The sequence below is a fragment of the Anolis sagrei genome, chromosome 1, assembly GCF_037176765.1.
Source record: "Anolis sagrei isolate rAnoSag1 chromosome 1, rAnoSag1.mat, whole genome shotgun sequence".
Classification (NCBI taxonomy): Eukaryota; Metazoa; Chordata; class Lepidosauria; order Squamata; family Dactyloidae; genus Anolis; species Anolis sagrei.
The window spans coordinates 132818796-133107153 of record NC_090021.1 but is presented as its reverse complement, the minus strand read 5'-3'; the positions used below and the strand labels follow the sequence as shown (position 1 = coordinate 133107153).

At 38.6% G+C, this 288358-nt stretch overlaps 2 protein-coding genes across 3 annotated transcripts; one reads left to right on the top strand and one right to left on the bottom strand.

Annotated features, from left to right (window-relative positions):
* Positions 1–44731: 44731 nt before the first annotated feature.
* DDX1 (DEAD-box helicase 1) lies at positions 44732–69807 on the bottom strand. Its single transcript, XM_067468671.1, has 26 exons — positions 69703–69807; positions 66369–66420; positions 65988–66051; positions 64731–64760; positions 64368–64464; positions 62296–62343; positions 61554–61637; positions 61197–61280; positions 60213–60289; positions 59667–59739; positions 59500–59576; positions 58480–58594; positions 57311–57449; positions 57074–57134; positions 56523–56621; positions 56316–56405; positions 54766–54954; positions 54605–54656; positions 54050–54196; positions 53555–53646; positions 51709–51781; positions 50880–50952; positions 49297–49339; positions 48932–49027; positions 47091–47211; positions 44732–45054 (listed from the first exon to the last, which is right to left on the bottom strand). The coding sequence occupies exons 1-26, from the start codon at positions 69716–69718 to the stop codon at positions 44924–44926; spliced, it is 2223 nt and encodes a 740-aa protein (XP_067324772.1). The 5' UTR covers positions 69719–69807; the 3' UTR covers positions 44732–44923.
* Positions 69808–71520: 1713 nt separating this feature from the next.
* On the top strand, positions 71521–281277 carry NBAS (NBAS subunit of NRZ tethering complex). Of its 2 annotated transcripts, XM_067468667.1 has the most exons (52): positions 71521–71708; positions 79101–79155; positions 81100–81136; positions 82525–82602; positions 83473–83520; positions 83919–83962; positions 85083–85216; positions 87597–87730; positions 87825–87923; positions 101463–101607; positions 104071–104136; positions 106149–106277; positions 108841–108904; positions 110171–110364; positions 112299–112556; positions 115703–115828; positions 116331–116482; positions 118187–118324; positions 119567–119645; positions 120516–120620; positions 121323–121459; positions 144950–145033; positions 146238–146391; positions 150902–151087; positions 152530–152703; positions 156003–156136; positions 157262–157324; positions 159318–159440; positions 159953–160055; positions 163491–163720; positions 170788–170900; positions 174096–174209; positions 185393–185506; positions 186326–186483; positions 189664–189768; positions 195780–195947; positions 196545–196658; positions 196917–197040; positions 209176–209252; positions 211377–211514; positions 216788–217017; positions 218826–218936; positions 221497–221747; positions 223008–223342; positions 227761–227982; positions 229104–229306; positions 231539–231628; positions 236214–236409; positions 248996–249135; positions 258066–258210; positions 264061–264189; positions 280595–281277. In XM_067468667.1, the coding sequence occupies exons 1-52, from the start codon at positions 71565–71567 to the stop codon at positions 280868–280870; spliced, it is 7170 nt and encodes a 2389-aa protein (XP_067324768.1). In that variant the 5' UTR covers positions 71521–71564; the 3' UTR covers positions 280871–281277. The 2 variants fall into 2 exon arrangements, with proteins under 2 accessions (XP_067324768.1, XP_067324769.1); XM_067468668.1 differs by lacking the exon at positions 195780–195947.
* The last annotated feature ends 7081 nt before the right edge of the window (positions 281278–288358 follow it).

The window sequence follows — 288358 nt, the reverse complement described above, 5'->3', positions numbered from 1 at the left end:
ACATATTGATCTGCTCACATTTGCATGTTTTTGAACTGCTAGGTTGGCAGAAGCTGGGCCTAACAGCAGGAGCTCACCCTGCTCCCCAGATTTGAACCACCAACCTTTCAGTCAGCAAGTGCATCAGCTCAGCAGTTTAACTGGCTGTGTCACCAGAGGGCTCTTGGTAGTTGACCTGAATAAACACTAACAGGCAACTATGTGTGTGTTATGTCTTTATCAGTGGGTCACCCAACACTTCCTCCATCAGAATTACTTCATCAGAGCTCTATACCAGAAGTTTAAAAGGCTGTGCCTTACATATTTTCTACAAAGAAATCCCTTTCTGGTAAAATGCTATCTGCGAATTTTGTGCAAAACAAGTCTTGAACTGCAAATAATCATTCAAAGCTGTACAGTTTTGGAAAATTTGCTCATGGCCAGAAGAAAATTATTAAAATTACTTATTGCTCCCTTTAAGAATGCCTCTTGTATAAAGGTAGAGTTACTCTTGCAATCTGTAATTAATAGAGAATGACACAAATTTTCTGTTTGCTTCTCGTTTACTAAAATTCTTTGATTCACAAGCTTCTCAGTCAAAAAGAAGCATTTTGGCATCACTATGCAAGGGAGAAGCTCAACTTGGCAGTAAGGGTGAACCTTTTGGTAGGAAAGTTACCCCTGTGGATTATATCTTTGTAAAATGTAGATTTGTTGTTGCTGTATGCGTTCACCCTATTTCCAACTTAGAACAACCCTAAGATGAACCTATCATGAGGTTTTCTTTGCAAAATTGATGCAGAGGGGGGTTGCCTTTACCTCCTTCTGAGGCTGTGAAAATGTGACTTGCCTAAGATCCCCCATTAAGCCCCCATGCCTGAGCAAGGATTCAAACCTTGTTCTCCAGAGTCATCAGCCAATAACCAAACACTACAATCATGCTGCTTCTAGATTTGTTGTACTCTTATACAACAAATGTACTCTTACATTATAGCTTATTTACACAGAGGCCAAGAAAACTGTTATATATGGAGTCCATCTTTCATTCTTACCATCCCAGCTTTGGCTATGCTGACTGGCAGTAGACTTCCATCAACATTTAAGCCCTACCTGGAGATTTCTAAAGCTAGAATCTGCTACGCAAAAGTGGTGCTCTCCCTGAGCCACAGCTGAACATGGTTTGGTTTCATATGAGGCAGTGGCTCCATGTAGTGGCCATACTATGAAAAAGCTTTTTATGGATCACACAGCTTAAACCATGCTTCTGGAATTGGTAAAACAACTGTCTCCATACAGCCAGTCCTCCCATCAGCAAGTCACCATGGTGAGCTGCCATAATACCTGTAAACGTATTTACTATTGCAATACTGTATACTAACTCGTGCCCTTGTTGTGATGTGGTAATACTTACTGAGATCCCTTGACTGCTTGGGAAAACAGAGGAAAGGGGTAACATGAGGGAAGAATCACTATTCAAGCAAATAATAACAAAATAAAAGGTATTAACCAACTGTGTATACTCATGTATAAACTGACCTCATGTCTAAGTTGAGGGCAGGTTTGGGGGCGATCAAAATTATGTATTTTGTTTTGTGTGTGTGTCAGGAGCAACTTGAAAAACTGCAAGTTGCTTCTGGTGTGAGAGAATTGGCTGTCTGCAAGGATGTTGCCCAGGGGACACCGGGATGTTTTGATGTTTTACCATTCTTGTGGGAGGTTTCTCTCATGTCCCCTCATTGGAAGCTGGAGCTGACAGAGGAAACTCATCCACACTCTTCCTGGATTTGAACCTCTGACCTGTCAGATTTGAACCTTTGACCCATTGCACCACTAGGAGCTCCTATGAATTTTGGTATGACCTGTAGATAAGTTGAGAATCATTCAACCGGAGAGAGCCAACCATCCCTGGCTGTCACTGCCACCATTTTTCCTTGTAAGCATGAAAAAGGCCAAAAGAGTGGCATTCAAAAAGACCAGAAGGGAGAGTAGAACTTAAAAGAAGCAATGGACAGACAAAGGCCCTATCTACACTGTCATATAATGCAGTTTGAAGTTGCATTATATGGTCAGTGTCAACTCATACAATGCAGTTTAACTGCAATGAATTGCATTAACTTGGTCAACACTGACCATATAATGCAGTTTCAAGCTGCATTATATGGTAGTGTAGATGGGGCCTAAGTTCTTCCCTTTCACAATTGTACTCGGGAAATAGTTCTTTTTTATATCTAAGATTTACAGTACGGTGCTTACATTGACTTATGAATAAATTGACCTAGATTTTTTGGGTCAATTTCTGAACTAAAAATTTTAGGCTTCTACAAGGTAGAAGTCTTACAAAATTCCTAAACTGTTATAAATATTAATATATCCCCCCCCCCCTCATCCCCAGCCACAAAATGCACCATGGTTCTAGTTCTCTTCCTTTAGTCTCAGCATGATGGAATTCAGTGAGTGAAGAAATGCTGGTATTAATTATTCAGCCGTCCCCTGGGTTTGCAGGCACTCAGCACTTGCACACATCTAAGCTAAATTATTTAATACTTCGTAGTTCAACAGAGATACAGTTTGACTGAGCAATGCACAGTTCAGTAAGTAGTTGTGAGGTGATGGCTGTAAAGCATGTTGTGGGCCCTTTTTTGATATCAATGCTAGAGGGACACATAGACTTACTCTTTTACACTTAGCACTACAGTTATCATTACAAGTCTCTAAACGCATAAAAAAGCAAACGGCATCAGAGAGGGGAAGAAGTCCTGTATAGCCTGCTTTAGTAAAGGCACCAGATTCTCTCTGATCTTGAAAGCTAAGAAGGATCAGCCCTGATTGTATGGGAGATTGCCAATAAATACCAGTAGCTCACGGGTGCATTTCAGGGGGGGGGGGGGGACTATGAAATTCATAGGGTCATCATAGGTTGACAGGTGGTTTGGGGTTTGTTTGGAATAACTAACTGTATTTGCACATACACAGTGAATGTGGGTTACGGGGAAAGGGGGCTAGTTACACATCCAGCATCTTCTGAATTTTCTTCAAGGATCTTTTGCCTCACCACTGACAGAACTTTGACAGGGAAAAGAGAAGGTGGGATTAAGACTCCAGGTCCTGTGGCTTGACTTACACAGACTAGCCATCAGGAGAAGAAAAAGTCCAAATTCCTCCACCTGGGGTTTGGGGAATTTTGAAAATCTCAGCCAATCCACACCATGCTTCCCCCTTTACATGACATTTCCAGAGTTCTCATCCTACCAGGTCATTCGTTTTTAAGATGCCGTATTTGGGAATCCACATTACAAAACTGTAATAAGAATTAATTCAGGACAGCAAGGTCTAGTCCAGAAGTCAGCCATTTTGTTTTCTTTTTGGAGATAATAATAATAATAATAATAATAATAATAATAATAACAATGCTGCCACCCTACTGGAGTCTGCATGCATTATTCGCTGATACATCACATTTATTATTTTATTTATTTATTTAAAACTTTTATATCCCTATATTCTCAATCTCCACGGAGAGACTCAGACTGGCTAACAGCAAGGATTCAATGCCACAATACAGTCTAAAACATCATACAATGGCAATAGGTTAAAATACATATAAAATAAAATAAAATACATATAAGCCAGTTCGCCAAGATAAAATCATGTCCAACTCAGTCTGCATGTGTCAATAACTTTAATCTGTTGCCAGTCTCAGCCATTATTCTGGGAATGCTTCATTCCATAGCCAGGATTTCACTAGCTCCCGGAAGGTCAGGAGGGAGGGGGCAGATCTAATCTCATTTGGGAAAGAGTTCCATAGCTGAGAGGCCACCATGGAAAAGGCCCTGTCTCTCGTTCCCACCAGACGCGATTGCTAAAGTGGTGGGACTGAGAGCAGGCCCCCTCCAGAAAATATTAACAGCCTTGATAGTTCATAGGGGAGAATACGTTCAGACAGGTAAACTGGTCCTAGACACTTGGAAAGTGTCTAGGCACATAGTCCTAGACACTTGGGAAGTGTCCGACATGTGATCTAATACAACAACCAGCATAGTGATCTTGTTTTCTGTGTACTAATCTTGTTGTGTTTCAAATAATAATAATAATAATAATAATAATAATAATAATAATAATAGTTCTTTATTTATATCCCACTTTTCTCCCTAACAGGATCCAAAGCGGCTCACAACAGAATACAATACAAATCAAAGCACATTTAACATAAAATAGAAGACAAAAATCATACAAAGCATAACAACATCCAGAAATAAGATATAAATAAATATTAAGCATTAAAAACATTTAAACCCATTACAATTATTGTGGAGACTCATAAATTAAATAGGATATTTCAGTGAGCTCAGTGCAAATTAACCTTGCTGTCATTAAGCATTTGGATTCATTTGTCAAAAGCTTGCTTGATCAGGTAGGTTTTCAACTGGTTCTTGAAAGATAACAGGGAAGGGGCAGTTTTACTCTCAATGGGGAGGGGGTTCCAAATAGTTCCTTCTACCAAAGCTGATGGTGTGTATCTTTAATCAAGACATTTCCATATTCAAACAAGGTTTGTGTGGGAGGCATGCATTGTTTGGGAGCCAGTGAGTACTCCTGGAAACCTCCTGCAAATACTAATTGATTTGTCCCGTGAATGTCTTCTTATTTCAATGAAGAAATGCCTGGTATAAAGGCAACATTTGGACTTCTTTTGTTGCTGCATCACTGAATTCTGAAGGGATATATGTGCAGATTCCTGCCCTACCTCAAAACACAGAAGTATTCACAATTGTCTTCAATAAAAATTGCCTAGATGTTAACAAGAGGGCTCTCTCCTCCTTCCTTCCCACATAAATGGACATTACAGGCACATTCTGCACATGGCCACATACAGAGAATAATCTATTCATTCATGTCAAACTTTTCCATTCCTGCTGTCTTTTCTGTTTCCTCCTCCTTATAATTTCCTTTTCCGGCAGCATCTCCTCATGAATTGCTGCTCTGGATAATTGCTGGACATCCTATGCATGTATGCATGTTTGAATGTACACACACACAAATATTCCACAGAGAGTATGGGGCTCTACTTCTGCGAACTTTGAAAGTGTGTATGTTGTAGATAGTGTGCAGACTTTTGGACTCTTGCCAAGTGCTGGTAACAGCTGTTGCCCCTAAAACTGAAATAATTATACAGAAAAATGTATGTAGCATTCTCTAGTCTAGATCAGGAATCTTTGATTTTTGTCATAATATGAAAACCACAGTGACTGCAGCTAGCTATCCATCTTAGGCAGAAGACCCAGGATTGCAGCAACTTCTACTGCAATCTTACATTTCAAGAGTCTCCAGTACAGGAGAGAATTTCCATTTACTTTCCATCTGTAAATCTTCTGCCATGTCCACACATTCAACATAAATTAATGAAATATATAAAACCACAACAAATGAAATGAAAATTATTGTAACTATTTTTATTTATTTACAGCATTTATATTCTGCCCTTCTCACCCCAAAGGAGACTCATGGTGGATCACAGAACACATGCATGGCAAACATTCAATACCGTTAAACAGACAGGAAAGGCAACAGATAGAGGTATTATGTTGGCATTTTTCCCAACTTCGTCATCCTACAGGTTGTGCTCAATTCCTGCCACAGGGGGTGCTATCGCTCCATCCTCTATGATGAAGAGCCTTGATCACAGACTTCCTCCTTCCTTTGATTGCTGACATTTTCTGGAATTTCTTTTATGGTGCTGTAAAATACCTCCCCGCTTAAGCGGTGCCTAATTTCTCTACTCAAAGTTGTTTTTGAACTGCTTAGGTGGACAGTAAGCCGGGCTGAAGGTCAGGTGCTCACCCTGACCCAGACTTTGAACTGCTAGCCTTTTGATTGGTAAGCTCTATTGCTGTTGATGATTGACCAGCTATGCTAAAGTCGGACCCATTGCTAAAGCCCATTAAAATTAAAATTAAATTAAAATCAAGACCATAGCCATAGGGAGCTGAGGAGACATATGGGCCTGGCTATCTGAAATGCTACTCTGATTTCTTCTTGTGGAGAAATGGCAGTCTGAAAGGTGATGAAACTATACATGACTAGATGATTTTGGACTGTATCCCTCATGTTCTCTGAATCATGCTGGCTGAGACTGAAATGAACGACAGTTCAAAACGTTTCTTGTCCCTATTTCATGCCATAAGACCACTACTTCATGTTATTCAGTATTATTGAATGGTAATCCAGGTTTTCAAAAAGGATTCTCTTCCAGTTCTATCCTGTAATGCAGGGATGAACTTGGGACCTTTTCATTTGCAAATCATGTGGTCTACTACTGAGCAAAGACCCCCCTCTTGCTACATCTACCTAAGCTACTTGGAAGAATGAAGTTATGTGAAGACAGTCAATAATGCAAGTAGTGGAAGAAAGGAAGTGTGAAAGGGGAAAGTATGAGTAACGTCGCCTTATTAAGAACAGATGAGATGGCTTCTTGTCCCAGTGGAAGGCACTTTATTCAATTAATTAACATTAAAATATAAATCTTGCACATATTTTCAAAGCATGTTCACAAAATCCCCCCTCCGACTCCTATCAAAGTCTATCCTTTGCACATTCCTGGCACTACATCAAGGTTAAGTTAAAAGCAGCACTTGAAGGCAAGTTGCATGTGGCACAGGGCACAACAAGGCTCATTAGCCAATGGTGGGTCTTATGCAAAGGACTTTAATGTGGTACGATGGCATTTTTTCCTCCAGTCTTCTATTAAAAAGGGGCGGAAACGTTAATAATGTGGAAGTTTTATTACTTCTTTTCTTTTAAATAAATGTTCCCCTCTCTCTCTTTTTGTAGTGAAAGATTGCTGCTAGTTAGTGTCAAAGCTCAGGGATTTCCTTCACTCTAGGGATGATGGTAATTATTCACAGAAAAAGGACCACAGCAGTAAACTGGCAATACATTAGGGTCTTAACCTCTGAGGCAGGAGGTGGCAAAATAGGTGTTAGCCAGTCTTACCCGCGTCCTTAAAAGCATAAACATGTGGTGAATCCATTACCTAAACTACAAAGAATGGGACCTCCCTAATAAACCTAGTTACTAGGTTAAGTAAATATTAGAAGCTTTTTTTAAAAGGCTAGCAGTGTGGCTCTTCTTTCTTTCCTTCCTTCCTTTCTCCCCCCCCCCCCCCCCTTAAAAAATCACCAACATTTTTCACTCGTCAGTACTGAACATTTGGAATCTATGAAACTAGATGGCCCTTCAAACAAACACTTTTGTTCGGTCCTTCTCAGCAGATTAATATACAAAGGTTCCATATGTTATGTGAATTGTTTAAGACTGCCCTTTTCTTGGTGTGTATTTTTATGTGTCTCCAGCAGTGGAAGATATATCTGAATGCTCTCATAAGCTTGAGCAAGCCACTAGACTTGTGTATGGATCCATTTTAGCCATTTTACTTCAGCCAAGCTGGCTTCTTTGGCTCTACCTGGTGGCCATAATGACAAGGGCCCAGCCATCACGTTTTCCTGTCCGTAACGGGACCATATGGCAGTCAAACACAGTTCCTTCTCCCCTGGCTTCAGTTTATTTTTTGGCTTGGCCTCTCTGAATCATGCTGGCCGAGACTGAAAAGAATGACAGTCCAAAAGTTTCTTGGGAACGTGCAGGATGGGAGGGAGGGTGGGTGGGTGGGGGCATGCACTAGTGCGTTCGGGGGCTTAGAGAGTCATCCTTTTAGCTTCTTTTTCTCCTCCCCTTCAGAAAATACTTCAAAAAGATAATCCCAGAAAACAAAAAGAAAAGCCTCATTCTCAGAAAACTACCACCTAGTTACCTCTCCTCTATAGTAGAAAGCAGAAACAGCTTTAAGGAAGCATTAAATCCGAAGCAGAAAGACTGGCAGAAGAAAAAAGGCAGGCAGGGCCTGCAGTGCAAATCAAGAGAAAAGAGAGGGATTTTGAAAGGAAGTTCAGGATAGGATAGCTCCAGGTCATCATTCTTCCTTTCCTGGGAAGTGGAAGCTGTCACACCTCAGGGTAAAATCACCTTACTTAAGTTTTCTTTAGTTTACTTTAGTTTTGTTTTCCACATTGTCATCCCTTGCTGTAGGAAACAACTGAACTTCTGCCCCCTGTTTCTGGTCTTCTTTGTCTAATACAGGGACATCATTGCTTTGCACCTGACTGTGAATCTGAATCCCATCATCCCTATCAGAATCATTGACACTATCACTCAGAGATTCCAGCTGAGTCACAACAGAAGCCTCCTTAAAATGCCTTAATGGAAAGCTGTGTGCAGGGAGAGAGCATGCATGCTGCCACCTGTCTACTCTAGAGTAGAAACAGCTTTAAGGAAGCATTAAATCTGAAGCAGAAAGGCATGAGGAAGAAAAAAGGCAGGCAGGGCCTGCAGTGCAAATCAAGAGAAAAGAGATGGATTTTGAAAGGAAGCTCAGGATAGGATAGCTCCAGGTCATCGGTCTTCCTTCCCTGGGAAGTGGAAGCCTCCTTAAAATGCCTTAATGGAAAGCTGTGTGCAGGGAGAGAGCATGCGTGCTGAAACCTGTCTCCTCTAGAGTAGAAACAGCTTTAAGGAAGCAGGTCTCCTCTACAGACCAAAGGGAAAGGATTGCAGAAAGAGTGGTATCTTAACTCTGATGCTTTTTAATCGAGGTCTTAAGGAAGGATATAAGGACAAACCATTCAATTGCCTAAAGTGATGGGCAAAGGGTCCAGGGGAGCCCCCCCCCCCCAATTGCCACTAATGGGCTGGATCTAGCCATATTTTTTGGCTGCGGACCAAAAACTCAATTTGGCTGTGCACCTATTTTTAGGAGGTGCGCAAAAATGGATATGGGGGGGGGGGGTCTATTGGTATCCGGATTGAGGTTCAGCCAAAATGCACAAAGCTATAAGCTACAGCACTTGATAGATATCACCGTTTGGGTTATAGGGCCTGTTTTCTGTAGATATAGATATAAAAGCAGTACTGCTTCTTTATGGGACAGCTAGTTGTTACTAGAAACAGATTCATGGAGTAAGGAAGAAGTAAGAAAAGTGTCAGGTTTATGTTAGGCTGGCTCTAAACTGCCATATACTGCAGTTTGAAGCTGCAGTATATGGTCAGTGTAGACTTATATAGTAGAGTTCATGGTCGGTGTAGACTCATAGAGTAAACTGAACTGTTAGGAATACTAGCAAGGGTTTAGATACAAAGGAGGGCATTTCTCCCAATAAGAATTTCCATACACATACAAATATAATTTTCCTTCAGTCCTCAAATTTCTACCACTGTGGACTAAAAATCATTCTTACTAAGATCTCTTCTATTTGCTGTGCTCTCATTTCCTTGGCAACTTTGCCTGTGCAGTTTCTTAAACAGCATTTTTTTTCCATTTTATCCCTTTCCTGCAGATATTCCCCTGAATACTAGGAAATAGGCTTGTGCAAGAATTCGATTTGGCTTGTTCCCTTCAGCCAATGCAGCTGGACCAGCTTGTCCATAACGGCAAAGGGTCAGCCTCCATGGTTGTTTTTTTTTCAGCCACAGCAAAACAGTGAATGCTGAAAACCGGGTGCCTTTGGTTACAATTGGAGAGTGGGGAGCGAGGCAGCCACTAAAAGGAAAAGTGCGGGGGTGGTGGTGGTGGTGTTGAGGCACGACTCCAGGGCCTGCAAATCAAGAGAAAAGACAGGGCTTTTTAAAGGAAGCCCAGCGTAAGATAGTTCCAGGTCGATCACTCTTCCTTCCTTGGGAAGTGGGGAAGCCTCCTTAAAATGCCTTGGAAAACTGCATGCTTCAAGGAGAAAGTGAGCATACCTGCAGCGTCTGTCTCCTCTAGAGTAGAAACAACTTTAACAAAGCATTAAACCTGGTCTCCTCTACAGCTAGAAGGGAAAAGATTGCAGAAAGAGTAGTGGCTTAACTCTGATGCTTAATGGTCTTAATGAAGGATATAAGGACAAATTATGCCTAAAATGATGGGAAGGGGAGCCTGGGAAGTCACCCCCACCCCCAATAATGAGCTGGATAGAAAACAAATTGTTTGGCTTCCCAGATCAAAAACTGATTTCTGTCCTTCTGAATTTGGGAGGCTTCCGAAAAATGGATCGGGATCCTCACCGAAATTTGAGACACTGAAATGGATCACAGATTACCTGGATTGCACAAACCTACTAGGGAACACCGGGACTGGACTGGGAATGGCCATAAAATCCAGGCCCCTTCAACACTGCCATATAAAATCCAATTATCTGATTTGAACTGGATGATATGGCAGTATAGACTCATATAATTCAATTCAAAGCAGACAATGTGGATTATTTCATTTGAGAATCTGGATTGTTTGGTAGTATAGAAGAGGCCCCAGCAACAATAAGTAACACAATGAAGCAATGAGTGGGATGACACATTATTCCATCCCTAGCTATGGGCAGGTAACATCGGAAAGCTGTCTGGTTCTCATTTATTTTATATTTTATCATTATATTTACCTTTCATTTCCTTTTTCAAAGCTGGAATTGCAAAATTAATCTTTTTTTTTAAAGGAACAACAGTGGTGTGGGAAGGCAGGGTTACAAGGATTCATGGAAATATGATTATGATTGCGAAATCACAAATTATACAAATGAAGAAAGGTGTTCAACTTGGTATGTATCCAATATCAATAATAACACAACTGTAGTGGAATAGTAAGTTTGTGAACTAAAACCCTCTGGCAACATTTCTGGCGTGTGTGCTATGGAACCTAAACATTGCTCTTAATGTCAGCCTGTAGCCTCACAGATCATTAACCTTCATCCATTAATCAAATCATAGACCCTAAGAGCTTGCCGATGAACTGGAGGCTTGAGGTGTTTTTTCTGCTGTTAAAAAAAGCCATATTATCCTAATGCTCTCAGAGGAAAAAGCTGGTGATTGCCTGAGTTTTGGATTTTCACCAACTGAAAACTTGCCTAAAGTTTCCAGGTCAATCCCTGGGTTTTTACAAAGTCTAGAAACCCCCTTTTTGTTTTTTCTGCAAATGTGTAAAACCAATCTCTGCATGACACAGAGGAAATCTTGCAATCTGTTCTGAAAACAGAAGACTACTGAAAACATCCAGCTATGGGGAAATAAAACAAACTTAATATTGCACATAGTTGCAGTAGCTGGTTGGAGATTACGTTCTGGGCTTCACTTGCTGTAATTCTAACCAAATATATCATGGCAGGAATATGTTAGCGATACTTGAACAAAATTAATCCACACTGTTGTTGGCAAGAATTGAACAGCTTGTCCTGTCACTGAAGTATTGTTTCACTGAACCATTTTGACTAGAGCTCCAATTCCAAAAGTAATTGCATGCATTAAGTATGGACTACCACACACATCTCACTCTGTTTTCAATATTGGCCTCCACAGCACAGTTCATTTTCCACACATTTCTGAATACAGTAGTGAAAGGCAAGAACGTAGTCCATCCCAGGTGAACCATAAAGTAGCACCGACCCCTCTACTCTTTCTGCCATGGTGCAACTTCTGGCCTTTTTGAATGCCTGGGCTGGGAAATGGTAGTGGCAGTGAATCTTTGGAGTTTTCCTCAAAGGCCCTAAGGTGCCACGAGCACTTTTCCTCTCCAGATAAAGATCCTCCACCTATCCACAATACCTAAATCCATAATGTTGGCCCCAAAACTTCCTTTAATTTATACATAAAGCCAAATTATACATTCACATATATGGTATTAGAGTTTGCTTTGTTTTGATCTTTTTCAAAACTGTACTGTTGTTGCAGAGTCAGTGCAACTGAAACTTCCCTCTCCTCTTCCATGCAGCTTTTGGAGCCACAGACTGAATTGCAAAATCTGAAATCCTCCAAAATTAACCTAGCAACCACCTTTGCGTTTGGTTCACTGTACACAGACTTTGTTTAAAACTCAAAAGTATTACAATGTTGTATAAAATTGCCTTCAGGGTATGTGTTAGATGTATTAAATTCTGAGGTGGATCATAGAGGGAGATAGGTTTAGACAAGTAAGCTGGCCCGGAACTGTATAGGGCTTTAAAGGCCAAAGCCAGCACGGGGGGGGGGGGGTATGCTCCCTGTATGCCACTCCAGTGAGCAATTTGGCTGCTGCCTGTTGGACTAATTGAAGCTTCCAAACCGTCTTCAAAGGCAACCCCATGTAAAGCACATTGCAGTAATCTATTTGGGAGGTAACAAGACCATGGACCACCATGGCCAAGTCAGACTTCCCAAGGTATGGGCACAGCTGGCACACAAGTTTTAATTATGCAAAAGCTCCCCAGGCCACTGCTGAGACCTGGGTTTCTAAACTCAGCAGTGAATCCAGGAGGACTCCCAAGCTGTGAACCTGTGCCTTCAGGGGGAGTGTAACCCCATCCAGCACAGGTTGTAACCCTATGCCCTTTTCAGCCTTTCTGGATTCAATTCCAATTTGTTAGCCATCATCCAGTCCGACACCGCTGCCAATGACTGGTTCAAGGTCTGAACAGCTTCCTTAGTAACAGGTGGGAAGGAGTGACAGAGTTGGACATCATCTGTGTACAGATGACATTGTACTCTGAAACTCTGGATGATCTCTCCCAGTGTCTTCATGTAGATATTAAACAACATGGGGGACAGTACTGAACTCAATGGGACCCCACAAGACAAAGGTTGTGGGGCTCAGCAGGTGTTTCGTAATAACACCTTCTGAGACCGTCCCTCCAGAAAGGACCAGAGCCACTGCAAAATAGTACCTCCAAGTTCCATACCCATCAGGCATCCCAAAAGGATACCATGGTCAATGGTATCAAAGGCCGCTTAAAGGTACAGAAGAACTAACCAGGACACACTCCCCCTGTCCAGTTCCCGGTATATATTATCTACTAAGGTGACCAAGGCTGTTTCAGTTCCATGTCCAGGCCTAAAACCAGATTGTGCCAGATCCAGATAATCAGTGTCTTCCAAGAACCCCTGGAGTTGTGAGGCCACCATACGTTCCATGAATAGGGGAGATTGGAATCTGGCCAATCATTGACTAATTGGGTGGGGTGGATAGTATGAGATCACCCGATTCTACTGATGAAAACAGTCCGATCTATAATGTCTCCTACTGGATATAAGCCTCTGAAGAATGAACGTCCTTTTACATCCTATATATTAACTAGCAGTTTGAGTGTGAATATATTTCCACTTATTATAACATACAAGATGAATAGCAATTGTACTATTTTTTTGTAAGACCAAGTTTCCATGCTACTTAGAACAATATAGGATAGGTACTGCCTGTATCCAGCTTAAATAATAATAATAATAATAATAATAATAATAATTTTATTTCTTACTTGCCTCTCCTTGTGGCTCGAAGCATTGTTGTGGCATTGTTAAAGCACATCTTTACAAAGCATTGTATAATTCTATAAATACACAAACTAAATGTATTTTTAATAAAAGATTCATATTAAAATTTATTTCTATAAAATACATATTAAAATAGACAGAAGAGACATTAAAATACAGAGCATGAGTTTAAAATTCATTATTAAAATTGGCTGGGTATGCCTGCTGAAGAAAGTTGGTGTTTAGATGGTTTATAAATTCTGACAGCTCATTTAGATGTTGGAGCTCTTCCGGCAGGTTGTTCCACAATCCTGGAGCAGCTGATGAAAAGGTCATCTAGGTGATGGTGATCACCAGTCAGCTTTTGGCTAGTTGGAGTAGACGCTCCCCAGAGGACTTCAGTGTCCAGGGCAGATTGTATGAGAGAATGCAATCTTGTAGGTAACCTGGACCCAAAACCTGTAGGACTTTGAAGGTCAAAATCAACACCTTGTACTTTGCCTGGAAACTAACTGGCCACCCATTAAGGATGAGTGTAATATGGTTGCTCCCAGATGTTCCTGTAATCACTCTGTTTGCTATATTCTCAACCAGCTGGAGTTTCCAAGCTTAGTACAAAGGTAGCCCAACGTAAAGCCAATTCCGGAAGTTCAGCCTAGAGGTTACCAGCGCATACACTACTACCTTCAAATTTTCCAAATCTAGGAAAGGGTGCTGCTGGCAAAATTTAAAATGCATCTACATTTTACATTGTTAGCAAACTTTAATTCAGTAAGATGCACTGAGATTTAAACATTTATTATTTGAATATTGCAGATTATTTTATGTTATAACATCTGACCCTATACAATGACAAGATTCAGTCTTATACACCATAGGTAACAGGACTAAATAAACAATAGTCGTAATTCCCTGATCTGTAAGACAGGAAGATTAAGGATTTAACATGCTAGAATTATTGTAAGTGGTGTGGTATATATAAAATCCCAAATCTCTTTCATATTATAATCCTTTTAGAATTAAAGACAAAATAATACAAGATGAAAGAAACAAAGCGTTTGGGTATATCTCAAATGCTAAATAGGATTGATACAAAAATAATCAACATTGTTAGTAACCGAATGAATCCAATTTCTGTCCCGTTTGAAACAGCTAACTTCTGATTAACTCTGAAGCCATTTTTAAACGATTCTAAATTTTGATTTGTTAACACATTAGAGTATTGTTCCTTCATTTTATCGTGGCTTTTCCGACTACAAACATCAAGAAAGCTCCCTTGTGTTCCTAGCTATTGGATAAGCAAGAGTTCCCTCACAAATTCTCTGGCTGGCCCCAGGAGAGCTTCTATTTGTCTGCCTCAAACAATCTGTTTTAACCACTGGATTCAGCAACTGCATTTAATGAGCTGAAGACTTATGGGAATTTGGATGTTGCAGTTTTATGATGCAGAACATTACTTCAAATGTCATTTCCACAGAGACACAGAACATGATACTTGGAGTGTACACTGCCTCTTTGTGCAGGCTGGAATCTATACACATTCCTAATACATTGCCAGTGATTAAAAACAAAGTAGACGTAGAGGGGAATGGTAATTATGCTTGCATCTAGCAAAATAAATTGAATTCCTCGGCAAATGAAATCTAACAAACTTTCGAAGTATGGTGTTCATGCTCTAATCTGTGAGCAGCAGCTGTTTTTCAGCATTATATTTAATATGCTCTACATACAATGACAAAAAAAAAAGACTTGCGGCAGATTATTGAGGCTGAAATTATGAGGAATTCCTCTTTCCAAACCATCTGAGTTTGACAGCTTTGGCATAATCGACCAAATTAAAGTGTAGACCTGCCAAAAAATAGATAAGATGAACAACGGTATTCAGTCAACAAAGGAAAAATCCCCATGACCTTTTCAAAGATTTCTTTCATGTTGACTTAGTGGACAGCACTGAATGAGATGTTGAGTTCTATTGCTATCCCCAAGTGAAAGAGTGCAGGGGTGTAGTCTTGTGTGTCCGGATGCAAATAGTAGAAGTAATCTGCCACTAGGTAGAATTGAGCAATTGTCTTATCCCATTGGAGTTTAAGCTTCAGCTGTTCCTCTTTAATTCTATAGCTGCTTATGTTAGTAGACATATGCCCTCTATCCTACTGTTTAATATTTAATGTAGTATATTTTCCTTTTGCCACTAGGGACCCTTCCAAACAGGCCCTATATCACAGGATCTGATCCCAGGTTTTTTGTTTATCTGACAGTGCGGACTTATATAATCCAGTTTAGAGCAGAAAACCTGAGATCAGATCCTGGGATATAGGGCCTGTCTGGAAGGGCCCTAGAACTGCCCAGTGAAGACTATTCTAGGCCCTGAGATTTCAGAGTCAAAACCAGAGAACTAGAGACTATTTATTGTGATGCCACAGAGGTTGAGTCCTGGTATTATAACAGGAAACAGTTCATCATAATGTCAATAAACACCATATGTGAATCATGATTGTACAAAATAATCATGTAAATAAACACGCCAAGTCAATAAAGTAAGGAAAATTTATACACACAATCTTAAAGCAGTGCTCTTCCCCTGAGATTCCTTCTTCTAGCCTTGAGGATTTAAGAAGAGGATCCAGGTCCTGAGATTTTGGACACCGGCATCAATTCGGAGCAAAATTGTAACTGCAGGTGGATTCTGTATGCAAGAAAAGTTCTATAGTGGTCTTGGCCTCATTCAGCAAAATGTTTCGAGCCAACCCTGAAATATAGGATTTATAAGGGAAGAGAGGCTGACAAATACAAACACTTAATCTAGACATTTCTCCTGGCTACTTTCCTTCTGGTTCAAATCATGTTGGCAGTTTTTTCTAAGAAAGAGCCATGTTGGTCTATTTCAGCATAAAATGGAAAGGATGTGTGTGAAAGAATCTATTGTTTATTTCAGCATGAGCTTTCATGGATATCAGTCCACTTCTTGAGATGCATTAGATTGAGATGTCTTGATATCCAGAAAAGTGAATGCTGAAACAAAATAGTCTCAAAGGTGCTGTTGAATACCTCCATTTCCCCCATCTCATTTTCTATTTTAGGTCATATTTTAAAAGTCAGATGGGAAAAAAAGACATCACTGAGGAAATGATGAAGAAGAAAAAGTAAGCATCTCCTTACCATTTTCAGCACCAGCACTATTGCATTATATAAGATGATGGAAGGTACAGAGCTGGGTATCCAACTTCCAATGAATGTATTTTGGTATGAAGTATAGCCCCCCTATCAGTATTTATTTATTTACTTATGTATTTATCGTATCAGGACCAATTCAAGGGTACAGTTGTAATAAATTTTAAAAACAAACAAAAAAACCCCACAAAGTTTGAAAACTTGGCATTATACTAAATGTCCTTTGACCAGTAACTGGCCACTTGGAGTGCCTCTGGTGTTGCTACTGTATAAGAAGGTCCACCACTGCACATGTGGCAGGGCTCAGACTGCATTGTAGTAAGTGGTCTGTGATTTGCTCTTCTTCATACTCTCCTGTCGCAGACTCCAATTTGTAGCCCCATCTCATGGTGCCAGAGTGCAGACTGTTCAGTGCCTTTCAAGTCGCTCAGTCTTCTGTGTGCCCAGGAGGGAGTCTCTCATTTGGTATTAGCCATGGATTGAGGTTCCGGGTTTTAGCCTGCCACTTTTGGACTCTCACTTGCTGAGGTATTCTTGAGAGTGTCTCTGTAGATCTTGAAAAACAATTTCTTGATTTAAGATGTTGGCGTGCTGGCTGATATCCGAACAGGGAATACGACTCCATGTTCGGACCATCCCCAAATCAGTGGAACTGATACACACAGTTTCACTTATCTGCATCTGGAAATATGTCCTATTCAGCAATTCTCCGGGCACTTCTATGACATACTCCTGTTATCAGAAGTAGTTTATTTCAATAGGGTTAATTATTATTCACATGCAAAAATACAGAATGGGGGACACCTGGCTCGAGAGCAGTACATGTGAAAAAGATCTTGGAGTCCTCGTGCACAACAAGTTAAACATGAGCCAACAATGTGATGTGGCCACAAAAAAAGCCAATGGGATTTTGGCCTGCATCAATAGGAGCATAGTCTCTAGATCTAGGGAAGTAATGCTACCCCTCTATTCCGCCTTGGTTAGACCACACATGGAATATTGTGTCCAATTCTGGGCACCACAATTCAAGAGATATGTTGACAAGCTGGAATGTGTCCAGAGGAGGGCGACTAAAATGATCAAGGGTCTGGAGAACAAACCCTATGAGGAGCGGCTTAAGGAGCTAGTCATGTTTAGCCTGAAGAAGAAAAGGGTGAGAGGAGATATGATAACCATGTATAAATATGTGAGAGAAAGTCACAGGAAGGAGGGAGCAAGCTTGTTTTCTGCTTCCCTGGAGACTAGGATGCAGAACAATGGCTTCAAACTACAAGAAAGGAGATTCCATTTGAACACGAGAAAGAACTTCCTGACTGTGAGAGCCGTTCAGCAGTGGAACTCTCTGCCCCGGAGTGTGGTGGAGGCTCCTTCTTTGGAGGTTTTTAAACAGAGGCTAGATGGCCATCTGTCAGGGGTGCTTTGATTGCAATATTCCTGCTTCTTGGCAGGGGGCTGGACTGGATGGCCCATGAGGTCTCTTCCAACTCTATGATTCTATGATTCAGTATCCCCTTAGATATGGAGGCAATGTCTCTCCTGAGGGGAAAGAAAAAGGATTGATCATTGAGAAAGTAAAGGGATCTTATAATTATAAATCCCAATCAGAGGCGGCCCTAGGTAATTTTCAATGGTAAGCAAACAGTATTTTGGCGCCCCCCAATCAATCACTGATATATATATATTCTGTTCATCGTGAGAGTTCTGTGTGCCATATTTGGTTCAATTCCATCATTGGTGGAGTTCAGAATGCTCTTTGATTGCAGGTGAACTATAATCCCAGTAACTATAACTGGGATGTATAGTGAATGTCAAGGTCTATTTTTCCCCAAGAGCACCTCAAGAGCACCCCTGGCCAAAATCAACTATACTGCAAATGGTTACTTTGCGTAATGGGTTGAGCCGCCCCTGGTCCCAATGCAACTGTTGGTTCAGTTTCAAATATACTAATATTGTTCTGTATATTGTAACAGCAAACAGTGGGATTCCATTGTCTTCCTGTGTATTTTTGGAGTAGTTTTCATCGTTGTCAAATTTCTGTCACTTTCACTTTCTCCTGATGAAAAAGGCAGGTGAGGATTTAATAGTAGGATTCTGTAGAAAGAGTCAGTCCTGTAAAATGTATGCTAGAGAATAATCCAGGACAGCACCGGATTCCCAAACACCCTTTACCCAAGTTCCTTAAAAAGAAAGGCAGCATCAACCCAAGACTTCTCAGTTACCGCATCATATCAGAAACAAATCTCTGCATCAGAGGAAATAGACATAGACTGAGTCTACGAAAGCTTATGCTACCAATTTCATTCCTTCAGTAAGCCTCTAAGGTGCTACAAGATCCCTTTGCATATTGAAACAAATCTTTTGCCATCTAAGGTACTGCTAGGTTAAGTACCTGGGTTAAAAAAAGTGTGACATTTTTCCAGGGTGCTTTTCCTATTATTTTTCTTATTTTATATAATGCCTTTTAAAGCATGACTGAAATGGTTCTGTGAGAAATGTTTTTGTTGGGCTTCAAAAATCATAGGGATAAGTAAAGTAGAAAAGGAAGGACTGTCTGTTTCATGTGTCATGAGGCTGAATGTGAAAGGAAAGATCCTTTCATTCTATGCCTTTGCTTGTCAAGGTTTAAAATAAGTCTGACCACAAGGGATATTTAAAATGTACACAATATTTTAACCATGTTCATCCAGAAAGATATCTTGTTCTCTGTAATCCAGAACTATGGATACAGTTAAAGACATTGTATTGCACAGGACATACGAGGGTCGAATGAAAAGTAATGCCCCCACCTTCATCACTTGGGTTTGGATGGGAATATTTTAATAAATCAAATGCAGAAATAATCCTTGGAGTGTGCTCTTTAACTACCACTCTTCACTTTTCCACATAATCACCAGACAATTGGATACATTTCTGCCAATGATGAACAAGTTTTCTGAAGCCATCACGGAAGAAGTCGATACTCTGTTTCCGCAACCAGCATCTCACAGTTCTCTCATCCTGGGAACCAATCATGCACAGATCTTCCGATAGCCAAGCAAAGCAATAATGTGACCCACATGTTCTTGTGAAATGCCGATTATGCTTGAAATTTCTCTCTGTGTGATATGACGATCATCCTGAATCAATCTGTCAACCTTTTGCTTGTGAAACTCAGTGGTTGCTGTCACAGGACATCCAACTCTTTGTTTGTCACACAAGTCAGATGTTCCCACCTCAACATCTTTAAACTTACTCACCTAAGGACGCACAGTACACACATCAACACAATCACCATAAAGAGCTTGCATTCTCTCATGAATCTCCTTTGGGGTGACACCTTCTGCTGTCAAGAATTCAATGACAGCACACTGCTGAAGTCACATTGACCAACCATCCGCGCAGGGTTCCATACTTCATACTTTAACAACACAACCATTCAATGCTAAGGCTTCCCACCAAAATGGAACTGTAGAGGAGAGTCTACTGAACAAGCTAGTACCTGCCGCTTACCAGAACTGCCATCTGTTGAAGAGTTACAAAAGTGGAGGCATTCCTTTTCTTTCAACCCTCGTAGTAATAGGCTCACATCGATTCACTTGGCATACTTAAGCCAAGTAGTTAATGGTTTGGATTAAAATAATGTGTCTCAATATTTGGCCCCTTTGATAGTTTGGACCAGGCATGGGTAAACTTTTTTGCCCTGGGGCCGCCTTCCTGGACTGGCTGCAAAGCATTTGAGATTTTTTTCTCTTTGTGTCAGGAGTGACTTGGGGAACTGCAAGTCGCTTCTGGTGTGAGAGAATTGGCCATCTGCAAAGAAGTTGCTCAGGGGACGCCCAAATGTTTTTGATGTTTTACCATCCTTGTGGGAGGCTTCTTTCATGTTCCCGTATAGGGAACTGGAGCTGACAGAGGGAGCTCAACCTGCTCTCCCTGGCTTTCAACCACTGACCTGTCAGTCAGTTCTGCCGGCACAAGGGTTTAACCCATTGTGCCACCAGGAACTCCTTCCATTTGAGGTGAGTCTAGGGTGTTTAGCTAGTGTAGACAAGGCTTTTTACATGTTTAAAGGAGGGGAAAATACCTTTGTAGTTGATATGCCAAAAGTCCCAGGTCTGTTATATATTCAGGAAGGGCAGAGAAAGACTCTGGTCTGGAACTTCGGAGGACTGCTATAAGTCAGCACAGTTAGTACCGAGCTAATTGGACTATGGTTGTATTACTGATTCATACTTGGAAATATACATGGCAACAGATGATATATTTACTCAAGATACAGTCCTATTAAAATTAGGGGAACTTAGAGTAAGTTGGTAGTGACATATTGTTGACAGCACACAATAGAGAAAAAGTAGTCATATATTATCACAGAAAAGTCTACACACACATATACATGCAGAGATTCATCACTCAATTTCAAAATAGCCTTGATAATGAAATAGCTATTTCAGCCAGATTTTCCGAGTGATTTAGTAATTAAAACAATATTCTATATAGCCTAGACTAAATTACGTTTCCTAGTCTTTCACGAGCCACTCTTGTAAATTGAATGTTTACTGATATTGCAGTTAGGAAGAATGACTTCGCAATCCCATATTAAGTATTAATTTATGTGCTGTGAAATCTGTTAGATCATTTGCTAGTCAGTAGGTTGCCTAGAATAAAGGCATTTCTACAAAAGGATTGCAGGGTGAGGGTCACTCACATAATCAGAAACATACTGAGTTGGCCTCCAGCTACACATTACATGCTTCTAAATATATTTCTTTCTCTTTTTTTCCACAAAATCAACCTTTTGAAGACAGTTCAGCAAAATCATAAGATACGGAGATAGTAAGACAGATTTTTTAAATGTGCATTTTTGTGTGAATTTGTGCAATCGTTTTGTATTACTGTTTAATCGTTTTTTGAAAACATCTCGAAGCCCCAGTTGAGCAAGTGTGAGAAATATGTAGCACTCTGGATTGACTGGTCTGATCCTTTGGAATGAAATCTTCAAAGCTGTAGCAACTGTTGGCATTAATGCTAAGTAGGAAGGCTAGAGCGGGAGGCTGATTAAAGATTTCTGACTTACCCACACAATGAAGTGAGCCAAATCGTTGCTTGTCTGGGAGTACAAAGGCACTCTTATGTTCTCTACCATTTAGGGAAGGAAATGACAAGGCTTTGGCTTTGAATAGCAATTTATTGTGTACATCCATACTGAAACATACACTTTATTATAAAGCAGCCTTTGCTTATTCTGCTGGAAGGAGAGATCTGTCAGCATTTCCATTACAGAAGGTTGGTGCTGCTGGTAGATAGAGACTAGGGAGGGGATGAGCGCTATGCAGCTGTTACAAATAGGATATGGCTGAGGTGGAGATGATGGAGCTAATTTCCGATCTTCCTCTGACTCCTTCTCAAAGCAACCAAGAGGATAAACTTCAAGAACCTGAACTAAAAATATGGAGGAGTGCTTCTCTGTGGGGCTTCTTTGACACTTTTGGCAATCCATGATTCCTCCAACATGGGCTGAAGTGGTTAAAGAATATATGCATACTGCAGTCATTTTTGGTTTCATTCCACTTTAATTGCTATACTCCATCCTACAGATTTTTGGGGTTTGTGTTTTAGGTAGATATAGATCTATCTTTTATAAAAATTTCTAGTGCCATGTTTTGCCCATTTTTTTTTCCTTCTCCCATTCTCTCCCGTTCTCCTCAGCTTACTTCAATTGCTGAACACTGGGTTCAGAGAAAAAGTAGTTCACTCTCAATTAACTTAAGAGGGAAGGGAGGAGAGGAGGGATACCTTGCCCTGCCCTGTAGGATCAGGCAAAAGCAAACTGGTGCAGCCTCTCTTAGTTAGTGTGTTCTTCCTCATCAGTAACTGTTGACAATTTGCCATGCTTTGCTTTTGCCTCATTTGAAACACATCTGTAGATATCTTTGGCAAAATATTTCAAACATTTCCCCAAACTACAAATCCCAGAAAAGGTACATCATAGACCCCATTGACACTGTCATATAATCCAATTTGAACTACGTTATAATGGTCATGCAGATTCATATAATGCAGACTAAACTACATGGATTATATGAGTCTACACTGCTGTATAATCCAGATCAGTGCAGTTAATATGCAATTTGAAATGGGATTATATGGCATTGTAGGTGAGGCCATAGTACTGAAATCCCTCCTTAGCCATGGAAACCACTGAATGATCTTATGCAAGTCACACACTCTCTTTTTCAGCCTGGATCAACACTGACATATAATCCAGTTTCTGAATCCAGATTATCGGCTTTGAATTATATTATCTGAGGGCCCTTCAAGACAGGCCCTATATCCCAGGATCTGATTCCAGGTTTTCTGCTTTAAACTGGAGTATATGATAATCTGGGACAAACAGAAAACCTGGAATCAGATCTTGGCATATGGGCGCTGTCTGAAAGGGCCCCGAGAGCCCTTCTAAACATGACTAAATCCTCAGAGGAACTGGGATATTAAATCCCAGTTCTTCCTGGGATTTAGTCCCCACACCCTCCCACAACCCTGGGATTTTCCTTCGGGGGATGGCTTCATGCCCTCCTGGGTCAGCCAAAGGTTGACTTGGGAGGACGTCCAGCCACCTTCCAACTCCCTAGTTCCTCCCCCCCCCCCCCCACCTTAGTTTAAGGTCCAGATCTTTCCATGTATCAAATTAATCTGGAGCAAACTGGGATATCCCGATTTTCTCGAGATGACTCTGGTTTTACCTGCAGTGTAATTTGGATGCCTCAGGTAAAATCCTGTCTGAAAGGGCCCTGAGTCTACACTGCCATATAATCCAGTTGAAAGCAGATAATTTGGATTCAGAAACTGGGTTATATCACAGTGTAGATGGTGCCTCAGAAGAACTCAAAGACAAAATTCTCTCTGAAGGAATCTTACCAAGGAAACCTCATGGTGGGTTAACCTTAGGGTTTCTGTAGATCGGAAACAATGTAAAGGCACACAAAAAGTGATTTTACCAGGGGACACAAAATGGAGTACTTTGGTCCCTTTCCTACCTTCTTTCCTAGAAGCCTTTAGGAGTGATGATTCTCCTTTTTTCATCAATTGTTGTGTCCCCTCTCCATTAAAACAAAACATTTACTTTTATGGCTAACATAAACAAAAAATATCCCTTTCAAAATCAGAAGTAAACTGTCAATCACTTCCATTTTGGGGTATTTTGGGCAAGCTGTACAACACTTCACAGGGTCAGAAAAATAACACATCTAAGCATACATGGTCCGTTGCAGTTGCCTGCTTCTGGTGTATTCCAATTCACGCTCATTACAAACCTGAACTAGATGAGGCTTCAGGGCAATGTTAATTCCTTTTGCATACTTGGTGCCTTCTCAGTGTGCTGTTTTCCCAACATATTACCCATTTCCTCTGCCAGCAGTTTCCAGGCCTGAGTCTATTACTCATTTAGAGAAGCTTTGGGGGAGGAGGTGTTGTATGTCTGTGAGAATCTTTGCAGTTGGTTGCCAGTGAGTGAAATGGAACAATTTCTCTTTGAGGAAGTGATTTATTTACACACATCCATCAAGTATAACCTGCTCTGCTCTGTCAACTTCCTGTTTGATCTCTGGAGGGTTGAATACATTAGGGAGGGTCTTCACAGCCTCTCAGGTTAACCTGTCACAGCTCTTTTTCATTGTGGGTATCCTTTAAAAGTGACCAGAAAAAGAAAAGTCCCCTGCTCTTCCTCTCCAGGTGAAAATATGCCAACAATATTCAACAGGCAAATTCTATTATCCCTTACTTTGTTGTAAGTAATTTGAAAATCACAGTACATTCCTGGTGTTTATTAAGTACCATAAGTTATTATTGGTTCATTACATTCATATTCCTTACAGCAGCATTTCTCAATCTGAGGGTCAAGACCCGGGGGGGGGGGGGGCACAAGGAGTTGTCAGAGGGGTCGCTAAAGACCATCAGAAAACACAGTATTTTCTGTTGTTTATGGGTGTTCTATACGGGAAGTTTGGTCCAATTCTATCATTGATGGGATTCAGAATGCTCTTTGATTGTAGGTGAACTATAAATCCCAGCCACTACAACTCCCAAATGTCAAGGTCAATTTCCCGAAACTCCACCAGTGTTCACATTTGGGCATATTGAGTTTCCATGCCAAGTTTGGTCCAGATCCATCATTGTTTGAATCCACAGTGCTCTCTGAGTGTAGGTGAACTACAACTCCAAAACTCAAGGTCAATGCTCACCAAACCCTTCCAGTATTTTCTGGTGGTCATGGCAGTTCTTTGCCCCAAGTTTGGTTCAATTCCATGGTTGGTGGGGTTCAGAATGCTTTTTGATTGTAGCTGAACTATATATTCCAGCACCTACAACCCCCAAATTACACAATCAACCCCCCAACCTCAGCAGTATTCAAATTGGGCATATTGGGTATTTGTGCCAAATTTGGTCCAGTGAATGTAAATACATCCTGCATATCAGATATTTACATTGCTATTCATAACAGTAACAAAACTACAGTAATGAAGTAGCAATATAATGTTATGGTTGGAGGTCACCATATCATGAGGAGCTATACTAAGGGGGCATGGCATTAAGAAGGTTGAGAAACACTTCCTTACAGTGACCCCGAGGTGTTCCTCGTCTTCCCTTCATTTTTTTATATGCATGGTACTCAAAGCAACCTGAAAGCATTCCAGTTTAAGCCACACGGGTAATGCAGGATCTAGAATCCCAGTTCTGCATCAACGAAATGTGTCCTGGCCTTTTGCACTGCAGTGGCCATTAGAACACATTTTATGGTGATGGGGAATGCAGGCCAGATGGACTCAGGGGTTATCACTACACTTTTAAAATTCTGCCAGAGAATGTATGAATGACTCTCTGTGTAACATCTGCTCAACAGGAGATTGACACAATAAAGACAGCGCACTATCCAAACCCTATGCTGCTTCTGACTTGTATGAGAAATCTATGCCCAAGCAAGACCTTTGAACTTCAAGGCTTTGGTGCAGAAAACCAAAGGCTTGAAAGATGAATGGAATTAAGGCAGAGATGCTCAATTGGATATTAGTTGTTACTTCTATACATTAGTATCTAATCATATCAGATGTTTATTTCAATATATTTTCATAACCTGTGGTTACAGCCACAATATTTATGAAAATATATTCAAATTAAGCGATTTTTGTACATCTAGACCTGCAAGGTAGCTGCCACCTCCTCACTAATGATGCGCATCTTATGGTTAATGAAGTTATTTCTGTATTATTGAAACTTAAAAGCATTCATTTTTCTTTTTCAGCTCTAAAAACTTCATCTTAATACAATGCAATTGTCTAGAACTTCGGAGTTCCATATTCCATCTAAATATTGCCAAGCAAATAGAGCTTCCCACTTATGTACAATGAGGTTTGATATGGCTTAAACTGTTATAGCTTTATTCTGTAGCAAGCATATTAATCATAGACAATATCCTGCCCACCAGAAGTTGATGGTTATCATCTCCCAAAATTCATAGAAAAAAAGTTGACCAGGGCTTCACGGGCCACTGAGTCCAACTTGCTGACATCTAGAAAAGGAAACTCCACCACCACTGAAATAATTGATTCCATTGCTCAACTGTCAAGGAGTTCCTTCTAAAGTGCAGTTTGATACCTATCATAGAATCATAGAATCGTAGAGTTGGAAGAGACCTCGTGGGCCATCCCGTCCAATCCCCTGCCAACCAAGAAGCAGAAAAATCACATTCAAAGCACCCCTGACAGATGGCCATCCAGCCTCTGCCTAAGGTACTGTATGTTACTATCCTCCAGTAACATAATTAATTAGCTCTAGTTCTACTAATCCATACTTCAGGAAAAAATGCCCGGCTGCTCATTGGAGGGAAGGATATTAGAGGCAAAGATGAAGTACTTTGGCCACATAATGAGAAGACAGGAAAGTTTAGAGAAGACAATGATGCTGGGGAAAATGGAAGGAAAAATGAAGAGGGGCCAGCCAAGGGCAAGATGGATGGATGATATCCTTGAAGTGGCAGGCTTGACTCTGAAGGAGTTGGGGGTGATGACGGCCAACAGGGAGCTCTGGCGTGGGCTGGTCCATGAGGTCACGAAGAGTCGGAGGCGACTGAACAAATAAACAACTTCTCTTTGGGGCATCAGAGAACAAAACTTTTGTTCCTCATTGTTGACTGTGATGCATAGAGCTTATGGTAAAGGAAGACCAGCAATGACTACAGTGGTGGATGGTGCCATTTCTGTCCTTCATAAACCTTGGATAAGTACAGGTTGAACACCCTTTATCTGAGATGCTTGTGTTTTGGATTTCAGGGTTGTTTTTTATTTTAAAGAATACCTATATTAGCATATAGGTACATAATGAGATGGGAGTCAAGTATAAACACAAAATCCATTTGTGTTTCATATAACTCTTATATGTGTAGCCATATCCATATATATAACAATATTTTTAAAATAATTTTGTATATGAAACAATGTTTATGTACCCTGACCCATCAGAAATATAAAGCGTCAGTATCTCAGTGACCCATGTGGACAATTGTGGGTCTTGGAGCACTTTGGATTTCAGAATTCTGAACAAAGGATGCTCAACCTGTATGCAAAGGGATCTTGTAGAACCACCTGTTGTCAAACACGACACACACACACCCCGCCCCAATAAAAGAAAGACATAATTCTAACCCAAGGAAGACAATTCCCCAAGGACAAAGGGCCAAATGAACTACAATGGCTACTGTCCCTGCAGCCTCCCTCGAGCCTCCCAGTAGCAGCAGCAACCCCAACTCCATAGCCTCCAACTCCCCCCACATACTGATGTTCAGCCTGAGCCGGTCCACAGCAACGAACCTCCAGAACTTCACTGGAGATCGCCTCATGGCCCCACTCTCTCCCAACTAAGTTATAGCCTAAATTACTACCATGTTTCATGTACCTCCATTTCCAGACCCTCTACTATACAAAATATCTTTCTATATTTCTTTTATTTATTTTCTTATGTGAATATGTGTATGAGCACAAAGGAATGAATTAAAATAAATAAGTCAAATAACCTTTCATGCCCGGCATGCAGCCCCAGCGAGATCCCTCTCCTCTCACCTTTCTTTCTACCTGAGAACCTATATTGAGACACCACATGAACTCGTTTATATTTCTATATTTTTATTATTATCATTATTATTTCCTTGTTTTATATGAAATAGAAGGCAAACATACATGAACTCATGAAGTCTAATAACCTCTTGAGCAAGCTCTTGAGCAATTCTAGATACTCTTTCCACACAAATGGGGCAAAATATCTGTGGGACAAAATATCTTCCTGCCTGACATCTGAAACTTTCCTTTTGGGGATCTCAGCTATCCATGGGACGAAAGTTTAGGAAGAAACATTGATTGTACTCCAATCACCAATAGACATTTCTGGGAGCATTTATTTGTCTTCCCAGCATGGGAAGATGTCTGGAGATACAGTGTTTGTTGTCTTTACAGCCAGGACTCGGTATCTGTGTAATCCTATCAATCATCATTTTGGATTTTCTTTGTTTTCAGCATTCCATCGCTACACACCCAGGAATTGACACAGCCCCTGGAGACCTCTTTGCCCACACTGCCCCCGCCCCCTGGACCACCTCCACTGGCTCATTGGAAGCTCCAGTGCCTCCCTGTTCAGCTGGGAGGAGATCCCTGGCCACTTCACCACTGTCTCCTCCAACCAGGGGTCACACCGGCTAAGGCCCACCTCTCAACCAATCAGAGGCCTGGAAAATGCCGGCCAGTTTCTCATCACTGGCCTATTAGGAACTGAGGTTCAAAATGTAGCAATGTTAATGCATGAAAACCCTTGTGTATAAAATTGCCTGCTTTATGATTATGCTTTGTGCTTGTACTCTTTGAGCACCCGTTGCTGTATGTGTCCCTTATGCACAGATTGAATAAACACCTCTGTCTTTTGCCTTCAACCTGGTGAGATTCCTATTTTCCATCCTGAAACATCTGCAGTTAGCAAAGCTTGCCAGGCATCCCGCAGTATCCGTGGGGCTTTGAAAAACCTCAAATTTCCTGCATCACTCCGAGACTGAGAGGTAAAAGTTCATAGCATAAGCTTTCATACATTATTACTCCCATCTAACATGGATATGGACTTGCACTAGAATTCCCTTCCATGGAGCTCTACTCCACTTCCCTTGAACTCTTAACACTGTAGTCTTCTAGCAGAGGTTTATTTATTTATTTATTGACAGCATTTATATTCCTCCCTTCTCACCCTGCAGGGTCACAATGCACATATACATGGCAAACCTTTAATGCCATAGACATACAGCATATATAGACAGAGACACAGAGGCTATTTAACTTTCCAGCTTCATGAGGGTATGCTTTTTGAATTCCAGCCACCGGGGGAGCTGTGACTTCACAATCCACTTGTGACACCAATGGAGTACTTCCTCATTCTTTGCATGCTGCTGGAGAGTTTTATAGTGTTGTAAGTTAGTTAAATTAGCCACCCTAAATTTCCTACTTGACAGATGCAATTGTCTTTCAGCAAAGGTTGACAGCAAGCTAGACAAATAGCCGGAAGCTCACTCCGACCCAGGCTTCAAACTCATGACCTTTCGGTCAGTAGTGATTTTAATGCAGCTGACTCCCAACCAGCTGCGCCACAACCGGCTCAAGTATCTCAACAAATAAGAAATCCTAGATTATTGTAGGCGCTTTGGCAGTTATAGTAGCATAAACCTATTTTGAATGTGTCACTACATTTTTAGAGATGTGGGGCTTGCTAAAACCCCACATCTTCATTGGGGTTTTAAACTGAGAACAGGAAAGATGATCTCTTGGTTCTTCCTGTCTTTTTCCCGCCTCCCTCTCTAAATATAATGCTAGGATTTCTGAAGGTGGAGGCATTTCTTTCTGTATACATTTAACCCAGGACATGAATTGTATTCAGACACATTTGTGATTCCAGCTAGAAAATATTTCAACATTTAATATATACCAAACCATTATCTAATAATGAGAGGAATATAAAGGGATATGAAAGTAATAGCCTGTTACACATAGAGGAGGATTCATATTTATGGCTTGGAAGAGGCCTTGAGTGCTTTGGGGGGGCTTGCATTTTTTGAGGAAGGGAATCAGTAGATTTATAGGCAGGGAAAAAGCTTCCTCCACTATCAACAACCCAAGAGTCTGATAAGTAAACAAGAGATCTGTGTGGTCTCTGAGCCACTTCATGTTGTTAAAGGTTGAGAGGAAGATCATTAAAGGTGATTCATTCACCAGTGAAAAGACCATATTAACTGTCTAAATGCAAGGAATTTGTGTTACTGTTATTTCAGGAAATTGGGTTTCATTTCATGTCCTCCTAAAGCTGATTGGATCATTGGCTTCTCTGGGAAATCAACTTTCATTTGGACCGGATTAGATTCTCTTTTAGAGGACATAATTAAACCAATTACCATTTATACTTCAGAGCATTTCAAGGTTTTTCTCTGTATATGCAATTATCATCATAATAAAGTTGTTATAAAGTCAGTTTCATTGCACCCATTTTTCAGATCGGTAACTGAAATGCAATGAGTGTATGGCTCAAAGGAAAATAGGGATTTCTAAGTTCACAGATTCATATCTGAGGACCAACATATACTTCAGAATTAATGTAGTTTGACACCACTTCAAATGCCATGGCACAATGCTGTGGAGTCCTCGGAGATGTACTTTGGTGAGGCAGCAGCAGCACTCTTTCAGAGAAGACTAGAGACCAAGTAAAACTACAACACCCATGATTCTATAGCAATGAGTCATGACAGTTAAAGTAATGTCAAACTGCATTAATTATATGGTGTGGATGCACCTTATTCACACACACACACACACAAGAATGTTTTCCAGGTCAGAAGTCATTAATTGAATAAATGAGTGAATGAATGGGTGTTTTATTTTTTAATGAACTATTTAGTTGAAACCAAATTCATTTAGATTCCCCAAGAACAACATTAATATATATATATATATACTAGCTGTCCCCTGCCACACATTGCTGTGGCCCAGTCTGGTGATCTGGAAAATAAAGTAATGAGAACGTGTTAGTTTCTAACATAGTTCTTCTGCTTGTGGGTTAACAGTATTTCTTGTTGTTTCTTTGTCAGTGTTGATGTAGAGATTGTCTGGTTTGCCTACTCTGAAACATGCAACATATAATTGTCCTTCTTTAGGGGACCCTTTCAAATCTATGATACTATATCTGTCATATACATGTGTGTGTGTGTGTGTGTGTGTGTGTGTGTGTGTGTGTGTGTGAATCATAGATATCTATCTATATCTATGGCTGGATGGCTCTTTGTCTGGAGGGTTTTGATTATGTTTTCTTGCCCTTGTGAAGAGAGTTGGACTGGATGGCCTTAAAGCCACCTTTCTTAACTGGGGGGTCACGAGGGGGTGTCAGAAGGGTCACCAAAAACCACCAGGAAACACAGTATTTTCTATTGGTCACAGGGGTTTGTGTGGGAAGTCTTGCCCAATTCTATCGTTGGTGGGGTTCAGAATGCTCCTTGATTGCAGGTGAACTATAAATCCCAGTAACTACAATTCAAAGACTATTTCCCCCCAAACTCCATCTGTGTTCGTATTGAGTATTTGTGCCAAGTTTAGTCCAGATCCATAATTGTTTGAGTCCACAGTGCTCTCTGAATGTAGGTGAACTCCAACTCCAAAGCTCCAGGTCAATGCCCACCAAACTCTTCCAACATTTTCTGTTGGTCATGGGAGTTCTGTGTGCCAAGTTTGGTTCAATTCCATCATTGGTGGAGTTCAGAATGCTCTTTGATTGTACGTTAACTATAAACCCCAACAACTACAATGACAAAATCATTTTTGAGTGATGGCCACTCATTGAGTTAGTAGGTGTCTTGTAGCCAAATTTGGCAGCAATTCATACAGCCGTTTTTGAGTTATGATATCACTCAAAGCGAACAGAGCATATGTGTGTGTGTGTGTGCGCGTGTGCAAAATATTTGAACAGCCAACACAAACTCCATGGTTTGGATTACTTGTCGGAGGATATGCCCATAAAGTGTTGTTTTTGTTGTTTGTAGATTTCTAGGAGGGGTTCATGCACCTCAACAAATGAGAAAGCCCATATTTTTGTAGGAGCTTTGGCAGTTATAGTAGCATAAGCCTATTTTGAATGTGTTTCTATGCTTTTAGAGTTGGGGGGGGGGGGGGGCGGGGAGGGGGCTTACTACAGCCCCACATCTTCATCAGGGTATCAACTGATTTAGAAGCCATTCCTCTTTTGTTTTCTAGGCCAAGCGCCTCTCCACTGGCTGGGCTGCAATGTCACCCTCAGCTGAGCATATGGTAACAGTCAACAGCATAATCTACCTGAGGACTTGGGTGGCTATGCAAACAGATGTCTCCCGCCCCTGTGCTTTCAGGACATATCAGTAGGCATTTGAGTTAATTAAGATCAACATTCTTTCAATTTCACCCCTTATAAAACGTCTGGGAGATTTTTATTCAGCGTGAAGCGTGACCCTAATGCAGCCCAATGTGGCTTGTTCTCTTGTACCTCATCCATAAAACAAAACCCCTTGGTGCATTCCAACCTCAGCTGTTTGCTTTGAGCTCAGGACCAAGAGAGAGTGTGAAAAACCAGCAGCCAGTTAACGGCAGGGATAGGTTTACCAGACCCCTAATGCTGTCAAGAGCAAAAGTCAGGCTGATCGGGTTTCTTTCCTCTGAATTGGAACACGGCTGCCCATGACTCTGCCACCGTTCTTTTGAGCTGTTCACAGGTCTTTGAGCAGGGCTAATATTCTGTGACTGAAGCAACAGTGGATTTTATTGCACTTCCCACCCACTCTGGAACATGATGTCTGGAAGTGCATTGGATGAATTTGAGCTGAAACGTGCCCCATGTCCTAGGCTTAGGGTGGGTAACAGACAGACCCATGTAACAGATTAGAAAGATCAAGTCTTTTCCAAAAGAGGACATTTCATGACTGGAGTGTCACATCAGAGAAGATCATCTCCCTTGTCCTCATATAGTCTTGCTCTGTTGGTGAGACTATATGAGGACATATAGTTCTTAGGTGGGCATATAGATTTAGGGAGAAATTAACGCTATTAGGCATTTCTTATTTTATGGGATGTTCCTTATTTGAAGGCAGGAAAGCTTGCCCGTTAAAAGGACTGGAAGGTATCTTAACTATGCAGTGGTTCTCAACCTGTGGGTCCCCAGGTGTTTTGGCCTACAACTCCCAGAAATCTCAGCCAGTTTACCAGCTGTTAGGATTTTTGAGAGTTGAAGGCCCAAACATCTGGAGACCTACAGATTGAGATCTATGGGGTAATATTGCAAGCAGAGGTGATAACGAAATATTTTTGGAGACCCGAGGTGAATTCCTCCCCCCCCCCCGTGAGTCCATGATATGGAGTCACATGGTACAGACTTCCTAGAGCAGTGGTTCTCAACCTGTGGGTCCCCAGATGCTTTGGCCTTCAACTCCCAGAAATCCTAACAGCTGGTAAACTGGTTGGGATTTCTGGGAGTTGTAGGCCAAAACACCTGGGGATCCATAGGTTGAGAACTACTGGCCTAGAGTGTGCCAAGTTTTCTCAACTGCTGGATACAAAAGCAAATGATTAGATCCCACAAAGGTTTATTGGAATCTCCTTCCATGGTGTTCTAGGGTTAAGGAAGAGTGAATTGACCCATAGGTAAGCCACTGCTACAAGTATAAAAGATGTCTCCTATTTTAGGCTAGAACACTGTGTGTGTGTGTGTGTTTGTGTGTGTTATATAGACTGAATAAATTGCCAAAATGACCTGCATTTGGGCTATGGGTTCTTCATAAAGACAGAAATGGTTGCATCATGTAATTATGAATGTGTACAATACATGTTGAGCATCCCTTATCCAGAATTTTGAAATCTGAAATACAATGTTATTATTAGATTCACTAGAGGAACCTGTAAAGGAAGGAACAACAATAAATTTAAAATTTGAGAACATTTCAGGATTAGCCATAAACATTGAAAAATTACATAAAATTACATAAAAATGGGGGCCTGGTGTGCGAGCATCTAAAAATGTTAACACAGGGAATGCAATTTGTTTAATCTTAATGAGGATGCACGGGAAAAGGAAGAGGGGCCGACCAAGGGCAAGATGGATGGATAGTATCCTTGAAGTGACTGGCTTGACTCTGAAGGAGCTGGAGGTGGTGACAGCGACAGGGTGCTCTGGTGTGGGCTGGTCCATGAGGTCACAAAGAGTCGGAAGCAACTGAATGAATAAACAACAACAATGAGGATGCCTCCAATGAGGGAGACAGAAGAGCACCCATCATCTATTTGCAAACACCCCGACACTGATTTTTTTCATTAGGCATAGGCTATGCTTGATTCCATGGAGCTCCCAGTGATGCAGTGGGTTAAAAAGCTGAGCTGCTGAACTTGTTGAACAAAAAGTTGCAGGTTTAAATCCTGGGAGCAAGGGTGAGCTCCTGCTGTTAGCCCCAGCTTCTGCCAACCTAGCAGTTCAAAAACATGCAAATGTGAGAAGATCAATAGGTATCACTCCGGCAGGAAGGTAACGACACAACATGTAGTAATGCCGGCCACATGACCTTGGAGGTGTCTACGGACAACGCCAGCTCTTTGGCTTAGAAATGGAGATGAGCACCAACCCCCAGAGTCGGACACGACTGGACTTAATGTCAGGGAAAAACCTTTACCTTTACCTATGCTTGCTTCCAAAATAATATCAGAGCAGTAAGCTATCTACATTCAAGCTTGCAGGCAACAGTATGTTTCCTCAGGCCGTTCTTGCTAGCAGTGTCTTGTTTGTGTAGGACAGGATAATTGGATTAGGGATTATACCAACTGGTGGGAGGGCCTGCTAACAGCTTTCTTTCTTTCTTTCTTTCTTCCTTTTTTTCTGCATGTCGATTCTTGCATATTATTTTAGAGACATTCGTCATATGATCTGTTGGGGTAATATTTCAAGCAGAGCTGATAACGAAGTATTCTTAGAGATTCAAGGTGAATTCCTTTCTCTCTCCCCCCTGTGAGTCCATGATATGAAGTCACACAGTACAGACTTCCTATAGTGTGCCAAGCTTTTTCAACTGCTGGATACAAAACAAAATGACTTGATCCCACAAAGTTTTATTTGACTCTCCTTCCATGGTAGCCTAGGGTTAAAGAAGAGGGAATTGATAATGAAATTCAGCAGGAAACAAACTAGAATCCCTTTTCCATTACAGAGAAGAAAGAAAGTGTGGTGGGGAAGTGCTATCTTTCCTCCTACACCTCTCTCTCCTTATGTTCAGAACTTAGAAGGGATATAAAATCATTGGGCAGGAGATACAGGATACAGTGTATTGTTACTGTGCATTGCAGGCAAGTATGGAATTAGCAGGCACATTTAGTCCCCATGATTTGGTAATGAAAATTTGTTTTATCCATGTTTTAATACAATATTTGCAATTTCTTCATAAATTCAATCTAACCACTCAGATGTAGGGAAAGCAGACACATCTAAACATCTTTGAGTGTTTAGACTTTACAATGGATTCTATATCCACAGATTCAACCACCAAAAGACTGAAAATATTTTTAAAAACACAAGTAGGAAATGTTTTGTTGAATCACTGCCAGAATCACTGGGTTGCTGTGAGTTTTCAGGGCTGTATGGCTATGTTCCAGAAGCATTCTCTCCTGACATTTCACCCACATCTGTGGCAGGCATCCTCAGAGGTTGTGAGGTTTGTTGGAAACTAGGCAAGTGAGGTTTATATGTCTGTGGAATGTCCAGGGTGGAAGAAAGAACTCAAGGCAAGGGTGAATGCTGCAATTGGCCACCTTGATTATCATTTAATGGCCTTGCAGCTTCAAAGACTGTCTGCTTCCTGCCTGGGGGAATCTTTTGTTTGGAGATGTTAGCTGGCCCTGATTGTTTCCTGTCTGGAATCTACCTGTTTTTTTTAGTATTCCTCTTTATTTACTGTCCTGATTTTGGAGAATTGTAATACTGGTAGCCAGATTGTGTTCGTTTTCATGGTTTCCTCCTTTCTGTTGAAATTGTCCACATGCTTGATGATTTCAGTGGTTTCTCTGTATAGCCTGACATGGTGGTTGTTAGAGTGGTCCAGCATTTCTGTGTTCTCAAACAATATGCTGTGTCCAGGTTGGTTCATCAGGTGCTCTGTTATGACTGACTTCTCTGGTTGAATTAGTCTGCAATTCAACGCTAATCAAGCTGGCCAATTGCAACATTCACACTTGCCTCAAGCAGACAAGAGTTCTTTCTCCCACCCTGGACATTCCACAGATATATAAACCTCACTTGCCTAGTTTCCAACAGACCTCACAACCTCTGAGGATGTCTGCCATAGATGTGGATGAAATATCAAGAGAGAATGTTTCTGGAACATGGCCATACAGCCCAGAAAACTCACAGCAACCCAAACAGGAAATCTTGATTTTGCCATTTTTATAAGGGGCACAGTTTTATTGGCCTATTGCCTATAATGGAATTTGAACATCCACTGATTTTGCCATACCTTGAAACAAACCCCAGTGGTGTATTGTATCTAGCTTAGAATATATGCATAGTCAATCATATTTGTGGTGTGAAACTAGAGTTTCCAGGGTTTCCAGTTTCCCACCAGGCAGGTTCCTTGTCTTAAATGTCAACAGTACGGGCATTAATCCATAATATAAATCGCTATACATACTACACTGGCTAATGCACATAGATGGGAATTTAGTTCCTTTTTTCCTTCAAGAGACAGCTTTCCACAAGGTAGAGATGTCTTTGTTTATGAGAAAGAACTAGATTTTAAACAGCAAAGAAAATAAATAAAAATATTCCGATTCATGCCTAGGAGAAATCTCTAAGAAAGAATTCTCAGCCTTTCCTACCAAACTGTTTCCCACCCCCATTGTTGTTGTTCATTCGTTCAGTCATCTCCGACTCTTCGTGACCTCATGGACCAGCCCATGCCAGAGCTCCCTGTCGGCCGTCACCACCCCCAGCTCCTTCAAGGTCAGTCCAGTCACTTCAAGGATGCCATCCATCCATCTTGCCCTTGGTCGGCCCCACTTCCTTTTGCCTTCCACTTTCCCCAGCATAATTGTCTTCTCTAGGCTTTGCTGTCTCCTCATGATGTGGCCAAAGTACTTCAACTTTGTCTCTCCAATGAGCTCATATGAAAATGTCATTTCACTGATGGCCCAATTGCCAGAAGCTTGTGAATGAATAGCTACCTTCCTTAGCTAGTGTATCTTAATTTAAAACCAGGGAGAGACTGTTAATTAATTGAATAGAAGGCAAAACAATTAATGAATAGTGAATGCTGTGTTGGCCTGTTTCTTTGCTAAGGCAACCACAAATTCTCTTGCCATAGAGATCATAGTTGTGTTTGTACTTATGATAACCATTTTTGTTTATATATCATCTGAAGTTAATTTAAAGCAGTGCAAAAGAGATCCCAAGGCACAGCCTTAAAGGACTTCTTCACAGGTATGTATAATTATTTAATAACAACTGAATGGAAGCAAGCCAATTACTGAATTTTTGGTATTTCTATCACCACAGTTGCAAGGAAATTTCGACCCTCAGGATAGTGACAGTCCACATCAATCGGATCACAAATCAGAAACTCATATGTAGTCTGAATGTTAAAGGAACTATCCAAAGTGCTGAACTTATTTCAGGAAACCACCCCACTGTCATTGTCTGCAAAGTTTGTTGGACTTCCATGCCTACCCAGTCCTAACAAGTTGAGTCCACAGATGTGCATGTTGGGGACTGTCGATAGGCAAATCCTGGAGTGCTACAGGTTTCCTTTTGCCGAAGTACTTTGTGATATTATCTGGAAGATTGTTATTGCATTTGCCTCTTTCTTTTCCCTTGATGGAGCAGTTAAAGATATAAAGACGTTAGGGAAACTTCTCTTCTTCTTCTTCTGCCTCAACAGGTGGAGACTGAGAAATGATTTTTAACTAAATAGTTGTAGGAGATGTGTTGACTTGCATCCTGTTAGTGAGTTATTATGTTAGCAGTTGGAGTTCATTGTCATTGTTGGATGCTTTCAAGTCATTTCTGACTTATGACCTAATCACAGGATTTTCTTGGTAACACTTATTCAGAGATGGTTTGCTTTTGGCCATTTCTGAATAAGTCTTACTGAATGATCATAAACAAGTCAAACACTATGAATGAGTGTGTGGCTTGTTTATGATCATTCAGTTTCCATGGCCAAGTGAAGATTCAAATCCTGGTCTCCAGAGTCATAGGATGATGCTCAAATAACTACACCTCATTGACCTCATGCTATTGTAATTCATTTCTTTTTGTCTATTGTGGGAGGTCAGAAGTTTCCATTGACAACAAAATGACCAGCCCCCAACCTAACTTCTTTTCTCAGCAGTAGCCCTCCCCCATGACCTTATCACCATCAGTGGGAATGTAGAGGGTGATTGAAAAAGCCTCCAGATATCTTCCTAAAGTTAGATACACAACAACGGCATCCTTCATAACCTCCAAAAGCCTCCAGAAGTTCCTGTGGATACCTGTCATTGTACATCTAGTTATGGAAAGATAGTTGGACATGAGTCTCGTTTTGCACAAATCCCCACTGTGCAGGAAATGACCAACATGGGAGATATTGCAGAGAATGTGTGTATCTAGCAGAGAAAAAGTGGGTTTTCAGGAGAGTGGATGAGAGATACATAGCTATGCATCATCATTGCATCTCCTAATCTGAGAGTGTTATTCTTCCTTTTCAATTTACATCCTATCTCTGCTATGCTATGCTTATAAAAAATCTACTCAGGAAAGGGACTCATTGAATGCCACATGATGCGTACTTTTGAGTCCAAACCTATCAGGTATCAGGTATATATAGGAATCAAGAGATGTATGCATAGTTGTATGTAGCAGGTCAAAGTCTCATGGTCTTTCTCCTTTTGCTTATAGCCAAGGTGAAAGCCATGTGGCTCACCAAATATTGCTGAACACACCCTTGAGTAGGCTGGCTGAGAACAGTGGTTCAAAAAAAATCTGGACACGTCTCCAATTCCTATCCCTTATTTAAACATTTGGAGTCCCTGGTGGTGCAATGGGTTAAACCCTTGTGCCAGCAGGATTTAAGACCAATATCATCTGGGGAGAGCATGGATGAGCTACCTCTGTCAGCTCCAGCTCCCCATCAGGGACATGAGAGAAGCCTCCCACAAGGATAGTAAAACATCAAAACATCCAGAAGCCCCCTGGGCAACGTCTTTGCAGACAGCCAATTCTCTTACACCAGAAGTGACTTGCAGTTTCTCAAGTTGCTCCTGGCATGAAAAAAAAAAAGTCATCGATGCAGTTTTTCAGTTTCTAAATGGAATTACCTAAGCCAAATAATTCTTTCTATTGGGGAAATAGCAAGAAAATGCTGCTGATATTGGCAGCATGATTGTTATTAATTGTGCATTGAAAACCTCTATGGATCTTTTTGTAGTGCTGACGTTTTTGGCAACCCCACACACATGCGATTAATCTTGCATTCCAAAGGGGATGGTGGTACACATGAAAGAACATGGCTTAAAAACCAAAGAACCCTGAACAGTATCAGAATCTGACTCCCACAGTTTTAAGGGATGCGAGTGTCATCTTTGTTTTAAGAGTTTATATTTTCTTTCTGCAAGGAGGGCAATGTACGCTTCTGGTTGTCAACACGGCATCACTCCCTGAACTGCTCATTTAGCAAGTGCAGGTATGAACAGTAACTTCTTTTGACAAGTGACTCTGAGGCATGTAAGAGGAGTTCAGCAGGAACACTTCACAGAGAGAGATGGAGGAATCCACATTTAGGGAAGCGGACGGAGCTAAAATTCCACCCCGAAGTTCAGCAGGGCACCATCTATTTGCATGTGGGATTCCACGAACATGAGAACATTGAAGCAATGTGTGGCGGCATTGCCAGAAGCAGAAATTCTTTCTTTTTTTTTTTTCATAGTTGTAAAACAAACCATACTTGAAAGCAGGGACGAGACTACTGAACTCTTACTCTTGGAGTATACTAAAAGCAACCCCCCTCCTTACGTTTGGACATTGAGAAGCAAACACCATCTGTATCCTTTTCCCGGCCATAAAGGCAGCCTTTGTTTTCCACTCAAAAAAAGGGAGAAAATCACTGGTAGCTGTCTAACTTCTCAATTGGGCAGTTCATCACAGGAATAGTAGTTCTGCTCTACTAATTGCCTAAGCTTTTGCTATATTTGTTTGTGTGCTTTTGTTCCTGAAGAAAAAGGGTCCTCAACATTTTCTGTCGTATTTATTTTCATTAGTGTTAACTACAACAACTTTCAACTTGTGTAAACAATCAAGGATATGTCCCTATCAAAATGCAAATATAAGAGAAAGGCAAACATCAGAATGCTCAGAGATGAACTACATTATTTGTACCTAAAAGAAAATGAAGATATTCAGTAGTTGAGACAGGTATGGAGGCTTCTGCATTTAGAGCCTTTGTTTATGTATTTATTTACCTTATTTATATTTTGCCTTTCTCTACCTCAAGGGGGACTCAAGGCAGCTTGCAATCGCACCTCCATGGTGACTTAAAACATACCACATCAGTTAAAACATAAGTCTATATAAATAAAAATGTAATGTTCGTTTGTGGGATTAATATAACTCAAAAACCTCTGGACGAATTGACACCAAATTTGGACAGCACACACCTAACAACCCAATGTATGTCTTTCACTCAAAAAATTTGGATTTTGTCATTTGGGAGTTGCAGTTGCTGGGATTTATAGTTCACTTACAAAGAGCATTCTGAACTCCACCAATCATGGCATTGAACTAAACGTGGCATACCGGGCTCCCATGACCAACAGAAAACACTAGAAGGGTTTGGTGGACATTGACCTTGAGTTAGGGAGTTGTAGTTCACCCACATCCAGAGAGCACTGTGGACTCAAACAATGATAGATCTGGACCAAACTTGGCATGAATATTCCATATGCCCAAATATGAACACAGATGGAGTTTGGGGGAAATAGACCTTGACATTTGGGAGTTGTAGTTACTGGGATTTATAGTTCACCTACAATCAAAGGGCATTCTGAACTCCACCAGTGATGGAATTGAACCAAACATGGCATACAGGACTCCCATGACCAACAGAAAACACTAGAAGGGTTTGGTGGGCATTGACCTTGAGTTGGGGAGTTGTAATTCACCTACATCCAGAGAGCACTGTGGACTCAAACAATGATGGATCTGGACCACACTTGGCACGGATATTCCATACGCCCAAATATGAACACAGATGGAGTTTGGGGGAAATAGACCTTGACATTTGGGAGTTGTAGTTACTGAGATTTATAGTTCACCTACAATCAAAGAGCATTCTGAACCCTACGAATGACAGAATTGGGCCACACTTCCCACACCAAACCCCCATGACTAACAGAAAATACTTAAGGCCATCCAGTCCCACTCCCTTCACCAGGGCAAGAAAATGTAATCAGAGCCCTCCTGACAAAGAGCCATCCAGTCATAGATATAGATAGATATGATTCACACACACAGAGAGATATAGTATCATAGATTTGAAAGGGCAATTATATGTTGCATGTTCCAGAGTAGGCAAACCAGAAAATCTCCACATCATCACTGACAAAGAAACAACAAGAAATACTGTTTACCCACAAGAAGAAAGAAATTACATATATTAAAAACCAAAAGGTTCTCATTATTTTATTTTCCAGATCACCAGACTGAGCCACAGCAACGTGTGGCAGGGGACGGCTAGTTAAACATAAAAACATAATAAGCATAATAAAAATACATTTCAATGAATCACGTCATCCAGAGTCATAGTCTAAAAGCCAACCCATAGTCAGCGGTTACACAACACTCAGGTTGTGTTTTGCTCCATTCCTAGCAAACAATACTCAGTATCTTATTCATAGGAAACAGAGACACTTTCAAAGGCTAGAAAATAAAGTATCTTTCTTATTGTCAGATGCTTTCAAGTCATTTCTGCCTTGTAACCCTACAGCTAACGTATCACAGGGTTTTCTGGGACTGAAAGTTTGTGACATGCACAGGATCACCCAATCGTTTTCCATGGCTGAGCAAGGGTTTGAACCCTGGTCTTCAGACTTGTACCCCAATGTTCAAACTATTTTAACCCATGAGAAACAAAGGGTTGTTGTGTGTAAGCCATTAGAAAATCATCATGTGTGGAAAGTGGTTCTTCTGCAACATTGGATGGGGAGCCAAAGAGGTCAGGTATCTTAGGTTTATTTTCAGCACCAATAGATGTTTCTTCATAGTGAAAAAGCAGGTATGAAAGAAATGTAAGAAAATAAACAATATTAGCTACTTGGTAAGAAGAGCCAACTTTTCTTTTGTCCTACCATTCATCTCACAGAGAGGCTGTTGAGTTAGCTCATATGAGCCTTCCAGCCACAATCCCACCAAATCTAGTCCTTTTTGACATCATGGAAACTACCCAGAGCTGCGGTTGCGCAATGCGTTTAACCCTTGTGCCGGCTGGACTACTGATCTGAAGGTAGGGCTGCTAACCTGAAGGTTGCCAGCTCAAACCTGTGAGATTGAGTGAGCTCCCATCTGTCAGCTCTAGCTTGTGGGGACATGAGGGAAGCCTCCCATCAGGGTGGTAACACATCTGGACGTTCCCTGGGCAATGTCTCTGTACTTCTCTCACACCAAAAGCAACTTGCAGTATGTACTTTTGCCTAATTGTCCTTATCCAAGTCTTTTTGATCTACTGTACAGACTCATTGGATTTGTTGGTGGGAGAAGTATCCATAATTCTAAAAAAAATTCTTACAATTGTAGACTTCTGCATATGACAAACAGACTTGTGCATGCAGAAGCCATCTCTTTTTTCAAACAAGCATTATTATAATTTTAAAAACTATTATTATGTAGCACATTTTGTTATGGAGGATGATTAATAACGAAGGGTTACTTGTTGGTTGAATCAGAATTTTAGAGAAGTTATTTTTGTCGGGTTGAGAGGAATACTTTTGGCAGATGTTGTTGAGCCACAATGCCTTGTCATTGGCTATGCTGATGGAAAGTGCAATCAACCAACAGAGGAAACAAATATTTCCCGCCCTTGTTGTCCCCTCACTCTACAGCAGGGTTTGGCCTTCATATCCATGGATACCTGAAACTACAGATAATAGTGAACGCTATATTTTGACTGGAGCCCCCAGTGGCGCAGTGGGTTAAACCGCTTGCTGATCAAAAGGTGGCAGGTTCGAATCAGGGGAGCATTGTGAGCTCCTACTGTTAGGCTAAGCTTCTGCACATGAAAACATGTGGATGTGAGTAGATCAATAGGTACTGCTCCGGCAGGAAGGTAACAGCACCCCATGCAGTCGTGCCAACTACATGACTTTGGAGGTGTCTACGGACAACGCTGGCTCTTCGGCTTAGAAATGGAGATGACCACTAACCCCCAGAATTGGACACAAATTGACTTAATGTCAGGGGAAAACCTTTACCTTATATTTTGACTACACTTTGGCTGGAATCATACCACACAATAGTATTTAGAGAAGACTTAGAGAAGCCCACAAAAACTGTGTGGAACAATTTTTGGAAAGTGGGTAAGTGAAACCATGGATGCAGTCCTCTTATTTGTGGATAAAGGAACTGTACTGTAAATACTAGAAAAAATAACAGTTAGGATTGACAGCGACCATCAGCAAAACACACATGTAAATGGAGTCACAGAAACATTAGAAAGGAAATATTTCCAAAATATAGTATGGGTCTTTTAAGTCAGCTGCTTAAAGATTGTAATAGACAGATAAAATAGCTTACTAGAAAACATTACAGGCAGCTACAACATGATTCAACAAGTCAGTTATTAAACCCATTTTTTATTGTTAACATTGCAAATTTTTGCTCCATGCACACAAGCCACTCTTTAATTAAAAAAATAGCTTGGAGGTATAATTTTATTATACATGAGGAAAACCATGAAAAGTACTATTACCAAGTTGTGAGTAAACTGTTTGAAGCAGTGTTGTTATTTGGGGGGGGGGGGGGGGGAAGGAGATGAAACATGAGTGCCATCAAGAGGCAGCTGGCAGATTGCAAGTGTACAGAAAATTGTAATATGTCAGATGCCTTGAATGTTGGCTCAAATTCACAAACCAAAAGTCCCTTTGCCCAACGACCCACCAAGAAATGTTGGATGACACATACTCCGAGGCACACACTTAAAAACAGAGTACTTTAGGGTTTATATGCATTTCCTTGCATTTTGCCAGATTGGCAAAATTTTATGCTGCTAGTATTAGGTACAGCCATCTTCTAACCTGAAGTTACACAAGAGTGTAGTTTTATGACTTACCATAGTTCTTTAAATAGCACTTATTTCCTTTCCGGACATCCCTGCTTAAGTTCATGTCTTTTGCCAATAGGGTAATAGCTTGAGAATAGGGAAGGTACTGCCAAAGCCCTTTGTCATGATTCATTTTTTAAAGTAAAGTTTTGCAGTTGCTTTTCCTCTTACTTGTTGTTTATTCGTTGAGTTGTTTCCAACTTTGTGACCTTGTGTACCAGCTCATGCCAGAGCTCTGTTGGCCGTGACCACCCCCAGCTCCTTCAAGGTCAAGCCAGTCACTTCAAGGATAACATCCATCCATCTTGACCTTAGTGGGCCCCTCTTTCTTTTTCCTTCCATTTTCCCCAGCATCATTATCTTCTCCAAGTACTTTATCTTTGCCTCCAGTGAGCAGCTGGGTATTATTTCCTGGAATATGGAGTGATTGGATCTTCTCGTGGTCCAAGGCACTCTCAGAACTTTCCTCCAACACCACAGTTCAAAAGCATCTATCTTCCTTCATTCAGCCTTCCCTATGGTCCAGCTCTCACATCCGTAGGTTACTACTGGGAATACCATGGCTTTGACTAGGCGGATCTTCATTGCCAATGTGATGTTTTTACTATTCACTTTTTATTGAGACAACCATACTTTAATGGTATAGATGTACTGTATATACTCAGGGGTAAGCCTAGACATTGTCAAAAAATCAACCCAAATAACTGTGTTGACTTATCTGTGGGTCAGTGTGAATACTGTTCCTTTACCCTGATCAAAAGGGGAACTATCCCTTTCTCTGAGTGGAGTGACAAAAGGCAAACTAATTTATCCTGGGAGAACCCAAAATAAGCACTGACTCTCTACTTTCTCACTATTGTGTCTGGGCAAAGTGAAAATCAAACACAAACATGATTTTGAGTTGTTTGTTTTTATTAGTTTGATACTAACAACTAATTAGAGTCTAGGTTTACATTTTTCAAAGATAGGTCAGCATGCAAAATTGGGTGTGTTTCACAAATGAAGCGCTACTGCTTCCAGGTCCTTACAGTAATTTCATCATTATTGGGAAGAAGCCTGACACCTAATGCTCACCTGGGTCACAAATCAAAATGTTCTAAAAAGCTGGTTGGGAAGGTAGCCAAGATGCAGGAAGGAGGTCTGAGCCTCCTTTTCAAGGGCAGCCAACTCCTGTACTGTAGGTGCCAGAATATCCACATGCCCTTTATAGCTGCCACCTGCCAAAAAAATCAGAAACACGCTTAGGCATGTCCTCTGCACTTACAGTTCAACTACAATGGATCTGAATAATGATTATTGCTAGTACTTATACCCTCTGCTAAAATACATTACATTATGTAATACGGTTTTTGTTCCTGGGTTATAAATGTCATTTCCTAATTGGTTCTATCATAAAAACATGGAAAAAGTATATTAAACTTCAAAAACTTTGTTTTTATGGGACATCCTGCAGCACATTTTTGCTACAGTTTTTCAATGAATATCTCCTTGAGTTTCAACCACTTCAACCTAGTTTGTGGCAGCCACCAAAACAAAGTTTTCTGGAGTATAACAACTACCTTCAAAGTAAGTATCACACAATTAAACAGAAATAACATTTTCTGTTTCAGAAACAGATTTTTCCCCCAAATTGTGTTACATAGTGTTATTTTGCTTCTAACATATAAGAACCCATTGCAAGGCGACACAACTAGTGGCTCAGGCACTGCATGAAGAGATCCTCACTAAACCTGGAGCAAAGTTGAACTGTGGAGAAAGACAATCCTGTTCCCAAGCTTCTGGATCACTCTTCTCCCATCTTAAATGGAGCAGCATGTATTTAATCTTGTCTATTATTTTCTAGATGTGTTCAAAACTGTTTTACCTTTGTATTTGTTTAATTGCTTTTTGTATTAATAGATTTTGTTTTAAGTGAGAACCACAGTATTATAGTAGTTTTTGGAGTCGAGTATTTGAACTCCCCTTTGATTGTGAAAAACCGCTGGGTGACCTGTGGCAAGTCACACTCTCTCAGCCTCAGAGAAAGGTAAAACCACCCCTTTTTAGATCAAATTCTGCCAAAAAACCTCCAAACAACCCTTGATTGATTCACTTTGTGGTTGACAAAGTTAACAATGACTTGAAGTCAGAGATCTACAACAACCTCATTTTTAATTAGACTAAGTTTGTCTGGGTGCTGTGCAAGGAGAAAAGTAGGATATAAGTTAAATAAACAAATGATAGTAATATCAGGAAAGCAGCAATCTAAGTGGAGATTATTAGGCAAAGCTTTTTCCCCCTGAGTGTGGCTAATAACACTTCTAGATGCCAGTTGATAGTAAGGGAAGGTTTAAGCACCTCTCTCATTGTGTGCTGAGGGTGTTATGCTTGAGGCTGAGAATTGGTATCTTAATTATCTTAATTATAAGCTTAGACTTGTGTAATGTCCTGACATAACATATCAAAGGCTTGGAAATAAGAGGTAAGTTAAGCCCCATTAGATATACAGTTATCTTTTTTTCTGGCTAGAGGTTCTCAATCCTATCCAGAATTAGACTAATTTCAAGTCATTCATACACAATATAGTTCTAGAAAGCCTGCCATAGCTGCAGGTGAAATATCAGGAGAGAATGCTTCTGGAACATGGCCATACAGCCGGGACAACTTACAGCAACCTAGTTCTGCATTATTTCTAATATCAATTGTATATGAATTTGAAGAGCATTAATGTATCAAGCATGTCTGAATAGCTTTCAGGAAACATCTTACCATATACTTCTACATTCAGAAGATAAAAGCAGACTTTAAACCAAATGTAAGCGAAAGAAAACTTCTGCTAACTAAATATTATTCTTCTCAACATAATTACAAAATGCTGCTATTGCAAAAAAAAAAAGCTCTTTCAGAAGAAAAATAATTTGGATAATACAAGCATGTAAGACATACATAACTTTGTGTACTACAATTATAGAAAGTTTCATTTCCATTGCCAGAAGAGCTCTGAGAACTAAATGAGCTGTTGGAATTTAAATACATCTGAAGACCTATCTCTTGTGGCAGATTTACCCAGCCAGTTTTAATCACAAATGTTAAACTTGCATCTTGTGTTCACTATATTTTAATCTTTGTTATGTGTATTTTAATATATGTATTTTGTAGAAATACATTTAAATATGTGTATTTTTATAATATAAGAAGTTTTCAGCTATGTTGTAACCTGACTTGAGTCACGAGGAGAGAGGCGGGTAAGAATTATTATTATTTCTCCACTTACCACCAGCAGCCCTCCTTTTCCCATAGGTGACTTTGCCATCAAAATCGTCCACCGGGACTTTGATATCTGGCTCAACCTGAGAAATTGTACAATTCAGGTGCTCTTCTACCTCACCCAGAAGCTAAGAAAAAAAGAAAAGAAAAAGCAAGCAACATTTCCATAAGGTAGTTCTGTTTTCGGTACTATAGACACTATAGATACTATAGACTATAATGTTATTAATGTACATTAAAGACTAAGCAGCCAATTATTATGTAATTTCAATGCTCTTAAATAGATTCAATTCAATGACTATATCAGATCTTTTGGTTAAAATGTGCATGTATATGCATATTATTATAATTATGCCAAATATCATCTAATTAAAAAGTTAAATCTTGGCTGACATGATGAGGACTCAAAATTTCACATGGATCGTCCCGCTCTAACCAGGGAATCTGGTGCCGTTAGGTTTTCCCACTTTTATTTATTTATTTATTTACTTCATGTGTATGCAACTTTTCTCACTCCGGGGGAGGGGGGGGAGGGGAGGAATCAAAGCAGTTTCCAACATATATATGGCAAAACATACATAAAACAACATACATAAAAACCTAACATAAAACAATAATAACATTCAATTATAAATTAAATCATAAAAACGCAACAACATTTAATTCCATTTTGGAAGCGAAGCAGATGAGCCCAATTAGTTTTTGGATGGGCGACAGTTAACTAAAATCCTGATTTTGTAAGCTGTATTGCAAAGAACTGACAAAACCGCATTCCTTGCATAATAACACTGTATCAAATTTATGAGGACACAATAAGTAAGCAGACACCTTGACAAAAGCGGTATAAATTGGGAATCTTTGGGAAAAACTACATGACTATGAGACAGCATGGTGTATTAGTTTGAGCATTAGGCCACAGCTCTGAAGACCAGGGTTCAAATTCTCTCTCAGCCATGGATACTCACTGGGCAAGTCTCAGCCTTAGAGAAAAGATTCTGAACAAATCTTGCAGAAAAGCCCCAATGATAGGTTAGAACCACAGCTAGAAAACATATATTTGCAAGTACTATATATACTTGAATATAAGCCAACCTAAATATAAGCCGAGGCACCTAATTTTACCAAAAAAACCCCCAAAAAACAAAAAAACAAAAAACCTGGGAAAACGTATTGACTCAAGTATAAGCCAAGGGTGGGGAATGCAGCAGTTACTGGTAAATTTCAAAATAAATACAGATACAAATAAAATTACATTAATTGAGACATCAGTAGGTTAAATGTTTTTGAATATTTACATAAAACTAATTTAAGATAAGACTGTCCAACTCTGATTAAATCATTATTCTAACCTTCTTCAATGTAAATGTGCTTACGTATCCTTCCAATAATAATCACTAAACTAAAAACTCAGCTTACACTCTAGTATATATGGTATATTTGAGTCTATAATCTGAAGGGGAAAAAATGACAAAAAAGAAGTTTGCAATTTGAACATGTAATGTGGTCGGTTTCTGTAATCATGAGGGCCATTCTAATCTTCAAAATACAACCTAAGAGTATTTAACATTAAAAAATTTGACACCATTCAACATGTTTTCTACTTATTTCAATAGTTGGACTTTGTTGCCAGATAGTGCTACTGTCCATCATTTTGAGAGAGTAATATTTCATCACAACCGCCTTTTTGCTATGAAAAAATGGGGATTGGAACTTGTTTGAAATTTCCTACAAGAAAGCTTAACCCTTCACAATAACCTGTTTAGCCTGTCTGTATAATAAGCAGGGAGAATATCTTTTTCCACTGAAGGAGAATAACATTCTAGTTTAGTAGTGCTGGTAAAAGGTTACCTGCATTTCATTGTACCAAATTGTGCAGCCGCCTTCATCTTTCAGTCTAGTGTTGTAACATCCTTTCCCACGACTGGGACATGAATGGTACCAAACCTATGTAAGAAGTTTAAATGTTGTTAGGAGACAAAAAAGGTTCAAAACATTTCCAAACATTTCCTTTAAAAAGTAATTAAAACTGATGGAATATAACGTTTACAATAATAGACTATCACTATCTTAGAATTAACTTAATTACAAAGAAGCTTTGAAATGATTGGATTAGCTGCCATAGAGGGGAAGAAAATGAAGACAGAAAAATCTAGCAAGGAACTTCTTCAAGATAAAAGAAGAAGATAATAATCAAGCAAAGATGCAGAGCTTACCTTTTCTTTCTCTGTTGCTACAAGAGAAATGGCCAGACCCATGCTGAAATACAAACATTATTGCCGTTAATTTATTATGAACATATTTTTCTGCTAGAAGCGGAAGGAAAATTCTATTGAAATATTTGGGGAGCACACAAAGGTGAATAAAAGAAAGGTCCTTGTAGGATTACTGGTATTTTCAGCTTGTTTTTATCCACTGAAGTTAAAATCGTTCTTTCCTTTTGATTTTCGCATGCACACACACAGACTGAGTGACTACAGGTTGAGCACTTCTATCTAAAAATCTAAATTTCTGATTTTTCTTTTCCCATCATTCACTTCCACCTTTGAGGCAGGTAGCTAGTCAACTCCCCAGAAACTTCCTGCACAGTGTAGTATTTTTTACAAGCATGGAGATATTCAACCCGTAGTATAACTTATATAAGCAAATCAAATATATTTATTACACTGGCCAAGATAAATTTTGGTGTCTCAAATGTTAGCCCTGTTTCTAGGGATATTTTACCTGCTATTTTGATTCCAAATATGGCACCAGCTCTGGTTCAACAGGGACAAATGCAAGATACTCCACTTCGGCAGAAAAAAACAAAATGCAAAAAAACAGAATGGGGGATGCCTGGCTTGAGCAGTACGTGTGGAAAAGATCTTGGAGTCCTCATGGACAACAGGTTAAACATGAGCCAACAATGTCATGCAGCAGCTAGAAAAGCCAATGGGATTTTGACCTGCATCAATAGGAGTCTAGTGTCTAGATCCAGGGAAGTCATGCTATCCCTCTATTCTGCCTTGGTTAGATCACATCTGGAATCACACTGTGTCTAATTCTGGGCGCTACAATTGAAGAGAGATGTTGACAAACTGGAATGTGTCCAGAGGAGGGGGGATAAAATGATCAAGGGTCTGGAGAACAAGCCCTATGAGGAGCGACTTAAAGAGCTGGTCATGTTTAGCCTGCAGAAGAGAAGACTGAGAGGAGACATGATGAGGGCCATGTATCAAGATGTGGGGGAAGTTATAGGGAGGAGGGAGCAAGCCCTTGTTTTCTGCTGCCCTGGAGACTAGGACAAGGAACAATGATTTCATACTACAGGAAAGGAGATTTCACCTGAACACTAGGAAAAACTTCCTGACTGCAAGAGCTGTTCAGCAGTGGAACTCTCTACCCCAAAGTGTGTTGGAGGCTTTTAAGCAGAGGCTGGATGGCCATCTGTCGGGGGTGCTTTGAATGCAATTTTCCTGCTTGGCAGGGGATTGCACTAGATGATCCATGAGGTCTCTTCCAACTCTGTGATTCTATGGTTTTTGAGAAAATAGAACACATGCCATCTTTCAGATGTCATCTGTCTGCCCATAGAAAACCCTAACCCTAACCCATATCTAAAAAACTAGAGCTGATGCAGTCTATCAAATGTAATTTCGTGGATCAATGCTCCAAAAAACTCCAGGAACAGGCCTAAAAACCATGATACCATGATTTTTTTCCCTAGGTGGTGTTATAGTTACTAACCCAAGTACTGTACAATAAAAGCCTTCATTGCACAGGACAAAAAAAATTAAAAATAATAGATTTGGAAACATACCGTTCAGCTCTTCCCACTCTGCCAATCCGATGGACATAGTTCTGTTTTTCATCCGGAAGGGTGACATTGATAACTGTTTTCAAAGGGAAAAAAGGACCAGGTTATTAAATTATTATTACTATTAACTTTATTTATACTCCGCTTTTCTCCCTGTGGGTTCTCAAGGCGGTTAACACTCCCACAATAGACAAAGTTAAAAGTTGAATACAAAAGTTAAAAAACAATTAAATAGTAACAGTGTGGTAAAATCAGAATCAAAATACAACAAATATACTGTAAATGGCCTTTAAAACTCATACCCCCCTCCCTCATTCCACCCAACATCCTCAAAGCCTGCCCCTTACTCTTCCCAAAATGCCTGCAGAAGAGGGTCTTGATTTGCTTGCGAAAGGCCAGCAAAGATGGGGCCAATATTACAATATTAATTGTTACTTTGTGGACCTAGAGATTTGTCTCACTTCGGCACTTTGTGGGATTGATACTTGAATATAGCCTATTTTATATCCGCAATAATTGCTACGTTTTATGGAATTTTAAATCAATAAGGATTTTAATGATGTTTATGTAAAATTGTTGGGAACACTTTCATTTTGGCTGTTTTATATGCTTCTGTACTTGTGTATTTTATTGTGTTGCACTTTTGAGTGCTTTTGTGAGCTGCCCCGAGTCCCTTTAGGGAGATGGTGGCAGGATATAAATATTTTTTTTAAAATAATTATTATAAAAGCGGATTATTTGTGAAATTACAGATATGGGTGAAATCAAAGGTAATAAAAAACTGTTTTACTAGATATAAGAAGGCTCAATATATACAAATGAGAAATCTTACCGTAAGGTACACCAGAGATATCAATTCCTCTTGCAGCTACATCAGTGCAGATCAGGAATCTGACATCTGCTTTCTAAACAAAGAAGTTCATGAAATGTAGATGTATTTTGATTTTTCAACTTTAAACTTGAAGCATCATTTATAGACAAAAACCAATTCAACTTTGAAAAATTGTATGCCCTTCTGATTATGAAATTAATCCCTCCATGAATGTGTTAGCCTTCTGTAGTGACTTCTACTGAACCAGTACTGTTCCTGAGAGTAACTGCAGCCCCTTCCACACAGCTGAATAAAATTCCACATTTTCTGCCTTGAACTGGAATACATGGCAGTGTGGACTCAGATAACTCAGGACAAAACATATATAGTGGGATTTTTTGCCTTGATAATCTGGGATATAGGGCTGTGTAGAAGGGCCTTGCGAGGCATGGTAATACAGTTCCTGGATGGAGGCTGCAGTGACTGCTTATTAGTTCCAGTTTCACTTCACCGTCCCAAACTGAAGTTTTTAACACAAACTCTGAAATTTCCATTGGGGTTGCAGCACATGAAAGTTCTACGTGTGCTGCAATCCAACATGGGGTGGTGAAAGGGTTAACATTGAGATTAGGTGGTTCAGCCCATGTTGTGTCTCAGGTTGTCAAACATTGCTAATTCCTAAATCTTTAAAGAGCCAAAGGGAAAATATAACACTCAACAGATCACCTTTCTCGAGTTAAATTGAAATGAAATTCATCTTGTGAACACTTTCAAATGCACATTTTTCATAAAGATTTAAGTAAATCTAAATCCATTTAAAATCTTAAAGAAAACCACAACTTATTGCTTTATATTTTGAAAAAAAAGATATACAGGTTGAGTGTCCCTTATCCAAAATGCTTGAGACAAGTGGTTTGGATTATTTGGAATAGTTGTATTTTCATATACATGTATAATAAAATATGTTGGTGTTGAGATCCAAGTCTAGATACAAAATCCATTTATGTTTTATATATACCTCATATACATAGGCTGAAGGCAATTTGATACAATGTTTTAAATAATCTTGTGCATGAAACAGTTTGTGTACACTAAACCAACAGAAAGGAAAAGTGTCCCAACCATGCAAGTGGACAATTTGAGATTTCACAGTATTTCAGATTTCCAGATAAGGGATGCTCAATTTTTATTAGTATTCCCTTTCCTGTTATAAAATTTGCTATCTTCTGAACAACTTGGATGCATTCTTTTGTGAGATTGGGTTGCTGTGAGTTTTCTGGACTGTATGTCTACGTTCCAGAAGCATTCTTTCCTGACATTTTGCCCACATATATGACAGGCATCCTCAGGTTGAGAGATCTATTGGAAACTAGGCAAGTGAGGTTTATATATCTGTGGAATGTCCAGGGTAGGAGAAAGAACTCTTGTCTGCTTGAGGCAAGTGTGAATGTTGCAGCTGGCCAACTTGATTAGCATTGAATGGCCTCACAGCTTCAAAGACTGGCTGCTTCCTGCCAGGGGGAATCCTTTGTTAGGAGGTGTTAGATGGCCTTGATTGTTTCATGTCTGGAATTTTTTTAGTGTTGCTTTTTATTTACCCTCCTTTTGTGAAACTGCTGAAAATTTTATCCTTGAGATTAGTAACTTTTGATTATGTTTTCTTTTTACCTGTGACTCCCTTTTGTTGTTAATACCTGTGTTGTGATTTTGTTGTTGCGTGCCTATAAAGGCTGTGTGTATTCTTTTCCCTTTTCCCAGTGTAGAAGCATGCCTTGAGCTACCAGCTCCATCCACCTTAAGCTAAACCTCATTCAACATGTAAAACTTTAGATGGACAGACTATTAAAGCTCACAGACTTAACATTACCTTGAAGCGCTCTAAATTCTGTTTTCTTTCATGAGGTTTCCTGTCACCATGCAGACAGACACATGAGAACTGATGTCCTTTCCTATCTGGACCTTAAGAACAAAAACAGAAGTATTATTTATGCCCCTGAACACAGGTACCAAATTCTGCCAGAGGATTTCCCCCCCTCAATGCTAATATGGTAAAAAGTTATTTTGTAACTGTAACTAAGAGGGAAGAAAGTATTCTTGAGTGCTAAGGTCCTGCTAAGAAAGAGCTTTGAAAGTTCTTCATTTTCTACAAGGCAGTGACTGAGCCATAACTTTCTCCTCAGACTCTTTGGAAAAAAAGTACTCTGTACATAATTGACAGCTGAGGAAATTCACTGATGGGAAAATATTAATGGTGAAAAATCCCCATTAGAAACAAATCAATCAACACTGAAGAAAAAAAATAACAAACTGATATTGCCGGGCAATTGAGCAGCATGAAATCTAACAGGCATGAAATTACTACCTCCTCCTTGCTGTATGAAGTATTGTTCCATGTTATCGCAATCTATCTTAGTCCTGCAGAAGATTATTGCTTGATCCATCTTGTGTTCCTTGATGGCGCGAACAGTGTATTCTCCTTTTAAAATCTTAATAGCTTCTGACCACATTTCTGAAAAACAAGATGAATCACTTGTATATGGAATACATTGTGTCTTAAACACTGATATTCAAAAGAAATGAATTCAATATTGTTTTGACAGACAACAAAATGTAGAGTTGTGGCAACTCCCTCCAGATCAAAAGCCATATGTTTTGGTAGATTTATTAATTCAAAATCATGCTGGCTCAAATACACCAAAAACATTATGGCTTGGGAAAGTTCTTACATTGCGAAAAAAAGCCCTTTTTCTTCTACTAGCCAAGGAAAATAAAAAGTGGATGCAATACTTTAAGGCACTTTTTGAGCAAAATTAAATTTGATTCACAGAGTTTTTCCCTCAGTAAAGCCATCTTTTTTTTATATTATATAATATCAGTATATTATACCTTGTATTACATCAATCATTAGATTAGTTACCTGCTGAATTGGCACCAGGTCTTGTATTGTCTTTTGCATGTACCTCGTCAGTCTGCAAGGTTAAATTTTGAAAAATCAAAATAGATAATCATAGTCATAATTTAGTTATATGACATAAAATAATGCAATATATTTGTTTTCATTCATTATGTTCTACTTACTCTAATGTGATTTTTCCCAAGCCGTTCCCAGAGTTTATCAGTTTTAGGGTTTACAGGAACAACCACATGGTGTACGGTATCTGGGACAGAGTCTTCTCCTTTAAGATCTACCCAAGTGGGAAAGTGCATAATCTTTTCAGATAATTTCTTCACATCAAATGAATGTAGTGTTGCAGAACACACTATTACCTAAAAATAATAAGGGTGAAGAGGTTTAGAACAACATATCCATGCTGCAAGGAAGCCAAGTTTTTTCTAGTCAAAGAACTGTTTACCACAGTAGATAAAACTATGACATTATCCATTATTCTTAAAACATATGGCTATTTTAAAAAAAGAACAAACATGAATATCAGTTACACTTTGTGAAAACATCAGCTATCTAGAATGATTTGCATTTAATAAACTGGTAGAAATGAACAGAATTGCTAAACCAAGTTTCAGAGTTTTAAAATGACAAATGGAAGAGGAAGCAAAGTTAAATAATTTCTACAGTAATTCCAATTCCTTTGATGGATGATCAAGAGAGATTAGCGTAGGTAAGGAGATTGCACTTGAGCCACAAGGAGGCAGGTGGTGGTGGTTGTTATTGTTATTGTTATTATTATTAGTATTACACAGCCCAAACAACTCCTGGGTTTTTAGGCCTGTTCCTGGGTGTTTTTGGGGAGCTGATTCAGAAAACTGCATTGTGTAAACCACATCAGATCTAGTTTCTTAGATGTGATTATGATTTTTATGGATAAACTGATAATGACTGGTATATAGCATATGTTCTATATCTCAATACGATAAAACTGGTGCCATTTTTCAAATCAGCAGGTCAAATACAACCAGAAACAGGGTTAACATTTGAGGCACCAAAATGTGTGTTGCTTAGTGTTATCATCATCATTATTATTGATGATCTCTGTTCCAGAAACACCATTTGTATTTGGGGAAAGGATCATGGAAATAAGTATCCCACTGGCAGCAGTACAAATCATTTCCTTTTACAGAGGAATTGCAAGGCTAAGCTCACCCCAACCACAAATGATGTGGCAGAGGGTCTATCAACTCAGTCCCTCAACTCCCTACCAAATTCCAGTGCTGTGAATTCAAACCATAACTAGCAGTGTCCATGGTTGAGGGCTTTTTTTTTGGGGGGGGGGGGGAGAAGAACCATGTTTGGATACAACATCTTTCCTAGGCAGTCTAGATTATTCATGCTAGCATCACTTTCACTGCCTCTACCTTCAAAAGGAAGGACTGCACTGTGGGGTGTCTGCCAAAAGTTTGATAACACTCAACACACACACACACACACTCCTATTATTATAATATTTTGATTATAATAATTCCATTCGAATTTAAATTATTAAATTATTAGACCCAGACCCCAGGCTGAGAACCACTGCTCTACATTATATCTCAACTAAACACGTAAAAATAAATTCTGCACTTCTATAGTTCACAAGCCACACATTTTCCATGAAAAGGGGTCAGAAAACAGTAACATTTGCTACGCACAACATCTGTGATCAGCATAAAGTATTAAGTGAACACCATACCTGCAGTCTCTTTCCATCTGAAGTTATCTGAGGAATCTGGGAGTAAATTCTGTTTATGAAATCTGAATAACCTTGGGTCAGGAGACCATCCTATGAAGGAAGAACAAACATTACATAGCCTCATCATTACATTCTCTGTGAATAAGATGTAAGCATCTCCCCCCAGTTCCCCTTTAACATGGCTTTCAAAAATGAAACTCCACTTACAGCTTCATCAAGAACCAGAAATCTGACTTGAGACAAATTCAGCTTTCCTGTGGACACAAGATCATCCAGTCTTCCAGGAGTTCCCACAACTATGTCTACCTGAAAAATGTAATACAGTGTTATTACAATATTTGACAAAGTAAAATGCCTTATTTACTCTTCAAATAAGAATCTTTCAAACTTGTGTACATTGTGTTTATAACTGTTGCAAAGCACACATTTACTATCAGTAAAAGATTAATGATCTTTAAAGTTCTGTAAATACTGTAAGGCAGATATTAACTGTAAACAGTATTTCACCAGTTATTTATCTTAGCCAAGAACTAAGCAGCAGAAAGTATTGCTTCTTACACATATTTAGAGTACTACTATTTCTAGACCTAGAATTTGCTGTATCAACAGTCTAACCATTTAATGGATCTGATCCTATTATTATCATATAATTTAATGCCAATGACATCTATGCAATGGCAAAGTGGGATGCATAAAACTGAGTGTGAATTTAAAAAAAATAGTAAATAATATGCAACCCAAGAACTACTTAGACTTACCCCTTGCTCTAAGACGGACAACTGCTCTCTTGCAGCAACACCACCAATAATAAGGAGTTCCCTAAAACAAGCATAATATCCCATTTAGTTTTGTGATAAGTAAACATACTATGCACTTTTGAGCAAGACAATAACATCAGCTTTCATAGACTAGAGTGTCTGATGTACTGGACATAGTAATGAATGTGAGCCCCTCTTTATACCACATAATTCTTTTCTCTCCATTTTTATTTTTACCTTAATTTAGGGTTATCGACATTTTTTTTGAACTGTTTCACATTGTTCAGAGTCTGCTCAGCAAGTTCCCTGGATGGCTCTACAATCAAGGCTTTGGGGGCATTTGGTAGATTCTTCGTCTGTGCTACTTGGGCACTTCCTGAAATGGGAAATGTTGAAAACGTACTCCGTTATGAGCTGATAAAATGAAATAATTTGAACATACTTTTCTCCTAACAACAAAGCCTAGCATAGTGGGTAAAGTCCAGACTTATAGCAGCCACATCTAAACATACCCATTAAAACTAATAAGTGAATCTGACATTATATAAAATATCTTTCACAGGGGAATCTGGAATATCAGGACTTCTCATACATACCTGCAGTGAAGACATCTGCCCTTGCGCTATGCTACTCTGCTGCTGAGTATGCATGCCCAGTGAGGAACACATCTCACCACACTAAAACAGTGGATGTGGCTCTTAATGAGACATGCCGCATTATCATGGGGTGTCTGTGCCCTACACCACTGGAGAAATTACACTGCTTAGCCGGTATTGCACCACCTGACATCCGCCGGGAAGTAGCAGCCAATAGTGAAAGGACCAAGGCAGAGACATCTCCAGCTCATCCCCTGTTTGGGTATCAGCCAGCACGTCAACGACTTAAATCTAGAAATAGTTTTCTAAGATCTACAGAGACACTCGCTGGAACACCTCAGCAAGCGAGAGTCCAAAAGTGGCAGGCTCAAACCCAGAACCTCAACCAATGGCTGATACCAGATGAGAGACTCCCCCCTGGGAACACAGAGGACTGGGCGACTTGGAAGGGGCTGAACAGACTGCGCTCTGGCACCACGAGATGCAGAGCCAACCTTCAGAAATGGGACTACAAAGTATAATCCACGACATGCGAATGTGGAGAGGAGCAAACCACTGACCACCTGCTGCAATGCAACCTGAGCCCAGCCACATGCACAATGGAGGACCTTCTTGCAGCAACACCAGAAGCACTCCAAGTGGCCAGATACTGGTCAAAGGACATTTAATCAACTACCAAACTCAGAAATTTTGTATTCTGTATTTTGTATTTTTGTATCTTGTCTGTTTGTTTGCTTTGTTCTGTTAGAAATGTAATATAAATGACTGGTTGCTGATGACTCGGTAAATAAATAAATAATAAATACATACCTGCATGCTGGGATTTCACAACGTTAGCCTCAGGTGCCTTATCAAGAGCAACATAGCCCTCTTTGGGTGGAAACTTGAAGTCTTCATCACCAAAGTTGAATTTCAGTTCAGCATTCTACATAATGATGCAACAGATGAAATACACACAAAAGCATAGAATAGACCTTAAAATGCATGCAATGTTTTTTGAGTGTCAGCAGTGTGATGAACACTGCCCACTAAAACATTTTAGAACAGAGAAACATTCCCTTCCTATCCTATTTGCTTACTCTTTGATTCACTTCATATAGACAACCTGGAAAAATGTTAATGTCAACAGTTGCCCTACTCCTGTGAAGTCATTTATTTATTTATTTATTTATTTACGGCGCTTATATGCCGCCCTTCTCACCCCGAAGGGGACTCAGAGCGGCTTACAAAATATATTTTCATACAATATTATATTATTAGCAAAGTACAATATCAGTATATATTACTATATTGCACTATACCATTATATTGTAATATTATTAGTAATATTACATGTAATTAAATATATAATTATAATTATAATATTGAATTATTATTACTAGTATTATACTGTATTACATTATAATATTATAAATTTGCCTTAACTGTAACAATAAAATTTTATCTGGAACTTTAATGTGCTTGAAACACACACTATGACCCTAGAATACCTCTTCTACCATATATCAATGTTATCTAAAGTCCACAATCCTACAAATGAGTACAAGTAGTTCCAGGGATCTATGATGCCTTTTCCGTTTGTTAACCTCTTTCAAAAGGTGTTTGGAAGCAATTTGTGACAGGGCAAGATTGGTGAAAAATAACTGACAATCTCAATGTGGTATGTCCAAAGGAAAACCCCCAACGATGCAACAACTTCCAACAGAAGAATGATCCCCCCCCACTTCCATATAAGATGCTGCCTCAATCTTCAAACTTATTCTCGAAAATTCCTTTACAACAGATGTATTTCTGCCTTTCAATGGTGTTTTTGGAAAAGTGAAATATTACCTTGAGAACGCAGGCAGGAAAGAGTGCTTGGTTCTTTAGATGTGCTGGTATTTCAAATGCAAGCCCCAGATCCTTTCCTGAAATATTTTTTTTAAATCCATGTTGAATTTCTCCTATTTGAATTGAATTCATCAGATAATGTAACATAATACAATTAGATTATTTACCATTTTTGGAAAAGGAGATTTGTCCTTTGTCAAGGTCTACATAGCATCCAATTGTGTCATGCATAGTGAATTCCTATGGGGGGAAAGCAGACTTCTTAATTTTTTTTTTAAATCAGTAATGGGACTGACATCACCAGTTAAGACTTATATTATACTTGGATTTCAAGAAACACCTGTGGAAAGGGAATGGGACAGAATAACTTTCCCAACAACTTGACAGCCCCTTTTGAGTTCGGTTTGGGGAAATAAAGTGGGGTATAAATATTATTATAATAATAATTGACAACAGCTCACCATAAAAAATATAACCTCTGAGGGAGGACCATCATCAATGGAGTGGACTGTAAGCAAAACCACTAACATTAATTTAATCAATCCTTGGTGGACAAAAATATTAAATCTGTTTTCTTTCTTCACTTTCAGGAAACTGTATGACTGCACCACAAATACCTTATTTTCCAAAGCTGGTGCCCCATAATTAAATTCTATAATTTGCTATAATGAAGAAGAATCAAACAAAATGAAAACAATAATGAAAAAACAAACCTCTCCATAGCTGTCAAACTGTTTATTATGAGATTTCTTTCCAGTTCCACCATAGCCAAAGCCAAATTTGTCAGTACCTAAAAATCAAAGCATTGTCAGTAAAGAGATCTGGGTCAGGACTGAAGACAAGAGAAGGCTTACATCTGCCATTTTTACTGATTCTGCCTCTCATAGACATCCCCATAAGCAGGCTAGAAAATTGTGCCAGAGGGTTCAGGAAGTTTCTCAAACAATAAAGAGTATATACTGCTGATGCAACAGGAACCAGAGACTTTTTATGATTTAATCATGAGCTGAGGGAGATCCCTATCATAGAGAAGCAGAATGGAATCAAGACCAAAAAAATCATGCCATGAACTGTAAGTTTGCAAGGACATAATTAATAGTGGAAAATATGCTGCCTTTCTTCAGTTATATCAGGAAGCCAAAGCAGGGCAATTATGTTTTCCTGTCACGTCCACATATTTATTATGAACCTACAACTGACTAAATGAATAAATCGACTAAAATACTAGAATGGGACGAAAGCAGATACATACTGGCTCTAAATAAAAAGGTTTATGTGGTCACTATAGGAGGATGCTTCCATACCCCTAGAAACACGGTATTCCCCTCATAAGAGTCTAACTGTAACAACCTGATGCAGAATTACCCACTTTATCAATTTTTATGACTGTGACAAGATCATGAAGTTTAACACTTTATGCCAGTCGTTCTCAGTCTGTGGGTCTCCAGGTGTTTTGGCGTACAACTCCCAAAAATCCCAGCCAGTTTACCAGCTGTTAGGATTTCTGGAAGTTGAAGGCCAAAACATCTGGGAAACCACAGGTTGAGAACCACTGCTTTATGCCCTGCTACCTGACTGCTAACAGTATATCTCCTTGCATGCTTTTGTTTTTTGAGACGATATGCCTTTAAGTGATCTAACTTTAGAAAGTCATCTGAATTTCAATTCAGTTCCTTTATGTACCAGTAAATACTCACCCAAGTCTAAGGAAGCTTGGCTAGAGGACCACCCAACTCTGCACAGCCCCTGATCACGACAGGCTACTTCATAGTAATATTTTCCTAAAACATTTAAGCAAAATAGAGATGCAATTAATTTTAGCTTTAGTCTCTTGTGATAAAGGGAAAATCCATATTGAAGTCTAATATCAATCAACCATACAACAGACATGCACAGAAGTTTGTTCTCAAAATGACTCTGGACAGGTATCAGTGATAACGTGCCATCTTTGTTTGGTAGAATCAATAGTTATTATTCTGAAGGAAAACAATAAGGGAAATGTTTATCCACATCACTACCATTTCAAACACTATCCCCATGTGGTTTGCTCGTACCTTTTGTTACACCTCTTGTTGATCTGCATCCATGCCATTCCTTTATCTCCCTGCTTTGGCAGCAGAGACCATCTGACCCAATAGCTGAACAAGAGAAAGGAAAATCCATGAAAACTTGTCAAATCAGTTCTACTAAAACATAATATTCACGAAAGGTAGCAAGGTTTAATAAAATGGTGATCCATTTCTTTGTTAGGGAGGTATAGTTGACTTTTTTTTTTTACTTATGCTATGAAGTTTCAGACTCATTCATCTATTTTATTCATCTAGATTAACCAAGCAATAGAAGTGTTCTGCAGGAAAAAAAAATACAATTTTCCTAAAGAAAAAGCTTTGCATTTATTTTGCTAGAGACATGGGTAGAAAACAGTTAGAAATTCTATTCATAGTTCTATAAAAAGTTGCAACCACATATGACATCACTGTTAAAAACCAAATTACTAAAATTTCTTCCCTGTATATCAGTAAGTACATCCATGGGAATAGCTTTCCCATGGATGTTATGCTTGAATGCACTATTCCATCTGTTATGCTTGAATGCACTATTATTATTTAAATTAAATTTGGACATTTGATGTTTTCTAGTGGCATCAATAGAAAAATATATTTTCTGAGCAGCATACGTAAGATACCCAGGAAAGCTATATCCAGTCTTGAGACATGTGAGGTTTGGTTCTAAGTTTAAAGTAACTGATCACCAAAGTGCTATCTAATCACTAAAAGAGACTGAAATAGTTCTTACCAAATGCAGTTCCTCTGTCATAAGGATTCATTTGCCATTTGTTGAGCACTATAGAGAAGAAAGAAAAATCATCTGTATTTCCATCCTAGACAGTAAAGCCCTACATTCCTAGTTTAATACAGAGAAAATACTAATTCAGATTTCCTTGCTAAATTGTGGGGATATGTTCACATACTTCCATATGTACAATTGCATAGATTCCCCATTTCTGTAGGCTTAGCTGCACATAAGATTTTTGTTTAATTATGGTCATGATGAATTTCAATAGATTTCAGTGACTCATAACTTGTGAACATACTTAATACACCTACAAGACATTCATGACAGGTTTTTATGTCATGCATTTAAATATAATTAGTAACAATGAATTTTGAACAAATGTATCAAACATTCTATTATTTAATATTCATTTTAGGACAGTGCATGGTTCTCATAGTTCTATTGAGGTATTTGTACTGCACACAGGCTAAACTCGGAGGAAGGGAAGGATGTCAGTTCTTCTCTCCACTTTTGTTTGGAATCATGTTGGGAAGATGCTTTTTGGGTTGAAGGACTTCAATGTCTCCAAGAAACCCCTGCAAAAACACTTCTGGTTTTTAATGTTTTTAAAAAGTTGAATTGATTTTTTGCAAGCTTTCTAGAGAGCCAATTCCAGGGAGGAGTATGGATGAGTGGGATGGGTGAGTCTAAAAACCAGAAAATGTGGAGTCAAAAGGAGCTGCAAAGAAGTGCAAGTAGCTGCAAGTTTGCATTTTGTTCCTATCCAATGTAGTGTATACGCTTTACTAACTCTTGGACATCTGTGGCAGCATATCTACATCATGTACAGACATATGGTTGGATCCAGATTTTGTCTCCCAAGAATGGAATCTATTCCAGGTTTTCAAACTTTCTGAACCAAATTCTTAGAAGGTACAAAAGAAACACCAGGAGGATAATTGATTAAAGTTGCTCCTTTGTCTTATTGGGAGAAGCATTACAAAGCCCACCCCCCCCCCCAAATATTCTTGTTATCTTGGGTTTTAGGTCTGTTCTTAGGGTTATTCAGAACATTGCATTGAATAGACCACATTAGCTCTAGTTTCTTAGATAGAGTTATAATGATTTTCCATGGGCAAGCAGATGACGACTAGTAGAGGCATCTGTATCTCACAAAGTTGAGCTGATAGGGAGAAAACCACTTTGAGTCGCCTGAGGGCTGAGAAAAGCGGTATATAAATAAAGTAAATAAATAAATAAAACTAGTGTCATTTTTGAAATTAGCAGGTCATATATAACTAGAAACAGATTACTGATGCATCTAATTATGTGCTGGCCAGTGTTATCAAATGAAAAGCCTCTCCTCATGCGTGAATCTGGGTGTATTGATTTTATTTTTGGATTACAATTTTCTTTGGATGTTAATTTCATTTTTTCAACATAGTCGTTGTAGGCTTCATTTCTGAGGAACGTTCAAGCCCACCTCTGAATATTCTTGGCCTAAGAAAAGGCTAGGTAATTAATGGCACAGCCTTAAATCAACAGACATGTATATACACAGGCATATTTTTAAGCCAAAAGGGCCAATTATTTCATCCAATTTGTAAATGTAGATGGCTTTAAACTGTAAGGCTTTGTTTTAACTATTTATATAGTTTAATATGTTTTAATTTATTTCTTGCTGTTTTAAATTTTGTAGCTTTAAATTCTTTGTAGTGATGTTACTGAACACCACCTTCAAATCTTCTGATACAGGGCAGGAAAGAAAAATTCAATACATATACAAAATAATCATACAGTGCTCTGGGAGGCTTAATCTGAAAGATGGTTTACACATTTCAGTAGACTGCTTATTCAGTTTCAAAACCTCTGATATAATCTTGGTACATCAAATGCTCTACTAGATGTTCACTCATTTACACTGAATGTTTTTTTTTACTCTGGTCCTTTTGGGAGGAAATGTGCCGAATTCAGTCTCAAAGTATCTTAGAGGGTAAGGTGTCAATCTTGAGCACAAATAAGCAATAGGTGTAGACCTCAATTTACCTTACACTGAAAAGCCTATTTTAACAATCTTAAAGGATAAGCCTTACCTCCGCCACCAGTTTTTATTGTAGTTTTCCCCTTTTTGCCTTCTTGCTGATCTTTAAGAGTTTCATAGACAATCTGAATAACTGGAATACTGAATGCCTGGAATACAGAATGGCCAATTTGAGGAAGATATATTGAATCAACAATGTATTTTTAGCATTGCTAGATAAAATAAATGCTAATGGTTGTTGTTATTTGTTTTGAATGCATTGTATTAGCAGCATGAACTAAATTAACTTTCCCGATATGTTGTCAAATACTTTCTTGACAGACTCGTATCACTATTGAATACTTTAAACACATCCAAAACAACATTTGCAATCCATCTGAAAAATATTTCATACATAATGGAAATTTTTACTTACACCAGTTTTTCCACTCCCAGTTTCTGCAGCCTGTGTAGAAAAGAGATTTTATACCTCAAAAGGATTATTCATGTCTGAGTGATTAAAGATTTAATGCTTTCTTATTATCAAAATACATGAAGAAACATATAATCTATACCAGAATACTGGTATACTGATATATGCAGGCATATTTAAATTAACAAAGCCTCTATCAAAGAACTCTTTTTTACAAGTGTTTTATGGCTAGATTTTCCCCAGAAGCACCAGCATTTGAAGGATGGTGAATAATACCAGCATTTGGAGGATGGTGAATAAGAGCTGGAGAAATACAGACTTTCAATGCCAGATTGCAATTAAGCATGAACTGAGAAATAATGGGATTCAATGTTAACCAACCCTCTTGTAGTTATGCACATGCCCGCAACAGGCAAGGTAACCAGCAGCTGGCTCTTGAAACCCTTACTGAATACAAGCTGTCCCAAAGTTGCAAACATGTGACCTACAGAACCTATCTGGTTCATAACTTGAGGACTGCCTGTATATACAAAAAGCAAAACAGAAAGGATAGGGGGAAACAAATAAATCCATATCACCAGTTCCACCCAGCATATAAAAAGGCATAGATCGGTGAATGTGACCATCAACAATTTTTTTACTTATGTTAGTTTGCATAAAAGCTTTGCTCATGCATATTGAACTACTCCTTTTTAGTGATGTAGGAACCAATCTCTTTTTCCCATGTTATTCCTGCCTTTTGTACCACATTTTATGTTTTAAAGGGGAATGCCAAGGAACATGTGTACTTCAGTAACTGAAATACATACTGCTAAAGTGAATACAGCTATTAAAAAGAGTAATAAAATACAGAAACACGTAACCTGAAAGCAGCAGTAATTTAAGCATTTCACTATGCTGCTAAGGCATAATCTTCCAAAATACAGAAGGTTTAGAATAGTAATTTGAAAATATACATTTTGAATAATACATTTACTGAGTTTCTCCTATTAACTTGAGTACACAAAATCTAATTTTCTCCTTATGTTATTCTTTAAAAATGTAATGCGTAGTGTATTTTAAATAAATTTCTAAGCAGAATTACTGCAGTGTAACAATGATACACATGCAACATTTGTATTAAATACAAAGAAAATATTTGTTAGAAGACAGAAGAAAACTGCCAAGTGGTTTATAATCTTTTAACAATGTGATCCTATGCAGTATTAGGCAAATTGTAAATCACAAACACTGATAGTAAGATAAATAATCAACACATACCATTAGAACATCACCGCCTCCTAAAATTAAAGGAATAGATTCTGCCTGGATATCTGTGGGAAGACTATTGGAAAAACAATGAAAATCTCAAATTTAACAGGTCACCTTAAACAGTAGTTCATTCAGACATTTTTCTGGTTGCTTTTATATTGTAAAAAGCTGTAGTAAAGAAATTTGATCTACAATAGTAGGAATAAAAATTTATGTGCATATTACAGAATGACTTACTGGTATTTTTCATCAACAAAAGAAGAAATATCTGGACTATAAAATGTTCCCACTGAAGTGTGGCAACAGTTCCAGAATCACGGTTCGCACAAGCATTCTCAATTAGGATTTATACGTGCCTCTCTATAGTTCAATGGGAATAACCATACTTACAGCCAGTCCATCTCTTCTACAGCTTGCGCTATCTCTGGCATAACACCCATTTCTGTGAATAAAAATTAAAGTATTGGAAATCTGCATAAGAAATTGCTTCAAATGTGGAATGGATTCTTGACATCCACTGAGGATACACACTGTGGATACAAAAAGCCACGGATGTTCAAATCCCCGAAGATAAAATGGCAGAATCAGGCTTTGCTTTTGGGACTTTTTTTTGGGGGGGGGGGGAGATATATTGTTAAGCGGTGGGTGGTAGAATCTGTAGATACAGAATTTGTAGACACATAGGACTAATTGTGCCTATCCTGATGGGAAATAATTTGCAAGTCATAGCTGACCTTTATTAAGACTATAGACCCTTCCAATCAACCATATAACCCAGAATACCAAGGCAGAAAATTCCACAATATCTGCTTTGAGCTGGAATCTATAACAGTGTGGACTCAGATAACCCAGTCCAAAGCAGCTATTGTGGGATTTTCTGCCATGATATTCTGGGTTATATGGCTGTGTGGAAGGGCCCTTTGTGGATGCTCCTCAGCTCTGAACCTCCCTTCTTCCCAGGGAAGCCAAAAATACCTCCTCCTTGCTATGCTTCAGGTGGCAGGTTAAAACCTTTTTATTCAGGCAAGCTTTTAAAAAAGGTTTTTAAGATCATCAGGAGCTGTTGTGATTTTATATGCCTTTAATGATGTTTAATACTGTTTAATACTTGTATATCTAAAGTTATATTGCAATACAACTTTGAGTACGGAGAAAAAAGAGGGATATAAATAAACATAATAGATTTCTGTAGCATATTAATGATTTCTATAGTATTTTAATGGTGTATTTCATTTTGCATTTCACAATCTAGTTTTTATGTATGTAGTTGTTTGCCCTATAGGTGAAAGACCTATGGTCTTACATGGAGGTATTTTAGTAAGAGCAATGGTTTTAACTTTTTAATGCTTTTATTCCAACAAGAGCAGCTATGTTTGATGTTGATGTTATATGTTTTCAGTAATCGCAATGATTCTATTTTAAGTTATGTTAATTTGACCTATGTACTATCTTTATGTATTGTTTTAATTGTTACTTGCTGTAAGCCACCTGAGTCCCTTTTGGAAGGGGGGACAGGATATAAATAAAATGTATAATTATTGTGTTATCAAAGGCTTTCATGGCTACTGTTAGTTTTCTAGGCTGTATGGCCATGTTCCAGAAGCATTCTCTCTTGACATTTTGCCCACATCTATGGCAGGCAGAGGGTGTAAGGTCTGTTGGAAACTAGGCAAGTGGGGTTTATATATCTGTGGAATGTCCAGGGTGGGAGAAAGAACTCTTGTCTGTTTGAGGTGTGAATGTTGCAATTGCCCACCTTGACCAGCATTCAATAACCTTGCAGCTTCAAAGCATGGCTGCTTCCTGCCTGAGGAATCCTTTGTTGGGAGGTGTTAGCTGGCCCTGATTGTTTGCTGTCTGGAATTCTCCTGTTTTCTGTGCGTTGTTCTTTATTTACTGTCCTGATTTTTGAGGTTTTTTTTAAATACTGGTAGCCAGATTTTGTTCATTTTCATGGTTTCCTCCTTTTGGTTGTTGTAGTTTTTATGGGCTGTATGGCCATGTTATAGAAGCATTCTCTCCTGATGTTTTGCCTGCATCTATGGCAGGCATCCTCAGAGGTTATAAGGTCACAGCCTCACAACTTCTGAGGATGTCTGCCATAGATGCAGGCGAAAAGTCAGGAGAGAATGCTTCAAGAACATGGCCATACAGCCCAAAAAAACCTACAACGATTCTGGCCATGAAAGCCTTCGACAATATGTTTCCTCTCAATATGGATCCTCTCACCTCTGCAGGAGTCTACCGTATACCATGCAGCTGTGGACAAGTCTACATAGGGACCACCAAACGCAGCGCCCAGACACGCATCAAGGAACATGAAAGGCACTGCAGACTACTTCAACCAGAGAAGTCAGCTATAGCAGAGCACCTGATGAACCAGCCTGGACACAGCATATTATTTGAGAACACAGAAATGCTGGACCACACCAACAACCACCATGTCAGACTACACAGAGAAGCCATTGAAATCCACAAGCATGTGGACAATTTCAACAGAAAGGAAGAGACCATGAAAATGAACAAAATCTGGCTACCAGTTTTAAAAAACTCAAAAATTTTAACAGCTAAACATCAGAGAGGAAGAAACCAGGCACAGATTAACAACTCCCAGCAACAGATTTTCCCAGACTCAGGCAGGCCTTCAAATGCTAATGAAGGTGATTAGCTAACATTCACACCTAACTGCAGCAGGGAAGAGCTCCTTGCCCCACCCCAACCATTCCACAGATATATAAACCCATTGTACTAATTGCAACCAGACCCTCTGAGGATGCTTGCCATAGATGCAGGCGAAACGTCAGGAGAAATGCCTCTAGAACATGGCCATATAGCCCGAAAAAACCCACAAGAACTGAGTGATTCCGGCCATGAAAGCCTTCGACAATACATTGTTTCCTCCTTCCTTTCTGTGGAAATTGTCTACACACTTGAGGATTTCAATGGCTTCTCTGTGTAGTCTGACATGTTAATTGTTAGAGTGGCCCAGAATTTCTGTGTTCTCACATAATATGCTGTGTCCATGTTGTTTCATCAGGTGCTCTGCTATGGCTGACTTCTCAGGTTGAATATTATTATCGTTTAAGCATTGAATAAACTAAAACTAAAAAGATTGCTATATGTTACTTGACGGCACTCTTTCCCCAAAGTGATCCCTCAACAATGGGTGCATCCGAATTAATGCAGTTTGACACCACTTTAACAGTCATCTCCACTATGTAATGGATCCCTGGGTTCCATAGCCTTGAGCCATGGAAGTTAAAGTGGTGTCAAACTGCATTAATTTGACAGAGTAGATTCCTAAGGGCCCTTCCACACAGCCCTATATTCCAGAATATCAAGGAAGGAAATCCCACATTATCTGAGTGTGGACTCAGATAACCCAATTCAAAGCAGATGTTGTGGGATTTTATGCCTTGATATTTTGGGATATAGGGCTGTGTGGAAGGGCCCTAAGATGACAACAAAACCAGGGAAAGGACGTCAGATATGCTGGGCGCAAAAGACTGACGGCCAATAGTGATCAGGCTCCATCTGCCTTCGGTTCAAGTGGGGGAGGCCTGAACCCCTTCTTCAGCCAAGATGGGTCCCATTCCAGGCCCCTGTCCTCCAGCAAGAAGGCTCCCTCCACCCCCGAAACCTATCTTTCCTCTCACTCTCCTCCCTCCCTCATCAGAACCGGGAAATACTCCCCTTTCCAGCCCTCCTGCCCGGTGCCACGTACCTGAGAAGGCCGCCATGCTTGCGCCTTGGCAGAGAAAGCCGACTCGGCAGGCCTGCCTTCAGTGGCTAGTGATAGAGCGCATGCGCATTGCGGGTGCATCTCTTCATGTCTCCGGTCCGCGCTGCACCCAGCGAGGAAGGTTCCGCCGAGGGAAGCAGTAAAACAGTACATAGTACAATGGCATCGCGTGTCAGGCATTCTCTCCGGCTCTTCTATTGCTTTCGTCATTTTCACAGCCACTAAACTGAATCCTGCCTGTTCATGTTTTCAGGAAAAAAATACTATTGTCTGATGTTCTGCTGGCTTATGGAATTGTGGAAGTTGTTTTGCAAATAAGTACTGGAGAGAGTTTAATAACAGTGTGATGCAGTAGCTAAAAAACCCAATGGGATTTTGGCCTACATCAAAAGGAGTACAGTGTCTAGATCCAGGGACGCCATGGTGCATCTCTATTCTGCTTTGGTCAGACCTCACCTGGAATAATACTGTGTCCAATTCTGGGCACCACAGTTTAAAAGAAATGTTAACAAGCTGGAAGGTGTCCAGAGGAAGGCAACTAAAATGATCAAAGTTCTGGTGACCATGAATCCCTATAAAGAGTGTCTTAAAGATCTGGGCATGTTTCACCTGCAGAAGAGAAGGTTGAAAGAAGACGACATAGCCATGTATAAATATGTGAAAGGATGTCACAAGGAAGAGGGAGCAGGCTTGTTTTCTGATGCCCTTGAAACTAGAGTCCCTTCCACACAGCTATATAAACCCTCACATTTTCTGCTTTGAATTGGCATATATGGCAGTGTGGACTCAAATAACCCAGTTCAAAGCCGATATTGTAGGGTTTTCTGCCTTGATGTTCTAAGTTATATTGCGGTGTGGAAGAGCCCTAGGACTTGGAGCAATAGATTCAATTGATTCCACCAGAACAGGTCCGTAGTCGGGGGGAGGGGGGGCTTGGGGGGCTTCACCCCCCCCCCCAAATTCTCATGGTGGTCCACGAGAAGGCCTTACTGGTGCATTATTTAAACAGTTATGTTTATTCGTATCATGATCTGATCACCATGCTCAATATATCCCATATGCATGGGGGCATTGGGATAATGATACAAAAGGTTTGCTAGGGTAGATCCTGAGCCCTCCAGAATCAAACTCACCCCCCTCCTCTCAAATCAAAATCCTGGCTACGGGCCTGCACCAGAACATTAAAGAACTTCCTGACTGTAAGAGCTATTCAGCAGTGGAGCTGAACTCTCTGCCTCAGGGTGTGAGTGAACTGAACTTCAAACTGAGGCTGGATGGCCATCTGTTGGGGGTGCTTTGATTGTGCTTTTCCTGAATGGCAGGGGGCTGGACTAGATGGCCCATGTGGTCTCTTCCAACTCTAGTATTCTATGATTCTAGAATACTATTTCAATCAACAATTTTAATCCTTTCAGGGTCTTAATGCTACTTCTGCATACTCGTGGTTGGTGGCTGAGGCAACTATTTGATTCCAGAATTCAAAATAGAATGAAACTATTTCCAGTAGTTCTTTCTTCGTGTCAACCAGCTGCTAATTAAAACACAATTAATTAAAATTAATTAAAAGCACAATAAAACAAACAGAATAATAATAGTTAAATTAATTATTAAAGCATAATCAAATTCGATTTTTAAATATATATATAATGCAATTGGAATCTGGATTATATGGGAGTTCAGATCCAGCCTTAGAGAGAAAGCAAGAGAGAAAGGGGAGTGCGGCCTTTGGGGAAAGGTGCTGCTGTTTAAAAAGGCGCGCGGGGAAACTTTGCTCCCGTGAAGCAATTTGGCCCCCGCCGGCCGCCGTAGCAGCTGTGAGTTGTGCGGTCTGTAGGGCTGCGATCATGGCTGCTGCTGCTGGTAGTGCTGACGCGGAGGCAGAGGGAGGAGGAGAAGCAGCAGCAGCAAGCGATGGGGAAGGGGAGGAGGAGAACATCCTTTACGACTTGCTGATCACCACGGAGTGGCCTCCGGAGACTGAAGTGCAGGTGGGTCTTCCTGCCCAGCAGCAGCAGCCCTCCTCTGACATAGCCACGTCGCAGGAGGGAGGGAGAGAAGGCGCATCCACACTGTAGAATTAATACAGTTTGGTACCACTTTAACTGTCCTGGCTCAATGCTGTGGAATCCTGGGGGCTGTAGTTTAACAAGGTCTTGAGCCTTCTCTGCCAAAGAGTGCTGGTGCCTCAGCAAACTACAAATCCCAGAATCCCATAGCATGGAGCCATGGCAGTTAAAGTGTAGGGCTGTAGGTGACGAGGCACCTTTCAAGGGAATCCAACAGTAGCACTCAGCTAAAGGCTGCCTATGCTATATTCCAAGGCCATAACAGGAATCAGCGTAGGGTGCATCAACACTATACAGTTCATGCAGCTTGACACCACTTTAATAGCTGTGGAGTTTGGGGAGCTGTAGTTTTACAAGTGTTTTATCCATCTCCGCCAAAGACTGTTGGTGCCTCACTCAAACTAAGACTCCCAGGATTTCGTGGCACTGAGGCCATGATGGCAATTAAATTGGTCTCAATCTGTGTTAGTTGTACACTGTGAGTGCACCCTACAATAATAATAATAATAATAATAATAATACCAGTGGTGATCAGCACACTGGGTGCAGTGCCTAAAGACCTTGACCTGCACTTAAACACAATCGCCGCTGATAAAATTGCCATCTGCCAGCTGCAAAAGGCCACCTTACTGGGATCTGCACACATCATTCGTCGATACATCACACAGTCCTAGACACTTGGGAAGTGTCCGACGTGTGATCCAATTCAACAGCCAAGCAGAGTGTCTGCTGTGGATTCATCTTGTTGTGTTTCAAATAATAATCTATATAAATAAAAATGTAATGTTCGTTTGATTAACTTAACTAAAAAACCACTGGAAGAATTGACTCCAAATTTGGACACAATACACCTATCAGGTCAATGAATGACCATGACTCACACAAACACTGTATAACATAGCGGAAGGGACTTAAAAAGCCAAAAAAACAAAAAAACAAAAAACCCTACATTGCAATACATGTGCAAAACCACTTATATACACAAACACACATATATACACATATACCCAAATACGCTCTCTCGCACACACGCAAACACATGTATTCACATATACACAAGTATATACACACATAAAACACATGTACACAGACGTGGCAGGGGACAGCTAATAATAATAATAATAATAATAATAATAATAATAATAATAGTTTTATTTCTTGCCCGCCTCTCCTCATGGCTTGAGGTGGGTTATAGCTTTACTACAACATAAACAAACATATAACCATTTTAAAACACTTGGTAAAATACAAATATTAAAACATACCTTGGCAAAAGTATGATAGCTGGGACCCTACGCTATGCTTCTTGTGCAATGCAGGTCAGAATTAATTAAAGGAAGACTAGCGCAGCACGGGTTAGAAGGTGGGGGGACAACAAACGGCCAAGCATTGTGCTTAAGGCGAGTGAAGTAATGTTAGAGTTATTTACTGTTAAATGATAAACAATGGCTTACGAAGACAGTAAATGGGATAGAAATGTTTCCTCTCCCCTTTTCTGGCGAACAATGTTCCCATGACTCTGATGCAGCTGCGTCTCTCACTTGCTGCGCTGTCTCACGCATGTATTCCCCTCATCAATTCAGACCCACGTTGCGCAACCAGTGTAGGGTCCCAGATATCATACTTTTACCCATACCTTCATAAACTATGTATCAAAATACACAAAACAAAAACAAGACATAGAGTGGAGTTTAAAATTCATCATTAAATTCACCCGTAAGTCCATGGATTCCGTTGCTGAATGCTGGACCACTTCTGAATGTTCCTTGCCTAAGAGAACTTTTTTATATTCTTTAGATCCGCGTAAGTCCACAAGCAGCTTGAAAGTACATACATACATGCATGTCCTATGGAGGCCTTAATACGCTGAAGGCACTGGATCTTGGAAGCTATGCAGGGTCCACCCTGGTTAGTATTTGGATGAATACCATAGAAAGGAACTGACAAATTCCTTGCCTAAGAAAGTCCAATGAAGCTAATGGGGTTGCCATAAGTCAACAGCACCCACACATATATATGCACATACAATTAAGTCAGTGTGCCACATCTAGTCTGATCTTGGAACCTAAACAGGGGCAATTACAATGAGTAGTTGGACGGCAGACTGCCAATGAATGAATATTAGGTACTACAAGTTATATTTCAGAGGAGGGAATTGGCAAAACCACCCTGTCCTAGAAACCCAGGCACACAAAGGCCAAGAATTGTTTCATTCAATCACAGTTTTGGTTTTGTGTCTCAGAGTAATTGTTTCTGACCTTAAACATAATTATCATGCATGTTAACTTCAGAAAAAGTTATTTGAAAACTTGAAACAGAAAGCTTTGCATACCTTACTTTGCTATTCTGTGAGCAAGTGATGTCATTCATATTCTTAGGAGGAAAAATAGATGATAAACACTGAACTAACATTTGCAGTCGCAAGACCATGTATAGTTTTTCACGATGTCCCACATAAAGACAATTCTCAAGTGTTATGGTAGTTTGAATATTATTCAGCTATCATATGAACCCTTCTGTTTCCTTTGGAGGATGATATAGCAGAAGCCAAACTGAAAATGTCCATGGGCCTAGTAGAGGAAATAAGGTCTGGAGAATTGATGCTGTAGGACAGATCTTTCCAAACTGTGTTAGTGTATATCAACTGCATTGTGTAGGTGTTTTACAAAAATGTAATTCGAAACCTCTGAAGCTCCTTCCACACAGCCATATAACTCAGAATATCAAGGCAGATAATCTACACTATCTGCTTTGAATTGGGTTATCTGAGCCCACACTGCCATATAATCCACTTCAATGTGGAGTTTATACAGCTGTGTGGAAGGGTCCAATATCTGCTTTGAACTGGGTTATCCAAGGCCCCTTCCACACAGTTGAATAAAATCCCACATTATCTGCTTTGAACTGGAAAGTATGGCAGTGCAGACTCAGATAATCCAATTCAATGCAGATATTGTGGGATTTTCTGCCTTGATATTCTTGATTATATGGCTGTCTGGAAGGGCCCTGAGTCCACACTGCCATATAATCCAGTTCAATGTGGATTTTATACAGCAGCGTGAAAGGGTCCTGAGGGCCCTTCCACTCAGCCATATAATCCAGGATATCAAAGCAAATAATTCACAATATTTGCTTTGAACTGGGTTATCAGAGGGCCCTTCCAAACAGGCCCTATATCCCAGGGTGTGATCCCAGGTTTTCTGTTTATCCCAGATTATCTGACAGTGTGGACTCATATATTCCAGTTTAAAGCAGAAAACCTGGGATCAGATCCTTGGATATAGAGCCTGTCTGGAAGGGCTCTGAGTCCACACTGCAATATAACCCAGGGCCCTTCCATACAGTCCTATATCCCAGAATATCAAAGCCAAATAGCCCACAATACCTGCTTTGAACTGGGATATCTGAGTCAACACTGACATATATCCCAGTTCAAAGCAGAAAATGGATTTTGGTCAGGTGTGTTCAAAACAGATGTGGGATTTTATACAGCTGTGTGGAAGGGGCCTGAGTCTGTGTCTTATAAGCAATACCACTGAATGCTTGATGATGAAATGCGAGCGTCTTTATCTAATATTCCACCAAATATTCAAAAACTGTCCAACTCAACAACCTCATCCACCTCTATTCAAATGATAAGTTATTTTACTGTTATATTTTTTAATCCTACAATTTAAAATTTGCCAAAAATGCTAAGCTTGGAAATGTATGTTATTATCTTACAAATCAGAGCCCCTGGCGGCGCAATGGGTTAAACCCTTGTGCTGGTAGGACTGGTTGACCTATTGGTTCGTGGTTTGAATTCGGGGAGCGGGGTAAGTTCCCATCTGTTGAGCTCCAGCTTGTCATGCGGGGACATGAGAGAAGCCTCCCACAGGATGGTAAAACAGCAATCATCTGGGCGTCCCCTGGGCAACATCCTTGCAGACAGCCAATTCTCTCACACCAGAAGTGACTTGGAGTTTCTTGAGTCGCTTCTGACCTGAAAAAAATCTCACAAATCATATATTTTGTAAAATATAAATGAAACGTTTTCACGATTTGCTACCTCATCAAACTAGAGCAGTGGTTCTCAACCTGTGGGTCCCCAGATGTTTTGGCCTTCAACTCCCAGAAATCCTAACATCTGGTAAACTGGCTGGGATTTCTGGGAGTTGTAGGCCAAAACACCTGGGGACCCACAGGTTGAGAACCACTGCGCTAGAGAATGGATCCATTTTAAACTGCTGCATCCTACAGAATGTTGGGGTTTGTAGTTTAGGGAGGAGCCTTTAACAGTCTCACTAAACTACAAACCCCAGAATTTTGCAGGAGGAAGATATTAAAAGTATATTTATTCTTTAGTATGATGAAGTAGATAGTTGTGTCCCCATACATGTCCCTATTGCAATTTATATATCTGCCCATATTTCTTATAAGGGGTTGGTTTAATCTCCAGTTTTCTAGTAAAACTGAATTACTGTGTCACGAAATGATCTATGTCTAAACATTATGTCACCAACAAAAAGCTGTGCTGAAGAAATGAGCAAAACCGCCTCTGAGTATTCCTTGTCTAAGAAAACTATAAAATTCACTGGATTGTCATAAATCTGTAGGCAACATGAAGGCACATATATGCAAATCAAGACTTATGTATATCCTATTGATTGAGTGGATGTAGGACATTGTGATTAGGATTTCATGAGAACATCATGCCATTGAGGAGAAGTTCACTGAAGGTTTTTCACTTGAACCCAGATTGATCCAGATGTGGTCTGTTTCAGCAGAGTGGCGACAGGTTTCTCACGTAGAAATGATTGTGGCTCTCCACAATTATTTAGTTAAATAACAAAATTCTTCTCTTCTCTCCTCCTCCAGTGGTTGCATTACCCAGAGGTTGAATCTGAAGTTCAGAATATTTTCCTAAACATGAGCAAGGCTTTTATTCTGATGCCTTGATATTCATGAGAGAAAATAGAATATTACATTATATGTTCTGCTTTTCTTAAGTATATAAAGGCAATCTGAAGTGAAGACTTACGTACTGAATTCTGCACAAAGCTCATTCAGAGAGTTTAGTGTACAAGGACACTATTAAGTTGCAAACAAAATAATCTATTTACATTTTTACAACTTTCAGAGCTATACTAAAACCATGCTGACACAATAAACTATGTTCAGTTTAACAGCAATGCTAGAAAAAGGTCATAACAGAATTCAAATGTCTAACTTAGAGTTGTTTTTTCCCCCCATCTTCCTTTTTAATCAGCAGTTTATCTGATGAATTGTATAGTGGTTTATTTATTTATTTTTAGACTTTGATCTATAAGTTCGAAGGCTCCTCATGTTGGAAATATTCAATCCACTACATTTGGGAGGAGGGATGTTGCGTTTTTAAATGTAATTTTAAATGTATTTGATTGCATTTTAACTGTATTTTAGCATTGTACCCTTGATACAAATATGTAATGTTTTCCCCCTATTTGCCACATATTTAAATTTTATTAAGTTGTGTCATGTTATTATTAGCTACCTTGGGTCCCTATGGGGAGAAAAACAGGATAGTAACAATGATAATAACGATGATGAACATTGTGAAAACCATCCACTACATGGCTACCAACTTCCTCCCAGTACTCAAATCAAGGAAAAGCTTTATGAGAACTACTACTCCTCTTGGCATCCCCCCAGCAACAGCAAGGGTATCCCTCTGGGCAGCTAAACCAGGAAAATCCAACTGGTTGTCCTCCCCCCCCCCCCCCGAGGGTCTTCCTCCAGGGGCAAACCAAGAATGGGCAACTTGGAAGTCCCTGAACAGACTCAGAAGTGGAGTGGGCAGATCAAAAGCTAACCTGGCAAAATGGCACTACCTAAAACAGTGATTCCCAAAGTGGGCGCTGCAGTGATCCGGGGGGGGGGGGGCTGTAATGGCCACAGGTGCATTTGGGGGTGATGAATAACTGTAAGGGGACGGTGAAAGCATAAAAAGAAGAAGAGAAGATTTAGAAAAAATGATTTCCAGGGGGTAGGCCGAATAAGTTTGGGAACCACTGACCTAAAAGAAGCCCACACCTTATGTGATTGCGGAGCAGAACAGACAACTGCGCATCTGTATGCTTGTCCATGATGCCCTGCTTCATGTACAGAGGAAGACTTGTTGGGGGCTACAGACAATGCCATTGCTGTTGCCCGTTTTTGGTCAAAAGATATTTAGCCACCTGCGCTCTTTCTATTTTTATTGGTTTTATACTAATTTATGCAATGCTTTTGATACGAAGTAAATAAATTACCCATCTCTCCTTTTGGCTTGAGGTGGGGCACAACATAGTAAAATACATCTATAAAATCCCATATTAAAAGATAGTTAAAATGCAACCATAAAAGTCTATATTAAAATATTCACATATTGAAATACCTGAGATGAGCTCTAGGAACAGACTTCAGGCTTACAATATCTACTTAAGGGTATTTGCTTGTTAGTATTTGTATTTTACTAAATAAACCAGTAATCTGAACCTGTGGCAAACATCAAATCTTCTTGGAATTAAAGAAATGTGAGCCCAGTAATTTCTTTCTACTACCAGGATTCAGAGCGCGCTCTCTCTCTCTCTCTCTCTCTCTCTCGCACACACACACACACACACAATTCATCCCTAGTTACCCAAGTATGTTTGTGGGAAGGGTGTCACGGAACATTAGGGAGTCAGAAATCCCTGTGAATGTAATATATGCTTTTCATGCAACTTCTTTCTGCCCGCCTATGTGTTGTTGTTATTGTTGTTGTTGTTGTTGGTACTGTTCCATTGTCAGGTGTAGGCCAAAAGGAGGTGCTAGACAGAGAAGGATTATAGTCCATTATAGTGCACTATTGCAGTTGCTCTGATAAACAGAACCCAAACCAGATCAGTCTATTTTTCTTTTCATTTTTCCTTTTCCCGATGCTAAAGTTTTTGTTCCTTAGGATCCTGTTTAAATTTACCTTTTATGCATAACTGTAGCAGTCAGTAATGATCACACCATGCTAGTTCTTTGTGTTGGATTCTGCAAATAGGAAGTCGTCATATTTTGCCGCTTGTTACCTTATTACATCTTTTGGATTCCTAGTGTCATTTTTTTTTAAGCATCAGGGGAGCCCTACTTTGGCTTGGGACTGTTGCACACGCTGAATTGCTCACCTGCAAAACCCGTTCTGAAAATGCCCTTAGAGCTGCAGTCAAAGTAGAATTTTAAATAGTTGCTTAGCCCGACGGATAATTCATAAACTCCTTTGACTTGGAAAGCTGGGGAATAACAGATTCAGTTGCTGCAAACTCACTCCCTTCTTGTAATTTGCAGCCAAGAGGCAACCGAAAGCACGGAGCATCGTTTATCATCACTAGAGCAATTACAGGTAAATATGCATGGCTTGTCCTGATGGATTGCTTAGTGGATCTCACGTGGCTGAAATGAATGGGGTGTGAATTCATTGGAATTGTTTATACAATTTGTTATCTGTTATCATATACCTGTTGTTCTGGGGGCCAAGAACAACACGTGTTGCATAATAATTATTGGGCAGTGCATCCTTCTTCATGCTCCTTAATTTATCTTCTCTGTTTTTCCCGACAAGATTATATCCATTTCATCCATATAAGTCTTCTGTCTGTTGTTGGACGTTCCTGAAATCTATTAACAATTTCCTGTACATTCAAAGTGTATCATATAAGAATGGGCAGTTTGGTGATATTAAGTCACAGTAGCAATATTTATTATGGGTTAACATTGCACTTTGTACCTTACATTTGTGACCCATTAACACTTTGTGTAATGATACATGTAATGATTTATGACACCAGAACAATGTGACATACTGTGACACCTCTGGTGCAGGAGATAGAACCATTTATTTTTTTTCAATTAAAGACATCCTTTCTTTGGACCCCATTTAATGAATGAATTCAATGATTTACTGGTATTTTTTGACAAATAAAAGTACTGAAAATGTCTAAGATTGTAAAACTGCAGATTGTAATCTTATGGGCAGATAACTGTTTTGTTGTTCTTTTAGTTGTAAAGCACTTGGCACAGTCATGCCACTGTCTCAATAAATCATAATGATAAGATGTAATGTCTTGGGCCTTCTGGTGGTCCATCATTTCATTGCATGGATAGCATATGGAGGTTTGAGTATGTACAACACTTAACAATGGTGGCTTTTGCTTTGTCTGGATCTGAAGATGATTTCTGGAACTCTGACACAAAATGTGTGATTCCAGGAGTGAAATAGTCAAACATACATTTTGACTACATCTACAGTGTAGGAGCCCCCAGTGAAGAAGTGGGTTAAACCCTGAGCTGCTGAACTTGCTGACTGAAAGGCGGTTTGAATCCAGGGAGTGGGGTGAGCGCCCACTGTTAGCCCCAGCTTCTGCCAACCTCGCAGTTTGAAAACATGCAAATATGAGTAGATCAATATGGAAACACTTCAGCAGGAAGGTAACAGCGCTCCATGTAGTCATGCTGGCCACACGACCTTGGAGGTGTCTACAGACTTAGACTTAGACTTAGACTTAGACTTTGGCTTAGAAATAGAGATGAGCACCACCCCACAGAGTCGGACACAACTAGATTTAATGTCAAGGGGAAATTGTTACCTTTACTTTGCAGTGTAGAATTAATGCACCTTAATTCTGTGGTTCATTGCTATGGAATCCTGGTAACTGTCGTAAAACGTCTTTCACCATCTCTGCCAGAGAGTGCTGCTGCCTCCCCAAATGGCAACTCCCAGGATTCCATAGCATTGAGCCATGGCAGTTAATGTAGTATCAAACTGCATTAATTCTGCAGTATAGATGTACCCTTTGAGACCTTTCCAAAAAGCTGCAGACTCAGACCTCAAACATAGGGACCTTTGCATAATTTGATCATAGTGAGTCTGAATCCAGCCTGCATAGGTTCTGGGGTTTTCTTCTACCTCCCCGAGCCTCACTCCCTGTGGAGATAGAAGTATTTCTTCTATTTCTAAGATGGGTAAAAAGAAGAAGAATCCCTCTATTATCTCTGATATTTGTGTTTCCTTCTGATATGGTCTTTCACCATCGTGTTCTTGACAGACAGCTGGATAATGTTGGAACTGGATAAGAGTTAATTCTTCTCCCCCCCCCCTCCCCTTTTCCTTTCCATTATACAATCAATAATTTAAGGAAGCTGAAAATAACAGTCATGAGATTCTATTCCATGTTTTGCTGGTGTGTATGTTTACCTGAAGAACAAATCCAGAGAAAATGTACAAGCAAAGTGACATATCCTTTTAGTCCTACCCCTCCAAATCTCTAAATATTTTCTTATTTTATAGGCCCTGCCTTATTTTTACTTCGTTACTTATGGTACAGGTAAGTTATTTTATTAAACAAAAATTTGTCATAGGCCTGACTTACGTTAGTCTAGAGCACATGAAAGAGCATGATCACAAATTATTGTCTTATCCATCTGATGGCCACAGTAGCAGTTGGTTGCTGGAAGGAATGTCTGGTCTGAAGTTTTACTCTTTGGAAATAGAAATTGATTCTTTGTGCATGTTCTCCTACTGAATTAGTGCCAGATTAAAATATCATTATATAACAGTCTCTTACTTAAATAAATTGTGTGTTCCTGCATAGAAGGGGGTTGAACTGAATGGCACTTGTGGTCTCTTCCAACTCAATAATTCTATGATTCTATTTTGGAGTATGGATCTAATCTGAAAAACGATTAAAGGCAGATAATTGTGTTTTTCGATAGGTATTTCTTTACTATTTATTTATTTAGGATGTTTCTATCCTGCCTTTCTCAATCCTGAAGGTGACTCAAGACGGCTTACAACCGGCAGCTATTTGATGCCGTAACAATATACAGTATATAACTTAAAACCAGTCTATAAAATAATACAATAAAAACATTAAAATAATATAAAACAAATGCCTTCACTGTTCATCTTTTTGTCCAAAAAAATATAATCTGAGCCATTCCATAATTCAGTTCCACATAGATCCGTGTTTGTCTATTGCACTGCGTTCCCAAAGGCTTGCTCAAAAATCCAGGTTTTTACTTTCCTCCAGAAGGTCAGAGGAGAGGGGGTGATCTAATATCCCTAGGGAGGGAGTTCCACAGTCGAGGGGCCACCACTGAGAAGGCCCTGTCTTTCGTCTCTGCCAAGTGCACCTGCGAAGAAGGTGGGACCGAGAGCAGGGCCTCCCCAGATGATCTTAAGCTCCTAGATGGGTCATAGGGAGAGGTACTACAATTATCTAGATTTTCCAAAAAAAAAAAAAGAAAGAATATTAACTCTTGAAAAATTAAAGAATGGTAGGATAAAACATGAGGTGAAATTATGTAGTGTGCAAGCAGATACCTGCTCATATGGTGAGACTTTCTCCTTTATCATATCAGATTTTGAGTGTGCCAAGGGGAGAAAGAGAATTGCTTCATTTCCTATTATGCTGATGAATAACATTGTGTCTGTGGAAGAATTTAATTTGATTTAACATGCAAAATAATGCTGTCTTCAGACTAACCAATGACATCTATTCCATATTTGGGGAATATTGTTCCATGTCAAATGTTATGCGGCCACATTTGTGAAAGAGTTGTAAATCCACCTCCCACCTCCCCACCCCCACACCATATGAATCTATAACCTGGTCTTCATTAGGTCTTTTCTAACATAATCTTGTGTACCTGTTCCACAATTCTGCTTCTTGAGCTCTTTTACACTCCAACATAAATCTATTTGTGCTTTTAGTCCTGCAAAATCTTCCCTCCCTATTGGACTCATCCGCCTGGTCAATAAGCAGATCAACTGGCATTTAGTGCTTTCAAGGTAAGAGGCCTCTTGATTTTTCTTTTTGAACACAAGGCTTGCTTCCCATCACTTAGGCAAGGGGAAACCTATGTCCTTCTAGAGATTGATCAACTGCTACTTCCCCAGCTGAACATGAATGGTAGATAAAAAGGAAGACGAAGAGTGTTTGCAGGGTCTCAGTCCTCAGCTCCTGGGAATGGTTCTGGGAATTTGTTCTTAGTAACTTCCAAGAAGAGAGAATAATTTACTATTAATAAATGTATACGTTCCTATTCTTACATTTGTAAGAATTATTAAACATATTTTTTGATGCAGGTCATTGATGCAGGTCTCATATATATATATATATATATATATATATATATATATATATATATATATATGCAAAAATGTAGAATTTCTGTTTCCCCTTAATCAAAATCTAAATGTAGTTGTGGTTCTGATGGATCTCTGCATCAGCAATTTTCATTTACCCTAGAAATTTGCTAGATCCTCCAAGTAGTTCTATGGCAAACATCCAGAAGATACAACAAAGTTGTATTTGAGGATCTATCAAATACATTCCTAGAGAATTTTAGAAATCTCTAGGTTCTCCAGCACAACTCTATAGTATGCTGGGAGTGGAAGGGGATTTTCATGTGCAGATATGGCTCTCATTTCCAAGATATCTCATTATGTTCATATGTGCAAATACAGATATTTCAAAATCTCTCTCTCTCTCTCTCTCTCTCTGTGTGTGTGTGTGTGTGTTTGGGGGGGGGGGGGGGGTTCTAACATTTATACTACTTGTGTTTCCAAGCATTTCACTTAAGGGATCTCAGTCTGTAATATTATTTCTGATATCTTTTTTTCTTGAAATATTTATCCCATCCTTTTTTTTTTCTTCAGCAATGGAAAACTCTTAGCAGCTGTTCAAGACCAATGCATAGAGATAAGGTAAGGTAAATAACACAGCAGTCTGGAACATATCTATCCTATTCTCATTTTGTGTGGGCAGAGAATTGCAGTAAAATTGGTTTTAATTGGCATGTTTAATTTATTGTTTAATAAATTTGTATAATGCTTTTTAATGATTTTTCCTGTTTTAAATGTAATTTTTGATTGTTTATATGCTGATAGCATCATATGACGCTTGTATGAAAACGCCCTGAGTCCCCCTTCAGGGGGAGAAGGGCGGGGTAGAAATGCATGAAATAAATAAATACATAAAAATAATCAAATCTGGGGACTAGGGCACTGATGCTTTAAACAGAGAATAAGCAACAGCACTATACTTAATGATAAAAAAATTGTTGATTGAAATATATATAACATAGTCAAATCAACTGTTTCAGGTCTGCAAAGGATGAGTTTGGGTCTGTCATTGGAAAATGTCAAGGTATGTGACTTTTGATTCCCTCGTTATTAATAATGTTAGACCAAAAAGCCGCAATATGTTCATGATTCATTATTATTATCTTTGACAGTTACCAGACCCAAAGACTTTGTATTTGTGGGTCAGGGGAAAGAAAAGATGTAATACACTATCTGTTAAATCGCCCTTTGTATAATGACCCCAGAAACAATCTTCTGGGAGCCCTTCTGGAAGTAAGGGCAGCATGGCAACAGTCAGCAGTTATCTGTGACCTGTTAGTAGATTATTCCAAAAATATAACATTAAAGGTTGCCACATTTGCAGTTGCAACCCAAAAAATACGAGCTAAATTTGTAAAGTCCACAGCGGAGGCTAGAATGGAAATGGAAACATTTTGGGATAATACAAATCAGATTTTGTTATTATCTTGCCTACAGGGATTGTCACTGTTACTGTAATTTGAAAGAACTAGTTTATAGAATAAGTTTTAATGTTTATATTGGAAAGTGCATGCTGTACTTTTAAAAGTCGTGTATTATTGGATGTCATGGCCTATGGGTAATACAACAATTAACTCATTCGTTATTATTGTGTTTAGACTGATACTTCATTATCTACCAGAAATGAGCATGTTGAGCATATGTGGAACACCTCCATTGGTAGATTTTCCCAGCATCTATATTAAACTCAGTCAGATGAATAGTTCTTTCTATCAGTAGAAATCTAATTCTTGGTTTCTTTCTTTTGCTCTGAATATTTTCTTTTATTGGCAGTTAGCATCCTAATATTTAATGTTTAAATAAGTGGTTGGCTTAGTTTGAGTTCTGATCTGATCTGTTACAATACAAACCTCTAATGTTATCTCTGGTGTTCTCCCGTCAACTTTTTGTTAAGTTAAAAAAATAGTTTTAGCTCAGGGTTTAGTTTTAATAGGAGACTTATTTCCTGGTTTTAATTTTGCTTTTTAATAATATACCTGCTCTGGGAGAAAAGTGGGACATTATAGGAATAAATAGCATCATTGTGAATTCTTAAAAAAAACCCTTTGGAAGAGGAGAGTTGGATGCCTGTTATGTAACTTACCAGCCATATACAACTTTATCTCTGGCTTTATTAAAGACAATTCTCCTTCCTACCCCTTTAGTCCCAAAGGATCCCAACCCACAGTGGAGACGTGTAGCATGGAGCCACGACTGCACTTTGCTTGCCTACAGCGAAAGCACAGGAACTGTGAGAGTCTTTGACTTGGTCGGCAGTGAACTCTTGGTCATTTCTCCGGTACTTACTTTTTGCATCAAGATTTTATGTGTTCCATTTTCATGCATATAGAAGCTTCTTGTCTGCCATTTTTAAACATTTGGTACTTTTATTTAGAGTTTTCCTTGTCAACACTTTATTGCTCATTTTATTGAATACTTATTCAATGAGTTTATTGGTCCATTTGCATTCATTGTCTGCATGATGGTTAATCAAAGCATATTAATTCTACTTATGCCAATAAAGCCACTAATGCTTTGCCGTGAAATTGCTGCTCTTCTTCAAAACTAGCTGCTACACACAATAATAATAATTGAGTACCTGGACTAGTATGTTTGCATTACAACAAAGATTTGTTTTCCTCTGGTCAAAAGTCTTGTCACTTAATCAGTATATTTTATTGAATCATAAATACGCTAAGAAGGCTTTCTAATAGACTGTTTATCACACAGTTGTCCCTTTTTTAAAGTTCAGAGGGGACAATTTCTAAAAGGACCTCTGTAGGTTTTGGAAAGACATTCTTAGTTTGTTCGAAGTCATATCATTATTACATCATTGAACAAATACCTGTACAGTGATAGAATTCAAAGATATTCAGTGAGCCATAGCTGCTTTATCTAAAAATTATAGTTTTGTCTTCACCTGCTCCTCAGCCCACCTTCCCAAGCTGTGTATCAAGCATCCTAGACTGGTTTCTCAGACTATTACCTTCAAGAGGCCTGTCAGACTCCTTTCCTCTTTTAGAGAGTTTGTAGGAACATGTTCCTAATCATTTCCTTCTACATTGGCTCCTGAGTAGTCCCATTATGAGGGACATGATGATGGATATAGAACAGAGAAACTTTCTAGTAGAAGTGTCTTCAAATGTGAGGACTTTATTCTTTTCTTGACTAGGTCTATATAATAATAATATAATAATAACCACAATAACAACAACCTTGTATCCCACCATGATCTCTCCAAAGGGACTTGGAGCAGTTTACACATGGCACATGGTGCCTAAAACAGAACATAAAATGAAAACAACTGAAAAATACAATTAAATTAAACATATAAGCATGAAACAACAACTAACACTCTAATAATAACAGTGCTCATTACCAATGGGGCAAGTGATCGAACTGGGAGTGGGAGAAATGCAGTGCTGTAACTGTAGGATGAGGGCATGGGATAAAGTGCAAGGCTGCACAACAATTGTGCAGATTAACAAGGGACTAGGTATTTTCAAAAGCTTGTTTAAACAGCCAGATCTTCAGGTCCCTATGGAAGGAGGAGAACCTTCACCTCAAACAGCTATCAGGGTTTCTAGTATTGAACCAGATGACACTACTTCTCTATATCTGAACAGTTCCCTCAGTTTAAATCATCTTCAAAACTTATAATCTTTTAATATGGTTTCTTTGAATTAGTTAAGGTGGAATGGGATTCTCCTGTGATGTGTAGAAAAGGAGTAAATGCCACTCAGAACTTTTATTCTGTAGAACCTGTGGCAATGGAAATGTTGAAGGTGTCCCAGATGGACACTCCTGCCATTGCCTTTTTGGGAGGGGCATCGCCTCCAAGGAGACGGATGCCTCTCTTAAAGGAGCCAGATTAGAAACAAATTGATACAGTTCTAAGGAGGGCCACAAACCACTGTTTTACCTTTTTGCATCTGTTCCACCTCTTCCATAGTCTCTTCTGCCTTTATGATCTGGGCTGGGAATTTAATGTCAGCTCAAAAACCAGACACTCAGTATCTTCATTAGGGTCTATTGAAAGTTTGTATGTTAGTTCAAGAGAAGTGGGAACTTTCTTACCATCCTAGACTTTATCAGGTATGTCAGCAGGTACATCATGTTTAGGAGGTTGAGAATGGCGCCTCCAAACAATTTGGGAAGCCTTCCACTAGGGAGACTGACATCTATGGATTAACATACAGTAAAGTCTCGCTTATCCAACCTTTGCTCATCCAACATTCTGTACTGACCAATGCAGTCTGCCTCCTGCCTGGATCCACTGCTCTTTCAATACATTGTGATGTTTGGGTGCTAAATTCGTAAATATAATAATTACTGCATTTACGTAATTACGTTACCGTGTATTGAACTCCTTTTTCTGTTGATTTGTTGTAAAACATGATGTTTTGGTTCTTAATTTGTAAAATCATACCATAATTTGACGTTTAACAGGCTTTTCCTTAATCCCTCCTTATTATACAACACTTTCGCTTATCCAACGTTCTGCCGGCCCATTTATGTTGGATAAGCGAGACTCTACTGTATGTCTGTTTTCAAGTCCTTGTTGATACATCTTATTGTCCAGATTGTAATGTTTGATATTTGTTAACCTGTTCAAAAACATGTTTGGAGGAATTTCTATCCCCTTTTAAGGTTGGTCTTGATTTTTAATTTTTGTATAGGGTACTACCTTTCCAGGAGATTTGACCTATGCTATTGCAGGACTGATCTTTTTGGAATACAAAGCAAGCGCTCAATGGTCAGCTGAACTGTTAGTCATCAACTATCGTGGTGAACTAAAAAGCTACCTTGTGAGGTAAATATACTGTAATATAGTGTCCTTAAAAATATTTCATTGGAAATCCTGCTTTGGTACAATAAGTTCTGCATTCTTTCTTGTGTTTGTCTAGTGTTGGAACAAATCAGAGCTTTCAAGAGAGCCACAGTTTCAGCTTCAGCAGCCATTATATACATGGAATCACCGCAGTAATTTATCATCCAACACACAGGTAATTCTGTTTATTTTTAAAATCATTATTAAGTAGCAACTTGTCATATGCAGTTTAGTAGCATTTAGTAATGAGTGTGGTGATAGTATCTCTTAAAAATATGAAAAGATGAGCTATATTTCTTCCCATAGGTGCAGAATGAGATGCATAAATTGCTTGTATAAATCACTGAAAGTGAAATAAATGGGTTGCAGCATTGCTAACAGTTGGGTCCCATGGGTCCGTCCGTGTCTCTGTCATGTTTATGATCATCCAAAAATATTCGTATTTATTTCCTGTCTAAGTTAAAACTATGTTGCCATGATGCATGCAGTATTTCATATTGCTTTCTGAATTCTCATCCTATTGCAATGTTCTTGAAGCATTGAAGAACTAAACAGAAAAGCAGTGTGTGTGTGTGTGTGTGTGTTGATCTTTAAAGCGTTTGCAAAAACAGTGATGAAATTAATATTCTTTAATGTGTTTCTGTTTGGTTTGCAACAGATTTGTTTCTAAATGAGCTTACTTGTGGTTTTGGGGGTTTTGCCTATTGCTCAAATAGTACTGCTAAATACTGTTAACCAGAGCTTTCAGTTCTCTTAAGATAATGGATGAGAAAGACAGGATAATAGTTTTGAAGCTCTACTACATAGAGGAATATTTTGCATTCTGATGGAAATATTGCTCACATGTCTAATTCTTTCTTAATAAGGCTGTCCTTCCCCATATTGGTGTTTATGGCTGATAGCAGATGTATAGTGCAAGCCATTTTCTTAGAGAATATGAATTTTCCCCTTCAGAATGGATATTGTTGAATTACTCTGTGCCAAAGAAAGGGAACTGCAGTAATCTTTATAGTCTCCACAAAGAGCATCTGCTTTTATACTGAAATAAAACAAGGAAGATTGATAAATTGTGCTTCTGTAAATGAATGATGCTTGTTTGCTTATAGCATTCTGTGTTTTTTCTATCTGAGAAGGGGATTGTGGAATTGGCTGTCTCTATATTGTAGAATGAATACAGTTTGACACCACTTTAAACTCTCAAAGGGATACACATTAATTGGTCCTTGCATTGAGGATAATATTTAAAGTTCTCCCATTTGACTTAGTAAATCAAAGTTATAATGGCAAAATCTCCTCCTCATCCTACCACTGGAATCATTTATCAATCCCCATACAATGCTATTTAGTAAATCCCTTATATTCTTTCTCTAATGTAAACAGCCCTTATATTTTATTCATATGGCAAAAAAGAGATGTTAGACTTGCCTATTATCCTGGACAGTGAATGACTGCTTTCACTAACAGTGACTCCAACTGTGATTGCAAACTTTGATTTTCAATACAGGGATCTTACAGATGTCATGGCCTTCTGTCAACACACCTGCCAAACTGAAGAATATTTTATGCATTATAACTAAAGGATTTAAGGTGTGCTGAAGTTGCTATGTGTCAAAATTGTGGTATAATATTTTTTCAAAAGTTTATGTTGAAAAAAAATGGTAGTCATCATTCTCCATTCATTTTCAAGTGTAGAGATTTGCTAAAAAAATGGGGCCACCAATAGATGAAGATGGGGATCAAGATTTCATGGAGACATAATTGGAGGCAATAGGAAAGATATGGGGACTCACATTTGAAGTTTGGATCTAAGGAATCAATAATTTGTTCTTTAGAGGAAGGATTGGAAAACCTTGAGTATAATGAAATGGCAGTACAGGCGGTCCCCAAGTTACAAACTTATATGTGATTTCTATTTACAAATGGGTGAGACAATGGGAAGGGAGAGGAAATCTACTCCTATAATGAGTTTCCCTCCTGTCAAAGTTATTGTGGGAAAAGGTGTCTCCGCTGAAGCTTTATTACCAGTCCTTGTTTCCACGGCAAGCCCCAAATGTTCAAAATCCAATTATTGCAGGGACAGAGAGTTGAAATTGTCTTGTTGGGTAATCTGAGCTGTTAGGCTCAAAAATAACTCTCAGTTGGGGTGATGCCACCAAAAATATACCAGAGTACCAGTAGTAAACCTCATAACTAGCAGAAACCTTCGTGCGGTGAGCTGGGATAGGCTTCTATTCCTTAGGATGGTGTAGGATTGCAGTCAGAACTTTAGGTTCAAAAATACTTATTTTAGTAAAAGAAATACATTCTTGATAGAAAAGGTCTTGGATCTAACTAGCTTACTAAATCTCATCTTCTAAAGGAGGTAAGAGATAAAAACTCAATTCAGCTACATTTTGCCTAGAGAGAGGCAAAGTGTGCATCCTTATAGGAAGAAAGAAAAGCAGAACACCGAAAATGGTGGAGACCACATGGTCAACCCATGACAATTTAAACTCAAGAGGAAGTTCCCTCACAGAATTCCATTACTACGTCATCAAAGGGGGATGAGACAGTGGTTAGAAGGAAGAGCAAAGACAAAGCCCTTTAGGGAAAACATGCATAGGAATGTGGGGGAAGGAATCCCTCAGCTTAGCCTTGTGTCTGACCTAGCTACTTACTGAGGACTGGAAACTTGATGACACAAGATATTTATGCAGGGATGCACAGGGTGCACAGACAAATGTTGCAAGAGTGTTGACCCTAGTCCATGCTATCTAAAAGTTTTTCAAAAAGTACCTATGAAAATTCAACAAAAGAAAGAACCTACAGAAGCTACCTGGGAACTGCGTGTACTTGGTGTGACTGGAGGAGCATAACCCTTTCTCGGTTCACTGCCTTAAGTTACAATACCTGAAACCATTTAGAAATTGCTTTTGTTACTTCGTTTTAAAACTTTAGACCAGGTCTCCATAACATATGGCCTGTGAGCTGGATGCAGCCTGCAAAGGGCTTCCATGCAGACTACAGAAGTGACTGGTCATCCTCTTCCCCAGGCTTGTGTAGTTGTTGACCAGACAAGTCGCACTCTCTCAGCCTCAGAGGAAGACAAAAGCAAATCCCCTTTGAATAAAACTTGACACAAAACTCAGTGATAGGGATGCCTTAGGGTTACCATAAGTCTAAACCACTTGGAGGCAAACCACAACAACAATCCTAATTAGTCATTAATTACACCTTACCTGAAAAGTGAGATGCTAAAAATCTATTTCCCTGCCCCAAGAGACTTAGCCTATTTAATTTTGCCCCCTCACTACGCCCAAGTTGTGCAGACCTGCTCTAGACCCTTTAAAGGTCATCGACATATTTTTAAGAAAAGCACTTAAAAAAAACACAAATGTGCCCCAGTCTATAATGCATTTTGTGGTATTATGTACTTTGCAAGTAACACTTTTGTGCACGCGGCACTTGATGAGAAAGTAATGTGGGTCGTCAAAATGACAACCTTTTCTTAATAAAGCAATGTCTGCTGGCAAATCTGTTGTGGGTCATACTTGACATGCAAATGATTAAAAAATTGAGCATTTAAACACTTGTAGACAAATGATTGAGGGAGGACAATTTAATGGAAATAAGTTGTTCCTTGACTCGAACAGATTGTTTTGTCTCTGACCAAAGACTGGAAAATTTGTTTTGGAAAAGGAAAGGGTTTTCCTTGATAGATATTAGTAAATTAAGATTATGGAGGCTGATCTAGATGTAATAGCTAAGCATGATGCATGATTTGACACTGCAGGAATGAGCCAGGAGGAATCCGTTCTCTTCCTCTTGCACATTATTTGTAATTTAATCCTCATCCTTGGGGGTTTTTGTTTTGCTTGTTAAAGCAAAACTATCATTTGATTTGAATGATCAGATTTTGCTTGTGATTTTCTGTGAATTCAATCTGCAGTTCCAGAGAATTGGGTCTTTCACATCTGCTGAGTCTAGAACAAAATAATGAATTCAGTTGATCTCTGGAGCTTCTCAGTTTCTGTAAGAAGTTGGTAGGCATGTGCATCAACATAAAATAACAGCTTTTTACACATTTGGCTTCCAACTATTTCTCCATGCTAGCATAGGACCAGCTTTCTCTGTCTCTTTTCTACATATTATCTGAGTGGAGGTCAAAGGGAGGGCTAGACATGGAAGGACAGTCCATTTTAGGTGGTGGTGGTGGTGGTGGGGGGGGGGGGGTTGAAAGAGTAAAACCATATTCCCGTTTTCCTGTGTTATGCCCCACCACACATATTGCCGTTGTCAAAACAACAGTCATTTATGACATGGGAAAGGAGGTGGAATAGCTAGCGAATACGGGGAAAGTTGTTTTTCTCCTTCAACTCTCCCTCCCCCAGTAAAATGGACTATCCTTCTCTGTCTAAGCCCCTTTTGGAGTCTGCCCAGAACAGTACCATGCCTTCGTTTCTGTAGATAGTACCATATACTCGAAGATAAGCCAAGTTTTTCAGACCATTTTTGAGCTGAAAGAGCTTCCCTAGGCTTATAATGGGGTCAAGCCAGGCAGCAGAGCCTGGAGGCCATTATTCGCAGTATATGATATATTTCTCTCTCCTCTTCACCTCCCTTGACAGTGTGTTTTCCTTTCCAGTCAAAAGGAAGGGATGGAGGTTAATGAGATATATTTCATGTCCCCCTTGTTTGTATGGTTCTCTTTCAAACCCACCCAATTTCCTGGCTTTTGTGCGTGTGTATCTGAATGTATTAACTTTATATGTGCATTTTTGTTCCCTTGGAAGTTTTCCCCTCATATGTTTGCAGGTCTTTGCAAATTTAGAGATTTCCATGTACCTGTAAATCTGGATCTATATGTATGCATTATTTTTATATAAACATTCCTGTCACATATTTGCAAGTCTCTGCAAATACTATATAGATACAGATATTGATAAATATATAGAGGTACCTATCTCTCTCTCTCTCTCTGTATTTATATGTGTATATATAAAAAATAATAATATAAATACATTTCCCCTCACATGTTTGCAAGTCTTTGCAAATCCTATATAGATGTAATCATCTCTATATAGAGAGATGTCTAGATGGATAGATATGAATAAAGATACATAGAGCTTGCAAATATATAGAGAGAGGATTTGCAAACGTTTCAGGGGAAAATGCATATATGAAATTAGTATATATAATTATAGATCTATATCTAGCTCTGCATTGTTTATATAGGCATTGAATGTTTGCCTGTTACTATGTTGGAAGCCGGCCTGACTCCCCATGGGGAGATAGGGTGGGATACAAATGAAGTTCTATTATTATTATTATTATTATTATTATTATTATTATTATTATTATATTGATGATACCATATTGTTTTGTTGATCCTGTTTTTCAACTTACAGAGCTAGTTTACTATTTTTCTTTGAAATACAGTAAAATTCAAAAACATTTAACCTACTGATGCCTCACTTAATGTAATTTTATTGGTATCTATTTTTATTTTAAAATTTACCAGTACCTCCTGCATTTCTCACCCTCAGCTTATACTCGAGTCAATATATTTTCCAAGTTTTTTTAATAGTAAAATTAGGTGCCTCGGCTCATATTCAGGTCGGCTTATACTCAAGTATATACGGTATTTCATTCAACACTCCCAGCATTATGCTGATGTGACAAACATCTATTTAAAATGTCTATCCTATAGCTATTATTATTTTATATTTTCATTGGAATAAAACTTCTGTTAAAACTCTCTTTATTGCAGCAGTTAAGCTGTACATGTTTTATTTGTTTTCTTTATATTCCCGAACTTATGCCTTTTGTTGCCTTGGCACAAGCTGCACAAATGAGCTGTGGTGATTCTTAACTTTATGTGCTCTCTCCTGATTTTCTACATTTTTTTACTCATGAATGAGAAGCTTCTTATCTTCCTCCCTCACACATGAAAGAAAGATGAAAGGGGAAAAAGATCAGGTGTACAGTGTGCCTCGGTTTGTTTTCTTCAATAGCAAAAAGTGGATCTCATCACAATGAACCTGGGTTTATTGTTGCATCTGAACTGAGATAGGAAGATATTGTGTGCTGTGTCCTTCAAATATAATTGTATGGATCTGCCAGAATAATAAGCAGATTTCTTTGTCATTTCCCTTGCGGTGTTTAGTATTGTCAACTTTGCAGTTCTGCATAGTATTTGGATGAAAAAATGTTAATGCATGTTTTTGAAAGAAATACTCCTATGAGTTTCAATGTTTGCCTACGTTGGTGAAAGGTACACAGCTGTTCCTTCTAAAATAACTATTCTGGAGTGGGAATTGTGCAGCCTGCCAGGTGTTGGTAATGGATTTATTCTTGAAGACCCAAAGCAGGAATAGAACAACCCACATTTTCTCCCCTGGTCTGGTCAAGGAGATGGCGAAAAGATCCAGGAGAGATTCTGTACTAACATATCCTGTAGCCATCAGTAGGGCCCCAAGCAACTTAAGATTTCTTGATCTGAGAGTCCAGCTCTGAGGGTCTGTGCCTTGGAGTCCAGCACCACAGTTCAAAAGTGTCTATCTTCCTTTGCTCAGCCCTTTTTAGGATCCAGCTCTCACATCCATAGGTTGCTATGAGGAATACCATTGCTTTAACTATGTGGATCTTTGTTGCCAGTGTGATTGCCTCTACTCTTCACTATTTTATCGAGAAATGGTCATTGCACTCCTGATTTCCTGGCTGCAGTCTGCATCTGCAGTAATCTTTGCACCTAGAAATACGAAGTCTATCACTGTCTCCACATTTTCTCCCTCTATTTGCCAGTTTATAAAATTGCTAGTTATTAGAATTATAGTTAGCAAAATTGATACTTTACCATAATAAAATATGATGCACAAACCTGGCCCAGCTCAGATCCATACATTTATTCATTTATTTTTTCATTTATTTGCTATTTACCTCATTTTTATATTGCCTTTCTCCTGATATAGGAACTCCAGGTGTCCAACAATTTTTTTTCATGTCAGGAGCAACTTGAGAAACTATAAGCCGCATCTGATGTGAAAGAAAAGGTCGTCTACAAGGACGTTGCCCAGGGGATGCCTGGATGTTTGATGTTTTACCATCCTTGTGGGAGGCTTCTCTCATGTCCCCATATGGGGAACTGGAGCTGACAGAGGGAGGTCAACTTGCTCTCCCCGGATTCAAACCGCTGACCTATTGGTCAGCAGTACTGTCGGCACAAGAGTTGAACCCATTGCGAAAATGATGCATGTAAACTCTGCAAATATATACAAATATAAACATAAAACACAATTAAATAGTGTATCATATTATAACCATTACCTTAAATTATTAAAACTTTATCTCCACCTTAAAATGCCAAGCACACCACCTTTAAAATCCCAACTGTCATCGGTGTATAAACACTTGATGGCAGAGAAATGTTTTTTACTTGCTGACAAAAGGCAAACAGGGACAGGGCCATCCTGGCCTCTGTATTTCAGTTGAATAAGCTGAGATATGCCTGTAACTTGTGCCTCTATCTTCAGGCCATCTGTTTCTAAATTAACTGAGGAAATCTCCAATTAACCGCAAATTCATTTTACATAAGACTGATCAGAAATGGTTTCTGGGATCAGAACAAGCTGAGATTGGAGTTGCTGTCAAATTCCACCTTTTGTGGAAATGCAAGACTTGGCACATGTTTCAATTTATTAAGCTTCTATTATATTATATTAGTTGCAGACCATACATGCAGTGTACATTTTATTTATATTGTGTTTATTATTTTGAGTAGTTCAATGAAAACCTATTGGGGACTCTGTGAAAGGCACACATTTTCAGCACCGGAAAACCCAGTGATGGGTTAACTTCAGGGTTGCCATAAGTCAGAAAGCAACTTGAAGGCATACAGCAACAACAAAAGAAAAAAAGAACAATTTCAGTAACCTTTCTAGTGTACATTTTATTGCCTTCTGCACACAAACAACTACCCTGAAATATTTGCACTGCTTTGTACTATTTTTCCTTCCCATTATATAAAATTTGTTCTTGTACTCTAAACACATTTAGCTCAAAATATCTGGATTGTTGATTGCTGTAGGCTACCTCTCAGATTCTTTTTATTATTGAATCCCTTGACTTACACATGTTAATAATGTATAAGTGTGTCTAGACGTCTTCTATGGCTTTTGGTGAAGCTTTGAGGTTCTCTTTATGCCTCTGTCTCTCATCATCTTTATATAGTTTCATCACCTGTGCCCTGCATTTTGTTTGTTCTGTGAAGAGTTTTTCAGAATTTAAGTGCGGGCTGCCACGATACGCTTGTCTTCTTTAGTTTGCTGAAAATGGTTTTTGTCTAACTTGATATGGCACTTTATTCTTGCCGCCATGCAGTTTGATCTATCCGGAGAGGAGATGTTTACATTATAAATGAGGTTGGAGTATATACCAGCGTTCTGAGCTGAAATGTTTTGGACCTTTCCCCAAACTTCCTCTACCCACCTGAGCTCCCCAGCCTATTGGCAGACATCTCTGTGGCAGGCAAACAGCTATATGGCAGCTATGTGACAACTGTTATTTTGAGAAACCAAAGCACGACTGCAATTAGAAGAGATAGGAAACTAGCATCTAAGGCTTCATTCTGAAGCCACAAAGCCTGGGGGGGGGGGGGGGGGGTGGGGGGGATGATGAAGATGCTATAATTTCTTTGCTTGAGGAAATGTCTCCTCAGCCAATATGACTTTTGCCACATTGGCTGAGCCACTTCTATCATAATACCTCGAAGCACAGGGATGGAGGATACATGTTGTTCGGGTGTTGTCGGTAATTTTGCATCATTCCAAATCATTAGCTAAGGATTAGCAAGGACTGATGCAAAATCAAGCTTAATAACATCTGAATAACATCTGAATGTCACATATAGACAACACAATCAAATCAAATGTTGCTTGGCACCCCTTTAACTGCTGTGGCTCAATGCTATGGAACTCTGGGATTTGCAGTTGTTGAGGCACCAGCACTCTTTGGCAAAGAAGGCAAAAGACCTTGTAAAACCACAACTCCCAAGATTCTATAGCATTGAGTCATGTCAATTAAAGTAATGTCAAACTACTTTAATTCTATGTAGATACACCCACAAACCCAGCCGTAGCTCTGTGCTCTGTGCTATAGAACCAAGTGTTTATTTATTTATTTTATTTATTAATGCACTTGTATACCGCTAATATCTCAGCCTAAATCGGCGACTCATTGCGGTTTACAACATTTAAAAAACAATATTCAGTTAAAAGCATAAAACACATATACAGTACAAATTATTGGGCCAAATTATTGTTTGACGAGTAGCACAGGGCTTGGAATAAAAAATAACGTTCTGTGTTAGTTGTTTATGTTGTTTACATTGCCCAGTTCCAGCAGAATTTCAGATATATAAGTATAGATAGTTTAAACTATATGAAAAACAGTGGAAAACATATTTCTTGAGTGTATTTATTTCTATATGCATCTCCCTCTATGAACCATCCCAGGCGCTAAGATCTTTGGAGGGGGAGTACTCTCGGCCCCACCTTCTTCACAGGTGTGGCTGATGGGGACGAAAGATGGGGCCTTCTCAGTGGTGGCCCTGCGGCTGTGGAACTCTCCTCCACACTCCTATACTTTAGAAAACAAGTTAAAACCTAGCTATGGAACCAAGTGTTTGAAGAGTAGCACAGGGCTATTTACAGCTATGAAGTGAATGGCAATGTGATTGAGATGGCTTCTGGATTATGATTTTTAGTCTTTGTGTAATCTTTTAACAGCTTATTTATGTACTTACATGTTAGTGTTTTATGATTTTCATGAATCAACACACAATGTATATTGTATTTTCTTTCTCCTATGTTAATGTAGCATTGAATTACTGCCAATTTGGAAGCCGTTCTGAGTCTCCTTCGGGGTTGAGATAGAGCGGGCTAAAAATACAGCAAATATATAAATGTGTGTCAGGGAATCCTGAGCAGGACTTACTATGTGTAGAATTTGGACACGGTTCTTTCATGCAGAAGACAGCATTATCAGTTTCAAGGAGAATCATTTTCTGTACGGAATATTATATTGGAGAAAATACATCTAAGCAGAAAATGCGTCTTCCTGTGCAGAAAATTTTAATTTCTGTACAAAAGCCAACAATTTTGGATTTTGTGCAAAATAAGTTCTGCACTGTGAGTAATTTCAAAAACTGTTCAGTTTTCAAAGATTTTTTTTTGCTATGGTAGTACAATTTCTAAAATTAGGTGTTTCCTTTAAAACCAAATTAGTAAAGAATACTATCCCAGTCAGATGCTAAACAATTGTTATTTGCATTGCTTGAGTCCCTTTCAATTTTCATTTTAATGTATTTTGTTCTATACTTCTCTTTTGGGGATTTTTTTTTTTTTGCAGAAGGGTATGTTATTGATGAAAAGCAACAAATATTTTTGGCACTTGAAAGGCTACATAATATGTTAGTCATTAAAAGGCCATAAGGCTCTTTGCTATATTCTAGATGAAATTAAAATATGGTCCAAGGATCCTTTAAAAAAGCCCTATTTCCCTCATTGTGTCCTCCCACATCTCACTACCCTATCTCACAATTTGTGAACTGAAGGAAAGTGTTTGATGGCCATGAGACTTTGGTATGGCATTACATGGAGTATCTCTGCCAATTCTATTACAATTCAGAGTACATTGACATTGACTGTTGGATTTTCTCCTGTTACTGGCATGATCACACTTCACCATTAATGGCTTGCTGAAATTATTATTTGAAAACACAGAAGCAATTTACTGCAGTTCCACAAAGAATTGGCAAGGATAATTCATAAACAGAGTAAGACTATTGTTTGAAAAAGAGTGACTGCTCCTTCCAAAGTTTCACACTGAAAAGCTTTATTAAAATAGTGGTCCTCTACTGAAGGAATAGTTAGTGATCTGCTAGAAATGTGGGAAGCTGTGTTTTCATCTCCCTCCATCTGGAATCTCCTTTGATGCTTTCCTTATTGTTCTGTCCTTCAAACTTACTAGGAGAGATTTTCAGGGTGGAAGGCACAGGGTCACATAGAATGAGATGAAAATTGCTCCCTTTCTACTGACAGGGTTATCTCATTCTTAGAAATTATGTCTTGGGATATCTGTATTGTTTTTTCTAATACTGATTTAGAGACTGTTTTTTTTTTTTTGAAACCTAATACCAGTATCCTACTATACTAGGGACTGTGGTGACGCAGTGGGTTAAGCCACTAAAGTGCAGAACTTGCTGACCAGAAGGTTGGCGGTTTGAATCCGTGGGTGAGCTCCCACTGCTAGCCCCAGTTCAAAAACATGCAAATGTGAGTAGATCTATAGGTACTGCCTCGGCTGGAAGGTAACAGTGCTCCATGCAGTCATGCTGGCCACATGACCTAGGAGGCGTCTACGGACAATGACAGCTCTTTGGCTTAGAAATGGAGATGAGCACCACCTGCAAAAGTGGGACTCAACTAGGCTTAATGTCAACGGGAAACATTTACCTTACTATTTTTGTGAACCCACTTAAGTGGCTGAGGAGGAAAAGGAAAGGGCCTGAGGCTGTTAGGAATTGTGGGAGTTGAAGTCCAAAACACCTGGAGGACCGAAGTTTGCTCATGCCTGCTCTATAGCTTTGTATATGTTGAGATATGAATGAGAATGAGTGTAGGATATTGCCTAGTATGTTATGCTCTCATCTCCCTCGCCATCATAGTATAATAAGGAATATGTAATCCTTAATTTTGGAAATTCTAAGTCAAGGGACCATGAGATGCAAGTCAATATAAAGAAATTCGAAATAGAAGCTCAATTAGATGCTGTGCTGTAGTTGCTCAGAAATTAAATTATTACACACATACACTGAAGAAATGACACCTCTGTTTTTCCCTGATTGCTTTCTCTTCTAATTCTGATTGCTTTCTCTAACATCTCTGATTTGAGATGGGTTTTCTTCTTCTTTACTATTATCCTTATCTTACAGTTCTTGTGAACCAGCTGTGGCTCTGTATTATGGATGAAATCTGAATGAGTGTGAGAATAGGATATTACCTGGAATGTAATGCTTTCCTGATTTCCCCCTCCCTGTCATGATAGATGCAATCTTTACTTTTGGTACATGTAGTGGATCTTGAACTGTGCATCTTGGCAAATCCAAAAACAATTTCAAGGTACCCATATATAACAGTATTGTCCTTTAAGTCTTCTTTAATTAGCACAAATTAATTCATCATTTGGTTTCATGAATTATGGGTGGATTTCTTCACAATTGATCTTCTGGAATGTTTTAAAGAAATATAAATATTTCTCCTCTCCCAAAAAAGCAAACCTCTTCACCAAATACTTTAATTTAGGGATGCAAAATATCCCTGCATCTTCATCAATGACTGTGGTAGCTGGACTTTATACATTTTCTGTATAAATCCCAAGAGTTTGTGAGGGTGAGAATTTTGCTCATTCCTTTGTGTCTACCATTTTGCATTTGAAATATTTCAGTAATTCGGAAGAAAAGTAATCTTCAAATCCAAATAATGTCTAAATGTTTTTGTATAGATTTTATGTTACATGGTAATACTGAAAGTCAGTGAGATTTGTTGTTTTTGCTTTAATGGCCGGAATCACTGGGTTCCTGTGAGTTTTCCGCACTGTATGGCTATATTCCTGCCTGGGGGAATCCTTTAAAATTTCTAAAATCAAGAGAGCAAATAAAGAACAACACTTATAACATAGGGGAGATCCAGACAAAAAGCTATCAGGGCCAGCTAATACCGCCCAACAAAGGATTCCCCCAGGCAGGAAGCAGCTAGGCTTGAAACCTGCAAAGCTATTCATTGCTAATCATCAGTTGAAACATTCATACCTAGCTCCAACAGATAGGAGTTCTGGACATTCCACAGATATATAAACCTCATTTGCCTAGTTTTCAGCAGACCTCACAATCTCTGAGGATGCCTGCCTTAAATGTGGGTGAAACGTCAGGAGAGAATACTTCTGGAACATGGCCGTACAGCCTGGAAAACTCACAACAACTCACTGAGATTTGGTTCTATGTAAGTGTCCATAGGATTGCAGCCTTATATCTCATTGATGTCATAGACAGCCCAGTAACCAGAGCACTCTGAAAAGATGATTTTTTTCAAGTGAATTTGGTTTGATTTTATATTGGCTTCCATTGTGGTGACTAGAGCTACTAAAGCAAAACATGATCCTCTTGAGTTTGTGGGATTCAAAAGAAGAGGCTTGTTGGTTCAATTTGTTCTTTAATCATTTTAGCAAAATACACGAACCGTTCCTATATATATCTTAACCACTAGATGGTGATATGTTTCCAACTGAAAAAAACAAATCTCGATGAATAATACAGTCTTTTATTTCGTGGTTGTCTTTGGGTAAAATAATACCATACCTTCTTACCACGTATCCTTTTAAATTAAAGATGAATTCTGTGAAAACTAACAAACTTCATAATACGTGTTTACTTTGAAAAGTAGTCTGCTAGGATTGCAACCTTTGATACTTTAAAAATAAAATAAGAATAGTAATAATATCTTCCCTCTGCCCAGAATTACAGTTTGAAATTGGAAATATGAAATTGGGAAGCTCAAATGACACAAATGCTGTGATATAAATAATTCAGTAGTTGTCAAATTACCACTGATAGGGAAAAATATTACAAAGTGGATTTTGAGAATTGAAGACTAAATTGTGTGTTAACTTTTTGGGACAGGCTTTTGATTATAGGCGGATGTGAAACCGATGGTGATGGAGCCGGACTTTCTAAAGCAAGCAGTTGTGGTTTGTCAGCGTGGAGGGTTCTTTCGGGATCACCCTATTACAAGCAGGTTACAAGTTATGAAGATGATATTGGGACCGTAAGTAACATTTGAATGTGTATAGATAGTTTATAGGATAATGTCAGTGAAACGATCTGGGCTTTTAAAATGAAAAACCTGTGTTTTAGAGTTGATATTTATTTTCTTTGCCCAATGAATTGTATCCGCTGTGTCCCGCATGTTTGTGTCATTATTTCACAAAATCTGAAAAAAAAAGTTTCTGGTTCGACTCTATGAGATATTATTGGAAAACTATAGAAAAATGTGCAGAAGTTTAATATAATTTTTCCACGTTTTTATGATAGAACCAATTAAGAAATGACATTTATAACCTAGGAACAAAAGTCATGTTACATACAGTTACATGTCCCCAGATTTGATCAAACAGGTTGTGATTGCCAACATATCCTTCCTGTCCATCTGGCATGACTTCAGTACTTCTGTTGTTGATGCTTATATGGATAGATCTTCCAGATGTCACAGACACAAAGTTGTGCAGCATATCTCATGACCAGTTGGAAGACATTCACTCTGTGTCAGTGTTAAATGAAGAGTCCATCTTTACAAACAGAGAAAGAGTGTTGTGACATGTGATAAATATTGATGCTACTCTACCCACAGTTTTGGGATACTTTTTGAACATTTTTGTTTCACCTGAAAAGGTATATTGGAATAATTCCTCCACATTTTAGCAGTTTTGATTATTCATAGATTTGATTAAAATGTTCTCTTTAGAAATCTCTAGGGCAGTGGTTCTCAACCTGTAGATCCCCTTGTGTTTTGGCCTACAACTCTCAGAAATCCCATCCAGTTTGCCAGCTGTTAGGATTTCTAGGAGTTGAAGGCCAAAACATCTGGGGACCCACAGGTTGAGAACCACTGCTCTAAAGCCTTGTATGCGACATGGTCAACTTTCAGTGTTCGGTAAGTTTACCATAGGCATGACAGAACGGAAAGATTTTGATTTGTCTTTATGGCAATCACCCAAACATAAACTGGAAGAGTTGCACCTAGTAGAGGAGAAATACTTCATATGTCAAGACATAAAAATTCCTGTTGACATAGTTGATTACCTCTCAATTTTTCCCCAAAGCACTTACCTTTTTTCTTAGCTCAGATGGAATAGATTAATGAAAATGATCAATATGGGGTTTTAGTTGTTATATGATGCCAGAAAGTATTAAGAAGGACTTATACAAGGTGTTCCCCAAAAACTTATACATCTTATAATAGCTAGTTGTAGCTTAAGGGATTATGTGAAGGCTAAGCAAATCCATTTATATTGCAAAATAAATGTTATAATGTTTATTTAATCAAAGTTACAAATTTCATCTTAAGTTATAATATTGTATAAGGTGTTCAAATTGTCATCCTTGCATTGTGAAAAGTTTCTTTTGTAGTTTCACGACACTTCCTTACTTTTGTAATCTTTAATCCTGTTATGGATGTATACAGTTGTCCATCGACATTTGTGGTTTTGACTTGGATGTGATTGTTCAGTGATTTGATTTAAAATATTCTCTCCAATAATTTGTAAGCCTTCCAGTATGCTTCTGTGGCTAACTTCTAGTCATGCTGGAGGAACTAGAGATTTGTAGATAAATCACTATGAATTTCTAGGTCCTCCAATCCATTACTACGACCAGCTTCCTATGAAAATTGACTAAAGAGATGTAGTTATATTGTAAGACCAAGACATTCCTAGAGAGGTATTCTCTTAGGTTGAAAAAAGCAATTTATCCACAATTTTTCACTTTCATGGGGGTCCTAACCAGTGAATGCAGAGTGACTGTACATGGAGATGGCAAAGATTTGCTCCCTCAAATTATAGGGTATTAAGGGTGTGTAAATTTTGGGGGGAAACACTGTACTTGCAGTTGGAGGACTCCTAGCACTAGTTTTTTTCCCTCGTGTCAGCAGCGACTTGGGAAACTGCAAGTCGCTTCTGATTGTAGAGAATTGGCTGTCTGCAAGAACGTTGCCCAGGGGACACCCGGATGTTTGATGTTTTTTCCTTCCTGTGTGAGGCTTCTCTCATGTCTCTGCGTGAGAAGCTGGAGCTGACAGATGGGAGCTCACCCCGCTCCATGGATTTGAACCACCAACCTTTTGGTCAGCAATCCTGCTGGCACAAGGGTCTAACCCATTGCACCCCCGGGGGCTCCCAAGCACTAGAGATAAGAAGGCATTGTGTATTTCTTCTTCCTTCTCCATAATGGATTTTCTGTATTAAGGAAGAAATGAGAAGAATCAGTGGGGGAGAAACTTAGGAAGAGTGGAAGACAATCATAACTGTCCCCTCTCAAAAGTGGCATATGACCAGTTGAAAGCTGCATCTAGAATTCTTCCATATATAACTTAGAAAAGTATCGACGTCTTGACACCTTTTCAAGAAAACAAAACTTTGCTGTTTTATTTGTCATCCCCATGGTTTGTTTTAGCTCCTTATCATGAAGAAAACATATTACAAGTGAATTTATGATATGGTTTTGTTTTCAACAGGCCAAGAGAAGTTCGTTGTTCAAGATTATGAATCTCAAATTTTACAGCAGGCAAGGAAGAGAAGAGGTAATCGAGGGAGCACGTATGTCATTAATGTATCTTGATTGAATCCTGACAAGTGTCAGGAGCAGTCTCTGCATAGAATATCTTATGGATTTCATCAGTATTGGACAGTTGGAATTGAAGTATCTCCGATCACAGTCATTTCTGTCTTGTCCGGATTCAGTTAGCCATTGCCCAGTTTACTTTCCAGCTGTCAGGCACCCAAAGTTGAATTCTGTCACCTGGCTCTAAAGTTTTCAATAATTGAGCTTGGCAACTTTTATATAATGTAATGGAGTTGGCAACATAGAACCACATGCTACTTCCAAAGTTGGCTGCCATGTTGATAATTATTTGCTTGCCGCAGCTTCTTCTTAATGGCCCAGCAGAAAGTAAATGAGCACATCCCATGACAAAAGCAATAGCTCCGAAGCAGAGTTACTCAGCCATCCACCCACACACGTTTTATATATATTTATAGGGATTTTTAACAATATTTTATCTATTCAGTTTTTGCAATTAAATGAAATGTCTTTTCATGGTGAAGACGGATTCTGATGAGATACATATTCCTACTGTATATTTTTCATTGATCATGGGATGCCCATGGATTTTGTCTTCATAAACAACTTTAACCTGCAAAATACTTAGGTCCAGACTATCCGAAAGATCAGCTACCATTTGAACCTGCCAGTGTCTTCATATCTGCCAGTGTCTTCAAGGCTTTCTTTGGATCACATCACCATTGTAGTCTTGCCTTGTGAGGACACAGGAGAGAGCCTTCTCAGTAGTTGCACCCAGTCTGTGGAATTCCCTTCTATAGGAAGCTAGGCTGCCTGTTCTTGGTTCTCCCTTTTGCTGGCAGGCAAACACTTTTCAATTCAGATAGGCATTTAATAATTATCTGGTGTAAGGAGTCATTTTTTATGGGGGTGGGTGTATTTTTTTAACTTTATAGCTATATAGTTAAATGATTTCCTTATTCATAATGCAGAAAAGTTGGATAAAATAAAGGTTTTTAGTCACCCAACCTTTTCCTATACTATCTTAGCTAATTACTGGTGGAACATGGCTTTCAAGAAGCCTTACTTGGGAACAGTATCTTTCTTTGTGGCCTATTTACTCTAGACAGTCTTAAAGTTGTCCATAAAACTTCTATGGGACAGTTGAGTGATCCTTACGCAGAGCTGATCAATTGGCTTCTTGTTTCCCCTTCATCCTCTGAGTGTGTTGGTTCCTTATAATTTATCGATCAATCGCAAAAATAACACACAATTTGTTCCTAGTTTATTTCTCTAGTTTTCTGTGGGAAAAGAAACCTGACACACTGTGAGGTTCAGATGTATTGAGGTCTGTGGCTTTTTGAGCTTTTCATAAAGAAGTATTGACTTGTTATTGTGTCTCTGAATGTGCCCTCTGTGAAGAGATATGTCTCCATTGCCAAATTTCCCTGAAATTCATGGAGAATTCAGAGGAGTAGTCCTTGACACTAATCATTTAGATGACCTTGAGGATCAGAAACTGGACCTCTGCAGATTATTACTTGATTGTAACTACATGTTACAATATTGCTGTAGGAATGCCTGCAGTCATAATACTCCTAGAAGAACTACCACCAACCGTGCACATTTTTGAGCTGTGGTAGAATTGGTTGTGTTACAGTAGGTTCCTTGGAATGTGCAATGCTATAATGAGATTGAAGTCCAGATCTCTATGCGTTCTTAACTTAAACTAGACCTCACAGAACATAGTGGGTCATTTATTTGAGTAGAAATGCATAGGATTGTCTGGTTAATCTTGGGAGCTGTTGGTATTACCAATATCTTTATTTACAGTCAGCGACCAATAGACCAATAATGCTATTAATCTTGTAAAATACGAAGAAGCATCTCAGGTGTTTATAACATGTGAAAGAATTGTAAAGGGAAACCAAGAAATAGGACAATGTGTTGACTGTGGAAGGAAATGTGACTTAGAACTGATCAAGTTAATACATTTTCTGATGTTTTAAAAATCACTAATTTAATTATTGATAGGATGGTGTCTTCAAGATGAGCCTTTCTCCCGATGGCACTCGTCTGGTAGCTATTCATTTCTCTGGAAAGTTGACCATCTGGGGAATTCCGTCTCTCAGGCAACAAGGAGAATGGGAACAAAGTGAACAGGTATGTGGCTAATAATAATGTCTAAATATCTTGAATGGCATCATCCTTGTATGGGATTTTCCATCACCTTAAAAAAAAAGTGCGAGTGAGGAGAATAAACTTCCTAAATTGCAGTAATGATAAAAGAGGTATACTTTTTACAGCATGGTCCTTGATAGGTGTGCCTTTTTAAACCCATCAGAACATTTCAATTTTATGGAGATTTAATCAGTTAATTGATCGTGTGGTGCTCCATGTCAGTGTACTTGCAGGTACGCATTTTAAGAGTACTCCTGAGATTCTCTAAAGATGTATTAATTATTTTTCCTTGTACATGTGATTTACCTGTAATTATTTGACATCTTTAACTTAAAAACTGCAGTTAAAAATAACATCAGCGTGGTGTTCCACATTTACAGCAAAAGAGGGCAGCCTGACACCCTCCAGATGTGGTTGGACCTCAGTGTTATCACTCTTCACCAGCCCTGTTGGGCCTGTCTGATAAAAGTTGGAGTTCTATAGACATTAGAAGAGGTAGTGGCAGATCGGCCTTAATTTGTAGCACCCAGTCATTGCAAAATGTAAGCCAAGCATATCCATCTACTCACTCATAGTCAAATAGTTCCTTTTCTATAGTAAAATTTGATAGAAGTCAAGCATCTTGAAATACAAGAGATCTCCCCACCTTCAGCATTTATTATGGAGGAAAAGAAGATGCCTATCCTGTATTATGTATTTTTAAGTGATTCAGATTTCAAAGAAGATAATATCTTTATTGATTATTGGTAATTCCCATTTCTTTAATGCAAGGTTATTTGTCTGATGCAACCATAATAAACTGAAGATATGGGTTTGATTAACCCTATCAGACTGCAGTCCTTTCTACCTTTAGTTGCAGTCTGCATTCATTTGCATGTTTGAAGAGACAATATTAAAAGGAAAGTTGGAGACCTCTGATAGCTTTTTTGCGTTGTGGACCAAAACATGGAACCAACTCACCACCCCCCTGACATGGATGCCATTAGCTGCTACTGGGACCTTAAGACTCCACTCACATTATGCCTGGAGGAAACTTTTCCTTTCATCCTTTTCAGCTAATAGCAATTTTTTTTCCTTTGTTTTATGTGTTGCTGATTTTTTTCTGTCTTTTTCTTTTCTTTTTGCTAAGTTTTGTGTTGCTAATATTTGTCTTGTCATGCTAATCTTACCTTCTGTAATCTTTGTAGTGTGAAGCTTAGAAATTAGTCCCTTATAATGCAAGAACTTATTGACAGCTGAATACATTTTGGAACTCATTAAATGCATTATTCTTGTGCAATGACTGAAGAATGAAGGGAAACAAAACCTTAACAGAATAAAAAGGGAGTATCATTAATGACTAGGAGTGCTTGATTCAAATGACAGTAGAAATCTTAGAACTATGTACACCTTCTTTTTAAATATGAAAATATGAAATTAAATCTAGACAAGACAGAGGTACTCCTGGTCAGTTGGAAGGCAGATCAGGGTATAGGGTTACTGCCTGTGCTTGATGGGGTTACACTCCCCCTGAAGACACAGATTCGCAGCCTGGGGGTGATCCTGGATTCATCACTCACCCTGGAGCCTCAGATGTCAGCAATGGCCAGGAGTGCCTTCACACAGTTAAAACTTGTGTGCCAGCTGTGCCCATACCTTGGGACGCCGGATCTGGCCATGGTTGTCCACACTTTAGTTAAATCCTGCCTGGACTACTGCAGTGCTCTCTACATGGGGCTGCCTTTGAGGATACTTCAGAAACTTCAATGGTTCAGAGATCGGCAGCCAGATTACTAACTGAAGCTCCGTACAGGGAGAGAACCACTCTCATATTACGGCAGCTCCACTGGCTTCCAGTCTTCTCCCGGGCTACATACAAAGTGCTGGTCATTATCTTTAAAGCCCTAAACAGTTTGGGTCCAGGCTATTTGATTAATTGCACCTCCTCCTATAAACCAACCTGTACACTGCGGAGAGTAGGCCCTGCTCTTGGAACCACCCACATCCCAAGCACGGCTGGTGGAAACAAGAAAGAGGCCTTCTCCATAATCACCCCTCACCTTTGGAACTCCCTCCCTAAAGAAATAAAGATGCCCCCCTCCCTTTTCTTCTTCAAAAAACAACTGGAAACTCATCTTTGCTCATTAGCATATGGAGAGGAGGAGGATTAGATGATGAGATACCATTACTAGACTTCTTATTGAAAGCTGTTACTGTGTTCTTGCTTCTTATTATTATTTACAATGTAAAGAAACTTTGTAAAATGTTAGGGTTTCCCATGGTGGGGAACATTTGTCAGCCCTTTTAGATGTTCATGAGCTACTCTTCCCAGTCTAATTCACCATCAACTCGGCTGCCTAGGGTTTATTACAACGAACTATGTCTTTGCACTGTGTCTGAATGCAGCTGAAGCATAGGCTTTTTCATTTCATTCTGTCATAAGTTGCTTTTGAGATTGTTTTACTTCATCACACACAAGAGCAGCACACAAGAGCAGCATGGCATTTGAAGAGAGAGACATCTCACTTATGTGATTACAAATGTATGGTGTGTTTGTTTTTTGCAGCCAGGTTATGATGAAATCAAGCCAGAATGGAGGCTCTCTCTTGAAAAGAGGAAAAAAATTAAAGGTTTGTGTAACTGTCTACTTATGATGCATGTGTCTATGTGTTTGAGAGAGAGGGGGAAAGAAAGGACGTTTTTAAAAAACCTAGCACTATCTGTTAATGTGTTATAGATATATGAAGTATAATATTAAAATGTCACATGTCATAGTTGCTATTGGCCCATGTTGACGATGCAGTACGATGTAATACATTCTTTTTCAAGTGTTTAGTGTTATTTAAGTGCTACCCCAGTGTATACTACAGTATTACAAAAAAATATGGGGTAGATGGGCAATTGTTTGATTCAGCATAGGGCAGCTTCTTAGGCTCTTATATGTATTTTTGTATGTTTTTTGACATACCAAAACTAAGTCATTAAAGTTTTTTTTATAACACCCTGTTTTGTGAAGCAGCTTATTTTTGGAACACGTGGGACCTCCTGTAAGTTGTTGCTTTTTATTCCCAGCCTGTTCCTTTGTACATAGCTTCAAATAGTTTGGCACAGAAGCATTGTGCTGCTCCTGGTTGCTTTAGACCAATTTCTAAACCTGGAGTCCTTTGGATGCTTTGGAGTATATCTCAGCACCCACATTCAACACTGCATTTCAGTCCTAAGCATGTGCGAGGGACCAAGTTGTGCATGTCTTATTTAGTCATCCTGCCCCAGCACAATTTAGATAGACTGACATGCCTTCAGCATTTGGTAAGCTCTCAGGTTCTTCCATTGGGTGCTCCATTATACTTTATGGCTGGTAGCTATTCAACAGTCTGACTTTTACATTAGAAGGAATAACACTGTGGATGAGATGTGGTCACTTATCTGAGACCACACTTCCTTTGGGGAGAAGACATGTAAATATTTTTCTTTCAAAGTCTTGCCATGCTTCTCAGCTGGTTGGCATTGATGATAGCTTCATCTGGATTCCATAAGTAATGTTCTGAGCATATCCCAGAGAGACAGTCTCACAGCAGGCATGAGCAATGATAAGGTCTATACATTTTTAAATTTCTACCCTCTTTTGTGTGAGCAGGTATGTCTAATATGCTTTCTTTTAAAAACATTGCATAAAAGGAATGTCAGAATAATTAATTATTCAGTTCTGCTTTAGTTAATCTAGGGATGACTGCAATTAAAAGGCTACTATTAAAATGTGGTGAAGTGAGACGTTAACAATATATCAGCATCACATAAAGGTAGTCTTCTGAATGGTTTCTTCTTGAATAATTGAAAGTTGCACAAGTTCTTTTTCTAATACTTGAAACCATTATCCCTCCTTGCCCTTCTTTTAGACAAGGAATCCCTTTATCCATTGATCGACGTAAATTGGTGGGCAGAGAATGCTGTCATTCTGGCTCGCTGTTCCGGTGCTTTGACAGTCTCATCAGTGAAGACCTTGAAAAACCTCTTAGGGAAATCTTGCGAATGGTTTGAAAGTTCCCCTCAGGTCACTTCTGCTCATGATGGAGGATTTCTGAGTCTGGAAGTAAGAAGCACATGCAAAATCAAATAAATATTGTTATTTATGTGAGAAGTATTGGCCCTTAATGTGTTGCAAACATCTAACTCCCAATCTCTTTAAAAACAAAGAAAAAAAAATAGAGTTCTTTTCATGGGGAGGGTCGGGCATTTAAGAATGGGCCAGTTCAGATTTCTTGATATACTGTGGTTTGTTGTGGCAGAAAAAAAGCTTCAGTGAATTCCTGGCCAGTGTCTTCCCCTTTCCTGATGCAGCTGCAAGGAAGAGAACAGAATCTCTTACTGCAGAGTAATGTGAAATTTGAATGCTGAAATGTTGTTATTGTTCATTAAGCTAAAATCAGGACAGTAAATAAAGAGCAACATTCAAAATTCCAGAAAAGAATTAATCAGGGCCAACTAACATCTCCCAACAAATGCTTCCCCCAGACAGCAACCAGCCACGCTTTGAAGCTGCTAGGCCATTCAGTGCTAATCAAAGTGGCCAGTTGCAACATCCACACTTGCCTCAAGTAGACAAGAGTTCTTTCTCCCACCCTGGACATTGCACAGATATATAAAACCCACTTGCCTAGTTTCCAACAGACCCCTCAGCCTCTGAGGATGCCTGTCATAGATGTGGGTAAAACATCAGGAGAGAATGCTTCAGGAACATGGCCATACAGCCCGGAAAACTCACAGCAACTCAGTTCATTAGGTTTTTTTAAAAAACAAACAAGTTGCAGAGTCTTTGGATTGATGTGAGCTTGTTTGAAACAAACACAATTTGCCCATCTTGGATAAAATGAAATAATGCAAAAATGTAAGTGAAAGCTTCTGATCTTACTTGGTTGCTGAATTCCTATGCAGGGAGTGTGTCTTGTTGTGGGAATCAGCTGAAATACTCTAGTTTAAATGATTAAATGAATTAAGAATTGATGTCTGCAGAACTGGAGCATGACTACATTGCAGGTCGTTTCAGGGATCTATAATGCCTCTCCCTACTTCCATTTGATCTGACGGTTTCTCATGGATTCCTGATACTTAATTATTTTCTTCAACTCAGCACTTCAGAGAATATGAATAATAAATGTTTATGGTTGTCACTTGCTCCATCAGAATATAACCGTTATTGTCCCCTCTCCCCACTGGAGTTATTGAGACTTCAGTTATATTTAAGATGTGCAGTATAATTCTTTTTGCCATTCTTTCAATAGCCTTTTAGGTAAAACTTCAACTTTAAAGACACACTCAACTTAGATGAGGTGCTGGACACCTCAGACAGATACTTTACAAAAGGAACATTCACAGGCTATAAAGCAGAAGTCAAGTATGAAATGCAACTCTTTTTTAACAGTGATCTGTTTTGCATAGGAGGTTTACATACAAGAACCCGCAGTATTAATGTTCTTTTCTTGGTGATTTAGGAAATGATGTCTTAAAGAAGTCATTTAGTGAGAAGTGGCATCTTCCTCTGAAAGTGTGCTCTAAATAGTTTTTTAAAAGACATGTTTACTGTATGAATGTTAGCCATTAAATTGTCATTTCCCTCCATATAATCCTAAAGATAATATAGCTGTAGCAAAAAAAAAAAAGTCCAGAATAATAATCTATTTATTGCACTCATTTAGGGATCAGCTGTTCTAAACTGTTGGTGGATTAAGTTCCCTAGGGCTGAGGTTTTTGAATCCCATGTTTTTAAGGTACTCTTAAGAAATATTCACATTAAGCACGTTCTAGTCCTTATGAATGCACCGGGTATCTACAGGTGGGAGGGCACTAATAGTCCATCCAGCATAATAACATGGCTGCTGGTGATAGTTTGAGAGGAAATTTATTTTCTGGTGCTGCTTTTGAATTCCCAACAGCATTGCGAATTGTAGAGGCTTTGCATCGAATAGAGTGCTGACAGATCTAAGTGTGATACATTATGCTCTTTGGTAAGAATTGGTTTTCTTGTAGTGCGAGGTGAAGTTCGCTCCAAAGAGATTGCGCTTGGATAGCAGACCTGGAGATGAAGATGAAGGAGATGATGACTCTGATTCAGATGATGAAGCCTCGGCCAAGGCTCGATACTTTGGGTATATTAAACAAGGCCTATATTTTGTGACTGAAATGGAGAGGTTTGCTCCTCCGAGGAAACGACCACGCACAATAGTAAAAAATTACCACCTTGTGAAACTGAGGTCCACAACCCCAGAGGAGTTATACCAGAGAAAGGTGAGAGTAAAATATATGCTCCCCTCTCCTTTTATATATAAATATTACTGGAAAATGATTAATTTATTGCATGTAATGTAACACTTTTTTTTGTTATGTTAACCAGCTTCTGTGTCTCAACTTTTTTAGTTTTAGATTTGGACTGCATTGATTTAAAGGGCCTTCCAAACAAATGTGTTCAGGATATGGGTGGTTGTGTTAACCAATTAATATTTGCAATACATTCCATGTTTACAAAAAAAGTGAATTCTAGATCATGTACCATGAACAGCAGTAGAACCTTCAGTAGTATTTTAGGTTTAGGACAGTGAGATCCTTTAGCTGCACTTTCTCATGATTTTTTTTCCTCATCCAACAAATGTGCAGATGTAAAACATTTCCAGAATAAACAAGTCCTTCCCTTAGGTTTGTGCCATAAGCTGATTATCCATTATCTAAAATTCCGATATCTGAACTATTCTGAAATCTGTTTAAGTTTAAGATATAAAAATGATATAAACAAAATAAATGAATAAGGAATGCTTGATACAAAATATCCTAGATATGATTGCACCAAATCAAAATAAGTGTAAACACTTATTATAGGATTTACAGAAAAAGATTTATGAATAGCCTCACCTAACTGAAATTGTTGTTTTTGGGCAACTTCAAATAACACTTCTAAAACTCTGCTGAATATATTTTTTGTGCATTGGCATGTCTTTGTTCCTAACAGTTCAAAGACATACCAAGGTCCACCAGTTTAACAGCTGAGAGACCTAGTTGCCTCGCATGAATGCTGGTGAACATCATTTTTCAAAAGGTTCTGACTTCTAACAAGGTCGTGTATTTCCTTTGATCAGTGGTTTTTGCAAAAAGGTTATGAATCCCATTTCCCACATGGTTATGGAGATTCACATCTTCCAAAAGAAATAAGTGTAAATAATGTGATGAAAATGTATTAAGAAACAACAATAATAATAGAATTTTTTTATAAAAACAAACAAACAAAAACAAATCTAATTCAAAATCAGAAATGGCCCATATAGGTGGATGAGATAATACCATCTTTGTTTTCCGTTGGTTTAATATACTTAAACTTTGTGTCATGCACAAAATTATTAAAATATTATACTATATAAAATTGCCTTTAGCCTATGTGTATAGGCGGAAGTCCCCGAGTTGCAAATATCTGACTTACAAATGACTCCTAGTTAAGAATGGGGGTGAGACAACAGGAAGTGAGAGAAATCTACCCCACAGAAGGGAAATTGATTCCTGAAAGAGTTATGGGAAAAAGATGTCTCAGCTGAAACTTTTTCACCAATCCTTGTTTCCACAACAAAAGTAACATTTATTTCAAAATCCAATGATTACAGGAGCAGGAAGTGAAGTGACATCTTCTGATCAGGGGCACAGACAGTAAAACAAGCAGTACATGGGTTTTAACCCTTCCCTATGCTATATAAAGATCAAATATAGATATTTTTGGCTGGAGTTACAGTTAAAATGTATCTGTTATGACTTAAATTCAACTTAGGAACAGGCTTGCGGAGCTGAATTTGTTTGTAATTTGGGGACTGCCTGTGAAACAAAAATAAGTTTTTGTTTAGGCTTGGGGCCATCTCCAAGATATCTCCTTGTATACATATATGCAATTGCAGGTATCCTAAAATCCAAACAAAATCTGAAATCCAGAACACTTCTGATCCCAAACATTTCTGGATAAGGGGTATTCAACCTGCATGAAAATTTAGTGGCGTGACCACTTGCTATTGCATATTTTAGGTGTGGACTATAAATCGAATCACCAAATCAAAGTAAAGAGGAAATAATTGGTAACTTAGGAAAAACTTTCCAAATCATTTCTTTTTAAGACAACCTGCCATAAGCAGCAATTTTGGTCATTTTATTATATCATAATATTTACTAATGGCACAACAACATATAAATATTACATCCACTAAAAGCATTATTCCTGTAATGTATAAAAATGCTACATCCCTCAGACTTTTATTAGAAAAAACAAATATACAATTCTTCTAATTTACACTATTCAGTAGTGAAATTTACTGTACTTGGAATTGTACCAGTTGAGTGTATAGCTATGTTACCATCAGAATTTTGATTATACATTTTTGGGGCATGCAAAAAAGTTATTAAATGGTTTTCTCAGGTCTTTGGGTACAGAAATTTGAGGCTCTGGTGCCTCTTGAGGAATAGATTTGATGGTCATAATTTTTCAGCCAGTGTTCCTCTGCTTTGGATAGGTTCCTTCCAATATGCTTCTGAGGGAAAAAAGTATATGGCCTAACCTTCTAAATCTTTGGGTCATCTTTTTTATCCAATACTAATGTATACAGTACATTTCTTTGCAATCTGTTATCAATGCTCTCGCATTGATAACAGATTGCGCCTGAGACCAATATTTCCCTCTGAAATCTCCCACAGCACCCCTGGGTCCCGGGAAAATTGCTGCTGCCCATTTTATTGTTTATGTTGCTTATTTCAAGAGTCTTTACTATTTTGCTATTGAAGTTTTACACTGAAGATTGCTGAAGGGATGGGCATCTTTTCATGTGGCCTTCAGACAGCATGTTGAATATCTCATACTTCAAGTTGCTTCTGTTGTTTTATTCTTAGAAAACGTATCTGGTGGAGTGTGCTTTAGTTCAAGAGTCCTCAAACTTTTCAAGAAGAGGGGTTGATTCACTGTCCTTCAGACAGTTGGGAGGCCAGCTTATAATTTGTAAAAAAAATGACGAATTCCTAAGCAAACTGCACATATTTTATTTGTACTTCAAAAGGATGAAAGAACAATGCAATATTTAAAATGAAGAACAATTGTAAACAACATAAACTTACTAGTATTTCAGTTAGAAGTGTGAATCTGATTTTGGCTGATGAGAGAGTCAAGTTAATTAGAGTTCTTTTGTTGCGTCCTTCAAGTTGTTTCAGACGTAGGGCAACCCTAAGTCTGATGTTTAGAACGGGGCTGGGTAAATGACTTGGAGGGCCACATCCGGCCTGCGGGCCTTAGTTTGGGACCACTGCTTTAGGTGTTTATTTGATTAAAACCATTTTATAATATGAACAAAAAAGATAGTTTTTCTTTTCCCTTCATTGCTCATGTGGCTTACTGCAATTTTTGTATGTTTTGTTTTTAGATTGATAATGAAGAATATGGAGAAGCATTGTCACTAGCTCAAACATATGACCTTGATTCTGATCTTGTGTATCAGAGGCAGTGGAGAAAATCTCCTGTTAGCATTGCTTCTATTCAGGATTACCTGGTATGTCTTCTTATGGCAAGGTAATGTTTTTGGGGGTTCCTAGAGACAAGTAGAATTCCTGCTTTTCAAAGGACTTTCTTGACTTTTCTCCTCTGTCAGTCCTTTTATTTATCTCCTAAAATCAATTCCTTAGGAGTTGAATCTTGAATGACACTCCTGAATAGCTTTTTGAATAGGACATTTTGGACTTGCAATGAGATAGAGGAATGGTTGAGAATTTAGTTCTGGCTATGTTACATTCCCCGAAATCTTTTTCTGTTTCCTTCTCGAGTCTGTGTCTGGATCAAAGTCTTTGCATTTTATGCATTTTAATCAGAAGCTTATAGTTTGTAGGATTGACTAGATCCCAATGCAGAAGTCCATGTGAGATGCTACCCTATAGTGGAGATTATACCAGCCTAGACAAATAGTCTGACTCTAAGGTAGCTTCCTTTGTCAGTTCATAGACAGCTCTAATAAATGTCTTACTTTCTCTCTTTTTTCCCCCTGGTGCAATTAACAGAGCAAAATTAATAAGCGTTCTTGGGTTCTTCATGAATGCTTAGAAAGAGTTCCTGAGAATGTGGATGCTGCTAAAGAATTGCTGCAATATGGCCTGAAAGGGACAGACCTGGAAGCTCTCATAGCCATTGGGAAAGGAGAAGATGGTGGCAGGTTTGTGGGAATGGGTTGCATTGTTTATGCTTTTAAGAAAAAGTAGTGACTGTTTTTGAATAAGCAATGCATTACAATAAGTTCTATAAAGCTAATTTTGTTATCAGTATTTTTACATTGCATCACACCCAGATTGTTTTGTTTTGTTTTATGAAGGCAAAGTTGAAACATCATTCTGCTCTTTGATAAACTTGTGACTTTTCAAAACAGTGAATTTACAAGTTAGAGGAAATTATAGGTTTTCAGTATGGCTATTCCCAGTGTGTGAAGTATAGATTTTCAGTATGGCTGTTTCCAGTGTGTAAAGAATAACAGAACAGTGTCATTGTAACATGGACAAATTTTATGAGATGTAATAAAACTTTGAAACAAGCTGTGGTTAGCTTTGACAAATAAGTCAAAGTCTAAACCTAACTAAGCAAGAATATTCCAGTTCAGGCTGTAGTGGAAGGATGAGCATCCCTTATACAGAATTCTAACATCCACATTAGTTCATTTGGGTGGCTGAACTAATGACACATTTGCTTTCTGATAGTTTGATGAATGCAAACTTTCATGCACAAAATTATTAAAAATACTGTATATAAAGTGACCTCCAGACTATATGTATTTGAAACAAATGATATTTGTGTGTGTTTAGATTTGTGTCCCATCTCCATGATATTTCATTAAGTGTCTTTGGACCATAATAAAATGTTGTTCTTGTAGTTGCATGTATGTATATGCAAATACAGATATTCCAAAATTGAAAAAAATTGAAATCCAAAAAGTGTCTGCTAATGTTGTATACAAAATTGAGCCTCTATGGATTTGATATCCATGAAGGGTCGTGGCACCAAACCACACTAGACATCAAGAGTCTACTCTAGTAGGAGAAGAGGAGACCTGCTGTACAGATGGGTTGGTTCAATAAGGATTTGCAGAGTCTTAGCAGGGTTGTTGATGTCTGGGTGTCTTGAAGGTCTCTCATTCGCAGAACTTCCATACATCAAAGTTAATTTAACAACAAATCACAAAAACGAAACATGAGGACAAGAAAGGGATTTGTTTGCTTCGTTCATACAATGTTGAATGTCTGCCTAAAACCATTCTTCCTTGAGAATACCTGTTTAATAGAGTAAAATGATTTTATGTATTGAGCTATCTTCATATTAAATATAACACGAGAGTCTTAGTGACATGTTAATCTGCATCTAATTTCTAGTTTCCAGAATGAAAACTGGTGGAAACCTGTATCTTTAATAATTGTGGAGAAGAGGGAATTACAGCAGATATTGTCTGTCACACAGCCAATTTAGAAGCAACATCTTTTTTACCTGACTATTAAATATACAGGAGTCCTCTCCAGTTTCAAGTCTGACAACCTATATGCATGCAACCTGCTAAGGGTGCAATTTTTCCATAGCTGACTAGAGTAAATCATTTTTACCCCCCTCAGTCACACACACACACTTTCTTTTTCATTTTTTTTCTGTGTAACTAAACCTGTTTAAAGTGCTAAAATATTTGTATATTATAAGATCTTGCTTCAACTGTAACTTATGGAAATCATGGTTTATCTTCTTTAAAAAGGGTCACAAATGCATATGAAAGCCTTCACTTTGGTTGGGGACTTTTTTGAAGTGGTTGTTGCAGACCACCATGCAGAAAGCTTTCGTTTTGACTAGATAACCAATTTTCTGTCTCCGGGTTTTCCTTTCCCAGGTTTATCTTGCCAGGTGATGTAGACATTGACGAACTACTTTATGAAGAGTTCTTAACTCCCGAGGAAGAAGCAGAGAGTAGGAGAGAGCGAGAGGCCATAAAACATCAAGAACTCCTTCAATCAGTGGACTTTTCCAAGTAAATGAAATGCCAAGCTCAATGTCCTTCTGTTATATCGCTAGGCTTAGACACATATAGTCCCCAAAGGAAGAATATATATATTTAATATATCTTACTTCTAATTGGTTCAAGATATAAATTTTTAACTTGCTGTGCACTTTGAAAGAGGTCCAGCTTGTGGCATATCGCACTGGGATTTAAAATGTCTCAGTGCTTTCTGTCCAGTTCTTTATCTCATTTGGACAGATCTCTTGTTTTGAGCAGATTGCCATAGAAAAATGCATTCACGCAAGCATCTGAGCTTGCATCTAATGCAATTGAAATGATAACTACTTCAGTCTGCATTTCTCAGGTATTCATCCCTGTTGGATGCTTGGGCAAATAAGTATCTTCTCAGTAGAATACATGGTTGGAACTGGGACTAGAATTAAAGAGTTACTCCACTGTAGCAAGAGATTAAACCCTTCACAGCCAGAAATATTTTTTTTTTAAATCCAGAAAGCAAACCTTGATTTTCACATTTTAAATAAAGGACAGCATTTATTTCACTGTGCCATTATATGTAATAAGACTTGAGCACTCATGGATATGGGGTTTTGGAGTGGGGGAACAGTTCTAAAATCAAACCCCAGCAGATACCACTATATATACAGGTAGTTTTTTTATTGGCTGAGAGATACACAGAGAGAAAAACTTCAACTCCCATCATGCTCTGAGAGGAACATTCAATTGCCACCCTATGCTAGTGCCACTGGGAAAGCAAGTTCCTAGGGCTCTCTCTGGAGGAGGAAAAAGATGGCACAGATCCTGCTGCCTCATATATTTTGTGGACTTAACTATTTTTGAAAATATCATCTCTCTGAAACCATTTCACTGGTCTTTTGTCTCTCTCTTCCCCTTTCTGTTTTTGGAAATTAAACAAAAAAGGCCCTCCAAAAACTACAAATCTTTTCGTTAACAGTAATTTGGGCCCAAGTCTTGTTTGCAGTGGAAACAGGGACTGGTGATAAAGCTTCAGTGGAGACACCTTTTCCCATGATAACTCTCATGGGAGTGAATTTCCCTTCTTAGGGGTAGATTTCTCTCACTTCCTGGTGTTTTTAACTAGGAGTCATATATAAGTCAGATGTTTGTAATTCAGGGGCTGCCTATATATATTTTTGGAAGATGTTTTCCTTATTGAAAGGGGTGTCCAAATGTTCTACTTGGTGATGTAGTCTTTAACAAATACTTATCTTCCCCACTTTTTGTTAAAAATAGACTGACTTTGGAACAGAAAGAACTTTGCCGCAGCAGGTTGAAACTTCTAACCTATTTGGACCGTCTAGCAACATATGAGGTATGGAAGATAGCTATGAAACCACAGATTTCATTTGTTGGCTCTTTCCTTATGATCTGTAATAATTTCTTGATTTTTTGCAGCCTGATAATTTTATTTTCATATTTGTAATTCCTTTCAAGCATTTCAGTTATTGTAAACAATGACACAGGCAAACAATATGGTTGCAGTGCAGCACATTTCCATTGTTTGAACAGCTGTGTCTCTGCCTTATCATTTGCATTCTAGCATATATTCTCTCCCTTGTTCCCTTTTAACCTTCAAAAACCTGCTTTCTTCTTCCTGAAATGCTGTTTTTTAAAATTCCCCCAATATTTTTTTTCTGCTTTGTTTGTGTGTGTATGTGTGCACATACATCTGGGAGAGTAAATATGTGAAAGCTGAGATAAAAAATAGGTTGGAGACTTCACTTCCCCACTGTTCAATTGATTAGAGAACTGGGCTTAGACTACCAGATGGTAGTCAACCTTTGGAGTTGTTAAAATTGAAGATAGCTCACAAAAGAGTTTTGGTATGTATAAGGGAGCAATATATAGTGGTTTGAGTATTGGACTCAAACTCAGGAAACCACAGTTCTAATTCCCCTAGATTACCTCAGGTCACATTGTCTTAGCCTCAGAAGAAGGCAAAGGCAACCCCCTGTGAATGAATTTTGTTAAGAAAACTCTATGATAAATTTACCTTGGGGTCGCCATAAGTCAGAAATGATTTGAAGGCACACAAGAAGAAGAAAAATGGGGAAAAGATCTCATATCTGTAGCATTTCCTCATATCTGCATGTTCTGTGTGATTGTGTGTCCTTGGAAATATTTGCCATCTCACCTGATGAAGAGTTTTGAAAATATTTTTTCAATTTTTCCTCTCCCTTAGGAGATCCTTGGTGGGCCACATGCTGCTGAGCAGAGATATGATGCAGAATTCTTCAGGAAGTTCCGAAATCAAAATATTGTTCTTTCAGCGAGGACATATGCCCGGGTATTGCTTCTTTTGAAATTTTCTAATAAGGAATTTTATGCGGGACAGTGTTTCTTCAGAACTTACTGGATCAATTACATTCCTTTATGCAATTACAGGGCAATCACATGTATGCTCATTTGGAAAACTTGAAATTTGTAGTTTGGTGAGGCGTCAGCACTCTTTGGTAGAGAAAGCTAAAGATCTTGTAAAGATATAATTCCCATGACTCCACAGCATTGAACTATGGTTGCTAAAGTATTGTCAAACTGCATTCGTTCTACAGTGCAGATGCAGCCTGAGTTTAGCGAGTCTCTTTCTCAAAAAACAGGAATAATTGTAGATTTAGTGTCTGACTGAAAAGTGTTTTCCAGGTGGCACTGACTGTAGCTAATGCAAACATTGCTTTTATAACCTTCTGAAATTGGATAAAACCAGGTCAATTACATTCAGTACATTCAATACGGTTTAATGTTTTGTACTACAACACAAACTTGGAAGAGACCTTGAGCCATACTAGTGGAGCAAGTGGGAAATTTAGGTATCATTTTACCAAAACAGGAATGAGGTCTATTTGCCAAATCAGTTGTCATAAATAAACAGATTGCAGAGTACTATTTTTATATAAAATGACACAATCCAATAGTATAGGGATATGGCTATTTATTGTACAGAATGGTAGATAAACTGTTTTCAAAATCCCACACTGAATTATTTTTGTAGGAAAGTAATGTGGGAGCCCTGGAGATCTTGTTTACTTACCATGGATCAGACTTACTTCCACATCGCTTGGCAATTCTCTCTAATTTTCCAGAGACAACCTCTCCACATGAATACTCCTTCCTTCTTCCTGAAGCTTGGTAAGTAAAAGTAAATGCTTGCTGAATGTGAATAAAAGCAATACTTTTTCTTTTCAAAATGTTGTGGGTTATGTTTCTGGGGAAAATATTGTAATCAAGAGGTGAATTTAGAGGAAAGGTTCTTCTCTAGCAGTTTGAAATCTATTATTGCAAAATGTATATTCACTGTGTAGTCAGACATGTTCCATCCTAGGACAATAATGTTATCATTCTAGAAACAAGGAGGAATATTAAACCATGGTTGGAACTTGTTTTATTGCTTATTTTTTTGTTCCAAAAGTGGTAATGAAAATGAAAACTATATGGTTAATTAGAAGCTTTCGGATTCATTTGCAACTGAAATGGAGGAAGGTATACATGGAGCAAATGTTGTTTATATGCCATATTCTAAAACTAAGGTGGCATCATTAGTTCTGTTTTCTTTTGTATGACCTCATTGCTGGCTGATTATTTATTTTTCTGTAATAGGCTGTCAGTAACCAAGTGTACAAGTGCACAGACATTGATGTGAATTCTGGTAGATCTGGAAAGGGTGTTGGATGAAATGCTGGAGAAATCCCCATGGAAACCAAATGTGGATGCTAAATTGGTAGCAATCAAGAGTGTAAACCAAATCAGAAGCTAAAATTGGGAAGTCAAATAGCATGGAAGGCATATACAAGGGTGTTTCAAAATGATGGACCCAATTTCAAAGCAGTACATTTCACAATGACAGCACCTGCAGAAAGTTGCAAACGATTTAATGAGTTATCAGGTTACCAAGTTTTACTAACCATTTTGAGCCAGAAACAAAATTTCAAAGTAACTCCACAAATTAAGAATATCTCATTAGGTCTTATGTTGTGGCGTCTGATATTGAGGCTTTTGTGGTGAGATGATAGTGAGAGAAACCAATGGACTGCAATTCTATTCTGGTATCATAAAGCATAATAGTCTTCCATTCTTTACTTTCAAGCCATTTACCCACCATATTACTATTTCAAAGATGATAAAACTTCTAATCTGAAAATTCTATTCTGACATTCATATCTTATATGAAGCATGGATTTGTAAGATAAGAATTTGGGATGGAAATGTAACTGAAGCTTAAGTTTAAATATATAACAAAATATGCAGTTGTTTGTCAGATGGATGATTGGGGAATGAGGATAGACTAGGATTACCCAATGTCCAAGGCTAAGGAAGCAGGACTCCTCTACTTCTAACAGAGGTTTGAAATGAAGTAATGATAGTTGAGGGTTTTCTAACATTGAGGAAAATGCTACCTTGTGCTCATTCCACACATTTATGTTCAAAATCATAGTTGCATTGGATACAGTGTTGGCAACTCTAAGAATTGAAATTACTGTTCTGATTAAAAAAAATGAAAGTCAGAGAATTGTTCCAGCTTTCTTTTTCTCATAGCAAACAACTAGGGGCTCATTCACACTACACAATGATAGCACCATAATCTCACTTTCATTCCAGACTGTTTGACAAATCACATCTCCCTATATCAGCATTTCTCAACCTGGGGATTGGGACTCCTGAAGGGGGGTCGTGAGGGGGGTTCAGAGGGCTCACCGAAGACTATCAGAAAACACATATTTCTGATGGTCTTAGGTGCCCCTTTGCAGAGAAGGCTGAAGATGTCTCTACCTAACCTTCTCTTCCTTTTTGGAAACAGATTCTGAATTTTCCACCAAAAGCCCTCCTACGCTGTGATTGGCCAGCCTCTAAACTGGTCTCTCAGCCAAGGGGAGGGCTGCTTCTGAGACAAGTTCAGTGTGGGAAGTTTATTAGTTCCTTCACCAGTTTGGTACAGAGTGTTCTCTGAGTGTTGGTGAACTACAACTCCCAGAATTCAAAAACAGCTTCCCCCAATCCTACCAGTATGCAGTGTTGGCCATGTAGGTAGTGTGTCAGGTTTGGTGCAGATCCACTGTGGGCTGAGTTTAGAATGCTCTTTGATTGTAGGTGAACTATACATCCCAGCAACTACAACTCCCAAATGTCAAGGTCTATATGTCCCAAACTCCACCAGTGTTCACATTTGGGCATATTGAATATTAATGCCAAGTTTGGTCCAATCCATCATTGTTTGAGTCCACAGTACTCTCTGAAAGTAGGTGAACTATCACTCCAAAGCTCAAGGTCAATGCTCACCAAACCCTTCCAGTATTTTCTGTTGGTCATGGGAGTTTTGTGTGCCAAGTTTGGTTCAATTCCATCATTGGTGAAGTTCGGCATGCTCTTTGATTGTAGGTGAACTATAAATCACAGCAACTACAACTCCCAAATGACAAAATCAATCATCCCCCCCCCAACCCCACCACTATTCAAATTTGGGCGTATTAGGTGTTTGTGCCAAATTTGTTCCAGTGAATGAAAATACATCCTGCATATCAGATATTTACATTATGATTCATAACAGACACAAAATTACAGTTATGAAGTAGCACTGAAAATAAGGTTATGGTTGGGGTCACCACAACATGAGGAACTGGATTAAGGGGTTGCAGCATTAGGAAGGTTGAAAACCACTGCCCTATATGAACCTGCTCAGGCCATGAGATTCTTCTGGCGCTTTTCTCAGTCTCACTACCATCACAAGCTCGGTTGGTGGGAATGTCCCTCAACTATGAATTCCCTTCTTCCCCGGGAATCCAGAATGCCCCCCTCCCTTCTATCCTTCCAGCGACAGGCTAAAGCCTTTCTTTTCAGGCAGGTTTTTGAAGAATGTTTTAAACATCGGGCCAGGGCGTTCTGAGAGTTTTTAGCTGACCTGTTTTTCCAGTGCTCTGAACTGTGAGGAGAGCCTTGCGCACAGCAAGGTCTCTCCTTCACAGAGTCCCTCGCCGTTTCATAAAGCCTGCAGAGAACTAAAACTAAAGCAAAAGGAGAAGATGAGGATGTGAAGACAGGGTATATGTGTGTAAAATAGTTTGGCATTGTTTTAAAATGTTTGAGGGAGTATCACCTGGGAAACTGGATCAGAGAAGACGGTTTTGTAAAGATTTGTTAACCGATCCTTTAGAGTTTTTGGTAAGGGAGGTATTTCTACCTTTATATGTGATGAGAAGGAAACCAAATGGTTACTGTCGGAATTGTGGCAATGTGGGTGTTTTGTGATCTTCTCTTGTTCTTGCTTTAAAAATCTATAATGGTGTGATGATCTTTGATTTTGGATAGGACTGACTGGCAGTTTCTGGCTGGAGAGTATAGAAAAACCTAATTCTGTTCACAGAAGTCGGTCAGTTAGTAGGCAGCACAGAGCAGCTGATGAAGAAAGAAAATGTCAATAGAGAGTAGTTACTGAAGAGAGTGAAAGCCAGAGGAGGCTGGAGAAAGTCTGAAAACCAAAGTGAATGCTGGAGGAAGGTTCAAGGCAAAGCTGAAATCATTTAGGAAGACTGCCGGTGAATGACACATGTGGCAGGGGAAACCCCGAAGGCAGCCTTCGAGATAGAGCTGAGGACACAGTGTCAGTAGAAAGGGCAGTGAACCCGAGGCAACAGCTAAGGTCAGATCAAGCTGAGAAGCCCGCCTGAGAGCAATTCATTGTACATCTCCTTATACAGAAAAACTTCCATCTCAATTCTCCTGACTTGTCATGCATTAACTGGTGGCTGTGATGGTGCTTATGAAGTGGCTGGGTAAAGATTAGTTAGTGAGACAAATAGAATCAAACTAGTGTTGCAGTAACATATTTCATGTTAATAAGTATCTATATCAATATCTTTTCAGTCATAAAACATTTCAGAAGATGCTTTTTCTTAATGGAACCCTAACACTATCTTTGGTTTTTCCTAAGCATCGCGAACCCACAGAGTTCTTTGTTCTTTCATCTACTCCTGTTACTTGAATGTTTTGTATGTAGTAGGCTAAGAAATAGAAAATATTTGAAGTACTACCACTGACCTTGATTTTGGTACTAAAAGTATTGGATACACACCTAATGTGGTGAATGAGATTGTTCCATTTTTGTACTTAAAATAATTTTGAAATTGGGTTTTATGTCTGACAGTGGGATATGTAAATCCAGGATGGCATTCAACTTCCTCCTAAACTTGTTTTTGATGTAAACATAAGTTAAAAAGTCTGCTTCTCATCAATAGATGTGCAGAACTTAGATAGCCTTTCTGGCTATAGATTTATCATACCTGCCCAAAAGTTATTTAGTGGCACAGTTCCAAATTTCGGGTTTTTTTAGAAGCAGAGGCACATTGTATTTTAAAAAGATCCTTATGCTCAGGTATGGGCAACATGCAAGGAATATTCGTTGACACCCCTTAATGTCTCTGCTGGTGTTTGGGAAATACCCCTTGAAAGGTTTTATTTTAAATATACGTTAAAATTGATTTTAAAGATTTTTCCTGGAATTTCATGATGCTTTTGCAAAACCCTAGGTTTCTCGAACACAGTTTAGAACCTGATGCTGTAGAACAGGGACTGTTAACTGTGGAAGTGTGACAGGACAATTTTCTGCCCATTAGTGTCCTCTAGGGCAAACTTCAGCCCTCCAGGTGTTTTGGACTTCAACTCCCACAATTCCTAACAGCTGATAAGCTGGCTGGGATTTCTTGGAGTTGAAGTCCAAAACATTTGGAGTGTTTGCTCGTGCCTGTTCTAGATGCTATACAGGCTATCAAAATGCTAACAAAATCAAGAAGAACTATAACAAATTGGAAGAGGTGTGCAGCACACTCCTCGTTTTAGAAAAAAAAGCATGTTTATTTGGTAAAGGGTGCAAATGTATACCGCAATCTATGTAAAATAGGAATTGCTGCTTCTAGTAAATTCTAGGAGAGACGGTCCACCCCTCCTTTATTCTTTGGTCAGAGAAAACAGTCCAAGAAGTTTGATGGTTGAAAGTGGAAAGCAACAACCTTGAGGTCGCGTGTTGTTCGAGAGTGAACCATTTTCCACCCTTACTCTAGAAATATGTGGGAAAGGCTTACACACTCTACTCCTTAAGGTAATGGCCTTAGCCTGGACATAGTCTGGAGAGGGAACTACTTGAAGTAGTGGTACTTCCACAAGGTTTGACTTCCAGGATATAAAAAAGTATTATGTCTTCAGACCTATTCACTTGCACCCTTAAATTATTTATCTATTAATTTATTTACTGCATTTATACCCCACCCTTCTCACCCTTTAGGGGACTCAGAGCAGCTATAGTTGTGATACATTTAAATGAAAGGGAAAAATAAAGTATCAGTCATGCAAATGCAACAAACCAGTCCACAATTATCCCATATTTTGAAATTTGCACCTTTTACACATGTTTGTCTTCATTTAGCAATTATTATTTAATTCATTATCCACCCAATCTTTGTGGAATATATACAAAGAGCAGCAGCTCCCTCCCCCAACATCTGCTTTTCCTATGTAACACTAATGGATTGTGCATTTGCAGTTATGTTTTTAAACCCAATGCAATGCCTGTATTGAAATCTCACATCGAAAACATGGACAGCTGTAGAAAATAATCAGTACAAGCCATGATGTGATAGATAATGTGATTTGTTGTTGGCTTAATTGCTATTGGCATCAGTGTGATTCAATGAGCTTCGGTATTGCAAGCTTTGCTCTCTTCTGACTGTAGTGCTGGTGAGCTGCACTGCAGTTAGGTCAAGCATCCTTCCTTATGTACATAAGGGAGTAAGCCAAACCTACTTTCATAGTCAGAGCAATGCTATTTGCCAAGTATGTTTCTTGCCTCCTAAAATTTTGATAAATCTTCTCCCACCCTGACATTCTTTTTCTAATCAAGGCTAAACAGAAAGCATGAGAAATGTCACTTCAAAATATTTTTTGTGCCCTTGGTTCTCTGCTGTGAGTAACTTTTCAATAACTTTAAAGCATAGATTCTTTTTATTGCAATTTTCCAGTAAGAGAACGGGTATCAGAATTTTTACAGAACAACATTTAGACATACAAACATACAGATTCTATGTAACTACATTGGATTCTCTAACAAAGAAAGAAAGAAAGAGGAATTACATTTTTCACTCAGCATTCACCCACACATATGCATACATTCATCCTCATGCATACATCTCCATTTTGCCATTCTTCCTCTGTGAAGAACACTTCTTAGGCCAGACTGCTTCCTTGTAAATTTGCCAACACATAGTTTCAAAACTTCTAAACTCCAAAACGCCTCTTTTCCCTGATCACAATATCAAGGACCAGATCTCTGTTTTCCGTACAGCAGAACTGGTCTCCCTTGCAAATGTATCATGACTCCAAAATCGCACTCCTTCTTCTTCCCTTGAGAAAAGGAGGCATATACCATCTCTGTCCTTCCCATGGACCAGGGCATAGCGGGTGAGCAGCTCCACTGTCTGTCATAATTTTTGAAATGTCATAAGGTCTGTTATATAGCAATATTTCTGCTGATGTTGTAAACAGTTGTCCTGTTGAAATAATCTTGAGTCTTCACCTCCTGATGCAGTTGTTTGTCTTCAGGTAACCATGTTCTTGGTTTGCCTTGAAAAAGCATTGTCTTTGACTAATACAAACAGAGGTAATTTCTCTTAAGAGTTAATACGGTTTCTGGTCAGCAAATGTTGACAGATGTAACAGATGTAAACATTTGTGTTATCGTTGTCACAGTTCTTATCACAGTTTACTTTTCAGTTCACACTAGCAACCTTTAATTACAGTCCAACAAACAGATAGTAAATGATTCAGAATGGTCTCTTCAGCCAAATTAGGCCCCATCCATACACTTTTCATACAATTCATTCAAACCATATCTCAAATCCACATTTATCAAATCTGCACATTATACTTCTTCACATCTCTACTGTTCTGTAGTTGTGATACATTTAAAAGAAAGAGAAAAGTGATAGTCATTGGATATTTATTTTAGCTTGAGAGCTGATATGTTCTTCAACCGTCTTTCCTTCTGCCCACCTTAAATCAGAACAATGCATTCATACTGCCTGATGTGGTGTAGGTACATAGCCTTGTAATTTTAGTGCTTATGGTGGCTTGAAATAAGATCCTTATTTCCCAATCCTTCTTTCACATTCAAGTTTCCCCTGTGAATATGTAGTCTTTAAAAGATAACACATTTTAAAAGATTATTAACCTTTGGGAGAAAGTGGCATTTGCTAACCTAAATTATAGGATTTTATTCGATTTTATATTACCTAATTCAGACCACGATAACTTCTTGCTTCTTATTGTATTGGAGTCTTTTAAAGTAAGTTTATAAGACTTTTTAAAGCATATTTTTTATATCTTGAAAGTATTGTCGCATACGAGAGCTCTAGTGTGCTGTGCAGTGGCTAGAGAAATAAGATTACAGCAGTACATCCGGCTTTGTCATTTTTGCAAAAAGCATAAGGTGATTTCATTTCTTCCTATAAAAGTGGAAAGCCGATTAGACAGCCTAATCAAAATCTTAACTCCTGAAAGTGTGGTTCATTCTTCAGTAGCTTTTAAAGCTGTACTGCACATAAAATATACTCTGTTTTGTGTTTCTTAGAGAAAAGTGTCAGCTTTCTCTCTTTATCATACCTTCTTACTGGATTCTCCAGATTTGAGTATAATTTGAAAGGGTCATGCTTATCTTATGCCTTTAACCCAGGTTTTATTGAAGGCTGTAAGAACAAAGGATCCCAGAAATGGGGTTTTCTTAAGACTGATGCCCTAAAAATAATGGAAAGGGGGGGCCTCTTAAGTTCCCCACTGCCGCCACTGGGGTGGATCTTCCCCGATCTTTCGGTTGCCGGAGCAAAAAATGGATTTTTTCCTGACTGAATTTTGGAGGCTCCCGGAAAACAGATCTGGGGGTCCACCGAAATCCAGATAATGAGAACAGAAAGAGTTTTAACTGAATTGCCTACCCCTGTTTTCAACAAGTCTTTATCTAACTACAACCTTTGGCTGTCAGCCTCTTCCCACCTTCTATAGTCTTTCCTCACTCTTAGCTTTTATGTGGGTAATAGTCACATTTGTGAGCTGTTTGGCATTACCAGAAGGCAGCCTTTTGTCTAAATAAATTGTAATATTTTTCTCCTCTATATTTAAAAGAAAGAGGGAGCCTTGACAAAGCATATAAAATATGAAGACAAGATATATATATATATATATATATATATATATATATATATATATATTCTTTTCAGAACAGAAACAATTGAAACTCTTGGCTTATTTTGAGAATTGCTGCCATGTGAATTGAAGAAGTATTCTCACAGGAAAATAATGGCCTTCACCAACATTAGAAATGTGCATGCCCAAGCCTTCCTATTCCCTGCTTTTGTTTTTAATGCGTTAAGCTACACTATTCCTGTATTATAGACGACATATTACTCTCACAAAAGTCAGATAAATGACTCCCTTAACTGCCGTAACTTTGTTGAATCGTACATTATGGCTGTGATAAAAGTGGGGAGGGGATCACATTTGAAGACAGCAATTCATATGTATGTTCCCTCATTTTCACTGAAAGTTTCTCAAAAACTTCCTTAAGCTGTAACTTTTCATGCTAGATTTTTAAAAATAATTTGTGTTCTAGAAAGAGACAAAGTAAAACACAAAAAACCTATTTTACATACAGGCAGTCCCTGAGTTACAAGCATCTGACTTACAAGTATATTCTTGTCTGGTTACACTTAAATATGTACTTGTTCCAACTTACAAACAAATTCAACTTAAGAACAAACCTACAGAACCTGTCTTGTTTGTAACTTGGGGATTACCTGTATATATTAATATCTGCTGGGATTTGTTTTCAGAACTGTATAAAACTATCAAAACTATGCAGGGGAATGACTCTTATGGTCTCTTCCAACTCTATGATTCTAGTTAAATACTATCTGCAACTAAACAACTATTTGTAAAAAAAAAATTACAAAGTCCCCCACTCTCTGTCTGATGGTTGTTTTCCCTCAGTGATGTGATCACACTTCTACTTTTGGCAAAACTCTACAAATTCATTAATTGCAAAATTAATAATTTCCCCCATTGTTGTTGTGAAAAAGTGATGAACAGATCCAGATCAGATTTCTCCTTAATCAGCATAGTCAGTTGGTCCATTTCTTCTGTTTCAAAGATCTTTATGATCCATTCTTCTTGCATTGGGATACCTTCCATCTTTGAGCCTATACAATTCCTGCTGCCATTAACATATATCGTGACATTCTCCCAAATAATCTTTCTAGATGGTCTTCTAGCATTCTCAACAGATAGAACCCTGGTCTCACCTTAAGTTTAACCTTAATAATATCTCCCAGCATTAAATCTATTTGAGTTCAAGACGTCTAGGTCTTTCTTTTTTCAAGACCACCCTCATTGTATTCACATTCTCAACATTTATTAGAGCTGCCTTCAGATATCTTTGAAATTTCTTTCATGCCTGATTTCATCCAGATAGTGATTTTTTTATTGTGAAGCCTGCATTTCAACCCATTTCGCTGGTGCAATGAACATAGAAAAGCAGCCATGATACACATATGTTCTAACTGGAACTTTTGCATTCTCACTGAGTTGTTTCCTTAATCTTCTGCTCAGTTGACCTAAAGCCTTAGTTTAATTTTATATGGCTGTGCAAGCAGAATGAAATTCTGAATTTTGTTTTCAGAATCTTATTCTATTCCCTTGAATACAATTTTCCACCCTTTTACCCTGCTGGAAAATTCTTGTTCATACAGAATTACCTCCTTTTCATACTTTATTTCTTTGGAAGTTCTCAAGTATTTGGTATTTCAGCCCTATAATTAAATATGCCTTTCTTCTTAAATGCCATATTTGACTGTATATTTGCTTTTGTATAAATCTTTCCCTGGGAGCAGAGTTGCTTTCAAAGACCTGTCATGGAACTTTGCACAGCAAGAAATCAGTCTGTAGAGGCTGACAGCTGCAAATGTCTGAGACGGTGCTTTGAAAAAATAGAGAGCAGGGAATGGTGGTTAGCTAACTTTATTTCGGGGTAATGCATAGGGAAAAAACCCAGATTTTGGGGGTAGCAAATATTCTTTGACCTTCCTCTTAGAAAATGACATTGGAATTTTATAACTCTTGACAAGAAGCATTTTCTTCCTTAGTGGTTTTCCTAAATAAGGGGAACTATGGTAGTAGTCTTTTCAACTGACTTCATTACATTTGCCATTGAGATTCTTTTGACAGAGGTTTGGGGAGGAAGGATTGTCTTGAAAAGATCATGTAGAAACCCAGTTCATCAAAAACCAGGTAATACACTAAGAAGAAATGAAGATAAGTGACATGACTATTAAATGGTCATGGTTAAAACTACAAGTTGAGCTCCACTTACTCCAAAATACTCCAAAATCCAAAATTGTCTAGTTGGGTAACCAAGAAAGTGACCCTGATAGTTCAACATAAGCAAATTTTGTTTCATGCACAAATTCAGGCTATGCATTAAAGGCAACTATAATAATAATAATAATAATAATAATAATAATAATAATAATAATAATGTAAAAGCTGACACGATACGAGGATTTAAAGATCAAACTGCAAAAATTCTGGCACAAGCCAGTAAAAGTAGTCCTAGTGGTGATCGACACATGGGATGCAATGCCTAAAGACCTTGGTCTGCACTTAAACACAATCGGCACTGACAAAATTACCATCTGTCAGCTCCAAAAGGCCACCCTACTCAGATCGGCACGCATCATTTGCCAGTACATAACACAGTCCTAGACACTCAGGAAGTGTCCAACGTGTGATCCAATACAACAGCCAGCATAGTGATCTTGTTTACTAATCTTTTTGTGTTTCTAATAGTAATAATAATAATAATAATAATATAAAATCGCACAGACGGACGATAAACAAAGACACAACTCTATGGCCCAGATGATTCACTGGAACTTATGTCACAAGTACCATCTGCCAGCAGTCAAGAATCCTAGTTATCTTGAAAATTACAAGATAGACATAAAAGTAGGCTTCTAAACGAAGAAAACCTTCTGGGACAAAATACTAGACACTGAAACAAAAATCATAAGGAAAATCTACAATCAACTGTTACTATGGACCACGGAAACCGAATAAATAAAAACTAATATGATAAGTTGGGCAAGGGACATAGGCCGATCCATACCTCTCGCAGATAGGGAAGAGATCTGGCACAGAAAGATAAAATATACATACGCCACGGACCTCAAGGAGAGTTGGTACAAGATCTTTTACAGGTGGTATTTAACACCAGAGACACTTGCAAAGATCTCCAAAAATAAAACTAAAGACCAATGCTGGAAGTACGAAAAAGAAAAAGGCAAATTTATGCACGTGTGGTGGAGTTGCAAAAAAATTAAAGGTTACTGGACTCTAGTACACAAAACAATAGAAAAAATCCTTAAAATAAAATTTGAGTTAAAACCAGAGGAACTACTATTAGGATTATTGGACATTAAACTGGAAAAGAATGAGGACAAGATCTTTTTCTACTTAATAGCGGCCGCAAGAATGACCCTAGCAAAAAGGTGGAAATCAAAAGAAGTAGCAACAATTGAACAATGGACAATAAAAATATTGGACATAATTAACATGGACATGCTAACACAAAAAATCTCGCAAAATCACACAAAACCCCAAACAACAGTCTGGAAAACAGTGCTGGAATTTATAAGAGGGGAAAATAAGAATAATTGACTTATAAAAGGGATTCAGGAAATGTCTGAAAGAAGAAATCGATAACTGACTCAAGCAAAGGTTCAAAAATGTGTGTAGGATTATATGTTTGAATAGAGATATTTAGTAATAAGTATATACTATGTATAGATTTAAAAAAATCGTACACAAATGCAGAATTGTATGATAGACAAATCACCCCGAGGGAACCTGGAAGTACACCCCCCACTCCTATTCCCTCCCCTTCCTCCCCTCCCCTCCCCCCACCTATCCCATTAAGCCTTCCCTGTGATTTTAATGCAACTTTGTAAAACAAAACCAATAAAAATATTTCTAAAAAAAAAGAATCTCAGTTATCGACATTATAAGCAAAGCCATGATGTGGAGACCTTGTGATGGGAGGGAGGAAGAGTGCTGCTGAAAACAATTCAATAACTAAGTTTGGACTTGATTCAGCGGGAGAACTAGCCCTTTCATTAACAAAGTCTAAACCAGGGAAAGAAATTACAAAGTTGCATGAATATTGACATGAACCTGAATCCAGATTTAGACATGGGCAACTAACCAGTGGAAACATTTACCTTTTCCCTAGAGCAGCTTCTGTCCTTGTCTGCATCATTTTCAGAGGGGTGGAAGCTGCTCTAGGGAAAAGAGAAAGACCTCAAGAATTGGGATATTCTGTGGGGTTGAGGGATAAAATACAGTGAAAGCATCTTTCCATGAGAAATGCTCTGGGGCATGGCTAGAGGGGCAACATGAGAAGGAATGTTGGACATCTTTCAGACCAGTTGTTGTCTATGTATAAACCTTTCTTTGATTCTTCTATAGATTTTGGTATATCTTGTCTCATTTTCATCCATCTATAATATTCCTGTTTTCACCTTCCCCTTTGCATTGGTGTTGTGCTGGAGGTGAATGGGAGGAGACTGTTGTAGAAAAAGACTCACCATGTGCTGTTTTATAAGACATTCACAGATTATTTTCTGTTAATGCTTTGGATCCAAGCTATGTCTCTTGCATGTTACCCTTGTTAGGCGATGAAGCCTGAAGATATCATGTTGAATTTTTCTAATTTATAGATATGCCACCAAGTTCATAGATAAGCACGGTGCTTAGTATCGTGCTCTGCAGATTGACTACTGGACCTAAGTGGAGACAAATTTGTTTGAAGTGACAGTGTTCTCGAATCTGTTGTGCATTGAAATTGTTTAAGTATTATAGCATAGCTGTTTAATTGCTGAGATTCTGATTTCTGTCTGAATCTTAAGAATACTTTCCATATGACACTAAGGGTAGATATGTGCGGTGGAGATTTGCTAACCACAGCTCTCTGGCATATTATCTCATAACATGTGTAAATGTGTTTGTGATTGCATTCACATCTTCATTATACTTGTAAATTTAAAGCGATATGTGTAAAAGTTGTTGTGGTCTTATTCGCTAACATTTTTTAATATCAATAACATGCCCAGAAGCTCTTTACCATAATATGATTGCTTTGTGTAGTGCTGAGTAAAGAAAAATGATTGCTGCTTCCACTTCTGGCACTGCATTTTAAGGTGTGCACTGGGGTGAAAGTATCTTCAGTTCATAGGAAATCACTGTAAACATGTAGTGCTCTGTGTCTAGAAGCTTTGTAAGTAAGCAGTGTCATTTTCCTTAAACTTGCACAAAGATCTAATGGAAACAATAAATAAATAGTCATGATGAAGGGTGTTTTGAGCAACTTCTTTCGCTTTCAAGTGCCCGAGGTGCATTTAATCTGTTCTTTGATCTGCTCACTAGCTGGCACTTTGGAATATTGTGCTTAATTTCAGGCAGCAAAATTTTCTCTCTTTCTGCTAAAGGACTGATACGAACTCCTTAGCGATCTGGAGTTTCAAAGCTCCAAGAACTATTTATAAAATGATCTCTTTTTTTTTGAAGGAAGAGGACACATTTAAAGAGCTTATGGGGAGGCAAAAGCTTGGTACAGGAAGGCTTAGAAATGTAGCATGAATTAATACGGTGCATTTCTTTTGGCTTGGTGATTCATAATGAGATTTGTGTGTGTGTCTGTCAGGAGTGACTTGAGGAACTTCAAGTCACTTCTGATGTGAGAGAATTGGCTATCTGCAAGGACATTGGCCAGGAGACGCCTGGATGTTTTACCATCCTGTGGGAGGTTTCTCTCATGACCCCCATGGGAAGCTGGAGCTGATAGATGGGAGCTCACCCTGCTCCCCAGATTCAAACCACCAAACTTTTGGTCAGCAGTCCTGTTGGCACAAGGGTTTAACCCATTGCGCCACTGGGGGACTCGAGATAAGAAAAATTGAAAGGGCAGGTAACAATAATGAATTTAAAGAAATTAGGCATGTGTCATGGTAACTCAAGTTGTGTTTGACTTGCAGATTTCTGTAGACCCAAGATAGGGAACTTGTGTTCATCTCAGCATCCGTCACCATTGAGAACTGATGGGAGCTGGGGTCCAACAACGTGTGGAGGGTTGCATGCCCCCTCCCCCTGCCTCAAAGTATGCAGATGTTTGAGATGATGGATTCAGATTTATTTACATTCATCCCTATTCAGTTATATTATACACTTACTCAGAGGTCACTTAAATAACATAGCAAAGAAAAAATAGGGTTTCTTCGCAGAGTTTGATGACAATACAGCAATATACATAAAATAGTAAGAGCAGTAAGAGCATTGCAACACACATCAATTAATCTAAACAGCAGTGTAATCATTTTTATAACAGTAATTTTATATTTTTAGTTCAAGGAACAACAAATCTTCTAGAATAAAAATATTTTTCACCTAATCACAAGGCTAATAATGGCACTCTTAGTGAGAGATGGAAGCAAGAATATAAGTTGTGCCTTGAATGTCAACAAGGACTCATTTCTCTACAATCAGGTGGGTCTCAGGCTATGTCATGAAGAGGTGAAGAATACTTATCAGATCTCCAAGTGATATTCTTCAGTGTTAAAACTATAATTACTAGCAGATTCTTCTTCCTTGACCACCCTCATCCAAAGAATGAAATTCTTGTGTGGACATTATTTTAAAGCTCCTAATATTTCTTCTGAGTTTACACTACATATTCTTCACAATGAACCAGTATGGTTTAATGGTTTGAGTGTAGTACTAGAACACAAGGAGATCATGGTCCACACTCCTGATTAGCCATGGAAACCCAATGGACAATCTTGGTCAAGTCTCACTATAATTTTTGAGCAGTTCATGGTCTATGCCGCAATCTCTTCTGGTGCATTTTCTGCAAAGAGAATGGAGTTTTTCTCCTTTCTACTTCCAATTACACAGTCTGTTGATTTCTGCATTGACCATCCGGTGATATCCACATGTACAGTCATCTGTTCAGTTGCCTGAAGAGTATCTTTGTAATTAACAAAATATTGGCATTGCAGGATTTGACTCTCCTGCTTCCTGTCTTGATTGTTGGCCAAATTCTCTTTAAAGTATTGTCGAAGGCTTTCATGGCCGGAATCACTGGGTTGTTGTAGGTTTTTTGGTGCTATATGGCCATGTTCTAGAGGTATTCTCTCCTGACATTTCACCTGCATCTATGGCAAGCATCCTCAGAGGTAGTGAGGGCCTCTTTAAAGTGTTTAGTTCTGCTTTGTTTCGACTTTCAATCATCTAGGATTATCAATTTTTCCTGTTTTAGTTGTGATCACTTTCTTCCTGGTCACCAACCCTATTAAGTCCACTGTGGCTTGCTTCTGAATAGGCATAGCTATCCTTTTGCCTCACTTGTCTTTATAATTGTCATAATTGCTGGGTTTTTTTAATTACTTATGTCTGTTTTTGTAGCTTTGTTATTTCCCCAGGATTTTTTAATGGAAAATCTCCTGCCTTGCTCCACTAGTGAAAATTGTCTCATAACATCCCTAGGCTAATATACACAAAAATGTTTGAAACGTTCCATTTTCAGACATATGTCTAGAGCAGAGATAGTTGGAACATATGTTTTGGTCTTAGGCTATTTGTCAACATCCATTTGTCATGTCTAATTTTTAAAAGAACTACATACATGGGGTTTAAAAAAATAACTCTTCTCATTAACTGTGCAATACAGTATGTTATTCTGTACAGTGACATGCTGTTGCACATAGCTTAAAATAATGATTCCCAATCTTTGGTCACCCTTTCACATAGCCATACAACCCAGAATATTAAGGCAGACAATCCCACAATATCTATTTTGAACTGGGTTATCAGAGTCCACACTGCGATATAATCCAGTTCAAAGCACATAATGTGGGATTTTATTCAGCTGTGTGGAAGGGGCCCCAGATGTTTGGGACTTCAACTTCAAAAATCTCAACCTGATTGGTCAACTGTCAGGAATTCTGGGAGCTGAAGTCGAAAATACCTGAAGGACTAAATGCCCTAGAGCCACAAATATTCAAAACACTCTCAAACTGTACATAACCTTATTTAGATTTTGAGATCAGATGAGATCAAGTTGGTTTTTGAATTAGTGTCAGATTAATACACAAACTAAGATTGATATTGTTAAGGGAGTCATGTTGTTAAGATTTTTGGAGATGCCTGTCATCACCATCACACACAGCAAATAATTACTCTTCAAGAATTGTTAAAGCCTTTGCGATAGCTGTAGTTGTTTTTCCTGATATGTGTATGAATGCCCAATATTAGCAGCAACTTTTTATACTCATGTAGGATGTTATTTTCCCTGCCCCTACATCCTCGAGTTTCTGATACTAACTGGAATAAATGCTTCACATTTGTATCCACAATCCTAGTTCTTTCTTCCCCCCCTTTGGACAATCCCACTAATGATATTTGAAATGGGGGTTTGACCATGGCCTCAGAAGTTTTTCATTGGGCTTTGCTCCCCTATTTTTGGGCACAGAATTTACATTCCCTCCCTCACTCCAGATGTATAGTGCTAAACTGTTGTATCACTTCAGCAATTTCTTGTAAAATGTGCAAGACAGAGAACATGCATACTGAGGGAGGAGCATGGGGGCGTTGAGTTAATCTATCACTCCATCACTTTATTTATATCCAGCCTGTTTTGTGAAACTGCATCTCAATGAATCCATGGAGGCAAATCACACTTGTTCCATAGTTTAATAACCCCACAAGTGCTACAGATGTTTTCTGCTGACCTTGGCTCACTCATTGCATTTATGATTAAACATTTCTGTATTTTTAGCACTGTGACAATAGTTTTTGAATGCCCAAGACAGTGCTGAAAATACAGAAATGTATATGGGCGGAAGGGATTAGGTGGGAAGATACTGAATTCATGTAGAAGGTGGCAGGAAAAGAAAGGAGCACCATATCCATTCTCCACAAGTGAGAGGAAAGCGCAATTAAAGTGAGAGATCCAGATTGGAAGTTGCTATCATCAAAGTCCAGAATCAAACCTCCATTAGATGAAAAGCACAGCTTCATGCAGAAACAGAAATAATTATTTTAAGATGTGAAAGCCTGAAACAGAAAGCCCTAACACTTGTTGGATGTATTGGGAAGTCTGAACAATCCATCCATTTGGTGTTACATAATACTACAGAGAACTTGGCCAATAAGTATCCATTAATGACCAATCTTAATAAAATAATGAAGAGTAGAGACATCACACTGGTAATGAAGATCCACATAATTAAAGCAATGGTATTCCTTATACTAACCTATGGATGTGAGAGCTGGACCATAAGGAAGGCTGAGCGAAAGAAGATAGGTGTTTTTGAACTGTGGTGCTGGAAGAAAATTCTGAGAGTTCCTTGGACCACGAGAAGATCAAAGCAGTCTATACTCCAGGAAATAATGCCCAACTGCGCACTGGAGGAGAGCGGGGTATAAAAATAAAATTATTATATTAGAGGCAAAAAGTTGCCCACATAATGAGAAGACAGGAAAGCTTGGAGAAGATAACGATGCTGGGGAAAATGGAAGGAAGAGGGGCCGACAAAGGGCAAGATGGATGGATGTCATCCTTGAAGTGACTGGCTTGATCTTGAAGGAGTGACGACGGCCGACAGTGAGTTATGGTGTCCATGAGGTCATGAAGAGTTGGAAGCGACTGAATGAATAAACGACATCTTCCATTAATGTTTAAAATTCTAATGAAACTTTTTTTCTGTATTTCTTTTTATGCTTAGCTGTTTTGGTGCTCAATGTATTCAGAAGAAGCCTCAGGTTTGCTTATATATTAAGAATAAAAGAAGATGAGACCACTTAAATTTCAAAAAATGGATTTGTTAAGCTTCAGCAGTTCTATCATAATTTTTGACAAGCCCTTTCTACTATTCTTTCAACTGGTTCGTGTTAAAAGTACTGCCAGCTGCTATCTCTTATATTCAGACTTGTATAGAGGACAAGTTGTTCAAACGTAAGTGTAAAACAACATATTTACAGAAGGAATTAAATTGTTTCTAGCACTTTATAGGTAGGATTAACTCAGCAGGCAATATTGCATATTTATGTCTGGGGTTCATCAGTCATAAGAAGAACTCCAGTTAACAGCAAAAATGGCAGTGCCATTCAACAAAAATGACATGACCTAGAGGTTTCTACCTTTTCCCCGCAAATCAGAGAATATCTATGCCTTTTTGAAAAGTTTTAGAATTAATGTATTTGTCATATTACAAATATACAAATCATATGGTCATAGTGGGGTTGCCTTTGAAGACTGTCCAAAAGCTTCAAATGGTCCAACGGACTGCAGCCAGGTTGCTCACCGGAGCAGCGTACACGGAGCATACAGCCCCCATGTTATGTCAGCTCCAGTGGCTGCCAGTCTGCTACCGAGCACAATTCAAAGTGCTGGCTGTAACCTATAAATCCCTAAACTGTTCCAGCCCAGCTTACCTGTCCCAATGTATCTCCTCCTATGAACCACCTTGGAGATTAAGATCGTCTGGAGAGGCCTGCTCTCGGTCCCGCCTCCCTCACAGGCGCGACTGGTGGAGACGAGAGATGGGGTCTTTTCAGTGGTGGCCCCTTGGCTATGGAACTCCTTCCCTAGTGATATTAGGGCAGCTCCCTCACTCCTGGCCTTCAGAAGGAAAGTGAAAATCTGGCTCTGGGGTCAAGCCTTTGGAGATGAACTACAGTGCAATAATAGCTCCGGAATTATGTGCACTGACTTTTGGAAAGGCCCTGGATTACGATTGTGGGTGGCGTGATTTTCAATAGTAATTTTAATGTTTTTTAACATGCATTTAATTTTTAATCTTTAACTTAATGAATTTTAACTGTTTGTTGTTCAAAGGCATTTAATAGATGCCATATGCCTTGAGTACCCTTTGGGTAGAAAAAGATGGGATACAAATAGGGCAAATAAATACATAAATAATTTAATGGCGGGTGCAGTGATCTCTCCTCTGTCCTCAAAGCTCTCCCATTCATAAAAACTAAAAAGAAAAAAAAACCTCAGACATTCTTTGAAACACATTTTGGATTTCAGAAGGGGCCTCAGGGCTGAGATTCCCTTTAGTAAACAACAGTGGTAAATCACACACACACACACAAATGCAGATAAACATGAATTTAACACCTAGCTTCAATCTAAAACAGCACCCTCCATTAAATCATTTACACAGCAGCATGAATATCAGTGCTTTTAATTGTTTTGTTTTCAAGTATCGTTTTCGAACGAGAGAGTAGTTTAAAAATCCCACTCTAAATAATTCAAAACCGTCTATAGCTCTGCAAGCATCGTATCGGTAATAAGCACAGAAGGATTCCAAAGCCCTAACAATAAAGAGTATAAACGAAGGCCTACTGAGTAAATGTAATCTCCTCTTGATTGTAAGGGCTAGGCATCATTCACTATGTGCCGAACTGAAGAGAAAGTCAAATGCATTTAAATCTAAGTTGCATTTGTTGATTTAAAAGTGGTCCAAGTGTGGTAGACTGCACAGGAAGTAATGCCAGGTAATCATTCTCCCTGCCAACTGCACTCAGTAGCCTAAAAGCCCTTCTTCCTGGAGCCAAAATGTGTATGCCTAGATGCAGCTTTTTGTGTGTTTTTTCAGTAATACAAATTGCAATTGCTGGGCTGGGGGTGCCAAATAATTAATGGAATTAAAGATGGTTTGGAGGAAGACTCTCCTGAGGGGTGCATTTTGCCTTAAAACAAAACAAAACAAATTTGAGGTATATTCTTCAGGAGCACATCAAGGGGTAAAAACAATACAGCCTTCTGGCTTCAGTGCTGTGCAGAAAGAACCAATCCTAAACTTGTAATCCCAAATTTAAAGGATCCATTTAACTCTTTCCTGTTCAGCACCTCAGATAGAACCTTCCAAGTCTGGACTAAAAACCAGAACAGGTTCATTGCACCAGTGAGACAGAAGCCACTGTTGGCAGAAAATATTAAACTTCTCTATACTTGCTTTAATTTCATTAATTGTGCAGATATACGCATACCATATTTTTTCTTTTATATGTTTAAAATGTGCAGAGTGGATACAGAGATCCACTTGATATCATGCATATTTTGGGCTTCTGTTATTATTGCGGAATAATCACCTTTATTGTTTGACTGTTCCAAGGCTAAATCCTGGACTGCAAATACCTTGTAGATTAATCTCTGAGGTCTAATGAGGTTGACCTAAGGCTTATCATATCAGGGTATTAAATTGGTTTCTATTAACAAGTTTTTAAAAGTTTATTTTAAGTTCTGCAGATGTCATAGTAAAGTTGTTTAACACTATTTATAGTCAGTGCAGTGATACTGTATTTACTCTTGTATAAATCTAAAAATTTTAATACAAAAAAAAACACCCCCGCAAAAAATGGAGTTATCATTGGGACTATGTAAATTCTGGGCTATATCTCTTATCAAAAAGGAGCCATCTTCTTCTCTGAGCTGATAGTGAAAGGTCAAGGTTTATTCCATCTTGGGAATAAAGGAAGCAGAATCCTGTCTGTTCTTGCTATGTACCATTTTTGGTCTTTTTGAATTCCTGGGTGGAAAAATGACATTGGCAGTCAGGGCCGGCTAGTCTTCTGCTAGCATGCCTCCCTCTGTGGAATGACCCTCAACTTATTCTTCAATCATATAAGAATCTATAATTTTGGATCCCAAACCTGCCCTCAACTTATATATGAAGTCAACTGATACTCGGGTATATATGGTAGTTTAATTTTGTTTGTTTTTGTATTATGTCTGTATAATCTGCTTTATAATTGCTATGTATAGTTTTATATTTGCATTGCTCTATCATTCCCCTCTGTCTGGACATGTGTATATTTTAGATTGTATGCTGGCTATTTTTGCTGTTATTGTATCCTTAAAATACTTTGTGCATTAATGGTGACACATAAATAAATGGTGACAACAAGTCCTGTTACTGTTAGTATGTTTGCTGAAAAGGATACCTTTCTTTTTTTTGCTTCTAGATAATTTTTATTACCATTGGAAATATTTCACCCAGCTAGCTAGCTACTTCTACCTTAATTGAGAAAATCAGTGCAGCAAGGATAACTTGACGCAGTGGGATTTGTTCCAAAGTTGATTTTAAAAATCCTATTATTTCAGAGAATCTAGAGGTGCCATTTTCTCTCATGTTATTAATTTGAAGGATTTGCAGCAGCAGTGTTTGAAATGCGGTAGCAAGAGACTTAAGGGTGGGCATATATTACAAATAATATAACAAATATGTGAATAGGTCTACTACAGCCACACAGTTCATGCAAGAGGAAATGCAATTGCATCCTCCCTGTTGTGTTCACTAGGTGGTGGTTCTCTAGGAGATAATATATAGCCAATAGTGCTGATTAATCCATTTTTCACTTCTGGGAAGGATCAGGAGTAGCAACCTTCAGCAGCCTCCTTGTCTGCTTGCCATTTGACAAATTTGCTACATTCTTTATTGTACAGACAAAGTTCATATCCACCAGCCATGTTCTTTATACCCCTTTAAAGCTAAGATGACTATTATTGGGTTTTCACACTTCATTTTCAAGCTGAAGGACATACAGTGCCATCTTTGTCACTTTAATTCTGCTGTTTAGACCTAACTAAAGTAGGCCCATTAGTTAGTTGCTGCATCAGTATGTAGGAAAATCAAATGAATACATTCACTAAACTAGTTAGGACTAACAATAGGGTTTAATCTTATGCTTCCTAATTATTCTGATTTGCCTTAAGTATGTGTTTGTGTGAGTTTTTTTTTGTTTTAGTCGATAACTGTAGCTATTTCTGTTTAAAGTCGGTATGAAAATATCTGTAAAAGGTAGTGGCTGATGATAGACAAAATAACCAATTATTGCAGAAAACAGAAGGAATGGTGTACATTGTTGTTGTTCATTCGTTCAGTCGTCTCCGACTCTTCGTGACCTCATGGACCAGCCCACGCCAGAGCTCCCTGTCGGCCGTTACCACCCCCAGCTCCCTCAAGGTCAGTCCAGTCACTTCAAGGATGCCATCCATCCATCTTGCCCTTGGTCGGCCCCTCTTCCTTTTGCCTTCCACTTTCCCCAGCATAATTGTCTTCTCTAGGCTTTCCTGTCTCCTCATGATGTGGCCAAAGTACTTCAACTTTGTCTCTAGTATCTTTCCCTCCAGTGAGCAGTCGGGCTTTATTTCCTGGAGGATGGACTGGTTGGATCTTCTCGCAGTCCAAGGCACTCTCAGCACTTTCCTCCAACACCACAGCTCAAAAGCATCGATCTTCCTTCGTTCAGCCTTCCCTAAGGTCCAGCTCTCACATCCGTAGGTTACTACAGGGAATACCATGGTTTTGACTAGGCGGATCTTTGTTGCAAGTCTGATGTCTCTACTCTTTACTATTTTATCGAGATTGGACATTGCTCTCCTCCCAAGAAGTAAGCGTCTTCTGATTTCCTGGCCACAGTCTGCATCTGCAGTAATCTTTGCACCTAGAAATACAAAGTCTGTCACGGCCTCCACGGTTTCTCCCTCTATTTTCCAGTTGTCAATCATTCTTGTTGCCATAATCTTGGTTTTTTTTAAGTTTAGCTGCAACCCGGCTTTTGCGCTTTCTTCTTTCACCTTGATTAAAAGGCTCCTCAGCTCCTCCTCGCTTTCGGCCATCAGAGTGGTGTCATCTGCATATCTGAGGTTGTTAATGTTTCTTCCAGCAATTTTCACCCCAGCTTTGCATTCATCCAGCCCCGCACATCGCATGATGTGTTCTGCATACAAGTTAAAAAGGTTGGGTGAGAGGATGCAGCCTTGCCGTACGCCTTTCCCAATCTTGAACCAGTCTGTTGTTCCATGGTCAGTTCTTACTGTTGCGACTTGGTCCTTGTACAGATTCCTCAGGAGAGAGACAAGGTGGCTTGGTATGCCCATCCCACCAAGAACTTGCCACAATTTATTATGATCCACACAGTCAAAGGCTTTAGAGTAGTCAATGAAGCAGAAATAGATGTTTTTCTGAAACTCCCTGCCTTTCTCCATTATCCAGCGGATATTGGCAATCTGGTCTCTCGTTCCTCTGCCTTTTCTAAACCCAGCTTGAACATCTGGCAACTCTCGCTCCATGTATGGTGTACATACGTCCAATATATCTTTGGCAAGGATGAGCTTGTATGTTTGGCAAGCTTGTATGCAGTGATATCTTCTCTCCCAATGATATGCAACACAAACAATGCAATGCAAAATAGGTCTCCGTTTACACACAATGCATCAGGAAAATAAAAGGACAGCTAGAAATTCTAGTAGAAAACAGTGGCATGCAAACCAATCATGATGGAAGCACCTTCCTCATAGTAGACAGTGTTTTAGGACTGCAATGTCTTTTACTTTTGATGAATATGAGCAATGGAATGTTGAAAGGGCTATTGCTGCCTAGCACAGTATTTATTGATTCCAGAAAGCTGTGCTATCAATTTAATTTCAAGAATGATTTTCAATACCTTCTGGTGTTGTTTTTGTAACAGCTACAAGGAAGGTGCGTTGAAGATTCTTCCCTGGAATGAGCAGAAGCATAGAGAGGAAGACTGGTGTGAGATGCCCCCATGCAAGTAAGTGTTTCTGAGTTGTATTCATACACATATGTGCAAGTTGACTTTGGTATTTGCTTTAGTGAATTTTATTCAGCATTTCTCCTCTGATATAGTAGGACAAACTACCCATGGAGGAATCCCCAATTAGCAAGTGTATTCTGATTCTCTTGTGGGTTGGGAAAATCATGGCATATCTTCTCTTGTGAGAGAACAGGAAGCACCAGAATGCGCTGTGTTCTGACCTGTGGCTACAAAGTACATTCAACAGTGTTGAACACATGAACAAATCTGTCTAGATACTCAAATGAATTCTTCTAAACATAGCTGTGTTAAATTCTGAGCCAGTGGGGGGAGTGATTTAAGGTTCAAATCCCCTTTTAGTCATGGAAACCCACTGGGTGACCATTGGTGAGCCACACTCTCAGCTTCAGAGAAAGTCAAAGGCAAACCCCTTTAGAACAAATCTTTCTAATTCATGCCTGTTATAGGGTTAAATCTGTTTTAAAAGTACACAGGAATAATTCATTTTTATTTATTGTGTCAGAAGCAAATTGAGAATGCAGTTATAATGTATAAAAAACCACAAAGTTAAAAACTTGGCATTATGCTAAATTTTCTTTGACCAGAATCTGTCCTCTGGTGTCTCTGTAAGTAACAATAATGTGTTTATAGATCTTCTTGGCACATGGAAATGGGTATTTATATACCACAAAAGGATTTTTATACTTAAAGCACTGCAACAAGATTTGTGTATATATATCTACAATTACTGATCCTTCAATAAGGTTAATTACTCAGGGATGGTAACTCTGATACTGATTTTTTGTGTGTAGCATTCCACATTGGATTAAAATGCCAATGTGCAATGCTGTGCTAGAAATACCACTTCAACTTAAATTTTTCTCCCCTCTTTTTTGTTCCTTTTTGATCAAGGTAGAACTAGTTATCATTTAACTTCATTTTGGAAAGGCCATTGCCCTAAATGGTTCTGGCTTTGATATTAGTTTGATTTTAAACTACACTACTTCAGATCTGAAAGCCCTTTTCAAAAAAAATCATTTTTGAGCCCAGCTGCCTGAGTTATGTGATATTGTACTTTTTTTACTGATCTATATTGCCTGTTCTTCATTATGGTCAGCACATTTTCAATGTAACTGTTAGTGTTGCTTGATGTGATTTTAACCTAACAGGTTTCTATACTTAGCATTTGTTTATTACCCAGGCTCATTGTTGAACCAGCTCTTCAAGATGAAAGTGAATTTTTGTATGAGTCCCAGCCTGAATTGTTGAAATATTCAACTACTGAGCTTTCAGTAAATCTGGTCACAGATTGGTACTGGAAAAGAGCAGAGGAGATAGAGCACTATTCAATGCAGGTAAATGCAAGATGCTAGATATAATTGTACTGCCATGCCCTAAAGCGTCCTCTTTCATACAACTGAGCAAGGGAGTTTATAGAAACCCATTCTGAATGTGTATTTGAATATCAGACACACTTCCGCTTACCTTTTGAATCTGTATGTAGAGCACATGTAAATAATAAAGGAGCCACCCATAACCAGATGTTCTCCAGCTGTTTTGAACTACAGTTGTAAACCAAAACATTTGTTTGAGCACCAGATTGGGTAAGGTGGCTACAAAGGAACACAGTTGTATGTAACATTGTCTCTTTGGCTCATGTATCATGCAATTGAAATACTTTCTGCTAAATGGTACCTAGTCTTTATGGTATCTGACTGGTATCTGAAGGTGAAATCTGTTTGTATGGGAAAATGCCAGGAGGTTTGTGTTTAAAATAGATTAACCTTCTTTTTTGTACACTACTTGAAACCATAGAGAAGTATTATTGTTGGCTAGAGCATTTCTTTGGCTTTCACCAGTGAAATACTGGTGTCTTTGACAAAGAGATGCATTCCACTAAGGAATGTGCATTCATCAAGGTCTGCCCTACTATTTGTCACAGTAAGCCAAACATTTAATCTAGCTGCATTTGAGGTATAGGAGCAACAGCTTCTGAATTTTCTAGCCATCACTCTTTGTTGTACACAGTGGACACTAAAATAGTCAGCCATCCTCTGTGAAAGATTTCTTCACCAGAAGTGTAATCTTCATCTTGGAGTCAAGTAACTTCTTGTGTGTGGAATATATATAAGATCTACTTAAGTTATTCTCAACCTTCCTAGTGACGCAACCCCTTAATACAGTTCCTCATGTTGTGGTGACCCCCCCAACCATAACATTATTTCCGTTGCTACTTCATAACTGTAATTTTACTACTGTTATGAATCATAATGTAAATATCTGATATGCAGGATGTATTTTCATTCACTGGACCAAATTTGGCACAAAAACCTGATATGCCCAAATTTGAATACTGGTGGGGTTTTTTGTCATTTGGGAGTTGTAGTTTCTGTGATTTATAGTTAACCTGAAATTAAAGAGCATTCTGAACTCCACCAATGATGGAATGGAACCAAACTTGGCACACAGAACTGCCATGGCTAACAGAAAATACTGGAAGGGTTTGGTGGGCATTGACCTTGAGTTTTGGTGTTGTAGTTCACCTACATTCAGAGAGCACTGTGGACTCAAACAATGTTGGATCTGGACCAAACCTCCAATCGAAAAGCATTCTGAACTCCGTCAACGATAGAATTGGGCCAAACCTTTCACACAGAACCCTCATGACCAACAGAAAATACTGGAGGGATTTGGGAGGGATTGAAAGTGATTTAGGGGAGAGCATGCCTGCTCTTCCCTCCACCTCTTGGAGTCTCAGAAACAGCTCTGCCCTTGTCTGAGAGGCCTGCCAATCATAGCAGGGGAAGGGCCTTCGGTGTGAAGATTCGCAATCCTTTCACAAACTCTCTTATTTTGAGACTTGAGATGGCCTTTATATAATCCTGCCTCACATGCCTGTTGCCTCGGTGTCCTGGGTTTGCACAGCTCAGAACAGGAAGAAGGGATGCCAGCTGTACTTGCACCAGATAGCCCTATTTAACATTTGGCATGCTGTCAGCAGCAGCTCTTTGGTGCTGTCCTGTCTTGGTGGAGAGTGTAGAAAACATTGGTCCTTTTTTAAAGTTCCCCAAGGGTAGACTTAAGTTCCTTAGCTTCTGGGTTACTGATGAGTTAGCAAATGCAAGATTACACTTTCCCTCCTTCTCTTTGCTAGGCCACCTTCCATCAACCATTGCTGCTGTTATGGCCTCTGCCACTGTCCCCACCTCAGTTGGTGAGGCCCTGCACTCCTGTTGTGGCTCTTTCTTTGGCTCTGGTGGTAGCATGCTCTTCTCCTTTGGCTCCTAGGATGGCCTGTAGGTCTCTTTCAGAACTGTTGCTACTGTGAGAGACAGACAGCTCACATGGCTGTAACCCTGTGGTCGGCCTTGACCTAGGAACCAGAGAGGTGCGTGCCATTCTAGGCTGGAGGACCTAGAATAGGACTGTGAAGGTGAGGCCACACCAGTTGATGAGTGGACAGTGGCACCAGCATGATAAATTTGATACACACACACGGGGTATGTGGCATTTAATGAGATCCAAAGGCATGATGTCAGTCCCCAGACCCACAGAAATTGCAGATCTGCAAAGTAAACCCTTTCAGATAGCTTCTGAATTCACATATTAGAATTATTAAGGTAATTTGCAAAATATTTATGTACTAGAACTTACCTCATTAACTTAACTACCACTTTTGAACTACTATGTGATAAATGTTCTACATCCCAATGGCTGTATTTCCAGAGTTTTTAAAAATAACCGTGTAAGTCAGTTGTGAATAAATAAATAAAAAGCTTTCTGACTTACTGAAGCTTTTCTATCACTATAAACTTAATTTGCAGGCTATTTTTATCCCCTGGCTAATTACTAGAAGTACATTAAGTTGAAGTAAGCTTCTTTGAAGTGTATGCAAGCAGAACGCATGTTGGATTTTGTTTTTTGTTGCTTCATGATCATATTTATTCAAGCAGGAGAGACTGACATCATATAGCAATATATTCAAATTTTATGAATATCTGTTACTGCTGATTTTGCCTTTTACTTAACTATTCATATTTTCATAGTTATAGGGAAATAGAAAAAAAAATCTTAAAGATAAAATGGGAAGTCAATGGATATATCAACTCATTATTCTCTAGCTCCCATCATCTTGAGTGATGAATATGTTAAATAGTGTTTGGGCTGAACTAAACTAGCATTTCTGAAGGTCTTCAATTCAAATGTAGAGATAATTAATTTAGGAACGGGATTATACAGTCTTTTATTTTATTGTCTCTACCGTATTGCTGGGCATATATATATGCATAAAACATTTGAATATAATTACTAGATAGATGCCATCTTGTTGTTCTGCATTAAGTTCTACCCTGAATTTATTTTTCTAGTTAAAATATTTTTGTATTGCCTCCCAGTTGACAAGGCCTCCTGAGCTGATAAACAAATATTAAAACAGTACAAAGATAAAACACATTAAAATATTATTCTAAAATCCCCAAAAGCTAACTAAACGCAATACTACAGTCCAGTTTTAAAACAGTTAAGAAACAATTTCAAATATGAAATACCACTGTTTTGGCTGCCTGCTTGAAGCTTGAAACAGATGGAGCCAGCCAAACCCCTTCTACAGTGATGGTTACAGGGAAAGCTCTGTTATGTGTATCCCTCAGCTTAATTTCATGAGGTGTTGGGACATGCAGTGGGGCCTCATATGGGAGTAGGCAGTCTTTCTCATATCCTGTCCCCAAGTTGTTCAGGGCTTTGTAGGACCTTGAACTGAGCTTGGAAGCAAATTGGTAACCAGTGCAGTTTTTGGAAGACTGGTGTTATATTGTCTCTAAAAAGGAAGAGGGGCCGACCAAGGGCAAGATGGATGGATGGTATCCTTGAAGTGACTGGCTTGACCTTGAAGGAGTTGGGGGTGGTGACGGCCAACAGGGAGCTCTGGCATGGGCTGGTCCATGAGGTCACGAAGAGTCAGAAGTGACTGAACGAATGAACAACAACAAAAATGCTCACATGGCTATGCATTCTGTGCCAGCTACAGTTTTCTAGCACTTTTCAAGGTTAGCTCCATTAAGAGCACATTGTAGTAATCTTAAGTGAGAGGTAGCTTAGACATGACCTGTGTTCAAAATCAGGTTAACCAATGAACCTAAACACCAAACACTTTCCCCATTTATTTGAAATGGACTGTCAATTATTCCCATGAGTTCTGCTATTTGAAGATAGTTTGTTACTTTCTCCACCATTAGTATTCATGCATTACTCTGTGGAAGATGTGGAACTTAAGAGTGAAATTCTGTAGAACTCACAGCACCTCCATGCAGCACAGTCTAATGACATTTAGATGGCTGTTTGACTCCCAACTGTGCTTTACATGAACAGAAGTTACTGTGCTATTGTAATGTACGTACATTGGGTTGTGAAATGTATGTAATTATTTATTTTGGTGGTAGTGAGGAATCACTGATTCTATGAAACTTACATAAGTGAAGTTACACTGCCATGGGACAGTGAATCCAGTCCAGCTTTTTATTTAAGCTATTTGAAATTCAGCTTCCCACTGACATGAGAGCCACTAGATTAGTGGTTCTCAACCTGTGGGTCCCCAGATGTTTTGGCCTTCAACTCCCAGAAATCCTAATAGTGGGGCATACTGACTGGGATTTCTGGGAGTTGAGACCAAAACACCTGGGGACCCACTTGAGAACCACTTCACTAGATGAATGTTAACCAGAAGTGAGATTATTTGTAGTTTGAAATGAAGTGTGCAATGGTTCATACAGATAAATCTCATTAGTCTTAAGAGAGTTATAAGACGTTCATTGTTCATGTTTGATACTTAGGTTCAAGACCTACCTCTCTCTCTTTCTATAAATATAGGTGGATTGTGCTCTCTCTCTGATTCGCCTTGGCATGGAAAGGAACATCCCTGGCCTCCATTCCCTCTGTGACAATCTTGTTACATTGGAGACACTTGTTTATGAGACAGGGTGCGACATAACTTTGAATCTGAAAGAGCTGCAACAGATGAAAAACATCGAGAAACTGAGGCTGTTGATGTTGACTGTAAGAATTCGTTTCTTTATTGTGATGTATTGAGTTGCATTGGATCGGGATATTTCTGTTGTAAAATGAAATTTCATTCTGTAGAAATGAACTCCTGTAACCACTAAACATAACTGGCTTATTTTATTCAGGATTTAGACTCAGTATCTTGACAGTGGCCTGAATGTTGTTTCAAGGTTTCACAATAAACCACTCTGATTTAGAAGGTTTAAATAGACTAACATATGTGCAAGATTGTGTCCTGACTGATATTCTAATTGAACAGTTCAATGTCAGTCACTTCATCTGCATTCCAGTCTCAATGATTTAGTGAAATAGTTAGTGGAATAGAAATTGCATAGAAGCCCCAAAGGATTGTTAGCATCCCATCAGGTAAAGATTCCTTATCACATCCTCTGTAAATCAACTTTTTGTATGTCACTTGTGGCGACTTCCTGTACTGCTCTAACAACTTGTCACTCCCATAAAGTGAACATAGACTGGATCTACACTGCACTATATACCAGGATCCAATCCCAGATTATCTGCTTTGAACTAGATTATATGAGTCTACACTGCTAAATAATCTGGGATAAGCAGATAACCTGGGATCTAGGGCAGTATATATCCAGCCATAAGAGGCCACGGTGACGCATTGCTAAGCTCCAGAACTAGCTGATTGGAAGGTTGGTGGTTCAAATCTGCAGGACAGGGTGAGCTTCCATGGTAGGCCCAAGCTTCTGCCAACCTAGCAGTTCAAAACATGCAAATATGGGTAGATCACTAAGTATCTCTTTGGCGGGAAAGTAACAGCGCGCCATGCAGTCATGCTGGCCGCATGACCTGGGTGGCATCTACAAATCATACGGGCTCTTCTGCTTAGAAATGAAGATGAGCACCACCCCCCAGAGTTGGACACAACTAGACTTAATGTCAAGGGGAAACCTTTACCTTTACCTTATATACAGCCAATAGTGTATTGTGTAGGTTTGTTGTTCTATATAATGATCTGAAAACATTCATTTAATGCTGAGTATATGTTCTGTTTTTATGATTCCTTTAAATATTATTATTATTGTAATCATGTAATCACTGTAATGGTTGTAATTATAATGATTACTTTTTATCTTGTTTCTTTAGTTGAAATAATGATGAAAATAGCTGGAAGCAATGGTGAAATCTATTAAAATGATCACAATAATCAGTAAATATCAAAACAGTTTGAAAACCTTGTTTGAAGAAATAAGATGGGAAAGATGTTCATTTTCTAACAAAGCAATTTCTGTCAGCACAGTTTGCAATTTATGATAGCAACATCTTAAGTGGTACTAGAAAAAAAAGTTTGATTTTGTGCCATTTTAGATTCTTTTGAAATTTCAGCCAATTTATAATGTTATTTAAATGTGGACCTCTTCTTAAAATGTGTTCATTTTTTCCTTAAAATAAAACTACTGACATTTCAGTCATCAGAAGACAAGTATGTGAAAAATGCCTACCAGTGGATGGTTCCCTTTCTACATCGCTGTGAAAACGAGTCTCCAGGCATTGCTAATGAGCTTATAAAAGAGTACTTGGTAACACTGGCCAAAGAAGACCTGACATTTCCTCTGAAAATCTTTCAGCATTCAAAGCCAGCGGTAAGTTCAGTTTATTCATTTTGGATTTATGTACCTGAAAGCTTCACCTCCGTCCCTCACGCAAATTACATTTGCAAAAACATTTAGTGGTGTTCCTTGTTTTACTGATTGTTTCTGAAGATGTCTGCCATTGTACTGCATTTTGGGACTAAGCATTTATCTTTTCAATGCTAACACTTGTACTCTAAACAAGGTTACAAAGGCATTTCTATTACACAACTAATCCCTATCAGGATGTCAGAATGCACCTTCAACCATTAATCATTCCTACAACAGAGTGGGTAATTTTAGCTCAGGAGGAATCTCTGCTGAATGTCACTTCAGTGTTGATCTTCTGTAATGTTTAATCTTTTTTGTTTTGTTATAAAGCTCTTCTCCACTTCTTCCCCCTGCCAAACACCTGTACAGATGTTATGTTTTTGACTGTGCTGAAATGTCACTGTTAAGCTTCTGCACTTTATTCTCATTCCCTTTGAGGGGATGGGGCTGTATGAAACACCCTAGAGATGTATATAGTTTCAGTAATTCAGGTTTATCAAAATCCCAAGCCTGCAGTGTGGTAGCAGGAGGTGTATTTGTACAGAGCAGATAGGAGCCCCCGGTGGCGCAGTGGGTTAAACCCCTATTCTGGCAGGACTGAAGACCGACAGGTCGCAGGTTCGAATCTGGGGAGAGGCGGATGAGCTCCCTCTATCAGCTCCAGCTCCTCATGCGGGGACATGAGAGAAGCCTCCCACAAGGATGATAAAAACATCAAATCATCCAGGCGTCCCCTGGGCAACGTCCTTGCAGACGGCCAATTCTCTCACACCAGGAGTCACTCCTGACATGACAAAAAAAAAAACAACAAAAAACCCCCCAAAAAACCAGAGCAAATGCAAAATAATAATAATAATAATAATAATAATAATAATAATAATAATATAAAAATGGATACTAGAATAGCAAAGCTTTTCAACATCTACATGAAACTGTTGGGAGAGGTCATCCAGAGTTTTGGAGTTCGGTACTATCTCTATGCAGATGACACTCAACTCTACTACTCCTTTCCACCTAATTCCAAGGAAGCCCTCCAGATCCTGGGCCAGTGCCTGGCTGCTGTAATGAACTGGATGAGGGCTAACAAGCTGAAGCTTAATCTGGACAAATCAGAGGTCCTTCTGGTCAGTTGTGAGGTCGATGGGGTATAGGGTGGCAACCTGTGCTTGATGGAGGACCGCAGTTTGGGGGTCCTCCTGGACTCAGCACTGGCAATTGATGTTCAGGTATTAGTGTTGGCCGGGAGGACATTTGCACAGTTAAAATTTGTGTGCCAACTGTGACTGTACCTCGAAAGCCTGACTTGGCCATGGTGGTCCACATCTTGGTCACATCTAGATTGGATTACTGCAATGCACTCCACATGGGGCTGCCTTTGAAGATGACCCAAAAATTGCAATTTGTGCAAAGGTCGGCAGCCAGGTTGTTAACTAGAGCTAGTTACAGGGAACAGACAATGTCTCTACCGGTGCAAGTGCTGAGATCTGCTGGGGAGGCCCTTCTCTCACTCCCACCTCCATCACAAATACAGTTGGTGGGGACAAGAGAGAGGGCCTTCTCGGTTGTGGCCCCCCAACTCTGGAACTCTCTCCCCAGGGAGATTAGATTAGCCCCCACCCTATCCAACTTTTGGAAAGACCTGAAGTCTTGGATGTTCCAATGTACCTTTGAATAATAGCTTATATTATATTTATAATGGACTGATCAAGTCTGCCTAACCCTCTTCTTTAGGTAGGATCTCCAGCACTTTATTTGGTCCCCATGTTAGCCGCCCTGAGTCCCTTCGGGGAGATGGAGGTGGGATATAAGAATAAAGTTGTTGTTGTTAAAGTACAAAAATGAGAGAAAGTGAAGCAACAAGATGTTTTGGTTCCTTCCACAATCTCAGTGCCGAGTTCAACTGAAAAGCGTGGTCAATTTCTATAGCTCTTCCTCAAAGCTAAGGGCTTAATCTTTCCTTATAAGATAGTAGATGAGTGTACCTCTGAGAGGTACAACTGGAATCACAGTGCCTACAATTCCCAGCCCCCCAGGCATCCCAGAAGGATATCGTGGTTGATAGTATTGAATGCCGCTGAGAGAGCTAAAAGCATCATTATCCTTTGTCAGTGTTAAGATGGAGGTCATCAACTAAGGTGACCATAGCAGTCTCAACTCCATATCCTGCTCTGATGCTGGTTTGAAATGGGTCAAGGAAATGTGTATCATCCAAGATTTCCTAGACTTAGCTTTAAAAAGGAAAATTAGACACCCCATTACCAGCTTCTGCCCCAATGATGGCATCTACGTCAGCTCTTATGTGAAAGATTCTGTCTCTGAAATTATTATTAAAGACATCACAGTGAGCTATGTAAGGTTCTAGGAGCAGGCTCAGAGGAGAGGGTACCTGAGTTAGACATCTCACCTCCCTGAATAGCTCGGCATACTGACACAACTGAAATGTGGGATACTGACATTGAGTGACTACTTGGTTAACTCTTTAGAGCACAACAGGATCTGGTAAGTAGAGCTGGGAGAAAGAACTCAATGAGTCTCTGAGTAGGCATTTATAGGACCATATTGTCAGACCCAATTGTTTCATACTTGCTCTAATTTTAACCAATGAAATGTGAAATGCAGAGATGGGAGTTAGGGAAGAAAGGAGCTTTTGTAACTGAGATTAATGCTGTCTTTCCATAACTGTGTAGCACTTTCATATTTTCAAGGCATTACTTATAGCTACAGATCTAGACTGAATTCATTTTCCTGCTTCTTAAGTGGCATTTTGCTAGGATGTTCATTAATTCTTTATTTTTTGGCTGTATACTGATGTAGACTGGCTGTAAACAAGTCAAGGGAAATTAGCATTCTAAAATATAGGAAAGCTGTTTATGAACAGATGAAGGAAATCACATAATATAGCTAAGCTACAGCCTTTAGAATTATAAATATTTTTATTTCAGTGCATTGCCTGAAGGAAAATATTGTGTATTAGTGTGTGTGTTTTAAAAACGTGAAACTGAAAAACTAAAAATAACTTGCTGTTTCAAATAGCTAACATGCTTAAAAGTTACAATGAAGCTTCCATGAAGAGGTTCATATGTTTAATTGAGGAAATTCGAAATCTATGAAAGCCTTGATAATTAACAAAACCTCTAAATTGGTTTTTCAGTTGTAATTATTCCACTTGAGTCCATTAAGATATTGAAGAAACTAACTGCAAAGTGAGAAAACTATTCTAGAATGAAATAATAAATATGGTGTTTTCTTTTTTCCCTTAGTGCCAACAAAAAATAATTTCAGATCAAGATCTATTGATGGTGATTGCCTTAGAATGCATATACAGCTGCAAACGAGATGACCAGCTGTCTCTTTGCTATGATATCTTAGAATGTCTGCCTCAGAGAGGTTATGGGTGAGTATTGCCAGGCACACACGTCATTTTTAGAGTAATATTTCAAAAGCAGAGTTGGGAAGAATCCTTCATGGATAGTATCCTAAGTAATTAAATATCTATACCCACTGTCCCAATAATCATTGAATCCATGGAGTTAGAAGAGACTACTAGGGCCACCCAGTGCAAGCCTCTATAGCACAACCTGGGGAACTCCAGGTGTCTGGCCTCCAACTCCCAGAAGCCCTAGCCTGCCTGTGTAATGGTCAGGAATTCTGGGATCTGAAGTCCAAAACACCTGGAGGGCCATAGGTTGTACAGGCCTGCTCTACAGGAGCATACTCCAGAGAAGGAAACTCTACCATTCTCAAAGGCAGCATAATCCACTCTCAAATAGCTTTTACCATCAGGAAGTCACAACTTGTAAGGAAAGAACTACAAGAAAAGGACCACAGCTGACTGGTAGAGCACATGTTTCACAAATAGGGCCCTTGCTTACTACCAATTGCCTCAGGTAGCATTTGGAAAGGCAATATGTGAAACTCAATAAAGTAGCTATCAATACTGAGGATGTGAAGAATACTTGTAAATGTTATTGTCCTTGAGACACCCCATCAACAAAGGGTCAACTAATTTTGTGTGAATATCTCATTCTTAATATTGATCTGTGTGGTGGAGTGTGTGTGTGGGGGGGGGGATAGGAATTCCTAATATTTTGTACAGAAAATTGTGTGCTTTTGTTTGAAAACTTCACTGAATTGCTCTCTCTATAAAATTTTAATGCAAAATATATGAAGAATGGGGAAGGGTACAAGAGTGGATGTAGAACAGGGGCATTCTAAACTTCTTGTATCTTCATCTTCCTCCATTGCTGTCTAATACAAAAAAAGGTTTCTATGATGTTAAAAAGGAAAAGGGGGAAAAAAAGGAAAAAGATCTTGCTCTTTTCGAACCAGTTTTGTCACAGATAAAGTTAACAACAAAGGTGAATGGTAAGAGATGAAGAAAAGGAATATTACATTCTAGCAGGTCTTTCTTCTTGTAACTCAAATTTGTGTTTGTGAAAGAAATGATTTTTATGAGAGGTTATTTTCTAATTTACTTTTCTCTTAGTATGTAATATAATTTATTTGACATCCCATTTAGCCCCGAAACAGACATGACTAGCAATCTTCATGATAAGGTGGATGAACTGGAACAAATTCTTAGGTAAGAATCTCCTCCCCCCCCCCCCCACCTTGAAATGTTTGCTCTCTTAAAACATCATTATATTTTACATGTTATGTCATTAATATTACAATAATGATTTCATTGTTATAACATCCAAGAAATGTTGGAGCATAATAAAGTAAGATTCTCTGCACCCTTGAATATCTGCTCCGAAGGATTCCTGAGTTCTCTGGAGTGTCTACAGCAGTAGTGTCCAACCTTTGTTCCTCCAAGTCTTTGGGACTCCCAACTCCTAGAAACCCTGGTCAGCTTGTCCAATGGCCAGAAATACTGGGAGCTGAAGTCCAAAAACCCTGGAAGACCAAAGGTTGAACACCATTGGTTTACAGCAAAATGAAAAATGGTTCCACTGATGGAATTGGCTTCACAAATTGGCAAATAACATTGCTTTTACACCCCACATTTACTTGGGCACTATGATATTATCCTACTATGTAATGAGACAAAGACCCAAAATTTCTTACATCCAAAATCTATATCTTATTCATTTATTGCTTCTTGGACATTTTCTAATACAGCAAACTAGAAGTAGAGAGAGAGGAAGTGGGGAAGGGAAGTATAGTGTGAGTGAGAAAAATATTTAGTCCTCAAATGGTGAATATTTCTTATGGATTAAAGATTAATTACAGTTTTTAAGGAGAGCCCCCAGTGGCGCAGTGGGTTAAACCCCTGTGCTGGCAGGACTGAAGACCGGCAAGTCGCAGGTTTGAATCCGGGAAGAGGTGGATGAGCTCCCTCTATCAGCTCCAGGTCCTCATATGGGGACATGAGAGAAGCCTCCCACAAGGATGATAAAAACATCGAATCATCCGGGCGTCCCCTGGGCAACATCCTTGTAGACGGCCAATTCTCTCACACCAGAAGCAACTTGCAGTTTCTCAAGTCGCTCCTGACACAACAAAAAACAAAACAAAAAACAACGGTTTTTAAGTTGATATGTAATTAAAAAGTGATCTAAATGCCATATATGTGTCCATGTATAGTTGCTAAATGTAAGTTTCCTGGGGGGAAAAAAGCTGTTCCAAGAGGTCAAGCCATTAATATCTTATTTTAAAATATAGAAAAAAATACCCATTATTTCCTATATTGTAATATGACCTATTGGGCAATTAGAAAAGATTGGTTAGTCCCTCTTTGACAGGATCATGATTTTTATACTTGTACTTATTTTATATTACAAGAGTGCAAATCTTCATAAATTTATTTCTCACATACTAAAAGGGATTTTTATATATGTCAGTTTTTTCCTCTAAGAAAATTGTCAGTGCAGTTTTCATCTATAGTTGGAGAGTTACAATGTTTGGGCATTTTCTGCCCAGAAAACAAGTGCCCTGAATGGAAAATGTCATTTTGTGTGCAAAAAAACAACATTTCTTTACAAATAACTATATTCTGTGCAAGCAACATCTTTTCTGCATAGGAATGTTTTTGCATAGAAAATGTCGTTTTATGCAAAGGAACAGTACGCCTTTTAATGCATGATAGGTCTCAAGCAGAACATTTCTTGCCTATTGCCCTTGCTTTTTTCTGACACATGTGAAAATTTCTTTTGGGCCATTTTTTCAAGTGTTATCCAATTTTTTTTCACGATTACTATTGAAAATTGCATGTATATGCAGACAAAATTCAGTCTTTTTTTCCTGTTTGGCCCCGCACTAGCATTTGGTCATGTTATCTTTACATGTGCAAAGACTATTTTGCCACTATACGGAACAGATGGCATGACTTCCAGGAGAGATGATGGGTGGTCCCTGTAGTCTAACTGGGTGGAAAGATAGTTTGACATAATGATCCAAATGACATCAATCCTGAATGTCTTTTCAGAGCTATCTCTAGCTGTGGGTTTTATTTTGCACCTAAAGAAAATGGGATTCTCCTTGAGCCCATGTGGTGATACAACTGAGTTATGTAATGGCAGGACAGAGTTATACTTGATCTGAATGTTTAATGGTGCATATGATTGTTATTGCAGTGTTTCAGAACTTTTGGAGAAACACGGACTCCAGAAACCAGTATTGTTTGTGAAAGAGACACAGAACAACCCAGAAGAAGCACACAAGCTGATGATTAGGTTAACAAGGCACACTGGTCGCAAGTGAGTTCATAACAATAATGTTGAATGTCTTGACTACCATTTTCTTTCTTTGACTGTTTGAAAATGAACTACCCTATTTATTCGAGTCTAATGCTCATCTTTTTTGGCTAAATGACCTTGCCAAAATTAGGGTGCATCCTTGGCTGAGAGCTGAGCGTTACAATTTCAGTCTCTCACCGTGAATCAACTTTTTCAACCAGGATCCAGCTTATATAGCTAAGGAAGCAGTAATTTGAAGCAAGCAACTCTGTGTCAACCTTCGTTTTGCGCCTGTTTATATGAGTGTAATAAAATCTGCTTCCCATATAGAAATGTCATGAGGATCCCTAAGATACTGCATATGAAGCATTGTATAAATAATAATTTAGCGTGAATGTTTTCAATGCACCCACAAGTGTGCTGTTCCCGTTGGGGGTTTTTATGTGGTTTTTAAGATGAAGTATTTAATCTCCATGTTGACACATTCTCTGGAAGCTATTTGCTTATAAATGTTGACCTTTATCTCTTAAAAGGCAGCCTCCTGTTAATGAGATGCACTGGATGGGGTTGTTACAAGATATGCTGGAGATGCAGCAGAATGTCTACACATGCTTAGAGCCAGACACATGCTATGAGGTGATCCTTTCTTTTTGTGTCTCCATTTGAGGGGTACCTGTTGGTGCTGTGATGTCCACTTGTATTAGTTAACTCGCATGTGTTAATTCTTCCTTCTTGACCTGTAACAATGAAATCGCAGCTTATATATTTGGTCTGTATCTGTCTCACAAACATTTAAGAAAATACTTTCCTTAAAAGGATATTCTTCATCTTTCAGAGTAGGCTCTCCATCTAGATAGCAATTAGGTCCACTTTGCTAGTTGACTTTGTCTAACAAATGATTTTCTCATGAGCCTCTGGTAATAAATGCTAGTCACTGTTGGGTGGTGAGGCATGTTATTTAAGCACTGGATATAGAAGTTCCAGATTATTTAAGGTAATTTGGTTTTCTGCCAGACTGGAAGAGACCCAGTTTTTGATGAACCCGTATCGGGTGCTGAAGGGCTAGGTTGACATAACCTCGGAGGAGGAAGTGTGTGCATTTTGTACCCACTTAAATGCTTAAGTGAGTACAAAACATATCAAAACATATCAAAATACACAATTGAACACAATAATAACAGTGAGTTTATCACAGAGAATTAAGCATTGAAATTTATTTACTTTTTGTCGTGTCAGGAGCAACTTGAGAAACTGCAAGTCGCTTCTGGTGTGAGAGAATTGGCCATCTGCAAGGACGTTGCCCAGGGGATGCCCGGATGATTTGATTTTTTTTTAATCATCCTTGTGGGAGGCTTCTCTCATGTCCCCCGTATGAGGAGCTGGAGCTCATCCACCTCTCCCCGGATTCGAACCTGTGACCTGTCGGTCTTCTGTCCTGCCAGCACATGGGGTTTAACCCACTGTGCCACTGGCGGCTCCTAATCATTGAGATAAAAATATAACAGATGCTATGAACTCATGGAGTTGTATTTTTTTAATCCTTCTTTGCCAAAGTGTGCTTGTACTTACCAAACTACAACTCCCAGAACTCTATAGCATTGAGCAGTGGCAGTTAAAATTGTGTCAAATTGCATCAATTCTACAGTGCAGAACCAGCCTCATGAGCTGCATTTCTTCTGCACCATTGACAATGTCACTCTTTCCCCATCTCTCTGCCTCTATAATTTTGAGTCCATCTCATTTTAAAATTGAGTCAAGTTCCTGTAATGTTCTTTGGCTTTTTCAACATTTAAAAAAAAAACATTGCAGAAGAGAAACACTACTGATACACACACACACACACACATATATGGTGTTTTGTCATATTCAGTTAAAAAAAACACCCTGAAGCTCTGAGTTTTCTGCCATTGAACAAACTAATTATGAAACACTTGTGAATTCTAAAAGACATGAGAAATGTAGATTGGAAACTTGAACTTCTTAATGTTCAGAAACTCTGAAATAGAATTGCTAACTAAACAATATATGTGAAGATGAATGGCCTTCTGGATCACTGTTATGTTTATTAAATGGTTCACTGAGCAGAAAGTTCATTTTTAATAATGTCGCACAGGGTGTGTAAAGAACTCTTGATAGATGCTTTCCTCTTTGCATTTAAAGTAAAATGCAAAATTCTGTTTCTACAGAAAATTGTTTGTATATATTCAAGATGAATTTGTCATTAAGTGAATTACAATGAGTGGTTTCTGTTTTGAATATGCAAAGATTACTTGAAATTGCTCTTTATTCTGTAGTGTGTAAGTCTTTGCGGTTTATAATTTACCTTTCAAAATCTGACATCCGTTAGCATTTACATAACCGTATGGCAGCTTATACACTTCATTGTTTATATTATCTAATCTTTAAGACTCTGAAGAGATGTTGACAGCAAATTAGAAAACTTCTGAGAAATACAATAGGAAAATGGCATATGGAGTGTAAATTGAAAACTGAAGCTGGTTCCTCCTTCAAAAATGTGCACTAAGAGGAAAATGTGAGGAAAAATGAGCTACAGTTATAGAAGTGTAGAGCTGGAAGAGAACCCAAGGACCATCCAGTCTAACCACATGCCATTCAGGAATACATAGTCAAAGCACTCATAACAGATGGACATCTAGTCCCTGTTTAAAAACCTCCAAAGGAGGAGATTTCTTCACACTCAAAGACAGTATATCCCACTATCAAACAGCTCAAGAAGTAATAATATTCTGGTGGAATCTTTTCCTGCAATTTGAATCTAGATTTCCACTAGTAATGTGGTCATCATATGGTCATTATAGAATCACAGAGTTGTAACAGACCACAAGGGTTATCCAGCCAACCCCATTCTGCCATGCAAAAATGCACAATCAAAGCACTCCTGACACATGGCCATCCAGCCTCAGCTCAGAAACCTGCAGATAAGGAGACACCACAATGTTTGGCTTGTTTCAAGACTACACACAGCACAGTTCCTTACCCAACTGGTTTGAACACTATTCAGACCAAACTGATCATATATCCCGCAATATATATGAGTATTATTTTTCCCATGCAGGGATTTTATGTTCATTTCTACAGTGGAAGATGATATAGTTTAGTGGCTAGGCACCTTCAATCTATGACCTCCTTTGGTAGGACTAGGAAAACATGCTACCTAAAATCCCAAAGAGCTGTTTCCAGCCTGGGCCATAGATAGATTCTTCTGCATCCTTGGAAGACCACATCAGCAGAGTTTAATAATATGTACTTTATTTATATTCTGTCCTATCTCCCCGAGGGGACTCAGGGTGAATTACAGTACCCATATATGGCAAACATTCAATGCCATTATACAATTAACAAAGACAGACAGTACATAAACAGAGATAAAGACTTCCCATCTTTTTCCATCTCTGGTATCTGGAGGCTGTGCTCGATTCCGGCCATGGGGTTGTGGGGGGGGGGGGGTGCTGTCACTCCATCTTCCATGCTGAGGAGTTGTTGTCCTTAGACGATCTCCCGATCAAATCACTAGCATGACTGCATGGACACCTTTTATTACCTCCCCGCCAAAGTGGTACCTGTTTATCTACTAGCATTGCTGTTTTCGAACTGCTAGATAAGCAGAAACTGAGCTGACAGTTGGGAGCTCACCTCAACCCGGGCTTGAACGGTCAACATTTCGGTCAGCAAAATTTTTAACTTGGTTTAATTTGCTGTGATTTTCCAGTGAGCAACATATAAGATATTAGATATACTTCTGCTTAATCATTTATAAAAATCAGTGGAATACACTTGAGGCAGTACATCCCACTGTTTCTTTTTTTAAATAAATGATTAAACAGAAGTGTGGTGGAGTCTCCTTTTCTGGAGGTTTTTAAGTAGAGGCTGGATGACCATCTGCCAGTGGTGCTTTGATTCTGTGTTCCTGCCTGGCAGGGGGTTGAACTGGATGGCCCATGGGGTCTCTTTTCTAACTCTATGTCTCTGTCTAATGTTATTAGTCTGCCCTTAGAGGGAAAATGTCTTCCTGAATGTTTGTTTAACCATTTCTGCCTTTATATTTTGTAGATATTTGCGGAAAGCCTTCTGTGTTCAAGCCGGCTGGAGAACATTCACTTAGCTGGGCAAATGATGCATTGTAGCATTTGGTCAATAGATCCTCCAGTTAGTGCTGCTTCTAAAGGAAAATCGCAATACCGAGTCAGCTATGAGAAAAGCCTTGAATTGGTTTTGGCTGCCAGCAGAGAGTATTTCAATTCTTCAACCAGTTTGACTGATACTTGCATGGATTTGGCCAGGTAAACCAGCCCACACTCAGCATCACCCCTGCTCCCCTTCAACTTTTAGATCGGAATTGGGGAAATTTCAGCCTTATAAAATCTGCATATTTTTTCATTAGAATTTCACGGTCTGTTAATTCATTTTAATGCCAGAGCTGAAACATACATACACATCTTTCCACACATACATTTCCTACTTTTTTTCTAAGCATTCTTGATATTAGGAACCTAATTTAGGAAGTAAAGCTCCTCACTGCTCCAAAATAATTGTTAAAACATTGGGTGTCAGAAAGCTTTAGTGATACATTTATTATTAACTGGGAAATCTACTGGCCCTTACACACTTAAGTATTTTTCTTGGGAACTTAAATGTGCATCATTCTACACAAGTGGTTCTAAACCTGTTAGTCACCAAGTGTTTTGGCCTACAACTTCCAGAAATCCCAACCAGTTTACCAGCTGTTAGGACTTTTGGGAATTGAAGGCCAAAACATCTGAGGAACCACAGGTTGAGAACCACTGTTCTACAGTATAGAATGAATGTGTTCAACACCACTTTACTGTCCTGTCTCAATACTATTGAATCATGGGAGTTGTAATTTCACACAGTCTTTAGCTTTTTCTGCCAAGGCATTCTGGTGCCTCACCAAACTATAAATCCCAAGGTTTCATAACAAACAGCGTATTTGCACCCCAATTATTTCTGAAGTTGCCATAAATGTTTACGCGATGCTGGAAACTAAATGAACCCTTGATAAGTCTAGGGTGTGGCAGTCTGATTTGGCAACAGTTACCCATGATGTTTATTGTGATTCTCTCTCTGTGTGATTGTCTTTAAAGACAGTCCTGAAGCTTGGAGAACATGCCAGGTAGTGTACTAACATATGTTAGTATCATATGATCACATTATTCAAATATTGAAAGAATTGCATTGCATTCTGGTATTTCCTGGGCAATATGCAAGGATGTTATTTTTGACATTTAATTATTTAAACTAGTGCCTCTCAGGCTATAACTGCTGTACCAGCAGGTTTTTTTTTCCTCCGGTGTGTCAAGGACTCCAGTGTGACAAGGTACATGAGAAAACCAAGAATCAAAACATAGGCATAAATCCATGACCAGGAACACAGAAACTTCGTTCAAAACATAAATCCATTAACATGAGCACAAGACTTTCTCAAAGATCACATAGACTTGAATGTGCAAGAACAAGACCCAAGGTGTACGCAGTAATGGTGCATTACCTGCTTTAACCCTTTTATTAAACAACACTTTAATTTAAAGTCCACAGGCGATGAAGTCATGCCTTTAACCTCTGGTCTGTTTCAAGGATTTCTCACAGTCTCTGTGACCTCCATAATCTGAGTCCCTCCTCCCAGAGATTGAGTCTCCTACTCTTACTGGCCTCAGGTGTTTTCCCAGAGGAAAGATCTTTTCCTCCCAGCTCCTTATCTTCCGTTCCCAAGGAATGACAAGGGGAAAGGTCTTCCCTATCTTCCAGTGCCAAAGCATCTCCATCTCCTCCCTGCTCTGAAGCCATTTCTTTCTGACCCGGCACACAACCATCCTCCCAGACAGATTCATGTTCCAAAATCCTCTCATTTCTCACACTGGAAAGGCCATCATTCCTCACAACCTTTGACTGAACAATTCCCTCATCTTCAGCCTCTGGCTGAACCACAACACGATCAGCTACAGCAGTTTCTTTCTTTCCTGGAAATTTGCACTGGTCCAGGGACTGTCCTTTTGAGTATCATTAATTTAATTAACCTAATGCAGCAAGCTTCCCTTACCTGCAGTGGGTCAGTGGTCAAGCTTTTTTCTATATCACTTCCAAGCACGGAATGTATTTTCTCTGGAGTTGCATCTCATCTCCCTTGCCCCTGTGCTTTTAAAAATATATGCTTCATGTTTAATTATTTATTATATTTTATTGGATTGTTCCCTTTTAAAGAAATACACAGACACATACAGCTTTGGTTTGTTTCAGAAAAGCAGCCTGAAAATTCTTAAAATAAACACAAGCAAACCCAAACCTGTAATTTGCCTCCATTATATTTTTACCCTGTTAGGGAATTTGAGCATGAGCAGTAATCGGCAAATGTAATGTAACAGTACATTGTGATTATATCTGTGTAAACTGCACAGCTGTAAAATACAAATGTAGTTGCTATATGCAGAATGTTTCCACGCATCGCCACCTGCATGGTTTCCGAATGTAAGGCTCACCTAAGTAGTAAGGAGATGAAAACAAATTGATTATTTTAAAAGAAAAGAAAAGAAAAGGCTCAGCAGCCTTGAGCGTACACTGCACAGGAAATACTTGTAATTTATTTATCAGCTGCCATAGGGGCAATGTAATGCTTTAGAGAACAAATAAAAAGACATTGCTTATAACATCTTCCAGACTTCATGACTCGATAAAATAATGAGATTTTTTTTAAATAAAGAAGTTTGTTAGTATTAAATTAAGGTGGTGTTAAGAACTACAATTACTTGTCTGCCTTCTTGTCTATGTGCAAAATTTATGTAGCTATGGTTACCATTATTTAATTTATTTCATTTAAAACTTCAGTTAGATCTTTTTTTTCTTAATCATAAACAAGCAGGATATTGGGATAAAATTAGAAGCGTGGGTCAGAAATTATTTTCTTAAAATTCCTGCTGTGAGAGTGGCTCAATTATGTGTGTCTTAACACAAATTTAAACTTTTGTTACTGGGACTAAATGTTGGGGAGTGTTCCATAAGCTTGATACAATATTACGTGTTTCTTTTGTGGAAGTACAAGATAAGATTAACTGACATTTAGACATTTCTAAATTTCTTGATTTCAAGAGAAGAACACAGTATTTTATATAGCCTGCATTTCAGACCCCTTCCACACAGCTATGCAAAACCCACATTGAACTGGATTATATGGCAGTGTGAACTCAAGATAATGCAGCTCAAAGCAGATATTGTGGATTATCTGCCTTGATATTCTGAGTTATATGGCTGTGCAGAAGGGCCTTCAGGTGTCCTCATGTCCGAGTCCTCTCTCTTCTCCCCCAATATTCATATAATTGCATAAAGGAATGTATTTTTCCATTTTGGCATTGGAAAGATCCTTCTCAACATCTTTCATAAGAAGAAGTTCCAGCAGTTCTAAAATGTCTCTCTCTCATAGCCCTTAGGATTTTGGGTACCAGTGCAGGATAAAATAGTTATTTTCTCCACCACTCTTTCGGGAAAGGTTTTTGGTAAAAAAGGGCATTTCTTTTTTGATATGCCTTGTTTTATTAATGCTATACAGACAGACCCCGGTCATGGACACAATAGGTTCTGTAGGTTTGTTCTTAAGTTGAATTTGTATGTAAGCTAGAACAGGTACATTTTTAAGTGTAACTCCCGCTAACATTTTTTTTTTAATTGGATAGCATAGGGAAGGGCTGACATCCCTTTTCCTATCTGTGTCCCTGTCTAGAAGATATCTACCCCTGTGACAGTTGGATTTTGAAAAATTTGGCTTGTTGCGGAAACAAAGATTTTTTTTTTCTGTCGTGTCAGAAGCAACTTGAGAAACTGCAAATTGCTTCTGGTGTGAGAGAATTGGCCATCTGCAGAGACGTTGCCCAGGGAAAACTCGGATGTGTTACCATTGTGTGAAGCTTCTCTCATGCCCCTGCATGGAAAGCTGGAGCTGACAGACAGGAGCTCATGCCGTCTCACAGATATGTACCTCTGAACTTCAGGTCAGCAGTTCAGCCAGCACAAGGATTTAACCCAGTGGTTCTCAGCCTGTGGGTCTCCAGATGTTTTGGGCTTCATCTCCCAGAAATCGTAACAGCTGGTAAACTGGCTGGGATTTCTGCGAGGTGTAGGTCAAAACACCTGAGGACCCAGGTTGAGAACCACTGGGTTAACCCATTGAACCACCGCAGCTCTCACAAGGATTGGTGAGAAAACTTCAATGGAGATACCTTTTCCCTGAGATAACATCTCTTTCAAGAGTGAATTTCAGTTCTTTGTTGTCTCAACTCTTTATTAACTATGAGTTATATGTAAGTTGGATGTCTGTAATTCGGGACTGTCTGCATTGGTTTTTCAATTCAGCTTCCTTTTTCTAGTTCTCCTTCCAGTAAGAAATAGGAAAGAGGCACACTCTTAAATAATTACTGTAGTCGCTAGGACAAGTTTTCCATTCTTGGTAGGTAAAGTGTGAGGGATCGTAGCTGGGAGTGCTGGAGGAGGTCAACATAGGATGCATCTACAGTACAAATAATGCAGTTTGACATTTTAATTGCTATGGCTGAGTATTATGGAATCATGGGAACTATAGTTTTATCAACGCTTTAGCCTTCTCTGCCAAAGAGTGTCAGTACCTCACCAAAATATAAATCCCATGATTTATCCATAGTATTGAACCATGGCAGTTAAAGTTGTGTCAAATTTCATTCGTTCTGCAGTGTAGTGGATGCTTCCTTAGAAGGGACGGGAAGCCTAGTTAAGGAGGTTCTTTATCTTTCCAACTCCTTTTAATTAAATTGGAAACCTATTGTTTCCCCCTGTACATTGAGTAACATGTCAGAGAAATGGGCTATCACAAAAAAAGTACTCTTAAAAGGTTTGAATAGTTTTGTTGTGACAGTCTCATATCCGGGGCAATAGTGGCACTTCACCCAGGCTTGTTTAATCTTAATAATCAATCTATTTTGGATGGCTTGGGTGAAAGCAAAGAACAATATTTGTCTGTGTTTACTTCTAATATAGACCCTCATTCCTCCCACTTCAATCTGTCTTTCCTTCTGTTTCCTTGGGTTTTTTTTCCTCCTTGTCAAATGTTGTGTATCTCTTCTTGCCAGTATTTTTTTTTTCTTTTGTGGGGGGAAAACAAGGTTGTAGATATGATTTTAAAACATAGCAAAATGACAAGACATCTTCTTATTTCTTTCTTAAGGAAAATTTTATTTTTATAATATATAATTTTAAAATACCTCTGCAGGTATACAGAGAGGAAAGAACTTCACCCCCTACCTAGAAGATGAATTCCTCCTTTAGCACCATCACTGCTATTAATGTGAAGTGAAGTGTCTGATTTGTTACCTAGCATTAGCAATTTTCTAGACTAGTTATATTGTCATTTAAGTGAAAATTGTTCCAGAAGAATATCCCTTTTTTAAAGATAAGATAAAGTCCATAATATGCTGAAGTAAAATTTGAGAGAAAGAGAAAAACCCGTAGAAATAAATTTTATTAATATTAATAAATAATATTAAGTACATTACTATTTTACCCTTCCTACTGGCACCTATCCACATCATGAGCTCATGTTTGCCTATAAAATAATTATTGGAGGGCCTTATCAGTTTTTGCAGAGATCTTTAAATTTTAATTTAATTGGATAATTCAAGTGCTCCAGCTGAACTGTTAATAACTGGCTTTTTATTGCCTTCTTTTTTATGGAATAGCTGCACTTACTAAACTCCAAGTATGCTTTTGTGGCATCTCGAGTCCATCTTTTCCTTGTTTTTGAGGAGTAAAATCTGAGGTTTGCAGTTGGCTGAACTGGCTGATCATTCTTTGTACGTCACAGAACTCCAAATCCCAGGATCCATAGGATTTATTTATTTATGTACAGTATTTATATTCCACTCTTCTCACCCCGAAGGGGATTCAGAGAGAATCACAGAACACATATACGACAAACATTCACTCCCATTATACACTGACAAGATAGACAACTGTACATAGATAGAGGTATATATAGGCTTTCCCATCTTTGACATCCTGGAGGCTGTTCTCAATTCCGGCCACTGGGGGTGTGTGTGCTGTCCCTCCACTTTCCCTGCCGAAGAGCTTTGTTCATAAACTTCCTCCTTGATCAAATTGCTGGCATTTTTCTGGCATTTCATTATGGATGCCTTAAATACCTCCCCATTTAAGCGTATTTGAAACTGCTAGGCAGGCAGAAGCTGGGCTAAAGGCCAGAAGCTCATCCTTCTAACTGTCAACCTTTTGGTTGGCAGGATTTACTGCAGCTGGTGGTTATTTATTTATTTATTTATTACTTGCACTCATTAACCGCCGCTCTCAGCCCTAGGTTAACCTACTATAATAATAAATAATAATAATAACTTTATTTTTGTTCCCCACCTCCATCTCTCTGAAGGGACTTGGGGCGGCTTACATGGGGACAAGCCCGAGATTCAACGTGGTTAAAATATAACACAATACAATTCATAAAAACAATGTCAACAATATAAAGACAACCATACACAATACAATATATAACAACCATCAGTGGTCTGAGTAGTTCACAATTGTGCTGTACTAAAGCCCGGCCCTTTAGCCCAGCCCTTTAGGATGAATCTGTGGTAGTTATAGTGCCATCACTGTGTAGTGTGAACAAAACCATGTAATGTCTTCTCTTTCCTATCTTAGATTCTTTTTCTTTTACACTCTCTGTTTTGTGACTTTGAGATCTCGTGGGATATATGGGGACAGCCTCCTTTTAGGACTTTCTTCTTTACTGTGTTTTTATGTTGTTTCATTTTGTCTTCTCACAGTTTATACTTCCATAACTGATGATTCTCAGTTGTTTGGTCAGTGTATTATAGTGGCATTTTTACCAGCATGCAACATACAGATTTGAAATAAAGACTGAGATGCTATATAGGCTATACAGCTACAGTGTTGTAACCACTCCCCATCCTTTTTGAGCCAACCTCTATATTCCACCTTAAAAGTCAGACTGCCATACTGAACAACAGAGTTGTGTAGTACTGGTGGGAAGGATGTCCACTCCTGCCTCTGATTTCCCATGCAGCAAGGACTTGTAGTAGGACATTGTAAGATCCCCGCTGCATTTGTTTGTGGCAAGGGGCTTGTGTGTCATCCTCTAGTGCCCTACTCTGTATAGCTATCTAGCTGTTGAGGTGAGTTTTGGGGATATTTAAAGTTATGGCAAGGATGGGATGATGAGACCTTCAGTCTAGCTTACGGTATTGTAACTGTCTAAGAAGAATGCCAGCAAGAGTTTAGAGTAGTTCAGCTTAGTAGACCTGGCAACTGTTTGGAGTCCTTAAAGCTGTTTGTTTCTTTTAAGATCCTGCTTACAGCTTATCACAGACTGTCCACCAGTTGTTCAGGAGGAATTGGACCTCATTCGTGCTCTTAGTTATCTTGAAGACTTTGGTGTGAAAATTTTGCCATTACAAGGTAAATATGCTAACTGTATGCTGCATGATATCTTTTAGAAGCTCTTAGAGATGTCTTGAATGTTGTTTGAGATCCCCCCTAAGCCAGACAGCATCACTATTGAAAATGATCTGAGTTTCTTGATTGTTTGTTTTGTTTGCATATTTGGACACTGTACTTTGCTTGTAAATATAAATGGCATTACACTTGTGCATTATAATTCTGATTTAGATTGTGCATTATGGTTAAATAATAGCAGAGCCAGTAATTTACAAGTGGTCCCAATTTTTATTTTTCCAATGTACTTCAAAGAAAAGTGTCTTAATACTGACTTAGTGTATCTGTTATAAATAGTCAATTGAAAATGTTCAATGCATTCTTGTCCCACATTTTAAAAAAAACGGGATGTTCTGGAGGTTTCCTGAAGCTCTGGGGCTGCCTCGGACTTTGTTGCAGTGTAAACACTTGGGCCAGTTCTGAGTTAGGACTGGCTGTGGATGTTCATATAGCCATCTTTTCTCGGACTCAGACTGCCCATTGTCACTCTCACGTCCTCAGCTTAGCAGCAATTTAGCAGAGTGTGAAATTGCTGATGGTTATTACTCATCGCACCCAGTGATGCTAGCGTGGCATTCCAACTAGCACTGGTAGATGTAATGAGCCAAAACCACCAAAAAATTCCTTGTGTTTGCCACTGAGCCAAGGACAAGTGGGGGGGGGGGGGGGGTGACCATATATATGCCTTCCAAGCACCAAGCCGTCTTGATGGCTTGCAGTGCAGACACCTGCTTTTGTCAAGCCAGCTCATAGATGGCTGTGTGGTCTGTTTCGGCACTAATCCAGAGTACCTCGCTCCAGATCAGTTCTTCAATATGGGGCCTATGCAGATAGGCCCTTCAGATTTTTTTTTGTAAAGCAGAGAAGCATGAAGCACAGAGCTGAAGTTCTGTGGACAAGGTTAAACTGAATATAGGCAGTTGGAACAAAGAGGTGAGAGTTTTCATGAAATCATATAGTAAATACATATACAACATTCTTTTGTTTTTATATGGGTGCAAATATCTTTCCACTGTTACTGTAACAATAATAAAAGCTTTTTTCCTGGTAAGTGTCAGTGAAAGAGTGGAGAAGATTACACCTTATTTTGCCCTCATTGTAACCTGGCTTCATGATGGTGGAATACAGCTATGCGATGTCACCCTGAAGACCAAAAACAATGTTTCCTAGAATCACTGCTGTCTTTTAGAAACCTTTGAGGGAAGCAGCAGAAGCAGGAACTATAAATTTTGCCTGGTGATTAATGGGGAAAACACTTTGCCCCTTGTGTGTGTTCCTACCAATCATTGAAATGGCTCCTGTCTACAGAACACACCAACAAACTAATAAAATTAGATGTGTGTGTTTCTGCTGAAAGGCCTATGTATACCCTAAAGTCTTCAGATTCTATCTGATCCTGGAGACTCACATTTGCATGAGAGAATGCTAGGTCCTTTGTTCTAAATTTAAGAGGAAGAAACTGGTTAAATCTCTTCTAAGTATTCCTGAAAACCTATGAAATTCACAGTCACCCTAAGTCAACAAGCACAAACATGCATATGCACACATTTCCATCAAGATAGTAAAGTTTAAACCACTTTTGAAGGGGCAAGCTGGCGTTCCAAATTCTGCAAGTAAGGTAACATTCAACACGTAGGAAAGGTTACACTGTCATTTAAAGGAGGCAAAAATTTCTGTTGGCCTTGCATCTCTCAAATCAAGATGTCACTCAGAAAAATGGTTTTGGCATGAAGACATACACTATCAATCAAAAGAACTTTGTGAAAGAGCATTGCTCGGGCAAGAAGTCTATGTCACCATGAGAATGGTATCTGCTGTGCATGCTTTCAGGGTATGAAGCTTTTGGGGAAATGCTGATCTTTTTCATCCTGCCAACACCCTTGTGATGCAGGTCTCTTTATAAAGTGCCCTTGTGAACTAGCCTTAGTTGCTTTTAGGAAGTAAACAGATGGGCCTCTTCCTTCTATCCTTCATTTTCCAAAACCCCAAAAGGCAAGATTAACTTAAAATACTTAGCATAAACCTAAGAAGCCCTCTGTTTCTCTTGTTTTTTTGCAGGAACAATTAAGCCATGTTTCATAAGTGGGTTTTTAATAGCTGTTTGAAGGTGCCTCCAGAATTTGGGCTTGTGTAACTTAATTTTATTGACACTTTTTATTCCCATTTTAGTGCCCAATAAAATTCTGTTTTTGTTTTAAAAATCATAATGTCCTTATGAATGACAATTAAAAAAACAGGTGCAATCTTGCATTCGGTTCTTATGGCCTTTTTAATGGATTGGTGCTGTTAGCAACTGGATATATTTTTTGTGTCAGGAGCTACTTGAGAAACTGCAAGTTGCTTCTGGTATGAGAGAATTGGCCGTCTGCAAGGACGTTGCCCAGGGGACACCCAGATGTTTTACCATCCTGTGGGAGGCTTTTCCCATGTCCCCGCAGGAGAAGCTAGAGCTGACAGATGGGAGCTCACCCTGCTCCCTGTCTTCAAATGGCCAACCTTTTGGTCAGCAGTCCTCTCGGCACGAGGGTTTAACTCATTTCGCCACCGGGGGCTGGATGAATAATATAAGCATTTTTTAATCCAATTGTGAGTTTTTAAAGCCTTAGAGCCTTTGAAGACTACTGTCTAAACTTAGTTGAATAACTTCAAAAATAAGTCAATAGCAACATTCCAATTCTATTGGCTACGTATTCTACATGTAATGATTTTAAAGGCATTTTTCTGATGATAGGATGTACATTCTAGGGTTTTTTCTCCTCTCAACCTGTTTTAGAGGTTTATTCAATTTTCAGATACCTGAGACATGCTTCAGACACTTTTTTCTTACAAGTTGCATTCATTCATTCATTCATCCCATGTTGAATTGGACTGTCAAACAAATGATTACTCACCCATCCGCAATAAATGAATCCATAAAGCAAAATTCCATTGCTCTTCACAACTAGTGAAGGCTAATTGAATCAGTGGCACATTCATAAGTATTGATATATCCAAGTCCCATTAATTCACTAGGTTTGTTCTACTTGGGACTTACAATTGGCTTTGGTCTCAAGTGTTTGCAAATATAGCCTGTCTATGCACTTAACTTATGGTTACCTCAATCTAAAATGCATTGTTTGTAGTGACTGTGCTCCTTAGTGTAATGCATTTTCTCACCAGTTCGTCTCTGCACCGATCGACTCAGCCTTATCAAGGAATGCCTCTTGCAGCTGCCAACAAACTACAAGCAATCTGCCAAGCTCTTGGGACTTGCAAATTTGCTGAAGGTTGCAGGTAAAATAAAATTGCTTTGAAAGATACTGGTGTTTTATATTGAGAGTGTTTGACGTCATAGGGGATTCATTCAATGATCTTTTCAAAGATCCTAAGTTGTCTTTAGAGAGACTTGACATGCTGTTATATACTGCACCACTGCAACTTTCTGTTTAACATAAAATGCAAATAGATTTCATTTTGATTTCATGCCGAGACCTTCTCTCATCAACAAACTGTACATCAATGAAAGTGTATTTACTACTTTGTGCCACTTGTTAGCATTAAGCGTCAATATATCTCTTATCCTGTAAACAAAAATAACAGCTATGACTTTGGGCAAATTGAACCCCACATAAATCACCTTCTCTAAAATAAGATTTATGCACAGTTCTTCCTTGAGGCCATTCTATTGGAAAGCGTGGAAAAAGAGGTTAAGAATAATAGTGTTGCTCATAACAAGTTACTTGGATATCCTTGAAGAAGAGTGAAAATATGTATATTCCTCTGACAAGGGTTCTTGCAAACACTTTCATTGTTTATATTCCTCTAGACTCCCTTAAAATGGGCAAGAATTGTGAGAGGATCTGTAGACGAGTGCTGTACTGGAAATTAGATTTTCAGGATAAGGATCTGTGATGGTTTTGAGGATGCTTTGCAAACTTGTGATTTAAAGGAGTCATCTGTAGAATGCTCTACTTATTGGGAGGACTTGAACAGCTTTCATTTTGTTGTTGAAGGTTTTCATGGCTGGAATCACTGGGTTGCTTTAAGAGTTTTGGGCTGTATGGCAATGTTCCAGAAGCATTCTCTCATAGGAGAGAATGCTTCTAGAACATGGCCATACAGCCTGAAAAATTTACAGCAACCCAGCTTTCATTTAATTCTCAATGTAACACAGATAATGGCTTCATCAGTAATTCATCACTAATCACAGTGCATGTGCTTTTAAACGTATATCTCTCATTGAACCTATGACAGTGCTCACTTCATTATATAAATGGGAACAATTATATTTTTAATAATATCAATTAGAAATCTCAGCAGTGAATAAATCTTTTCTCTTGTAGCATGAGGAGAAGTTGCAATCTTCAGAATCTGTTTCTAGCCTAAATTCATCTTCGCAGATGAGATATCTCCCTGAAAAACAACTATAAACACTCTGCTTATCCGACTATTCTGTATATCTTTCTACATCTACACTAGATACAGGGGTTATAATTAATTGTTTATTCCAACATTCGACAGGCTTTAGACGACTAGAAGAACTCTATAATTCTTCTCTTTCTTAAATTATACCCTTTTTAAAAAGAGTAAAGTGTGGAACAGTAGAAACTTTGGTTTCTCTTTCAGTCTGTTCATGGTGGTTTGTTTGGAATGCTGTTTGAATTATAGTGTATGTCTATCCAGAAGTTAATAATAATTTTTTTTATTTGATAAAAGTGATATAAATATATTCTGTTACAATTCAGTAGAGAACATTTGAAAATAGCTGAGATGCAAGTGTCTTTCAATCTCTTTTTCACTGTTTGGCAGTTAGAAATGATCAGAAGTGGGCAACTTTTAGAACATTTTTCAAGGAAAAAACAAAGATTGTGTGGTTTGTTCCAAGAGATTATTAAGTAGGAGATGTTCACTTAATTATGTACCTGGTATTTAATTACCTGGTCATAAATATCCCAGCCATTCCCTGGCAGCTTTTTTTTTGTGTGTTTTCAACCCGTCTTTTTGACAATTTGATTTGATTTAATTTGACAAATAGCAGTATTTCTCAAACATTTTTGTTTCTCTGATGTCTATGATTTATGATCCATTGTACTTCTGTCTGTCTTTGTTTATCTGGACTGTTGACTTGCTGAACAATTTCTGGACTGGCTGATGACACCACTTAAATGCCAATACTTAATTCTATGAAATCATGGGAGTTGTAGCTTGGTGAGGCTCCAAGAAGTCTTAAGATCTTGTAAAAGTATAGCTGCCTTGATTCCATAGTATTAAACCATGGGTGTTAAAGTGGCCTAAAACTGCAGTCATTCTACAATGTGGATGCACTTTAAGTTAAACTTAGCCTGGGAACCAGGATAGGAAGAACCCACTGGTTTTCCAAAGGAGAGAGCCCACAAAAACAAAACCTTTCCCAACCACAAATACCTTGAATAAAACCTAGAAATGGACTAGAAACTAAAATTCAGTCATATTACTTCATGAAGACAACACTGAATTCGTTAAATCAACACTGGGTGATGTATTTATCTTTAATTGATGTTTGTAAGCATGCAAGCCCTATGTTCTCTTGGATCAAAAGAAAATATGGGGGAGGCAGACCTGAGATAGAGCAGTCCAGTTGTGGTTTACTTATGTTCCCATATCAGTTAGAAGGTGGAATGAGTCCAGTCCACCACTTTATAAGCTAGAACACCTCCAGTCAGCACTTTACATGAAGACTGGTGACATTAAGAGATTCTCCTCCCTCTCCCCCCCCCCCCCCCAAAAAAAAATAATCATTTTAGGATTTGGCATTTGACACCATCAGGTCTTTGACCAAGAACGAAGGAGTAGTTCAGCGCTTTTAAAAGAGCAAGTCATCCTCCCTTCCACTGCTGTTCAACAATGTTAGTTTCCATTGTGAGAAGATGAAACTCATTTACCTTGGTTCATTATATGCCCAAGCTAAACTGCAAAAATTCAGATATGTGCATATATTTTATGCCTCAGTGACCTTATGACGATAGCAGAGGCCAATATTCTACTTCCATAAAATGAAGAAAAAATAATGGCGATCTTTTGTTTTATAATTTAATTGGTAAATATAGATTGTATAGACACCATTAAGTTTTATCGGAGACAAGCGTTACACAGTGTAGTTAAAGCTTTGTCAGCATGTCCATTAGCTGTCATGCGCTGCCAGAGTTTATTACACGATTTAGGTAGTTGTACTCTTGAAAGCTACTTTACATGCACTATAAAAGAAACAGTTTGGTATTGGTCAGGGGAGATATTCTTTTGGGGTGCCCCCCCCAAGCTTGTTTTCAGCATTTTCACCAAACAAAGCCAAATTGATAACTTAGACACCAAAAATGGTGATCTTTTAAAATGCAAGCACAAGCTACTGTATCATCTTTAGCTCCCTAGCAATTTCAGCCATCAAATCTGAATTCCTTTTGTGACCACCTATATACTACTTTTATTCCTTGCTTTAAATTTGGTTTTGTAAATGATTTTCATTTTCGAGATAGTTTAACGCTATTTTAAATATGTCTTTTTGTACTTCTTAGATACAACCCAGCTACAAATATTTTTATTGGTATTTCCTTTTATTGTGTATGTTGCCTTGTGTCCCAACTTTAGGGAAAATATGTGTTGTAATTTTTTTTAAAAATACAAGATACTATACAATGCAATATGCTGCAAATCTCAATTTGGCAAGCAAATCTTACTAAAATCTTACAAGTCTTTTCTTGGAGGTGAATAAATATAGGAGCTCATTTGTATATCTTTTTATTTTGGATGATTGTAAGAGGCAGATTGACCTGCATGTTGAGAAGCTGGTCAAATGCTTTCCTTCCTAGCTCTTAGATTGAATTCATGATATTATTGTAGTTCAGCCCATGGTTGCGGCTGATACCAATGTAAATGGGGGAATTGAGCATGGGAATTCTGGGCCTGCAAGCCAACATACGATTTTAAGTCCTGAAAATGATCAGTCTTTGTCTCCAGCAGTTTGTGAAGGTCACATTCCAGAAAGATGCCAAGATGGTGCAGATGAGTCATTCTCTTGGGAAATGAGTTCTGAGAATGAAATCCCAGGTACAGAGAATAAATGAGTTGCAAGATAATGAGCAGATTGATAGGAGGCTCAGTTTTCGTAAACTTTGTGTTGCTCAACAGAATCTCTGAAGATCGCAGCACTTGTTACAGAAGAAATCCATTTCAGGAAGTCATGGGAAGAGGCATGACTTCATGTGTATATTAGAGAGGCCAGCTTTCCCAATCAGTCTGGTCAACATTGGTAACTGAGGCAACAGCTCTTGCCAAGTCCTAGCCAAGGTTTCGGAGGAAAGTCTAGTTCCATGTCTTTGTTCCTGTTTCATACTTCCAAGTTTGAAGGATTGCTGCCGTATGCTTCCTGGTTTTGTTATATTTCTGTGCTGGATATCATGTTGCTTTGGGACATTTGAACCTTGTGGACTATTTTATACATATAGACTTGGAAGTTTTTACTATTTTTGCTGAAATGTTTTTTATATAATCTTCAATAAATTGCTTTTCCTGATTTAAGTTGGAATGTGGCGGTTAAGGACAGAGGTGTTCCCTGGCCTGGAATGCAACAGATATACCTTTTGATGGACATGCTTTTTTAAAAAATCTAATAACTTCAATGTTATTATTCCAACACTTATATTATTAATTCCACATTTTCCCAGGCAATGCTCAGTAGTGTACATTGTTACAGATCACCCTTTGAAGTTGGAAGGTTCAAACAAGGAGGAGGTAGATTGACAGGAGTTTACAGCTTCTGATAATCATGATTTCTCTGAGCTTGAGGAGGTGGGGAATGAAGCAGAGGGAGGTCCTACTACTCAGTAGGAGATTGTAGATGCTAAAGACCCATTATCATGATTCAATGACTGAAGAGAGAAGCGAAGAGAGAGTGTGTTCTTCCCAGTGCTTGTTAAGTAGCAGACACTGACTTAATTAGATGCTTGGTATTTTCAAATGGTTGGCCTTAAATCTCTATGGCAATTCTGTTTCTTTCAATCCTCCTTGGTGATTAGCTCTATTGCTTCTCCCTTCAGTCTGCTGAATGTCCTGTGAGTGACATGAACTGAATTAACTTCTTGAAAGCTCTTAAACCAACAATCTGGTTCCTGGGTCACTTGCTTGACTGGAACATAGGACATATATGGCTCGTCACCATGCAGTCCCACCTGCAGTGAAATAGGGATTGACTTCATATTCACTATCTCATGTATGGCTGTGTGAGAACTGAGTCTTAACATTTCCTAAGCCCTTAAAATCCCCTAATTCACATTATCTATCAACCTCCCATAATCTGGTAGGCAGTGAAGTTGCAGTTCTACCTATCCATCTAGAATGCATACCAATTTGAAGAAAGTTTGTTGATACTCCCATGTTAAATATTTCTTTACAGCCATCAAAAAAGGAACAATATTTTTGTGATATAAACTGAGAATCCAGTTTTCTGGCAATCTCAGAAATGAATGGAAATTTATTTCTCTTTCACAAAGCAGTCTCCAGTATGATGCTTAATTATGTTTTGTTTATTGCCTCATAACATTGAAGAGACCTGGCACAAATTGTATTCTGGCTTTGCTGTTTGAGCCATTAATTCTAGAAAGGGCGTTTTTTGTTTGTTGGTTAATTTTTGCTTCAAAATGACAGGAATATTGGTGGGAATAAATTAGTTTAGCAATTTTGAGAATTAGCAGTTAAAGGGACTTTGCTGTCCAGAATGTGAAAAGAGATTTCTTTTTAATATTTTTTTTTTTTTGTAATAAGTAAATATATGTCATTTGTTATAAGGAAGAGTTATCTCTCTGGGAGCTTTATGTGACAGATTTTATTTGTTTTTGTACACACTCATTTTTAACTCTTCCAATCAAGTGCATCCTTTGTGCAGAAACTGACTTTTTCTAAAAGTGCATCTATCCTTTAGATTAATGCAGTTTGTCATCACTTTACCTCCCATAGCTCAATGCTATGCAATCATGGGAGGTGTAGTTTTGCACCTATTATTTGTAGTAGTAGTATATTTATTTGTTTGCCACTTTTTTCTTAACAGAGGCTCAAAGCAGCAAACACTGCTAAAACAATATGATATACTGTATAGTATAAAACCTAAAGACTATAGACATTAAAATAAAATTACACCAAACACAGTTCAACTATAAACAATTAAAACAGTTGAAAACCTATTTAAAATGTATCAAATACCCCATCTCACCCCCTGGCTCAATCTTTTAAAAAAGCTTTTTTTTATTTAAAAACCTTCCTGAAAAGAAAGGTCTTAGCTTGCCACTGAAAGGATAGCAGGGAGGTGGCCATTCTGCCTTCCCTGAACAGAAGAAAGCTCCAGAGTCAAGGGGCAGCCACCAAGAGAGAAGGCTGCTCTCATGTTCTGTCCAACCGAGCTTGAGATGGAGGTGGCACCGTTGGCTTAGATGAAGAACAGAGACTTTTTTCTCTCCATTGGCTACCGGGAAAAGTCAACTGAGGCTGGCAGTGAATATGAACAACCTCTTTGTATGTCTCTTTTTGTCGCCTCTTTTATGTTTCTTGGTCCTGAGCTCATGATGTATTTTTGAAACACAGCACGGCATCAGTGATAAAAAAATATGACCCTCTGTCCCCCTGCCCCAGCTTTGAACCTCAAAGTGATTGAAGACTCTCTGTCCCTTTGTAACTGCCATAGGTTATTTCTGAGCACCAGCTACATTGTAGGATCAGATATAAGCTTCATCCATTTCTCTCTAGGTATGTCATAGTGTTATGGTAGCAAAGTAACAGCATGTGCAGGATACCTGCTTGTCAGATCCCCAGATGAGAGTGAGGAGCATTTGAATAGACTAGATCAAGGTCTATATTTGCTAGTTCTAATAAGTAAGATTAGATTTCTAGAATAGAATTTCTTACATCATAGTGCTTTAGTGCTTTTGAGCACATGTGTTTGAACAACAATAGGGGAGCCTGTGTGGCATAATGGTTTGAGTGTTCGACTTTGTTTTCAGAGACTATGGAAATACACTTTTAACAAGTCACACACTTACCATTAGATAAAATCAATGGCAAACTCTTGCTGAACCAATTTTGCCAACAGAACCCCATGATAGGTTCACCCAATGCATATAACAACAAAGGGTAGAAGCAGAGTTGATCTCTGTGTTCCTGGCAGTTATTAGGTGCCCCTAGTGGCACAATGGGTTAAACCCTTGTGCTGGCAGGAGTGCTGACCGAAAAGTTGGCAGTTCAGATCCGGGCAACAGGGTGAGCTCCTGTCTGTCAGCTCCAGCTTCTCAATCAGGGACATGAGAGAAGCCTCCGACAGGATGGTGTCCCCTGGGCAATGTCCTTGCAGATGGCCAACTCTCTCACACCAGAAGCTACTTGCCATTTCTCAAGTCGCTCCTGACACGGAAAAAAAACAGTTATACTTTCTCTTCAGAGATGTGGACAGGTAAAGGACTTTGGTTGTACTGCCAACTCCAGTCCAGTGTATGGAAGCTAACTGGAGTGACAGAATTTTACCTGGACATGAGATCATGACACGGCATTTTATATGTGATTTTAATCTGTTTGATATATTGTTATGTGTTTTAATTGCTTATATACTTAGATTGTTTATATTTTTATGAGATGTGTTTTATTATTTACCTGTGTGGCTTTGAATTTTTGCTGGATTTGTAAGCCGTCTAGAATCCCCTCCTGGGTCAAGAAAGGTGGGGTAGAAATGAAGCAAATAAATAAATAAATAACCTCTGAATTTGTCAATAGACAGCATCCAGGATTTCATGGCACTTTCAGAGCCAGTGCATGCTGTAGCAAATATTGTTTTGTTTTAAATTTTAAAAATGACCGTAGCATCTGAGGCTACCAGTACATTCTCATCCAGCAATGTAGTAATGTAAGGTCCATGTAGTAATGTAAATCCTAATCTGTAAAGCTGAGGGTTTTTTTTTAAAACAATGCAATCTTCCTAGTCTTTCAAAAAGAGCTTCTCTATGCAAAACCTATGCAAAGCCTCAGCAGTTGTCCAACAGATTTTCATGCAGAACCTTCCCAGTGTAGATATCAGAGTTTCTGATCCATGCAAAGCCTTTCCAGACTTAAAACAGAGTATTTATCTTGTCACCAATCAGATATAAGTGCAAAAGATGGTAAAGACGTGATATCAGCTAGAAAGAACATGACATTAAAAAAAACAAAAACCACATTTCTCAAATGAGGGGAAACCATCATTGATTTGCTGGCTAACAACAGGACCTGCCAGTGTTCTTTGAACTGTGGAGGAAACCAGGTTTCTGGATCCAAATGCTACTATATGCTTTTGACACAGCAGCTGATCCGTGTTAATCAGCAATGACAATGAGGGAAGAGAAAACCGACACAGTTAAGGTTCACGATCTTTTTTGTCCCTTCTGGTGGGTTAATGGCTTAAATTGTTATCTGTCAGGCACATGAAGAATAGAGCTATCATTAGGAATCAATTTCACATTAGTAATCTTACCAAATCAAGGGCAGTGAGATCGTCAGTGAGCTGGTTTGACTGCAAGAATAAAAAAAAGGGATGTTGGAAATCTAAAGGGGGATAGGACTTAAAATGATTCCTTTGTTAAACCTACAGAAGCTCAAGGGGGGTGTGGATCACTCAAGCTGTGAGCTGTAGAAGCTTCACTAGTCATGCTGGGATTGACAGTTACCCTTTAGTATACCAGTAAGCATCAGTGTAACAGGAACCGAAATGAGAGAGTATTGGGAAGATGAAACCTGTCACAGAATAATTCCACCATTTCTCATACCTTTGCTCTTGTGAAACACAAAGGGAGAGATCCCACTGTTTCCTCACAGATTTTCTTCTCCTTTTTGCTAAATTATCTTGAGCAACCACTCAGTTTCAATTAAGAAAAAGCCATTTTTCCCACATCCATATATACCCGCATTTCTTTCAAACGGAAATAACTCGCCTCTGACTGACAGCACCTGAAGAACAGTATTTTTTGAAAAGCCTGAAAAAAGGATTGAACACTGCAATTGTGTAATCACTCCTTTCCCTGCTGCGGTTTTAAATCTTTTAGGAAAAAGGTAGAGCCTCTTTAGTTGTTAAGTGCATATGTGTCATTTCAACTGTTGAGTGTCTTCAAGAGTAGTGAGGATGTTTCTAATCTTAAAATCTCTTAATCTCTTCTTAAAATAAACATTTCATACCCATGTACATTTTCAGCACAGTAAAGTACTGTTGTATTTTTACAATTGTGATACTTTTAAAAAGTTGCTCCATTAAATCAAACAATTGATGGATCCAGAAATGGTGGCACATCCCTTGGTTATATCTCAACTTCAAGGTAGGCTAACACCCATATCCTGATTTTACTGTATCTTTTCTAAATGTTGAGCCCCCTGGTGGCGCAGCGGGTTAAACTGCTGTGCTGCTGAACTTGCTGACCGAAAAGTTGGTGGTTCGAATCCAGGGAGCAGGATGCACTCCCGCTGTTAATTTCAGCTTCTGTCAACAATTAGAAAACATGCAAATGTGAGTAGATCTATAGGTACCACTTTTGCGGGAAGGTAACAGTGCTCCATGCAGTCATGCTGGCCACATGACCTTGGAGGTGTCTATGGACAACACTGGCTCTTCAGTTTAGAAATGGAGATGAGCACCACCCCCCATTGGCTGTCACCAATGAGATGAGGATCTTAATGTCACGGTTTACCTTTACCTTTACTTTACCTTTCTAAATGTTATTTGTAGATTATACCTACAAATTTTGAATGAAACCTTTTGAAAATACTATACATTTTTGCACCAGGGTAAGATTTCATTTTGAGGAGGATCTTTAGAGCTATATAACAGCAGAGGAAGAGGTTAAGAGAAGAGGACAGATCCAGAGACACAATTTAAATTTCTGTCCTGCAAACCAGACTTTGTTCATTGTAGATCTTGCTGATCTGCTGATCTTGCTGATCTGCAAACAAGACAGGGCCTTCACAGTAGTGGCCCCTTGCCTGTGGAACTCTCTACCCAGTGACATTAGATCAGCCCCCTCTCTCTTGTCCTTTAGAATGAAACTCAAAACTTGGTTATGGGACCAAGCATTCAAACAGTAGAGGCAGCAATTTAGAATGAGACCCAATTTGTGTGTATGACAATGGACTGACCTGGATTATGATTTCAAACCTGCATGATTTAAACAGTGTTTTAGTAATTTTATGTTTTAATTGTTTTTATCCTTTATTACTGTTGTTGGCATTGAATGCATTGTGAAGCCTCCCTGAGTCGGCTTCATAATTCAGAGGACGGGATATAAATATGTTAAATAAATAAATAAATAAAATAACCTGCAAACCAGTGCTCCTGTTCCATGCAAAGCCTTACCCATTGGCCAACAGAGACCCTGTTACATACAGTGTGTAAATCAAACCTTCTAATCCATGCAAAATATTTCCAGGCTTAAAATAGGTAGTTATCTTCAATTACTGATCAGAGATAAGGGCAAAAGATGTTTTGGACAAAAGATGGGAAATTTCTGCAGGTGGGATTAGGCCCATATTTTGGAGTTTTATCTTCTTGTTTATACATTAATATTAATTTATCAGATTGTTGTATGAATATTATAACACTAACTTCTAGGTAGAATTCAAAGACATAGCTGTGTTAGTCTGGATTAGTATTCAAAATAATATTTTAGTTGTGCTCTGCAAAAATATTACATTTTGTACAGAAAATACCATTTTGGACAAAAAATGTGTGAATTTAACACAAAACAAAACTTGTCTTGTGAAGCAAGAAGTTTATTCAAATTAAGGTCCAAAAATGTTTGTACTGGAGCCTGAAATGAAGTATTGTGAAAAATTTGTACACAGTTAAGAACTGAGGGCAGAAGCTAATTAACTAGATCACAAAAAAAACCTCAAATTGCTCCACTTTGGCTAATAGCTATGGGAGATACTATTCAGCTCAGTGAAATGAAATGAACAAAGATGCCAGTTCGGAATATTAGGTTGAAACAAACTGAAACTTTTTTTTTATTCATTGTTTCCTCTTGCATTTAAGAAGCCTATTTTTGTAAGTAATTTGTATGGCTGCCCAGGGGTGTAGCTATGAGAAGGGATCAAAATGAAGACATTGCCCCCAATAAGAATTCTGACCTCTTGCAAATGAAAGTGTACTTCATTCTCCAAATTTGTAGCATCCCAGAGAGTGAGACACTGAAAATCATTTATACCAGAGCTCTTATATTTGCTGCGTTCTAACTCTCTCTGCAGTTTTGTGTGTCCCTTTCCCATTGATGTATAAACTGTACTTTAATTGCTCAAGTGAGATTTTAAGTAACAGTAATACTAGAAATTTGGAGACTTTAAACAATTTCACTGGGGACAACAACCTCATTTTGACCCCTAAAACTGCCTGGCACATTCTTTGTTATTTATCTAACCAGATATTTATATTCTACTTTTATTTAAAAAAGGTGATGATCAGATGGAGAGAAAAGGACAAGTTTTGATTCTTTTAGTGGAACAAGCGCTACGATTACAGGATTACAAAGCAGCAAATATGCACTGTCAGGAGCTTATGGCTTCAGGTAAAGTCCATTCTTCTCCCATATGCCCATATAGACATACACACAACCCTAAAATAATTTCATGATGTGTAGTAGAAAATGGTGCTTAAATTTAGTTCAATATGGATATCAGATGTCCTTCAACTGATCTGGCAATCCCTTACCCCGCTTCCCCATTCATCAACCCTAAAGCTGAGTGAGATTGTTTATTTGTTATTGCTTCTTGAATTATTGAAAAATGTATTTAACCAGTGATCAGAGTGGAGGGGTAATGTATGCTTTCCAAAATGTGTTGTGTCACAACACATTAGTATGTTACCTGCAATGTTGTATGAACATAAGGGAAAATGACACAAATCTTGGAAATGTATGTTAATATATTGCAAATTATATATTTTAAAATCCTCGTACATTTTGCTATTACAATGTATGTATGTGTCTGTATCACTTATAAGAGGTTGTTTTAACCTCTGGTTTGCTAGTAAAACTGAATTATTCTGTCTTGAAATAATATGTATCTAAAAAGTGTGTCACCAACATTGAATGTTTGGAAAGATTTGTATTATAGAGTGATGATAAACATACAGTTAGCTATTGTGTTACAGATAATAAACAAAGGACACATTTATTCCTGTGTGTACTTTAAAACCAAATCTGATCAAGTATCTGATCGAGTACTAAATTATTATAGAAAAGGGATAAACTCTGATAACCTGGATGCATTCATTTCATCCTAAAACCAATGCTTGGTCTTCCAAAAGATTAACACTTACTTTGATGTAATTTCAGCTTTTTGGGGAAAGCTCTTGTAATGTTTGTGTTTTTTAATGTATAAATCAGGCTACACTAAAAGCTGGGATGTTTGCAGCCAGTTAGGACAATCTGAAGGTTACCAAGACACATCGGTTCGGCAAGAACTCATAGCCTACGCTTTGACACATTGTCCCCCAAGTGCTATAGAATCATTGTTGGCAGCAAGTCGTACTCTGCAAACGGAGGTTCGTATTCCATTTTTTAATATTCCTTTAAAATTTCTTTAAAAAGGTTATTCTTCTGTGCAAACGTACTAATGAACTAATGGAATGAAATATTGAACAATGCACTAGCAATATTTGTAGACATAGTTTATCTTGCTTCTTGAGCATAGTTAATATTTTAACTAGAACTTCAGCATAAAACTTGTTTATTTTGTTACAGAGCATGAACAGAATTCAAATTTTCTTCTAACCAATTTAAAAGATAATGTGAGTTTAATACAGAGAAAATGTTAGAAGAAAAAAAGACCCTGTCAAACCATGATGCCTTTTTGTTGCTTTTCAACAAACATCTAAAGAAGAAAAATAGTTCAGATTTGTGATAGCATGTGACTTGTAAGGCAGCAAAACATCTTCAATAGAAAGGCTGATACATTACTGCCATCTAACCTTGCTTTGCCCCTTCCTTTTTCTTTCTCGTGGCTTTAGTTCACAACCAAATGCAGATGGCTTGTTGTTTCCCTACAACAACATTTGGAAGCTTGAGTGCTGTCCAAATGCAGTCACTCCAGAACAAGTCTTGCCTGTCCAAATAATTTGCAAGAACTGATTGATTGGAGAAGACTTAACACAAATGCAGTTTTATTTCTGTTTTATCTACTACTAGCTTGGGGACCCGGCGTTGCCCGGGTTATTAGAGAAAGTGGGTAATGGCGGTTCTGTATGCCAAGTTTGGTCTTTATTGGTCTTTGGATAACGGCTGCATTATTTTCAGAAAGTGAGTGAAGGTACTTGAAGTCCCATCGTCCATGGGCCATCCTCCTACAAACAGCAGCAGGATATAGAGTGGGTCATGGGGGCTCTGTGTGCCAAGTTTGGTCTTCATCAGTCATTGGATGAGGGTCTCAGTAGTTTCACTAAGTGAGTGAAGGTACTCTAAGTCCCATCGTCGATGGTGCATCATCCTCCAAACCGTACCAGGATGTAGAGTGCATCATGGAGACCCGGTGTGCCAAGTTTGGTCCTTATCGGAAATTGGATGATGGTTGCAGTGGTCTCAGGAATTGAGCGAAGATACTGCAAGTCCCATAATCCATGCTCGATCCACAGTCAAACCACACCATGGCGTGAAGTGGGTCATGAGAGGTCTATGTGCCAAGTTTGGTGTTGTTTAGTCATTGTTGAGGGTAGCAGCAGTCTCGGAAAGCGAGTAGGGGTACTTCAAGTCCCATCATCCATGGTATGCCCTACTCAAACCGCAGTAGGATGTAGAGTGGGTCATGGGGGCTCTGTGTGCCAAGTTTGGTTTTGTTCGGACATTAGATGAGGGTTGCAGCACTCTTGGGAAGAGAGTGGAGGTACTTGAAGTCCTATCATCCATGGTCTGTCCTCCTCGAAAGTACAGCAGGATGTAGAGTGGGTCATGGGGACTCTCTGTACCAAGTTTGGTCTTGATCAATCACTGGCAAGGGTCTCAGTGGTCTCAGGAAGTGAGTGAAGTGACTGCAAGTCCCATCATCCATTGTCAACTTCTTCCAAACCGCACCAGGATGTAGAGTGGGTCATGCGGGCTCTCTGTGTAAATTGTGGTCCTGATCCATCATTGTTTGCAGTTATAATGGTTTTAGGAAGGGAGTGCAGATATTGCAAGTCCCATCGTCCAAGGTGCATCCTCCTCCAAGCCGCACCAGGATGTAGAGTGCGCCATGGAGACTCAGTGTGCCAAGTTTGGTCTTTATCGGTAATTGGATGAGGGTTGCAGTGGTCTCAAGAACTGAGCAAAGGTACTGCAAGTCCCATAATCCACGGTCCATCCCCGGCCAAACCACACCAGGACGTAAAGTGGGTCATGAGAGGTCTCTGTGCGATGTTTGGTCCTGATCAGTCATTGGATGAGGTTAACAGCGGTCTCAGAATGTGAGTGGTGGTACTGCAAGTCCCATCATCCATGGTTCATACTCCTCCAAACTGCAGTAGGATGTGGAGTGGGTGATGGGGGCTCTGTGTGCCTATTTCGGTCTGTATTGGGAGTGTTCTGACCCAGCCCCCGGCCTTTCCTTTCCTCTCTTTCTCATCTCGGAATGTTGGATTTGAGGCTGGCCAATCAGAGACCATATGCAAATTTCCTTCTGTCATGCCCCGTTTCTGCCATGAACCCTCTTCTCCACCAGGGGCTCCTATTGAAGCTGCCCAATCAGAGACCATATGCAAATAGCACCACAGCGGCAGCCAATCAGAACGCTGGCACAAACACCTTCCGCCCTCCGCACCTCTGTCCTTCCCATACAAACAAACACTCTTCTTTATTATATATATAGATGGATTTGGGTTACTGTGAGTTTTCTGGGCTGTATAGCCATGTTCCAGAAGCATTCTCTTCTGACGTTTTGCGCACATCTGTGGCAGGCACCCTCAGAGGTGGTGACATTCACACTTGCCTCAAGCTGACAAGAATTATTCCTCCCACCCTGGATATTCCACATATATATAAACCCTACTTGCCTGGTTTCCAACAGACCTCACAACCTCTCAGGATGTCTGCCATAGATGTGGGCGAAACGTCATGAGAAAATGCTTCTGGAACATGGCCATACGGCCCGGAAAACTCACAGCAACCCAGTGATTCTGGCCATGAAAGCCTTCAAATTACTACATATTCTTTTAAAACTTTATATGTTCCTTAAACTTTTCTCTTGCTTCAAGTGGGAATGATGGATTTCCATCATATTCCTTTCTGCTCTTCAGCTAATTATGTTTTTAACACTTTTCATCCTTTCCTTGCATTTTGTTGAAATGCATAACATGTGTTATCTCCACCTTCTCACCCTATATCTCTATTTCTGTGTGTTTGGCGCAGTCTAGTCTATTTGATTGTAATGGTTTATCTATTTCTTCTACAGAAATTCTTTTTTTTTACAGTTTTTGGAAATGTAAAATTGAAATACAACAACATAAAACATGAGCAAACATTTTACATGCCTAAAACTACCAAAACAATTTAAGGGATTGAACTGAGTGGCCCTTGTGCTCTCTTCCAATTTTTTGATTCTGTGATTTTAATTTTTAAAGAAAAGGTCCTGCTTGCTTGTACCTTCCTTTCTTCAAAGGGGTGGGTGGGTAAAAAGGCACCATATGTAAGGGAGATGGTAAACATTTTCTATATATAATGAATAGTTTAACAAACCATTATGAATTCATCCTTAGATACTTTACCATGCTGTCAACTATCAAATACGGCCTTCTGAAAAAATAGAAAACATAAGTACATCCAGGTCATCAGGTGGAATGAAAACAGAGTCATCTCTTGAGGTAACAATTTGTTTTTTTTTTGTTTTTTTAGGATAGTGTCTTCTTTTTAATTTAATTTGTTGTTGTTTTAATGGTAGTCTGTCACATAGGTGGAAATGAGGTAAGTTCTTAGTCATTTGAATATTCTTTTCTCTCTCATTTTATTTTCCTGGCCAGGTTTCTGTGCCTTTCCCCTATTTTGCAGTTTCTTTTTTTTCAGCTTCTTAAGTTTATATCTGTCTTTCAACCAACTTTTGGCTCTTTATTAGCTTTGATGGACAGTATCCAATGCCAGATTTTTGTTGGAACATCTTAATCCAATGGACACATGAGTGGGAGGTGATCTCCTTTTCCTAATGTTCCTTGAAACTAGTTCTGATATGGTTGAAAAATTCACAGGGACAGTGAGGGAAGAGTTGTGTTGATGCTGCTGCACTTGCATGACATTGGACTTCATTAGCAAATCCTCTTTATTCAGATTCCTCCATGTTTTAGGCTGCCCTAAACCCTTTTAATTTTCTGTTTAGAAGTATCTTGAGTGAATGCAGCAGTAAGGTTATTTGCAGTCATCTCAATGGCCCTATCTCCCAGTATCTCCATGTTGAAAGGGAAGAGGAAGTCTGCTATGATCTAGAGTCATGTTCCATTACTATTCTTTATCCAAAATGGGGAACATGTGGTCCTTTCTTTGTATGTTATTCAATAGTAACTACCTTGATTTGTAAGTTCTAACACATTATTAGATCAAAAAACAAAGTCCTCTCTTCCCCCAAGCTGGGCATAATGTATTTGCGGCAGAGCTTGGTCTTCCACTTATAGTCAAGGAAAAGGTCTAATATTATCCCTGGCTTTTGAGCAGGTGGGAGGAGTAATAGTTAACTAAGGCATAACAATTTCAGCAATAATTTGTTATGCTTTTTGTCTAAATGTTCTTTTATGTTTATGTTTTAATTTGGTTAGGTTAATTTATAGTTATATGTTATTGTCTTGCTGTTATCTTTTGTTTTTTCACATGTATGTACAGCATTGAATTTTGCCTTTATAATGTTGGAAGCCTCTCTGAGTTCCCTTAGGCAGAGAAAAGCGGTATATAAATGTAGTAAATAAATAAATAATAAGTAAAAGCGCTTTTGCAGAGAAATAAGTCCCAATGTTCCATTATACATGATCTGCCATGTTTTGAAAAGTTCCTTTTGATATACACTTTCAGAGACCTGCCTAGGAAGAAGGTAGAATCTCTCTTTAATTGCCTCTTTTCTTGCTTGCCGCCCGCACTTGCTCTTCTTCTGTAATACATTGAAATCATGTCTGTGTCAAATTTAGAATACTTATAAAATGTGTTATTCATTAATGTTAGAACAAGTAAGTTTTTAGTCATTCTTGAGATGCAAAAAAGTCTTCAAAATCCAATTTTTGCATTTTTGAAATTACTCTAACCACAAGTTGGACATGACTTTTGCAATAAAGTTCAAAGACTGACATGGTTGAAGACAGATTGAGTTGGATGCTGCTGGTTAGCCCACAGTATGCAAGGTCATTTAATCAATTTTTGAATGGTGAACATTTTCTTGACTAAGCAAGACTAGGAGAAATTAAAATTTGTATAAATATTTTTCTTCTCGTTGAAATATGTTTAGCTTTGTGAAATATTGTTCACTAAATATGCAGAGGGAGTGCAATACTTTTTGCCAAAAATAGTATTTTATTCTTCTTGTTTTGTTTTGTTTTTTACTATTTTTGCTGCTGAGCAAAAATGTTGTTCATTTTTATACTGCACAGGTATGGAAGATACCATAGCATTTGACAGTTTCTTCTACAATGTCAGGCATTTGAGAATATTTACACTATTATTTTAACTATGGCTCATACACCCCTCCTCCTCTCTTCTATATCTTCACTCTTACGAGCAAATTTCCTCATCTTGCCTTCTTTTCAGTGTTAAGTGATGCAAATTCTGTTATATCTTTACGTCAATTTAAATTCTGGCAGTGTTGACTGTAACCAGACCAGTGGTTCTAAACCATTGGTCCTCCATATGTTTTGGACTTCTGATCCTGAAATCTGTCATTGTGGACCATGCTGGCAGAGGCTTTTGAAATACAAAACATCTAACTAATCAAATTTTGAGAATCCCTAAACTACGCCCTAAACATATGTTTAAAGCATAGAGATGCTAGTATTGATTTTGTTTTAATGTCATTCCATAGTTAATGTTGAACAGGAAAAGAGGATACAAAGAAAGCAAGAAAAATGGGGATGAAAAGTCTGAATTTTACTTGTAAGTTTAGTTATATTTGGCTTTCCTGCATTGCAGCATTGAGCCAATTACATTTATGTTTACTGTAGATCTCTTGCTAGGGTTTCAACTTGCTGCTGCCTCACTAAGAAGGCTCATAAAGCATTTTGCTATTTCTGTTTGCAAAAATTAACCTAACAATATTTATGATTGAATATTAAAGAGCTACAAGTGTAAATTGATACTGGACAATGGTCTTTGAGTTGGGAAAGCTCAGATTCTTGTGAAGACCCACAATAGTTTCATGTCCCTAACTACTTATAAATAATACAGGAGCATTGAATGCAGCTGAGTGGTGCGGTAGGTTAATCATAAACCAAGTGGCTGGTTTTGACTTTCATAACATGGAGTGGTGACTCACTTTCTGGGTTTTACTTCAAATTCCAAACTTCAGAAAACTCCTTTAATACTCTGGTATGTTACCTCATTCACATCAATGCCACTCCTGCATGAATATAAAGTTCTAATGAGAGAGAAAAGGAGAGGAGAGGTCTAATAGCACAATCCTATGTACACTTACTGAGTCCAGTGCAATTTATTCCTACGTAAGTATGTTTAGGGCTGCAGCCTTCTTTGTTCAGAAATCTGATTACATTTTCTCAAACATGTGTATAGAAATGATCTTTTCCAACATCAATTGCTAGTGTGGGTTATAGTTGCAGACAAGAAAAAGAAAATCATTTTCATCAACCATACTTGTTCAAAAAAGAATAAAATTAGCTCAGAGAAGTAGCATATATTTTTTTTCTTTCCTTAAATACAGCTCATTGCATCTTTTTCCCATTTATTTTCTAAGGAGAGTGGAAATGTTACCATATTTTGCTCAGCATGCAGTCCTTTATTTAGGGAAGAAAGAACTAAAAATTTGAAATGATTATTCAGTGGTTGGTAGGAGGCCTTCCCTTTATATCTTTTTATAACTATTAATGATAGAAAGCCTCACACTTAAGCTTTCTGTCGGATGCAAAAGTGTTATTTCTTTTAAAATATGTAATAGTACATTTTACTTAATGTATTTCTCTCATGATTTCTGAACCCTCGATCATTATCATGTATTATTTCTTTATCACGTAATATGTGATGTTCATATCCAAATTCATGGAATAACAAGGGAATAGTGTTCATAGAAATATGATCTCATATTCAGAATTTGCTCTTTAAGAGCACATCATTAATTGGTACCGACACCTACATTTTTATGCCTCCAGAGGAGACACCCTTCATGATTTTCCATTTGACCTCTGATAATGTTATGATATATTTCACTTCTGTCCTACATACATATATATGGACAGGAGCACAGGACACCAAACCTGCCTTCCATGTCTCTAGATAACCTCAATGTTATGAAATTTAAGCACAATCTGCTGATAGGAGATTTAATGTTTGCATGGCAATCTTGCATGGTCAGGTTTTGAATAACACATTGGGATCAGCTGTGCAATCTGGGTCTATGATTGTTCAGTTTTTATGTGAGTAGGTTTGATTTGAGCCATTTATCTCTGTTGGGATATATCCGAAGATGTGGAAACAGTCTTGGCATGTCAGAGGCTGACGCAATCTCTCTCTCACTCATTACATTAGCGATGGGAAACTTTCTGAACTGTGTACACCATAAGCACACTCTGGTGGACCTCTGAGGGCTACATCACCCATTTTTAAGTATATATTTTTTATTCCCTCCCATACACAATTTAAGCACAGAAGGGACCTTTCTTTCTTCAGAACCAGAAGTGACAAGAAGTGATCTCAGTGTTTGTTTAAAAAACAAACAAACATACAAAATTACCCCCATACTGCTCAGATGCTCAGAGAGGCTGCCTTCAATTTCTTAAACTAATGAAATTAGAAGTGGGGGACTCTATTCGGTTCCATCACAGCAGCGTGTTGGCTATCCTATGCCTCATGTTGGCTATGCCTATAGGTTGATGGGGTGATATTCTAAAGTGTATAGCCCTTTATCTCTTCTTCATTTTCATCAGGATACTTAAAATGAATTGCTGATGAACTTTTACGTGGTCTGGGGCAATTCTACAAATTAAATTTGTTGTGTGTGGACAACTTTTTGGGTCTAGAAGGTTTTTAGAGATGATTAATCACATAAGTAATGTTTTATGGACATTTTAGAATGACATTAGTTTGTGTCAAAAGAATTTGTGGTTCTTGGCTAACTCTTAACAACACATTTGGTTGGGTTTACAAGTCAAACTACTCTGACAGAGGGAAACTTCCTTCTTCTGGAATAGCATCTAGTCCAGTGGTTCCCAACCTTTGTTGACCAGGGACCACTTTGTGTGTGTAAGTGCAACATGCACAGATATCTATAACAACAAATACAAAAACTGCAGATTGCAAATCACAATTCTATATTACAGGAAATTCTTCATTAAATGTAATGTGGGAACATTAACACGATTTGACCAAGGACCACTCTCCAACATTAGTACCAAAAAGGTTACAAATCAGTTTTTGGTCAACTTTAGATTTGGTTTGGTTATTGAGGATGCTGATTCAGAAAATTTCATTGGATAGACCACATCAGCTCTTGTTTCTGATACAGAACATATGCAATCCAGTAGTCGCCATTTGCTTGCCCACAGAAAACCATATTTAATAATATAGAGCTAATGTGGTAGTAGTAATCTTTTGTAGGTAGTCAGCCTCTCCCCTCCCGAAATCCCCATTGCCTTGGCACTATAAGAGGGTTTTGCGAGACCATTTGCTCTCATTGTCACGTGGGTTTTGAGGCAACAGTGTAGTAATGGTTAGGCCATGGACAATATTTTCATTCTTGTGGATCACTGGTGGTCCTTGAACCACAGGTTGGTAATCATTGATCTAGACTATCATACCAAATCCCACCCACACACCCTTCCCGACACACATCCACCCACACACCCTCCCTGGTAATGTGAAAGTATATTCTTTTGTGCAAAACAAGCATGTAATTGCAACAGGTTTTTACATAAACTGAGATCCATTTGATTAATGCAGTATTTTTTGATGTTCTAGTATCAACTACTATAACCTCAAAGTGTTAGAAATGAAACTTTTTGACTGCTAACTATCAGAAGCTTTATGTTCTAACTTCCTTCTCACCATTGGGAATGAAAGCTCCCAAAGCAACCCTTCACTGATTTCATCAGTTAAAGATTCATTTAGCCCCTTGATATCTTACTGTCTTAAGCACATAGTGCTAATTAATATTCTCAACTAGTACAACAGCCCATTTTAAAAAGCATCAAACAGCACTTCAGCATTGTGGTGTTTTGGATCTTAGAAGAATGCGGTTAATCACCTAGAGCATATATTTGAGTGACTAATAAAACAGAAATCTTGAATTATTATGGCAATATAGCAAGATATTTCAGCTTTCCTCTTTTTCAGCTACCCTACATCAAAGTATATAGTAACTATGTTTGGTATTGTAAAATACAGAACAATTATGACAGTGTACAATATAAGTGGCTATTAACTGCAATGTTAATTTTAATTCAGTGAAAAAAACATGGTCTACCAAGTATTTTCAGTACCAAATCCAGTGTCTATCCATTATATGTGCTTGTGTTGCCCTTTATCTAAATGTGTGCTTACAATGTACATGAAGTTTGAAATTGGTTTCACTGTTATGGTAATTTGAAAACTTTTAATGCATGTTTTCCAGTTCTATTAAAAGAAAAAGTGTTGGGGAGACTGTATTTAATCCTTATGGGTTGTGTGTTGCATGAACTCACAGGTTGACAACCATATGCTCTCTAGTCAGTCAACTGACTTGCTGCAGTGGACCACATCTAAAACTATGAAGGTGCTTTCTGATACAACACTGACCACAAAAGCTATGCTGCATGCTGTTAGTGATCGCCAGTGGTGGAAGAAGTCACTAACTTACCTTCGTCCATTACATGTAAGAAGTAACTATATGTTCATCCTTAATATTAGATATCTATCTAGCTTGCTGTCTTTGGATAGCGGTGTTTGTTTTGCTGTCTGTTCCCATGAACAGAAGATTTCACCTCACTTTCTGTCTCTGTGGCAATTGGAGTTTTGAAGGTGTGGCTGGTTGTGGAAAAAAGGATTGGTGTTAGAGCTTCAGCAGAGACCCCTTTTCCCCATGATAACTCTTCCATGAGTGAATTTCCCTTCCTAGGGTAGATTTCCTCTCAATTCCTGTTGTCTCACTCCTGTTTGTAACTAGTTTGTAAGCTGGATGTCTGCAATTCTGTAATGTTTGTAACTTGAAGTCTTTCTGTACTTAGTTCTTCATTATGTCGTTTTTTTAAAGTGGGCCTGTGAGGGTGAAGTGAAAATCCATGGAAACATTACGTATCTATATTACTGAGTATTTAATTATTTTACCTTAAATATTTCAGCATAGATTCTAATTTACCCACACAACTACACTGCGGTACAATCTCTCTTCATATCTGATGAAAAGTTCACATTTCTTGTGAGAGGCCACATCATTTTAACATCTTGTTTCTCGGTGTTTTGCTCTTGAAAGGGTCAAGAGTTTGGAGATGTATTAAAAAGCACCAGTGGAGCAAATGCAGCGATAGAAAAACAAGGCTGTCATCCATTCTATGAATCTCTGATAGATAATCCATACCTCGCAGAAGTAAGTTTCAAATGCACTCTTTTAAAGATGTCAAAACCAGTTCATTTTAGGGCAATAATCAGTTGGGTCTGAATGTTTAAATTGGTTACGGTGGTTAAATAATTATCTTCACTAAATAGTGAATCGTTCTGATTTGCATGTTACTGAAAAATTAGTGGGTGTCAAGCAGGGATGCTATATTTGCAGACAAGGAGCAGAGTACAAAAATCACATCGAAATTAAAAGCTTGTAACATTGCTTAACATTTCTGCTCTGTAGAATGAAGTTTCCTACACTGCATTCCAGCACAAACCTTCAGAAAGCTTTGCAGAAGTATTGCTGAGAACAGGAAAATTGGCTTTGACGAAGAGTGAAGGCCCTGATCTCTTTCCTGCCACAGAAGGTAAACTGCATGAGTTTTATTCTGTACTTGTACGGATGTGCATTTTTCATAGGCCCATGATCTAACAGATGTCTAGATCACTGGTTTTTGCATTCCTCCCCTCACCAACTCAACCTGCATGAAACAGTGTGTATTGTACTGTATTTTGGTACTTTACAGACTGTGTCACAATGGGCAAGCTGTTCTGTCCTTATGAAACTTATTATTTAATGAGTAACCAGTGCTTTCAAAAACAACTGTTGGAGGAAAATATTGTTACTGATTGTGGTTTGATCGCTGTGCTAACTGAACTCCCTCCTCCCTTGGTATGACTTACATCACAGTACCTGGTAAACTCACTTTACTTAACTGTTATCTAAAATCTCTGAACAATTAAAATGGTGATAAGAAATCAGAAGTTCCTGAACAAGAGTATTTGATAATGTGCTGCAACTTGAATAAAATGACAACTATTTATCTATTCCCCTGTCTGCTGAAATCGTGTCATTCATTAATCTTCCTGGCTTGTAGAACTCTGGTTATGGGATCAGTCCAATGTTTATGTATACATCATATTCCACTATGTGCTGTACTGAATAAGAACTTGGTTTAGTTTTCAGGTAACATTAGCACACAGAATCACTTCAGGGTTGCTGTGAGTTTTCCAAGCTGTATGGCCATGTTCCAGAAGCATTCTCTCCTGACGCATGTATGAGAGGCATCCTCAGAAGTTGTGAGGTCTGTTGGAAACTAGGAAAATTGGGTTTATATATCTGTGGAATGTCCAGGGTGGGAGAAAGAACTCTTGTCTGTTTGAGGTAGGTGTGAATGTTTCAATTCCCATACAGCCTGGAAAACTCACAACAACCCAGTAATTCCAGTCATTAAAGCCTTCAACAATACACAGAATCACTTCAGTTCACCAGAACCATTTCTGTGTTCGTTTTGACATGTATTCTTAACAAGTAGCCATGCCTAGAACATAAGATTCTAGAGATGTGATACATATCATAGTGATGTGATACATAACATAGAAATCATGAGCCTTGACTTTATCTTAGCTAATTGGTCATTGTAAGGCCAGGGAGGGAGGACACCAGTTTGTGTAAAGAAGCATGCACCTATGTGCAGTCCTCTGTCAAATCTTTAATATCTGAATTGCTATGAGTGTTATAAAGCAGAAGCCTCCTTGCTTGGAATCACAGGCTTGAGTCTCTCTTGTATGAAATAAAGTAACAAGTTTATTCAAACACTTCAGGCTCCAATGTTTGTAGTTACAATTACTATTTTTGTTGCAAACTTAAGTTTCAGTCACATATAGTATACTTGTTGCACTTTCCTGAAATAGGCTTTCAATGTTTCTCATTTATCAAGATGGTATTTGCTTTACACATACAGGACTAAAATTACTTTCCGATTCAAGCACCACTGGCTTTTCTTTAAGTTCTCAAAACTTGTACTCTATTTGACTAGCGGCTTACTTTACTAACAGGATTTATTAACTACCATTCATGAACAGGAATCCCTAACTCTCTGTCCTTCACAAACTGCAATCCCTACTCAACTAACTCCTTTTTAAAACTCTCTCTCTAACTCCCCTCCTTTTTGAATTTAACTCCGCCCCTTTAGAATGTTCAGCCCTGCTCTTCCCAACTGTCATTTTGTCTCCCAACCTTTTGAAATCCTGGGGCTATGCTAATCTGCATATGACCAATCAGCCTCCATATGCAAATAAATCCGGTCCCCCTGTTGCTATCCTCTCTTGTCTCTAATCTTCCTTATCTGCCCCCCTGCGAACATAGATCTATGCACTAAAATTTCATATAGAGTAACAAATTCGCTACATACGCCCCTTCCCTATAAAAATATTGCTGGAGGTGAGTGTTTTTAACCTCATCGAAAGCAATATTGTTAACTTATACCTTATCTAACAATTCTATATTCAATTCACATTTAAAACCATACATTTAAATATTTACATTTTTATCATATACCACATGAAAACATTCTTTAATAACGATACAATATAGTTATTTTACTAATACAATTTACATAAGCACACATATTATATGCTTTAACAACATATATTATCAATATACATTACCAATAGTCATCTTCTTGCACCCGGTTTATCCAATAAGTTTACATTTAATTCACAGTTTAAACCATATACCAAATACTTACGTTTCCATCACACATTACATGGCATCATTCATTAGTAACAGTATAGCTATCATATAATTTCTTACTACAATTCTGCATAAACGTATGCAGTGCATGTTTATATTTTACCAATTGTTATCTTTACATTTTAATATACACACTAGGTCTTATCAATGCCTATGTGAGTTTATCTGGCTACTTTAGACTTTAAAAGCTAAATCCTTTTCCATGGAATCAGTATTAATGAAACACCTTCCAATGGAACTAACAGGTTAACACTAAACCTATATCTATATAGCTTACCTGAATAAAGCTATCCTGGAGTCCTCCTCCATGTCCATGACAAAATGTATATCTTGACATAGTTACATCCTTCAATAGTGAAATTGTGGAGCCTCTACTCCCACTTTCAAACTTGACAGTTTGCCTGTCCCCTGGGCTCTTATCACCTATAGAAGCCCAAAACCCAGCACTCTTTATCTTAGAGGCTGCTACCTTAGACCTAACTCTTCCTCTTGAAGACTGGTTCTAACTTAAAACACTTTTTCAAAATGGATTTCTGTCTTTACCTAAGACACACAACTTTACCTTTCATTAACTTTATCTTTACATCCTCTCACATTTATTTAATTCTCCGTATCAACCTCAATTATCCCTGTCCAAATGTGTTTCTATCGCATTACAATATACGGATGGGAAGCTATGAGGTTTACATCATCCGTATTGATCCTGTGAGTTATCAGCTCCGTTTTTCCTGGCACATCCTTAAATACATCCTGATGCTTTATCAATACATCTCTCAGTTGACATCTTTGACTTTCTGACAATTCTAAACACTTAGACACATCAGGTATGATACTTTGTTCCCTTAATTCTCCCCATTCTGTTACTGAATATGCTTTTGCTTCTTTTGTTACTACCCTAAAAATCAAATTTGTTCTCACATAATAGGGTTTTATCCTATTAACATGCACACGCTTATATTTTCCTTCCTCCCCTACTTTCATTATCAGATAGTTCACATCAGACAGTTTCTCAAATATTACATAGGGACCTTCCCATGCCATGTCCATTTTCTTATGGGATTTAGGCTTGAGTAACAGCACTCTGTCTCCTTCTTTAAAATTCCGATGTTTGGCCTTCGCATCTCGACTTTCTTTCTGTTTTTGTTGAGCTGACTCCAGATTTCTCGATGCCTCACCCCGTACAATGTCTATATGTTCCTTTAGTTTCTCTATATAGTCCATAATATCTTCCTCCTGGATCTCCTCATCACCAGTCCAACTTGCACTTATGATGTCCATGGGTCCTCGCACTTTTCTACCAAACAGAAGTTCAAAAGGGCTATATCCCGTGCTCTCCTGTGGGACTTCTCGATATGCAAATAAAAGATGTTGTAACTGTCTATCCCAGTCATTAGGGTTTTTGTTGACATATGTCTTGATCATATGTTTTACTGTCTTATTAAAGTTTTTAATTAATCCATTGCTCTGCGGATGATATGCCGTTGTGTTGTGATGTACAATGCCACAACCTTTAAATAATTCTTTGATCAGCTTGGACATAAAATAAGTTCCTAGATCTGTCACAATTTCCTTGGGAAATCCCACTCTGGCAAAAATATTAAGTAGTCCATCAGCTACCGTTTTAGCTTGTAAGTCTCTTAAAGGTATTGCCTCTGGATACCTAGTAGCATAGTCAATGGCTGTTAAGATGTACTTATTTCCTTCTTTAGTGGCTTTGGATATGGGACCTATGATGTCAATTCCCATCTTCTCAAAGGGCGTTGTTACCACAGGCACCGATTGTATAAGTCCTTTAGTTTTATCGTTGGCTTTCCCAATTAGCTGGCACACTTGGCAGGACTGACAATATGCTTTGACCTCCTTTCCAATATTAGGCCAATAAAATTTTTCTTGAATTCTTGCCTTCGTCTTTTTAATTCCCAGATGTCCTCCGAATGTTGTGTCATGGGCCATCTTTAATATTCTTAATCTGTACTTCTCCGGTACTACTAGCTGTTTGTTCACTTCAACACTATCACCACTCTTTCTCCTTCTGACAACTCTATACAATCTTTCATTTATAACTTGGAAAGTACTAGACTTTTCAGCTAATGGTCCACCAGCCTCGCTTCTGGCTTGTTCCCATGACTCTCCTAAAGATTTATCTTTCTTCTGTTCCTTTAAGAACACTTCAGTCTGCTTATCTGAGAATTTCATTTGCATAAGTTCACCACTCTCTTCGTTGTCTCGTGAAGTACTTGCTTCATCAGAATCACCATTCATCTCCTCTGTTTCTGACTTTCTAGTAATTACATTGACTCTTTGACATTCTTCATATAGGTCATTTCCTATAAGGAATGGAACTTCCAATTCCTTCATCACTCCCACTTGCCAAATTCCTTTGTATTTTTTATAAATTACAGGGATTTCTGCTACCGATGTTTCGAATGCTGGCCCATAGATTCCTTTTAATAGATATTTCTTACCAGGCACTATCTGCTCCGGGTTTATTAGTTGACTTTGGATTAGGGACACTTGAGCTCCTGAGTCTCTTAATCCCAATATTTTTCTTCCATTTATTATTATCTCCTCTCTATAGTCATACTCTTCAACCTCTCTCACTTTCCACACTCGGAATACTTTACTGGTCTCATCTGTGGATTTCATTTCACTCTTAACCTCCTCTGTATAGTGACCAGTCCCTTTATCTTTCTGTACCAGACAAATGTTTCTTGGAGGTGAAGTAACACTCTTTTCATTCTTCAACCTAGGGCACCTTGCTCTTATATGCCCTGTCTCTTGGCAATGGTAGCATGTGATCTTCACATCACCCGGTCTTGTTACTTCCTTATTATAGTAATTACTCTTTCTCTCATATTGTTGGTCTGCCTTGTCCCTCCCTTCTTGGTCTTTACTTTTCCATAATGGCTGTGAGGGACTTGTAGCATTTTTGTATATATATTTGTTTCCTTTTTCCTCATACGATCTCTTATACGCCATGCCCAAGTTTTTCATTTTGTAATCAGTTTCCAGTTCATCAAGGACAACAGCCACTTGAGACACACTCTCAATCTTTTTATCTTTGACATACCAGCGCATGTTTAGGGGCACCATTTTATAAAACTGTTCCAACGCCACCAGATGTTTTAGCTGTTGGAATGTGCTAACCCGACTTCCTTCTATCCACTGATCAAGGGCTTTGTCCAATCGAGCTCCCAACTGGACATACGTTTCGCCATTTCTTCTTTTTATCTCTCTAAAGTTCTTCCTGCACTGTTCAGGAGTGATCCCAAATCTAACTTTAACTCTTGCCTTAAACAATCTATAATCATTTATCTCATCATCCCTCATATCAGCCAATATCTGATTTAGCTCGCCAGATATTAAAGGCTTTAGATATGACATTTTACTTTCTTCTGGGATCTCTAGTTCCAAAGAGGTTCGTTCAAATGCCAGAAGGAATGCTTCCACGTCATCTCCCTTTTGGTACTTAGCAAATCTCTTCACTTTGGCAGAGAAGTCATTGTAACTGTGCACACTAGTATTTTCACTAGTTCTATCTCGTTCCTGCATTCTTAACTGCATCATCAGTCTTTCATGTTCTCTGGCCTTCTCTCTTTCCTCAGCCGCTCTCTCTCTCTCTCTTTCTTCAGCCTCCAACTTAGCTAACTGTAACCGTTCCTGTGATTCCATCCTGCTTATTTCAAACTGAATTTGTAATCTTTGCAGTTCTACCGATGAAACTGTCTGCTCCTGACTCTCCTCACGTTCTTGTGCTCCCTCCTCTACCACCTCTTCTTCAATTCCAGCTTTCTTGCCCTTGGGAGGAGCCATTTTCTCTTACTTGTATTCTTTATGAGGTAAATTTCGCCTCTTTCTGATGCACTGGACCAGATATATTCTACCTATCCCTCAGCTTTCTGAGGCACTAGATTAGATGTATTCTACGCATCCCACCGCTGCCACCAATTATGTAAGGCCAGGGAGGGAGGACACCAGTTTGTGTAAAGAAGCATGCACCTATGTGCAGTCCTCTGTCAAATCTTTAATATCTGAATTGCTATGAGTGTTATAAAGCAGAAGCCTCCTTGCTTGGAATCACAGGCTTGAGTCTCTCTTGTATGAAATAAAGTAACAAGTTTATTCAAACACTTCAGGCTCCAATGTTTGTAGTTACAATTACTATTTTTGTTGCAAACTTAAGTTTCAGTCACATATAGTATACTTGTTGCACTTTCCTGAAATAGGCTTTCAATGTTTCTCATTTATCAAGATGGTATTTGCTTTACACATACAGGACTAAAATTACTTTCCGATTCAAGCACCACTGGCTTTTCTTTAAGTTCTCAAAACTTGTACTCTATTTGACTAGCGGCTTACTTTACTAACAGGATTTATTAACTACCATTCATGAACAGGAATCCCTAACTCTCTGTCCTTCACAAACTGCAATCCCTACTCAACTAACTCCTTTTTAAAACTCTCTCTCTAACTCCCCTCCTTTTTGAATTTAACTCCGCCCCTTTAGAATGTTCAGCCCTGCTCTTCCCAACTGTCATTTTGTCTCCCAACCTTTTGAAATCCTGGGGCTATGCTAATCTGCATATGACCAATCAGCCTCCATATGCAAATAAATCCGGTCCCCCTGTTGCTATCCTCTCTTGTCTCTAATCTTCCTTATCTGCCCCCTGCGAACATAGATCTATGCACTAAAATTTCATATAGAGTAACAAATTCGCTACAGTCATGTATGTCATCTATAGGATTCTGGAACAGTGATGTTCCCAGTGATATTTGGCCATTCATTTATCTTAGCGCTGTACCATTTTCCATTTAGGAATTACAATCCACAATGAGTATTACTTGTACATTCTAGCCAAGATTGTAATTGACTTGTACTCAGATTCATCATACCAGTTCTTATTTTTCTAATACATAGGTGTTTTCTTTATAATCAGGTAAATATATTATACGGGCATTACATTTCATTAAAAGTAATGAGGTTGGAGTTTCTCTATATGTTTATACCTGTATGTGTGTGAGTGTGAGTAAGAAACAGCTTTCTTCCTATTTTGAAGATGACTTGATAAGTTGTATCTTACCAAGAAAAGGTATGCACTAAGTTTATGTCAGCATACTTCATCCTTATGCCAACTGTTCACTTCTTTCTCTGTGTGCTACAGTTGAATGATCAATTAACCATTGTCCTCATTGCGTTAAAGAATGGTAATTGAATAGAGAAAAAAAATCAGGCTGTTTTCCCCAAAAACTGGCAGTCATCATTTTCTAGTATGAATATGATGGTAACCTGTGATTAATTAACCCAGAAAGTGTCCAGGAAAAGTGAGAGAAAGTATGAGAAATGAAACAAATACTCCAAAGATTCTTAGTAGAGATTAAGTCTATTTAGGCATCACTGTGTTATAGAAGGCCTTTAATGGGAAAGCACCAGATTTGTTGTTTAGTTCAGAGTATTTCTTGCATACAGTAATCTATTTCCAAGGAAATGTGTTAACATCATTTATTTTGAGGGTGGTGTGTTTTGTTTTAACAGCCTAAATCCAAATTGTATTAGTGAGCAGTTTAAAAAAATCTGTTCATTCAGCCAAGGCTACTAAAAGAGAAAAATCACCCTAATTAATTTTGTGTATACAATTGTACCTATATGGACATTCATAGAAGCCCAGTCGTTTATAACTGACTCAGTCTCATGTAGATAAATGTTACTTGCAGTTCTGAGAATATTGGCTCTCCGGGGAAATCAATCACCATTGACAAAGTGCACAAGGAGACTGCTGAATTTATACGTGCCGGGTGTCTCTCTGTGACCCATCATGGGCAATACTTTTTAAAAAAGAGAATCTAATCCCGAAATTAATTATGTTCTATACTGAATAAGAAACTTAACAATTATTGTTAAACTAAAGTCTGCAGCTTAGATATAAAAAAAGTCTTGGGTGGGGGGAAGCATTGTGAAGCATGTTGTTGTCGATGAATTCCATGAAAGCCTCTTTATACATACTTAATGGAATATTTCCATCACTGAAATTGTATACTGTGATAACAACAAAAAGAATATCAAATCCAAGATTGAATCTAGAAACAATCAGCATTGTTTTTAAAGGGAGAGGAGGAATTCAACATTTGTGGTCCTCTTTGCCCATGAGTGAAAAAGAAGCAATGGTGGAATGCAGTCTTGGTGGCCAACATTCTGCAGGGTCCAGGAACCAAAAAAGAAGACTTAACATTTAATTGTTCAATATATGTTGCCTTTAATATAGTTTTGCTTTAATACACATACACATGGTTTGATATGTATGAGAGAGAGAGGGAGGGGGAGAGAACGAGAAGGCTAGTTAATGTATTATAGAGAAGCCATGTAAGACTTGAAAACCAAGTAAGAGAAGACAATGCATGATTTCTATTAGGTATGTGTGAAACAGCAAAAAATCCGTTTTGTTTTAGTTTCGAATTTCGTGTCCCCCTTTGCACTCTAGGCCGGGGAACACCTATGGCCATAGCACCACACAAGAGTCCAGACTATCAGCAACCAGTTTATTGTAGAAACACATTAAAAGTATAGGAAAAATTCAGGAATAAAGAAAATAGATGTATAATCCAAAAAGGTTTAACAATATATGATAATGCAAACAGTAATCCAATTGTCTCATGCACATCCCAAGGTAACACAGTCCAGGAATAGCCGAAAAGTCGCAAGTACAGCATAGGTCCAAAAGCAAAAGGCATACTTAATAAAACTTGAGCAGGAATATAAAAGCAAGAACATAGAAAACTTCCAGGAAACTTAAATCCAAACTCAGGCCTCGCTTCTCACTTGAATGCTACGTTGCCTGAACTAACTCTTAGGTAAACAACTTTCTAATTAATAGGCAGCCATGAAGTCATGTTTTTCCCCCCACAAAATTTCTCCCCAACTTTCTCACGCAATCACTCTGACCTACAATTTTCTGCTCTGATCTGTAAATGAAGACCTTTGTTGATCTCCGTAGCCCGAGGTGTTTTTTTCCTGAGAGCCTTCTGTATCACTTTATCTCTTCGCCCGACTCCTCAGCTAATGTTGCAGTTTTTGGCTCTTTTGATTGACCTTGGAGCCCTGCACTTTCCTAGTCAGTTCTCACAGAGGGAAGCATCATTCCTCTGACTTGAATCTTCATCACTTCAGGCCCCAGGGAATCCCGCCGGCAATCCCACAATCCTTTCTAAATCATCAGTGAACCCATCAGCCTCAGGAGTCTAAGGCTGATCTCCAACTTCCCTTATGCATGATAATATGCCATAAACAGTTGAGTGGTAGTGTGCATGCTTGCAGAGGAGTTGTTGCTACTTCTCTAATAATGATGGACATTTCCAAGCAGAATAGTAATAGCAACACAGTGTAAGATAATTCTCCAATTAAAATTGAGTACTAGGACATGCAGAAAGAAATTGCTACCTGCCTGAATAAAAGCAATCTGAGTCAATTATTTAAGCAAGCACCTGCTGATATAAATTCATAGTCTATCAGTGCCATCTAGGTTTAATGGCAAATTTGAAGAGTATTGAACAAACAGTGTTCCTATGGCTCTCTCCTCAGTAGGTCATCCCAGACAACTCCCAGCTCTGTAACATGGTGTTTCCATTCCTAGGGAGCTGTTTTTATAAAAAAAAGAAAAGAAAAGCATTGTCATGGGGAGGAGAAGTAGCAGCTTAATTGCTGAGAGAAAGAAATCTTGACAGCTCTGTTGACACAGCCTAGCACCTTGTAGCTGTCATTTTTTATCTGTCTTCTGAAATGAATTGCGATATTAAGATCAATACTATGGATTTTTCCACTTTGAAGTTAGCACCAATCAATGTAAATTGTTTTCTGTAATAATGTCCCAGAAGTATTAATTCTACATCATACTGAAGCTAGTATGTTAAACTAGTATGTTAAACATGAGATTTGAAATTTTATATAAAAGTATAATTTTTATTCTGAATTTTGATATCCAAAACACAGGGCTCACCTGTATTCACACACTGCATTAACAGACAAGGTCTGTGCAGTTTTGTTTTGTTTTGTGTGTTTGTTTGTTTTGTTTTTTTGAGACCAGCAACAAGGCTTTCAGCTTGTAGAAATATGTTGAGGTTGTTTTGTTGTGTTTGGGGGAAACTTGTAATCGCACTGTAATGTCTGCCAATTTTCAGATGATGACAGTCATATATTACATCTGGTGCAGTTCAGCTGTAATGTATATTCTATGTACACTAGGGAATAAGCTCTGTTGAAGGCAGTGGCACTTATTTCTGAATGAGCATAGGGAAGATTGCTTATGAATGCGTATATTTTAAAAATTAAGCCTCAATTCTCAAGTTGTCCATAATGAAAAACTAATTCATTCAGTTGACGTATGTGAATCCCAAACGTCCCAAACATGCTTGACTTGAAATGTCAGCATGTATTGACAGTCCTGTCAGTTTGTCAATCTGGATGCCACTTACCACTCTTCTGCAATTGCTTCACTGAAGGAAGAGTCATGTAAGATTTCTACTGTTGTTTTCTTCCAAAGAGAGGCACGTAGATATTGGAGTCCCTGGCCCAGATATGCCATCTATCATATAAATTTGGGATTTTCCAATGAGTACCTGAGATCCATGAGCCATGACATAGTCCCAAAGGTGACCCCCACACTAGGATCTTGATCTATATTGTAGAGAGGCTTTCTGAGGCTCAGAGTTTTCCCAAACTACATTATCTCTCATGTTGAACCAAGTAGTCAGCTGTTCAGACTGGGAGCAGCTTTCCGGGTTTTTATGATGATGGTCTTTCCCTGTCCTTTCAAAAAGTTGTAGTGATAGACCATGGAGTCTTTTACATGAAAATCATGCCTCAGGGCTGGGGGCTGTCTTTAATCTTGTTTGGTAGCAGTAGGCACAACTTACGATGACAGTAAGGATGGGGAACAAGTATTACTACTTTCTTCATGTTTTTCCCCTCAGACATTTAATAAAATAGCCAATTGATAATTAATTACAATATAATCTTCTGGTTCTGTCCTGCCTCACTAGCAATAGTTTCCCTATTGCAGTGGTTCCCAACCTTTGGGCCTCCAGGTGTTTTGGACTTCAGCTCCCACAGTTCCTAAGCTGGCTGGGATTTCTGGGAGTTGAAGTCCAAAACACCTGGAGGCCCAAAGTTTGGGAACCACTGCAATAGGGAAACTCCAAAGTGCAGTGGTAGAAGACATTTTTTTTTCTATGTAGAAGGTTTCAAATTCAGTCCACAACATTTTCAGGTATGGTTGGAAAAATCATTCGGCATAAATTCTGGACAACTACTGCCAGTCACTACAGATAGAGTTCAACTACATGAACCAATCAGCTCCCTACGCCCCACGTTCCTCAAAAAATAATGCTATTTATTTCCAGTTCTTACTGTAGGAATATCTACCATTTTAGCTTGGTGGTATGTTTTCGCAACACATTTCCACAGCTCCTCCACTGCTATGAAGGTTTGTAAAATGGCAAAAGACTTGTTGCATTCTTTGTAGGATAAAAAGTTGATTAATAATTGAATCATGTGCTACATTAAAAAATGTGATAAGACATGCAGATGTTCAGATTGTAGGGAATGAAGTATTGCAGGCTATCCCATAGCCCATTTTTTCAAACTCTTCATAACTTATACTGTTGCTTTACTTTTACAACCAGCAGATTTACGTGCTGTAAATCAGCATGAAAGATATTTCAGCCCTTCAGTTTAACATCTGTCACGGCTCTATTTCATCTTGTTTCAATAATGTAGGAAACACTCTAGCTAGGAGTTAAGCTTAAACAGGGTTAGGGTTTAACTACACATTATTTGTTTTTGTCTGCATATTAGTAATTAGTTGAATGGGTACCGGACCTGTAGATCTAGAGAAATATGGTTAGTAATGAAAATATTAAATATCGTATGTGTGACAGCCATCTGAGGATTTCCTTTATTTCTCTGTCTGTCTTGCAGTCCTGTTACAGCTGGCCAGTGAAGCATTACCAAACGATATGACCTTATCCCTTGCCTACCTCCTTGCATTGCCACAGGTATGTAAAACGATGGGATATGTTTTTCTCTTCTAGTCTCCCACAGAATTCAATCCCATGTGAAGCATCTTCCTCACCTCGGCATGCTCGGCATGTGTTCATTACAGTTGATTTTCCTTTCCAAGTGTGTTTTGAACAAACTTCGATATTCTGGAAAGGGATTGGTAAAGGAAAAAACAATACTTTCTTTAGAAAAATAATTTGCTCAGACTTTTCAATCTGCCAATCCTTCCGGTTCGGTTGGCAGGCATATTGAAAGGTCAGTTTCTGTTGGAGAACAGGATTACAATTTCTGAAGCCCTGTTACTGTAAGATGCCAGCGAAATATGTATATTTGAAGCTTTTTAAAAGAGGTTATCTGAGAACTTCATGCATGTTTTTTTGACATTCATATAAACAAGTGCATCTTCTAACACGGAGCTCTTTCCATTACTTCTGAAATAAGCATCAATCTCTTTTCCAAACTTTTATGTCAATCTCTGTGAACCAATACAAATCTCTTGAGCAGATTAATAGTATATTACTGAAATACTTTCTGGGTTGCTGTGACAACACAAAATACTTTCTTTCAAAAAATCATAAAAATGAATCTGAATATTTTAACAAAAATCTATTGAATGGGATGTAAATAATTGTAGGTGGGAGCTTCTTGTGTAAATTAACCTCCAAGATTGTCTACTCTTTCTGGGGTGTGGTTTGATTGGATAATTGTGGGTTATGCATTGTAAAAATTCTCTCAGTTGCATCCTTCAAATGCAAAGCTAACTACATAAAATGTTAAATATATGCATCAGCAGTTAAATCTAAACCATATCAACTGTGTCCAACATAACACCAAAGAATCTCCAGTATAATAGAGACAAAGACCTCTATCTCTTCTCTAGAAAATATTTTGCAAGTAATTGTTGGTTGCATTGAGATAGATTATCTCTATTATAACAGAAATAGCGAATAAGACTTGTTGCATGTTCATTGTGAAATTTAGGGGAGATTTTCATTACTTTTTGGAAGATCATAAAAGGATATAGGTAGGGAATTAGATAACCACCTTTCTATAGTGCAACTCTGAAGGATGCCATGTGTCCATTTCTTTTTCATTTGAAGTCATGTGGTTTGTGAATACAGCAACATGTGTGACTCTAAAGTGTGCTGGGACTCATTCACACTGCCAAATTATAGCACTATTATTCTACTATTTTAACTGGACATTTAGAATTCTCAACTAAAGAGGACCGGGCTTTAGCACAGCAGGTTAACTGGGCAGAATATAAATATTGTAAAAAAAATAAATTAATAAATAGCGCTTCTCCAGATTTCCAGTTCCAGAACTCTGCAGGGTGGAACTATGGCAGTTAAAATGAAATAAGAGTGCTGTATTTGTGTAGTACGTATGAATGGGACCCTGGTTTCAAATATCCAAATCTCCATAAAGCTTAATATTGTGTTGCAATTTCACTTTCTTCATGTGGATGGAAATGGAGAGAGCCCACCGTCGTCATCCCAGGGCCTCTAGAACACAAAGAGGAATATAGATTAATATTTCATATTCTAAAGCCGAAGTCCACAAACTAAGGCCCGTGGGCTGGATGCAGTCCCCCAAGGTCATTTGCCCATCCTTTGCCCTAAACTTTAGACTTAAGGTTGCCCTAAGTCTGAAACGATTTGGAGGCACACAGCAATAACAATCATAATTAACCTGACTATCTCATCAGCCAAAAGGAGGCCCACACTTCCCAAGTTTATGTTGGTTAAAATTGTTCTTCATTTTAAATATTGTATTGATCTTTCATATCTATCTATCTATCTTTCTCACTACAAATAAGATATGTGCAGTGTGCATAATATTTTTTTCTTGTTTTTTTCAAACTATGCTTCGGTCCCCCAACAGTCTGAGGGACTGTGAATAGGCCCTCTGCTTAGAAAGTTTGAAGACCCCTGTTCTAAAGGGATATGTTCTTTTTAAAAATACATACTATATATACACTTCTTGATTGAGCAGAATATATTTGGTGGCATCAGGGTCTCTTGATTATCATTCAAGGTCAGTTACTGAACTAAAGACATGGCATGCTTGTCATTGTAACATGGCTGTAGCTAAGTTAATTCTTTCCTCTTTCCTTTTAGGTGCTTGATGCCAACAAGTGCTTTGAAAAGCAGCCTCCTTCTGCTTTATCACTCCAGCTGGCAAGTTATTATTATAGCCTGCAGATCTATGCTCGTTTGGCACCATGTTTCAAGGATGAATGCCACCCCCTCTACAGGGTCAGTTTCTGGGATTATCCCCCCCCCCCCCTTTAATATGCATCATAAAAGCTATGTTATAAATCCAAAACATAAGTTAAGCTTGGTTCAGGAGCTCTAACTTATTCCAGCCGAACTGCGTGTCACCATTTTATCTCGTGTTCTTTTAAAAAGGAAACTATTTAATTCAATGTTTGCCAAAAGGGATTATGTGTGACTAATGAATATTAACCAGCAGTTACAGCTTCGGTTTTTTGTTTTTTAAAAAATATCATCTCCACTTTAAAATGTGAGTCAGGAACTTTGCATTTTTTTTCTATGCAGTATATTTACTGTTACCTGAGATTTGAAAGGTAGTCGATATAAAATTAAGGCTTTAAAAGTGATCTAGTGTCAATTAAGAAATTATAACATAGTCATCATAATTTCTGCCCCAGCTATATGACTAAAATCATTTATTAAATCTAGAATTATTAAAAACAGAAGTATAAACTTCAGTAAACTACTGCTTGCAGTGCCACTTAGGAGTTTACCATTTAAGTCAGTGTTTTTCTAAATATCTACTGCCACCAAATTTGACTTAGGAGTATAGTGTCTAGATTCAGAGAAGTCATGCTACCCCTCTATTCAGCCTTGGTCAGACCACATCTGGACACCACAATTGAAGGGAGATGTTGACAAGCTGGAATGTGTCCAGAGGAGCACGACTAAAATAATCAAGGGTCTGGAAAACAAACCCTATGAGGAGCGGCTTAAAGTGCTGGTCATGTTTAGCATTCAGAAGAGAAGGCTGAGAGGAGACATGATGGCCATGTATACATATGTGAGGGGAAGTCATAGGAGGGAACAAGCTTGTTTTCTGCTGTCTTGGAGACTAGGATGTGGAACAATGCCTTTAAACTACAGGAAAGGAGATTCCACCTGAACATTAGCAAGAACTTCCTGACTGTGAGAGCTGTTCGGCAGTGGAACTCTCTGCCCTGGAGTGTGGAGGAGGTTCCTTCTTTGGAGGCTTTTAAGCAGAGGCTGGATGGCAATCTGTTGGGTGCTTTGAATGCGATTTCCTGCTTCTTGGCAGGGGGTTGGACTGGATGGCCCACGAGGTCTCTTCCAACTCTATGATTCTATGACTTCCTTAAATCTTGCAGTTGCCACCATGAGTTTTATATTCTCTGCCACAATATAAGGGCTGAATCCTCTCCTGCTGGGGCCACCCACTCTAAGGACATACTAGATAGCCTCAAGGTACCTGTGTAAGGTGGACTTGTACCAAGAATTAGGTAAATTCCCAGAAGATAGGCTTGTTCAAGACTAACTATGATAGCTGAATAGATACTCCATATTCAGGGGCGTTATGCCTTTGAATTTTCGGAAAACAATAGATGGGAGATTTTGCATATGAATGTCTTGGAAATCTGCTTCCAGAAATATTTTTTTACCCAGTGATGGAAACAGGTTGTTACTCTTTAGATGGATTATTTGGTGTTATCGCACCAGACTTTTCTCATGTTTATCCTAAGAGCTTTACAATGCATAATAAGTAGGTGGGAGAATTCTATCCAAAGTTTCAGATGTCCCCAGTGGTTCCTTTTTAAATCCATGACAAGTTTGTTCTACAGATAATATATAGCTACATTGTGCTTTTGCTTGATTCTTGAATATGTTCCAAACATTAATTGCTCACTCAGGTGCACACATTTACTTTTTCTCCTGCTGTATTGCTTAGAAATGAGTTTGTTGAATCATTACTTAACTTATGTAAATTTTGGCGTGTGTGGCAATGTTGCTTGTCCTATTTTTGACAGGTAGTTTGTGAACTACAAGACACACCAAAATAAATGGTTCTAAAAGTTTGTCTTAGCACCCATAATGTTAATTTGCTACTTTATTGGTTAATTGCATTTGTAAGCTGGCTTTCTCCCAATAACTAGGGCTCAAGGCTGATAAGAGTGAAATTAATAAAACAGTACCACTTGAAAAACATAAAAAGATTAATTAAAATCTTTAAAAGCAGTTAAAAACAAATCAATTAAAACAAAACAGTGGGAATGGCAGGAGTTGCCTGGATTAAAAGCACTGCCTAACTGTCCGAGAGTTTCTTGAATACACATAATAACTCTGGCAGAGAAGCTTGTGGAAAGGATATGCAGTTAAGGTAAGGATTCAGCAACCCATCCTGCCTTGATATCTTTTCCCAGTGGCTCAATGGTTTAAACCCTTGTGTCGGAAGGACTGCTGACCAAAAGGTTGGCGGTTAAAATCTGGGGAGCGGGGTGAGCTCCCATATGTCAGCTCCAACTTCCCATGTGAGGACATGATAGAAGTCCCCCACAGGATGGTAAAACATCTGGGCATCCCCTGGGCAACGTCCTTGCAAACTGCTAATTCTCTCACACCAAAAGCGACTTGCAATTTCTCAAGTCGCTCCTGAGGCACATAAAAAATATTTTCAGTAACTGATGAACTGTGTTCAGATGTGTGTTTCTGGCAACCTCATAGGTTGTTTTGTGTCATGCTGTTATAGTGCTATGATTCCACTTTGATGGTTGTGACCCCCCATAGTATCCTGGGATTGGTAGTTGAAGAAATTGTATTCATCATTCTCAACCACAGGTCCCCTGTAGTGTTTCTGACCATACTAACAAACCCAGAATGGAGTCACATAAAAATTAAAGTGGAGTAATAGTGCGATAATTTTGTAGTATGGATGGGAAAGCCCCAATTGACAACCTGCCAGAGTGTGCTGGCAATCGTAAGTGGTTGGCCTTTGCAAAGTTGCAGTGATTTTCTTTCTTGTTCATTGGTCTGTTACTAGCAAAACAATAGGATGCATTGATAGTTCAATGAGGAAAAAAAATCTTAGTGTCTACTTTTTTTAGACCTGTTGCTTGAGGTTATTTGGGGTGCTGATTCGGAAAATTGCATTGGATAAACTGTATTAGCTCTAATTTCTTGATATGGCTATCATGGTTTCTATGTACAAGAAGATGGAAACTAGTAGATGGCGTATGTTCTGTATCTCAAAAACTAGAACTGAAAGGGGTAAACTGGTGCTGTTTTTGGTTTCTGCAAGTCAGATATACCCCAAAACAGGACTAACCTTTGAGGCACCAAAATATATGTTGGCCAGTATAATAAATGTTTATAGTTAAATGTCTGCTAACATTCAGTTTTTGCTGTTAGGATTTAACAATTTCTCCCAAAACTTCCTATATGCAGGTTTCCACTATCTGTGGCCTGGTATATGCATTGTAACCCAATTTACAACACTGCTAATGCAAATATGCAAAAGTGTTCTTAAAATACATTTCATGCTCTTCTCTTTTGTGTTCTTTTCTCATAAGTGTCCCTCAATTTTGTCAATAAATTTCTTAGTGGATTAGCTAATATTGCGTTAAGGAAGCTGATCTCCTTGTTAGCATGGCATCATTTTATAGGTAAACAGATATTTTAATACATTTATGTACCTTTTTTATTGCCAGCTCTCACATTTTAAGGTTAATATTTCTCAAGAATATTGTGTTTTTATCGGGTTTTTTTTAAAAAATTGCTTTTGCTAATGCTTTGAGAATGACTTTCTGGAGAATATTAATAAGAGTTACAAAGCCGTAATGAAAATAAATTTAATTGTTGGGTCAGGGAGAATGACAGTTATCGTCATTGAAACAAAAGTCATTCACTTGTACTGGTTTATTACAACTGGAATTCTGGACCATTTCATTTAAATAGCACAGATTCCCCCACCTCAAAAAATAACTAATTTAGTAGCAGTGTAGCAAATTAATTTCTTTTCTCCATCTTTGTCATTATTTTTTCCTTTATATGCCTAACAAGAATGTGTAAAAACTTAAAGCAATTAAATTTTAAGTTCCCCCTGAGAAAAATAAGAGACCTCCAGACATTATGTGGAGGGGGTTGGAAAACGCACACGAATACGTAAATTGCTTCTTAGCTATCTATTTGAAAAATAAATTAGGGAATACCTGCTCACAAGTGTGCTTTTATTCCAAACCTTCGGGATTGTTCAGCCTCCTTCTGCCAAGATGTGTAATGTAAAACAAATATTGAGTTAAAATGTCTTCTTTAATAAAGAAGAAGTATTTCCCTTCCTGTTAATACTGATACTGTTATATCATCATGTTTACTACAAATGGTTTTGCTGTGCAAATGATTATACAAAGAGCCTAGAACAAGTTTGATTGTGATTCCACAATCCACGGAGCACTGGTGTGCCTTAACAGCTTTCTTTAACACTCTTTTATGGACATTTGTTGCCTACCCACCACAGTTTGAAGCTAGCTTCAAACTGCATTATGTGGTCAATATAGATAAAGAGCATAGATTACAAGCACCAACTACCCAATGGAGATGATTAATTTGAGAAAAGTGTGAAGGCCCTAAAATGGTTCCAGTGTGCGATATTATAAAAACAATGTGCTATAAGGCACAGGGTAGACTTGGGAGACCTTACAGCTGTGATTCCCAAACTTTGGTCCTTCAGTTGTTTTGGACTTCAGCATGCAGACGCTATGGCCAGCTTATCTAATGGAAGACCAAAGCTGAAGCCCAAAACATGTGAACCAAGGTTTGAGAGCAACTGCTTTTGAGATTGATGGAGAGATGGTAATTGCTACCAACTTCACCATCTTTAAGGAAGTTTGGTCATAGGCTGGACAAAAAGGTCCAGACTCACAAATTTCCACAAACATCAAATGACACAGAATGTCACATATATCACAAATCCTGTAGGAATATTCATCTAGTGTGATTATATTTCTTTCTAAATTTGTTTGAATATGACTCAGACTTTTGTAAATTTGTAACTACTCCTGAGTAATACTTGGAGGTGGTTTTGTGTACACAATTGTTGTTGTTCATTCGTTCCGTTGCTTCCAACTCTTCGTGACCTCATGGACCAGCCGACGCCAGAGCTCCCAATCGGCCATCACACCCCCAGCTCTTTCAAGGTCAAGCCAGTCACTTCAAGGATGCCATCCATCCATCTTGCCCTTGGTCGGCCCTTCTTCCTTTTTCCTTCCATTTCCCCCAGCATATTGTGTACCCTTATGTACACAATACCCTTTTGCTAATGCAATAATACTTGCTGTAAAAAAGCTTTCCTTTAATTATCTCCTTTCTTTTCATACTTTCCCACATGCATTTGCTTGGTACTTGCATGCATATGTACATAGGGTTCCCAGTTCCTTTTAGACTGTTGAAAATCAGAAGCGAATTAGAATGCCAGTTTGGCATAACAGTTGTATATTTCAATGCATCTGGAATTGATTCCACAGGCTGATCCCAAAGAATTGATACAGATGGTCACAAAGCACGTTTCACAATCCAGCAGTTTGGACTGGCCTGATGAAACAGCAACTCTGATCAAACACCTCCAGTACTACAATGAGCAACTCTTGGACTTCACTCAAGCCCAGGTTCTCCAGGGTCTTGGCAAAGGAGTGGATGTCCAGAGGTTTACAGCAGATAGCCAATACAAGAAAGAAACCATATTGGGTTTGGCAGAGTAAGTAACAGTCTGCTGTCCTTGTTTTTGTTTGCTAACTTGACATATTTAAAATGCAAACCCGTGCAATCCATTTTTGGCAGCACTGGCCTTTAGAAAGGCTTATTAGTCATCCCTCACTTTGCAAGGCAGATGTTAATGGGATTCTTTTTCTCTCTTTATGCATTCTGGTCAGATGAAGTGCTCAGTCCAGCTATGCGGATCAATAAATACACAGGATATTATTAGAGTAGAAATCTCAAGAGCTAATTTTGTACTTCACTAGAATACGGGTAGCCAATTGTCTCTCCCACCTCTCCAATGGGATGTGCATAGTCATAGAAACTCATGGACAAACATTAGATATTTTTAAAATAATGAGAAATATTATTATTAATATTGTTAATCCTGTCTCTACATTAATTGCACTTAACAAAGAATGAGAGAATCTCATATATAGTAACAATCTGAAAATAGATATGAGACAGAAATATATTGGTTATTCTTTCTTGCATGTTGGTTTAGATTTTCTCGTGACTTTTCCTTTCTTGGATAATTTCATTAAACTTTGTGGGTATGGACTATTGAAGTATCAGCGCCTTTCAAATTAAACTAGTACTTGAGAATATTCACAAGAGGATTCAGACTGAAGTTCAGTTGTGACACACAACCTGTGATGAAGTGCATTCACCTTATCTTGGGAAGGAATTAAAGATCCAGCAGGCTATTTTGAGATCATGTCGGGAAGAAAATAAAATAATTGAGTTTGATTAGGTCATAGTAATGGAGAAACTAACTTCAATACCAGTGCATCACTGCCATGTACACTAAGATTATGTAATGGTAGGGGAAAAAAGGAATTACCATATTTCGTTGTTGTATTTAGCATTTTTACCTTTAGTTTTTCAATCGAATATTACAGCACTTTAGAATGATTCTGGTAAGATCATGATATATACCATAAGTATAAGTATAAGCCGGGTTTTTCTTTTAGGCTAAAAAAGTCCCCCTCGGCTTATACTTGGGTCAATTTTTTTACTGTGTTGTTGTTGTTAATATTACATTTATTATTTTACTCTATTTACTATTATTATTACTTTTACATTATTTTACTCTATTTATTATTGCTGTTATTACATTTATTATTTTACTCTATTTATTATTACATGTATTATTTTACTCTATTATTATTGTTGCAAGGATATGTAAGCACATTTACATTGAAGAAGGTTAGAATAATGGTTTAATCAGAGTTGGACAGTCTTATCTTAATTTACAGTTTTATGTAAATATATAAAAACATTTAGCCTACTGATGTCTTAATTAATGTAATTTTATTGGTATCTATTTTTATTTTGAAATTTGCCAGTAGCTGCTGCATTTCCCATCCTCAGCTTATATTCGAGTCAATCTGTTTTCCCAGTTTTTGTGGTAAATTTTGGTGCTTCGGCTTATAGTTGAGTCAGTTTATACTCGAGTATATATGGTAGTTGTCTCTGCCAGTTGGTTTCAAACATTTTTCTTTGTAGTCACTTCTCCATGTGGTGCAGAATGTAGCCTGAAATCTTAGAGAGAAACTGGTAGTCAAAATTGGCATGGCTTGGCTAGCAGCATGAATCTTTTAACTCTATATAAGGCCATATGTTCTTGTCTATGAAACAAAGAGTATTCCATATTACAAGGTAATTACTTCACAAATTATTTAGCTGCGAAACAAGTATTGTAAATTTCTCATGCTTAATGGGAAATAATTTATTCTGTAGATTATATTCTACAGCCTGATCAAGTGATTCTTTTGGCACTGAATGTGATATTTCCTCTTTCACTAGGACACTTGAAGAAAATGTGTATAGGATTGCTCTCTCCTTGGCGCAGCGTTATAGTGTCCCACTTTGGGAAGTTTACATGACACATCTGGAATTTCTTTTCAGTGACAGTGGGTAGGTATAACGACTTATTCACCTTCATTTAACTTTACTGGTGCATCAGTCCTGGCCTTCTGGAGAAAAGTGAAATCCTGGCTGTAGGATCAGAACTTCGTGGACTAGACTGACTTGCTGGCAAAGTTATGGTTTAATGGACTATGATAATCGCCGATTGTTTTTAATGTTTTAATATAATATGTATATCTATGTTTTTGTGTTGTGGGCACGATGTTGTGCTGGTTGTTTGCCGCCCTGAGTCCCTCTGTGGAGGTTGAGATAGGACGGGATATAAATGCCCTAAATAAATAATAAAATGTTCAGAATTTATGTATTTATTTATTTAGAACTTTTATATCCTGTTCTTCTCTACCTCCATGGAGGGGCTCAGAATGGCTAACAGCAAAGATTCAATGCTAGACAGTAAATAACAGTTTAAAAAACATGCAGATACAATAAGTTAAAAACACATATAATTTAAAAGTACATATAAACCAATTCGCCAAGTTAAAACATCATCCAACTCAGTCCGCACATTGTAGTCCATCACTCTGTGAATGCCTGATTCCAAAGCCAGGATTTCACTTGCTTCCTGAAGGTCAGGAGGGAGGAGGCAGACCTAACCTCATTCGGGAGAGAGTTCCATAGCCGGGGGGGCCACCACAGAGAAGGCCCCATCTCTCGCGACTGTGAAGGTGCAACTGGGAAGGCGTGACTGTGAAGGTGGTGGGACCAAGAGCAGGCCCTCTCTGGAAGATCTCAAAGCTGGTTTATAGGGGAGAATACGTTTGGACAGGTAAAATGGACCGGAACCGTGAAGGAAAGGCAAGGTGAAAACTTTTAACATCCTGAATTTAGGGGTAAAATAAGTAACGTCCCAATGCTACGGTTCTTTTAGTACCACTTCATTTCATCATCTCTGGAACCTTCATGCTAGGCCAAGCCAGAGAGTTACCACCAGATAATTCAGAGAAGAGGAACACTAAAGGGTTGTGTTTAGACACGTTGCCATATATACATCTCACTCAAATCCACTTGGATGTGTGTGCCCCTTCAAGAAACCATTGAATAAAAAGCTGCAGACAATTGGCTGATATGGTAAGCCTTTAGTGCCTTCCCGACATAATCAGCCAATAAGCCAGTTTTGCCCATATTGAATATAATGCTAGCAGGAACTGGACAAATCAGTTGAATCAACAAGTTGCTAAGCAACCATACAATTTAATTAAAGGAAAAGTGTCTGCTGGGTGTTAAACCAATTATAGTGCAATAAGGAAACTTGTCTAGTACCATTCATGTTAGGATAGATATTGAGCAGATACTTATTACAGAGAACCTATTAGCCATAGCGGGCAGACTAAAGAACAAAGGAGCAATAGGTGGCAAAGGGAAGGGTGCCAGTTTGAAGATGGAAGGAGATACAAGTAAAATGCTAGCAGAAGCCTATGGGCCTTTCCACACAGCCATATAACACAGAATATCAAGGCAGAACATCCCACAATATCTGCTTTGAACTGGGATATCTGGTCCACACTGCCAAATATTCCAGTTTAGAGAAAATAATGTGGGATTTTATTCAGCTGTGTGGAAGGGGCCTATGTCATAGAAGGAGAAAACAAGCAGAAGGAGACAGAACCAGGTGGAAGAAGAATCGCCCTAACTGAAACTAACAGGTACATTAAACACATTTTATTGGGAATGGGGAAAGCATCCATATATTATAGCCAATGCTTATCTTTTTAAAAATCTAGAACTTGGCTTACTTTGATGTGCATTGGATTTATAATAAATACACCTATCCACTCCAGTTAAGTTTTTATGCCTGTTTTACTGGTTCTGCCCTCCTGTTTTGAATTGTACTCCAATAAATACATATATGTATCAAGGACAGAGATGAAAAAAATCATAATTTTCTCATCATCAGTTAAAAAGTGTGACAGGAAAAAAAGATCAACATCCACAAGATGTTTTGGATCACTTTTTTCTCAGATGCAGCAGTATTAGCAAAACTTCTTTATCTTTCTAAAATGAGAAAGAGAGGGAGAGAAGAAAGTGTTTTTGTATAAATAAAACCTTGTATATTTCTCACTCAAAAATGTTGAAGATGGTTAGAAAATGGGCAGAATTGCTTCATCTTGTAAGCAGGGAGAAAATTTTGGATTTTTCTTCATTTACATTGCTACCCATAACTCTATAAAATATCAACAAATTATGACTTTTGAGGTTTAGAAAGCTTGTCCTATTTATTTGAAACGTTAGGAACTCAATGCCCAGAGCATCAATAAAATGTAATTGTGAAAATGTCACTCAATCATGAGTTGTTTTTTAAATAAAAATACTGTTTTAAGACACAGTATGACAATCTCTGTAAAATGTCATGATTACAACTATTTGTTTGGTAGGTAGGAGTTTAGCCTGTAAGTCCTCCATGAAAACGCTATCTTGTGTAAGTGTCATCAGTCCAATATCTAGTGACAATTATAAATGTGGTATTATTAAAAGGAGCACTCATGGACATTTTTAAAAAGTGGTTTCATTCTTTATAGTTACTTAACGCATGTTTTTGTTTTTTTGCCAGTTTAACAACAGCTGCTATAGAAGATAGAGCACAAAATCTTGGCTTATTTGAGACTTTGAAAACAATCCCTGAGGCCTTTCATGAGCACATGGCTAAATATGTGTACCCTACGATTGAAGGCAGAGATCACCAACGTTTGCTGTATTATTTCACACTTCTTGAGAATTGTGCCTCTCCTGAATTTGTGAAGCACACTGTCAAATCTGAAACACACATACGTCTGCTGAAAAAATTCAAGGCAGTTGCACCAGGTATGTGGTGTTGACATTTTGTTTCTTACATTTTATCTATAGCAATGGTGGGCAAAAAGTGACCCTCAAAGCTATTTTTATGCATTTTTAATAAAAAAAAACATTTTTCTCCCCCTTCTCTCCCAAAAAAGAATTCATAATCTCAGCATGCCCCATAATACCCATTAGGACTGCAGGAAATCTCCTTTTTTCATGTTTTTCCAAGGAACTCTGAGTGAGTTAATGCAAGCCCTTCTATAGTCTAGCATTGGCCTGATGGTTCCAACAACCCTTCATTATCTATAATTGCACCTTCAATACTTCACATTCACAGCTTCACTGGTAACAGGGGGACGTATTTATAAGTTAAGATGCATAGGTTCTGAACCTCTATACTAGGAGATCAGAACTGTGTATCTTCAGTAAAAAGGGTTATCCCAATACTACAGTTGAGTGGTCCCCCTCCAGAAATATACATGTTGAAAAAATGCATGATAAATGAATGGATTTAATTTTATTTGCTAGGGTAGGGAGTTAGATATGTGTCGCTTGGAGAAGAGAAAATTCAAAGGCAACATGCTAGCCATGTTTAAATATTTGAAAGGACGTGATGTTGAAGATGGAGCAAGATTATTTTCTGTTGTTCCAGAGACTAGAACGAAAACCAGTGTTTCAAATTGCAAGAAAAGAGAATCTTCCTGAAAATTACAAGGAACGTGTTTAGTGTGAGAACGGTACAATAGAGGAATAGACTGCCTTGGAAGGTGGTAGATTCTCCATCTTTGAAGGTCTCTAAACAGAAGTTGGCTAGGCATCTTTTAGATGTGCTTTGATAATATATTCTTGATGGCAGGGGGTTGGATCAGATAAGGCTTACGTCCCTTCCAATTTTATGATTCTATCATGCTGGTGTGCACTGAATAGGACTATGAAAATTGCTCATTAATCCTCCATGAAAGAAAGATGTCTTGGCACTCTAGATACCAAAAATGGAGGGGGGGGGGTCATTATTCTTTGCACTTTTGGACTTCATTGAAGAAAATCTGTACGCACAAAAATAAATTTGGGTTTTTTGATCATGATTTGCCTGTTGTGGGATAGTGGTTGCAGAGATTGATGAAATTATGGCATAGAATGTTTCTAAATACAACAGTGGAAGGATTCTGGCACCCATAAATAGTGCCTAATTTCATTGCAGTTTCAATAACTGTAATATGAACACAGATATTTAAGAAAAGATGTAATTTTAAGTATTTTTTTACATATATTTTTCCTGAATAGGTCTTAATTACAAAAAGTTAATGGAAGACAATGTGAATCCCCTGGCTGCTTTAGAGCCCATCCTCACAAGTCAGAATGTCCTCTCAATTTCCAAGCTTGCTCCTAAAATCCCAGACAAAGAAGGAGGGATGCTTTCCCCAAGCTCTGTCTATGCCATCTGGATAAAAAAACTCTTCTGGACCGGGGATCCCCATCTCATTAAAAAAGCTCCAGAAACCGTCGCTGAATGGTTGCATGCCTATGACATCTGTGCCAAGTACTTTGATAGACTTTGCCCAGGAGATATTATCAATTTCATGGATGAAATTACTTTTTCCTCCAAAGCTGTCACCAAGGTAAGTACAATTTTACAACTGCGTTGCAGAAATCTCAGTATTTCATTTAAAAAGTTCAAAGTCTTAGCTTTTCTTGTAGACGTATATTATAACTGGACTTGTCAGAAGCCATCCAGTGTTGTATGAACAGATTTCCTCCATCACTCCTGCTTCCCCAAAAGGTAGGAGCAGTACTTCCCAGCACAGAATGGAGAACATCTAAGGACAAAGAAAAATGTCTTTGGTCTCAGAGCCGGGGGTGGGGTGCGTGGTGGGGGTTGAAATCCAAACACGGGAAGCCACTCTGATGGAGTGGAGTCTGGTTCATCATGGGGACCCTAGTGAACAGCGGCTGTGACAAAGGAATGCTTGGATTAGCTCAGGGAATTCAGCTAATTTTTATCTTATCTTGAGCTCTTTATTGTTGCATAAAGGTTGCATAAAGAGAATGGACCAGGGCCCTGAAATTGTTACAACATATATGCCTGGTCCTTGGCTCTTTCCATGTAGCAGACTTCCTTTTGTTTTTTTGCAGAGATATATCATTATAACAGTCTTCCCTTTCAGAATACTCAGTGTTGTCAGTGTTTACCAGTGTGGCTATTTCAAAAATTTCTGAATAATTGTGTGGGATTTCTTATCTATTCATTGCAGCTGAGGCTATTTTTTTTTTTTTTTGCTGGGTTGCTGACAGTTTTCTGGGCTGAATGGCCATGTTCCAGAAGCATTCTCACCTGACGTTTCACCCACATCTATGGCAGGCATCTTCAGAGGTTGTGAGATTTGTTGGAAACTAGGCAAGTGAGGTTTATATTTCTGTGGAATGTCCAGGGTGGGAGAAAGAACACTTGCCTGTTTGAGGCAAGTGTGAATGTTGTAACTGGCCACCTTGATTAGCATTGAATGGCCTTGCAGCTTTAAAGCCTGACTGCTTCCCGCCTGGAGGCACCCTTTGTTGGGAGGTGTTAGCTGGGTCTCATTGTTTCCTGTCTGGAATTCCCCTGTTTTTTGAATATTATTCTTTATTTACTGTCCTGATTTTGGAGGTTTTTAAAATCCTGGTAGCTAGATTTTGTTCATTTTCATGGTTTCCTCCTTTCTGCTGAAATTGTGCACATGCTTGACGGTTTCAATGGCTTCTCTGTGTAGTTTGACATGGTGGTTTTTAGAGTGGTCCAGCATTTCTGTGTTCTCAAATAATATGCTGTGTCCAGGTTGGTTCCTCAGGTGCTCGGCTATGGCTGACTTCTCTGGTTGAAGTAGTCTGCAGTGCCTTTCATGTTCCTTGATTCGTGTTTGGGCAATGCTGCATTTGGTGGTCCTATATAGACTTGTCCACAGCTGCATGGTGTACAATAGACTCCTGCAGAGGTGAGAGGATCCCTCTTGTTTTTTGCTGAATGTAGCATTTGTTGGATTTTCCTAGTGGGTCTATAGATAGTTGTAGGTTGTGTTTCTTCATCAGCTTCCCTATGCGGTCAGTGGTTCCCTTTTTCCTCAGGGCGGATCTTTGTCTTTACTCTCGTGGCTTGTTCTTGGTCTTGCAGATTTTCGGGTTTTTTGTTTGTTTGTTTTTTAGTTCCTCATGCTGTCACCATCTACCTCTTTTAGTAAAATAATGTATTAAATAACAAACCCAACAAGATAAATGTGTATGATTTTTAAGAAATTCATCTGCTAAACTTACCTATTAGCAGAACTGGACATTTTATGGCACTACTGTTTTCAGGTACAGCAACCTTCTAGAGCTGCCCTCTAGATGTTTTGGATTGCAACTCCCATTATTCCAATTGTCATTCTGATTGATAGTGCCAGTTGGAGTTAATGGTAGTTAATGTTGTAACATTTGGATGTTACAACATGGAGAAAGCTTAAATAAAAAAAGACAAAAATCACACCATAATTACAGAATGGTGTGATTTTTTTCTTCATTATTTATTTTTCATAGGTAGCTTCTTTTGTTATAAAGCATGACAGTGAAATTTCATTCCAGTTAGTTGTCCTTCTTATGCAAAATAATGCAGTGTATTTGACCTTTCAAACCCATTTCAGATAGTGAGAAAAGAACAGATACCTTTGTGCTCCAAAAACCACTTTGAAAGAAGGAAGATTGCTTTTCACGTATTTACAAAAAGGTGGAGGATGTTAATACTATATCACAGTGGCACAGTTTATCATTCTTCTGAAAGGAATGTACAATTAAACTAGCATTGTCTTGCCGTAGTATTCTTCCTTTAATGGTATAATCGCTGCTTGCAAGACGATTTTGACCTCAAAGGATGCCAAAAGTTTTTATTTAATCCAACTAAACAAGAAAACTACAGCTATAATGCTGCCATCTGCATCACTTTATCAGAAGCTTCACAATTTTAATGCATAAAAAGGGATCAAGGTGGAAATCATTGTACTAGCAAAGTAATAGATATGCAAATCAAGTTATTTTGCATAACATTTTTGAAAAAAAGCAATCTACAACTTCTTTAAAGGTAGGAGGATGTGGTCAAGAGCCTCCTTGAGCAAAATTCTGCTCATAGACACATTCTGCTGTTTTAAGGAACACATTTGACATCTGGGACCCTTTAGGACTACATTCCCTTGATACATTCATTATCAACACCTTCTTCTATTGAGGCTTTTATTGTCCAAATGCAATGTTACTGGCTATTCTGTCATATTTTCAAGTATTTTCATCCCCATCTTATTTTTAAAGCATTTACAACCTCCTCCTCCTCCCCACCCTGCTTCATACTAATAAATATCCAGACTCCCTATTCCAGGCCATTCCTACCTTATGGAAACTGGAGGAAAGTGCTTCCTGTCTTGAAGAAAGTATTGTAGAGGCTGAGGAGAAAGCTGCAACAGATCTTGAAAAGCTCAAGAGAAGCACAACTCCCCAGAGGCCTGTAGGAACATTATGAGCCATTCCAGGACAAAAAAATAATAATATTAAAATTTATCCTCTCCCTCAATGGGTAGTAGGAGCTGGGCTTGGGGAAAACGTACTGGATAAAAACAGCCTTCATCCCCATGTACATGAAAGCTACATTTTTTCCAATCCCTGCTGTACAAGTCTACTCTGAGGATTACCTCATTGATTTATATGAAACTTACTACAAGAACATTTGTAACATTATTTGATCTTTTAGGCCCTTCTACACTGCCATATAAAATCCAGATTATCTGCTTTGAACTGGATTATATGACAGTGTAGATTCAATAAAACATGTCAGCTGGAGTTGTATAGTTTGGAGGAATAATTGTGTATTTTGTGGGATTAATACTAGATATGTATTCTTTTGAACCAGTTGTTATACGCAGAACCATAAAGATACATTTAGTTGTTAACAGGTAAACTCACAATAGTGTACACATTCCTGCTGCAGATAGTTAAGATTACAAAATCCAGTAGAACTTAAAGAAATACTTTGTAATACAAGTTGGGTCTTTTTCATCCAAGATGTTCGGGGCCTGTTGTATTTTGGATTTCATTTATTTATTTTGGGAATCACTGATTTGCAAATGAAGGATGGGAGGGAGGGGTTAGTCATATATCTAGTTCCTGTGATTGACCACGGAACCAGTTTCATTTCCTTGGCCTGAGCCAGTTTTATTTCTCTGGCCTGAATCTGCATCCCTTTGACCCAAGGAAATCCCACAATCCCTTCTGAATAATCAGTGACCCATCATCAGCACCTGGCTGAGGCTGAGCTACAACATCAGATTTCTGTCCATTGCCTCTTAATGTTTCATTTCTTTGACCACAATATCAAACACATGGGCTTGTCATAGCAAGATGTTTTTTATTTTTTCCCCTCTGAAAAAAATGGTAATTTGAGAGGTGGGTGAGTCTTCAGCATACAAACATAGCATCCTAAGGATAATCACATTGTATAGTTGGTTGAAAACTATTGTGTGTTTTTGTGAGAGACTCATGAGAAGCAAAATAGAAATGTCCAGGCCTCCTATTGCCTCTATATTTGTTTTGTACCCTTTTTGAACCATAAATACAAGATGAATCAAAATACTTCCCTATAAAAGTGGAAAACCTCCAGCTGATAACTTCAAAGGAATTTGTTGAACAATGTGAAGAATATAAACTTGTGCTTCTAGATTGCTACAGGCTATTATACTTTAGGGGTGTGTTTGTGTATGTTTGTGTAGGAACTTTTAAAGTTAGATAATGGAATCAGTTAACACAAGCATGAAAAAATGAGCTGGTGTGAGAGTACAACTTGAAAGGGAAGGTTCTTTTTACGTGACAACACTCTTTCTTGCTCATTTTCTGTTGTATTAACACATTCTTGTTCTTTACAAGCCAAAACAATATCTTAATCAGTATACATTGCTCAGCTACTCCTTGATTAATGTGCACCCAGGCACCCTTTATATTGCATATGCCAATGACAATTTATGATGAAATGAACATTATCTTTTCTCAGCTGTCAGTTGATTCCCGAGTAGGGATGACAAAGAAGGCTATTAAGTCAGTGAAACATGTTGCTGAGAAATCTGGAAAAAGAACAACTGAGGGGGACAACATGGAAGGCGTGGTTGATGGGCAAATATCTTATGAAGATGCTATGAATCATCTGCAGCAGTCTCTTGCACATCTGGAAACACTTAACCATAGTTTTATTTCTTACCTGAAAGGCAGTGATCAGGTAAATATTTACACTATACAAATCAGTGCTATGCTTGATAAATCTTCCATTGTGCATCTGTGCGATTATTGCTGTATTTCAATATGTCATTCCCCACTACAATCCATGGGGGAAATGAGTAAGAAATAAATATTGTTGTTGCTGTTTTACAACTCTTTTTTCCTTACCCCCCCCCCCTTTATAAAAAATAACGTTCTTTTTAACTCACTTTGTGTTTATTGGCTGATGTTTATAACCATCATCAAAAATATAATCCAGGAGTTCAAATAATATAGGTGGAAAGATATTTCATTTATCTATTTCATTTATCTTTAAAGACTGTAGACATACTCAAGATGGCTATGCTAGGATTCTGCCAGATGAGCTCCCTTGAAAGCTGTTCACCAATAGAACAATGAAATCTTCATGGATTTCTCCTTCCTGCAAAATTTATTCCAGTGGTTTACTAAGGAAATGTATACTGATGACTATGGAGGGAGGGAAGGAATTAGCAGCACATCACCTCTCTCTGCTAAGAGGAATGGTCTAAGCCAGTGGTTCTCAACCTGTAGATTCCCAGTTGTTTTAGGCTTCAACTCCCAGCTGGTAAACTCTCTGGGATATCTGGGAGTTGTAGGCCAAAACACAAGGGAACCACAGGTTGGGAACCACTGGTCTAAGCAGAATTCCACTGTAGGATGTTCCCACCAGTACAATAATGAATGGAACCCATCTAGTATTATATACAGTATTTGATATCTGGGGAATTTTGTTCTTACCTTTCAAATGATTAGCTTACACTCAAAAAATAGTGTAAAATAATCATATAACCAGCTTCAGAATTACTTATTAAAAAGCCAATGTATGGCAGATATACAAACACATAAACAGACATATGGCAACATGAATAGTTTTAAAGCAACATATTATTCGTTCATAAAATTCATTTATGCAGAATTGGGAATAATAGCTTCTTTTGTGATTTGTTAATGCTCAGTTCAAAGCTTTTTGCTTTCAGTGTTTGGGAGAAGGTTCCTTCACACGTCTTGGTTACACTGAAACCTGAGTTTTTGATAAATGTTGAATCCTTCCAGGTTAAAGTGCTTTATACTATTATATATTTAAACTACCTCTCCTTTTAGAATCTACTACAGCAGTATGGATACCAGTATGATTTATCTCGATCAGAGAAAACGAAAATCAATGAACAAGCTGTAACTATGTGTGTAGATGGTCAGCCCCTAGATATGATACAGAAGTTATTGGATGTGGCTGTAGGTGATCTGGGATTCTCACCTAGAGATATAGTACAAACAGCTGTAAGCAAAGTGGTAGGTGCTTTGAGGTAAGTTAAATAATCCATTTTCAAACTTTTCAGAATACAATATCCAATGTAATAAGGGCTGCAATATCCGAAATGTTGTTGTCGTTCATTCGTTCAGTCGCTTCCGACTCTTTATGACCTCATGGACCATACCACGCCAGAGCTCCCTGTTGGCCGTCACCTTCCCCAGCACCTTCAGAGTCAAGCCAGTCACTTCAAGGATACCATCCATCCATCTTGCCCTTGGTTGGCCTCTCTTCAATTTTTCCTTCCATTTTCCCCAGCATCATTGTCTTCTCTAAGCTTTCCTTTCTTCTCATGATGTGGTCAAAGTACATCTTTGCCTCTACTATCCTTCCCGCCAGTGAGCAGTTGGGCTTTATTTCCTGAAGTAATATCCGAAATGAGTCATTTTAAACTCACTGCTGCTAAGCATACATGCCTAAGACTATATGTCAAAGTAGACTTTCAACATAAATTTCTGGGGCATGGATAGACTAACAACTTGACATTTTTAAATTTGGGGTGGTTTTTTTTTTTTTGTTTTGTTTTTTGGCCTTTCTCCAAAAATTTATAAATGGCTGATGGAAAAGAAGAAGGAAAAATCGGCATGCTGATTGCCTTCACAACATGTTTGTTCCATTAAGGTTTTTCATTTTTTTCAAACAAAGTACATATACCTCAACTTCTAACAACATAATAAAAGTGTGGGATCAATAAAACTAGGAAATTAGGAAATAACATTTATGGCCCAGGAACAAAAATCATGTTACATAGTGTAATGAGATTGATATTCCAATATTTCAATGGAGATATACTATGCTGGAATGATGTCATTTTCTCAATTTCTGCCACTTCCACTAGACCAGACATGTCCAGGATCTGGCCTGGGGACCTATTGTGGCCCCCTTTCAAATTTCCTCTCTCTTCAGGCCTCCCTTCCTTGCTTCTTTCCTTCCTCCCTTGCTTCCTTGATTTTCTTCCTCCCTTTCTTGACTTTTTTTCCTTCCTTCCTTCCTTTTTTCCTTCTTTCCTTCTTTCCTTCCTTCTTGGGGATCAGGGCGCCAGAAAAGGTGGACTTCTCAGGAGGAGAGAAAGAGAGATGGCTGTCTCTAGTGTCCCTTCATTCCGATTAAGCGTCACCTTCTCCTTGGGTGGTTCCTGTCTCGGGCATCCTGCCCCAGTGGCCTGTTTGTTCTCGTTCTCTCTCTCTCTCTCCCTCCCTCTCTCTCCACTTGCAACTTTTTCTTTATTTCTTTGCAAAGGAAGGTTCTCCAAGTCAACTGCTTGCCCCAGGCACTTTCTGATGGTGGTACTTCTGCTGCATGGTTGGGAAAGGCAGGCCCTGGCTTCCCTCCCTCCCTTCCTTCTTTGGCCCACCTTCGTCCCATGTCACCTCTCCATGTTTTCAAAAAGGCTGTAACTTCTCCCTTGGGAAGAAAAGGGGAGAGCCAGAGGCAGCTATAAGCCCCCCCCCCACCACCACAATCAAGGGTCTCCCAGCAGATGAAAAACCACCAGAGAATGAGACTCCACCAGACTCTGAGGCTGCATATACCACTGTCTGAAACAACTTGAAGGCACACAACAACAATCCTATCTAACTTGACTCTCTCATCAGCCAAAAGCAGACCCACACTTCCCATTGAAAGAGTGGTACTTTTATGTTGGTTAAAATTGTTCATTGTTTTATATATTGTATTGTTTTATCCCATTTTTGGCACTATACATATGCAGTGTGCATAGGAATTTGTTTATGCATTTTTTAAGCTATAGTCTGACACACACACATCCTCCCCCACAACACGCTGAGGGACCGGCTTAAAAAGTTTAGATGCTCCTGCTCTAGAACAAGGCAAAACAAAGTTGAAGGGAAAGAGATGATGTTGAGTTGTCATGAGTTTGCCCTCAGGCAGAGTGTTTGAAAGAGAAGAGATTTAATGAATATTCAACTCTATGCCATTTCAAGGATTGATTCAATGCTTCTGTGCTTGGTGGACCTGGATATTGTCTCTTTAATCTCAATAAAGGTGAGATCCAAGTTACAAATAGAAATATTTCAGCAAGGGAAGAGATATAGCATTTTTATTTCGGATTTACTTACTAAAAAGAGAACACGTACTTTTCAGCATAAAATAGTGTATTTGGCAACAATTTACTCAATAGCATAGAATTATATGCTCTACTGGATTTTAAATATTTGTTGTAAAGTGGTATTTCTACAAACTTGTTTCTATTTTGTTCCTTTGACAGTGATGACGGTAGTCAGCATACCTTCAAGAAGGACCCTTTCCAGATATTAGAAAGCATTGTCTGTGCTGTCCATACAAGTGCTGAGAATGGGTGAGAGCTTTTTGAGTCACTCGTAACCATGATAACTGATGCTAACCTTACTGCAAGACTTATGTACTGAACATATAGTAATGGAGAAAGCAGTTTAGTATTGATGATCTTTTGCAAAACTAAGTGCTTTGAATGTGATTTTCCTGCTTCTTGGCAAGAGGTTGGACTGGATGGCTCATGAGGTCTTTTCCAACTCTACGATTCTGTGATAACTGTATAATCCATCTTTATATAGTATGTATATTGATTCAATTTAACACAGAGTATTTCCTGAATGGATAGATAAATATTAAAAATATACACATGCACCCTGAACAATTTAAGCTATTGCTTTTCACCCGGTATTGAAACACAGAAACACATATCAAGATTAGCACTTGCCACCCATTGAGTTCCCTCAGTGCGCACATTCAGAGGAAAAAAACAAGCCCTAAGAATGGCATCACAGCAGATAGATGGATTCTAATAGCACAGGGTTGGTCATGCACTGAAGATTGGAGGGCCATTTTTGGGCTTCTATCCATCCCATTTAGAGAATGGGACATTTTCAGCAACAGGAAGTCATGTTCCCAAAATACTTGCAGAACATTTTTGGGATGAATTTCTGATTTGAGGGGAAGAGATGTGGCATTAGAACACATTTTTTCCTTATTTGTCATCCCAAAAATGTTTTAAATTTATGGACTGAGTGCGGGACAAAACTCATAAATAGCACCCCTGCAATTGTATGCCACACAGTTGTGGCTTTTGTACTAAAAAGTCTCAGTTTCTGTAGAAAAAACTTCATTCAGAATGGTGCTGTATAAAATCTACCTTGAAATATTATTATGACCATGAACTAAATGTTATTTGCTTCAGCATACTTTGGTTATTGTAGAAACTAAATATAAATTGTCTCCTTCAGGAAATAGTTGTCAGTTGAAAAATGAACTTGCCTAACTTTTTGAAGCCAGGGTCTCCACAGTAACTTTTTAATTTATCAGCCTATAATTTACATTTTGAATACCGCTCACTCTGAAGCTGCATTTCTAATTTAGCACGGGTTCTCTGAGAGATGGAATAGAAAGAGAATAGCAGAGACTAAATAAATTTTGAGGTTTTCACAAAAATGATAACTTAAACTGTCAGCTTATATTATTTCAGCACCTCCAGATAGGTTGAATTGGTGTTTTCTGACGATATTACTTTCCCATCTGTCTTGTTAGGATGAATATGGCAACATTAGTTATAATATAAATCACATTCTACCTGGAGATTCTTTTCTTTGGAAAATCCTGGTGTCATTTTGAAATATTGCCAATGAATATCTGAACATTATTTACACATTTGTATAGAGTTATTTGGAGCTAGTAAAAAGGGCAAAGGAATGTGTGTGTGTGTGTGTGCATATGCACACATAAAATTGATGAAAGTCTTTCAGTAAACTTAGTACTGCAAGCTGCAATCATATTGAGATTGTTCTAATATATATTCCATCAGACAAAGGACTTTATGATAGATTAAAGCAGTTTGGTGTTCATACTGCAGCCGGAACACTGTTTTATGAAAATAAGTGTTGTCATTTGCCACTTCCTAGGTCAACTATGGTTATTTGTTTCCAATCAACTAAAAAAAAATCCTACTCACTTTACTTCCTCTTGTGCATTGAAGTTAGCAACATCATTTTTCTTCCTTCCTTCAGAGGTCTTGTTGGGTTCTTTGTATTTCTTCCCAATAGCCAACAATACATTTATATTTATTGAGCAAAGTTTGTGATAGAACAAGCAAGATTAATGTGTGTTGGCCTGGTAAACAAAAAAAAGTGATTCTCTCTGGAGAAGATGGGGAAAGTTAAGCAATATGCAGCTCACTTTCTCAAAAAGCTAAAATGGAAAGAAAGAGACTACAGTACTCACTTTTCCAACCTTCACTCATCTAACATTCCTTATTATCCAACGCACTCTGCCTCCCACCTGGATCCACAACTATTTCAATATATTGAGATGTTTTGGTGCTAAATTCGTAAATACAGTAATTACTACATAACATTACCATGTATTGAACTGATTTTTTTTGTTGATTTGTTGTAAAACATGATGTTTTGGTGCTTAATTTGTAAAATAACGTAATTTGATGTTTAATAGGTTTTTCCTTAATCCCTCCTTGTTATCCAACATTTTCGCTTATCCAATGTTCTGCTGGCCCGTTTATGTTGGATAAGCAAGACTCTACTGTATTACTTGGGAGAAGGATGAATGTGGGTGGAAAAGACAAAGTAAGCCAGTGGAAATGGCGTGGATTTTCAAAGGTGTCATGGGTCATATGTGGAAAGAGCATGGGAGAACATCACTGTGTGATGTCTGAATCCAACTTTCAACTGTCCGCAGAGCAAATCTCATGGAAATTAGAAAGGAAGAAAATAAAGTATCATACAAAAAATTGTAATTATTTGCTTCCACAGAGGAATTTGTACAAGACCATCTGAAGAGAACACAGAAACAAAAAAGCTTTTGAGCAAGCTTTAGTAGTGATAAAACAAGAGAAATGCTGAAAATGTTGAAAAAGAAAATGTTTTTTTCCTAGATATTTTGCTCCTTAGGCATCACTTGGTTTCTAGGAAATGAAACATTCTGTCATTGATCTTCTTTCTCTAAAATTCCTTGGTTGTTTTTCTTCTTTTTCTCCTCTGTCTATTGATCTTGTAAGTGCTAACATATATAAAAAACCTTTTAAGATGAATTTGAAATGAGACATTAGCATCTGATCAGAGCATTTGGATCAAATATGTGTGTGTTTGATCTCTGGAGTGTTGATTGGGAGCGAGTGACTAGTGAAAAAAAATATATACAAGTGCCTTTTTTGTTTTTAGAGAACTAAGCTGTAAACAGGTTGATGTTTCTTTGTAGAAGAGCCCATAGGTATTGCTCATGAACAGTTCAGTAACTAGGCTCAAAAGCATGGTGCTGTGAAGCATATTGTTTTCATGTGACTTGCACAAAGGTACGCTTTGCCATTTATTCAAGCAGGTGTTGGTAAGTGATAAAATGTGGGAGAAGAATCCAGAAGAATATATGGAATTTAGAAATGATGCCGACTTTAGAAATCTGGAAATCCCAAAATTATTTAGGGCACTAGAAACAAAAAATGGGCTACAGATGAATGATCTCTTCAAACTAGGAAATCTAGTTGTAAAATGATAATGCAGATGATTGTAAAGTGATGCATATTGTGGCAAAATAATTGCAGCTTCAGATACACAGTTTTGGCTTCAGTGCTGGTGACAACTGCCCAAGAACTTTTGGGAGTTGCAAAGGAAAGATAGGATATAGATATGTAAAATTATGTATTGAGTAGAGAAAATAGATATGGAAAAGCTTTTAAATCAACTGTTGAGTTTTATTCCAACACTTGTAGTTGTGGTTGCCCTTAAAAGAGCATAGAATAAACCCAAGGAGGATTTATTTATTTATCTCAACCCCTGAAGGAGGACTCAGGACAGCTTACAACTGGCAGTGATTAGATGCTGACAAAGAAACAGTTAGAACACAACAATTCACATAAACAAGTCAACAGCAATAAAAATACATTAAAAAACAATTAAAATACATTAAAAATATTGGCCCTTAAAATATTAACACAACCAAGTCTGAGTCCGCAAATCCAAATCATAGTCCAGAATTCCAGTCCAAGGCCTCTTAATTGACAATTCTCATGAGTCATTACAGTTGTTGCTCAGTCAGCTGCCCGAATGCTTGGTCCCAAAGCCAAGACTTGAGTTTCTTCTGAAGGAGAGGAGAGAAGGAGTTGCCCTGATTTCACTGGGGAGTGCATTCCACAGACGGGGGCCACCACCAAGAAGGCCCTGTCTCAGGTCCCCGCCAGTCACGGGGTTGGCATCATTAGGGGCTCCTAGGCATGGTAGATAAATATTATCTTCGGTTTCTGTGATAATATGCCTTTGTATATAGTTTCATGGGGAATTTGAAAAGGAGAATGTATTCAGGCTTCCCTTAAACAAGACTAATATGTAAATAAAATACTGGAATAGAAAAGTCTTTGCTCTAATCCACTGTGGCTCTTCATATGTTCTTTATATGGATTGGCATTTTTAAACCCTGGGAGGTGATCCTTTTCTCTGTTCAGTTTGTTAATTATATTTTCTGCTATCCAGCCTTATTTATAGGATGAACTTTGAAACATAGTAATCATACAGCATAGAAATGATACTCCGCTTTTTTTAAAAAAAATTGATATCTAAATCAGGAGCCCCTGGTGGCGCAGCAGTTTAAACTGCTGAGCTGCTGAACTTGCTGACCAAAAGGTCAGTGGTTCGAATCTGGGGAGTGGCATGAGCTCCCTCTGTTAGCCCCAGCTTATGCCAACCTAACAATTTGAAAACATGCAAATGTGAGTAGATTCATAGGTACCGCTCTGGTGGGAAGTAACGGCACTCCATTCACTCATGCTGACCACATGACCTTTAACTTCAGCTGGGATCTTTAGTTTAAAACAGTTAACTTTTTTAAATTGAAGGTGAAATACTAGGATGGGGTAGTTGGAATTATTTTAAAATTCATTTCTGATGAGTGTCTTTATTTGACTGCAGTGAGAACCTTGTGTCTTCGGATGATCTTCTCAATTGGCTTCGACCTTTCTGCGACAATGATTCTTTGCCGGTGAAACCCCGCATTAAAGTGCTGCAGATTTTGGAACAAGCTTTTCACCTCAGTGATGAAGACAGCAAGCTCCTCGTGCTCTTTAGGACTCAAGCTGTTCTCAAAGCGTGTTGGCCTCAGACTCAGGTAGGCCATCTTGTATGATATTTGTCACATCATTCACTTCAAATTAAATAGAAATCACCTGTCCTTGAAAATCAGTACTTTTTCAGTTATTTAGTGGATTTTCTCAAAATTTTGAAGACATGACTGTTTTTCTTCTTGAAATGATTGGTGCATGTCATTTTTAAAATTTTTGAATTCCTGGCTTGTTGTGTTATAAATTATATTTTCATTAAGTAAAAGTAGCAATTGCAATGCTTGGCTTATGTTGCATAGAAAGTCACATACATTTGCAACTGGGACATTTGGTTGATCCTCAGTTAAAAGTGCAGTAAAGGTAGAAAAACTTTTATAAAATGCAAAAAATTCAAAACTTTGAAAGAGCTCTGACATGGACTGGTCCATGAGATCACAAAGAGTCAGAAGTGACTGAACGAATAAACAGCAAACTATAGAATTTTATCTTTTCCTATGTTATTATAAACCGAAATCACAATTTTAAAAGAGAGAGGGAACAACTAGAAGGTGAAAATAATTGAAAAGAAAAGGGGTTTTATAGCATATTGCTTTCTAAACTGTTGCTTTCCAGTAGAAATCCATCCTATCACTATTTTCTCTTTTGATCCTGATAGATAGATTATGAGGTGGCATTTTCTGGTGCTCATATAATGGCCTTAAACAGAAAAACCCATAAGCATTGTTTTACAGGGTTTGTCAATCACAATGACACAAACGGCTCCTCTGGGATTTTCAACCAGTTGCTATTACTTACAGTCCCAATGAATTGGATATTTTGAAAAAGAGAACATTACTTCAGAAATAAAAGCTGTGCTGTCTTATCTGCTCAATTTAAGACAAGAGAGAACATTTAACCCGTACAATTATTTTAAGAGATAGACAGTGCAAGGGCAAATATGCTCATATCTGTAAGCCCTGATGTAACAAATGAGTGTAATTAAAATATTTTACCATATCCTGAAACCTTTTAAATCTGAATGGAAATTATTAATGATGGGAAAACATCTCTTTCATAATAGTTGAATTATGTTTCCCTCACCAATTTTCAGCAACTTGTACACGATGGAAATGTCATTTCTCATTACAAATTCAGAATTTCTATTAAGAAATTTAAAATAATTATTGCCCCCCCCCCTTTTTTTTTATTCCAATTCCTTCTCAAAAGTAGATTCTCTGTTGCCCATTTCTTTCCCCGTGCCTGGAGGGACTCCAGATAATTCAAATGATGGATGTGGTTTCTTATTGTGTAAAGATAATTTCAATGATATTGCAATGTTCAATTACTAGAACGTGTGTGAAAACCACCCTTGGTGTGTCTAAGTAATCCTCTTAGCCAGGCTTTGCATACATCAAAGTGGGACTTAATATTTAATTATGCTTTAGGTGCTATAAGTTAGTGGTCCCACAAATCAATGTAGTGCTGGGAAACAGGCCAGCCTGTACAAAATTAAAAATGTGTTTTATGGAGGCAGCCACCTATCTCACTGTTGGAAGTGCAGCAATTTCCAGCGCTCTAATGATTAGTTAACAAAATTAAAAATTCAGATGTCCTCATATTTTAAAAGGCTTGAGAGATGTTAATTCATATTCTAATAGCATCCCATTGGGAAATGACGGTGGGATGGGGAGGTGAGTGTGACACACAGGGCGAGATGTGTTGTTCTTAATCCCCTTGATACATTTTATCAGAGCTCTTCAGGTTCTGTAATTTTCTAGTTAACCGAAGCATTAAAAATGTGCCTCAAAGTACTCATATTCTCCTTAAAACACCCCTGTTTTAAGTTGAAGTGTGTGTGGAAAAAAGTAAGCTGTAAGCTGTGCAGTTCCTTTACTTTAGTATATATAGTATATAATGTGGATGTCATGGGTAATTTTCTCCCACTGATAGTCTATTTCTGTGCCGCACTTTTCTGGTTTCTTCATAGGTAATTATAAACACACTTTTTGGTGTAAAGGTACTATTCTGAGAAAGGCAAAATCCCACAAAGGCACCTTTGGGCCATGGAATACATTGCATACACATTTTGAGCAGCATGAAGAAAGGAATAACTCACTTCGCGTACTGGAGTTTTTCAGAAGATGTTTCAAAATACTATTTTTCCTGCTTGTATACTGAATAAATTTGGCATATCCTCAGTGATGTCATTACATAGTCATCATCATAGGCGATCCCTCGGGCTGAGTATGATTGCCTTCCAAGTGTAGGGTCTTGGCAGTGGGTCCATAGGTGACTGTAGAGACCTATACTTGATCTGCACGTTCTTTTGCAATGAGGGAATCCATTTCCAGATGGAAGGCAGTCCCTACGGGATTGGATAGCATGCCTTCCTCTTGACATGTTTCTCTCTTTTGTCTTCCATTCGTGTCTCTTTGAATTCTACAGCACTGTTGGTAACAGCTGACATCCAGTTAAAATGCTCAAGGGCCAGGTCTTCCCAGTTTTGGTGTCTATGCCACACTTCTGAATTGACATTATTATTTGAAACACAACAAGATGAGTCCACAGCAGACAAGATCACACTGGGGCTGTTGTATTGGATCACACATCGGACACTTCCCAAGTGTCTGGGACTGTGTGATGTATCGGCGAATAATGCGTTCAGATCCCAGTAAGGTGGCCTTCTGCAGCTGGCAGATGGTAATTTTGTCAGCACCAATTGTGTTTAAGTTCAGGCCAAGGTCTTTAGGCACTGCACCCAGTGTGTCGATTACCACTGGGACCACCTTGACTGGCTTGTGCCAGAGTCTTTGCAGTTCGATCGTCAAATCCTCATATTGTGTCAGTTTTTCCAGTTGTTTCTCTTCAATCCTGCTGTCACCTGGGATTGCAGCATCAACAATCCATACTATTATTATTATTATTTCCTTTATATGTCGCTCTATCTCCCCAAGGGGACTCAGAGCGGATTACAGGATACATATATGGCAAACATTCAGTGCCATTATAAATTAACAACAATAGCAGACAGTACATAGACAAGAGGCAGCAAGACTTCCCTCTTTTAGTCATCTCTGGAATCTGGAGGCTGTGCTGTACTTGACCATGAAGAGGTCCTGATGTTCCACAACAAGGAGCCTGTTGTCCCTGGAAGCCTTCCTGATTGAATTGCCGGCATGTCTTCAGGGGCACCTTTACCTCCCTGCCAAAGCGGTACCTGTTTATCTACTCACATTGCTGTATTCTGCTAGGTAGGCAGATGTTAGGGCTGATGGTGGGAGCTCACCCTGACCCTCAGCTTGAACTGCCAACCTTCCAGTTGGCAAAATTTTCTGTAGCTGGCAGTATAACTCGCTGTGCTAACCACAGCCCTGGAGTGTACACTTGTGATGATATCATTCACTACTATACTGTGACTATTTGGACTTATATACAGATAAAAAGTTTATCTAACAAGATAGTTTTTTAATGGTACCATATCAGCAGTAGGTAGGGTAAACTATTGCATTGGGGTCACATCTACACTGACAACTTAGGTCAGTTTGGAACTAGTTTGGGAGGAATCATCACTGTGTGGATTATTGGCTTGACATCATTATCATCACTTTATTAATTGCTTCTCCTTTCAGCTCAAGGTGGTCTACAATAGGGTTTGAACATTGATAAAACCCAACACTATTAATATATATAACAAAATGAACAGAATAAAATGTAGGTTAAAATTCCCACCTTAAAATTGCCGGGATGGGTCTGCTGGAAGAGACAGGTCTCCAGTTCCATCTTGAATTCTGACAGCTGATTTAACATGTCTAGAAAAGGTTTGAGATCGGGATGGTGATTATATTAATAATAGAACATGGCCTCAAATCGGTTCCAGAATCTACAGGGTTTTTTAAATTATTATTTCTGGGTGAAATGTGCACCAGTGCTCTGGAGGCATAAGAGCATGGGGAGAGGAGTGACAGTTAACAGTAGAGGTAATAAATTACCGATCCCTTGGGGTGAATGAGGCCAGAAATGCCCTTGGTGTGTTTTTGCTGCCCGTGTTCCCGCCCCTTCCTTCCAAGGCTAAAGCATGATCCAGGTTTCTACAATATGCTTCGCATTTTGTGGAGCTGATTTCACCATGCAATTTGGTTTAGGACTCACTGAAGCGGTTTAAAGGGTTTAACTCAGACTATCTCCAAAAGTTTGTTTGATATACTTTAAACCCTTTAATGTGTGCTGCAGCGCACTTCAGCAGTGTACATTTTGTAGCTGCCACAGTGTGAAGTCAGCTTCAAACTACATTAAATGGTCAGTGTAGGTGTGCTCTGAATAGAAATGTCTATGGATGAATAATCTCAAAAAGTAGGGTTGTATGTGTGTGAAATATTTCTCATTCCTCTCTCATAGCATTACTTTTGATCCAAAAAGCAAATGAAGAATAAGCAACTATAAAGGACAGCAACATTGTTAAAATAAAATAAAATAATTGGTGCCAATGACACTTTTAATAGTGTTTGGAAACTTTTTGTTTCTCAGAATAGTTTTTTGTATATTAAGCAGTGGGTCTATGTAATGTTTTCTTTTTAACATAGAATCAAATTTTGCACAGACCGCTTTATGTGCAGTACTCTGCCCTGTACTTGCTACTAGTAAGCTGGACTTGGAAACTGTGTTTTTAGCAGTGACTTCAGACTTCTTTAATTGCAGCCAAAACATATATTTTGAAGAATTGAATTGCTTTTCTCTATTCCCTTCTAAATGACAGATATGTTCTAAATTGTAAAAATATAAAGGACCTTCAAAGAAGATATCCTGATTCTTTGGATATAAGTTAGACTAGGCCTGTGTAAACCTGTGACCAACCAAGCTAAATGTAGGTCACCTACTAAAAGAGTAGATCCATATCTTATTTTGCTCCATAGACCAAAAAGGCCATCAGAAGCCTTCTCCAACCTATTTCTTTCCAGAATGTTGGACTGAAAGTCCTTATCATTCCTGAGCTAATGGCTGCAGGAAGGTGAGGATGACAGAGGGATGCCTGCAGTTGAAGCTGAATCTCTTAATGGCAGGTGAATGCAGATAGTGGGCAGATAGTTTTGGGTTCTAACTGTTCTATAAGCTTCAAGACTTGAATTTTGCCCAGAAAAGAGCTAGAAACATCCAGCATTGTTTATTTAGTGATCTTACTAATCGCAAATAAAGATGTGGGAGAAATGTCAGGAGAGAATGCTTCTGAAACATGGCCATACAGCCCAGAAAACTCACAGCAACCCACAGATAAAGTTTCCAGGTTGGTAAGGACTTTATTCAAATCTGTGGTATAATCACTCTAACCACACTTAGAATGCTGTTTGTATTTCCTGTTACTTTAGCTCAAAAAAGCATATTATTTAGATAGTACCTATATATAAAAGAGTAACCAAAAGGAGTGAGGGAAGAGTCTATTTATATGAAGAGGTCATTTATAATGAAGCAGATGTATATCCATTACTTACTTAACAGAAACTCTAGCGCCAGAGATAGAAATAATATGGAGAGAATAGGGATGGCTTCTAATGGTACAAAAAGGAAGAGCATTTCAACATGTTTCAGCAAACCTTCTTTAAGAATGAAAGATAAGCACATGTGAAATGAAGCAACCAAGTCAGATAAGCTTTGCATGAATAAACAAAAACATTTGGAACCCTCTAGAGACTGCTTCAAGGTTTCTTCTAAAGTAAATCTATGGATAATTATTTTTCTTTTGCCAACATCAGCTTCCCTAATAATTTCCATCCTGTGGCAGATATCTGTGGTAGTAGTAGTTTTATTAATGCTTAGGCCACAGTGCATTTGCATACAGAGTAAATACCATATAAAAGTGCAACAATATAAAATGAATGGCACATCAATCTTGCATAGTAAAAAAATCAATACTGTTAAAATACCAAAAAAATTAAAAGATATTAAATATAAATAACAATACAATAATTAAATTAGCTAAAATTAGATATGAGCATCCCCAGAGCAATCAGCTGTTATATCGGCAATACATCTTTCCTGAATTTTCATTGCTGCCAGAGCAAAATGAGAAACCTTGCAAGTTCCCATAGAGTCAGATAGGAGATAGAATATATTTTCTGAAACATTATTGGAATGTAGATAAACTTCCAAAAGTTGGTTCTTGATTCAGAATAACAAAAGAACAAATAATGAAGGAAAGCCTCAATTTTTGGAGTCCCACTATACACAAACAGAGAGTCAAAGCATTATGAGAATATCTGCCATCTATCATGCATAGTTTGAAAGTGAAGGGCTGTAAAAGCTTGTTAGGTTTGGGGTGTGAAAGCTTTGCCAGGTAAATACTAGCCCTTCGATGGTTAGATTTATAGTCTGACAGAGTTGTTAATACCCTGTCTATATAGTTGTGCAGTGTGGTAAAAAATGTATTCATAAAGCTTCTCTTTTGAATTCAATATAGAAAAACCATCAAATAGCATGGGATACAATTAAAGAAACTTTTGAGATCTTGAACTCCAAACTTTGTAGTTTGATAGCTGTCCAAAAATAAATCGAGGAAAACTTGATTTTTTTATATTTAAAAAATTCAAACATACTGTATACATTTGTGTGTAAGTCAAAAAATGTTTGCCAGAAATTGACTCTAAAAGCAGGAGCTGATTTATAAGTGTATAAATGCACCTCTTTCTGGCCTTTTTGAGAACCTGTGCACGAAGAAAGTGTAAAAAAAACTTCATGAAAAGAAGCTGCTTTCTCAGCCCCTTTGTTAATGGAAAGCTGCTTTCTCAGCCCCTTTGTTAATGCCCATTGAAATAGTTCCCTTCACTTCTACAGAGTTTTATCATTTTTTATTCATCTTAGGAAAAGGAGATATGATGGATATAAGAATGCTTTAAGTATATGAAATCACACTTGGTGTGCAAATTTTATTTTTTATCCAGTGACGTAGAATAGTGGAAAATTCAGGACAGACAAAACAAGTATGCATATGCTAGCTATGGAATGTGTGGCTACAACATAGCCATCTGCAAAGCTACTATGAGGATGGAAGGCTGAATTAAATAGGACCAATTCTTCTTTTCTTGACCTTGTCATTTGTCCCCAGGTTTGGAGAGTAAATTCACCTTCTGAAAATCTTAGCAAATTAGAAACAAACTAAACTAAACCTAGGAAAGATGACATTTTTAATTTTATTGGTAATATCTGTGCCAATAACAAAAACTAAATGGCAAATTCAAGTCCTGGTTACATCATTTTTGCTGCATTGTTTTTGAGATTGAATTTTCACTGCTGAATGTTTATTGTAGAAGATGGATGGAACTGCAGGATGGACAAGTTGAAAACTAGGCGGACTAGTTGATCAGAAGTCAAATGTAACCAAAGGTTACACAAATTTATGGGGGGGGGGGACTAAACATTATCCTATATATGCATTCAGTATATGGTTGGGTATATGCAACTGGTCTAGTAGAACAAAGTATCCTTCACCTTTTCTTCCTAATCCCTCCCCCCTCAAATGTTATACTGTGAGTCTTTGGGTCTAATTGAATGGGTTAGGCTCCTGAAAACCCTGTGGCATTCCTTTGTATCCACAAAGTAGACCCTGATAAATAATGATTGATCAATCAGTCAATTGATCAGTTACCCTTAGTTGGAACAAAAGACCCACAATATGTGTTCATAATGACAAATGCATGATAACTGCCTGTGTGGATCAATAAAACACAACTGGATACTGAAGAGTAATTGAATCAGTGAAAGATTTCATTCCAGCCGCATCTTTTCATGTCACTTTAGCACAGTATCTTCAGATAAAGCATAGGTCTAATCCAAGTTATTTTCAAGAGCCTTTCTGCTGTGAATAAATCTAGATGTAGCATATTTTTACTAAGCTTTGCTGTGACTGAGAATGTATTGTTGCAATAAGGAAGTATTCTCCAATGCCTTCCCCGCAGTTCTGCTTTTAATGCTATATTAATTCAAATTCACGTTGCAGTCAAGCACCTAAGAATATTTGCGAGCTACTTACTTTTACATGATCCTGAATGTATTAACTAGGATTTTCCGAGAGTATGAATAAATCTCTCCTTGTTCTGAGGCTTGGTAAACAAGCAAAGCCAGAAAAATTTATGGGCATTCAACAAACGTACATAGTTCATATAAACTTCTAGTAATTCTGTGGAAAGAAAATGCTTGTTCTCCACATGCCAAATGTTGAAGTGCAATTATTCCGTCATTCTCAGTTTATTCCATTATACTGAATGTCAAGACTTTTAATGACAATATTTCTTGTAGAAATGGTTCTCCCTATTTGTACATTTACTGTTGTGATGTGTGTATGGAAAAGCCAATGTTCATTTTGTTTTGTTTTAACACTTGAGTGTGTTATCTCCTTTATATGGGACTGCATGTTTACAGGAAACATGTAAAATTATAACAAATGTCTGGAACCTTCAGACTCTTTAAAAATAAAGTATCTATAGTTTTCTGTACAGTTGGAACCTTGGTATCTGCTGAGGTTTTGTTCTAGATTCCCCATGGAATTTGTAATTGGTTGTATTATACACATACATTATAAGCCCCTGGTGGCGCAGTGGGTTAAACCCTGTGCCGGCAGGACTGAAGACTGACAGGTCACAGGTTTGAATCCGGGGAGAGCGCGGATGAGCTCCCTCTATCAGCTCCAGCTCCTCATGCAGGGACATGAGAGAAGCCTCCCACAAGAATGATAAAACATCAAAAAAATCCAGGCATCACCTGGGCAATGTCCGTGCAGGCGGCCCATTATCTCACACCAGAAGTGACTTGTAGTTTCTCCAGTCACTCCTGACATGACCGGGGAAAAAAAACCCATTATAAGCAGTGGCATAGTAGAATGGCATCCAGAGTAAGTTTTTTGTCATGGTCCACTAGGGTTAGATATAGAAGTTGGTGGTGTTTAATAAACACTAAGAAGAAGAATTAAATTATACCAGATATCAAAATATAATAAATCTATTAATAATTTAGCATTTTCCCTTTAATAAATAACACACAGTATTTATTCATGTATTACATTAATTTTGTAGGATTTGTTTCCTTTTTTCTCCTATGATTATAAAAAATATAATTGCAAGAAGGCAGAAATGAAGCAACAGAAAGAGCATTACATACTATTGACTGGCTGAAATCTCAGGCTACTCCTGTTGGGAGCAATACCTCATTTGGATTAGATTCACCCATACTCAAGACTTTATTAGATAGTAGATACAGGCAGTTATGAACAAGATAAGTTATGTAGGTTTGTTCTTAAGCTGAATTTGTATGTAAATCGAAAAAGGTACTTTTTAAAGTCTAACCCCAGCCAAAAATCTCTGTTTTAGCTTTGGATAGCATAGGGAAGGGTTAACACCACTGTGGTGTTTGTTTGACTGTCTGTGCCCCAGTTCAAAAGATTTCACCCCCTTTCTGTCCCTGTGACAAATAGATTTTGAAAAATTTGGCTTGTTTTGGAAACAAGGATTGGTAAGAAAGTTTCAGTTGAGAAACCTTTCCCTATGTTAACTTTTTCTGGAGTGAATTTCCCCTCAAAGGAGTAGATTCCTTTCTCTTCTTGATTTCTCATCCCGATTCTTAACTATTAATTATTTTTAAGTCAAATGATTGTAATTCAGGGCTTGTCTATATATTGGTTTTCAAGATATTATTCAAATGTCCAATTTGTCTACACTATTGGCTGAAATATCTTGTGATCTGAGTAACCAAGTATAACACAAACCAAATCATGGGGGTAAAGTGCACATACACTTAAGCTGAAGATATACTAGGGATATTACATGTTCGTCAAGACATCTCACTGTTCGATTGTCAAACCTCCATAAAATTAGTAACATTTTTCAGAAGTGTATTCTTCATGCATTACACAGAATATATTCATTAAATTCTTCTGATGTGTATATTCATTTGCAGGCTTCATCAAATAAATATGTATTCTATTTCTAGTTGTTTTGAACATTTTAAAACATATGGCTATAATCGGATAGTTCTAAGATTTCTGAGTTGTTTTTTTTTTCAAAGAAAAAAATGACTTTGTTTGCATTAATGACCAAAATCTTCCTATATTTTTGAATAGGAGGATTTGATTTGAAGAATCATTTTGCCAGTGTTATACGTATCAGGAGTCCCTATAGGAATTATGAGGACAGTATTTTCTTTTCTTTCTCCCTTGCAGCCATCCAATACTGTGTGGGGGAAAGCATCATTCAGATTGGTTTTGCCATTATCTTCTTAGGCTTAGAGTGTATGACTTGCCCAAGAGCTTCCACTGGGGTTTTGTTGCTATGTTGTCCCTTCCAGCTGACTGAAGAATTTCTCCCTATCATCAAATCGTTCAAGAGGAAGCTAAGGGAAAGAGTGGTGAAAATAATCTTGGACAACACCACCTTCCCCTGCTACATCAACAAACATCATTTGCTACATCAACATCTGGATTTGTCAGTAGTTCTGTAGGACTAATGTTTGGAGAGATATGTCAACCTTTCAGTCACAGAGGTTTTCCTTAGTCCCATGTCCTGAACCTTGAGTCATATCAGATCTCAAAGTGGGGAACTCGTCAATTTGTTTGCGTTGCCTGAAAATCTGAAGTGCCCCCATTTCTGCTACAGGATGGTAAAGAATGCAAATCTCTTGGAGATGTGTTTCCACATGGTCCTACAATCCTACAATCTGATGTACCTTTCCCCTCCTCTCCCACTCCTTGCCATTACTCTGGCCCGGCCCAGTTTTATTGCGTCTTGGTGTATTGGTTTTATTGCTTGTTGTTTAATATTGCTTTAACTGTTTTTAATTTGCTTAGGTTGTGTATTGTTATGTTGTGTTTTGAGGCCTTGGTCTTTGTAAGCCGCATCGAGTCCTTCGGGAGATGCTAGCGGGGTACAAATAAAGTTAATAATGAAAATAATCATAAAGTTGTCATGAAACTTGCAGGGTCCAACATGATCCTCATTACTCAATACTCATGGTTTACTTGGGTTCTCCATCTCTCCTAAGGCTGAGTCATGGTTCTCCTGAAAGCACCAAATCCACCATCACACTCTGAAAGACAAGCCCTCCTTCCCAATCTCAAGATACTCCAACTGTTTGCATGGAGGATAGCACTATGAAATTATCTCACATTGCTGCAGTCCTGGCAGCATCTAGGAAGGATTCCACCAAATGCTCTTACCAATACAAATGAGGAATTCTTTTGCTCCTTTACACCAGCAAAACCATGTGGCCTTTCTGCTGCACCTCCAGGCTTGGACTTCTTCTCTCCCAAAATGTACCTCTCTAAAATCCAGTCTCCAAGTTGTTCTTCAGTCTGGTAAATCTCTATCCACTGGCAATTTATCCTACATGACCTCGGTCACTTTCTCTGGTCTCTTTCAGCTGATACTTAAGGCCTTCAAGCCCCTCACCACAACAGATGAACAGCTACTTACCTTCAAGGTAGCATTATTTGGTGCTGTCAGTTCTGTGAGGAGGGCATCCAAGCTCACAGCTTTGCAATCTGTTGAGTCCTTTGATAATCTTCTATTGGAATAATGTAGCCCTCTGATCTGACATTGCTTTCCTCCCAAAGGTGCTTTTACACCTCCACCTATACCAAGAAATCATTTTCCCTGACTTCACTCCTTGAAAGTTCTCTATACTGATTGGATGTGCACCCTGACTTTCCGCATTCACTGCATGGTAGAATTCTGTCATATCAACTGTCTCTTTATGAAATATGGAGGCATGCAGAAGAGGCAATGTCTTTCTTCCCATATGTTTTCAAGGTGTGTTGCCCGAACCATCAGGCCTGCATATGGACTGGTTAAATAAGGGATCCCAAACAGCTTAACAGCACACTCAATCTAAGTAGTAACATCCTCCTCCCCTGTGCTTTGGAGTATACCCCTATCAGTGTTGCAACTCTATCATAACCTTCTACCTTCATCCATGACTGCAGATTGGTCTGCTTGTGCTGCTGATTTATATTTGCCCCTGACGCAGATGCTAGACAAAGAAAGCCTTCCCTCTCTTCCTCAGCATAAGTCATGACAGGCAGGTTGCTTACCTGTAACTGTGGTTTTTCACATGGTCATAAAACCCCTCAAACAAACCCTACCCCCATCCCTTGTTTCAGATCGATGTGCACTACCTGGTGGACTTTGAAAGTGGGAGGTGAATAGCTTCTTGGGTTCAAATGTGAACAGTAGCCTGGAAAGCCTGGGGAGGGGGGACTTCTTGCCAATGTACTCAGCTTTGAAACTCCAATTGTGAGGGCACAGATGACCACTCAAAGAACCACAGTTACAGATAAGCAATCTGATCATTTTATGTTACAGTGTGTGTGTAGTATGTGTGTGTGCACCTTCAATGGGCTAGGCATTACTACTCTTTCATTAATGTGCTTGTTTGGGTTTGTTAGTTGAATATAATCCTTAGGAATTGCATATTATCTGTATGTATGTGTTCAGCACAAATAACTGGAGATGTGACCAAATAAAATGCTTCCTTGGAAAATCTTAAACTACTTCTATAATAGGCAACTGTGATTTTATTTATAGTCATGAATGCATATTTATTACTAAAAAAGTATACAATAGTTGATTTGTTAAGCTGTGCTTCCAGTTAACATGATTTCCCATTCACTCGATTTCTTAGGTAGAAATAACTGACATTGAAAATGAAGAAAAGAGGTACTTGCTCTTCTTGAAACTTTTGGAAACTAGTGAAGACCATGTAGAATTTCAGCATTTAGTCATGCTCCTGCAAGCTTGGCCACCTATGAAAAGCATGAATGTGTAAGTATTTGTTCACACATTAGCTGAAGTTTTAAATGGCAGCATCTTTTTACTGTTTTGTCCTTCTTTTGACTTTGAAAGCAGTTTTCTTTTGCTATAGTCTAACTGTTCATGAACACATGTCTCTCTCTGTGGGATGCAATTATAGATTTCTTTAAAAAAGAAAAAAACTTAGTATTCATAAAGTGTCTTAAAATTATATCCAATTAAGCTTTGCGGCTTACTATATTTCTTGAAGTTTTGTTTTCTTTCTGTGATCACAAAAATATTCATTAACAATTGTTTCTGTTGTATTTATTTGAGATAAGCTAGGATGGTATGTTGACTTCAGACTTCAGCAAGCAGTTAAGACATACTCAGCTTGCACTAAACAAGATTAGGACAAATGTATTTAGTAAAAGAGAAGATTCTGTTGTAGTAGCTTAGGATTGGCATTGCAGTTCTCCTTCTCAATCTTCTGAATGCATGGAAAGAGCAAATGACTAGAGCAATGTTCTCTCTGAACAAAACACACCAAAACAAGCCTGTGTCTCTAGTTTCAAGACACAAATAGGATTTTTTGTTTCAAGGAAGAAAAATATTGTCCCCAATAGAATCTGTTTGGCAAGTAATTTATATGCCTTAAAAGGGAAATTCAGTGACCCCCCATGCAAATTGCAACAAAATGTACTCATTTTGCAATGTGTTGAAACTAACATTTTTCTCCTTCAGCAATAACACACAGGACCAATCTTGATACAATATTCTATGTATTATAGTTCTTAATGTCAGTGATATCCTTGCTAAAGTCAGAGAGAATTGTGCACCTCCCTAAACCCTCCTTCCTTTTGAGGTACTGCTAAAGCAACTCTGTGTTTTCATTTTGCAGATAACAGTCCCCCTATCATGTATGTGTCCCATTCTAAGAGCAAATGTACATTATTTAGGTTTTGGGAGGCTTTTCATCAAACTTTATAATGGCTGTAAGTAATTAAGTGATATATAAAGATGTTTTCTTCCTGGATATTCATGATTGTGTTCCTGCTCTTCATTTTCCTCTTTTCTTAAACTTTATTTTTGGCAATAAGAACACAACTAATAGTTGTGGTATTGTTTATTTTACAGCAGCTTGAGTTAAGTATTTATTGATTTCACAGGTGTCTGTGCATTGCTCTGTCAACATTCAGATTTTATTTGCATCCCTTCGAAGATGAACTGTTGCAAGATTAAAGAAATATTTGTATTGTTGTGTATTCATCTATCTTTTGAAATATTTCTATTTCACTTCTCATTTCACAAATTTCAAAGTGTTTTACAACTACATGAAGTAATAAAATAGTACCATAAAAACACAATGGTTGAATAATATGAAAGATAATTCAAAGCTGCTCAGGGCTGGAAAAAAAAGCCAAAATAAAAAAGCATGCTGTCAATAAATCCTATAAAACACCAGCATTGAGCTAAGACGAGCCATATATTGGTGACTGTTCTACAGGATATGTGGACACAAGCCTGTTTATTCATTGTTATCCAAAGGAAATCCTTTATCCTCAATGTTGGCAACACGATGAATGTTGAAATTCATATTGGTCATGTAGATTTAGTTGGCTTCCTCCAACATTTCTTGTGAAGAGTTGTATGCACCTATTCCAGCATTTTAAACCTAACTTGGTAAATTCTAAATTAGCAGATTTGGTCTGTCTTCCCTTGCCAGCACCCTTTGACACTGGACAAATTGCATAATGGCAGAAGTTTCCTGCCATTATGGCATCTCAGAATTCCCCAAAGCACAAAGGACAATGTGCAGTTTCTCTGCACATTGTCCAAATGAGTTGACCAATGTGCTGTCTTATTTTCAGAAGACAGCACATTGGTCTTCTGAAAATAAGACCAATGTGCTGTCTTCTGTACAAACTGTACTGTAGGCATGAGAAGAATAACTCAAAACTAGATACAATTTATAGTTCATGGGGTCCATCCAGGACAATACTATACCCAATAGTGAAAAGCCACCAAGAGTACTATTGATCCAGAATCCAGACTGAAATGGCTCAGTATAATCAGAATTCTTCAGAACAGCAAAATGTAATGATAATAATCATAATAAACTTTATTTATTTCCTGCCTCTCCTGATAGCTCGAGGTGGGGTACAACAAAGTCAAAATGTATGAACAAAAAATACATATAATAAAATACATAGATAAATACACACCTTCTAAAACATACACCAAACACAGATACAAATTTAACATGTAGCAGCAATAGAATGTAAGTCAACACTCATGATTGAAAGTTGACTGGATAGACCTGTCAGAAGTCATGGATCTTCAATTGGCTCTTTAATTTTGATAGCTCGCTTAGCTGTCAAGTCTCTTCTGGCAGGTCATTCCACGGTCATTCCAAAGTCACCACTATCTTTTTAAACATATTATTGGGGATATTTGTAGCAGACCATAGTTATTAAAAACTTTCAGGACCAGGAAAGATCTTTCCACACTAGGTGATGAAGGACTGGTATTTTCAATTCACCCCTCAATTCTGGACTTGGTCAGTCAAACCATCTCCACCTGCTCAAATTAATGATCAAAGACTGAGAATATGTGGTAGACTGAGTTGCTAAATGCATCTTTTCTATATCCTCAGATTGCAAAAGGTGAAACTAATTCTGAAAATAAGACAGCACATTGGTCACCTCATTTGGACTTTTTACAACAATAGCATTGTGGGCATTACCTTATACCTCCCATCAACTCAGCAAGACAAAATCAAGAAAATATTTTCTATCCTTTTGCTTGGTCTGATGACTGGCTGTTAACTGTTCCATTACTAAGGCCCAATCTATAGGTTGAATCATGATCTTGAGATTTTGTGTTGCAGTTCTTGAAACCACTTTAGTAAACTCAGACTGAAGTGCTTTTGGATAGGAGTAAGGATACTACATTAAGAGTACCTTTGATCTGTCTCTGGACCTAATTGGAGTTATAGGACATGAAATCCTGCACTAAGAAAGAGAGGGGAAAAAATCAGTGCTTCTTTGGATCGGGTTGACATCCCTAGCTTTCTGTGTTGTGTTCATGCTGTTCCAAGTGGGCACAGCTGTGACAGTTCAGTCATGTCCACTTCATCCACCCAGTTCAGAGTCAGGGGTGGCTCAACCCATTACGCAAAGTAAGCATTTGCAGTATAGTTGGTTTTGCGCTCTTGAGGCGCTCTTGGGGGAAAATAGACCTTGACATATGCAAGTTGTAGTTACTGGGATGTATAGTACAATCAAAGAGCATTCTGAACTCCACCAATGATGGAATTGAACCAAATATGGCACACAGAACTCCCATGACAAACAGAAAATATATATCAGTGATTGGTTGGAAAGGGGGGGGGGGTGCGCCAAAATACTGTTTGCTTACCATTGAAAATTACCTAGGGCCACCTCTGTTCAGAGTGATACATACAATCACAGATTAGCCATACAGTTTTAGCAAACCAAATTATCAAGTTGTTTCATTTGACTTCCTTCATTTGACCTAAGTTATATTTTGAAAGGAAAGGAAAAAGGTATACCCTCTTTGTTTTATATATGCATTACGCATGAACATGTCACAGCAGCCACCATCTTAGAAGAGATACTCCTTGATAACAAGAAAGAAAAAGGAAGATACTTCTAACATTATCCATGCCATTGCACTGAAAATGATCACCAATCTTTCAAAAAGATCTGCCACCATAGTTAATGTTTTAATGATCAAAGGGGAATTAGTTTATTTTAAGTAGTCAATTAACTATCTTTTATCATCTCAGTAAAAAAGCAATGCAATTTAATTTTAACAGCCTAGCCATCCCACATTCTCTCCCCTCCGACCAATTCATTAACTTATTCAAAGAAACTAGTTGTAATATCTTTACATTCCAAATATTGTTGATGAAATTAGAGCTGAAAAAGAGAAAATCCTGCCCTACCTCTCCTTCAAATGAGTTAAATGAGATAAACAGAAATAAAGCTTTATTTTCATAGCATGTATGGATTCCTCACACACAAAAACTTTGCTAAGACACTGACCTTAGTGTGTTCATTATTTATCTGCAGTATTAAAGTATATTCTTTTCTAATTTTAAATGAGGTTGTGTGTGCTTACGTGGGATGCATTTCAAAAGAGTCTAGTTTAAAAAATATAGTCCCTTCATAATGTTGGTATCTTAACAATAAATATGGAAGATTATAAAATCAGGGTTTTTTATGTGAAGAGTTACATCTGACCTCAATCTGTGTTCTATCTTTTCATGTTGTGACTCACATTAGTTATCCCAGAATATCTGAGATACATGCAGCCTGACTAATTGCCCAGCCAATCTGGCAATTAGCCTTTCTTATAACATACTCTAGATCCATCTTCAGTGCTCTAGAGTTTTAATCCCTTCATGCTTTAGAAGTCTAATTTGCCAAGTGAGCTTGCTTATTTGACTGTGAGACCCAGCATGGATAGTACTACCTCCATGCACTCCAAACTCTTGCTGTGGTTCACATGCTTCCAAATAATTCCTCTTTCATGGCCCAAGCACTTCTGATGTGATACTACTCTAATGTTTTTAGAAGGCAAATTTTACTTTTGTTTGCACTATTTGACTTTTTTTATATACATACAGAGACATGTTGCTTCATATATCTATATAGTTCTTTACTACCCTAGCACCTCAAGTTCACTTCAGTGGTGCAACCATCTTACATTATAAGTTCAAAATATTTATCTTAGATATCTGAAGGTATCCTTGTTCTATGGTCTGCTCAGCAAGTGAGCCTGGAGCCAGGTGGTGGGAGTGCAAGAGCGTGCAAGTAGTTGATTCAGTCCAGATCAATCACAGATGAAGGACCCCTAGGTGTTCATCAACTCACCCAGGGGTCTTAACAAATCTGTAGACCAGATAAGCCAGCAAGAAGTAGTTGTTAATTATAGCCAGTCCAAAGTCACGAAAAACAAAAACACTGAAGATTGCTGCTAGTTACCAGAAAGGAGAGCTGAATGCACCAAAGCTGGGGGGGGGGGGGGGGGGGGGGGAGGTGAGAGATTTATAGTCAGTTGGTGCAAGACACCCAGTACTTAATTAGATAATTGTCACTAATTTAACAACTGCAGGAATAATCTTAGTCACTCAGTGAGTGATGGTAATTATTCTTAGCATCTTCTGCTGGGAATAGGGCTGACCTCTGCCTCAGCCCCATCTCTTGGATCCTGATTTTTTGCAATTTGTCTCCTTTTTCTGTCTCAATCTTCCAACTCAAGAGGGCGACAAGTGGGTGATCTTAAAGTTATGGAACTTTTATAGGTATCTCATGATTTCATGACCCAATATTACTGATTTCTCAATATAGGTACAGTGGTCTAGTAATTCAGTGTGCATACTGTGAGTACAGGAAGTTAGGATAAGACTTAACAGCAAGAGTATTTCATGACATTATGCCAATTGGTAACAACCCTTCTGAGTTCTATAGCTTCTGTTTCTTGTCTCTTCCTTTAGCTTCCCTTGCTTCCCCCGTGTGTGCTATTTTCTGAAAAATAGAATCTATGAAAAATATTACACCGGGAGCTCTATTACAGGACTCTCTGTTCCATTTTTAAACAAACAAACATTACTCTTTATCTGGTCTTGGGAGTCCCTCAAGGAAGCCACAGGCCTGTGTCTGCAAGACCAAAGCAGGACACGATATTGTTATATTTATTTATACCTTGCTTTATCTCTCCAAAGGGGACTCAAAGCAACTAGATAGAATTTGCTTCGACAACAGTCAGTTTCCCTGTCTTCATATTTTGCTAGGCTTAAGCTTGTAACCATCTTGGGAAATTGTCAAGTAGGTTGTTACAGGCCAGACATACTTGATTGCTAACTTTGCAACTTGGGAATAAATCTATGAAAAATAGAGTGTAACTGTCGGAACAGACTCTACTACAGTAACCTATACAGTATATAGCATATAAGGTATAAAATATAATGTGGCAAGTTAAATGCACCATTGGTCCTTGGTATCTGCTCGGGTTTGGTTCCACAGGCCCCTTGTGGATGGATACCACAGTTTGTGGGTGGTCAAGTCCCATTATATACAATAGCATACTAAAATGGTGCCCATTATAAAAAACTGAAAAATCAAGCTTTGGGTTTGTTTGTTTTTTAATTATTTCTTTAAAAATATTTTCAAGCTGTGGAGGTTGAATTCTTGGATGCAGAATCTATGGCTGTGGATGGCCAGCTGGATTAGAATGTGTGTGCATGTATCATTAAAAACCTCGTGGAAGCATAGGTCTCAGCAAAACACCTACTGAAATGTAAATCAGATAGGGAATTAGAATAGTAGCACTTCTGGCAGCACTGTGCAGTGTGAACAGATGTGACCAATTATAACCTTTTAGCACATGCAATGGCTGATGTAGCCTGATGGAAAGCAGCCAAAGCCAAGACCCAACTCTCCATAATTTCATGATATTATCTCCAGATGGACTCAGAGTGCAGTCATATCTAGAGATCCTTGTTTTTATTGGATATCATACATGAAGAACAGGGAGCATCCTTTGTTTTGAATGTATTTTGATTGGGCATCTAATAGCTTGGGTGAGGATAGAAAGAGAATAAAACCAAAAAAATTATTCTGGTTAGATTGTTTTGCAGTTTCCATCATCAAAAGAAGAGAACGCTATAATCTAGCTTCTCATTCATACTATTCCTGAGACTGATAAACGGCCTAGACATGCTAGCAAAGACAGGCTGCTGATAAGAAAAAGCTAGTACTGGTAAGACAAACACATAGGCTATGCTAAAATAGATATATGTCCCAGTATGATTGATACAGGTGCCCATTAAGCTACTCATGAACGTTAACTCCTTGGATGCAAGCATACTCACAAATGCCTGTTAGCGTTCTTCGAGGCCTCAGTGAATCACACACATGGGTTTACTGCACCTGCACAGGCTCCAATGGAAAAGTTTTCCAATTGAGTTTTGGTAGTAACCCTACCCACTCCTCCAGAAGCATAAAAGTGTCTCACTTCAGCGGTTCCCCAGTTCCTTTTTGTCTGCCACTGAAGCAGTTGATTAGGAAACCCAGCTCTATACAGACTGACTATTCTTTTCAAGAGGTGGAGACAATGCACCATGAAAATGATGAGCACAGACAGTTCCTCCAGTGCTTGGGGGGAAACCATGTAGTTTACTCCTTCTAGCATTGCCAGGCATTTACAGCCCAAGCAAGGGAAAATAAGAGAGGCAAGCCTTCGGACAATCCTCTACCAAGGATTGTTTTTACCTTTCTTTCACAATCATCAAGACATTGTACTACACACCCTCTCCCAGAATCCCACTTCTCCACTGGAGCAAAAACTCTACTCTCTGAATGTTTTATAAAGACAGAACTCAAAGCCTACGAAAAACAGAATGTCTGTTCATTGCCTGTGCAACCAATAGACTAGGTCTCCTGGTTTTATCACAGGGACTATCGAATTGAATCTCATCCACAATACAACTTTCCTATGAACTTGCCCATAGAACACCACCAGGTCACACACAACCTCATTCCACTAGGGCAGAGAATTCTTAAATGGAGTACTGGTGTTAACTCTGCCTGTCTGGTTATAACAACCGTCATAAATTGGGCATCCACGTAGTCAGAAGGTGATAAGGGAACCCCAGACAAATTCCAGATGAGTGGCAATGGCCCTCTGAATGTCAGTCTAAAAGACAAGGGTGAGAAACCATTCCTGTTCCAAGGTGTCAACACAATACAACCCTCAGTTTTAGCCATACTAAGGCTAAAATCTCCATCTGCTTCAACTTCCTTATTTGTGTATGTACTTTCATGTTAGCTTATGGTGACCCCATGATTTTCATAGAGTTTTCTTAAGTTAGGAATACTCTGAGGTATTTGAAATATATCATACAAAACCTTGTATTGGTTGGTGATCTCCCATTCAAGAACTAACCAAAACCGGTCCTGTTTAGCTTCCAAGATCAAATGGGATCTGGTGTATTTAGGGTATTTAGGTTTCAGTGCAACTTTCTTACTCTTTTTTTTAAAAAAAAACTGTTGTAAACTTGTTTAGCCTTGCCCTTGTTTGGCCCACTCTGCTTAAAACCTTTCCAACTTCTTATCTTGCAAAGCACATCTTCTCAAATCCATCTGTTTTCATTCTGTCACAATTATTAGTAATAGTCTGCTGGTTCAGTGCCAAGCAGTTAGTTTAGTAATCAGTAACTCCCTTGAACATTTATTACAAAATAAAAGTTCCCTGTCCTAGTTGTCAGTGTCCTTGAATTACTTATCTCCTGATTTTGCCAAAGGATGGTGAAAAATCAACTGTATGTACACTACAATCCTGCAAAGCTTTGCCATATTTTCTAGTTCAGCTTGTCCATGTGCCTATATTGATGTAAATGTGAGCCATTGTAGCAGTAGATAGGCTTTCTTTGAGTGGTGCTGTTATATAGCATTCTTTCCACTTAGTTTCATGGGAAATTAATTTGTGACAGAGCTAACTTTCTCACAATGCTTGCTATTCATTGCCCCCTCGAGATAGTTTTGTTGAAGAAGGAGAAAGCTAGAAGTTCTGTATCCCTTTTAAATGTTTCTATTCGAGCTTTCTGTCCCAGCAGTTAGCCTTTCGTTATAAACAATAGTACCGAAGAACTTTTCAATTCTGGTAACTGGAGTAAATGAGAAGATGATGCTTCTGAAAGAAAAGCCTTCCCCCACAATATCTGCCTAGCTGTTCTCCTGTGTGAAGAAGATTAATTTACAGTTGACTCCAGATATTACTTTTGTTTCCAGCATCTCCAAGACCACTGCTTTTTTTTACTATCTCAAAGACATCCTATCAAAATGTCATGTTCAAGTATACAGATACGTGCATAAAGTACTTGCCTTTTTTCTTGATCAGTTTCCCTTAACTTACACTTTTTTCCTATGTTTTAGAACAAGTCCAAGTAATAATCCTTGGGTTAAACTGGGAACAGCAATGATTATGAAAAGCCAACAGGAGCATAAGGAGAATACAGGAAATGAGATTCTGAAAACCTGCCGCTCTTTATATGGGACGAAGCACATGCTGTCTGCAGAGGTGAGTTTTTCCTGACTTTTAATCTTTGACAGAGTGGAACCTGTTCACATGGATAGTAAACACATCAGTGGCTGCTATTTCCTTCTTCAGCACCAGAAGATATTGGTTAAGGGACTTTTGAACTTTTTCTGTCTCAGCTGAAAACTCCATTACACCCAGTGTTAACAAAGCACTTCTGCTGTGTAAACTTGCTCCTACACATGCATCATTAAGAGCCCTGAGCCTTGATTTAGTTGTTACCCTGGATAGCTAGTGACATGTGACAGTAAATGGATCATAGGTATGCACCCAAATGCTAAGAGCGTAATCACACTATAATATTATCATGCTTTTTTTCCACTTAACTGCCATGGTTCCATCCCCTAAATTTTTGGGCTTTGTAGTTTGGTCACAGGCACCAGAGCAGAATTGACCTTCCCTAAACTGACAGTCTGAAGATTCCATAGAACAGAACCATGACGGATATTGTAGAATCATACTGCTATAATTCTGCAGTGTGATAAATGGATTCATCTTTCTAGAGGCCTGCCTTAATGTGCCCCATCTTTCATGAGGGCACTAAGAATCAATAAGTGCTCAATGGATTTGCATATTTTGTCACATAATCTTTCAGTAATTTGTTCCATTTTCAATCTCTTTACTGAGAGCCTGAAGCTTCTCTAAAACTATGAATTTATGTTGGTTGTCATTTTTTATCCAGATATAGCAGTTATCATAGACATCAGCATAAACTAGTCAGCTCAAAACACTTTTGTCTGGTCAAGGAAACCACAGTTTAGGTACTATCCTTCTTTTTTGGCCATTTCCAGAGGGATTCCACATTACTAAAGGCCCTAAAATATGATGAATGAACTTGTTTCACCTAGTAGATGAAGCCAGGTTTTGAATCAGTAGCCTGAAAAGCTCTCTGAGCAATACATCTACTAGTGATTTTTACAATAAATCATACCCATGACTCTTATCATATTAATTGATTTCTTTATGCTGTTCTAATCACCCTTCAGTATAGAAATGGGATGGTCAGGCGAATAATAGCACAACACAATAGCACAACACAATAACAGAATAACAAGCCACCAACAAGGCATTAATAGAATGCATATGACCATGTACATACTGTTGGGGAATCTGAGCTGTTAGGCTCAAAATCTTAATCCCACAAACGAACATTACATTTTTATTTATATAGATTGACAGTGAGAAAATAGGCAATACACATTGACTACTCCAAGTCTGGGGTACATCTATTGCAATACTAATACTATAATCTGATCAGTAACTATTCAACATCATGGTTTCCTGATGAGAATGATTTATTCTCTCATTTTCCATTTATCCTCACTGTGATGCTTCCTAATTTAAGTGCACAATTATTTACAACTCCTTTACATATTTCTGTTATTACTCTACTCTGAAAGCCACTAAACTGGACAAGTTAACAAAATAACCCTCAGTTGGGGTGAGACCACCATAAATATAGCAGAGTACCAGAAGTTAGCTTCATAACCAACGGAAACTTACATGTGGCGAACTAGGATAACCTTCTATATCATAGGATGGGTCAGGATTGCAGAGTCAGAACTTTAGGTTCAAAAATATTTATTGAAGTAAAAGAAATACATTATTGATAGGAAAGGTCTTGGAGCTAACTAGCTTACTAAGTCTTATCTTCTAAAGGAGGTAAAAGATAAGAAGACCCATGCAGCTACATTTTCCCTAGGGAGATGCAAAATATGTCCTTACTGGAAGGAAGAAAAGGCAGAAGAGAATGAAAAATGGTGGAGAGACCACATGGTCAACCTAGGGGAATAAAACTTAAAGAGGAAGTTCCCTCACAGAATTCCATTACTACATCATTAAAGGGGGAGGAGACAGTGGCTGGCAGGAAGAGTAAAGACAAAGCCCTTTTGGGAAACATGCCAAAAGAAGAAATAAAACCAAGTCACTAATGGACAATATGGCCACCAATCTCATGGACCTTCTTGACTCCGCCACTAATAGATCAACAGGACATTAAGACCGTCCTTTTCTAAAATTCCAACACTGTTTTAAGATCTTTTTTGTTCTGTTCCCTTTCTGACATGCATTGAATGTGGAGGAAGGAATCCCTCAGCCTGGTCCTATATCTAGCCTAGCTACTCATTGAGGTCTGGACATTTGAGCAGTCAAATGTGCAGTCCAGGGATGAAACCCAACAAATAGAAATGAATCTTCAACATGATCATCCATCTAACTCAGAATTCTATATTTCCTAACTGAGTTATTATCCAATAAATTAGGGAAACTCTTGTGTACACACCACATGTATTAAAGTGTAGATATCATATAGGGAGAGAAAGAGCTATATGCCATTTCTAAAGACATTCGGAACATCCATAGAGCATCTACACCACTAATAAGTAATGCAGATGTTATGGCGTCAACTTTTGAGATTTAAGCTATGAAGCACTCAAGCCAACTCTTTCATTCTCTCCCCCCCCCCCCTTTTCACTCTTTTCTCGCTTTTTTATTTTCTAACTGGCTCCTGTGGACCATTCATATATTGCACAATTGTAGTATTGTGATTCCACTTTAATTTCTTATAGAATCCTGGGAAAACGTGGAGTATGCTGAGCCCTCCATGATACCTATTTCATTCCAGTTGCATTTACCTTATTCGAGATGTAGCTGGAGTAAGTTAAACCGTGCTGCAGTGTCATGGGATTTGGCTGTTGATATGCCATGCGTGTTTTGTAACGTCTTTGCCAAATTAATAGTCTAAATCTTTCACTGGCCAGCTGTACTCCCAAGTGCAAAGTTAATATTAGATAAATATATGAACAGGAGGATTAAAAGTACTCTATGTGATGTAGCAAAATTAAAAATGTTAAGCTTTCTATAATCTCTTTAAATGTTTCCTTTTCCTTTTTGTTTTTATTTCTGATAAACAAAAACAGCCTTACAGAGCATAGAATGAACCACTGAGCCTTGTATATTTCTACACATTTTTAAGTGTCTAGAAAGCACAATTTACTGCCTTGTGCACAGTGTTTGCAAAAAATAAATGCTGATAGCTGTTACAATGTACAACCTGGGCAAAGCAGCAGTTTTTTATAGTGCTAGTAACATTTTATATTTGCAAACCCATCAAAACTGTAAGTGAAGAAGCAGAATCGTAAGAGGCTTGGCAGAACTATAAAACCACTTTCAAAAGAACCCCAACAACAGTCTTGTTTGCAGAGACGAGGGCAAGGAGGAAAAATGGGAAAGAGTATATAGCCAGAGTACACTCGTAAATATCTAAAGAAAATGTAACTAGATCTGATTCAGAGATGTCTAAAGCAGAAGTGAGTAGTGGACTGGTGAAGGCATGCCTCCGTCTTTCCATGGCTAACAAATGAAAGGAAGCCCAATTATACAGAATCTAAATTCCCAGGGGTTATGTATGTTTTACTGTATATTGTCCCATCTCTCACAGGCTGGAAATGAGTACTGTATTGGTCTGTCTTTCAGAAATTTCTTTATTCAGGGCAGAGAACGTGTCTCCTTCTAGATGCTGTTGGACTGAAGCTTTCTGGTTGCTCGCTATTGATTCTGATGGCTAGCAATCACAAAGTCCTAGTCCACCAGAATCTGGAAAACCACATGCTCCCCACCCATGCTCTATATAAATACGAACAAATATTGTGGACTCTTGAGATCTGGTTCATGATGATTTCCTGACTCTGATTGGGAGCCTATGTAATATAGTGATTTAAAGTATTTGACCAGGACTCCAAGAGATGTGAGACCTGTCATGGAAGCCTTCTGGGCAACCTTGGACAATTCAAGTCCTTTCTGCCTTCTTAGAATACAACTCTTAAATTAGGATCTAAATTTGTGGTTTGAGGATGGAGTCTAAATCTTTATTAAAAGCACCAATGCAATCTTAGGAGGCTCTTGAGATCTGGTTCATGACTCTTAAGATCTGGTTCATGACGATTTCCTGACTCTGATTGGGAGCCTATGTAATATAGTGATTTAAAGTATTTGACCAGGACTCCGAGAGATGTGAGATCTGTCATGGAAGCCTTCTGGACAACCTTGGACAATTCAAGTCCTTTCTGCCTTCTTAGAATACAACTCTTAAATTAGGATCTAAATTTGTGGTTTGAGGATGGAGTCTAAATCTTTATTAAAAGCACCAATGCAATCTTAGGAGGCCAGCTGCCCCAGCACCACCCAAGCATTCAAAAAGACCAGAAGTGGTACCAGAGTGGATGGACTAAGCTCTTTTTGCCACTCTACTCAGAGAAGGGTGTGGTTCCTTTTTTATTAGAATTAGGATACAGTATTCACATTGACCCATGGATAAGTTGACCCAGGTTTTTTGGGTTGCATTTTGACTAAAATTTCTAGACTCACATCCGTATATACAAAGTTTTCAATAATGAAAATGAAAAAGATACACATTCTTTCCCTCATACTAACACTGAAAAATCTAAGAGAGGGTGACATTTTTTCCCCAGTGGACTTTCCTACTGAATAGAGAAAAAGTTGCATCCCTAGTGTGAAAGGAACTTAAAGCCTTGATTAACCCAACCTTTCTTACTCCAGTGCCCACTGCAAAACAAATAATACAATACTCGAGACTGAACTCTCTAGTGGCAAAAGAAATTTCAAGCAACTGGGAGAATATCTCACAAAAATATCCTGGAGACAACGCAACCACACAATTACTATTGATTTATCACAAGCCACTGGATTCCATCCCTTGATTACTCCCTGCTTTTATTTCTGTGTTTGTATGATATCTCCTCTTGCCTTAATTACACCACGGGGTTTAGTGATGAGTAATGTTGCAAAAAGCCCATATTGTCAAAAGTTAATTGTGTTCGTGTTGCTCTTTTGGGGGAGATAAGTGGTACATAGCTGTGCAGCACAACCATTGACTGGCAGGTTCCATTGGTTATTTCTAGAAGATGCTCATTATAATATCAGACCATGCTGTGAGATTTCTTTCATTTCCTTGATTTTAGTTGTATGAGAGGTAATGGGGACAAGGGGTTGCAGTATTTTCTGAGCTACACCTCCTTTTCTATCTTAGCGAGAAGCTCATAGCATTGTACATTCATTTTGAGTTTTTTATATGATATAGAATCATTGAATCATTGAGTTAGAAGAGACCTCGTAGGCCATCCAGTCCAACCCCCTACCAAGAAGCAAGAAATATGATGTATGTTGTTTGCACTGGTTTTGTCACTCATCCTTCACCCTTGCTTCAGTTTGGATGCAAAATGCTACATGAATATTTGCTTGAGGTAGGCTGTTTCCCTTTCATGTATGCAACTATGGAGCATTTTTTCTCTGTAACTGAGAACAGTGGCCATGAGAGGGGAAGATAAGCAAGCTAAGGGCCAGAGTTGGCAGCAGTACAACCTTTTCTTGTTTTAGATCAGCTGCTGTGTTCCCTATAAGGAGGAAAAGAAGACTGAGACAAGGATAGAATGCCTCGGGATATATCAACTCTTTGAGTAACTTGCTTGCAGCATCCATGTGTATGGTCCAAAGGGGTGGGGGAGACAAAATGTGCTTATAATACTGCAATATTGTCTTTCATGTCTGGTGGCTTCCTCCCTTTGTTTGCACCAAAGGGAAGTGTCTTCCTGAAGCATGTGGTTTGATCCTTCTCCAGGTGGTCTTATCTGCCGAACTGAAACATATTCCTTATACTCAGTGCTTCCTTTAAACTTTTCAAACAATTTTCACTGTAGGCTTTTGTTTGTTACAGTAAAGTTTGACTTTCATCTGGCACGCATCCTGAACCTGACCCTGAGTTGGCCCACTCCCCCTCCACAATCTGACAACAGAAGCTTTATTTTTTCTTTTCAGTGTATAAAAGACCTGTGTTTGCTGCTGCTCAACCAGTCCCTGAAGTTGCCGTCCCTGAAGCTGCTTGTGGAAAGCAGAGATCAAGATCTTCATTTCATGGCACTAGAGCAGATAACAGCTCTTTCAAAGGTATGAGGAGTTGAATTAACCATCCTTCCCCGTTTCAGGTGATAAATTAGCTCCTTTATCTTCATGTAGGAAGCCAGGCCTCTTGAGTCTGTTATCATTATTATGACTATCCTAAGTTTGTGTGTGTAATCTGCAAAGCCATAGGGCCAGGCAGTTCCTTTTCTATGCTCAAGGTGATTAAAAGTAGCAATCTTTAAAAAATATTATTAATTTGCATTATCTGTCTAAACAGTTATTTAGTCAAATAACAAAAGACCTTTTATATTGGCACCCTGCTTCACTTGATTGCTCTGCTTTATGCATTAGAGATTAATACAATATGATATAGAATCCATTCAACCTGGGAAACATTTGCCACCATTTTGACTATAGCGATTTCCTGTGTATATAATAGTAAAACTATTTGCTTGGTTAAATTACTGGTGTCTAAAGTGACAGTTCTGACATTGCAAAAGGTCATTGTTTCTCTTTTGTTAAAAAGGAGAAGGGGGGAACTAAAAAAGCCTCAAGCTTAACTTGGGGCCCTTCCTGACAGACCTTATATCCCAGGATCCCATGTTTTCTGTTTATCCCAGATTACCTGGCAGTACGGACTCATGTAATCCAGTTTAAAGGAGAAAACCTGAGATCAGATCTTGGGAAATAGGGCCTGTCTGGAAAGGCCTTTGTTGGTTTCTTACCAGGTTTAAAGAATGGTCTCTGCATTTGGCTCTTGCTGAATATTTGTCATGTTCAGGTTTTGAGGTTGAAAGTGTAGGCTTGGGATATTTGGCATTTCCCCTCCAAGAATATATTTTTTTGTTTCAAACCAGCTTCCTATTCTTCTCTACCCTCTGAGCCCCACTTCTTTTTCTATAGTCACATCATTAATTCTTAAAGCTTTTTCCATTCCAGCACCAAAATAAGTCAGAAATAGGCTGCAACACAGCAGTCTGTGCCGGATTTAGGGGATCGAGTATGCTGTATCTCATTTAAAGGAAGTTGTATCTCCTTCTCTACACATACTGTTGAGAAGTACTGCCTTTGAATGTAGGACAATGAAAGGTCTACATACCCATTGTAGGCTACTGTTTTTTTGTAATGTCCTTAACATGGGTCTCTCTAAGCAGAAATATCAGGAAAGGAAAGGAAATTAAGACCCAGTGATTGCTGCATTCATTGTAAGAACCAGGCATGGCTTTCCAACACTGCAGTAGATAAAGAGTGTTTGGTAGCACAATTGAAAAAGTATTCCCTTTTTCCTTAATATTCCCACCAGGACAGTAGAAACTTGCATATAGTTTAATTATCTGCATAACTTAAAACTATACAAAATAACTTCTCTCTCTCTTGTTTTGTTTTTCTGCTTTATTTGTTTGTTTTGTTTTGGTTTGCTTTTGTGTTTAAGTAGTGCTCTTTTGCTTGCCAAACTCAATCCCCATTTACATTAAACCGGAGATTCATAACTAGCATCTGGAAAGCCAAATCAGAGCCTATTGATTTCCATGACACGGAGCTAGCATAGCCTTAGAACCATGGCTATGCAGGAGGAAATGCAGCCCTCGCTTGCTGATCCAATGTATTATTTAGCCATTCATTGTATGATGCTGACAGCTTTATGAATGTTTACATTTAAAAGAATGATGCTTGAAAGTGCTGAGACTAGGAATTCTGCTGCATTTGTCTGCAATGAAAGAAACAGCTTCTTTCTCTGGCATCTTCAAAATGGTAGCTCACTTGTACTGGTGTTTCATAAACTGCTGCAAACTACCAATTCCATCATCCCTCCCCATTAGAAATGACTAGATTTTTTTCCCAATAATGAATATTATGTATTAATAATTGAAATAGTGTTGCCTATTTAATTGGTTTGTCTGTTGCAGTAGGATATAATGTTAGCTTTCTTTCAAGGAAAAGGATGGAGAGTTGGTGGAGATAATGGTGGTTTCAATCAGGAGGCAACATTTAAGATTTACTGTGTTTTTGTAGCTTCCAAATAATATGTTTCACTGTGCAACCAATAGTATTTTGCTAATCTCTGAGGACCCCAGCCAAAGTTGCAGATTTCAGAAAGTCTATTTGCATGTTTGTCCTGCTCTTCCATTTTTTTTAAATAGGGATTTTAATTGAGAAACCAAATATAACAAGCATTACATTAAAATAACAGGGCTTTGTCAAAATAGCAGCAATTTATTTATCTGTATCAATTAATATTTCAACATTTGCCACCTGGGATTAACTAACAATAACCTTATACATATTTTATTACTTCTACATAAATTGTATTCATCTGAGTATATGAGCTTTTTTTCATTAACTGACTGATAATAGTAGTTTTATTGTTATTCAGCTATGTATGTGATCCCCTCATAAAGCAATGGATCACAAAGATTGTTCATAGAACAGACATTACAAATAAATGAGTGCAAGGCAAAATGCCTCGCTGCAATCAGTCAAACCTTATTCATGGGAATATATTTCATAAGAAACTTGAAACACGCGAGTTGCCTAGATCTTATCCCATGTTTGTTAGGCATGAAGATTTCTGTCAGATTGAAAGCCTTGTATAGTTCATAATGCCCGTATCATATAATCTGAGGTGATCCATCCCAAAACTATGGTATAACTTATTTGATGTTTCTGAGTCAATCTCAGGTGGCTACAGAATTCCAAAACTCTGGTCTTCACATAGATGGATTGTTCTACCGATGCAAATGATTCTGTCCACGCAAAAAGAGGAGTGACTCCCCACTCAACACTCTCATGGAAATGCAGAATCATAGAATTATAGAGTTGAAAGAGACCTCGTGGGCCATTCAGTCCAACCCCATTCTTCCAAGAAGCAGGAAAATCACATTCAAAGCATCCCCAACAGATGGCCATCCAACCTCTGCTTAAAAGCTTCCAAAGAAGCCTTCACCACACTTCAGGGCAGAGAGTTCCACTGCTGAATGGCTCTTACAGTCAGGAAGTTCTTCCTAATGTTCAGGTGGAATCTCCTTTCCTGACATTTGAAGCCATTGTTCCACATCCTAAGTCTCCAGGGCAGCAGAAAACAAGCTTGCTCCCTCTTCCCTATGACTTCTGCTCACATATTTATACATATTTATAATCCAGAAGTCTATAAAATAAACTTGCATAGTTTTTTGGTGAAGAGTGCAGAAGGCTGTGATGGGAAGGGAAGAAAATGAGTAGATGTGTACTAGCATCACATTGAATTTAGATCTCTGTATATCACACATAACAATTGCAGTTATGTGACTCAGATACTTAGGTGTTAACTTAACCCCCTGTAGGGTCATACCTTTCAACAAACTGACATTGTTAAACCTGTTCTCATTTCTTTATCCATTTTAGAAGTGAATCCTGTTAGGCACATGCAACTGTTAGATGGGTGGCTCAACAGCAGAAGTACCTTATGTGCAGGGTCAGTAGGCACAGGATAAATGAGGGATGCTGTGGAGGGAAAACTAGACCTTGGCTAACATTTTATCACATAATACCTCTTACAGCCATCACCAGCTTTTATCACTTCCATAAAATGTCGTTCTACACAAAGGTTATCAAATACTTTTATTTTTATTTATTTTTGGTTTTTTGGAAATTTAAGACTGCTTTCAACTCAAGCTAACATAAAAATCATTGCTGGGAACACGGAACTTCACATAGTAGTTTATATTCATTGCTAGGATATTGTTTGACACAGCTGGTTTGTTTTCCAATCACATTTACAAATATAAAGGAGTATATCTGGAAAATGAAAATTAGGTTAGTCCTGTGGATTTCTTGTACTGATCCTACATTTATAAACTAAAATAAGAATTACGCAGTCTTCAAATATAATTGTTTTTTCTTCTATATGAAAAATGTTTTCTGAGCAAACTACTTCATGCCATTTCTCTCTTTGGGGAAATGGTGCTTGTGTCTCCCCCCTCCCCCAATGATTTGTTCATTAGCCTTCCTTTTTCTAGTCAGCGACAGATTTGTTTCTGTGTGAGCCCTTTGCATTAAATTGGTGAAGAATGTGAACATCAGTTATAGTCTCAAATATTTCACAATTTCTATGGTTCAGCTGTGCTGCAGTGGGCACTACTTGGGGCTGAGTCATAGCAACTGCAATCCTGCATGTCCTTTCTCTGGTATTTTTCTATGTTTTTGCATTCACACTCTCTATTCCTAACCAGATTTGCACCACTGGCAACTGATTTCTCAAAGAATGGGTTCAGCTGGTGCACTAGTATTAACTGTGCAAATGCCCTTCTAACCACAGCCAGGCTTGAATCTGAGCCTAGGAGTACTTTCAAGTTGGGCATTTGAGATTGCAGAGAGAGTATAAGTCAATCCAGCACAGGATAATGGATTGAGATATTCTCTCATCTGCCTTCCAACTAACTAGGAACACCTTTGTCTTCAATGTGTTTATCCTCATCCAATTCATTACTGACAGCGGACACTAGCTTAGGGCACATACAGCTTCCTTGAAATTGGATGGAAAGGAGATATAGTGTTGTCTGACATTTGTGTACTGATGACATTGAACCTTCAAACATTATGTGACCTTTCACAGCAGTTTCATGTAAATATGAAACAGAATATGGGACAGAACTGATTCACAGGATAGTAACCAAGACATCCCCCAGCACCATCTTTTGAATGCACCCACCTCATAAGAAAGAAAGGAGCCACTGTAGTAGTAGTAGTAGCAGCAGCAGCAGTAGTAGTAGTAGTAATAAAGTAGGAGCTTTATTTATACCCTGCCCCCTCTCCCCAAAAGGACTCAGGGTGGGTTAATAATAATAATAATAATAATAATAATAATAATAATAATTACAGTAAAGCAGTTTCCTTGAGCCCCTTCTCAGATAAGCGATCCAGTAGGATATTGTGGTTGCCAATACTGAAACCAGTAAGAGGCCCAGCAAAACCCTCAGGCACACATTCCCCCTATCTATTTCCTTTCTTTATCATCCACCAAGATGACCAAAAAATCTGTCTATAACTAAGTCTCTGGCCAGATTGAAATGGATCTAGAGAATCTGTTTCACCCAGAAATCCCTGGAGCTAGAAGGTCAGCACATGCTTCCCTTTGCCTGAAAAGGGGATATTGAAGATTGGTCAATATTTCTTCAGCATAGTCGGTTCCAGGGTGGAATTTTTCAAAATGGCCTCACCACAGTCTCTTTCATAAAGATAGAAACCTGTCTTGCTGCAGTAAGGCATTCACCACTCCCCTCACCCACTTGTCCAGTTTCCCTTGGACTACTCTTGGAAGCCAGGAAGGTCAGGGCACGTACACGTGGTGACTCTCACCACTCCAAGGAACCTGTCCATGTTCTTAGGTTGTACAAATTGAAATGTATTCAATAATACAAGACAAGCAGAAGCCACTGGACCTATATCAGCTGCAGCATCCATGTCAGAGCAGATGTGAACAACTTTATCAGCAAAATGCTATGCAAATTCTTAATAATGGGTTGCTGAGTGGTTAACATACTGCTCTTGTGGGGTAGAATATAAAAAGTCCCTGAAAACAGAGGTACTCCTGGTCAGTCGCAAGGCCGAACAGGGTATAGGGTTACAGCCTGTGTTGGATGGGGTCGCACTCCCCCTGAAGACGCAGGTTCGCAGCTTAGATGTGATCCTGGACTCATTGCTGAGCCTGGAACCCCAGGTTTCGGCGGTGACCAGGGGAGCATTTGCACAGTTAAAACTTGTGCGCCTGCTGTGCCCGTACCTTGGGAAGTCTGACTTGGCCACAGTAGTCCACACGCTCTGGTTACATCCCGCCTACATTTCTGCAACGCTCTCTACGTGGGGTTGCCTTTGAAGATGGCTCGGAAGCTTCAATTAGTCCAACGCTCGACAGCCATGATTCTAACAGGAGCGGAATGCAGGGAGCATACAACCCCCCTGTTGTGCCAACTCCACTGGCTACCGATTTGCTACCGGGCTCGATTCAAAGTGCTGGCGTTGACCTTTAAAGCCCTAAACGGTTCCGGCCCAAGCTACCTATCCAACCGCATCTCGGCCTATGAACCCACCAGGACTTTGAGATCTTCCGGGGAGGCCCTGCTCTCGCTCCCGCCAGCTTCACAAGCACGGCTGGCGGGGACGAGAGATAGGGCCTTCTCGGTGGTGGCTCCCTGGCTGTGGAACGCCCTTCCTACAGACATTAGATTAGCACCATCCCTAATGGTATTCCGCAAAAAAGTAAAGACCTGGTTATTTGCGCAGGCGTTCGAATAATTAGTGCAATGATTGGTGATGACATAGGAATGGAACAATGGATGACGAATCTGGATCGTGTTTTTAGTAATGAGACGCTAGTGAATGGTTATTATAGTAATTGTGTATTAACTGTGTATTAGATTAGGTCGTTAACTGTTTTTATATGAGTGCATTGAATTTTTGCTGTTTTTTGTGTGTTGTGAACCGTGGCGAGTTGCCTCCGGGCTGAGAACTGCGGTATAGAAGCAAAGTAAATAAATAAATCAATAAATAACTGAAAGTAGCAATTGTAATAGTGAAGGATTCCTTCACTACCACCACCATGGCATAGGCTTTCTAATGAACTCTAGCCCAAGTTCAGTTGCTCTGAGCCTTCTATCATTGTCACTTCAGTCTCCATCCACTGGTTTCGTCTCTGCCGAGCCCTTAGTGAACAAAGGTGCTCACTTGTCTTCACTTCTTAGGAGGGAATGCTTCAGAGTCATCATGATCATCTCCTTGCCATTTCCCTGTTTCAGAGACCACCCAAGACTTTGCCAGGGTTACCTGCTAAGGAAACAGGAAAGTTCCTCACAGCCACAAGGAATCTATCTGGATCCATAAGATCTTAGGGCAGACCATATTAATCCCTGTAGAGTCTCTGAGTTACGGTCAGTCTAGACTTTACTTGACAATGTTCTGTCAGATATTGAAGTCTGCCAGTGTAACTAGCCAAAGAGACTCCAATACAATGCCTAGACCAACTCTCAAAAGAGACATAGCCGAGTAGTGAGGTGATTGGTACATCTACATGATCCGTATATTTCCCAGCCACCTACCATTAAAAATACACATAAAAACCAGGTGTACTGTGAGATGTGGAACCTGGGGGGAGAGATGAAAAACCAGTAAACCATTGATACTGCACCTCCCCAACCTAGGCCTCACCTACTACTGTACAGAGAACTCAGGTGGACAAAAACTGGGAGAAATTACGCTCCCCACCTTTCATCCCTTCCCCCTCAGCTTCATCCAAGTAGAACTCCATAATGCAAACCAGGTCAGCATGCTCATCAAGGACCTCAAGCTCATCCAAGATCAGATCCTGGATCATTTTTTCCCATTTATCGCAGCCACTACCATAGCTAAAAGCATTTTTATATATCCTAAACTACTTTCTCCATACTGTGTGAGTGCAACTAATGCTAATCACTTATCCTTCACATTTCATTTTTGCATAACTGCTAATTTTCTCTGTAATATACCAAATATGCAAATTGGATGACTTTCTTAATCATTCTGTACAACAGGATAAGCTCTACACATCTGAAGGTATTTTCCTTTGCATGCAGCCATCCGATTTGTGGACGTTCTGTGGGTGTTCAGTGAGAAAAACACAAGGTTAAGTTATGCTTATTTAAGCTATAGCCTGGTTCAAATGCTAAAGTTATGACTCAGTTTAGCACTTCAGCCTTGCATACTACCCCTCTCCATTCAACATTGAGGAAAAAATCAGAACAATAGCACTTTAGACAGGACACAGATGTTTATTTCATCAGATCTCTTAACTGTAGTGAATCATAACTACAATTAGAAGAAGAGTTTACCATTGTAGGGCGTTTCATTTCATGTGTGTGTGTGGGGGGGGGGGGGGGGGAGGGATGTTGGGAATATCCAGCAAAACAGATTACTAGGGATGATTTGAAACACAAGTGAGAAGCTCCCAAACTCCTCCTTATAGCTTGTCTTGGAGAAAGGAAGCCTATGAATCCACCACTCGTCACATACCATTCTTGTAATTCTAAGCTATAGGTCAGCACTACATCCAGGCAAGTTCCATATGGAAAAGGCACAATTCGCTGTTACACTCAACATATTATATGTTCAGTGGCTTAGAAGTGGAACAAGCACAACCTATGGACAGAAAATACTTTTTCTATCCACATCTCCCATCCTTATTTGTGGACTGTTCCTAGATGGATTTTCACCTGAACTGGCACAATAGTTAATGACATTATTAGGAGCATAGACTGCATACCTTTTATGTGCTAATGTGTAAAAGTAATGTTACGCAGCTGAGCTCTTAATACAAGGACAGCCCTTGAACAACTGAACAATGGGTTTGAAAACTAATTTAAAGCAATCCTCTGCTTTCATTGTCTAACTGGATTATTCTTTTTTCCAGCTCATTATGCTAATAACCATTTGCTTTGATAAATCTATACAATCATATCTAAGATGAATATACCTTCCTGCTGGAAAACTTAAAATGTTTTTAGCATAATTGCTTAAGACCTTTACCACACAGGTAAAAGAAGGTCTTGTGTTTATTAATGTTCTAATACAATTTCTCTATTAAGAGCTTTAATATCTTGAGAGATGCACTAAAGATTTGAGCTCTCTTCGGCATTCCATTCTGCCTGATTTCTGTTGCTGCATTTCTTTGTTTCTTCTTAAAGGATTATTTTCCTTAGGAGGGGGTTGATGGAATAAGAGTCACGCCATTCAGTGCATTCACCGCAGGAGACCGACCTGGCTCTGCCTGCTGGGCGCCTTTCAGGTTCCCCTGCCAACAGGTAGAAAGAAATATGGAGATGATTGCAGTCTCTCTCTCCCTCTCACGCGTACACTAAACAGCTGCAGTCTCTTACTGTTTAATTCTTTTCTTTGTGGTTAATTTTTACCAGAGCTTGCAGTAGTCTCACTTGTGAAAAAAACCCCACAGCTGTCAGAATTCTGCAACTGGTGTGGAGACTTTCTAAGCTCTCATTTCACTCTAGGAATGGTAAAGGGGAGGAAAAGAAATGATGAGTGAATAAGGCAAGTGGGGGCAACTGCAACTGCAGTTCTTTGGTCCCACACCACTGGCTATTTTATTTAGGACTTGTAGAGCACAAGCATCTGGAGAGTCATAGTAGCCCACCCCAGAACAAAGAGACTAGCAGAGCTGAACAAGGAACTCTATGGCTTTTCCTTTTCTTTGCATATTGACATGAGCTTCTCCAGCTGTCTCTGTCTTGTGGTGAGGGCTTTGTGAATTATCAGGCAGTAGAACTGGGCTGTGACTCACATAATGTGTGCTAGTTAAATCCTGATTTTTAAGTGTAGAAGCATTAATCCAGCTTGGCTCACTTTTCGCTTTATGCTTCTCACTAGAAATATTACCATCGCTTCATGAATTGTCTAGGATTTCTTGCTTGATTGGGTTTCAATATATTTTCTTAAATTCGGGGTGCAGGTACCTGCATGGTATAGTGGTTTGAACATGGAACTATGATTCTGGAGAACAGAATTCAAGAATCCCACCACTCCCGCAAACGTGGTTGGTAGGGACGAGAGGCAGGGCCTTCTCGGCAGTGGCCCCCCGTCTGTGGAACTATCTCCCTAAGGATATCAGGTTGGCTACCTCCTTCCTGTCCTTCAGAAAACAATTGAAGACCTGGCTCTGGGGTCAGGCATTTGACTAGAGCAGGAGTCCTCAAACTAAGGCCCGGGGCCCAGATACGGCCCTCCAAGGGCATTTACCCGGCCCTCGCTCAGGGTCAACCTAAGTCTGAAATGACTTGAAAGCTCACAACAACAACAACAACCCTATCTCATCAGCCAAAAGCAGGCCCATACTTCCCATTAAAATACTAATTAGTTTATATTTGTTAAAATTGTTCTTCATTTTAATAATTGCATTGTATTTAAGTGTTTTTTGCACTATAAATAAGATATGTGCAGTGTTCACAGGGATTCATTCATGGTTTTTGTTTTTTTTCAAATTATAATCCGGCCCCCCCAACAGTTTGAGGGACTGAGACCTGGCCCTCTGTTTTAAAAGTTTGTGGACCCCTGGACTAGAGGATAGTGGCAATATGGAAAGGAATTTTTGAATGTTTATGACATTGGATTCTCCCGGCTTGATTTTTGGCTTTACTGGCATGTTAATGTATTCTTAAATGAATGCATTGACGATTTTGTATAATGTTTTTAAAATGATTTTAAAATGTTTAATTATAATTTTATAGTGTAGATGTTGTTAGCATCATTTGATGCTTATGTGAGGCCACCCTGAGTCCCCTTATGGGGAGAAGGGCGGGGTAGAAATGTACGAAATAAATAATAATAAATAAGTCCCCACTTGAGCATGGCAACCCATGCCCGAATGGGGATTTGAATCAGCTTCAGATAAAGTCAAAGGCAAGGCCCCTCTGAACAAAGAAAATCATGTGATAGGTTCACCTTTGTGTTGCCATAAGTCAGGAATGACTTGATGGCACACAACAAGAGCAAACACTAGATTAGCATTTCTGAAGAAAACTCTGCCATCTTGACATTTCCTGCCTTACTTGCATATCTTTGCTTGAAGGAACATTGATGAATGCAGAGATGTTATCTTGATAACAAAAAGTCTGAATAAAAAGAAGACCTGGAGGCAGGGGGCGAGGAGGAAGGCAGTCACCATGTAGGAATTATGTGTTGTGAAGGAAGGGGAATGGTGAGATATTCTTCAGGTTTGGAAGTACAGTTTCATTTACACAATAGTTTTTTTAAGAAAAAACTTTTGCAGTAATCTGTAGTTTGGTTCAGATGTATGACAAGATTAAAACGGAAGAATCTAGTGTTCTTCATAGGACTGGATATGCCTTCTTCTATGCTTCTTTCCAAGTAATCCATGGAAGAGAAACTTCACTGAATGTTTACACCTAATTTTTGCCCTTGGGACCCTTGGAAGAACTGAATAGGTTATCAAAAACATCAAAAATAAAACAAGACTGTGTTCGAGAGTTCACTTCTGATTCAGAAAAACAAGGGATTCTTTTTATGTTAGGCCATAAGGGGAAAGGTGAATTACCATTCCGGGAAGCGTCTAGAGGAGACAGTACACATTTTTTCCTTAGGAAAAAAGTGAGTGGATTGGGGCATGCTGAGAAGAATCACACTATCCTAGGAACTGTTAAAGCAAAATTACTCCCTGTTCCCTAGATTTGTAATTACATTCAACAGTCACTAGCCATATTTAATATTATAAGGATTTAATTAGAGTACTCAGAGTGTGATGAGATGCGTAACTATTTTCATTTTAATTTGGGGTGATGATTATCAGACATAATTCCAAACATGGGTAGACAGGAGCAGAAGGTATATGCACAATCACTCAGCCTAAAGGTTTTATTACCAGTTTCCGTTGTACTTCAATAACCAACACTGGTGTAATGGTAGAATTAGGTCTTAGCACGTAATTGTCCATTAGCACACATCAGAAGAAAATGATTCACTGCGCCCAAAAGCCCTTTCAGGTATGATGCAAGCTGTTATTAGATCCATCTTTCACTTTCTCAATCACCTTAAACCCATATTTTCTGTAAAGCTTCTGCCTTTACCCTAGCCTATATGGCCTAAGGGCTAATCAATAAAATTACTACTAAAATTACTAGTATCCTACTAACATTACTACTTTCCTATAGCAATTATTAACTTTGCTGCATTAAAGACGAAGATGTTATTTGAGGCCACCTATATTGTTTACAACATCATGATAAGTGTACCATGTCCAAGAACAATTGATGGCTTATTAACAAAGGCTTCCAGATATATTCCACACTTCAAAATGAACCCTAATATGTCATTTTACTAAATTTCTTTTAATTTTTCTTCAGTTGTCTCTGCATAACCCAGGCGGGGATGACAATTGTGTGACCATGCAAACCTTTTGTGGGGTTCTTGGATTGTCTCTATTCTCCCCCCCCCCCCCATTTCCGGGGTGGGAGGAATTAATTTAAAAATAGAAAAATGAGCCTTTGGAGTCCTCCATTAATCACAATTTACATACATTTTACATTACATTAATCATACATAGGCAGAGTCACCTACACAAATCTTTCATAGACTTGAAACAGAAGTTACCAAAACATCATTCTGGGTTTGGCAAATGACTTGGGATAGCCTTCAGCAATCCACATGGAACATGACATGGCACATCCCTGTGTCTTGTTGCCCACCCTGGAACTAGATGGTTATCGCTGCTGCAACACATCCATTCTAAATCATTTCACCACCCTCCAGAATTAGTTGGAATCATCCTTGCCATCCATTACTCAAATATAGAAGTAGAGTTTAACAACTTCTCCTCCTTTCTTATCTCCTTTTGAATCTATAAGTTAAAGCTGGTTCAGTAAACTATATTGCACCCTGAGATTTCTTGCTAGTCATCTTAAGAGGGCCACTTGAACTCCAGGCATTTACTTGTTACTTTTCCAGGGACAGCATTGATTCACCGACTGGGAGCCTGTTACAGTTCAAGCGAGGGTCAGCTTTACTTTCCTAAATGCTCAAAACCTGCACTCCCAGCTGACTTAGCATTGCTTATGCATTTCCCTCACCTCATCTATTAATGAATCGTATATACCTATTTATATATACCAGTACTACCTGCAGCCATAGGGTTAAATGTGGGTTTGAACTTTCAAGGTCCTGCCCAAGAAGCAGAATTAGAGGACTGTCCACATTGCAGACTGACTGAGAGTCATAGCTTCATCCTGTTCAGTTGTGCTGATGAATTATCCAGCAGTGTTTCTCAAACTGTGGGTCCCCAGATAGTTTGGCCTACAACTCCCAGAAATCCCAGCCAGTTCACCAGCTGTTAATATTTCTGGGAGTTGAAGGCCAAAACATCTGGGGACCCACAGGTTGAGAACCATTGCTCTAGTAGAACTACACATGTCCAGCACAGACTGATAATCAAACAACAAACCACAAGATGTCTTTGCGGGATATCAAATTATACAGTGCAGATACACCTATGGGTCTCTTTAAAGTGCAGACTATTCCTTTACTAGTAGTCCATTAGGAATGGGTGAAGAAGAAGAATATTTCAGATTGGGGAGAGAAGGAATGGATTTGCTTGGTTATTAAATGGTGTATTCAGCCCTGCCAAACTTCTGGAATTCAGTCCATGACTAAAAGAAATGGCTGCCATCTGTGTTTATACTTTGTGATTGGACAAACCATTGTTCTAAACAGAGTCATTTTCGCTGTTGAGTCACTGTGAGCTGGTGAAGCCTTTTTATGTACTATAGTAGGCATGGACATTTTGGCTACTTTTTCATGAATTATTCATCTTGCTATCGCAGTCATCAGAGTATAGACTGCTGCCACGTGCTGAGAAGTGGCAATATATTATCTCCCCTCCCACCCCAAATGACATCAATATACTAGGTGAACAGCCATTCATCTTATTAACCGCAGTCATATAATTAGCACTGAAGGTTTTCTACAGTGCTTACAGTGTGGGTTGGCTTTTATGTATTTTCTTAATGGCCTATTTATTAGTTTTCATCTGGAGGTTGAATGTGTGGAGTGTTTTGTGCTTTTAAAACAGCATGGCATTCCATCAGAGTGCCTTGTGAAATGAGCTGGCACTTATGTAAGATATAGAGAATATACATTTCAGCACATGTCCAGTTTGCCATATTAGTAAATTCTGGTTAAATCCTAGCAACAGGAACAAGGGCTGTAAATTGCATATCATGAAAACATACTGTAGTTATAGTCATAGCAGCGGTCTCTGAGTGAATTCAGTTTGGCCTTTCTGGCTAATCTTGAGGGGGCAATAAATTGTGCATTGCAGCCTAATGAACAGAAACGTATGGGTTTGAACTTCATTGCCTCCTGGGAGAATGCGATTCCGAGTATTAATATGGGCTCGATGACTGGTAAATGTGCATAAACATCCAAAGCTATGAACATTCATGCTGAGCATGTGCACAAATGTTCAGTGAAGGTTTTGAACACATATTTGTCATTATCTTGATTAATGAAGAGACTGTGACATAGGTTGTGCTTTCCTAAACAATATTTATCCTGTTAGATCTATAGATGTAATTCTTAGCTAGTTTCATTATCAAAGGTAGCCATGATTTATTTTAGTAATTTTCTTCCTGCTGTGAGAAAGCCTCTGAAAAACTACACAAATCTTTATGGCCATTTGTAGTTCAAAACACATTATGTGCAAAATTTAGCTATAGTATTTTTATGCAGAAAATATTTTTACACACAAATCTGATTACAATGCTGTTTCATAACCGTAAAATGCTGTAGTTTGGGATTTCCTCTCTGCAAAATTTACGCTTTATTTGTACAGCAAGCAGTGTGTTCTGTACAGACAAATCATTTTTTTCCGCACAGAAAAATCATTTTCTGAGTATTTTCTATGCAGATGCCATTTGATACACAAAACTAATATATGTGAACCATATGTGAATTTTGTAGTGTAAGTCCCAAGCTGCAAAGATTCTCATTGATCCAGAATTCTCCTCATCATGATTTCCCAACACTCAAGATAGATGTTTTTGACTTTTAAAAAAATAAAATATTCTTCCCACCTGAAACTGCATTCAGTAAGTGTAAGGGCTGTGTTCATTCACAGAAGGGACTGAAGGCAAGTAAAAGGTGCTACTGAAAGAAAGATGATGGTAGCGAATTTTATCAAATTCCCCAACCAAAGGCAGTTACAAAAACATCTCTCACTTCTTGAGGTTTCTTCAGGGCAGATTTCAAAAAAACATGTTGTGGGACTAATATAACTTCCTCATATGTTCAGTGAGTAAAGTTCAACCCATGAAAACTGTGGCTCTGATTTGTAGCCTCCACATGAATTTCATGCATTGTCTTCAATAAAAAAAAGTTCATGCCACCTAACTGACCTATATCACCAATTGAAACTCTGCAAATTACTGTATATACGCAAGTATAAGCCTAGTTTTTCAGCCTTTTTTAAGGCTGAAAAAGCCCCCCTCGTCTTATACGCAAGTGAGAGTCCTGGTGGGAGGGCATGGGACTGAAAGAAGGGCTCACACAATCCCACCAGGACCCTCACACAATCCCACCAGAACCCCCACCTCTCCGCATATAAACCCAGCTGGGTTGCTGTGCCGAGAGAGGAGAGGCTGTGCACCTTCCTCTCCTCAGTCCTTCCCACTTCCTTCTTTCCCACCTCAGTTTTTCCCCACTTTTCCAGCACCCCTTTCCCACCCCAGTCTTCCATTTTTCTAGTTTCCCCCTTCCTACTCTAGTCTTTACTAGCCCCAGTACTTCTCTCCCACTTTTCTAACTCACTTTCCATCCCAGTCTTTCCCAGATTCCAGCCTCTTTCCCAATTCACTTGCCCCCTTTCCCACTGCAGTTTCCCACTTTCCCAGCCCCTCCTTCTCATCCCAGCCTTTTCCACTTTCCCACCTCAATTTTTCTCACTTACCCACTTGTCCCCTTCCCATTCCAAACTTCCACCTTTCCAGCCCCCCCCCCCTTTTGCAATCTTCCTTTCCCCTTCCCAATCTTTTCCAGCTGTCCCTCTTTCCCACGCCAATTTCCCCAGCTTTTCCAAATTCCCCCTTCACACTCTAGACTGGGGACTTTCCCACTTTTCCAGCCTCCCTTTCCATCCCAACCTTTCCCAGTTTTGAGCTCCCCTTTCACACATCAGTCATTCTCCCTTCCCCAGTTGCCCCCTACCCACTCCAATCTGTCCTACTTTTCCATCTACCCCCTTTCCACCTCATTTCCCCACTTTTCAACCACTCCTTCCCATTTATTTTTGAAATGTACCAGTAGCTGCTGCATTTCCTACCCTCGGCTTATACTCAAGTCAATAAGTTTTCCCAGGTTTCCACGTTGTTCTCATTCTAGTGGTGTCTTTTAACTTAATATGCAGAAATACCATTACAACATTTTCTGAGAAGACATGGCCCATTTTAATCTGCGCCTTTTTTTCAGTTAGCTCAAATGCCCTAAAGGAAAAAAGTTAATGCAACCTATCCTTTACATGTTTTTGTTTTTTAATAAACAGTGGGGCAAACATTGGGTGGTTTTGCCCCCTCAGCTAGTTCAACCAAAATGAATGCATTGCATCATATTGAAACATATATCTAATGTGATACTAGTTTTGTATATGGGTCACTATGTATTTAACTGAAAATGACATAAGAGATTCTTCTAACTTTATCAGAAAACACAATTATTTAATAAGTTGCAATGTGATTTGTACAACGCTTCCTATTATTTTTATTAAGAACAGACTATAAGTCTATAGCAAAATTAAAATTGCACCGGGCATTGATCATGATGATGATAGCTGTTTGCATGTTTTTATCTCTATGTATTATTTAAATAGATACTTATTATTATAATACAGCCATATAAAATATTCATAGTATTACATTATTCACCTCTGTAGGTTGATGACTCCAACTGTGACTCTGAACTCCTTTCCTTGCTTCTGGATGAGAAATTGATGGTGAAGTGCATATCCACCGTTTATTATCCACACCTGGTTAACCATTTGCTGGTCAAGCAAGAGGAGGGACGTTGGAACATTGAAGAAATAGCCAAACAATTGCAAGAATCTGGCTTCATGGCAGAGGCGGGTTCACTCCTGATGGCTTGTAAAGGCACCCATCCTGCACTCCAGACCTTTAGTGCTGCTCTCCATGCTGTTAAGCACTGGATTTAAATGACAAAAAAGTTGCTTTCCTGGAAGTCTGAACTATATAATCCATATGCATCAACCTAATCACAGTCGCTTAGCGCTGCCTAATACCCCAACAATAAGCACACTAAAATATTTCCTTATAGTGCCTCCCCATCATATCTGTAACTCTTGCCAGAAGGAAACGTTCAGTGTAACCCATGAATGATGTTCTGATAAAGAAATACTTTGCAGATCGTGTCATAATAAATGAACAATGATGAAATTCGATACCTTCAGAGGTTCTGAAGGCTTAAAGTATCACTTCAAATAGAAATGCCTGAGAATGCATTTAAAGATTTGTAATAGTTTCAAAGTCAGACTAATTTGAAGTTACTTTGTCAGTTTAAATCCTATGCTTCAATTAATTAAAGTCTTTCCATGAAACCCAACTAGAGTTTTTGTTTTGTGGCTACCCCCCATTCCCCAGCCCCCATGATTGCTCTGTACTTGTACTTGCAAAGCATTTAACTGAACCATTCCAGCTTTCTTTGGAGAGAAATATATTCCTTGATTTTCTGTGGGAGACTTTTTTTTTCGTGTCAGGAGCCACTTGAGAAACTGCAAGTTACTTCTTTTGTGAGAAAATTGGCCATCTTCATGGACGTTGCCCAGGGGACACCCAGATATTTTACCATCCTGTGAGAGGTTTCTCTCCTGTCCCTGCATGAGAAACTGGAGCTGACAGATGGGAGTTCACACTGCTCCTTGGATTCAAACCGCTGACCTTTCAGTCAACAGTCCTGCCGGCACAAGGTTTTAACCCATTGAACCCTCAGGGGCTCCTTTGTGGGAGTAATTGTGTGTCTATTTTTGTTGATAGGTGAAAAGGAAAACACCCCTTCTACCTACCTCTTCATATTATCCCCATACACAACCCAGTACCAATACTGTTAAACTTTTAAGGTAAAACTAGTTGAATGCTGAGAGAAAGTGAGGCCATGGACTTTCCATGCACATGTCATATAGCAAAGTGCTTGCATGCACTCTTAAATAATTTTACTACTCTAACCACAAAACTGAGGGTTGATCATCAAGGTTGGCTGTTCTGAAATAAGATCATTCCTGGACCAAGTCTAACATTTGTTTCCAGAAGTCAAAACTGCTAAACACAATTTCCTCACAGGAAGCACTTTTTTCTGCATTGCCTCTCAGACCAAAGGCTCCCTAGACAATGAGCAAATAAAAGTAAATTAATACAAAACAAGGATTAAAATATTTTAATAATACATCAAAATGTGTTTTAAAAACTTCTAAAACCAGTTTTAAAACTTTGTGAGTGTGATGTTTAAAAAGCTGTTGTGAAAGTTTTCCCAGGCACTTAATTCCCTGCAGGATCTTATAAGCTAAAGGTTTTAAAAAGGAACAATTAATCAGAGTAGCTCCGAAGATAGAGGAAATATCAAGTTGAATAGTCTGTGCTCGATACAAGCTATTTCTCAAAGGAAGCAGACAGGTGCCAAAAACCCTCCTCCCTACCAAGCTAAAGGGACTATGGAAATGTAGCTAAGTTTCAGGGGCTACAGACTAAGGCCCCTTCCACACATCTGAAGAAAATCCCACATTTTCTGCTTTCAATTGGAATATATGGCAATGCGGACTCAGATAACCCAGTTCAAAACAGATATTGTGGGATTTTCAGCCTTGATAATCTGGGTTATATGGCTATGTGGAAGGGCCCTAAGACACACATTGATAGCCGTACTCTCTGGTGAAAAGAAAAGTCCAAATCTGGATATATAAACAGCAGCAGCACTATTAACAAAAAAACAAAAGCCATGAAAGGAGGTTCGGGACCTTGTGAAAGGTGACCAAGTGAAGAAGACATCTTTCTCTGAGGATTCTTTGCTTCTAGAGATTCTGGTGCCTTTCTCTGTGGGGACCCTTCTGATATATCTCTTTCACTCCAGAGATATTACAGAGATATATCTCTTTCACTCCAGGTGGGAGTCCATAAATTAGGGACGGATTAAATGTAGGCAAAGGGGTAGAATGATCTCTGAAGAGAAAATATAAACATATCTCCCAGGAAGACCAGAAGATTCTTCAGTAAAGCAGAATCTTCTGGTCTTCCTGGAAGATCTGTTTATATTTTCTCTTCAGAGATCATTCTACCCTTTGGCTACATTTAATCCGTCCCTAATTTATGGACTCCCACCTGGAGTGAAAGAGATATATCTCTGTGAGGCAAAACACAACCCTAATGCTATTCTATGGAGAACTCAAAATAAAGACCTTGTGTGCATAAAATGACGAGGTCAAGGTTTTTGCCTCATGTGCAAAAAGGGTCAGTGTGCAAAGGGCAGATGTGACCATGACCTCTGGGTACTGCTAATGACTCTTAAAGGGTCTAGGGAGAGGAAAGCAATAGGGTTGGACACATGGGAATAATCCCAGTGTCTGAAAGCATTGCAGTCACGATGTAGCACTTTTAATAATAGAAGTAGAGGGTAGATGACAGCTGTCTAATTCTGAATTGCTGCATTTGAATCTCATCGTTATTCTCACAGCTGGGAAAAAAGGACGACTTTCTAAACCTCCTACTATGTTATATCATAATAAATGCATACACTCTACTGAAGGGGTGGGAAACTGGCAGAGGTTGGGGGCCATATTGGTTCTTTGAGGGCTATATCATCCTTACCAGACCCTCTATTTTCCTCAAATGTTTCCCCATGCTCCATAGGGTCAATTCTACCGTGTCTCCCCACCCCAGGTTGGAAGAGCCCCCTTTTGTAAACAGAAAGTGAACTAGAAGCCAACTTCAAGCTCACTTTTCATTTACAGAGCAGTTCCCCAAATGTCATAAAATGGAGGTAAAAAAAAAAGTTCCATGTTTAATTTTTTTAAACGTGTGAATATTGAAGGCACAGGGATATAAGAACAACCCTGGAAGAGCATGGGCACACTGTAGGTTAAATTATCCTCAACTGTCATGAATGCTTTTTAAACATTATAAAGGTTCTTTTATTCCACTTACAGTGAGACACAGTATTAGGTACTTAACAGAGAAAAAATGTAGACACACAGACTATATAACTACATTGGTTGGAAAAATAAAGGGTTGCACAAACAAAGGGTATACATTCACACATACATCCATTCACCATTCATTCATTTATTCATACACCATGTATACATTACCATCCCTTGTTCCTTCTCCTGGAGAAGAGAACTGAACGTAGGGCACATTGCGTTCCCAATAAATCTTTGGAGAAAGAGATGGCTGTACAGAACCTGTGCTCCTGCAGTCTGTCACACTTTTAGAAAATAAAAAGGGCTCTTAAATTTCTTGCTGTTGTTATTCCAAATTGTTGTAAATGACTGATAGCTTGTTTTGCAGCTAAAACATGCCGACCCCTCAGTTCTGGACAAATGTTAGTTTTCCTTCTTAAATAAGATGCATTGTTTAACTTCCTTAACTTAAAAAAGAGTCATTGTCTTTGACTATGTAAACATGTTGTTTTCAACCACAAAGCTAATCATTGTCTCTGGTCATGTCATCAGTTCAGCGGTTTAATGGTTTTTCCATCATCAGCGTTTTGTAGTTCTCCAGGCTTAAGTATTCTTAGAATGGCATCTTCAGTCTTAGCCAGTCTCCAGTCATACATCTTTCGTACAATTTCATTCCATCCACACATCAAATTTATCACACAGCCCAGCTTTTCTGTGTGTACATATGGTAGCAAAAGCAACACTCTGACTCAGATCTCTGATATTTGTATGCTGTCTTATATCTCTTTTGCATGTTTTCCACATGCATGATCAAGAACTGGTCTTCAAGTGCAGCACAGATATATTTACAATAAATAAGTGCATTGATCACAGTAGGTATTGAGCACAAATGGTAATGTGCAGTATATCCACTGGGTGACCTTTTCCAAGTCACACTCTCTCAATACCCCCTGAACAACTATTGCAAAGAAAACATCCTGATAGGTACATTTTAGGGCTGCCATAAGTTAGAAATGACTTGAAGGCACACAATAACTATTCCAGTGCTCAGTGAATACTGTACCTAAATTTTGGAGAATAGGGGTACATCTACACTGTAGAATGAATGCAATTTGACATTACTTTAACTGCCATACCTCAATAATGTAGGATCATGGAAAATGTATTGGATTACAAAATCTTTGACTTTCTCTTCCTAAAGGTTCTAGTGTCCTACCAAACTCCCAAGATTCCATAGTTTAGTTCCATGGCAGTTAATGTAGTGTCAACCTGCATCAATTATACAGTGTATATGCATCATTGGAATTCGTTTGCTCGGAAGTCTTGACAGGACTCGCTCTCTTGGAATCTTTGTAATGCAGCGGGGAAAAACACCCAATAACATATAGTTTTTGCTGCATGGCAACACACCTTGAGGGAAAAAATGCAATGATCCATGCAAAAGAAATATGGTGCAGTTGTGCATACGTTTTTCTTAACACGTGGGCTAAATAGCCCTTTGCCAGAGCATAACAGTGACATCACAACAACCTTTGTTATACTCAGTCTTAGATTTCATTACCAAGATTGATAGAAAAGATTACATAACAGATTATAAGCAATTTCCGTAACCATTTAATTGGATGGCATTATGTACAATTGAATAGGTGGAGCATCCTCCTTGGGAAAGGCAAGTGCTTTCTCCGGTGGTTCTGTGGATCAAAACAGCAGACTCATCTGAACAGACTTCATGGTCAGTACTAATTTCCTGAGTCCTTCTAATCTGCTTTGATAATAAATTACAAATGCCTGTAAAATTCATTATATTCAGCACAGAAAGAATTTTAGAATAAAAAAAAATCACAAAAGCATTCCAGACCTAGGGCTGCAAAGATCTTAAGGGTATTATCTGACACAGGGCTACTAAATAATATGTCTCATGAAGTTCAAGACACATACTATTCCTGGATAACTTAATTAGAGATTTCAACTAGCTGTTAAGTCAGAGTGTGAATACATGATATTTAGCTATGTTTAGGGTGCTGAAATGATGATGATGATGTCTGCAGGTCCTTTCTTTCATCAAGCTCCTAAACTTTTAACAGCTATGTGGCATTTACATTTGGTCTTAAGATACATGGGCTTCAAATACAGGAATTATTCAGAACATTTGGGTAAGTCAACGTTATTGAAGCCTAACAGCTTCCACAATTGGAAGGACCTAGAGTTTACCATTCCAATCTTAAAGGTCACAAATGCAGCCCCTAAATTTATCACAAATGTGTAAACAGCATGAAATCACAAATATACCATCTTCTACCTAGCTAGCTAGGAGGCACAATAGTTAAATTATATTCTGCATGGTTCAGGTGTTTTTCTATTAGCATAAATGCCATTTCTTGCTCTTCTCCAGGAAACCATCTGATTCCAAACGTAGCTGTGATATTTTGAATAGCCCAGAGCTGTTTACAAAGTACAATACGAAGGAAATAACATGAAAGTCCTTAAACTCCAATAAGCAGACCTTTTTATTCCCCCCGCATGTGCATTAACATTATTTATTGCAATGGGTAAAATAGACGCATATTATTTTTAAAAAATAAAAAGTAATGCTGCAAAGTATTATGAGAGACTATAATTTGGGGGATCAAAGGTGATTGTAAAGTTGCACCATCTGCCCAGTGGTTGCCAAAAGGAAGGAAGGTAAAGATTTGGAAATGGCATGGATTCTGAGTGGTGGAAGGTTGTTGACTTCAGTTGTCATAATTTAGATGCTTAATTTCCTTTAATTGAACGGAAAAGTTTTTATTCATATGTGTTTGTGCGTGTATATACACACAGATCACTGGGTTATTTTCAGTAAGATTATTACGCATGGTGATCATTGTTGTTCTCTGTTCCAACAAGAGTATATGAGTGATTCTCTAGAGGCAAAACATGCAATCTGTCTGTTTCTTTTTCCATTTAATTTGTCCAAATGATTATATTTTAGTAGGTAGAATGTATTAATTCTTTTGTAACAACTTCTTTATATGTTGTGTAAGCATTTTATTCCACATTTCACTAACCGATGTTGGGTGTGGCCAGATTTTGTTGTTCATACGTTCAGTCGTTTCTGACTCTTCGTGACCTCATGGACCAGCCCACACCAGAGCTCCCTGTCGGCCGTCACCAGCCCCAGCTCCTTCAAAGTCAATCCTTGGACTTGGACTGTGAGAAGATCCAACCAGTCCATACTTCAAGAAATAAAGTGCGACTGCTCATTGGAGGGAAGGATATTAGAGGCAAAGATTAAGTACTTTAGCCACATCATGAGAAGACAGGAAAGTTTGGAGAAGACAATGATACTGGGGAAAATGGAAAGAAAAAGGAAGAGGAGCCGACCAATGGCAAGATGGATTGATGGTATCCTTGAAGTGACTGGATTGACTCTGAAGGAGCTGGGGGTGGTGATGGTCAATAGGGAGTTCTGGCGTAGGCTGGTCCAGGAGGTCACAAAGAGTCAGAAGTGACTGAACGAGTGAACAACAACAAATCTGTCACAGTGAAATTAATGAGGTTCTGTATGAAGCAACAGAAGCACTCCCCCTCCAGGTAAGGAGCAGACACACGCAACTTGTCTTTGTAGTAGTTAAGACTTTATACAAGGAATGTTTACAGTATAGCAGAAGACCAGGACTCTTCTCCCACCTTCTTCCAGACACTCCCAGGTAGTTGAAACCTTCTTACTTGCAAAAGGCTCTCACTAGTCTTGTTCTCCAATTCTTCTGTATCTTTGCAGCTTTTTCTCCAACAGCAACTCTTCATCAACACAACTCCTTCAACACCAACCCCCGACAATAGAGAAGCTTCGTGCTACTTTACTACCTTTACAGCTCCCCCACCCTGGCTGTAAATTACACAAGACTAACCAGATGGCTTGATTCTTAATGCTTACAGAATGGATGGGCCTGATCCTTACACTTACCTACACTTTCTTATTGTTACTTAAGAAATGACATACTGAAAAAATCTGACAACATTAACATCTAAGAATGAAGACTCCCGTGGATTGGTCCTTCTGGAAATGTTTCACATACTCATTGTTCCCTTTGTGTTTTACAATATTGTTTGTTCCTCATAGGAACTATTTTTACTCAAACACTATTTCCCCATTTCTCTGAAAATTGGTGATTTATCTACATACAAATCAAAGGACTTCCATCTTCATGTAAGAACATTTCTGGAAGAATTGAACATGTGGAACGTTAAGCATTTTATTGATTGACATTTTATGTTCCAATTGTGATACCATGTCCTACTGCTTACTGTATATCATTGGATATAGTATATTTATATACAATACTATGTGTGTTCTTGTGTTATATATTAATCTGCTTTTGAGTCTTGGAAAACTCCTGCTTTGTGTCTTTGTTGTAGATGCTGAGGTGAGTGCTAGGTTGTGTTTTCTTAGAACATGAGTTCTTTTCAGTCAAGTGCATAAAATGTATAATTGCTCCAATTATGTGCTTAAACATTATTTATTATTACTGAAAGCAA

Coding starts and splice junctions, on each gene's coding strand:
- DDX1 (XM_067468671.1), bottom strand. Junction 60,290..61,196: donor CCAAGCTTCCTTAGACTTGG/GTGAGTATTTAC, acceptor TTTGATTTTTAG/GTACTGACAAATTTGGCTTT. Junction 53,647..54,049: donor CTTCATACAGCAAGGAGGAG/GTAGTAATTTCA, acceptor TTTGTTCTTAAG/GTCCAGATAGGAAAGGACAT.
- NBAS (XM_067468667.1), top strand. CDS start 71,565: ATGGCTGCTGCTGCTGGTAGTGCTGACGCGGAGGCAGAGGGAGGAGGA. Junction 115,829..116,330: donor CTTCTATTCAGGATTACCTG/GTATGTCTTCTT, acceptor TGCAATTAACAG/AGCAAAATTAATAAGCGTTC. Junction 229,307..231,538: donor AAAGTGGTAGGTGCTTTGAG/GTAAGTTAAATA, acceptor TTCCTTTGACAG/TGATGACGGTAGTCAGCATA.